Source organism: Ursus maritimus, unplaced genomic scaffold (assembly GCF_017311325.1).
Source record: "Ursus maritimus isolate PB19 unplaced genomic scaffold, ASM1731132v1 scaffold_20, whole genome shotgun sequence".
Classification (NCBI taxonomy): domain Eukaryota; kingdom Metazoa; phylum Chordata; class Mammalia; order Carnivora; family Ursidae; genus Ursus; species Ursus maritimus.
Window position 1 is genome coordinate 34,302,058 of NW_024424453.1, and position 278,226 is coordinate 34,580,283.

General features: G+C 39.1%; 1 protein-coding gene and 1 long non-coding RNA gene across 5 annotated transcripts; one reads left to right on the forward strand and one right to left on the reverse strand.

The window, feature by feature from the left end:
* Positions 1 to 111,632: 111,632 nt before the first annotated feature.
* Positions 111,633 to 210,547, reverse strand: SATB1 (SATB homeobox 1). Of its 4 annotated transcripts, XM_040636857.1 has the most exons (12): positions 186,066 to 186,282; positions 182,154 to 182,330; positions 181,256 to 181,382; positions 180,387 to 180,510; positions 161,663 to 161,774; positions 158,901 to 159,355; positions 151,160 to 151,372; positions 142,597 to 142,731; positions 115,744 to 115,947; positions 115,063 to 115,158; positions 113,471 to 113,479; positions 111,633 to 113,360 (listed from the first exon to the last, which is right to left on the reverse strand). In XM_040636857.1, the coding sequence occupies exons 1-12, from the start codon at positions 186,274 to 186,276 to the stop codon at positions 112,857 to 112,859; spliced, it is 2,367 nt and encodes a 788-aa protein (XP_040492791.1). In that variant the 5' UTR covers positions 186,277 to 186,282; the 3' UTR covers positions 111,633 to 112,856. The 4 variants fall into 4 exon arrangements, with proteins under 4 accessions (XP_040492791.1, XP_040492790.1, XP_040492788.1 ...); XM_040636856.1 differs by lacking the exons at positions 113,471 to 113,479; positions 115,063 to 115,158 and adding an exon at positions 210,327 to 210,547 and having other exon boundaries at positions 111,633 to 113,357; positions 186,066 to 186,300; XM_040636854.1 differs by lacking the exons at positions 113,471 to 113,479; positions 115,063 to 115,158 and adding an exon at positions 210,327 to 210,547 and having other exon boundaries at positions 186,066 to 186,300.
* Positions 210,548 to 211,028: 481 nt separating this feature from the next.
* On the forward strand, positions 211,029 to 237,888 carry LOC103679565. The gene is made up of 4 exons (XR_005836584.1): positions 211,029 to 211,139; positions 229,311 to 229,367; positions 230,314 to 230,390; positions 237,243 to 237,888. It is a non-coding gene; the product is annotated as an uncharacterized LOC103679565 (long non-coding RNA).
* The last annotated feature ends 40,338 nt before the right edge of the window (positions 237,889 to 278,226 follow it).

Consider the following 278,226-nt stretch of genomic DNA (forward strand, 5'->3'; position numbering starts at 1 on the left):
GTCAAAGCCATAATTGGGCAAGTTCACTGGCACACCCGGGTGGCTCAGTTGATTGAGTTTCTGACTCTTGGTTTCAGCTCAGGTCATGATCTCAGGGTTGTGAGATCGAACCCTGCCTTGGGCTCGATGTTCAGCAGGGAGTCTATTTGAGATTCTCTCTCTCTCTCTCTCCCTCTGCCCCTCCCCCTGCTCGCAGACGCACTCTCTCTCTCTCTCTCAAATAAATAAATAAATCTTTAACAAAAGCCATAATTGGGTGAATTCACAAAATATACTTCTATTATTTTTAAATAATAAAAGAAACAAGTGAATTAAGCCATTAACTTGAGAAGCTAAGAGCAAAACAAAACAAGCCTAAAGAAAAAAGAAGAATTTATTACAGATGAAGCCAGAAATTAAAATTAAGTGAACAAAAGGGAATAGAATAGATAAATAAATCTTAGAGTGTTTCTTTAGAAAAAAAGAAGCAATAAATAGAACAAAAAGCATAAAATATACAAACCTTTATTTATTCTAATCAAGTAAAGAACAAGAGATGAAGAAAAATTAGGGATAAGAAAGGAGGTGTCATCTTAGATACAAAAACATTTGAAAATCTTGATAAAATGAATGATTCCCATTCATATCAAATATGAATATTAACTGCAAAGAGGCAGGAAACATTCTTAAGAAGGAATTGAAAACAAATGTAAACATTTACCTGTTAGAGGATTTAAAGAAAATTATTTCAAAATTTAAAGAACAAATCATTTTCTCACTTTGTTAACTCTTCAAGGATATTAAAATATGTTGGAGAAAATTCCAATTCAACCACAAAACTCTATCATTAAAAGCTTTCCAACTAACACAAAAGAGAAACCACAACAATCTCATAAATATTTAGGTTTAGATGCCAAAATCTAAAATGCAATATTAAATTTATCCAGCTGTTTATGGAATAATGAAAAGAAACTCCTAGTAGGTTTTGTTTCAAGAATACAAAGACAATTCAGTATTATAAATTCATTAATATAATTTTTCACATTGATATGTCATAGAAGAAAAATGAAGTGATTATCTCCAAGTATGCCAAAAAGTAATTTGAAAAAAATACAACATCCATTTTTAGTAAAAGCACCTGATAACTAGGACTGGAATAGGAATGAAGTCTTCTTTTTCAAGTTGGTACAGATTATTCATCTCAGTACATGATATCTAATAATAACTTCTAGGAGCATTCACTTTAAAAGAAGAAAAAATACAAAGATGTTTTTTATCATAAATATTATTCAACACTGTTCTGCAATAGCTATAACCCACACGATAAGATCAGAGAAAAAAAAGTTTAGTTACTGAAGAGAAAGAGGAAAAATATTATTTACTGATGTTAGGATTGTCTATCCAGAAGTATCAAAAACAAGAAAGAAGCAGTTGAAAAATGAATATCCTTAATAAGAGATTTTGTCTAAGCGACCAGTCACAAACCAAATATACAAAAATCAATTGGTTTTATGTATACAAGCAATAATTAACTTGAAGATTTCATTTAAACATCCCACTCATAATAAAATGAATAAATTACCTAGGAATATATTTAATATGAAATGTTTAAGACTCACAGGAAGAAAACTACAAAATTTATTACAGACTTAAAAGAAGACTTGAATAAATGGAGAGAAACACTACTTTGCTCCAGTTTGTTTACTGAGAACTTGTAAAGCTGTCAGTTATGAATGGGGCTCAGAGCAACATAATCTAGTTCCACTCATGAATGGAGATGCAAAAATCCTAAGCAGAACAATATCAAATCAAGTCTAGCAGCATATTAAAAGAGTAACACATCTAGAACGAATACGGTTTATTCAAAGAACGCAAAGATTGATCAGTTTCAGGGCAAAAAACTTGTCTGTGTTGTTCTTGTTTATATTTATCATAGTTCGTGGCATATAATAGGTGCTCAATAATTTTGAATGAATGAACGAACATTAAGTGATTTTTTATTTTGCTACGCTAACAGATTAAAGGAGAAAATCACATAATATCTTAATAGATGCCCCCCAATTTTTTATAAAATTTAATATCCACTTTTCATCCAACTCTGAGATAAAATGAGCCCTTTTATCTTACTAAAGTTTTTTTTTTTTTTTTTTTTTTTTTTTTTTTTTTTTTTTTTTTACCAGAAGCACACAGCAAGTGTTATACTTGGTAATGAAAGACTAATTCAGGAGTAAGATAAGTGTGCTTACCTTGACTTGTCAAAACCTTACTGGAAGTCTTAGTTAATGAATCAATAAAGAGAGAATTTTTTTAAAAAGAACTACGAATTTGGGAAAGCAAAGAGACAAAAACAGTCATTATCCACAGATGATACCATCTTATGCTCAGGAACTGGAAGAGGTTCAAGGGACAACTGATAAAAGATCGATTCCAAGATCAACGTACAGTCATCGGTGCCTTTTTCCTGTTCCAGCAATAACCAAATAAAACTTTAATAATCGTCCCAATCACAATTGTAACAAAACAAATAAAGTCTTAGTAGTAAAACTGAGAGAAATATGCTGAGAACTAGATGAAAAATATTATAGAACTTCATGGAAAATTGAATAAATGAAGAGGAAACCATGTTCCTGGATTGTAAAAATATCACTTCTCTATAATTTATCTATAAATTCAATTAAATCTTAATCAAAAATCCCATATGAATTTTTTTGAAAGAAAGTCAACAAAACACTTCCAAACTTTGGAAATAAAAATAAAGTCAAGATTTTTTTTTTTTTCTAAAGGGGACAATGAGGAGCAACTTGCCCTGTGGTTTGTGAAAACAAACTATAATCTCTAGTAACTAAAAAAAATGCAATATTACTCAGGAGCCCAATCAGTCAGTAGTTCAAAAAGGAAATCTAGATGCCTACCCCACCCCATTCAGTAAGAGGAAAGTCCATATACATTAAAAAACTGGGAAGTTTTTTAAACATTTAAAAATATAGAGACAAAGATAATATTTTTATAACTTTGGCATGGAGGCCTTCATAAGTAAGATATAAAATCCAAAAGACACGAAGTAACAGATGGACAGATTTGCCCACATCAAAATCAAAATTGTCTGTATGACAAAAAACAATATGAAGCTTTAAAGCAGGTTTAGACTCAAACTGCTTTTGCACCATATTTAATAGAGGATTCATAACCCGACAAAAATAGGAGCACCTTTAAATAGTAAAGGAAGAGAAACAACCAATTTTTAAAATGGGCAAAGCATATGAATAAAAATTTACTGAAAAAGAATTATAATTAGCCCCTAAAGATGTTTAACCTCATTATTAATTGGGGACACGTGAATTAAAATGAAAGAGTTTTGGGCGCCTGGGTGGCTCAATCGTTTAAGCATCTGCCTTTGGCTCAGGTCATGATCCCAGGGTCCTGGGATTGAGTCCCATATTGGGCTCCCTGCTCAGCCAGGAGTCTGCTTCTTCCTCTCCCTCACGCCCCTCCTCCCCACTCGTGCATACTGTCTCTCTCTCTCTCTCTCTCTCTCAAATATATAAATGAAATCTTAGAGAGAGAGAGAGAGTTTTGCTCCCAGAACACTGACTCAAGTATTGGTGAGGGTTAGGTAAGAGGCACTCTCCTGTGTTGCTGGTAGGGGTATAAATTGGTGAAGATGGGTTGGCAATATCAGAATTAAGCATGCAGTCCCCCCCAGTTACACTTTTTGGTCTTTACATTGAAAGAAAATACATTGTTCATAATAGCCAAACATTGGAAACATCATATGTCTCTGACAATACGAATCTCTCTAGTACCATGTAATGTATGTGGGCAGGAAAAAGGAATTATATTGACCTGTATATATGGACATATAAAGCAAGACATTATTACATAAACATAAGTCCCATGAAGTCGAGGACTTTATTTTGTTCATCTTGTATCCTTATCGCCTTCAACAATGCTTGGCAAGTAGAAGGTTCTCAGTTAAAAATCTCTTGAGCCAATGAGTATGAGAAAAGCAAATGTATGAACAATTTAAATACAATAGTCCTGTTAATGTTAAAAATTGAATATGTACATATGTTTAAAAGTATAGAAAAGGGACTTGAAAATGGAGCAGCAAAGTATTTCTAGTGTGGATTTGTAGATATAGAGTACAGAAGTTGTTGGTAAGGAGAGGATCTCAGTTATCCTTTTCCATGTAACAAACCGCTCAAATTCAGGGGCACAAAACAACCACCATGTTATTATTTTCTCTCGTTCTGTGGATCGTGAATTTAGAGAAAGAACAACAGAGATAGGCTGTGTCTGCTCTAAGATAGCTGAAGCCTTAGCTGGGCAGACTCAGAGGTCTGAGGAGATTTCAAAAGACTGCGGTTGGGTCCTCTGGAGACTTCTTACTCACATATTTGTGCCTGGGTTAGGATGGCTCAAAGCCTGTTCAGCTGGGACGTCAACTAGAGCAGCCACTGGTGACTTCTCCATGTGGCAGGGCTTCCTTGTGACATGGTGACTTCAGGGTACCTGGAGGTGTTATGGCGGCTTAGAGCTCCAAGAGCAAATATTCCAATGAAAAAAGTAGAAGGTGTGTGACCTATTATGACCTAACCTTGTCAGGCACACAGCCTCCCTTCCACTGTAGTCTATTGATTGAAAACTTCACAAGCCCACACAAAATCCAGGGGAGGGGATGTAGACCCCACCTCTCAGTGGGAAGAATGGTAAAGAAATTGTGGCTGCACTTTAAAACCACCAGAGAAGGGAAATGATTATTTCTTATTAATCTTCTTAAAAAATGTAATCTTTTTAGTATGAAGATTTATTCATGGTAGTAAAAGAGATAGTTAAAAACACAGACTCTGGAACCAGAAGGTCAAGCCTGGCTTTTCCATTTAATAGCTGACTGACCTTGGGCAAACGCTTAGCCTCTCCGTGCCTAGGTTATTTTATATGTAAAATTCAGGTAACGATAATACCTACCTCACAGGACGATGGTGAAGATTTCATGTGTCAGTACATTTAAAAGTCTACAGAATGAAGTTTGACATGTATTAGCCATAACTCTTGCTTGTGTATAAAAATGAAAAATAAAGGAGCATGGATAAGAATTGGTCTTTCAAAAATAATAATAATGAGATAAGTCTTCGTATTAATTGAACCCTTAACCCTCAGCCGAACTTAAAATCTTCTGTTGTAGTTGCGTAAGAAATCACTCTAAAACTAGTCTGAACTCCCTCACAACATGACACCTTATGCGTCTTACACAACTGTTTGGGGCTCCAAAGATGAGTGTCTCAAATGAACAAGATGGATGCTGAAAAGCCTTCTTCTGTGGCCTAACATCTCAAGCCAACAGAGTCTCTGCTGCCAGACTCTATTTGTCTGCCACTCCCTGAGCTTAGTTCAGATTCAAGGGTAACACTTACTGATTACGTATTCAAGAATACTTACAGATCACCTTTCCTTAGGAGGAATGGCAAAAAATGTGAAGATATGTTTGAAAATCTCTGTACTCTCACGCAGGAAGGACAGCATACTGGAGTAGAAACAGCTTTGGGTGTCAGATCCCCTGGTTTGAATACCATCACTTACTGTTTAGACTTGTTCTGACTGTTTAATAAATTAACACATGTGAGGTACTTGGTATATACCAAATTAAGTGTTTAGTGAAAGTGAACTTCATTGCTTTAGCTAAAAATAAAGGATTCATTTATTAATAAAGGATTTGTTTATTAATAAGGGATTTGTTGGAATAATCACAGTATTACCCTTTTCTATTGAGGTAAAGGATAAATCTTGGGCTGCTGTGCTATAGGCCAGGAAATTTAAAAAATTAAACAGTAGGTAAATTTATATGATATATGAATATAGAGTGGTAATAAAATTTCTTGGTGTCCTTCACCTTCTTAGAAATTACAAAAAATGCATCTTTGCCCAGAGAATTCTCCACACTGCATATTCCCCCCTGGGTAAATGTCTGGTTTCCCACTTTGGGGGTAGTCTAGCTTCAAGCAAATAAAAGCCTCTGTCAGATTTGAATATATACTTCCCTTTCTCTTTCTAATCACCTTGGCATTATAGCACATTTCTAGAAAACTTAGGACTCATGTAGAAACCCTTCTCAGGATTCACCATTCAATTCTTCTTTTCTCATGCCTAGATGGTGAGCAAGGGCTCATAAAATGGATATCATATCATTATATTATGTTTAAACATTTTTATTTCTCCAGAGAATTTAAAATATACAAACATGTGACTCTGTGAGGAAATGATCCAAAAAAGATTATAAATACAGCCATAAATGTCAAAGTTCCTAAAACATTTCACTGGCTCTATCTTCAGAAGAAAGTGTTTACACAGAGAGCACACGCCAGCATGTTTTATTATTGTTATTGTGGGCATTAAATGTTACAAATGCAATCTGTTTGACATACACATAAACGATGGTCTCCACAAACCTTTAAGAATCACCTCTAACACCGGGGAGCCCGCGAGCAGGAACAATTCAGTAAAGCATGGGCAACAGGCTCTCCAGAGCAAGCAAGATATTGCCATCCCTGGGAGACAATTAGGAATTCCTCTTCAGCTTTTATCTTCCTAAATGCTGAATTTAAAATTTTATTTGTTTCACTTGCAGATTTTCTGCAAGTATTATATAGTAAGTGGTTAATCATCACTTGCTTTTCTGTTGGACCTATTCAAGATAATCAAGACTTTTTTCTCTTTTCTTAAAAAAAAAAAAAAAAGACAGGGAAGGAAGAAGGAAGGAAGGAGGAGGGAGAGGAGGGGTAGGTGGAGTAAGAAGACAGGGAGGAAAGGAAATGGAACAAGGAAGTAGATGCCTCCTGCACCAGACTGGTGGTAGGCAGCTAGAGGGTCTCTTTCCTTGTTGGTTTCTCTTGCTCTGTAGTGGGTCCGCAGAAAGCTTTATCCAGCAAGCCCATCCTCCTTTCAAGAGGGAACAGCCCCAGGGCAGTAGGTTGAGCCTGGGACTCTTGATTTCTGCTCAGGCTGTGGTCTCAGGGACCGGAGATCAGCCCTGTTACTGCGCTCTGTGCTCAGTAGGGAGTCTGCTTATCCTTCCCCACCCCCATCCCTGGCTTATGCTCTTTCTCTCTCTCTCAAATATATACCTGCATACATGCATACAGACATCATACATACGTACAAAGGGAACTGCCCCATTCGCAGTCCCTGCTGCCTTCCTGTTTTGTACAATGAGAATACCCCCAACTTAAATCCCAACACCTGCATCTCTAGAGCTGTGTGTGCTGTGCTGTCCAATAGACATAGAACATGAGCCACAAATGTGAGCCACCTGTAAAATTTTATATTTTCTCGTAGCCATATTATGAAAAGGTAGAAGAAATAGGTGAAATTATTTTGAATAGTATATCTTCTTTAAGCTAGTATATCCAAAATATTATCATATCAACATTTCATCACTGTAAAACTGAAATATTCTATTCTTTTTTTATCACTGACTTTTTGAAATCCGCAGTGTATTTTGCACTTATCGAGGATCCCAATTAGAACCAGCCACCTTTCCATTATATCCTGTCTCCCTATTACTTCCTATTCATATTTAAAATAAACCTCTCTTCTCTTGAACCAATTTGAATTGGGCTCTGCTTCTTAAAACCGAACAAAGCTGAACACAACAGCAAGTGGAGGGTTTGGTCACAGTGTCTTATTTACTTATCTCCTGTCTTCTAAAGAATTACTGGTATAGCACCAGACTCCTTTTATTCAGCTATGTGCCACTGGAGATGTTAGGGATTATTTGTGGCTTTATGGGATGATAGGGCTTAACTTTGTTTTTTATTTTTCTTATCATGTACCCCTTTCTATTCGATGTTACATTTTGTTTGCAAAAATACTGGTACAATGCAATTTTTCATCAGGCAATTTGGAGAGTTCCTCTTAACAATGCCCTTTGAGACTATTACGAAAGTTGTTAACATTAAATCGCCCTAGCGAGGTGCTGTCTTTGATACCGTATAATTTCATTAACTGAAATCCAAGTAAAGATCAAATTTTCCAATTCATCTAAGCCATTTATTAGCCCTAGCTTTCTTGGTGATTAACTTTGATGACAATAGCATTTCGCACAATGTTCAAACATAAAACTCTGTTTCTTACATTACCGTGGGATTATCTTTTGGTAAACATTTTACTCAGGAGCAGTTTGGAACAACCACGAATTTATGAGTTAATGATCCAAGCCTCAGTTTACCTACTAATTAAAAGGAAGCTTTTTGACTATAAAATGTGCTGAAAACAACAGACCTCAATGATACTTACCAGTGGTGTATGAATGCACTATGACACAAATATTATAATTGCTTTAAAAAGTAACTTTAACACCATCTATAACATTGAAAAGTAAGACGATTGCTTGGGAAGAGTGAACACTTTTGTTATTTGTAAAATTTATCCCAGTTGTAATTATTTCCTCACCTCTGACCATTTATGTCCAGCAAGGTTGGGACTAGGACCTTGAATGCACTATTTAAGGGAATGCCCCAAAACTCATAATCAAGATTTTAAAATATTTTCATACACTACTATGAAAATTAAAAATTAATGCCAAAAATGTGTGATGAAAAAGTCAGAATTTTAGATAAAGACAGGATCAGAGACTGCAGTGAGTAGAGAACACTGCTCCCAGGCCATGATGGGATTTTGTTATCAAACCACATTACTATAATTTGCAAAAATTTCAGAGGCTTCCACCATACATAGAACTCAATCAATTTTAAGTTCTTAAGCAATCACTGGGCTCTAATATCTTCTCTTACATACTGTTGTTCTCCTCTCAATCTTCACACTTTGGGGTTCTCCCCAAATATTATATTAGGAAATTCAAATGTATTTCACTCTTCAGATCAAAATTAAAGAAGTTCTCTGTTGGTGCTGCATGATTCTAAATAACTGTGAAACCTACTTTTAGGCAGAGTATAAATAACATGGTTGAGAATAGAAATCTATGAATAGTGCTTTGAGTGAAAGAACGGTGTAGCCAATTTCACTCCATTGAGGTAACACTAAACAAGATGAGCTTGTTTTATTTCATACAAAGGAATGACCAAATTAAGCATGAGAAAATGTGAGAAGATTTTCAATCGTGACTTTTTTTTTTTCCAGCTTGAATTTTTACTCTTCTGTGCTGCTAGAAATAGAATTCTCAAGAGCCACCCTTTCTTTCATGAGCTTTGGAAAAATCAGTTTGTTCTAGACTTTCTCAGTGGCCTCCCAATGCTTTGGGACTTTCATCACTGTTCTAGATGTTAAGGGCAAATGGGAAGAAGCGACTAGTAAGGGTGGTAGTAAAGGGGCTAAGAGCTAAGCCAGCACATCTCAAGCTCTCCAGTTCCCTGGGATGTTATTAAAATGCAGACTCTGGGATGGGCCCTGAAATTCTGCACTTCTGACAGGTTCCTAGGTGATGTCAAACTTTCTGTTCCATGCGCCAGACTTTGAGTAGCAAGGATCTATGCTAATTGTGAATTTCTATAGTTGCTTTTGGGACTGAATGATTAAGAAATTACTGTAATTGGAAAAACAAATGAATTTGCCTTTCTAGAATATAAGGTTCTTGAAAGTAGGAATTCTGTCTTGTTTGTTCTTATATCCCTAGTGCTTAGAACATTACAGGGCATATTGAAGGTACCCAAATGCTGGTTGTGTCAAATGAGTGAATAAAAGAAACTTGGGGCCAATTTTAGAACCGGAGTTCTTAAGGTTTTTTGGTGACTGGTTTCCCATCCCTTCGGCAATCTGGTAAAGACTACGGACCCCTTCTCAGGTTAATATTTTTAAATGCATAAAATAAAATGCATAGAGATTACAAAGGAAGCCAATTATATGGAATTATACTTATCAAAATATATTAAAGTCATATGTGTGATGTAATAATATGTGCTTTTAAAAGACAAAATCTAGCAGATTTAATAATTACTGTAATTTTGAAGAAGTGATGAATATAAACAATGTTTTCAGATATCTGCAACAACTGTAATTTGATAGGAAACTATCTGTGATTTGGGGGGGTATGAAGAGACAGGTACTGCTAATATTACTCTAGGTTATTGCCCTATATATGTAACTGGAGAATATACTCAATTCCAATCGGAGGTGAGAGAAAGTAATGTGATTGTCTTCACATTCAAGTTCACAGACATCCTGAAATCTTTTCATGAACCTGTTAAGGTCTGTGAACCCCAGTTTAAGAACCTGTTTTTGGATAGTTCACGGGTTTTACTTATTAAGTTTTTCCAGCGTTTGCTAAAAATTGCTGCGTGAAGAGAAAAAAAAAAACAGTGATACTTACGATTATTTTATTTTATCCAACAAAGTGTCTAGTGCTGGACGTATTATTTCATGTTCTTTTTTAACACAGTACTTCAACTTGCAGAAATCTGAAATAGCTTTTTCCAGCGATAATTTTCCTCCCTTTCATTCATGTCTACAGCAGTGACAAAAATATAATGGATACCTATAGTCACTGAATAAACAACTCACAAATGCAACTTTGTAAAGTGCGTTCCCATGAAACAGATCCATAAACCTGGTAAGCACGCCGAGACCCCATCAGGAATGTGCGAACTAAATCTTAATCTGTTATTCACGAACACTTCACATGGCCTTCTAAATGAATGATGTGCTGCCTCATTGACAAGAAATGTAACCGACTACACATCTGAGAGACAGAACAGGGCTTGTGGGATTGTTTTATTGAACAATTTCACAGGTGTTAACAATAGAAGTGGGCTGAAGAGTTGCAGCGGAAAGAAGGTAACTGAGCCTAGAGTCATTCAAACACCTGTTGGCAAGTTGTCCTCTTTCCTCTACCTCCTTTCCTCTGTAAGCATTTTGTAGGGCCACCTTATTGGTCTTTTCCATCAGAAGTCAGAGAGCGAAGCGAAGGGAGAGAAGGAAGAGATAAAAGGAAGGAGGGACATAACAAATCCGGCCCCCCGTTGATGACAGCTGAAGGCCTAGATCTAAATTCAGAGCTGGATACAGGAGCACATGAGCTCTGTTTGACTCTTACACCATTGATAAAAATGGAATTTGAATGGTCTTAGACGGTAGGGTGCGGGTAAATGTTTAATAACCAGCTCTCTGGGGGTGGGGGAGGGGCGGAAGCCCTGATGGGTAGGGTTTGCCCTCTCTGTGGTATAAATGGTTGCTTTCTGGCTACCAAGGTGAGGACGCAACAAGGGGATTTAGGAAGAGATGTAGGTGTACTGTCAGCTCTGGGCCCCTGCACGCCCGCTCCAGCACAACCCTTTCAGCAAGGCATGCCCTCTCTTGGGTTCCCAGCTTTCCATGGCGTCTTCACCTGACTTCCCTTCCCTCTTCCCACTCCCTTGGTCCCAGTGGGTGCTGGAATCCATGACTTCCGCCCAGAGCTTTTCTGGGCTCCTTACGTTGGTCAGAAAGCCAGTGTGAGGAATGTGCTGGCTATTTTGAGGTGCGATCAGAAACTTGTGTTCATTGTGAAGAAAGCAGGGGATTTGGCAGAAAACAGCAAGGACTGAGCCTCGATGCAGATGCTCTACGAAGTGTGGCTTGGGTGTCACTTGATTGGCTGCTACCTGTCTCTGTTTTTCCATCTGCCAGAAACAGCTGGGAGGTCACAACTCAATGAAAGGTGGAAAATAATCTGAAAAAGTCATGGGGCCACACAGAAAAAAAGTAGTACTATTATTTCTTCCCCTCAGCTTCCCCACTCTACTAAATGAGAGATTCTGCAAGGATTGGATACTATTTCTGTCTTTTCACACTTTTTCTCTTGCTAATTTTCAGTGGGCTTCTGAGATCTGATATAAATGTGCAGGCAACGTGGAAACTGATCAGGAGGCAGAGATTTATATTAAAAATGATATGCATATATTTTACCACCCATTTTAATGTTGCGATTTTGGTGACGATCCATTTGCTTAAAAGGAAATAAAGACTGCAAGAACATATTACTTAAAAAATCATATCATGTGTCTTTTGGCCTCACATTTAAACCAGAATACAAAACCTATATTTACTGGTGGTAACGCTTAGAACAGAAGTAAAAGATTTTATTCAGAGTTCCTAAATCAGTAGATCAGGATCCATCAGGAGACTGCAAAGCCCTATCAAGTTCCAAACTGGCTGCTGAAGAACACCCCCAACTTCCCTCCTCCTGCCCAACATATACTTCCCTCCCGGCTGATATATTAGAGGTGCTCTGCTGGGGAGGGACTAATGAAGCCAGCTGCTGCACTTTCTTACAGCCCATTGCTCCCCTGGAAGTTACTGCCCGCACCCTGGTGACATTAACAGAGTGCTGCTCCTGGCTGCAAGTCTGGGGACTATGGTTTCATTCCAGGCCCTCGCTCCCTTCTTCACTGAGTCTTCCTTCTAGCTTCAGTAGCCACCTCCTGTCCTGCCTGCCACCAGAGGATGAGAGGACTAAAAGTAGCAAGCCGCAAGATTTGAATATTTGTTTCAAGAGCACTTTAATGGTACTTTAGGAAGATAAACAGTAAACCAGGCTTAAATACGGTAGCACCCCTTGGGGTGGGGGGAGGTTGGATATGTTCTGAGACTCCCACTGGATGCCTGAAACCACAGATAGTACCAAACCCTAGATATACTATGTTTTTTTCCTTTATGTACCTACCCATGCTAAAGTTTGATTTATAAATCAAACACAGTAAGGGATTAACAATAAGAACTAATAATAAAGTAAAACAACTAAACAATATATTGTAACAAAAGTTAGTGAATGTGGTCTCTCTCTCTCTCTCAGAATATCTTCCTGTACTGCGCTCACCCTTATTGTGATGCTGTGAGATGATAAAATGCCTGCGTGATGAGATGACGGGAGGGAATGTCGCAGGCGTTGTGACGTCAGAAGGAGGGGCATCTGTTTCCAACCCACAGTTGACTGTGGATAAGTGGAACCACAGAAAGCAGACCCATAGATTAGGGGGGACTACTGTAATGATAAGAAGAATTCTAGAAGCCATCTCCTACTACTTTGTGATATATACATTATCTCATTTAATTCCTCCCTCAGATGTCCATAGTCTGCCTATGGTCCCAAGGGCAAGTCAGTCTGAAGGGGGAGAAAAGACAGACTCACAAACACTTGAGCAAAAGAAGCTACAATGATAACTGTAGTTCCCGTCCTACTGTTTCCAGTCTCTGCACTAACCTCCATGCCTTGGATGCCCAGCCTGGCTAACTTCTACTCATCTTCTAAGATTCATTACAGACACTATATCTTTCAGGAACCTTCCCTGTTAGCTTTCCCAGTGGCATCCCTTTAGATGGACTCCTCTGATCATTGCCCTTGCCACAATATATGGTCCTTCTGAGAATAGAGAGTAGAGAATGCAACTTATTCTTCTCCATGCCCCCATCCTTTTTAAAATTTGTTGGCTTTGTATACAGTAAGCACTCAAAAATGTTTTGTGAATGAATGAATGCTGAAGGGATAATACAACAAAAGAAGAGAAACTGGATGGAGGTTGTAGCAGAGAGGAGTTTTGAGCAGAATTTTGAAGGCGGCAGTGTTTGGGATGGGAAGGTATGTTTCTAAAGGGAAATGAAGAAGTAAATGATATATATATGTAGAGGGAAGTGTATCGTTAGTTAAGGTCTGAACTTCGGATCAACAGGAAATAAGGGAGGGCAATTGGTGGCAGTTAATTTGAAGCCGCTATGCAGAGAAATTTAGCCATGACGAGGACCTATACATGCCACAGTGAATCTGCATACACCATGCATCTTGAATGCTCAAATGCATTCGAGGTTGTCTTGCAAAGTCAAAATTCCCAACAGTGTTATAGGCACACCGGAAAGGAATGGAGAAAACCTTGGGCTCTAGGCTTTGTCTGGGGCTGCCTCTTTCAGCTGTACTTCCGACTGCAAAAATGAACCTGTTCTGGAAGTCCACATTTCCCCTTCAGCCGTTGGAAAATAAAATTCAGCTGCACATATGTATTTTCACTAAATTATTAACGGCATCACAAAATGTTCCCATTTCCACTTTTTATGATTAAATCTCATCTTTCATGAAAATCATGTGTAGTTTCTTCATCAGCTGGTAGGCAGAACAGCTTGATACCTCAGGAAATCCCTTATGTCTTAGATTCTTTGTTCTCTCATTAAACACTTTTGAGAAGGATTACTCCATTTTCTCCTATGCACACAAACATGCACGCTCACATGCACTCACACACACACACACACACACACACACACGCAGGCTCATGTGCCCTTACGTCATTAATGGTGTATCTTTATCTTCTACAGCAAGCCTGCCATATGTTTTTTTAAAATCTTCACTTCATAGCTGTTGTTGCCTGGTTGGTAAAGAAGATAGGAAATCACGTCTGGCGCCAGAAGCAGCTAACCAAAAACCTGTACTGTTCCTTCAACCCTCTTCTTCTACTCTTTAAGAATGCCTGCCCCTTTCTATCTCATCTATTATCTTAAGAAATTTGCTATTTTTCCCCCAAGGGGAGGGACAAAAACTCACTCTTCAAGATGTTACTTTGTTTACTCCAGTTAATTATTCAAGAGGCTTCTTGAAGCCCTCACTCCTCAACCTTTACAACTCCACACAGAAACAAAGATAATTTAGAAGGCTGAGAATCTTTATGCAAATTGAGATGTTTCAGAGCTGGAAAGGGCACATCACAGCTTCATCCTGGTGAGGGCTGGACACCAGGGCATCGTGGTGTTTGGTAGCTCATGATGAGGGGGATTTTGGCCACGAACGTGGAGCCATTTGTTGAACATGTAAACAAATATTAATAATACAGCATTAATTTATTGCTTCTGCAGATTATTTCTAATACAGACTTGCTGACTTGAACATGTATAATACATAAACACATCCATAAAAGTTTAATGCCTGCAGAGTAGTACATTCACCCACAACACTGCCTGTTGACACATTTTCAGTCTTCTTAACACTGCTTCCTGAAGGAGTCAGCACGATGTCAAGGTGGCAGAATGAAGACTGACACCAGAGGAAGGGTCAGCAAATTAACTTTTTCAAAACTGGCAAGTCAGCTAGACATTTGGAGAGGCATTCAGCAAAATGTGTGGTGATCACCAGTGTGGCGTTAGTTGATTTTGAAAACTGGATCTTGAATTACCACTAAGAGCAGAAGAGCCTGTCTATAGTCCGAGGACAAGATACACTGAGTTCAAAAGCCATTCTGAAGAGTCCCCTAGACGTTTTGTCTGAAGACATTTTGCACCATTCGACAGAGCCTCATCAATCTTAAAGAAAAACTTGAACCACGTATTCCTTTCAAAATTAACACTTAACGAAGAAAGAATAGAATAACGGAATAGTGATAATTTCTGCAGGATCTGAGTCCCAAAGTTTTGGGCACACATGAATCCTATGTCTCCCTCTGTCCGAGCAGCTAAGGCAGGATCCCTCTCTTACTGGGAGCTCAGATTTCCAAGTAGAAGCCCTCCTTTCCTTATAGGAAAGACAGGACACAACAGAAAAGCATTCCAAATCATTTCTTCTTCACCCTTTTGCCGATTGGCAACTAGACTCACCCATAGTTTGGATTGTTTTTAAAGGCATTTGAATGCACACTCTGCTTTTTCAGCTTCTGCGTGGCTGGCACAGAAATGGAAATTGGAACCAGCCGGCTCCATCCATCGTCCACCCCCAAACAGTCTCTGAAATTTCTGTTCCTCTCTGGATAGTGAATGTTCAGTCATTTTGCAGCACTCAGCTCGGCTCTAATAACAACTCTATTATGGCCCTGTGGCCTTTTTCATAACATTTATTTTCAGGTCTGCCATGTGTTGGGCATCCATAACAGCCGGGCTGACTATCACTCTGTGGCTCCAAAGGCGTCGGCAGTGAGCATGGATCTGGACTCCTGCAAAGTGTGATAGAATTGGCCCAATTTCGTGCCACGAGCTCCGATGATGGTCCTTTGTCCAGAGCAGGCATGAAAGAAACAGAGAGCTTCCATACAGGGCCTGCTTCCTAAGACCGTAAAGGACCCTTTATGGTGATGTTTTAGAGTAAAGCTCAACTTTTTCTAGATCTTAAAGCTCTATCAGTTAGGTAGGCAGCTTGCTTTCCTGGGAATTTTCTTACGATTCCTATTTGTGGAGGACAAGGGAAGCTGGTTCCACTTATGGCTGAAACTAACACTTGGATAGCACCTTGGTAATTTACTTCTTTCTGAGTCAGTTATGACCACATTCCCCTAGAATCTCGGCCTGGTATCTCTTCACAGAGATTTCAGCACCACCTGCTTACAGGTGGGTCTGTATGTATTACCTACATCTCTCAGTGATTAGCAAAGTAACAGATACTGCCTCTTTCCTTCTTACCTTGTACTGTTCCCTTAATCACTGCACTTATCAAAAGCTTTTATCATATTCAAAGGCTATGTGAAAACCCCCAAAACATGGGCCCGGGCAAAAAAGTAATTATAATTAGAATTTATCACTGTCCTACACTACTTGTTTCAGTATTTGAATAGCTAACAATGAGAACAGCCATCTTTACATAAACATACTGTTAGGTTGAGTCTATTGAGAGCAATTTACAGTTACCAACTTGCTGATCACTGATGGATAGCCGATGCCCAGAAAGCAAAATGAAGTTGCATAGTTTAAACTCACAAAAAATACTTTGAGTTGGGCAAGTCTCCAGGATAGCCAATCGCCTACATGACATCTCTATTTGGATGTGTAATAGGTCTCTCAAACGAGTCATGTCCACACAAAATTCTTGATTTCTGTCGCACTCCAAAATTTATCCTCTCCTAGGCTTCCTCATCTTTTTAATGGCACCATTTTGGTTGAGATGCTTAGGTTAAAAACTCGGGTATCATCCTTGATGCTCTTTTTATCACATACCCTATAAAAGAGATAGAAAAGCATAAGGTGATATTAGCTCTCCCTTCAAAATATATCTCCAATCTGAACAGTTCTCAACATCTCCATTCCTCCACCCTCTTCCAAGCCAGCATCACATCTTTGTGCTGTAATATTGCCCACTGTTAGTCTATTCTTCACCAGTAGCTAGAGTGGTGATTATTTCACAATGTTGTAAGATTACATTGCCTCCCTGCTCAAAACCCTCCAATGGTTTCTCATCACACTTACGATCTACAGGATCCTGTATGATTTTTTTCTCTGCCCCTTTCCCTCAACTCATTGCCCATCACTCCTCTCCCCATTTACCGTGTCCTCACTGGACTCACTTTCTTGCTCTTCTTCAAACACAGCTGAGGTTTGTTCCGCCTCAACACCATTGCACTTACTGCTCCTTGAACCTGGAAGGTCCTGTCTGTGTCTTTGCCTGGCTCCCTCCCTCACTTCTATTGCTATGTCATTTCCCCAGGGAGCCCTGTCTTGACAGCCTCTCCAAACTGTATCCCCCTCCCATTCCCACATCATCTCTCCATTCCACCTGCTTCATTCCCTTAATAGTACATGCACCCCTAAGGGTTATCCAGAGAAACAGAACCAATAGGAGCCTTCTACATATAAACATGGATATATTTGTTTTGAGGAATTTGTTCATGCAATTGTAGGGGTTGGCAAGTTTGAAATCTGTAGAGCAAGTCAGCAGACTGGAAAGTTACACAGGATTTCTGTCACAGTCTTGAGGAGGAATTTCTTTTTCTCAGGGTAACCTCAGTTTGTGCTCTTAAAACCCTTCAATTGATTGAATGAATCCCAACTACCTTATCAAATTTAATCTCCTTTACTAAAATCAACTGACTTTAAATATTTTAATTTAATATACAAAATACAATATCAACCTTCATATCAACATCTAGGCTAGTGTTTGACAGAACAACTGAGCACACATAACATTTGACCATCACAACACCTATCTCTTTGTGGCATCATACAGACATGGATCTTACTTGTGTATAATAAATCTTCTTCACTGGAATGCAAGGGCCATGACAGCAAGAACCCTGTCTATTTGTAGTAACACCATACTCCTATGAGGATGTAAGAGTAACTGGCACACAATAAACACTGGATAAATAAATTAATTGGGCTTCTTTCTCATCTTGCATGAAACCAAAGAGTCACAGACAGTATTTTTGACAGCACAGCCATTCACTATAGAGATATCAACAACTGAGAAGTTATTGAAAATAGTTCTTCTGGTGTGCTGATATGTACTTGCTCAGGTTCTCAAGGTGAGCAGGAGACCAGTTGTTGACAGGAAAAGCTGATAACTGATGAGAAAGAGCTAGCCAATTTCAATCAACAGGTGTGTGATTCCAACATCAATCATTTCATTTGGATATGAGAGAAGAAAATTCATAATGGACATTCGTTTTGTGTTTTATGAAATAGTAAACTAGTCCTATATTAAATTAAAATTTAGAGTAAAAATTAGCACCTCAAGATACTTACTCAGCCATTTAAGTTATAACTTTATTTTGCCTTTGAGTTTTGGGGGATTACATGGCAAATTTTATAGCTTTGATGAGACTTTTTTTTTAAAGATTTTACGAATTTATTTGAGAGAGAGCGCCTGCGCTCAAAGAGGGGAGGGGCTGGGAGAGTGTGGAGGAGAAGCAGACTCCCCACTGAGCAGGGAGACTGATGCAGGGGGTTCTAGGACCCTGAGATCATGACCTGAGCTGAAGGCAGTTGCTTAACAACTGAGCCACCCAGGCACCCCTTGATTAGACTTTTTAAAAACTTTATATATTTTTTCATTAAAGGATCTTTCTTGGTTAATTTGATAGAGTGGGAGGAGATAAAAGTGACAAACACCAAGGGACCCGGAAGTTTTAGGCCAAGCACCTGGAAGAAAGTAGGACATTGTATGCTCTGGGGATAGAGTCAGATGGGTTTGAGCCAACACATTTTTCAAGTTGTGATGTGTGTTTGCCAAGGCAAGATTAAGAAAGTCAGGCTTTCCAGATAGCAGAAAGACTTAAGCTTATTTGATCTTGGTAGTTATTAAAATATTTTGCAAAAATGGACCCTACAGCCCTTCCAGACTTTGGAATTTTAAAATGGACTGATATTTTGGACCTGGGGAATCCTGTGGGTATTTTTTTAAGTTAGTCATGTGAGATTTATGGATTTCAATATCCCACAACATTTAACTTTATAGTCTTCAATCCCAACTGTTTGCAAAGATCTTTTTCACATTTCTCATCTTGTGACCACTCTGTGAGGAAAGCAGGGTAATATTATCATCCTTATTTCACTGGATTGGAAACTGAGGCTCTGGACATTTAAGTCACCCAATAGAGGTCACACAGCTATAGAAAATGACAGCATTAGGACTCAAACGGAAGGCTTAGGAACCTTTCAAACTCCATTATTCTGTCTCCTTCTTAGTGAAGGCTGAGATTATCAAGGTATAAACCTTTTGGCTCTTTAGAGCTAAATTATTGATGAGATGCTCATTCTATTAACTGGGCTGCTGAATTATTTTTCCAATGATGAATCCAAGAGTTTTGTTGAGACACAGACAGTTTCTTTGCCTAAGCCTTGTAACAATTTAGGAAATGCTTTATTCTAGCAGAACAAGTGGGCCAGTTCTTGCCTCCTGTATTGAAGGCCTCTCTCTATTAACTATTATCACGTGTAGTGTGACCACTTTCTGTTCCACAAAGAATCATAAGGAAATATTTTTCCCCAAGAGGAATAATTTCTCCAGTGATCAACATAGTCTTTTCTGGTTTCTGGCTTGGATTGTGTGTGTGTGTGTGTGTGTGTATGTGTTAATCAGAATATTTTCTTTTGTTTTGTGTATTTGTTTTGGTCTATTCCTTACTTCAATTTTGTACAACCCCTGGCACATTATTTTTATATCCACTGCTTCAAGAAATAAATTTTACTTCATATCCATAACAGTTTTGCTGACTCTTTGGGGCTGCTTTTATCTTTTTCTAAACTGTTTCTCTTGCTATGAAAAAAAAAAGTAATATGGTATAAACTTGGACAAAATATTTGATATAATACAAATTAAAACAACTTTGGATTTGGCAAAAATTGAAACATTTATTAATATGAAGCTCTGGTGAAAGTGGAGGAAAGCAGGCAATTTCCTACCCTGGTGGCGGACGATGCAGGGGGGTAATCTTTTTGGAAACAGTCTGGTAGCAATGATACCAAAGATTTTCAAAACTTGCAAACTCTTTGACATCTCAATTCTGTATTTAGGAATTTATCCCAAATATTCAAGGATTTGTGCAAAGGCTTATTTCCACGGCTTTCAGTGAACATTGTTTTGAAGAGTTAAATTTGGAATAGCTTAGATAGCCAATGTGAGGAGATTGGTTAAATACATTATGGTACGTCCTGACTCCAAATTCTTGTGCATCCGTTTAAGAAAGACGTTGAAGGAAAAAATATATGACATCATAGAAAGATGTTCAAAATATTTTAAAAAATCCAATTAAAAACAGTATTTGGAGTAGGATCTCACTTTTTAAAAAAGCATGTTTAGAAAAAAAAAGACTGGACAATTACACACAAAAATATTAATAGTTGATGTCCTTGGGATGTAGGTTTATGAATGATTTCTTTTTCTTATCTTTAATTTCTATACTTTTTTAAAAAGTTTATATTACTTTTATGAAGAGAAAAAGGTAGACATTATTAAAAATCACGAACACTTGATTTAGTAGGTCTTGATTGTTTATGAAGTGATTTGTTATGCATGATTTTATGTGCTTTTTAATGATAATTTTATCTTCTAGGATATCTCACTGACTGACTTAGAAGTAAAATTTTTTGAAACCATTAGATTGTTTTTAAATGCCATTTCATTTTATTTAGTTATTTTATTTAGATATAATTGGCATATAACATTCTATTAATTCAGGCGTACAATATAATGATTCAATATTTATATATATTATAAAATAATTACCACAAAAGGTCTAGGTAACATCCGTCATCATAAATGACATTTTATAAAGCACTAATGAACCGCTTTCAAAAAGACCTTATTTAAAATGTTCCAAACTCACTATTTGCAGATAGAGAAGTGAGCATCCTATAAAAAAATGACAACTGAATTGTTTTCTATTTCTATTGCAATAATTGTCTTAGCACAGCAAATCCTACACCTAGCAAAGGAAGAAAGCTTTGTAGAGGAACTGGTCCGTAATTGTGAACGAATTAACCCCAAGTAGAGTACAACAGATTTGAACACCTGTAATCAGGTAACTGTTTTAATCTTGTTGAATTTGAGGTGCCAAAGATACATAGCACAATCTTAGGATTATAAAAATTTGGAAATTCAGTGTTGGGTAACATTGGTGGGATCTTTTGCTCTCATTTTACAGATAAGATGACAATGGCCCAGTAAGGCTAAGTGTTGCATTCAAAACACAGACCCAAGTAATGTCAAAACCAGAGTGAGAGTTCTACTCCTATAACCTTTGGCTCAACACTTATTCCAGAATGAGGGTCCAAGTACCAGGACTGTATCAAAAAATATATGATTTTGAGCAAGTTATTTAATCTCTTGGAGTCTTGATATTCTCATCTGTAAGGAGTGTACAATATTATCTACATGTAGAATTGTGGAGGAAACAAAATAAGAATGAAAACGAGCAACGTACTACTGTGTCTAGACCATAGTAGATGCTGGATATATTGTGGCTGTTATTGTTACCAGTATTATGCTTCTGAGATCCACCTGAAAGTTGGATTTGTAAGGTGGAGCTTGGAAGAGAACTTAGAGCTTATTTGAGGAGATCTCTGCATGGTGATGGCATCTGGAACCGAGAAAGTAGATATAATTGTCGACAGCATAGAGAGAGAAGGGAGAAGAACTGAGCGTATAACCTTGAGTAAAGCCACACTGAGAGTTTAGAAAGTAGAGGAGGAACCAGTTAAAAACACAGAAGAAATAAGATTGAGGACATCCCAGAGACCATGTGAGCAGCAGCTGCTGGGTTTGCCATTTTCATTGGTCATCTTTGAGCAAATCATTGCTGTTGGGAGAGAAATAGAATCCAGATGCAAAAAAGGAAAAAAAAAATAAAGAAAGAGTATGTATGTGTTGAGATATTTAAAAGGTTGGAGAAATTTGGTTATTTAAGGTGGTGATAGGGTCAAGGAAAGATTTTGCTTTTTAAATATATGGCAGATCCGAGCATGTACAGAAATGGGCAAGAGAGTTGGACCTAACAGAGAATGGGAGATGAGGTAAATAATAGCTAAAATTGTCAGAGGTAGGAGCCGGTCATAGGATAAGGTTGAGTGAGTCTTGGCAGAAAAGGGAAATATCTCTTTCTCTGAAATAAGGGCAAAGGGAAGGTAAGGGTAGAGTGATTTTGAGGTGAGGAGGAGAGAGACTGAGGATTCTTATATTGTATGCTCTCAGTCTCCCAGGCAGACTAAGTAGTCAGGTTATTTCTCTCTAATGAAGAGCCAGGGGCTGGAGTGGGAGTTTGAGAGAGACAGAAAGTTTGGAACAAAGCACTGTGGGGAACTGGCAGAGTCGATTCAAGAGCAATACAAATATGCTGGTATCGGCTAACGGCCCACCTGTGGTCAAACAGCACGACTGGGTGGTAGACTCCGTCGGCCCAGTATCAATATCTTGATCTCCTCAGCTTCGGCAGACCACAGCGCTTCTAGAAGAAGAGGGGTTTGGAAATGACAAGGGAGCAAAGAAGTCTGGGTTGGGTGAGAGAGGTTAGGTCAGAACCACGGTGATGAAGTGGAAAAATAAAGGGAAAAGCTTTGTGCTCCGTGGACAGCCAGTGGCAGGAGCCGGGGAGAATTTTAGTGAGTGACATCTTGCCAGTGGCACGGTTTTGAGAGATAATGTTAAGGTTTGTGGCGGAGGTGAAGTGAGGCAGAAATGGGAGTGTTTGCAACAGAGGTTAAGAAACTGAGAGCAGAAGTTTCATCAACGTCGACCACGGAGACTGGGTGACAGCAGAAGGCTGTGAGCAAGGATACCCCTCCTGTGGCTGTGGGAATGGCGTGACATGCCCTGAATCGGGGGGCCCTTACAGCAACCTCAGCTCAGAGCTTGGCGTTTTCTGCTCTCTTCCCTGCCTGCACCGAGACTTCTGGATGTCTCCTCCCAGGAATCTTGAAAGGCTGGTATTTTGAATTCCGGTCGTCCTGTTCCTCTCAAGAGACCCTGCACTTCTGGGTCTCCCTGCAGGGAGAGAATGGGCCTACCTGCATTTTCCCTGAAGTGCTTGTTTGCTGCTACCCAGACTCCCACTACCGTCAGCCTCCCCCGTCGTGCCAGCCCGCGCCTCTCATTTAGAGCGTGATGCCGCTATCCATTTTGCAGTCTTTGTACACATCAAAACAAACAAACAGAGACCCAAACACACCCCAGCAGGCTTATTGTCAGAGAATTAGCTCCCATGCTGGCGCAGCCAGACGAATTCAGATAAGAATAGCTTAAAATAAATCCTCCCAGGCAAACTGGTCACAGGCCAGAGCTATGGGATAACTTCTGGCTACAACCACATTCTGTACACATGATCTGTTACCCTAAAAGATTTTATTTTATATTTTTAAAAGGAGCCAGAGATAACAGAGCAGTGAATTAAAATTGCCTTCTCCCCACTGGGGCCTCAGGTAGTTGCGGAGGTATTTGGTTGGAAAGTCCGACCGCGTGGCTGAACATTCAGGAGCACCTGTTTATGATTACTTTTTGCCTCCAGGTAAATAGAAATTTGATCTTCTACCGCTGGAGGCTTCTCATCCCTACAAACATTAACCACATGCATCAGTTGGAAGGCATTCCACTCCTAGGTCAAGCCTGGGGTTCCCTCCTCTATAACCTTGAAAGCTACCTATGAACGCTCCTTGACACTTGGTACCGGTTTAACATAATGAACATCTTTGGGGACGACCTCAGTAATTACAGAAAGAAAAATAATTTTCATCTCATAGTTAACTCAGGTGGATTTGAAGCCTAGATTATCCTTACATACCTCTTCCTTCAGGGAAATCTGAGTCAAACATTGTGACATTGCATATGACAGTTTCAAATTATAACTATTATTTCAACACTCCCCCATCTGACTGTGTGGATACACGATGACCCAGCAAGGAACAAGGTGTAGAGCCTGGAGTAAGATGAACGCTTTTCAGCTGGTGATGCGGAAAATACGTATGAGCCTAGCTCGTGGCTGTTCTGTTTTCTTTCTGAGTGAATTTTTGCAAGCTGCAAGTCACTTTGTTGAAAAAGTGAGCAACAAGCTCTGATTTATTTCATGGACCAATAAGTGAAACTATGTTTCCAAACCTCCATTTCTAAATCAAAAACTTTTGCTCTCTCTTGGCACTCCCACTCCCCAACCCAGGAGGGCTCGCTCCATTCTGAAGTGAGTTATAAAGCTGGGCAGGAGTGTGACATCGTATGTAAGGGCAGTGGTTATAGGGCCACACAGAGATGTGTTTCGATCTCAGCTCAATCACCACGTGGTCTTTTTTATTTTTTAAAGATTTTATTTATTTATTTGACAGAGAGAGAGGCAGCGAGAGAGGGAACACAAGCAAGGGGAGTGGGAGAGGAAGAAGCAGGCTCCCAGCAGAGCAGGGAGCCCCATGCTGGGCTGGATCCTGGGACTCTGGGATCACGCCCTGAGCCAAAGGCAGATGCTTAATGTCTGAGCCACCCAGGCGCCCCTCAATCACCAAGTGGTCTTGAGCAAGTAACTTAACCTCTAATGCTTTAGTCTCATCGTTTATAAGATTATCCTAACATTTTCCACCTTGCAGGGGACCATGAGGATTAAATGACATAATGCATATTGAACAATTAGTACTAAGCATGTTTGATAGCAGGAAGAGGAATTAATAATAGTGAATTCTGACCATGTAGGAGGCATGGTGCTCAATTCTTTGTCCAGAGTAAGTCACTGAATCCTCACAACAAACCTCTGACATAGGAGGTAGAAGATCCATTCTTTTTTTCACACAGAAATACAAAAAGCTCAAAGAACAGAGGAATGAGAATAAATCATCTGTATAGGAATAAGAAGTGGGTTGATGGTGGTGGTGATAGTACTGGCAGCTAGCATTTGTTGAGCACTGAACAAGTACCAGGTCTTCTGCTAATTTTTAAAATATGCATTACCTTGTTCATGTCTTCCAATAATTGTAAGAGATAAGGTACGATGTTTAGCCCATCTCACACTAAAGAAAACAGAAGCGTAGAGAAGATTAAAACCTCGCCCAAGGTCCCACAACTGATTCGTGGCAGTCTGGGACTGAATTTAGCTCCTTGTGACTTCAGAAACTGTACTTTTAACTACTAGTCCAGTGATTCTCAAAGTATGATCTGAAGACACAGCATCATCATCACCTCAGAATTTATAACAAAGGCAAATTCTCCCCACCCAAGTGCATCTGAATCAGAAACTCTGGGAGTAGAATCCAGTGATGTTAACTGAGTCAACTTCTCTGTGTCTCCATGTCTTTAGCTGTGCAATGGAGACAGCCACATCACCCATTTCAAATGGTCATAATGACTATTCAGTGTGACAACCCATGTGTCAAGTATGAGCTCTGAGTTTAGCATCTTTCCTCAATAAACATTAGCTACTATTATTAGAAAAAAAATCTGTCTGAAAAGAATCAGGCATCATCCTAAAAGAATATATAAGGTAAATAAAAGTTTATACTCTTAATATATAGAGATAAACCTAAGAGAAAGGCAGTCAGTGTCCAAAGTACCTTGTTTCCCAAGTACTGTCCATCTCAGGAAGTAACTAACTGAACCAAAGATGGCGATTTTTCTACTCTGTGATTTCAATAAGGGCCGCAGACTTAGCTTAAACAGGCTGTGAATTGTGGACTTCGCTGCTCCGACTCACTAATGAGTGATAAAGAAATGGATACTTTTTCAAATATATTTTTTCTTTTTATTTCACCAGGGCGAACTGCCTCTAAATAGCCCATTTGTTAAAACACTTGGATGGAAGCGCATAAGCAAGGGTAATGGGGTTGTTTCATCAGCCAGCCTTTCTCTGTACCCAACTGCTTCCCACTTCTATTTAAAGGCACGGAAAGCTAAATGTGCTCCTCGGTGTGAGCCCTGCAAGAGCGCCAACCGCTGAAGGCTTTGGAGGCATCACCTTATCCCAAGAAAAGTGAAGAACTTGCGGGAGGGACCCTGGCTGCCTGAGAGGGAGGTGACATCTTGTGCCCTATTTATTCCCCCTAAATTTCTGTATCATCCAGAAGATAGATGTGAGGGTGTCTTTCCTAGGGCACCGCATGCCCAGGCCCTCCATCGTGGGAAACCTAAGGAATAGTATAGTCATTTACTAGGGCTGCCCTTGCAAGTACCACAAACTGGGTGGCTTAAGCAACAGGATTTTATGGTTTGACCGCTCTAGAGGCTAGAAGTCTGAGATGAAGGTGTTGGTGGGACTGTGAGGGAGGATCTGTTCCCGGCCCCTCTGCTCGATTCTGGGGCTTTGATGGCAATCTTTGGTGTCCCTTGGCTTCTGCTGCATCCCCCTGGTCACTGCCTTCACCCTCACATCTGTCCTCCTGTGTGAGAGTCTGGGTCCAAATGCCCCCCCCCCTTTTTTTTAAAGATTTTATTTATTTATTTGACAGAGATAGAGACAGCCAGCGAGAGAGGGAACACAAGCAGGGGGAGTGGGAGAGGAAGAAGCAGGCTCCCAGCGGAGGAGCCTGATGTGGGGCTCGATCCCATAACGCTGGGATCACGCCCTGAGCCGAAGGCAGACGCTTAACGACTGCACCACCCAGGCGCCCCCAAATGCCCCCTTTTATAAGGGCTCCAGTCACATTGGATAAGGGACCCATCTTACTCCAGTACCACCTCCTCTTAACTAATTTTATCTGAAACAATCCTATTTCCAAATAAGGTCGCATTCCAGTGTAGTGGCGGTTAAGACTTCAACACACAAATTCTGAGGGGCCACAATTCAACTCTTACCAGATGGTAAATGAAACTCTATCCACCAAGCAGACAGTCGTGGCCCTTTGAAACAGGCTTGGAGCCGCGTTTCTCCAACTGCAACGTGCACATGCATCACCTGGGCCTCTTACTAAAATGCAGACTCTGAGTCCACAGGCCGGGGGAAGGGGCCGAGATTCTGCATTTCTAGCCTGCGCCTGGTGAGGACGCTGCTGCTGCTTGGAGTATCAAGGTCCCAGAAGAACCGGAGGGCAGTCTATTCTCATTCCTGATCTCTGACATCGGTTATGCTCACTGCACTTCATCCCAAGGGCTTGAAGGTCACCACCTCCTCACCCGGAGCCCTGTTCTAGCGCAGGGCCTAAAAATGATCGGATTCACAAAATTCAGAGACTCTTAGCACCACTCAGGTCTGAACCAGTGGAAGTGAAACATCGTCTGCCATACAAATTCTTTTCTGAACTCCGTCCAAGCACCTGGTTCATCCGCATCATCTTTCAGCCTGTACTAGAGCTGTGGTCTGAGCGCGGCCAGCGTGGCTTCTGTGTGGTTTAAGTGCCCTGGGCTCCCACTAGCAGTAGTCGAGGATGGGTTCACGTTCCCTTGGAGGGCTTTAATGAATTAATACCTAGACAGGGGGAAACATATTTGCATATAGCAAACAAAGTATTAGCATGCAGAACTTACAGAGAAGCTTTACCAATTAACAACTCAGTATAAAAATGCCCAAAGACTAGGAGGAGGGAATTCCCCTAGAAGGACGCCTCAGTGACCAATAAACATGCGAAAATATTTTCGTTCCATTAATAATTTCAGAAATTCAAATTAAAACATACTGGAATTAAAATTTTAAAAATTTATTTTTTTAATTTTTTAAAGATTATTTATTTATTTATTTGAGAGAGAGAGCAGGTGCAGGGGGGAGGAGCAGAGGGAGAGGGACAAGCAGACTCCCCCCTGAGCAGGGAGCCCGATTTGGGGCTCGGTCCCAGGACACCACGAACATGATCTGAACTAAATGCAGACATGCAACCAGCTGAGCCACCCAGGCGCCCAGAAAACTTAATAAAATTAAAAAAACATTAAAACAAAATTATTTCTTGTTCTTTAACAGGATGAATATTTAAAACAGCAGTTGACGGTGAGAATGTGGAGAGCTGGGTACTCTCATTTATGGACAGAAATATAAATTGGAAGTCAATTTGGCATTACCGCTGTGCCGTACATGTGTAATCCCTACATCTGTGGAGTTGTGCTTTTCACGTCTACCCTCCAGAAACACATGGATACGTGAGGAAGCATATTCAGGGGCAGTCATTGAAGTATTTATTCGTTATTGATAATAGCAAAACTTGTTGACAATCTAAGTGTACATCAGTAGGGAAACAACTGTAGTGTAGACATAGCACATAGCCTTTAAAATGAAGAAAAACTGATAACATTTCTTGGCTAACTTACAAAGTATCAGAATCTGTTCTAAGTGCTTTCATGTATTAACTTTTTAGTATGACATAGGACCTATCTTACCCCATTTCTGATGCAGAAACTGAAGCACAGAAAGAGCTAATAATTTTCTCAAGGTGCTTTAGCAGGGACAGAGACGAAATTTGGGTCCATGTAGTCTAGCTACAAGGGATGGATTCTTAACCCTTTCAAGGCACCACATCTAGAGCAGGAGAATGGGGTGTTCTCATGTGGGAAGATCTCTAAGAAAAAATTATTATATAATGTAATGTAAATGTAAATATATAAGTAATACAAATATTAACGAATGAAAAGCAAGGTGCAAAATGACTCATATGGCCTATGTAAAAAAAAACTCCTAACATTCATACACTTGATGGGAACTTGTACCTGTCAATGCAGTGAAAAGTTCTGGAAGGTATTGTAACAAAAAAATCCGTTATCTCTAAAGAGGGAAGGGGTGGCTCTGGAAGTTATGGAGGTGGTAGAAAGGACATTTTTACTCTTATTGGCAATAACGTTTTTTTGAGGGATTATATGTTGAGTAATTATTTTGTAATTGAAATTAATTTTAACACATTAATTGACGCTATTGGTTCTTAGTTCTGCGCTGACGTGGCTCTGCCCTCTGAGAAGCAGAGAGACATCGCCACATCCCCTTTCACCCTGGATGGGCAAACCTTTCTATTCCTGCTGCATCTGCACGGAGCCAGCCTCCAAGCACATGACCTTCCCTCTCTTGTTCTCATCATCATCACTATGTGTTTATCTTCTACTAGAGTGTTATTTATTAGCCCCGTGGTGGTTGTTTATGAAAGTTCCTGTTGTAATTGGGAAGGATATGAAAACTCTAGTTTGAGAGAGCCTGGGAATCCAATGGCTGCAGCACGGTTTAAAGTGGCTGATGTCTGGGGAAGGGAGAGTATTTTGGAAGATCTCTATGCTCTCGAAATTGTCTATCCTCCACTGGGTCTGACACAACATCCTCAATTTCCCTGATGAATCAAAATGACTTTGTCCCTTAAGTATAGTTTATCCCAGTTTATCTCCTGGTCCTCCCATTCCTCCCCACCACACCACCCCTGTAATCAAATGAACACAGCCTTGTGAGAAGAAATGGCATTTATAGTTGATTGTTATTTGTTGACCAAGCCGGTATTCTAGGTGATGCCTAGTGCATATAGACGGTAGATTTAAACAGGCACTTTTCATTTTTAGGCTGAAACCAGATGGCCACTTCTACTTGCCACTGCATCTAGCACATTCTGAGCTGCTGGCCTGGAAAACGATATGCTTGCAGCATATTCCAGCTCTGTCCTCTCCTCCTCTGCACTTATACCTAGGTCACACAAAGAAACCACTTCTCCCACCAAAGACACACCTTCTAGGACTCAAATTTTAGGGATTCTTTTATGCTTGACCACCGGAATACATGGACAAGATATCAGATTCTGCTTAACTCCAATACAGATAAGTTTGCTTCTATATTCCTGTAAGTGTTGTAAAATTTTTAAAAAATGTACACGTGCAAAAAAGTGAATTTAAAATCTTCTCCCACGAAAATGGATTGTAAACTTAAGTACAAAAGTGAAACAATAGAACTTCTAGAGTAAAATATAGAAAATCTTTGTGATCTTGGGTTGGCCAAAGACTTCTTAGCTACTATTTAACAAGCATGATCCTTAAAAGGAAAAACTGGTAAGTTGGACTTTATCAAATTTGGAAAATTTTGTGCTTCAGAAGATATCATTAAAAAAATTTTTTTTAAAGAAGATATCATTAAGACAATGAAAAGACAAGCTATAGACTGGGAGAAAATATTTGCAAACCATAGATCTAATAAAGAACTTTATTCAGAATATATAAAGAATTATGACAATTTAATAAGAAGAAGACAAACAACTCAATTATAAAACAGGTAAAAGATTTGATAGACATTTCACCAAAGAAGAAATTTGAATGGCAAATAAGCATATAAATATATGCTTATAATCATTACTCATTAGAGAAACGCAAATTAAAAACACAATGAGATACCACTATACACCCCCTAGAAAGGCCCTATTATTAAAAAGGACCAACTGTTGGGAAGGATGTGTATGGAGCAACTGGAAACTTCCTGCATTGCTGGTGGAAACCGAAAATGGTTACAGCTATTCTAGAAGCAGCTTGGCAGTTTCTTAAAAACAATCTTTCCATACCTCATAGGAATTCTACTTCTAGGAATCTATGCAAGAGAAATGAAAACATATGTCTACACAAAGATGTGTGCAAATGTTCATAGCAGCATTATTCATAATAACCAAAAACTGGAAACAACCTAGTTGTCCAAAAACTGGTGGAGAGATAACAAAATATGGTATGTGTATATATAGTGGAATGGTATTTAGCAATAAAAAGAAATGAAGTATTGATGCTTGCTACAACATGGAAGGGCCTCAAAAAACATGCTAAGCGGAAGAAGTCAGATGCGAAAAGACTACATATTGTATAATTCCATTTATATGAAATGTCTAGAAGAGACCAATTGATAACAGACAGAAAGCAGACCAATGATTGCCTAGGGCTGGGAGTGGGCACAGTGTCTAATTGGAAATGGTCATGAGGAAACTCTTTGGGGTGATAGAAATGTTAAAAACCTATAATGTGGGGACACCTGGCTGGCTCAGCGGGTAGAGCATGTGACTCTTGATCTTGGGGTCATGAGTTCAAGTCTCAGGTTGGGCATAGAGATTACTTAAAAGAAATTAAGAATATGTATATATCTAGAATGTGGTGATGGTTGCAAAACTATAAATTGATTACAAATCAATGAGTTGTATTCTTACAACTGGTGGATTTTATGGTATGTAAATTATACTTCAATAAAGCTATTTAAAAAAAGGAAACTTAATAGCATATCCTCATGTGCCTGACCTGGACAGGGTCATTTGATCTATCTCTCTAATAGGAGCTTAGTTATTTGCCAGCCACATTAAGCAGGACCTTTTGTCCCCAGAGAAGTTCATTACTCACGTTAGGGATTGACCAGTACTCTGTATCATTTTAAAGACAGAGTACCAAAATAGTAAAGGGCAGAGCAGATAACAAGGCTGCCCACTCAATCACATGGTGGTTACGATTCCGAGAAAATTCAACTTGCAGGAAAAAGAGCTGCCAACCTATAGTTACTTAAAGAGGTCTCAATAAGAGCTGCTGGCATTTTTGTAGACAAATACTCCCTTCTCACCCATAGTTGAAACTCTTTCAGATTAATGTGGCCATTTTATATTCTCCAATCACAGGTGACAGAGGCCCAACATGCACATTGGAGAAGTCAGAGTGAAATCAAGATGGAGCCAGAAGTCATAGATTCCAATCCCAACTCCTACAACTCAGTAAGGTAATATGTACCAGTATTTGGGAATTTATAAAGTGCTTTATGCATACTGGCCAATGTTAGTATAATTCAATAGTTTTACAGTATTTAAAGGAATTTTTATTTGTTTATTTTTTGAAGATTTTATTTATTTGAGAGAGAGAGAGAATGTAAGCAGGGGGGATGGGCAGAGGGAGAGGGAGAAGTAGACTACGTGCTAAGGGGGGAACCCGACACAGAGCTCGATCCCAAGACCCTGAGATCATGACCTGAGCAGAAGGCAGACATTTAACCAACTGAGGCACCCAGATACCCCTAAAAGAATTTTTTAAATGATGGCTTATCTTAAAATCAGGGAGTCTATGTTGAATTATTATCATTGTGAATCCATATTTATGATAAACTTGATTTGAACTCATCTCCTCTCCCAAACTTTTAATTTGCCCATTGGTTTAAAGACTTTTCCTAAATCCCTCAAGCTTAAATTCATTCCCAAATTTTGCCTATTCACCTTTTGACATATTCCTTGTCTCTCTCCTTTGCTCCATTTCAATGGTTGCTACTCCAATGGAAGTCATCAGCTTCTGAGCCTGTGACAGAAACCTTCTGTTTTGCTTCTCCTTTTTAAGCCATTCACATGGCTGTCCTGATCCCGTCACTTTTCTGGTCTAAAACATGCAGTGGCTCACTACCAACTCCAGTCTTACTGTCTGTTGATTCACTAGCTAGGCCAGGAGTCTCATCTCATCCAACAGGTCCCAATCTCACTCCTCCCAATGTGGATCCCCTTCTCCAATCAAACCAGCCCCTTTCCTGTCCACCCTGTCTTGTCCATCATGGTTTATGCCCGGACGGCCCTCTTTTTATTCCTGAATATTTCCTTCAAGAATCATCTCAAGACTTACTTTGTAAATGGTGAAGTAGAAGGGTGGCTCTTGGGCCCCACATGTTCCTCAGTCTGTCCATCTTCTTAGACACCCAATGCCTCCTGATTCTGAGTTTCTCACTGAGGCCTCCTCCAAGTGGGCTTCAAAGTTCTTCTCTCTTGACCTGTCCATCTATGGTTCCATTCCCTGGGGTTCAGGTTTCAGGAGCTTTTTGGAGCTTAAATGGCCTGATAAACTAATGCATATAATAGAATAAATATAGATATACTTTTGAACCCTGTCATAACGATCTCATTTTAAAATGGGATAGAGTGTGACATGATGCAGTAGCCCAACAATCACTAGAAATACAGCATGTCATGCAAGTAGAAGGGAAACATGGGGGGAGGTGAGAAGAGAGCATGGGAGAATCACCCCAATGTCCTTGACATCACTCCACTTACTCTGCTTGTTAAAACTCTGCCTCACTTCATGGTGATGTGTGTCCCAACTCTTTTCCGGCATAGTGTTCCTGGGGACACACAGGTTTAAGAGTCAAAAAGACCTGGATCTAATGCCTCATTCTGCTACTGACTAGCTGTGCAACCTTGGGTAAGTCATTCAACCTCTCTGGGCCTCAGTCGTCTCAGCTGTATATTAGGGACCAGAACATTTAGCTCGTGGAGAGGCTGTGAAGGTCAGATGAAAGAAGATATACAAAATGCTTAGCAACAATAAGTGTGGTAAAAGGTGAATACAGAGGTGATATACTCCCTTATGGAGACTTGCTCTTGAATAATTCCATGAATTCATGTTGCACGTCCTCAGACTATTTTCAAAGATAGGGACTTTGTCTTATTTTTCTTTCCTTTTTTTTCCCCAGAATTACAATGGTTCCCTTATGTATGTATGTATGTGTGTATGTGTGTATTTATGTATATTTATTTGTCCTCATATCATTCTATAAGATTTTCCACGTGGCTTTTCTTATTCCTAAAATGAAGCACTAAAAAAAAAATAACCTCTGGGCGCCTGTTGGCTCAGTCAAGTAAGCGTCGGACTCTTCATTTCAGCTCAGGTCATGATCTCAGGGTTGTGAGAGCAAGCCCGGCTTTGGGCTCCTGCTGGGCGTGGAGCCTGCTTGAGATTCTCTCTCCTTCTCCAGAAAGGAAATAACCTCAAGTTTATACTTAGTTGTAAATTTGCAGAAATCTACATAGGAGGGCAAAACTCAAGAAGTCATTTTGTCCACCCGAGAAGTGCCATGGCCTGGCTTTTTGTTTTGTTTTGTTTTTCAATCCAGGATATCTCTAGTAGCATAATACATCAACATACAGATTTGTATGAGGTCAGAGAGCTTCTAAATGCATTCTTGTTTCAATCTAAATACCTTTTTTCTTTTCTTTGGAGGAAAATTATTCAATGTTTTCAAATACTTGACTAACTTCACCACCAGTCTTTCTCTGTGGCAGATTCTAAATAGGCTTCATATTCTAACTAATATATAATATGAGCCTTTGGGATGAAAAAACAAATGAATATTCACTAAGAACGTATTCATGCGGAGAGTGGTGTGGTGACGAAGAGCATAGTTTTAGCTTTGGCTTGAATCCCAGTTCTTGCCCTCTCAGAAGGCCTGACCCCTCCTCAGCCTCAGCTTCCTCATCAGGAGAATGGACCGGAACTGCAACCTGATCCATACGGTTAAAATGAGGATAAATGGAAATAATGAATAGAGAAGATTGTACAATGTTTGGCACATAGGAGACTCTTGGTTATTACTCTACTTATACAGTTATCATTTCAATAGTCAAATATAATACAGGTAAACCGTGTTCCATTGAGCTTCCCTTTGCCGCACTTCACAGACACTGCGTTTTTTTACTAACTGAAGGTTTGTGGCAACCCCAAGTCTCGGCGCCATTTTTCCAAGAGCATTTGCGCACTTCATGTCTCTGGGTTGTATTTTGGTAATTCTCATAACACTTCAAACCTTGTCGTTATTGTTAGATTTCTTACAGTGATCTGTGATCAGCGATTAGGACTCACTGAAAGCTCAGACAATGGTTAGAATTTTATAGCATTAAAGTATTTTTTAATTAAGGTATGTACATTGTTTTTTAGACATAATACTATTGCACACTCTGTGGACTACGGTATAGTGTAAACATAACCATTATATGCACTGGGAAACCAAAAGGTTTGTTGGACTCACCTTAGTGAAATATTTACTTTATGTAATGGTCTGGAACTGAACCTACAATATCTCCGAGGTATGCCTGTACTAGGTGCTTTGACATACATCCTCCTTATGGACCTGGGACTTCTCAGATCCCAGAAGTCTAGGGAAAAGGACCGTTCACAAAAACAGCCAGCATTTCTCTGATTCCTCTTCCACTCATTCTAAGGACCTTTTCTTTTCCTATCACTATTGTTTTTTTAAATCTTGGTAAAATACACATCACATTAAATTTACCCTCTTAACCATTTTTAAGGGTCTAGCTCAGTAACATTAAGTCCATACACACTGTTGTAAAACCAATCTCCAGAACTCTTTTATTCTTGCAAAACTAAAATTTTTAGTTTTTGATATTTATCAAACGTTTCCCCCTTCCTCCTCCCCTTAGCCCCTGGCAATCATTGTTCTATTTTCTGTCCCTATGAATTGAGCCATTCTAGGCACCTCATATAAGTGGAACATACAGTATTTGTCTTTTTGTAACTGGCTTATTTCACTTAGTATAACGCCCTCAAGTTTCATCTATGTTGTAGCATGCGTCAGAATTTCTTTCCTTTTTATAGCTAAATAATATTCCATCGTGTATATATACCACAGTTTATTTATCCATTCATCCACTGACGGACACTTGAGTGGCTTCCACCTTTTGACTACTGTGTTTAATGGTGCTATGAGCACAGGTGGGCAAAGATCTCTTCCAGATCCTGCTTCCAAGTCTTCTGGTTATATATCCAAAAGTATCATGGCTGGATCACAGGGTAATTTTATTTTTAACTTTTTGAGGAACTGCCATACTGTTTTCCACAGTGTGAGCCACCCTTTTATGGTTCCCTCTCAAGTGCCAAGAATCTTCAGAGGCTGTGACACATGACTTCACAGCTGCCTCACTTCTTCCTGTCTTATTCGGCCCACACAGTAGTATTGACTTGCCTCTCGTAGTGGCCAAAGTTTCCTCTGTCCTGCTGCTGGTCTTGACGTCTGCCACAACGGATACTCTGTGCACTGGTGCTGTCTGTGACTTGGTGGTGGCTCTTGTTACAGCTGAAGAAAACTGCCGGTAACAGGCAAGGATTATTGAGGGACTACCATGTGGCAGGGGTAGGCTAAGCACTTTGGGGCATTATCTCATTTAACCCCTACAACAGCCTTCTGGAATGGGCCTGGATACTGGCCTCTTGGACCAGTGTGATTCTCAAAAATGGCTGCACATTAGACTTGGTGAGGAGGAGAAGGGGGCTCTGAGGCACAGGCTTAACAGATCCCAATATCTGGACCAGGCCCCAGGCTAATTACATCAGAACCTTCAGGGAGCGTTGCCTTTTTTTTTTTTTTTAAGATTTATTTGTTTTTTATTATTTATTTATTTATTTATTTATTTTAAAGATTTTATTTATTTATATGACAGAGAGACAGCCAGCGAGAGAGGGAACACAAGCAGGGGGAGTGGGAGAGGAAGAAGCAGGCTTCCAGTAGAGCAGGGAGCCTGATGTGGGGCTCGATCCCAGGACCCTGGGATCACGCCCTGAGCCCAAGGCAGACGCTTAACGACTGAGCCACCCAGTCGTCCCTATGACTTATTTATTTTTTTAAGTAATCTCTACACCCAACATGGGGCTTGAACTCACAACTCAAGATCAAGAGTTGCATGCTCCACCGACGGGGCCAGTTAGGCACCCCACCTCTGGGGAGTTTTTAAAAAGCTCTCCAGCTCATTGCAATGTGCAGCCAATTTTGAAAAACAGACTTCAGACCCCAGCTGCTCAAGGTGTGGTCCAGCAGCATTGAACTCGCTGGCAACTTGTCAGAAATGCAGACTCAAGCCACACCCCAAACCTGCTGAATCAGAACCCCCATTTTAATGAGAACCCCCTGGGATCTACATGCACATTAAAGTTTGAGAAGCACTGCCTTCGCACACAGAACATTTAGGCAAATAAATCCAATAGAGCCATAAAGCTTCCACCTGAGGTCTCTAAGTGCTTCCTGGTCATTAACTAATTCATCTTCCTAACGGGACACTAGACCTATTTTAGAGATGCATAAAGAAAGGCATGTTTGCAATTTTTAATTATTTGATTATTTCTCATTGTTGAGTATTCTAATTTCCATGTTGAGGCATTATAACTCCTTAAATCATTCCCTCCCTTATTATCCCTAAACCAGTTTCTAAAGTAAAAATCAAACGCAGTGAGCAAGCAGATGAAGGCATATCCATATACAGGGGGAAAAATGCCTTTTTACCCTCAGAACGGGTTCTTGCCTGTTTTTCTTGTTGCCTGTGCCGTGTACCTGAGAACCACGAGAAATGTTTCCTTCCAGATTTTCTGCAAGCTTCTACTTGCAGTTCTGACTGCAAGAGCCCCAGCTTCTCCTAAGAATTTAGCACATCATGTGCTCTTAGGTCCTATTTTCTTAGCACTCTGCTAACCTTTCCAGCTTCATACTAAAACAACAAATTAGCACTCACCTTCGCCAAACCCACAAATATTTGTACAATTAAGCAGCAAGCTTTGTAGTTAGAAAGGGAAGAGTGTTCCCTTGTATTTTGTGGCGCCAAGCAGCCTTTTTTTTTTCTTTTTTTTTTCTTTTTTTGGTTCAGCTAGATTAAGTCAGATTAGCAATATCAGATAAATAGGGCAACTGTCAAGGCACTCGATAATAAATTGAAACATTCTATTTAAGGAATGTATAATTCAACAGCTTTGATATGTGGAAATTCTCAAAAGCTCCTAGGGAGGAGGCCTGTAGAGAAATTCATCAGTAAGTCACCAGAACAAGAGATTTTACTGGATTTCAGAAAATTAACAATCAAGGAATACGCCTGGGACAAAACCCAAAGCCCTAGAGGGTAACCAAGGTGAATGCTTTCTGACCCCAAGCCCTATTAGGGCTCTTTATTTCCAGGGGTATTGTGGGCTAATCTTCTGTAAATGATCTATGCTCACTTAGCTTTTGGTTTCTGGTTCCCGGGGCCAGTCACAATGCAAAAACAGGCCAGAGTTCAATGGAAGCCAGATCCCACGCCTGGAACAGATATGGTGCGTACCATCAGCTTCCTATTCTTCTAAGAGTAACTGTTCCTTGGCCTCATTCTTTTTGGAAGGGTGGAGTGTATTAGCCGTAAGATAAATGTCTCTATCTGAAGACGGCTTTCTGAACAAAACCTCGCCTCTTTTGAAGGAAGAGTAAAAAAGGAGAGGGTGGAACAGAATAGAAGTTTGAGTGGAGGGGGAGGAGAGCATATCACTGCACCCGGGGAGGTAAAACTCTATTTGACACACAGGCCAAACACCAATGGCATGCAGGCCCATCTTCCGAGGATTCTGTATCATCCTGGACATGGGTCAGAGGCAAAGATGCCCACGTGAAAAAACAAATAAACAAACAAACAACAAACAAACACGGAACAGAACAGAGGAAAATATTCCACCAAAGGTTTTTTTGTTTTACTTTATTTTTAAAACCACATTGCTAAGGTATGTTTGACACGTAGAAAGCTGTGTATGTTTAATATATACAACTTGACACATTTGGGAATAAGTATACACCTGTGGAACCATCGCCACCATCAAGGCCATAAACATATTCATTCCCTCCCAAACCTCCCTCCCACCTCCATTATGATGATGATGATGATTGTAAATTTTTGGTGCCTGTGGTAAGATCATGTAACCTAAGATCTACCCTCTTAGCAGATTTTAAGTCTATATTATAGTATCGTTAGCTATGGAGCCATGTTGTAGAGTAGGTCTGCAGAACTTATTTCTCTTGCATAACTGAAAGTTGGTACACTTTGATTAGAATTTTGAAATATGAATGCAGGTCAGCCAGGCCAGTCTCCCTGAAAAGTCATTAGGCCTGCAAGCTTTGGAGCAAGGGGTTTGTTTGATTGATGTAGCCCACCCAGGATGAACACAATCTGTTCTATTTTCTTTCAGTCCTCACCTCCCAGACTCTCTTCCTCATTACCAAAAAAAAAAAAAAAAAAAAAAAAAGGGAATGGAAGGTTCCTGCCCACAGTGAAAACATTCAGATTCCTCCAAGGACAACTGTTAGGAATCTGACTGGTATTCCCCAGGTCTCCTTTGCTTAGCAAAATTGGTCACCATTCATTAGCACCCTCTGTTCCTGGGGGAAAGGAGAATCATTACATTGGGGAGTTTCTTGAGAATTCCAAACAATCTAGCAGAGGTGTCGATGAAACAGTGCTTTTTCTCAAAGCCCCTAAATTTTTGCAGGATTTAAAAACAAGAGGAGTGGGGAGAACAGAATAAGTTCCCCGATATACTTGGAATCCCCCTTCCCTTCATCTCCAACAAGCTGACGAGTGTTGATCAGCCACCCTGTGCACGCGGCGACTCTTCCTCATGGTGAGCTTGTCTCCGGTGGTTCTTCACCAATCTTCCAGAAATCTTGTCTATCTTCTGATACAATAAACCCTAGGAGTCCACACTGCATGCCACTCAGAATGTCTAGTCTTTTCTGATCTCTAGCAGTGAACAGAACTTAAATGCTAGCTGGAATGTTCCAGTGGATATCCAATGTAGAGACCACAAAATCCAATGGCCCAGGCCACAGGTACGCATCCCTGCATGACCACAGATACCACATGAGGAATGCTCCAAGGTAGAGGATAATAGTATTAGTAAAAGAATGATAGCCAACACTGGAGTCCTTAATACATGCCAGCATTATTACAAGGGCATTGTATTTATGAATTACAAGTGCATGGTATGTTTAATCCTCACAGCAATTAAGTGTTTATTATGGGGGTGGGGAAAGTGAGGTACAAAGAAGTTAAACAACTTGCTCAAGATCTCACAGACAGTAAATTACTAAACCAAGATTTAAACCCATGTAGTTCAGTCCCAGACCCTGCCCTTTCAAGCATTATGCTATTCTGAAGAGAACCAAACATCCATGATTTCAGATAACTGAAGCAGTTTGATCTAAGTCCATCAACTCTGAAAATGGAGATTCCCTACCTCTTCCAAGACCTTCAGTGAGTTCCTAGGAGTAGGGCAAAGCAGTAGTCTTTGAGCAGTCTTTCAGCTTGGTCTCCTAGTGAGTTGTTACAGATGCTGGGTTTTAACACCCAGCAGCCACCATATTGGATGTGTGTGCCAGAAACCAAGTTCAATGCTTTAAAGCGGTAGAATTACCTTTCAGATGGGAATGCACTCCTCCCTAAGGGTCTTTACCCTCTATGAGAATTCTCTCTCATGGCATCAAAAGAGGATAAGAAGGCAATAGATAGCCCACTACTACAAGTTTGATATCACTAGAAAGGCAAATTTTGGTATAAAATAGTAGCTCTCTTCTAGTGGCATACTCTAGTGCTGCTCGGTTGCTTCCTGTTTCCCACAATTCCTGATGAAATTCCACAGTGCTTGGCAAATTATCCAAGCATTACAGTTGTCTCTGGTATTTACAAAGCAGTGGGATTAAATAATAGGAAAGATCAATATAATTGATAGATTTGAGAACAAAAAAGGTCACATTCCTTTGGTTTGTTTTAAATAAATCAAATTAAATCCAGATCTAGCCACCACTCAACAAAATTGATGAGACATCCAACATTGGTCACTTTTCAACTTCAAAGGCTCTTTTCTCTTATCTTCAATGACATAAAATCTTAGGGATCCACATAATCCAGAGTAAGGAAGGTTCTCAGGCCCCTGTGTCGTTTTTTGCTCAGGCCTGCATGGATTATTTGAAATTCCAGCTCCGATGTCATTCCACTCTTTCTATAACAAGCTCAACCTCTGGAGCCTTTAAGGCCATGACGCCTGAGAGCCCGGTCTACACCAATACCATACAGCCCAGCTTCCTGCAGGATTGCATATAGTCTGCACTGTTTTCTACAGAAATCAGTTCATTTTGATAGTAATTACCTGAAATAACAGCAGATCTCTGCAAGTTAAGGGCTTTGTCGCACAAGACTGCCCTCCTTTCAGAAACCAGTTGCAAGTCCCAGGTTGTCGAATGTACTTCTAAACAACTGGCTATAAATTAGAAGTCTCCATGACCCCATCTTCAGGTTCTACAATTTGCTAGAACAGTGCATAGAACCCAGGAAAACACTTTACTTGCCCTTACTGTTTTATGATGGACACAACTCAGTAATAGAAAACGGAAGAGATGCGTAGGGCAAGGAACGAGATAAGGGTGTGTAGGCAGTTTACCCACGCTCTCTGGGTGTACTGCCCTCCCAGGACCTCTAAGTGTTCACCAACTCAGAAGCCTTCCAACCCCTGTCATTTAGGGGGTTTTATGGAGGTTTCATTATGCAGGAATGATAGATTAAATCCTTTGGCCACCAGTAATTAACTCAACTCCAGCCCCTCTTCCCTCCTCAGAGCTTGGGGCTGGAGCTTAAAGCTCTAATCCCCTAATCACGCTTGGTTTTTCTGGTGACCAACTTCATCTTCTAGCAATCATCTCATTAGCATTCAAAAGACTCTTATCACCTCAGATATCCCAAGGGTTTTAGGAGGTTTGTGCCAGGAATTTGGGACAAAGACCAAATATCTATTTTATTATATCACATGTGGTAATCTGGTCTTTGTCCCCTGTAGTGCTCATAATTTTCTGTCTCCCCTTACCATTCTTCAGAATCATCTGTAGTCAGACTAACCTTATTAGTCCTTGAAGTACACAGCCTCATCCTACCCTTTCTTATGACAATATGGTGGGCATACTTGATAGAGCTTATCTTTATGTTATTGAGAGAACACTACATATCACTTATTGTGGTTAAACTTGTTCTAAGCACTCTCCATGTTTTAACTCATCTAATGCCTACAACAGTCCTATGAAGTAAATACTATTATTATCTCCATTTGACAAAAACAAAACAAAACAAAACAAAACTGAAGCGCAGGAAGATTCAGTAACTTGCACAAGGTCAAAGAGTAGTGGAGCCAGGATTCAAATTCTCTTCTTGCTCTGAAATATAATACACTGTTATCAACTCCCTGCATCACCACCCACCTCACCAAGAAGTCAATCCTTTAGAAAAATAGTGCTGTTGTCTCTCATCTGAGAGAAAGAGGGGAGATGCTGCATTTCTTCCCCTATGAGTCTATAGCAGAAAAAAAAATGCCACTGCTGTAAGATGCTGAATTTTCAGAAAACCATTGGTTAGAGAAACAAATATCCCTAAGGCTCAGAGTCAGGCAACATCTCTGAGACACCAAGATGGCAGAAAGGGCCTGGGCTGAGTTCAGTGATTCAAGAAGAACCAGCAGGCTTGTACCTTGAGGAAAAAGCAACATGAATGATGACAGAGAGCCTCAGGGTCCCTGGCAAATATTACAATGGTTCAGCATTGTTCTCCCTGACCTCTTGAAAACAACATAGAGGCTTGAGTAGCAGTTTACTCAGAGGGCAGCTGTAACAACTAAAGCAGGAGGCTGGGGCTCATTAGGATGGGCCACACCATGGACTCCAGCACCTGTTCTGGATAGAATCTACTGGGGCTATCCCCGTATTTACTTTAACATCAGGCCACCAGCAGCGACGGTAGCTCATGACAGAGCTACCATTTTCCAGGAGCACTGTAGTCCTCCAGCCTCAGGAGGGCGCACCTGATTAATAACTCCATGGTTGAGGTGGAGTAAATGGACTGTTATTGACTATTGCACACTTGTTGTCGCCCTTGGAGTTTCCTAAACATATGAACAATATAGTGCATGGGGGGGGGGAGAGTTAGAGATTAGAGAACTCTGTAAAAGAGAACAAGGCTTTGGAATCCAACAAGCTTGGGTTCAAATGCTGACTCTGCTATTCCCTTGCAAATTGCTCTTGGGTGAAATTATTATACTCCTCTACTTCCGTCTCTAATTTGTAATATTGGGACCTATCCCTGTGACTATTGCTTGTATTTAGTGACATAGTGTTTTCCAATTCAGCAATTCAATGTTTCAGGCATTGTTAATAACTGGCAAATGATAGGAGTATTATGATTACTATTTCTTAAATCTACCTTACCTTTATTTTCTGAAAAATGCTGTTGCCTCACAAGGCTGTTGGGAGAATAATTAAATACAGTTAATAATTCAAAGTGCCTTGGGTTGGGGGCACCTGGGTGGCTCAGTCAGTTGAGCGTTGGACTCTTTCAGCTCAGGTCATGATCTCAGGGTCCAGGGATGGAGCCTTGGGTGGGTCTCCGAGCTCTGCCTGGAGTCGGCTTGGGATTCTCTCTGTTCCTCTGCCTCTCCCACCATCCTCTCACCCCGCTTGAATTCTCTCTCTCTCTCTCTAAAAATAAATAAACAAAATCATTAAAAAAAAAAAAAGTGCCTTGGAGTGGAAGTACCCACAATATACAGATTTCTAAAACCAAAACAAGCACAACTCCTTCACATACCTCTCCTCCTCAAGCGCCCCTAGCGCCCCTTTTCTTCATGAGGTCTTGCTGTAGAATGATTGATTTTTCTCATTTGGGTGGAACTCTTTGAAAGGAGAAATACAATGAAACCTTGTTATATTGCTTGTCTATTCCCACATTCAACATTTCCCTGCCTGTAGTGTTCCCAGTTCCTTGAAAAATGAAAACAACATGGTTTTCTGTGTGTCTTTCAGTCTTCAAAGAACTCTCCTGCCTGCCCCTGGCACTGGAGGCCTTGGACATGTCTCTTTATGCTGTTGTTTAGTGACGTTTTGCATGCTTTTTAACAGCATCGGCCTCTCCACCCGCATGGGTTCCAGCTATCTTGGCAATGGTGGGGGTGTTTTTCATTGTTCTTGCAGAAGGCAGAATTTGGCTGCTTCCACTGCAGCTGCTCAACTTCAGCAAAGATAGAAATGTGAGGGTCCGAGACATCCTTTAAACAGACTTCCTTCTTTTCACATTAGGTTGAATCTTTGAGGGTCAACCATTATAATCACATTGTGGCTTTAATGCAATGGGAAGCAGTAATTCTAATGTTGCTGTTATTGTTTAAACTGTATGTGCTTCTATGCAGTTGTAATACTGCTGATGGTTTATTTGACCGATGCCACTCAAATTTTGACCCCTAAGAGTCTATGCCAATAAAGAGTTCAAACTGGAAGCAGAAGACCATTTAATTAGTCTTCACTTACAACGATCTGATGAGTTGGGTTAGCTTTAAAACAAAAAGGTTCAGTTGCCAACGAAGGATGCTAATTTTATACATTACATGTGGAGAAGGTCCAGAAATAACCTTCTTACAACATGTTACTTGGAAGCCAAGCATTTCAAGTCCACTAAATTAAAAGGTATAAGCATTCATGGTCAAATTTAGAAAACTACGAAAATCTCATGAGCCTTTTTTGAAAGCTTATTTTGGAGCTGTGCTCTCCACTTGGCTTTTACTTAAGTCCAAATACGTAGGTTAAAAATTGTATTGTATCCAATTTGCATAAGCTTACTAAAGTTGCCCTGTCCTTCTTAGCTGTTAATGGTGATAATACTTTCCTTGGGGTTATCATTTATCGCTGCTCACTCATTCCATGGCATGTTGTATTCAAAAGTATTATGAGAACATACAGAATGGTGCTCCCTAGGGACCACTTTCCACTTGACTAAGATAACCTTCACACTCTAAATCCTATACATAAAGGCCCCTAATAGGCTGACTAATTTAAGGATATAACTTAGTGAGACAAGATGGAATATGATATGAACACAGAAACACAGAAGCATATACATACTCTTAAAAGAAGAAAGAAATCGTATCAGCAAAGGAAGTTATGATACAAAAAAGAAAATCAATACTGAATAAAAATGATGATTTTATTCAGTTCTAAGCATTTATCTAAGTGCAATACATATGTTTTCTTATTTATTCCTCACAAAACCCCCAATAAGCTGGGTTGTATTATCCCCATTTTATAGATGAGCAAAGTAAAGTCCAAAGAGAGTAAGTAACTTGACCAGTGGCACATAACAGGCAAGAATTCTGAAATCTGAACTGTGCTGCATAAAATGACATCAGCATGGATAGAGCACAGGTGGCAAGAATAGGAAGACATCAGATAAGGTGAGGTGAAAAGGCAAAGAATTACTGGGAAGCTTCTCACTCTGGTTAAATATTTGCTAAATTTAAATGATATAGGAAAATTTTCATTCTTACATAAGATGACATGCAAATTCATGATTAGTCCCATATTTTTATTAAATATGCATAGTAAAATTTCAAGGCTAACTTCTAAAAGAATAGGATGAGAGTGTATAACTCCCAAACCAAGGCAGGATGAAACATTTAATAAGAAACAAACAAAATAAAAAGCAAATGCTAAATCATCTTTTCTTTAAAGGAAGGAAAGGACAAATAAGCATTAAAAAAGCACAGAAAAGAACGTGGTAGATCCAAATTCAAACACATTAGTAATTACAATAAATGTATTTGGATAAAATTCCGAAGTTAAAAGAAAAAGATTTTCACTTTGGTATTTAAAAATTCAGTATAAACTGCTTACAAAGTAACACTCAAAATACAAGAATATGGAAAGGCTGAATATAAAGAGATGAAGAACACACTCAGAATACTAGCAAAGGGTATAATTATAATAATAACAAACAAAATAGATGCTATGACAAAAAAATATCATTCTTAAGGATAAAGAGAATGTATTAGTTTTCTATTGCTGTATAACAAATTGCCACAAACTCAGACTTAAAAAAACACCAACTTATTATCTCATAGTTTCCATGGATCGGAAGTCTGGCACAGCATGGCTAGGCTCTGTGTTTAGGGTCTCATAAAGTTGATATCAAAGTATTAGCAAGTTGCATCTCCATCTAGAGTCTTGACTAAGGAGAGCTAGCTGCAGGCATCTTTTGATTATTGGCAGAACTTATTTCCTTGTTATTGAGATTTCTGTTGTTTTGCTGGCTGTTAACCTGGGACCATTTTCAGCTCTTACAGGCCATTTTCAGGTTCTTGCCCTGGGCTCCCTCCCATCTCAGCGACAGAGAACTTCTCTCGCATCAAATCTCTGATGCTTTAAATCTCTCTGGCTTCTGCGTCTGCTCCCAGCTACAGAAACTTTTTTGAAAAAGCTGTGTGATTAAATTAGGTGCACCCAGATCATCTCTCATCTCCCTTTCTTAAGGTCAGATGTGCCATAACATAATCATGGGGTAATAGCCATCAAATTCTCAGTCCTGGAATTGTGTAGGGTGTGTAGCAAGGAGGCAGGAAATCTTGGGGACATATTAGCATTCTGCCTACCAAAAAAGCCATTATATGAGGGCTATGCCAGGGAAGGGGGCCTACTCTTGGGCTAAAGTTTGTTTTCCAGCAGGATAACAAAATCTAAATGTCTGTGGATCACTAAATATCTCAAAGTAATAATCAATATTTGGTAGAAATCTGGAAGAAAATTACATATCCATGATATAGTGGGATATTTCAATATGCCTGCCCCAAAGGGCCAAAAAATTAATATAACTGGACTATTTAAAAAGGGCAACTAAAAAATTTGTGATTCTGGACTTTGCAGAATATTGCAATCAAAGAAAACACATTCTTTTTAAGCAAACATAGAGCCACTACATGATAGCAATAAATTTAAACATAAGATAAAACATGAAAATTTCTAGAAAAAATGTAACTTTCTCAACTTTCTCAAGAAAAACGTAACTTACTCAACTTTCTCAAGAAGAAGTCTGTATAAGCCAATAATCCCTAAAGAAATCAATCAGTAGTTAAAATATTTCTACAAGAAAATGCCAGTCCCAGATGGTTTTTTAAGTGAGTCTACAAACTTTCAAAAACAGTAATTCCAAATTTCCCCAAAACTTTCCAAAATATAGGGGAAACACAGATATTTTCCAATTCAATTTATGAGTCTAATAAAGATTTAATATCAAATCTAGACAAAGGAGAATATAAGATAAGTCATTTTTATACGTGAACATAGATAAAAACTTCTAAAACAGCATATGGCCAAAATGATTCAAGAAGCATATGAAAAGATAATACATCATGATCAGGTTGAATTTATCATATTTATATAAGGACCATATAATAGTAGAAAAATGTATAAATATAAATTACACCATTAAAAGATTTTTAAAAATGTATTTATGTGATCTTTTTGATATATGCAAAATAGACATTTGATAAATTTCAGCATTCAATAATTATTTTTTTTTAAGATTTTATTTATTTATTCGACAGAGACAGAGACAGCCAGCGAGAGAGGGAACACAAGCAGGGGGAGTGGGAGAGGAAGAAGCAGGCTCATAGCGGAGGAGCCTGATGTGGGGCTCGATCCCAGAACGCCGGGATCACGCCCTGAGCCGAAGGCAGACGCTTAACCACTGTGCCACCCAGGCGCCCCTCAGCATTCAATAATTATTAAACATTCCTTTAGCAAAATAGGAATACAATTGTACTTTAGCCTGATAAATGCCATCACTGAAAAGGTTAAGCAAATATTCTCTTAATAGTGAGAATATTCCTCTAAAATGAGGAACAACATAAAAATGTCCACTACCCACCAACTTCATTCAAGCCTGAATTTGAATTCCTAGCCAGTGTAATAAAACAAACAAACAAAAGGATTTGAAGATATAAGGGCCACAGACAAAGAAACAAAGTTATCATTTTTGAAAAGGATGTGACTTCAATATAGAAAAATTTCCAAAAATTATGGATAAATTAGCAGAAGTAAGAGAGCTTAACAAAACATATGGATTTAGGATCTTTTTAGAAATAATAAAATCAAACCCCTATCTAGCACTCCTTACAGTACATTCCCTAAAGATTAAACCTTGATAATTTAATGGAATAGAAAAATTTGATATTTTTTTCACTATACCATTTTTGTAGAAAGAATATTATGAACCTATATCAGGATTTCCCTTTTTCCTTCTGCAAACCTGTTCCCATAAAAATACTCTACAAAAAAAGGCTTTCATTGGCAACACCTTTGGGGCATTATCTCTGAAATTCAGACTATGTGAAAGACAAAATATAACATTTTGAAGTAATTATGGAGAAGTTATTTCTAACCTCAATGTACAAAGCCTTTCTTAAATAAAACACAAAAACATTGACTATGTGAGAAATGATTGACAAATTAAATTACCATAAAAATAAGATCACTATAAAGATTATGATAAGACAAGTCACAAAGTGAAAGAAGATAATTGCAATAAAATTAACAAAGAGTTAACTTCCAGAATATATAAACATTAACAAATCAGTAAGAAAACAAACAACCCAAGCAATTAAAAAAAAATGGATAAAAGGTATAATCAGAACCCTCTCAAGTAACACATAAACTTGTGAAAATATGGTGTCTTAGGTCAGGTAACCCAAGGAAACGGACTCTGAGATTGAGATTTATGTGCAGGAGAATTATTGGGAAATCCTCTCATAAAATGAAATATAATGAAAAGAGATCTTTGCAATATATAAATCTATATTATATTTGTCATATAATATAATATATATGTGTGTCATATATTGGTACGTCTATACAATATGTATATTATGTATACATTATATGTATGCTTAAGAAAACACCAGAAGGAGGTCCATGACAACATTTGCAATGTTTGTGCTAGGTGATGGTACTGGGGACTTTCTTTTAATATATTTACTCTCCTATATTTTCTAAAGTTCCTGCAATGAATATAACTTTCATAATGAGGCAGAAGAAAAATAGATGGTAACTGAAAAAACTCACTGAGGGAGCAGTGGGAACAGTCTCTAGAATTCCTCCTAAGAATAGGACGTAACTGGGAATAGGGATAAAAAGATGGGGACTGGGAGGCCAATTACACCAAGTCCAACTAGCCAAGGAAAAATCTGCCTGAAGTAGTCCCTCTTTCCTCAGACTTCTTACATCATACCTGCGCTCCCGTGTGGTAGTTTCCCAAATATAAGCTCTTCATGTCCACACTGTGTGGATCGAAAATTTCCATGGAATTGTTTGCTCTTTGAAAGCAAAGTTTGAATGTGTAGAGTTCTAGCCTTGGAATTATTAAAAGTAGAAAGAGCAAGTTGAGGAATTTTAGAAACACAGAGAAGATAGTTTCTGTAACTGAGTGTATACTGAAGCTCACAGGATTTAGAACATTCACATGGGAGAACTTCTAGAAGATGAAAAATTATTGAACATTAGAGCAGACTATTATTTGTATTTGGTGGGGAAAGAAGAATAAAGAACAAACTATCAAAGAGTTTACAGGATCTCATTTCCAAAATATCCTTTCAACATCAAATAAGTAACCAAATATTTTGAAGGCATGGATGGAAGCTAAGTTTAGAGGATAAGACATGTCTGGTGATCTAAAGTCCTGAGATGGTTTTTGCTTGTTTATAGAGTAAAAGAAATAAGAAATAACTTTATATATTAGTATGAGGTGATCTTCAAGTTGTACTCGAAGTAAAAAAAGCAAAGAGGATAAAAATGTATATATTAAGCTACTGTTTATCTAAAGAGGGGCAAATACATACATAAATATGGGTAACATATACCTGGGAGATTTTATTCATTTATTTAATGAACTTACATTTAACTTACATTAAACTTGCATTTAATAAACAAGCAACTGAAAGGTTAAACTATAACTTGATTTTTTAAAAATATATAATAACCTATGAGGAAGTAATTTTAAAAAACACATTCCATATGGTTTACAGAAAAGGGAAGGCAGGAGGACAGAGATATATGCTAGACTTTATTGAATTTTCCTTATTTGTAGTTTTGGCTTTGGCACCATGTAAATATTTTACACAATTATAAAATAAAAATAGGTTTTTTAAAGTATTTTTATTAAAAAAATGAAACAAATAGACCTAATGTATATCCAGTTGGTGGCATAGCAACAAAGAGAGAAACAATTCCAAGTGATATACTCAAACACAGTAATTTGACAGCTCTAATAGGATATAGTCTATGTACAAAAAGAATTAAAAACAATTATTTTTGGTAATCATATTATTGTTGGTAGTGTAAGTATTGTTATTCTGATCCTGCTGTGAATATACTGTGGGATAAAGCAATTGAATAGTTATGAGATTGTCCAATTCCATCATTTCTGGCATTGTTGAGACCCAGGATTCTTAAATCAGATCCATATTTAAGATTGAAGAGTTTAAGTAAAAATTCTGTAGTCCTGAATTTGAATTGGAACCATTTCTGTGAAGTAATGATATGCATATCTCTCCCAGTCCACCGAGAAGATCTAGAAACATTTCCCAACCCAGTAACAATGACCAGTCCTAGTGTCCAGATTGTGGTATCCAAACACCATTTCCCACTAAAGGAGTCTGGGCACCTTAGGAAGTCACTGATTCTGGCTCTGGGGCAGAATGTGTGCAAAATGAGCCTGGAATGTCTTGTAGCAGATAACAAAGAAGTGATCGAAGATTACTGGCAACAGCTCAAAAGTCTCCTCATCAGGAAAAATCTTCAAAATATATCAAAATATATAAAACTTCAAATGTAGAAAACATTTCAAAACTGTTTACATCCATTTTACAATTATACTTAAAAAAATAACCATTGGCTATGCTAGAAAATTATTTTGAAAACTGATAGATAAGAGGGAAAAATCAAATATTTTATCCTGCCTTTCCTATATGACCTGTACCACTGAGTAATCACTAATAGATCGGGGGAAATGTTTCTCTTTATCAAATTATTACAGCTCATACATGAGGAATCACAATATTTTTCAAGGACTCAACTACTGAATCTTGATATTGGTCAATAATGACTGTTGACATGACATAAACAGAAATAACCAGACACCGCACACCTCCTACTAGAAGAAGAAATACTGCCAATGAGACTGTTCTAGCAAAGAAATCAAGCCCGAACTGGAGTAAGTCTCTAATGTACAAAATGTACATATAAACTATATACTAACATGCACAAAATGCAGAGGACATAAGAACATGTTCAAGGACACCACAGGGATGCAATCTGCAAAATCCAGACTGTGGGGAATCTCTACATGACAGATAATCATGCAAGGAATAAATGGAAAGAAAACGGCAATGTATGGATCATATTCGGATTCTGCTTCAAACAAATACACTTTAAAAAATCATGAGACAATTGGAAATGTTAACAACTAACTGGATATTTGAAGACATTGAGAAACCACTGTGATATTTTTAAGAGAGATAATGATTATGATTATGTTTTTAAAAATGCAACCTAATTCTCTAGGAGGGCACATAGATGGGAGCCAAAGAACAAAAGGATTTATGGAAAGTGCAAAGGAGAGATATGCTAAGGAAGCTCTTTTTTTTTTAAGTTTGCAAGAGGATATCTATAGAATAACAACAGATGTCCTAGAAAGCATGCAAAGCCTCTTTCTCTCTGAAGATTCTAGAGCTATTCATAAACTGTTCAACTATTTTATGTCATCAGCAGAGTTCCTCCAGTGAATTACAGCCTTCTATCCACTTTGGGACCATCCATTACAAGATGCAACTAGCAGCCAAGATACAGTTGGCTCATTTCACTAAGTGTTTTCATAAACAGATTTATAATGAGAGAGAAATGCATTTTTATCGATAGTAAGCGGGGCTGCAGAGAACTCCCCCCAGTTATTAGGGAGCTACTATTAATACAGGAGCAATTTACAGAGCCTTCGTCCTACCAGATAGTAAAACAGCCTCCAGCCCTGCTAGCTTTTTAAAATCTACTAAACAATGTGAAGCCACAGTTTCATTTTTTTCTTTCTGGCTGGAGATGGTGGAAATGTTCATCACCCAGTGTGAAGTAATATGTGAAACAGGTGTTTTATTCCCTAGCAGGTAAAATGGGTTTGATTCCTGTGAGATGTAGACATTTCAAGGCTACCAGCAAGAGGTCCAGATGGTGTGTATTTTCATATCTAATATTATATAAAAGATTTCAAATGTATCCTGACTCTTAACAAAACCATAAATTTACAGCTTATTGCCATGCTGAACAGCTCTGGTAGCTACTAATTAGTATTACTGTTTTCGCTTTGCTCTTCCAGGGATCACTAGCATATCTGAGCCTTTCATTTTTAGCTTCCGGTGAAAAGACAAAGAATTCCAGGGTAGGAGCCCATCTCACTTCAGGGCCAGCTGCATGTAGAACAGTAGAACCGTAGGGGATACACAAATGTTTCCGGAGCCACTGGAGAAATGAGGGTCAACCCTCTAAGGAAAAGCACTTCCAACTTTGAGGGCAGAGGTCTGTGCCTAGTTGTTCCCAATTTGGTCATGGAACGATTTCAGAAATAGTGTTGAACGTATTTTAGGAATAATGACACCAAATCGCAAGTATTACTGCAAGTTTATTATGAGCCAGGCAGTTTGCAGATTATGCTACATACACTCTCATTTGATATTCTTAATGGCCCTTGGAGACAGCAGTCAGAGCTCTGTGTTACGCAGGAGGCAACTGAGGCTCAGACAACTTCAGCCACTTACTCGAGGTCTCACTAGTAGCTGAGCCCTCACTCTGCATACGAACAGAATGCTCTCTGGCGGTCCAGAAGGCCCAGGGTCCGTGGTGCACATAAGGAGCCTGGTGGTGAGAGTTCCATGGGATGTAGACAACACTGTGATGGAGAAGGGAAGTCAAGTCAGCCAAGTCGTGGGGCAGAGTTGTTTCCACTCTAGAAAGCAATGGTCTGGGTGGAGATGAAGGGTAATGAGGCAGCCCCTGGCTCCTAACAGCCATGGGCGACGTTTAACCTTCCATGCTCTGGCCTCCCACTCTGATGTGCTAATCAGTGTATCACTCTCAGCTCTGGAAAGGAACACTTTGCTTCCTTCTTAATATTTAATATGCTATACAGAGTGGGGAGAAAGAAAATATAGGAGCTAATAGGGGAAACTGTACGAGCTCGCATTGTTCATTTTATGAACAAGCTCTTGCTTTCTGTGGAGAAGAGTCGGTAAGGCTGATTTCTTCCATCCCGATGCCCCAAGGTTTAAGCTGCGTTGATACCAGCCAATATAAATAGCCCAATCCCGCTTCCTCCTCAAGAGCGTGAAGAGGACAAAGTGATGTAGAAAGAATTCAGGCTGATATTCAGCCACTTGGCTTGGCCATAAAACTGCTCCTGTGAGTTTTAGTCCGTCCCTTCACCTCAGTGGGGCTCAGCGTTCTCATCTCCTAAAGCTTGCATGAACTATGCATGTAACTGAAAAATCAATAGCTTAATGCACATGCTGGTAGCTCCAAAGAGAGGGTTCATCAGAATAATAATAACATGATTGTTTGGGGGGACATGATTGATTGGATAGAAACCCTTGAAAAGAGAGATTTTAGAATCCTTCTTGTGAAAATAAAAGCATGGGTACAATTTGCCATAATCTTACCTGCAAGGCAGACTCTACAATGGAAAGTTAACATAAGAGAACCCTAAAGAAATCTGACCATATTTCTGGGCAAGTTTTGTGGAATGAAGTGCTCTGTTTTCACTTCATGCCATTTAAGCGTTCGAGGTAACAGACACATTGGCATCTTAAATTTAGAGAAGAGCCAAGGGGCCATCACATAAATAACTAAAGCCCTTAATTTTTAACCTCTACAGTAACTCTCGCAGACAAATATAGCTTGGCTTTTACTTATCTTTTCAGTCTGGTCATTTTTTTCACAAGTGAGAAAGATCTTGACCAACAAGGGTCTAAATAGATTTTCCACGTCCACGCTCCACCGAATGCCGAATGAATCCCCCGTCTTCCCACTTCTGTTTGGATGCACAGAAGTCACGAGTGAAAGGCAGGGGTAAAGGTGAGTGGCCCTCCGCGAGGAACAAGTGACCTCCCCGAGTCTAATCCCAGTGTGTGACTCCAGATTCTGCTTCCATTTCTCAGTGATTCTGAGTTTTGTGCCATATCTTCTCCCCCTTTATTTCTGCAATATTTGCACTTCGTGTTCTTATTCTCTTAATGCCTGAGCAATTTGAAACTCTCATATATAGGCAATTCCCAGATCTCGTTCCTAAAGCATTGTGAGTCCCTTTCAGCTTTTCAGAGGCACGTGTGCTGGGAAGGAACGGAGCCCTCCCTGTCAATCCAATTTGTGATAAGGATTTCCCCAGGTGCACCCATTCCATGGTCCCCGTGTTGCTTTGTGCCTGGTTGGCATCCTTTTGGGGAGCATTTGTATTGCTTTTTCATCTCAGAAAAGATACTCTAGTCACAAACCAGTCATCTGCCTGTTAAGCTGTATTTAGAACAAATCACTCTGAAGCAAAACAATGACAACGACAACAAAAGAGCTACACTTCTTTTTTTCTAGACTTTTAACAAAATGTTTGATGTTGTGGAGATTTCCAAACAATTAATGTGAAATTGGGGACTGTTGTTCGCATGATTTATTTACCACATAGAGAGAGCTCAGCTGGAGTGCTGCTGTGGCGGACGGTCCCAATGAAATTTTCGCGGAGAGTTGGAAAATCAGTGAACTCTTTCCTCCGAAGCTGTACATTTTTGAAGGACAAAAGTAACCAGGAATCACAGGGCTTAAAATCCACCAGGTACAGGGGAGTCCACCTCACGCCACCAAAGGGGACACACTGCTTTGAGCACTTGATTCCGTATTCACGGCTGGTGGGTTATTTCAAACAGGGATCTCTTGCGGGTTGACAAATATACTAGGGTTTTGCATTGTCCTTCATGTCGTAGATCGGGGGCCTATCCTTGTGCACGCGTGTGCGTGTCTACGGAACAAGGCCAAGAGAGGAGGTTGGACAGCAAGCACATTTTACGGAAGTGAAAGACCCAAACCTGGAAAACCCCAAACTCTCATAAGCTTGACTAATCCCAAAGGAAATACTCAAGAAGAATCCAACCGATTTCTCTCGAGCACTTTTTCAAAATCTCAGTACAGACCACGTGAGGTGGGCCAGATTTCCATTCCACAGCACAGGGCAAAAAGAGGCCAGGAATACAAAAGAGCAACGGTACCACCCAAAATAGTAAAAATGAAATAGAGAATGTGTGAAGTTAGATGCTTGATTTATGTGTGGAAAACCAGCACCGAGAATATTGTTATGGGCCTGGCTCCTGGAGGCAAGATTTGTTAGCAAAAACTGTCTCTAAATATTTATGCTCAGCGAAATAATTGCTAAATAATTCCAGTTCTCAGCTGGAAATCTAGGATCAGGACTAGCCGACATTGGTAGATCTGTGAGATGGTATATTGGTATTTTATCCAGCAATACTCTTGCTCAGTGATACTTTTAACTTTCAGCATATAATTAATATCCTTTTACAAAAGGCTTTTCACGGCCCCACATAGGAAGTCTTCCTTTGGAAATATTTCCCTAAAATAAACAAAGCACTTAAAGCAGTCCATTCAATAGCATTTGTTTTCGGGTTATTAAAGACATACAGAGTTTTGGCTTTCACACTGTGTGCCTCCGTGGACTCTTTGATTTGCTGAGCCTTGTTTTTGGAGCAGTGCATTGAAAGTGGGGATAGCAGTGGCCTCTTTCTTCGTCTACCTTCCTGAGAATCGGCATATGTTTCTAACATTCTTTGGATGGCCCTGACTGGTGCTTAGTGAACCCAAGCTTAAAAGCAGGACTCCAGTCTGCAGGGACTCTAGAAGAAAATATTTTGTACGAGCCAAGAGATAAAGAGGAAGCTTCATCTCTTACTTCAACTGCCAGAGAAACACAGAGAGATTCTCACTTTTTTCTCATATCGGAACAGGGGACTTTTGTGGGGTTTTGGCCCAAAATAGAAATAGTCTACATTTAAAAGGCATCCGTTGAAATGAAATCCTGTACTTAGATGTCTTTTTTTTCCCCGTCTTGGACACCATAAACCTGTTTTTAAAAAATCATATAAAGGAGACGTAGAGTCTAACGTGGTCTCTGCCCTAAGCAAGTTCTGTGATAGGTTGCTTCCCCTCTTCCTTTCTTTGAGCTCATTTCCTCATCTGTGCATGACAGACCGGATGTGACATCTGGTGAGCCTTTCCAGTTAGCTCTAGCCTTCGATAATTCATCTCTGACTTAAAAACCATGCTGCAAAAACAAAAAGAATAACAGAGGGGAAAAACCGATGAAAGAAACCATCTCCTTTGGAGACTGGGAGGGGTTGATGTAAATGTTTTATTTTTATGGTGTATAGGAGAGACTTTGACCTTGGCCCTTGATTTAACTATGCCTCCCTTGAGAAGCCCCGTCATGAAACGTTGGTAAAGAGCAAGGGCCCCAGAGTCTCCCTGCTGACTTCCTAACCCATGGCACCTGCTTGCCATCTGGGCAAGTTACTCAACTTCTCTGTGCCTCAGTTTCCTCATCTGTATAAATGGAGATAATAAATAATAAAGTCAGCCTCAAAACGCCACTTGAGGATTAAACAAAGTCACATGATAGAGCACAGGGCTTGGGACAGAATAAAAACTCAGTGTTATCTGTTGTTACTGTTTCTTGACTCTAGCATTCTGAGCTACAGGAAAACAATGTATCGATGTTAACCAAAAGGTATTTTGAGGAAAGGGTAGAGAGAGAAATTATGTAGCTAGAGCAAATAAATGTATATGGTTTCCTATGCTGTTTTTTTTTTAAGAGACTAGGAAATAGGTTTTTCTCTCTGTACCAGACAAGAGATACAGAGATGAAGCTTTGCAATCTAAAACAGATCTATTTTGTCTACTAATGCAGAAATAACATCATGTGCATTTCGAAGGCTCTGGATCTGTTTAAATCAATTAAGATAAAGTTAATGTATTTTAATATCTGAGCTCTTTCCTTATCAAGGTAGCTCTGCAATGTTTTCTTCTCAGAGTCCAAGGTGATGAAAAATGACTCATTTATTCTATTACATCTTATAACGGTGGCTTCAAGAATTTTTTTGTTTTATTTTGTTTTAGTTGTGAGTTTACAAGAAGACTTTACGTGCCTCTAAACTGCTGTCGGTTTTCCTACCACAATACTCAAGGGCATTTGTCTCCTTCAGGCTGCTATTGTTTCCAATGTGGAGATAAACGTGCACTTGATAAAACTATTTTAATGATGCTAATGTTAATACTTTGGTAGAATACTTTATCTGCTAGTAATAGCTTTAAAGAGTTTGTTGAGATTTTGTCATCTCATACATTTTAATAGAATATTAGGTTTGTAATTAGCAAGAAAAATACAGTAGCTCCACCTTCACTTCCTTCACAGTCACGTAATGATTACCAGTGGAATGTTTGCTGTTTTGTACCCTTTGTAGGCCAATCAATATTTTGGTGAATGGAGAAGTCTGAAGCCTAGAATTGTAGTGTAAACAACTGAGAAACATTAAAAGTATGCTAAATATTATAGCCAGTTGATTATGTAAATTTAAACAGTGTGGGGGAAAGGAATTGCTTATTAAATTAGTCTGTTTTTAGTTCACTGTGGCATTGTTTATTATACACCATAGCCGGATATTTCATGAATAGACTACTTTTACAACCTGGAGGTTTTGGGAATGCCAGCCGACTCATGAAATGGTGTATGGGCTTAGAGGCCGTGATGGAGATAATTTATCTTATGACCATTTCTGTTATACATCGTACAGACCAGGCCTTCTGTGGGGTGGCTCTGATGGATAGTTCATTTCACTCCGAGCACCTGTTACATCAATCTGAAAATTGGTTGATTCTTAGCGGCAGCCTGATAGTGGTCTTCACAGAATCAGCAGCGGAAGGTTTTCTGCCAAGAATTAAATGAACCCATCCCACCCGTAGTAGACTGGATTTGCCAGCTGGGGGGGTATCTACAAGTTTATGACTCAAGAGAATACGGAGAGAAATCTCAATCAAAGTGACAGAGTGACCTGGGAAACATCTTTCACTGATGGGTTAGAAACTCAATTGCAATCTTAGAAGGAGAGACCTGATCTCTCAAGCAGGATACAGTTTGAGAACTGTTAATAGAAAAAGAATAACCAAAGAATAATAAATTGGCATTTCTGTTGTTTAGAAGTCAAAAAGGATGACCCACATCAGACTGTTGTCTTTCACAATAAATCCTCATTTTGAAGACTTCTCAGTCTACCAAGTCTGATGCTACTAGACCTGCGTGTTCTATTTCTCAATTCCTCAGATTTCCCAGTAACTCTGATTTGCATTTGGCATTCACTCTTCTGCTTCTTCTCTACTTAGAGGTCATTCCATCCACCAACCTGGCCCCGTTAGCTGTCTATAAGAACAGAAATTCATCTATTCTTCCAAAGTTCTAGCTCCATGTAGCTCCTGTCCACATGAGCACTCTCCCTTGCACCTTCTCTCCCTTGGCATAATTCCTTCCCGTCTGCCCCTAGTCTCATAGATAAAAGGGCCTTCTCTTGTTCCAACTCTGCTCCTGTATATTTCCATCTATTTTCTCCTGCACAGCCACTGAGGCTCTTGAAAAAGGCCTTCCCAGTCCCTACTCTTGTTTCCTCAGTGCTTGCTTATACCCGAAGGCCATACATTCTGATTCTGGTGCCTGTCATTTCATGGAAACTGTAACTTTGAAAATTGCCAGTGACACTTTCATGAACAAATCCAGGGCCTTCTCTCAGCTCAACTCTCCATCTTTCTGTATCATGTGAGTCTAGGCCCACTTTTCAATCTGGAAATTCCTTCCTTGGCATTCGATCTCTGATTGTAATCTCTGATTGCTGCTTTTATGTTTCCTTTGCATTTCAAAAGTACTTCATATGTATATATGCTGTGTGTATATCATCCAGAACTTTAATGGGCTGAGTATGTGGTAGTTGCCATTTTCCAGATGAAGAGGTGGAGGCTGAGGGAGCTCAATGACTTGCTCAGAGTCACATGCCTCACTACTGGTGGAGTCAGGATTTGATAGCAGGCCTAACTCCAAAGCCCTGTCCTGTACAGTCTTTAGCTAACACATTCAGAGAACTCTGAAATGTTTTCTTCTCAGAGCCCAAGGTGATGAAAAATAGACTTATGTATTCTTTTGCGTCTTCTAACTGTGGCTTCCAGATATTTTTCAACTAGTGAGATTGTGGAGCCACGAGCAATATCACTGGAACTCTTCCACCTTCCAAGCCAGACACTTCATCAACAAATCTACCTGCATCTGGACCCACATTTTCTGCTTTTCCTCCAGGTACAGTAGAAGAGCAGTGCCTTTCATGTATGCTCTGGGTCCCTCTTAGGTTGCTTTCTTAAGGTCTTACCTCCTCTGTCCCAGTTCCGTCATCATTTCCCCCACTGTTGCGTCAGCGTGATAAACGTGCGAGTCTGCTCTGCTCCCTCCCATTCTACAAGCGGTCCTCTCCTGTGACCAGGTCCCGTTGCAGCTTCTGCCCCATTTCTGAAGAGATTCTCAAGAGTCAACTGCCTCCATTACTTCACTTCTCATTTATGTTTCAACCTATTTTGTTCCGGCTTATGTCCCTACTACTCAACTGAAACTACTCTTGACTGGGTTTCCAAAGACCTCCCGGGGATGGCTTCAGTGCGACCCTCCGGTCCTCATCCTACTCTCCTGCTCAGCCATTTTCCAGCTCCTTAATCCACTGCCATACCGCCACACAGTCCTGGTTTTCCTTCTACCTCCCTGGCTGCTCCGTCTCAGTCCCTCCGCTGGCTCCTCTCCTTCTACGCCACTGTGAAATGCTGGAAAGTCCCAGGGCTTAGTCTGTGGCCCTTTTTTATTTCCTCTCTACTTCCATTCATCATGGATGATTTCATCCAACATTGTAGATTTAAATACCACTGATTTGTGGTAATTTCAAATTGATACCTCTGACCTTAATTTTTCATCAGGATCCAGGTTTATCTATCCAACTAGCTATTGTTCAACATTCTGATTCAGATCTTTTTTTGTTTTTTTTAAGATATATTTATTTATTTGCGAGGAGGAAGAGGGAGAGGGAGACACAGTCTTAGGCAGACTCCACACTGAGCACAGGGCTCGACGCTGGGCCCAATCTCACCACCCTGAGATCACCACCTAAGCTGAAACCAAGAGTCAGTCCCTTAACCGACTGTGCCACCCAGGTACCCCCCCCCAATCAGATCCTCACTGACATTTTAAGCTTACCATACCCAAATGAGAAATCACATTCACTTACCCCAAACTGGCCCCTCAGTAATCTTCCCAGTCTCCGTAGATTGTATTCTCACCCCCTCAGCTCCTCCGTGCAGAAATCCAGGGGTCCTCTTTGGCTCTTCCCTCTTTCTCATACCCAACATCTAATCCATGAACAGTCCACTCATTTCAAATAATATTTTGCTTCCATCCTAATTTCCAGTTGCATGCCACAGTTTTAGCCCCACTTACTTTAATATTTACCTTTGAACAGACATCTCACCTTCTACCCTTGCCCCATCCAGTCTGTTCTTCACGTGGAAGCCTGTATGTTAAATCATAATCTAAACATGCCGTTTCCTTTAAATCCTTTAAAGTGATTTCCCATGCATCTTAGCATAAAACCCTACTCCTTCTCATGGTTTCCTTCCCTCCTCTGTCCCGTGCCCCTTACTTCCTCTCTCACAGTCCTCCAGCCATATTCACTTCTTTTCTATTCCTTGTGCACATCCCTTTCTTTCATGCCTCAGAGCCTTTGCACATGCTGATTCCTCTGCTTTGACAGCTTTTCACAGAGTTGAATTCTTTAAGTTTTAGTTAAAATGCACTCTTGTCAGAGATGTCTATCTCGATCACCTTATAAAAAGTGGCCATCCCACTCTCCAAATGGTCTCTAGCACATCCTCCTGTTTATTTCCTGCAGAGTTGTTATCAGAGTCTAAAAATGTCTTCTTTGTTCAATTATTTATTGTTTGTTCTCTGTCTCCACCCTCTAGAATGGCACTGTCTGAGAGAACTTTCTGTGATATTGAAAATATTCTCCTCTGCTATCCCTTATCGCAACAGTTAGCCACATGTGGCCATTGGTCACTTGAAATTTGACTAGTGAGACTGAGGAATTGAATTTTTAATTTTAATTAATTTAAATTGAAATGTAAATAGCCACATGTGGCTACTGGCTACAGAAAGCTCTCAGATGTATGTTCCATGAAAGCAGGGATCCTACTTTCATTTGTTCATTGCCACACCCCCAATGTTGACAAAAGTACCTGTAACACACGTGATGCTCAGTGATATCTGGTTAATGATAAATGAGTGAATGAGTGATTCCTGGTGGAGCTGAAATTCTGGGAGAAAAAAGAATGGTTCCTAATTGTGGCATGCTTTGCAAGTAATATAACCCTCCTTCCAGAGATGCGTTTGGACTGTATATGCCTTTCCTGAGTTCTTTAATTAGGATTCCAAGAGAAGAACCCAATATTGTAAATTAAATTTTTGACCATGTTGAAAACATGCTTGATTCTCTTGCTGTGTTTTGTTAACCAGGGATACAGTTATGCTATCTATGGAGTTATCATACGTAATTAATGAATTAATCAATTTACTTAATTCACAGGCAGAAAGGTATTCTGTTTTCTAGTGTTGTCTACTAATTATGCAGTAAATCAAGGCTTTGAAGAGTTTCAACAACCATTCATTTTTTATGAATTAATCTTTCTTTGGCTTTCTTCTCTAGGGGTGAGCAAATAATGCAAACATAGACCCAAGGATACATGAAGTCTGAATGCTAAGAGCAGGCTGAGATGTAGCTGAATATAAAAAATATATGGAATTAATTTTCAAGTGTTGTACTAATGTCACTGGGCACAGACAGGGTCAGTCTGCGCCAAGAGCAGGCAGGACCCTGCAGTGCAAAGACAGATAAGTAGTAAGGCCTTGCTTTCTTAGAGAAAGATGCTAAATTAAACATATAATCAGTTTTAAAAAAACACACACATGAAGAAGAATATACAAGCAATAAATAAAATAAGAAACAGAATTCATGGCTAAAGTACATCTTTGCCAATTTTGATGTTAATATCTACCTATGAATAATACCACTATTCTGCTGCTATGCTACCATTTTTTGAGAGCCTACTGCGTGCCAGAAACTATACTAAATGTTTCACATACCTGGTTTTATTTAATAATCAGATCAATTCTATATGATGGATATTAATTTCTCCATTTTGTAAGGGATAAAACAAGCTCAGTGTAGACCCGTAGTTTGTGAATGGTGGAGCTGCAATCTGTCCCCAAATAAATCTGATTAAAAAGCTTGAGCTTTTAAAAAGAAAAAAATTCACAATCTGGTATTCTCTATGGCATTCAAATACAGACACATGGGAGTTTCTAGGTGTGTGGAACATGATCCAGTTTTGATTATAATATTTTTAAAAAGTTGTCCCTGTTTTTCTGATCCAATTGTCAGTTAACATTCATGGTCTAAAGCAAAACAAAAGTAGGTCGTATAAATTAATAAGGCAAGTTAAGTGTGAGGCAATATGAAGTGGTGAGACCTGCAGCAAAATGAAAAAATGTATGCCCATCTGGTGGCCTCAAAGTTCATTTTAAGCTGTTGTTATAGACTGAATTGTGTCTCCCAGAGAAGGTATTTTGAGGTACTGACTCCTAGTACCTCAGGATGTGACTTTGGTCAGATAGAGGGACACTGAGCATGTAATTAGTTAAGATGAGGTCACGAGGGGTAGGGAAGTATGGTGGTGAATATGGTTGGTGTCCTTAGAAGAGAAGAGCCCCAGATAGGGAGGTAGGGAGAATGCCACATGAACACGGAGATGGCAGTTATGCATTGATAAGCCAAGAAATACCAAATAATGCTGGCGAACCACCAGAAGCTTGAAAGAGGGAAGGATAGAGTCCCTGCAAGTTTCACAGAGAGGGTGACCAGGCTGACACCTTGATTTTGAACTTCTAGCCTCCAGAACTGTGGGAAAACAAATGCTTGTTATCTCATGTCAGCCCGTCTGTGGCGCTTTGTCACAACAGCCCTAGGAAACGTGTACGGATGCGCGGAAAGGACCATCCATTGTCTAGATGAACATATCAAATATAGTTGATTTGAACCAACTTCAGCCCTTGACACAATGATCTACAGGGCAAATATAGCCATTGGTGATGAATAAATAACAGCAAATGAACGCATAGCTCTGAATTTCTCTGATCTTATATAACAAAGTACAGAGCATTTAGCATGTGAGATATACTGCACTGAGTGCCTTGTAAGTTTTAACTCATTTATTCCTCATAATAATCCTCTTCATTAGGAATCAATACGACCATCTCCATTTTCTACAGGGGGATATTTAGACACATAGCGGTTAAGTGACACCCATGATCACACAGTCAGTAAGTGGCAGAGCTGGGATCGAACCTAAGTAGTCTGGTGCTGGAGTCCATGCCCTTGACCAAGGTACCTGAAGACGGACATCATTCATCGTCAACACTCTACCTCCACCCTTAGTTTTAGTGACTGTACGTGAATGTTACACTCTCCCTACTCCATCCAGTCTGTCACAGAGGCTCTGATTGCCATACTCCCTTCAGGGATACTCAGGATCTTTTGATTTGCTTCCTTGATATGGAGAGGGAGTAGCATTAGTTCAACTGGTCCCTTTCTGTAATAGCCCTGACTTACTCAAAGATTGAAGGAAGGCATTCTGATGGTTGCTAGCAACACCTATTCCAACCATATATTAAAAACCTGGGGGATTAACTCTCTGAAGAGCTCACTGGATCTACCACGAAGCAGAGTGGAGCCAAACTCCCTCTAAGTTTTTTGTTATCCCAACACACAATTACCTTGATACATGTGGACAGGCCTTTTGGAAGGGCTACGTGGAAAGTCTGCAGTGAACACTAAGAGTGTAACACATGCTCGTCTCTTCTGGGGGATCTGCCTTTCTTCCATGCTTGGGGCCCTATAACTGACTCACATCTGGGATCTGGTGAGGGGCTACAGGTCTCTAGGGGAAGGTCTCAAGTTGGGGGGTCTAGTCACCAGACCTAGGGTGGTTTTGATTGTTTATTAAATAAATCAAGACAGACTGAAGGGTGGTTGCTTATTAATTTTAATCCTTATAATCCCACATTTCATTAAGTACATCTGAGGTTATCTGTAAGTCAGAGTAGCCTCAAAAATTCTGACTGCTTCACCAGCCTTGATGCCTACATGCAGTTGGCACCTGGTCTCCCATGCTCACTGAAGTTAGGGGTTTCTACTGTAGTCCTTTTCATGAGTGTTGCCATCCTAGAGAGCAGAGCCAAGAGAGTTCCTTCTGTGATTTTGTGCTCATGGCCTTGCTGAATGAGACAACCTTCTGGGCCCTCTAGGAAGGCCTAAGTGGGGAGTGAGTGGGCAGAAAGTACCTAGTAAAAACAAACCAGCACTTCAGCCTCTCTGTCTTCAAATTCATTCCCCTACATTTGCAGTTCTGAAACTCGAACATGCATCAGACTCTCCTGGAGGGCTTGTTAAAGCAGATGGCTGTGTTCCACCCCTAGAGTTCCTGAAGTCTGAGAGTCTGCATTTCTAACAAGTTTCCAAATGATGCTGATGGTCCAGGAACCACACTTTGAGAACCATTGTTCTAAATTAAGTCATAGGCGTTCTAGTCATTCAATATAATTCACCAAGGAAAGTATTCAATCTAGGTTTGCATTTTCCAACCTAGAGAGTTTTTAGAACCACAGCCAGCTGTCTGAGCTAACACACTGAAGGCAAACATTCTGAAGGCACAATCATACCAAAGAATTCAGACGAACCCATATTTTTTGATCAAGTACCTTCCAAATTCATCCCCATGAAGAAAGCTCAGCCTACTTTGGTGCATATTAGCAAGTTGTGCCACTCCTTTCTTTGCTCTGCCTCCGGATTTCTCACCGCAGTCCAGGCTGAGATCAGACTCTGAACACTGGCCTGTAACAATTGCAGGGGTGGGCCTGGGGGACAGTTGGGGCAGCTATTATTAGTCTCCTCTTTGCCTCCTCCCAGCAACAGAGGCAGTACGGGAGCATCTCATGGGAATTTTTCAAAGGCTGTTGGTGAATTCAGGGTATTGCAAGCACTCTGAATTCTCTCCAGGTGTCACCATTCCTATTGTGGGGAGTCAGGCCACTACTTAACCTTCACATAAAAGCTTTATGTGGCTGTGAATTCAACTGTCATAATCCAGCAACCTTGTGAATCTTACTCTGGGCTTTGTTTTCTTGGCGGTCTTAGCCCCTTACTTAAAAGAGGCAAGAGATTCTTTCGACTGAGGACAGTCTCTGAATTTCATCTGGAGCCTTGAGGCAAGAATGCATGTATTTCAATTTACCATCCTCTTACTTTAAAGACAGTCAATGATAATTTCACTCCAGTCCCACCATTCCTAGTGCCTTTTAAGTCGTTCTGTGAATTGAAACACATACCCTAGATTTTCATTCCCAATGGGCATAAAATGCTGAGTATTCAGAGGCAACACCTTACTTATTTTGTCATATTGTGTCTCAGTGTCTTTTGCCAAATTATCAGTTCCAAATATTACACATTTTCCTGATGGTGTTGGCTGTTTCCTACTCCATATTTCAATTTTTGTATCAGGGTGCTTTCGTTGCAAACAAAAGATCCCGAGTAAAAAGAATGTATGGTCTAACTACATGGGTATTAGATAGCCCTTAGAACAGAGCAAAATCTCAAATTCAAGCTTTGAAAAGTACTAGAACCAGAAGAGCTCTGGAGAAGTAGGTAGCAAAAATTAACAGGCGATCTCTTGAGGGGAACATGGCCAAAATGAATGAGCCACAACTAGTTTTGGTCTTTGAGGAGTTGTCTTTGAGAAATTCAATATTCACATTCCAGGACGAAGGATACTAATGTCTCCTTAACCATGTGCCCACTCATTTGCCAGGAGCTGTCATGGCACCTTGATTAACAGTCTCACCAATTGTGTTCAATTAGGGAGGAGGCAGGGTTAGGGATGTTTATTCCCAGAAGAAAGAGGAAAAGACGCTGAGCAAGTCGCAGTGTGCAGCGTCCACCCCAGTCACTGGGCATATTAAACACCTCCCGGCTATGTGAATGTGTAAGTTGTGACAGTTTTACATATATCCAGGATCTTTATTTTACCCACATTTTTGGCTTTGAGAAAGCCTACTTTCTGCACTTTGTTCTTTTTCTGGCTACTGCGAGTGCAAAATCATATGTACCTTCTTAATAAATCACAGCATATTTTCGGGACAGCAAAATGAAGACGGACACAAGTGGGTTTTAATATCCAAGAGTGTAATAGTGTAAATCTCCCTTTAAACTTAAACCATATGGGTTTACAGAGCTGTTGAAAATAAGCCTGAAAGGCATTAATAGCCTTGACTAAATAGAAACAGACATCAAGCTAAGCACACAAACAGTCGGAAAACCAATGGGATGACAGAGATGTACAATAAATACAATCAAAAAGACTCAATCAAATGTAGAATGCAGCACATCAAAGGTAAAACCTTTACCTATTATTAATTATGACAGTAATTTCTATCTCATAACATTTCACATAGCAACTGTAACCAAGAACATCTGCATTTTAAACTGAAGGTGCCTCATATGCTAAAGGGAGGCAGGATGTAAGCACATCTTCCAGGAGCTAAGAAAAATGGTTGTGTGACATCCAAGCTTTCGTACATACCACCTCTTGCCCTAATATGATGGAGAAAAATAACATCTTCTGTACAATGGTACACAATTCCAGATAGAGTCTGGACAAGAAGAGAAGGTGATGAAAGGGTCCTAAGTTTCTTTAGTTACATATTCTATGTGTTATATTTCAATAAATGCCATTAAAAAAATAATAAAAAAAATAATACCTTCTTTTCATAAGTACCATTCAACCAAAGTATAAATAATCATAAACACCTTTCAGCTAGAAATAAACAAAGACATGTCTGTTCAATTAAACTTCTGCTTCCCAGAATTCCCTCGTGTCCATTTACACCAATCTGCAGAATCCTTGTACTTGCTTCTCAAGTCCTTAGCCCCATGTTGTAGGCTTGTGGTCTCCATGTTCACTGGCCAAGGCCTTGTTCTTGATCTTTTACAAGTAAATATTAGGTTAGTCATATAAGAGCTCCTGGTGGTTAAGCTAATTTTTCCTGAAAAAACCATTAGTTAGTGCTTAGCTTGGGTATCTGGGTCATGACCAATTTCCTATAACAACTATTAATAGAATGCATCCTTTTTTTTTAGGGTGCACTGTGGGCCGAACATGTACTAACCATTTTATGCACATCACCTCTAGCTTTCCTTACTCTAGTTCTATCTGGTAGTCCTGGCAGTGGACATCTTTTGTTTTGATAATTCTCTGTATGAGTCCCACCTTCCCAAGGTATAAACAGCTGTCTGCTCCCCAGGGCTCCTCAGCAGCTGGGGTAGGGCTATGTCATAAATTCAACCTAACCGATATAGCCATGCAAAAATGCATTCAGGGGCACCTGGGTGACTCAGTCAGTTAAGCGTCTGACTCTTGATCTTAGCTCAGGTCTTGATCTCAGTTGTGAGTTCAAGCCCCATGTTGGGCTCCATGCTTGGGTAGAGCCTACTTTAAAAAAAACAAAAAAAAACCACTGCATTCAGAATTGAGTGATCTGAGATAACAGACTCTGCATTGGGGGGGGGGAGGCAGCATTCATTTCGCTGGTGTGGCGGAAGCAGAAATGGGTGGCAGTGGTGAATTCAAGAGAGTCCCTGTCAACTTGGGCTCCGGAGGCGTCTATAGTGGTGGCGTTCTTATTCATCCAGTTCTTCCTCTTGGCTTTGGGTGCTGTTCATTGTTCCTAAAACTTAAGAATTAAGCCTATTACTTCATCACTCCTACTGATTCTATGAGCTACCTAATATCCTTTAAAATATTCAATTTCACCTTAAAATAGCCAAAGTAGATTCTGTTACTTGCAACTAAGACCCCTGAGCAATATAATACTGTTAGTACTATACTCCTTTTAAGCTTGAAATAAATTGAGGCACATGAAAGTTAAGTAATTTGTCTTAATCCTACACAAAGAATAAGTGTTGGAGGTAGAATTGGAATTGGTGGCTTTTTTAAAAAAAATATTTTATTTATTTATTTGACAGACAGAGAGAGAGCACAAGTAGGCAGAGCGGAAGGCAGAGGGAGAGGGAGAAGCAGACCCTCGGCAGAGCAGGGAGCCTGATGCGGACTCCATCCCAGGACCCTGGGATCATGACCTGAGCCGAAGGCAGACGCTTAACCGACTGAGCCACCCAGGTGGCCTGAAATTGGGGGATTTTTAATATTTCCTACCTTTAACTCTTTAACATTTTGAATTGTTACCAATCATATAGTCCTTGGGATATAGTTGTGTCTGATCCTGTTCAATGACAAGTTTTTAGACCATGACAACATGGTAAGCCATAAGAGGAGGAAAGAGATCCTAAAAAAGAAAATATCTTCATGGTCTCGAGAGTTACACTGCAGAAGCCAGGAAGAAAGGGAAGCTCCTAAGTAGTCTGGGCTAGAAGAAGGAGAATGGATGTGCAAAATAAAGGGTTACAGATTACGCTCTTTTTCATAGAGATTTCCATTTGATGCACGTTCATTCTGGCCATGTCTTTTGCAAAACATAGTCTGAAAATCAGGGAATACCATTATAGGTGACAGCAGTACTCCTCAAGCTCTCATATCTTCATGAAAGAACTGCAGGTCTATGTCTTCAGGTATTCGGCTCAGATAAATTAAAGTTGTCAGAGCGTGCGCTGTCTAAATTGCTTCTAATTTGCTAACGATATTGTCCCCCTCCACCACCACCGCCATTGTACCTTGTGTCCATGTTTCGAGAACACAGCCCTATTTTTCTGTGTCATGAGGGACTCTTCCAGCTTGCATCATTACCGAAGGCTTCTGAATCTCTTCTTGCTTATCTTTCCCACATATTGTTTGGAGTTGGAGTTATATAATTCCCTAGAAATGCTTTGTTCAGTGTCATTTGACTTTGAATTTGGCTTCTTCTCAAGGATCAGTGAAATGAGTTTTGAGACGTCCATGTTCTGTGAATAGGCAAACATTCTTGGTTTCTAAAAATTAGCAACTTTTGTTTGTGCTCTCAGCGAATCGCTTTGTGTCAAGAACCTTTAATTGCTTTTCCTTGTTCCTTTATTAATTAGATATTTAAATGGGTCTTTTAAAACTAAAGTTCCCATTATTATATTTAAATCATGCTTTCATTATTATTATGTATGAATTATCCATCATTTTTAAACTTCAATTACTTTTTTTCAATGGAGATTGTGCACTGCAGAAAGTGCCTGAAAAGAATATGGTCCAAATTGGTAGAGATGAGTTTTTCTCTTTCTTAAGGCCTCTCTAAGGACCATAGGTTCAGAAACTTAAACAAAAAATTCCCAAACTGATGACGGTCAAGCTATGGTAACAATTGGAATATACTCAGGACAAGAGAACTTACTCCACATCTTCTAGTGAAGGGAAGTTTATAATTAGACGCTGTAAGAACAAAAAGGAAAGAGGAGATGATGAGAAGCCCAGATATTAACAACAGCAGAAAGTTGCTCTCATCCCTAAGGCTGGAAGGACAGATGCGAGAGGTGGTGTCACCGGAGCCCACGTGCCCGGGCTTCCCTCTAGAGAGTGGACCAGAGAGGACACGCAGACCCTGCTGGAGACACAGCTCAAAGCAGGAAAATGGGGAGAAATACACTGGGTTTTCCCCTGCTTCCACATCCACTTCCTGCCAGGACCTCGCACGGATGGGCTCGACCTGAAAGCCAGTTGGCAAAGGAACCTGGGAAATCTACATCTCAGTCCACTGAGGCACATAGCCTAGCGAGGGATGGGTGGGAAATCCTCCGAACAGCAAACAGCAACCTGAGGAAAAGTCTAGAACTAGAACAGGATTATGTCTGAAATCACTTCCCCTTATTCTTTTGCCTGTAGGTTATTGAATGGAGCTTTCTGGAGGCAACTGTTCTGTGAGGGTTCTCACTGTATAAAAAGCTGTTCTGATAATACATACAAAACATTCTCTTATGTCATCAGATTATAGTTATTTTTTAAATATTAGTTTATTTGCCTTGCCTTATGATGAGCTATTTATTTTTCTTTCTTCTATATATAGAACTCAAGATAGTATCAGTGCTAATGAAGTCTTATAATAACAATTATTATTAGCATGCTCTTATTCCATAAACTGGCAAGTTTCCGGTATGCCTTCAACTCCATTCCCATTATTATAATCATGTAATGTCTAGCAATAACATCACATTAAAATTTCAAAGAATTTTTTTCTGTTCCCTGACAAAATAAAATCTTTACTTGTTTTACAGATTGAAATTCCTATTTTTAGTCATCAAATTGGGCAGATAAAAAGAATTTTCTGGTTGATAATGCTGAAGGGAGTAAAAGGGAAGTGTGGTAAAGGATATTTTAGGTAAGTGCTGAGTGATGGTCAGTGACCAAGGTGCGCCAAAGGCAAGTGGGAGACAGTGGTGGTCAAGGGACAGAAGGTGACAGGGAGCTGGCGGTGAAGACGGAGGGAGGGGGCATTAGGTTATTCCACATACATTTAACAAGCCCCCACCACATGCCAAGCACTGTCCCAGCTACCAGCAACAGAGGGGAAAAACAACAGAGACACACACACTATGTTTCTGTGGATCTTCTCTTCCAGTGTGGGAGAAAAAAAAATAACAAAGCAAGTTTAGAATCTATAATCATTTCAGGTAGTGGTGTTATAAAGAGGAGGCACTATTTGCTGAATGGGCCCCTTGAAGGGAATGGCCAGGAAATTCCTCTCAGAGATGGCTTTGCTACTGAGACCAGAATGGGGACCTCAGGAAAGAGCATTCCAGACAGGACAGAATCCTAGAAGCCACAACAAACTTGGCATTTTTTGAGCAATCCAAAGGCAGCCACATGGCTTGAACACAGGGAGGGAGGGAGAGAGGAAATGGGTTGGCTGCTGCAGCAGCTGCATTTTATTAAACCCACAAATTAGGGTGGAACCATTATTCCAGGATGACTGTTAAACAGATAACACGGGGATCGTAAAGAAGGAATTCCACTAACGCATGCCATGGCGTTAGGTGCGTAGAGGACACGAAGATGACTATGGCACGGTTCCCGCCTCTCAGGACACACAGCTCGAGAGGGAGAGACCAGAATAAAAAAACCACTCAGGACAAGAGAGACACATGCATAGTGTAATGGTCGTGGAGAAGAAAACCATTCAAATAAGGCAGTAAGCAATTTAAAGACGAAGACGTTATTTTCATAAAGAAATTTAAGATGGATTGTGATGCTTCAAACGTTGAATGAGATAATTCCACCTGGGGCACGTGTGGCAAGGGATCATTTATGCCCTCTCCTATCAAACCAGAGTGTGGGCCATAGAGTTTTGGAGCTCAAAAGGACGCTAGTTATCACTGAGTTCAAACCCTTCATTTTTCTAACGAGGATATACAAGAGGTCAAACTACTAGCTCATGGTCAGTAAACTGACACCTGCCCATGAATCGTTAGAACATATCTTGCTTCTCTTTTGCATATGATAACGACATGGTCATCAGTATCAGCTTTAACCAATACTCCACATATTCTGAAACACAATTTAAAGGTTTAGTTCATCTGATTTCATTCATTCATTCATTCATTCATTCAACAAATATTTATGGAAAAGATGCCTTTCACATGCCATTGAACACCTATTTTATGCTAAGCATCTATATGCTACTGAACATTTTATGCTAATCACTGCACTCCTACACAGTGAATCAAAAAACCAAGTTAAAAACATACAGTTGTTATTTCCCCCTAACGGAATGTAATGGAAAGTAAGAAGTCATTATAAGTAGAACCATAATTTTCCCAAAGCATGACAGTAATTCTGGGCTTCCTGTCTATAAATAGGTTGGTCCACTCTAAATGGACCCCACTGCACTTCTTTAAATCACACTTACTAAGTAACCATCCACAAACAGCTGATGTTAGAATTGCATGATCTAGATGAGCAAACTTCATGCTAGGGCACTTAAAGATATGTCTGTGGGATGACTAATAGACTATCTGGAGAGTGAAATGCTCAGCTGCTCAGAATTCTTAGCAGGTCTCTGAATTCTGTCTAAAAATATTGGCAGCAACATCTGCCCTCATTGTCGACGCATGCTGAGAAGGCTTTAATATGCACCCAGAACAGGTAGGCTCTTGGCTTTCAGGGTGGTTGAATAAAGATCCTCTACCCAGCAATCTGTGTAGACTGCATTTAAACTTCCTTGGAGATACTGAAAACTGCTGGAAATTTAAATTCTGGTCCTTGGAAGATTGGTATTTGTTAACGAAATTATTCATTTGGAGTCAAGAGACAGGTTCGAACATCACCTGTGCAATGAGCAAGTGCATGGCTTTGAACGTTCTCCTCTCCATCCCTGTATACTCTTTACTTTGCTCTCAGGGCCACCCATGAACCGTTTATGGATGGGCTTCTGGTCCCTGAACGTATCATATATTTTCTAACCCCAGTGCCTTTGCTCATGCTGTTTCCTCTGTCTGGAATTTCATTCCCTTGTTTCTGTGCCTAAAACAAAACAATGGAAAACAAGCTTCTGCTTATCCTTACAGGCCTAGATCAAAATTCACTTCCGACTTTCATCAGGAAAAATGATCACATCTTCCCTAGTATTCTATAAGTTTAATTACGCACAAAGGCTTATACATGCCATGCATTTATTTAATTTAATTCTCACAATTATTTTTCTTCATTTATAAAGGTGGGAAATGAGAACCAAGGTCAAGTTGCTAGCAAGTGGTAGCGCTGAGATTCAAAACTATGAAGATTTGGCTTATTTTCTAGCTCTCTGGCCTCCACCAGCCAAGCATATCAGAACTACTTTTATAAATCTCTCTTTATACTATGGAATGTGAACTCTTTAAATGGAAAGACCAAGATTAAGTGGAGCGGGGGGCTGAGAAAAAAGATCAGTTCATTCTACAAACTTGAGTTGGCATTCTACCATGTTGGTGGCAAGATTGAAATCTGTTATAATAAAATAGTGATTGATTGGGCAGGTTTGGAATTAGAAAGCACTGTTTGTTATGGGCACACAAATTTTGGTACTTCTGTTCCTTAGTCTTTCTATCTCCAATCCCTAAAACACATAGTATTATGTATCATTTTGGAACAGGTCTGTGAATTATTCATTTATCCAATTAATACTTAGTGAGAGTCTATTGTGTTGAAGGCATTCTAGAGAGTTCATAGAGGTATAAGCTTAAATCCATGCCCTCAAAAACACGCATAAGTGAGATAAGACATGTACACATATAACTATAATGGAATTTTGTGTAACTATTCAGTTTTAGGGGAAATACCATTTACATTTCATTAATACAGAATCACACTTTTAAGCCATCACCAGTTTGCAATACATTTCCACTGCCATACCTAAGAGGAAGTAAGCTGAAAGTGGAAGGAAGGGAAATATACAGACAAAGCAGAGAAGGGTTGCTAACGTATACGAACAAAAGACGGACCTAAGACATCGTGGTAGTTCCGAATAATATCGCAACAACTCATTTTCACTTTTATTGCAAATGGCAAGTTTTAAGTCAGAATAGTTAGAGTCAAATGGTGCACCATTCAGTGGTGCCAAAAATGGTGCTACCCCAAATGGTAGCAATATAAATCCATAATGCTTCCTCCTCCTGCATACACACGCAACTATTTGAGGTCACCAGCATCTCACCAGTCCAGGAGATTTTTCTGTTCCTATAGCTCTCGCTCTCATTCCTTTAGGCAAATTAGCAGAGCTCCATCAAAATGCATCCTTAATTCATAAGCAGATAATACTTCGAGCTGGCAAGTCTCATAGCTGTGCACGGTGCTGGCATCCACTCCTTATCCAGCACACCAGCAACTGCTCTGTAGCCAAATCCCCTGTTAAGTCCTTCACCACACTGCTTATGTCTCCTGTAGGGCCTCCGGAATATATTTTGTGAGTTTCATCTCTCTCGGTCCAGAACTAGAAGCCCAACGGTATTGGTTAGGACAAATGTTAGTTTGTTCGTGGGTCATTTCTTCTCATATTCCATATACTCCTCTATCCCTTTCAACCCATGTCCTACTGTTACCATCTAGAGACATTTGGGAATTAGCCTCCACTGCCACTTCTGTACCAATGATTAAAGAGCACAAAGCTGAAAATTACACTTTTGTTCTTTTTAAACGAGCATTTAGAGGTAAAGAATTATAATTTCATGAAGGCTTCTTTATGTCTCATCTTTGACATTATAGATTTGAAACTGAATTCATAGGAAAATGATCACAGGACCATAAGGCCCTGGGGAGCAGAAAGTGTGTTTATTCCTTGCATGTCACACAAAGCCTCCAAATGGGTGCTCAGGGCATTTGTGTTGAATGCAGCCGAATAAGAAATTGTGGGTCATTTCGTTTACGCTGTGGATGGAAATCTGCTAGTACCGTTAGCCAAGTTTAGGGGGAAATTCTTGGATTTTAAAGAACCTAAGTAGCAAGACAAACAGTATATGGAATGGTTGGAAGAGTTTTGCTGTGAGTTCCCAAATCCGTGGAGGAATCCTCTAACTAAACTATTCTGTATTGCATCCCTCCCCAGTGCTATGGATTCTACCCAATACAAACGCTTACGTATCAAATCGACACTTGGATAAAAAGACAAGAAAAAGTGACCATATATGTGTATATTAAAAAAAACAAAAACAGCAGAAAATGGTGCAACCTCTTTCATTCTATTTATTTTTAAAACATTTTTAATTTTTTTTTTAGTTATCCCTACGCCCAACGTGGGGCTTGAACTCAGGATCTGGAGATCAAGAGTGGCATGCTCTTCCGACTGAGCCAACCTGGCGCCCCTCTTTCACTCTTTTGATAGCAGAGTATTTGACCTTTGCACGCTCCTATCCACAGGCTTATGATTTAAATGCATACTTCAGGTTAACCTAGTTTGTCAAATATATGATGACTGCGGGAAGATGCGGCAATTGTGGAGAGTGGAGAAGGGGTGAGGTCCTGATGTTCCCTTTTGTATTCACTTTATCAGCCAGAGGAGTAAGTTTTCCCTGTGGCTCCCTTCAGCTGGGTTGTCATTTTTCAGCGGTGAAAGCTCCATCAGCAGACAGCAGCCTCTTCAACGGAAGAAAGAGGATCTGCCACTTTAAATTTTCAGCAGGCAACTGGCATTTTATTATTTACGTATTTCATGTCATTATGTTGGATAATATAACAAATGATGCAATCAGATCCACGGGAAATTTAAAGTGGTGTACACCTGTTCTCACCTGGGAGAGGAGCAATAGCTCATACACAACTTCCCCAGCTGAAAACCAGCAGTACAGAAAGCCTTTGCATAGAACCGTGCTCCCAGACTGAAATAGGCCAAGTTGGAGAATACGAAATAAATTCTTTTAACCTTCTCTAATGAGCTTCAGACTTGATTTTTTAATGAAATGGCCCTTCCTCTTATTGAAAAAAAGAATTCTTTTTGTTGTTAGCAAAATTGGTTCCCCAAATTGGAAACCAAGTAGAAGTCACAACTGCTTTCCCGAGGTCCTGGCTGAATTTGCCTGCCAGTCCTAGAGATGGACCCATTTATCAGTAATGCTGCTATTTCTATTTGAAATCACATGGAGGACACAAATTGTGTTTTCCGCAGTGAACAAACCAGGAAAATAGATTTCTCAAAAGAAGTGAATCATGGGTCATACGAAAGGATTACGCTCCACCCCTTGCACCTTTCTAACATCCTTGAGAAACTTGGAAATTTTTCAAGGGAAAAGGTGACAAAACAATATAGCCAGTCTGGTGTATAACAGCTCTTTGGGAGTTGTATTGGGATAGTGTCAGGATGGGTAGGGCACAGGAACACTGAACACCCCAATTCATAGCTAGTCACCTGTCACAAGGCCAGGTTCCTGAAGGAGGATAAACGTTCAAGCAACATCTTCCTTTTTCTTATAAGGCTTTTGTCTGAAACCCCAATGGAGTCTCCTAGCTAGCTAAAGATCCAGTGGGGCTGCCAGATAATATATAAGACCCCCAGTCAAAGTGGAATTTCAGACAAACACATAATCTTTTTTTTTTTTTGAGATTTATTTATTTATTTATTTGAGAGAGAGAGGGTGCACGTGCACTTGCATGAATGCGGGTGGGGGTAGGGGCAGAGGGAGAGAGAGAGAAAGACTCTCTAGCAGACCCCCTGCTGAGCACAGAGCCCAATGGGGGAGCTTGATCCCAGGACTCTGAGATCATGACCTGAGCCGAAACCAAGAGTTGAATGCTCAACTGACTGAGCCACCTAGGTGCCCCAAACATAATCTTTTAGTATAAGTATGTTCCAATATTGCACTCTGGAAATAACAAAAACATCCTGTCTAGTGAAATCAGATATGTAGCCATATAATATAATGTAGACTAAAACAACATAGTATAAGGTATGCATATAAAATACTTTGTTCGTTTTATACTAAAATAACTTATACAATATATTTACACTATATAACAAATCTCAAATATTGCATTGGACAGATTTAAACTAAAAATTATTTGTTGTTTATCTGAAATTCAAATTTAACTGGGCATTGGGGTTTTATGTTTGGTTCGTTAGTTTAGTTTGGGTTTTGCTAATCTGTCAACCCTACTAAGAAGAAAAGGACTCCCAGTAGCTGGACTACCTATGAGCCTAAGGCAAGTGCCCTGCTTGGCTCCCTTCACCTGGACCCACACCCTGGTCCCGGTCACATACATCATTACTAGCCCACTTGCCAGCAAAAAACACCACAAGTAAGGAAGTGGAAAGAAGATGTGTCAACTCCTCTCAGCCCAAGCTTCCCCAGGAAGATGTCTCCTCTCAATGGGAGGCATCCCAGATCCCTCCATCATGTCAACCATATATGAGAAGGAAAGGTCACTAGGAAGGGTGGGCCTGCTTCAGGGTCTCCGAGTTTCAGGACCTCCAATCTTTACCTCACAATCTGCACCACCAAGCTCTGTGATCCAATCCATGACCTTAGACCTGGCCATTCAATATCGACACCCTCCCCCACAGGTGTAGTAATGGCCATCATTTCTGCCAAAGCATGGCATATTTCTGGGCCTCTGCTAATGCTTACGGAGTGATGTGGACAAGTCAAATTGATGAGTTCACAAGAAGTTTATAGTACACATAGTATCCTTTATTTTCCACAGTAAATACATGTGGGATACCAGAACCGCAGAGGACATATGATCGAGTTCTCACTTCCCTGTTGTCCAATGTGACACAGTAGATCACATCTTCTGAGCAGTTAGTTATCTGGTTGGGCATCAGAGATGCTGCCGCCTCTCAGCGTGTTTGTTCCTTCATGACCATATCTATAGGAGTCTTCTTTCTTTTGATACTGCCAACTTTAGTGGACGTGAATTAATGTTCATAGCTGTGACTTTCAAATTTGCATGTATCAGAATCATCTGGTGGGCTTGCTAAATCACAGGTTGGGTTTCTGATTCCATAGGTCTGGGGTGAGGCTTGAGGATTTTCATTTATAATATGAGCCCATGGCATGCTGCTGCTGCTGCTGCTGGTCCAGGGTCTACACTTTGAGAACCATCAAGCTAGAGATTAGTCTTCCTTGTTGTGGCCAAGTGGTGTCCTCTCATGGGTGTAAGATGACAGTGTCCTATTAAAGTAGCCATCAGATACCTTCAAATCAATATTAGAAGACACACACACGCGTGTGTATGTGTACATGTATGCACGCACACGTGCTGTTATTTATAATCAATTATTTTGAAGGTCAATAAATCCATATCTAGCTAATGTTCCATAGATTATAGAACACTGTGGCTCTGACATAACTTTGCTCTTAGTGAGACACAGAAATTTCTCTCTATATCTGAGAATACATTTCCCTTCCCATCCCCCAAGCCCCTATGTATATAATATTAACACTTAGAGAAGATAGCACCTTTGCAAATAAATTAACTTGTAGTTATAAATTGCTAATTTAAAAATTGTTTTATTTTAATAAGTAATACATATTTTAATAGAAAATTTGAAAATAAAGAAAACATCTTCAAAATAAAGCATAGAAGTTGCCTCTAATTCCGCTGTCCAGAGAACCTCTGTGTTATATTATATATCTTTCCTGTATTGTTTGTGTGTCCTTTTTTATTGCATCATGAAATCAGAACCACATTGTATACATTGTTTTGTAATTTTTTCACCAAGTGATAAATTATGGGCATTTCCCTCTGCCATTAAATATGCTTTAACAGTATGATTTTTAATGACTACAAAGTGTTCTTTCACAAAGATATGCCATAATTTATTCTGTTTATCCCCTATTGTTGGGCAACTTAAGTATTCTTTTTTGTTAATATAAACAATGCCAAGAGAAATTTCCAGGTTAAAATGCCATCTTGGCTGGTCGCCAAGATCAAACTTCATGTCATTTTTAACTAAAATATCAATGAAGACCAGAAAACAATGAAAACTCACAGTAAGTCCTAAAACTTTGATTTATGAACAACTTAATGCTAGAATCTGGAAGGACTGTTAAGTATAAGACAAAAAGAACTGAGAAGAAAAAAAAAATTTAAGTTTATCTTATGAAATGCCTCTCCTTGACCACTGTGAAACAGAAACCACCCTAGCACCCTAGGGGTGGGGAGGTACGGGGGACTGTATGTTCTCCTACTCTCTGCCCTCCACTCAGAAGTCAAGACCTTCACGAAATAGAAAAATTAAAAGCTGGTGCTTCTTAAGGATGTGCCCTCTTCCTTTCAATACCCGATAGTCCACACCTCTCCAGACACAGCTTCACCTGACTGCAACTGATTAAACAAATGGCGTGCTGGTGGTAATGACCCCCAGTCCAGGAGGTGGAGCTCCACAAACAAATTCCACCAGTCAGGGACACAGGGATAAGCAGACCACTAGGGAATGTCTATCAAAGAGTATTATGTTCCAAGTATTCTGCCTGTTTCCTGCCTCACAAAGCCTGACAGTAGCCATAGAAGATGCCATCTCAATAAAGCAGAGCTACAATAGATGAATGCCTTCTAGAAGGTAGATCTTGAACTTGGAGTGGACTCATCAACTTTCCTTCTAGTTGTCATAATAAGTAAGGAATTGTACCATGATACAAGTGGACAAAGCAAGGGAAAACAGCAGACAGCGTGTTTGTTGGCATATGCCAAGGTTCTAACAAAAATGAAAAGAAAGTACCAGTAAGCCTATGAGAAAATAATGTCAATATGAAAGATTCGGTTGAGGAGTGTAACTCTAAAAATTATTAACTGCTAATTCAGAAAAAAAATTAATGAAACTCTTTGGCATCTTCGATTGATACAAGAAAAAATTACTTCAATGAAGAGGAGCTGAACTGTGGACAATGAGAATAACCCAGGAAGAAAGTCAACAAGTTGTCATGAAAAGGCAACAGTATGAGATAAAAATAGATGTGGATGAGATGTAGAAGGATCGCCATAAGTGAAAAACATAATAGCAGAATTTGAAATGCTATTGGAGGTCAAAAAGAACAGAATTGAGGTAGAGCACAAACTTGAAATCCTTTACTAGACTGCAGAGGAAAAAAACACAGATATGAAAGTTACAGAAGAGATATAACTACAGAGAATAGAAGCTATAATACATAGCATAAAATAAGTGGAATTCATGAAGAAGAGCTAAAGCAAATACAAGAGAAGAAAGTACCAAAGATAGTATTTTTAAAAATTCCCAAACTAAATAAAAATCAGATTTCATAGGCTAATAATTTGGAGGGGAGAAAAATCGGTGAGAACCTACCCATAACTGGACTTACTTATTCTGTGTGGTGGTTTTTTATAAAATGCCCTCGAATTCTTTTATAATTTTCCCTTAAAAAGAGGGGGCTTGGTTCCCTTTCTCAAGTGCAGACCAGATTTGTGTGCCTTGCTTTTAACAAATAGAATAAAGTGGAAATGATACTAGGACAGGCACTACATCTTCCTGTTTCTCTTTCTCTCTCTGTCTCTGCCTCTCTGTCTCTCCCTATCTCTCTCGGTCTTTCTTTCTTTCTCTTTCTCTCTCCCATTACTTGCTTTGGAGAAAGCCATGATGAGCAGCCCTGTGGAGGGGTTCCCATGGTTAGGAACTGAGGTTTCCTAATGACAACCAAAAAGGAACTGAGGTTTCTAGTCAACAGGTGGCAGCCATGTGAGGAACCATCTTGACATCAGATCCCTCAGTCCCAAGCAAGCCGTCAGATGACTGTAGCCCTGGCTAACAACTGGACTACAGCCTCATCAGAGACCCTGAGCCAAAATTATCCAGCTAAGCCTTTACTGGATTCTGACCTGCAGAAATGATAAGATAACAAATGTTTGTTGTTTCAAGCCACCACATTTTGAGGTAATTTTTAGACAGCCATATACAACTAATACATGCTGGCAACATTTTTAATTTCAAATTTGTTGTATGTTAATGCAAAAATTATTAAATATTAATTATTTGAAAAATAGTTATATGCTGATAGCAAGCAATCACCTCTACTGAAAAATTACTTTAGAGAACAAAAGTAGAAATAGCCTTAGACTTCCCTTCTACAATACTAAATGGCAGATATCAGTAAAGGAATACCTATTGAACTTGGAGAAAATATTCTGACTCCATGATTGTATACAGAGCCAAGTCACTCTCAGGTATCAGAGTCCTTAATATACTACCTATATGTCCTTCTTGGAAAAAAAAATTGGTGATACTTTGCAAATAAGTTAGTGAAGAAACAAAAAGTTTAAGAAAAGGGAGAAATGAATACAGAAAGCAGTAAGCACAGCCAATTAACTATCAATAAGTATAAGACATTATGATATCGTTGAATACTAGTTATTAAATAATTATACTTATCAATAACTGTCTTCAAAATTAAAAATATATAGTTGAAAAACAAAAGTAACTATAATGATATATAATAATATATATAATATAAATATGCATTTAAAACCCCAGATTATATTAAGAAAGACTGAGCAATGAAGGATAAGGGACGAAGTACACTAAACTGTTCTACTATTTATAGGAGTGAGGGAAAACTTAACAATTGTTGTTTCACTAAGGATGTTGAAAATTAGAGCAATATAAAGATCCATTATGAAATTATTAAATATAACCAATGACAATTAAAATCAGGACCTATCTTCACATACCTGAGAGATAATGAAATATGAAAACATGGTTTATATAACAAAAGTAAGAAAAATGTGGGACACCTGGGTGGCTCTGTTGGTTAAGCATCTGCCTTCAGCTCAGGTCAAGATCCCAGAGTCCTGGGATGGAGCCCCACGTTGAGCTCCCTGCTCGGCAAGGAGTCTGCTTCTCCCTCTCCCTCTGCCTGCTGCTCCCCTGCTTGTGCTCTCTCTCTCTCTCTCTGTCAAATAAATGAATAAAAATCTTTTTAAAAAAGTAATAAAAATGTGAAAAAATATGAGAACATAGTGATGACACAAAATAAGGTGATAGATTTAAAAGTGAATGTGTAAGTTATAACAAAAAATATAAATAAATTAAAATCCCACGTTAAAAGCCAAGACTTATCCTGGGTCAAAAACAAAATCTGACTGCTGACAATGACATGACATCAAAAAATGATGCAGTTTTATAAGTAAACATTAAAGCCCAGGTAAAAGTATATTTAATAAATATCAAAGGAAACAATATTACAGTATTAATATTAGACAAAGTAGAATTGAGCATAACAGATAAAGGAGTTACCTGTCTTGAAAGGTCATTTCAAATTAATAAAAGGTATATTTGACGAAGAAAGTATGAAAATCATAAACCTTCCTGTACCAAATAAAATTATAACTACACATACAAAGTGGAAATTCTTATAAATAAGATGGAATTGCAGTTATATTAAATGAAAGTCTTTAAAAATTTTTCCCTAGGGGCGCCTGGGTGGCACAGCGGTTAAGCGTCTGCCTTCGGCTCAGGGCGTGATCTCGGCGTTATGGGATCGAGCCCCACATCAGGCTCTTCTGCTATGAGCCTGCTTCTTCCTCTCCCACTCCCCCTGCTCGTGTTCCCTCTCTCGCTGGCTGTCTCTATCTCTGTCAAATAAATAAATAAAATCTTTAAAAAAAAATTTTTTTTCCCTAAAGTTGATCAAAAAGAAGGGGAAAATGGTAAAGGATGGCAGTCATAAATCCCTCAAAAAAGAATTAGCAGTTTTGACTATTTTTTAAAAGTTAAACTTTTATATGAGAAAATAATATAATAATACAATAAATAAATCTCCAAATTGGAAAGATGCTTAGAACATATTTGATAGAAGGATAATATCCTACCAGTTAAACTGTTTTTAAAAACATGTATTGACAAAAACAGAAAAATAGGAAAAATCATATACTGGTAATGACAAGAAGCAGAAATTAAAATTATCAAGAAGCTCATAAAAACATGTTTGTTAAAGAAAACAAAAGACTGTGAGTTCAGAGATTGAACACTGACTGGAGAAATTTTACTGCCAAATGTGAAATCCAATTACAGAGTCTAGGATCTGGGGAATACAGTCCAGGGTAGAGAAAACGAGATACGTCTTCTAAAGCTAGAACGATGCATATGTCTGTGTTCCATATTAAGAAGCAAAGTCTCTGAATGTTGTTGATTAGCTGGTGATGAACTGGATGTATTGGTTAAGTAAGCAAAGGCTGGCTGGAGATGGTCTGCTGCACACATGGGGGTCTATGTTTGGGTTATGGCATCAGCTGCCTCTGCTTTGTAAATGAGGTGTCAAAATGGAAATTCTTCCCAGCAGGTGATGTGACTAGATCAGGGTTTGTTGATTTCACATTGTTTATTTATTTATTTATTTTTACAATAAGCATGCATTACTTTTATAATCAGAAAAGACTAAATAATTTATTTCCATTTTGAAAACAAAATGGAAATTTTGAATCAAATTGAAACATGAAACCATGAAGCAATTCACAATGACATTCAGGAAAGCACCATAATGTGAAAGGGATACCTTTTTAAAATTCTAAGACTATCACTCGTATTTTCTAATATCAAGGGACAGGAATTAGGACTGAGTCATTTAAGGAGAAGACTGCAATGCTTCAATGGGAGCCCCTTTTTTGTTGCAGGTAAAATATTCCAAAGCTACAGGGGCGCCTGGGTGGCACAGCGGTTAAGCGTCTGCCTTCGGCTCAGGGCGTGATCCTGCTGTTATGGGATCGAGCCCCACATCAGGCTCCTCCACTATGTGCCTGCTTCTCCCTCTCCCACTCCCCCTGCTCATGTTCCTTCTCTCGCTGGCTGTCTCTATCTCTGTCGAATAAATAAATAAAATCTTTAAAAAAAAATATTCCAAAGCTACTACAAAAAGGCAAGAAGAGCCATCATATTTTGATAAATTTCATTTTTCTCTGACCTGATGGACAGGTGCATTGATGAGGAACAAATTCCTGGGAGCTACTGACCCAGTTGAGATCTAAGAGCCTTAAGTCAATATAACTGTGAGGGCATACCAAAAAATAAGTTCATTCATCTAAAGAGCTTTTTTCCTAAGGCAAACTGTGAGCTCATTAGAAAGCCAAAAACCTAAACCTTGAAACATATGTTCTAAAGGGAATCCAGTATGGCCCCAAGCCAATGGAACTGGCTTTCCATGGAAGGTTTCAACAAAGATAAAAGTATGTGTGGTACATTGTATTATTGTACAAAGCATGTTCTTCCCTCTTCATCCCTATCTCAGGAAGATTATGCTCAGACCCTCATGTTTCTGGGGCCAAAAAGCTGGTCAAGAGAGTGGCTCAGCACCCAAGGAGGACTTGTTCCCCAAAGCATTTCTATTTGGCCAAGAGGGAAGATGTGAAGAAAGGATCTCTTAGAGGCCAAACCAAGAGCAATGGAGAATAATGGCCTGGACAACTACTGCACAGGCAGAACCAGGACCTACTCAAGGAATGTTTTCCAGTGTCATAGTCAGGGTCCTGGCCATGTATACTAGAGGAATTTCAGCATTGCTATGGGTCGGTGGCTTTGGTGGACTTCCAACTCATTCCCTTTCCAAAAGGGAGTGTGCATATGTTTATTCTGTCACTGATTCCATTACAGTTCATACATCTCCAGATCAAAAGAAGTCACCTGTAGAGCTGGTATGGAGATTATCATAAGAACTCTGGTTCTTTGAGTCTAATACTATGATTGGAGGACGCTTTTGTGTTGTCTCCTCATGGAAGGACTGAGTGTATTTTCAACGCAAAAAGGAAGGAGAAAATACCGGTGACAGAGATACAGGACCATGGTAATATCATATTATTGTACATAATATTTGCTGTCCTTCCCTGTGGTTGAATTATAAATTCGCACTCCATGGAAGTCAGTTTTTGTCATGATATGTGAGCAGAAGACACATGCGTCACTCCTGAGCAGAACTTTTAAGAGGTGTTGTATGGTTCTGCCGTGCTCTTGTTTCCCCATATACCATGAGCCATTGCCCTAAGGTCTATGCCATCATCCCAGAGATGAGAATGAAGAAACAGATGTGCAAATAATTCATGTTGAGCAATAAAATAATTTCAAAATAAGTCTTTGTATCACTGTAAACCAATATGATTTTTGAGTCACTTGTTACCTCAACGTAGCTTAATCTAAGATGACTGATACAGGATACACATTATGTGACTAAAGTGAATGTTATTTGATGAAGGCTATTTAGGATCTCAGCAAATTTGCCTCTCCCCCCAGGTTAAACATGTGTTTTGTCCATTTAAATTCTTCCTTATTTAAAAATGAAAGTGTATGAATTTTCCTCAGAGTATACCTTTGACCACAATGCATAATTATAAATAAGTACTGTTGTCATCACTATTTTCTAAATATTTTTGTGATTGCATTTTTTTTCTTTTTCTTTTTTTTTAAAGATTTTATTTTTATTTGTTTGTCAGAGAGAGAGAGAGAGAAAGCACAAGCAGGGGGAGCACCAAAGAGGGAGAAGCAGGTTCCCCACTGAGCAGGGAGCCCAATATGGGACTCAATCCTGGGACCCTCGGATCATGACGTGAGCCAAAGGCAGATGCTTAACTGACTGAGCCACCCAGGCATCCCGTGATTGTACTCTTTATATCATCTTTGACACAAAAGTTGAGGTTTTAAGTTTTTTGAGTAGTTGGGCATTTAAATTTTAACTTGAAGTGCTAATTTCTATTTTCTCTATATTGAAATTCAGAGCCCGTTATCAATTTAGCATTTTGAAATAGTAAAGACCCTTTTGATGAATAAATTTTATACATGTTCCAAAGTTGCCTAAAACAGGTGTATTTTCTGAAAGATCTAAGGATTAATGCATATATAACATTAATTTTATTCAATTATAGAAACTATATTACTTAGATCCAGTATATCATTATTTACTTTTACCTGCTTTATTTGTTTAAGACTGAGTGGGTTAAGTAACTTGGTAAAATAGTGTTTTGTATATTATTCCTTGTATTTCCAAAAGTTTTACTCTATGTATGTCGGTGCAATGTTCTTCAATAGTAACACTTCAAGGTAGTGATACCTAATATTTATGGAGCACTGACAAAATACTAGGCATCTTAGTTTTTTGCTTTCTGTTATTTGATTTCTTTTTGATTCCTTTGTTTTTTGTATTTTTCTATATGAGATAGAGTTTCTCTTTTTTTTTCCACTCTTTTAAGGAAATATTCATCCGGATTCTAATTCAAGTAGAATTTTTCTTTAAACTTCTCAATCAAAAATTTAATATTCATATTCAAAAACCAGGGTCAAGAAAATCCAAGAAGAAACATGAGAGAGGGGACTCACAGCTATCTAACTTTATTCTACTGAAATTATCACTTAGAAACAGTAATAATATTAACAATAAACAATAGCAGCGTGCACAGTTGACTGAGCACTTGTTAATATGCTAAGCACTTGATGTAATTATATACTCTAATTATCATATCAACCTTATAGAGCAAATACCATCATCTCCAGTTTCAGATGAGAACAAGGAAGCTCAGAAAAGCTAGGTAACTTTCTCCAAATCTTATGCTCTCAAGTGGCTGCGTCAGGATTGTACCCATGTCTATCTGATTCTTAGACAAGTGATTTTAAGACACTGAGCATCTAAACACACTGAATGACCTTATTGGGGAAAAAAATAAGTAGCTTTGTTGTCATTAGTTGAAGTAGTACGTGTTTGGCTTATCCATCTAAGAAACCTTTAGAAGAAGATGTATAGCATTATAATTCTTGCCTAAACTGAGTGTTTTGTGAGAATTACAGACTTTTGTGAATCAGAATGAGTAACATTTATAGTGCCCTCCATCGTTTGCTAAATACAAACCTTAAACATTCTATCCTGAATTCTTTACCCAGTATTTTACCACCTGGTGGAACCACCAGCTCCTGAGTGAATATTCCCAGTTTTCACACGTGTAAGAATACCTACGTTAAAATGTTTGTGCGGTATTCTTGTTGCTCATCCCCTGCCCCACCTGCACACACTTATCTTCCAGAAATAAATCCGAATAAAAAAGGTGGTTATTTTTTCCCTTTATTTATCTGGTAAGCTGCTTTAGCACAAAGGTCGCACTTTAAACATGTTGCCCAGGGGTGCCCGCGTGGCTGAGTCCTTAAGCGGATGCCTTCGGCTCAGGGAGTGATCCCAGCGTTCTGGAATCGAGCCCCGCATCAGGCTCCTCTGCCGGAAGCCTGCTTCTTCCTCTCCCACTCCCCCTGCTTGTGTTCCCTCTCTCGCTGGCTGTCTCTCTCTCTGTCAAACAAATAAATAAGTAATCTTAAAAAAAAATGTTGCCCAAAATAGAGTTCCTCCCAGCCTCCCCACCTACTAAACTGTAGCATTATATGCATGTATGCCTCCATCAACTTGGCCTTGCTGGCAGGATAAACTGAATGTCATTCTTAGATTTGGGGTCAAAGGTTAATAAATGTGAGTCTCAGCCTAGCCAATGTTTCAGAAGGAAAGAACGTCAGTCTTTTATGTTTGTCTTGTAATGCTTGAGAAGAGGAAGAGAAATAAGTTTCAGTGTGGCTGTATCAGGTGCAGTTAGTTCAACTTTTATAACAGAAACACCCCAAATAACAGTGGCTTCAATGGTATCGAAACTGACTTTTGCAACATATAGTAGTGGGAGCTATCGTAGCAGCTCTGCTTCATAAAGTTGTTACGGTTGTCTTTCGACTTGTTCTGCCTTCATCCCTGGGTATTGCCTTCATCATCATGGCCCATGATCCATATTTATTTCACATGGGAAAGCAGAAAAAGAAAAAGAAGGACATGTTCTTTCCTCTCATGGCTACAAGCTGGAAGCTGCACAACTCAGATTGGCTCATATCCCGTTGGCCAGACTTAGCTGCAAGGAAGGCTGGGAAAGTAGGTTCATTATGAGTGGCCGTGTACCACCAACGGTACAATGAAAAGTGCCTCAGACTCAGGTGAAATGAGTTCTGGAGACGGGTTGCAGAGCAATGTGAATGTACTTAACACTACTGAACTCTACACTCAGTGCTGAGATGGTAAATTTTATGTTACATGTATTTTGCCTGAATACAAATTTTTTTTAAAAAGGAAGAAACACCTTAGCCAAAAATGTAAGAGAAATGAGTTCTAGTCCCATCTACGCCATAATTAACTCTAATCTTGGGTGATTTTAGTTTTACTGAATTTGGGTTTACTCACCTGTATCTATGGCAGTGAAGCCATTATAGATTAACCCTTTCTAGGTAGAACTCATATCTGACTCTACATGAGCTATTTATATTCAGTAAAAAGTAGGTTTATTGGACAGATAAATAGGAAACTGGAAGATCAGGGCGACGAGTAATCTGAGTAAAAGGACTACCACTATACGCACACACCAGGCCCAGGCTTGTCCGCACTGCCCTTGTGGTGAGTTAACTCTAACTGCTCCCTGCCTGCTGGCTGTTTATACTAAAAGCTGTTAAGTCATTTAAGAGGGTGTCCCCACTGGCCCAGCCTAGATCTTGTCTGCCTGGGGCAGGAAGAGGATGAACGTGGATCCTTTGGTTTCATCATAGGAAACAGGCACTCTTTCACACTAACACTACCCACAATGAAGGAGAGGCACAAAGAGAATTGGATGCCTGACAGTCAAAACAAAACAACAATATCCACTTTTCCTCTTTTCCTCAAAATTCTCTTCTGGGCCAGTTTCCATCCCGACACTTTCTCCTAGTTTTCCTATTTCTAGAACATTCTGCATTTTCTCAGGCTTTGCTCTTTCTCCTTGATTCTGAAATCTCACAGTTCTTCAAAGATCTTCTACTAGGCCTCATCTTTTCTACTAGGACTCTTTATCAGTACACTCCCACACCTTAACTCAAAATTTCAGCTCCTCATTCTACTGATGGTCCCCAAATGGCTCTCACCTGTCTGACTTCTGTTCTAGCCCAGATGCTTGTATGTAACTGCCTACTAGATCTATGACCTCTCCAACTTATGATGCCCAGAACCACATTCCTCAGATTTCCTGACATTATATTTGTGTTGCTTGCCTATCTCGGTAAAGGGCATTACAAGCCATCTTGCCTGCAAGGCTAAAACCAACCAAGCAAACACACCAAACAGCAATTGTCTTAAACTTACCTCTCTTCATCAGTATCCACGTCCATCCAATCACCATGTCTCTGAGATACTGTGCCTCTGGACTGTGCCTCTGAGATATTTCCTGAAGCCTCACTTGCTCTTTACCGACACTGACGAAGCCCTTGCTGTTTTCATAAAGGCTACTGGCCGGTATCTAAATCAAACCCAAGAAACCAACCGCCATCGCTGCTTATAAAACAATTATGTTTGAGAGCTGCAATCACTATATAAGTTTATATTGAAAAAAATTCCCAATAAAAAGTGAAATTATTTACTATAACACATGGCCATGTTTTAACTTTTTGTGTTTTTCTCTTAGCGTGGTAACTTCAAAAAAACAGAGTGAAAATCATACTAGATGTCACTGTTATGTTGATACATTGATTTAATATGTGAAATCAGTTTTGGAGTATTACCATTTTTTAATCTTGGAAATACTCCGGACCGACAAATGTGGACTTCATAACTTACTTGAAGGACTGCATCATATGTGATTGTTTAAAGGAACTTTTTGAAACGGAATTTGACCTCCGTCATGAAAATTTTCAGCTGACCATAGCTGTCAACTGTCACTATTTCCATTCTTTTATCGAATCTATGTTTTCAAACTGAAAACATCAAAGGTCAGGTTTGTATTGCAGCCCTAAAGCTGAATGTATAGGTCTATGACTTGAATTCCTGTCATTTAAGACAAAATTAAAAGATACTGATGCATTTTTTTTCCTATATGGAATTAAGAAGGAAGTCATTTCTCAGGAGAGAGAGAGGAGTCTATTCTGTCACTGGCGATGCTTTCAGTAAATATACAGGGAACAGCTATTTCGATATAAATGCTCCAGACGGCTTCATCCCAGCTTCCCCACCCCTCCACACTCTCCCTTGTTACTTAGGCAAGGCTTTTTATATATACTAATGTGCGTGATTCTTCCTCCAAGGGCTGATGCTTTCTAATAAGTGTAAAGGGGTATTTTTCTAACTTGACTTGGGATCTGGCAACTGGTGAGAGCAGCACCTACTCCCAAGCCACCGCCAGTATCAGGTGGCATTCACTGATATTCATGGGGACTTTCATTTCTCGACTGGTGGAGAGGGGAAGAATTTGGTTGCGGTCAGAGTCCAGAAAATGCACAGGGGAGATGGGCACTCTGGAAGAGGTAATGTAGCAGCTCTGACTTCCCAGGTCTTGGGGCTAGGATTGGATGTCTGGTGAGCTGTCTGCAGGCTGTGATCAGACAGAACTACTGTCATGAGAGACTCTGTGAAGCTCTGGGCAGAAGAAAGTCAGCTTCAGGTTCTAGGTGGCAAAGTATGGCATGGAGTTGGGGCAAGAGTCATTCATTTTTTTTTTTAATGTTTTTTTATTATATTATGTTAGTCACCATACAGTACATCCCCGATTTCCGATGTAAAGTTCAATGATTCATTAGTTGCGTATAACACCCAGTGCACCATGCAATACGTGCCCTCCTTACTACCCATCACCAAGAGTCATTCTTTTTGTACACAGCCTGCCATGACGTGTCAAAGGCTTTCACAGTGAACTCCAGCGATCATGGCAAGAGTGAAATTTGAGAGTGAATTTTTGAGACACGCAGCTCCCTGTGCGAAGCAGGTAGGAGGAACGGGGGCGGTAGTAGTCTGGAGCATGTAACCTGATTTGTCTGCACATACGTGGGTGTCAGATTTAAGGACTTGACAGCAGCTGATTACACCAGAAGCCAGCCGTAAATCAGTGGTGTACCAGTATCTGCCAGCTAAAGATCAGCCCTTTGGGGGGCTCCCGGAAATGCTCAGCAGAGAGTTTTGAAAGTGGAAGAGGGTTCCAGTCTGGGTAGATAGGGCAAGAACAGAAACTTTGGGTCCTTGAAAATTCATTTGCCTATAAACTGATGAGGTCTTCATTGTATTGGCATCACACAGGGATCACGTTTTAAGCGGAAAGTAATACCAATTTACCTTGAGAATATCGATTGCCGTCTGGAGGACGAGGGCAAGGGCGTTTTTGGTTTTGCTTGTTTGTTAGCAAGCAGAAATACCCCTAACCACTATCAGTTAGGGAACAGTGTTTTGAACTAAGACATTACTAATGGGGTAGCTCTTAGATCACTTTAGTACATGAGCTAGTAGAAAGTTGAACGTCGAATTACGGGCAATGCCAAGATGACATTCCTTTATAACACAGCGGGATTTTATGGGCCAGTTCTGGCAACTGGACCAGGTATATCCCAGTTTCAAAATCAAAATTTTAAAGCACTAGAGGACTGCGAAAGCCTCTTCTTTCATAAAACAGTTCTTTTCCTGGAGAGTTATGGTTTATTGCGGAAATTTTAATAGTTTTAGGGCATTTAGAAGTAACAGCCCCAAATGGACGTTTTTCCTCAAAATTTTCCCAGCATAATTTCTCAATAATAATCCCTTGTTTGCTCAGCGTACAGAACTTTTTAACAATTTGCACACGTGTACATTTATTTAGGCATTGATTTTACTAATATCCTCACCAGGGCTCCAAGTCTCCTGGCGTCACGCATTTAATATGTGTTCCAAGTTTTGTCACTCGATCTTCTGCACCTCGTCTTTCTCTAAGATAAAAAGAACTTCCATTGGTATCCTTGATTCCACAGAAGGATATCATGATATAGAATATATTCACGGAACTGTCAATCACTGAGAATTTTTGGTGGCAGTGTGGGAATATTTCAGTCGAAGGAATAAAGGAGATTTTGGTAGAGGTTTTCTTTCTGGGAACGTATTTATAAATTCTGGTCTGGGTTCTGTCACAAATGAACTGTGTAAGGTTGAGTCTTAATGTCTCCGGGCCTCAGTTTCCTGATAGAGAAATTGATCTAAATAATGCTTTATAAAGAACAAGTTATGTGAAGCACAAATCCTCTGAAATGGTCCTTTTCCAAAGGGGCCTGCAATCAAGTATGCCATATCGATGCCATTCCTCAAGCCTGTGGACCATTATCACAAATCAACCCACTTATTTAATCATGGAATCCTTTTTCCAGGTTAATACCTATTAAAACCCAGATAAGACAGTTTAACAAAGCTGGATTAAGTGATTCATATGTCTGTTTCCACCTAAGAAAATTCTTCAAGAATAATAGCTCTAGGCCTTACGAAAATTAGCGACAAGTGACAAAATCCTAAAACAAAATTATAAGCAAGCTCAGACTTCGATAAAAGACATCTTTATTCTCATGGACCAATAGCAAAAGAACACACAAAATGAATATAGTTCTATGACAGTGATGACATTAGGCTTTTATTTTTCAAAAGGACTTTTTTAGTCACTATTATTTATACAATTAAAAAATAATTTTTGCACAAAAATGACAGTTTTCTCTCTGTGTCTAGCAAATAATGGCAAACTGGCAAATAATGTCATTCTGTTAATTTTTAGGTCTTTCTTCGACGACCGAACTTTTGGCCCATTCTTTGGTAGGGTGTAACTAATGTAAGCAAGTGGACATTTCAAACTTTTAGTGACTATTGCTTCAAGACAAAGCCATGAGCCTGTGCTATAAGGGTAGGAAACGATTACACACACATACTTATATATACCTTTGCACTTGTACAAGGTTCCTCAGGATGTTTGGCCAAACCATTCAACTCTGTGGCTTTGTCCACTGAACTAGAAAAGAATACTATTGATCGTATCGTCATGACCCATAGTCCTCGTCGGACTGCACGGAGATGCTGGTGCAATCTTCCTGGTTCCTCTCTGCTTAGTGAACTGTAGGCTGGGAGACAGGTTTAGATTGTGCCTTTAAATAGAATTTCGTGAAAAATGAGAAAAAGTTTATTTTGGTTTAATTTCTATTTTCAAAAATGTCAAGAAATTTCTTTGAAGTTTTGATAGTGTAATAGGTTGTCCTTTGGAGGAGCCCCAATCTCTATGTTTAAAAAAAATAGAGGCAGACTACTGTTCCAATGAACCAAGCAGAGGTTTTTCTCTCTGAAGGAATAATGCTTCATTGGTCCAAATAAGGTTCATGTTAAGATAGAAATTAGGTTTCAAACATTAGAACCATATAAAGCAAGAGCTAAAAAGTCATACTTGTAGCTGTAGTGTCCCCAAAGAGACATTACCCCTTCTCATTTTTTCTTCATCCTGGTGGTAAGCCCAGGTCTGATATTAAGAGTCCTGCCTTTCTTCTGTCTATCCTATTAGGATGGTTCAAACAGCATAGTCACTGTCGGCAATAAATACGTTTGCCTCCAAAACACTTCTCTTCCTCTACAGTCTTTGGACATGGAGAGCCTTGCCTTCTGCCAGCAGTGCCACTGCAGGGCCTGTCCCCCACCTTTATACGGAGCTTGAGTTTGTTTCAGAAATATGTGTACAGATCTGATTTATGTCTTCAGCCAGTTGACCGCATGCATTCATCTCCCTTGACTCCAGATAGTTCCAACACACTGTCAGACTGTTTTTCATATTCCAGGATAGTGACCAGAGAATATGGATTTCCTTATGATCCCAAGATTAGTGGAAATACTCGCAGCTTGAGAAGCATTTGAGTTAAAAAAGAAGGAAAGAGAAAGGCATAACAGGGCAGGGCAGGAAAGGGAAGGGAAAGGAAGAAGGAAGGGAAGGGAAGAAGGAAGGAAGTGAAGGGAAAAAAGGAAGGAAGGAAGGAAAGAAGGAAGAAAGGGAGGAAGATAATTCTAAGCCATATGGTGGAGGATAATGAAGAAAAGTATAATGAGACACAATTTACATAAATTAAAATACCTGTTTTTATTTAAGATTTTACTTATTTATTTGACAGAGAGAGAGAGAGAGCCAGCGAGAGAGGGAACACAAGCAGGGGGTGTGGAAGAGGAAGAAGCAGAGCAGTGAGCCAGATGCGGGGCTCAAACCCAGGACCCTGGGATCACGCCTTGAGCTGAAGGCAGATGCTTAATGACTGAGCCACCCAGGTGCCCCAAAAATGTACCTATTTTAAGTGGAACAATTTCAATGAGTTTTGAAAAATTTATTTATCAGTGTATTTATCACCATAATTGATAGAACACTTCCATCACCCCAAAAGATTCCCTCATGCCCCATTATACTCCATTATCCCTACCTGTTGTCTCAGGTAATCATTAATCTGCTTTCTGTCACTGTAGATTAGATTTTGCCTGTTCTAGAATTACACATAAATGGAGCTATATAGTATATAGTCTTTTATATCTGGCTTCTTTTCCTTCAGTATAATATTTTTGCAATTCATCCACACTGTAGTCATATACCTATAATTCACTGATTTTTATTGCTGAGTCATAGTCCATAGCATGGATGTGCCACAATTCATTTTTCCATTCATGGGCTGAGGGCCATTTAGGTTGTTTGAAGCTCAGGGCTACTACGAATAAAGCCACTATGCACATTTGTGTATAAGTCTTTGCGTAGACATATGCTTTCACTTCTCTTGGGTGAATATCTAGGAGTGAGATGGCTGGGTCATTTGATAATCAGCTTTTAAAAAGCCAGTGAATGCTGTCTATGGGGCTCCTGGGTGGCTCAGTTGGTTAAGCATCCAACTCTTGATTTCCGCTCCGGTCATGATCTCAGAGTTGTGAGACTGAGCCCCGTGAAGGACTCCATGCTGGGCATGGAGCCTGCTTAAGATTCTCTCTCTCTCTCTCTCCCTGTCCCTCTACTCACTGTCTCTCTCTAAAAAAAATTTTTTTTAAATTCTTTTAAAGCCAGGGAATGCTCTCTAAATCACCATTTCTTCTGTTTTACACTTTCCTTTGAGCTTTCTCAGCTCCCCTAAAAGGTGTCTGCCTTCAAAGGACAAGAATAGGAAAAAATGAAACAAAACAAAACAAAACAACCTACCTGAAGAAAGAAGGGAAGCAAAGCCGAAGTTTATTCTATCAATGTCTTCTGCTCAGGTTGTGTCTGACTGGACTGGCCAAGAGAGAGCCCCCAGAACATCCCATCTATATAAGACTATAATAAATTATCTTCTTAAAAATTCTAGTTTCCAATTTCATGTTGCTTGTTTATAGAAATCTGATTGATTTTTATTTGTTCACCTTGATTCCTGTGACCTTGCTAAACTCACTTATTGTTTCTAGTTTTTTGGTAGATTCCTTAGAATTTTCTACATTAAAAAAAACATATTATCAGCAAGTAGGGAGAGTTTAACCTCTTTCTTTCCAAATTTTATGTCTTTATTTCTTTTTCTTACCTTATTGCAAAGAATAGGAATGATGAGATGGGACATCCTTGCCTTTTCCTAATAGTAAGTGGAAAGCATTCAGCCTTTCAACATTAAGTGTGATGTTAGCTGTAGATATTTCTGTAGATGCCTTTTATCAGGCTAAATAATTACTCTCTGTTCCTAGTTTGCAGAGAAAAGATTTTTTTAAATGTTTCTCTGCATTCACATAATCATGTAGCTTTCCTCTTTAGATTGCTAATGTGGTGAATTGCATTGACTGATTGCCAAACATTGAAGCTACGTTGCAATCTCTGGATAAAATCCACATGTTTGTGATATATTATTCTTTTTGTGTATTGCTGAATAGAATTCGCTACTTTTTTAAAGGATTTTTGAGTCAATGTCCTTGGGAGATGTTGGTCTATAGTTTTAATGCTTTTCGTTTTGTATGAGAATGCTAGCTTCATAAATTGAGCTAAGAAGTATCCTCTTCTTTTGTATTTTGTGGAAGTGATTGTGTATATTTGGTACTACTCTTTCTTAAATGTTTGGTAGAATTAATCAGTGAAATTGCCTGGGCCTGCAGATTTATTTTTAGAATTATTTTAAAACTCTGAATTCAGTTTTTTACATAATTACAGGGCTATTTATGTTGTCCATTTCAACTTGAGTAAATTTTAGCAGTTTGTGAATTTTAAGGGATTTCTCCATTTTATCATGGTTGTAGAATTTATGTGCATAGACGTATTCATAGTTTTCTCTTACGATCCTTTTGCCATCTGCTGTGTTTGTGGTGATATCGCCTCTTTCATTCCTGACATGGGTAACTTGTGTCTTTTCCTTACTTTGTCATTCTTGCTAGACTTTTAAAAATTTTATTGATATTTTTAAAGAATCAGTTTTTGGTTTTATTTATTTTCTCTGTTTTTTATTTGTTTTCATTTCTTTGATTTCTGCTCCTTATTATTTTCTTCTTCCTGCTTAATTTGTTCATTTGATTGCTCTTTTTCTTGTTACTAAAGGTGATAACTTTGGTCATTTCTTTGGACCTTCCTTCTTTTCTAATATAAGCCCTTAATGCTATAAATGTCCTTCTAAGCGCTGTTTCAGCTGTTCCTACAGATTTTGACATGTATTTGTTCACTTCAAAATAGTTTTTGGTGTTTCTTGAGATTTCCTCATTGACCCATGGATTATTGCAAAGTGTGTTGCTTAATTTGTAAGTGTTTGGAAATTTTCCCAACATCTTTCTGTTACCAGTTTCTAGTCTAATTCCATTATCTCTAAGGATATACTTTGTAAAACTTCAATTCTATCCAGTTTAGTCCTCTTTAATTTTTGACTTGTTGTCTAATCAGCAATTTCCATTCCAGTGAAATAAATATTCTAGATGTCGATACGTATACTGGAATAGATTAAATCAGGTTGTTATGATGCCTAAGTACCATGGGTAAAGATGCTTTCCCAGCATATATTTGTAATAAAAGTGAACTTGTTTTTTATATTTATCTTCAATTGAAAAATTTGAAAGAGACATTTTTTTAATTTATTTAGAGAGCATGTGTGTGAGTTGGAGGGGGAGGGGCAAACGGAGAGGGAGAGGGAGAGAGGCAATCCAAAGCAGGCTCCACGCTCAACGTGGAGCCCTACATGAGGCTCAGTCTCTCCACTGAGAGACTGATCATGACCTGAGCTGAAACCAAGAGTCAGACACAACAGACTGAACCACCCAGGCTCCCCTGAAAAAGACATTTTAAATACTGAAGCCCATATTGTTTGGAGAGCCGTGTGGATGATGTACTTCGGTTTGTGCATAGAATTGCCATTTCACTCCACCTTTACCCACTTTAGCCAGTAGGAAAGGGAGCTTCATGATTGGATAAGATTTTTAGAAGAATTAAGCAACCGTGAAACATTCTCAGGAATAAAGATTTGAAGCGGGTGTCCTGGGAGAGATTTCTCTCTATATTATGGTAGTATTTTCCTCATCGCATGCTTTTCTACTCATGATTTTTTTGTCATCAGTTACAAGATGTCCTGATATTCACCACACTGTTCCAAAACCCGGTGGAGTTGTGGAGGTGGCAATAGAACAGAAGAAAAGAGACAATGATATGCATGGGTGGGGCTTTAATTTGCAAATTAGTAGCTTCTAGTATGGAGTTTTTAAGAGTGAAGACAATTATCTTTATCCAATGTGCCATACTTTCCCTGTTAACAGAATCTTACTTTAGGAACTGGGGCATGCCAATCCATAGCTCTTAAATTTCAATATGAGTGCATCTCCTGACATTTTGTTATTGGAAGAGTCTCCTTAAGAGATTTAGAAATTTGCATTTCTAGAAAGCACCCATAGCATTCCTCTTCGGACCACTCTGTGAAAGCCATGGCCTTCCTCAATCTGTAGGTTATTAATGCCCCCAGGTAAGCAGTTACCTAGAATTTGGCCCATTAGCCTGCTCCACCCCCATCATATTTCTAGTAGTTCTGGGATTTCCTGCTCTATTTGAAATTTTGCCAATAAAGTTATATTAAGAATAACTACCACAGTGATGGAGATTTAACAAACCCAGTGCCAACTTGGCACCCATGAGAGGTAAGAATCAGTGGATAAATACCTCAGTCTTCCCATCCATAGCAGGGCAATTCTGAGCTTCATTCTACCTGGTTCCTCTGAGTCTATAATACGCTACTGTCACGCAGCTCTATGTCCTAGGGTTTGCTTTCATGGGAATCCAAAATAAAATAGGAAGTATTCAAATAAATACGTGTTGGGTAACTTTTTAAGAGGAGTTGTCTAAAAAGAACACACAGCAAATAGAACATTAAATAGAGAGAATGCACTAAGATACTGAAAATACCTTCTACCCTCTCTCACAACCTCTGATATTTAGACTCCTTTTCCTGGGTCAATAAGCAAGACTGTCAATCTTGAGCTGTGAAGCCACCTGTTAAAAAAGAAAGGGAAGAGAGCTTCTTCCTGGTCTCCTTCAGTAATATTTCAGGGCTTCTCTCATCAGAGAATTCCTCTTTAAATATACTGGGCTGTGTTTTTAATAAATTTTCTTTTGTTCTGACCACATTCAAGACAGGATTTATGTTCACAATTCTTCGAATAAGATTGCCTATTAGTTTTCTCTTCCTCCTGACTGAATAACTGTTTTTTTTTCATGTGTTTTCCTTTTATTCAACTAGTAAGATTTAGGCTTCAATTAGTCAGCCATTATCACAGTAATGTATAATAAACCACTCAAAAACTCAGTGGCATTGAACAATAAATATTTATTCTTATGGTCATGAGTCTGCTGTTTCACTGTAAAACCAGCTAATCTAGGGTGGGCTCAGCTGGGCTCTGCTTCAGTCTGAGTGTTTGGCTGAGCTTGGTTCCTCACTGTGAGCTGGACTCAGATATGATCCATGTGTGTTTATCCTGGGCTGAAGGGGAAGTAGTTACCCAAGACATTTAAAGCTTCTGCTTGCCTGCATTGACCAAAGCACGTCCATGGCCAACCCCAAAATCAAGGGGTGGGAGAATGTACTTGGCCATAGCAAGGGTGTGGATGTAAATCTAACCACATGAGAGCCAGGAACTGTAACTAATAGTTCAATCTCCCACAGAGTCCTGGATGGGATGATGAATGGTCTTGTTTATGATCTGGAAACCTGTGGGAGTCCCTGAGATCTTTTAAGCAGTCTGCAAGGTTGACACTATGTTCATACTAATAATAATGTGATATTATCTGACTAATTTACTTTTATTTTTTCATGAGTGTGCAGTGCAGTTTTCCAGAGTGTATGAGGTCCATAGCATGGCAACAGATTGACTGCATGAAGCAGATAATCCAGCTATCTTCTGAGAAGGCAGATATGAAGATATTTGCAAAATGTAAAACAATGCTATATTTTCAAGAATTTTTTTCAAATATATGGTATTTATTTATTTATTTATTTATTTATTTATTTATTTATAAGTAGGCTCCACGCCCAGTGTGGAGTCCAGTGTGGGGCTTGAACTCATGACCCTGAGAGCAAGACCTGAGCTGGAACACATAACCAATTGAGCCATCCAGGTACCCCATATGGTAACTTTAAAGAAAAATATATCATTTATGTTAACAGGTAATGACTTTATAATTGTCATTTTAATGAATTTTTAAATAAATATTTTTAAAATCTTAGTTTTGCCAAATATAGTTAAGTATTAATAGTTAAAATCTACATAAACAAAAGCTCTTTGAGGTCTTCTGTAATGTGTTTTAATTCTTTTCCTATGTTTTTATTGTGGAGAAAAACACATAACATAAAATTTACCATCCCAACCATTTTTAAGTGTACGGTCATAGTATATTTGCATTCTTGTGAAATAGATCTTCAAACTCTTTTCATGCTGCAGACCTCAAATTCTGTACCCATTAAAAAACAATTCTTCTTTTCCCCCCTCCCCCACCCCTGGTAACCACCATTCTACTTTTTGTTTCTATGAATTTGACTACTTTAAGTACATCTTGTAAGGGTAATTATACAGTATTTTTCTTTTTGTGACTGGTTCATTTCACTTAGCATAATGTAACATGTGGCAGGATTTCCTTCCTTTTTAAAGGTTAAATAATATTCCATTGTGTGTGTATATATAAATATATACACATATATTTACATATGTATACATATGTACATATATATACACATATATACACATACACATTTTGTTTATCCATTCATCCATCAATGGAAATTTGGGTTGCTTCAACCTCTTGGCTATTGTGAATAGTGTTGCTGCAAAAAAAGGTGTGCAAATATCTCTTCGAGACCCTGCTTTCAATTCTTTTGGATTTATACCCAAAAGTGGAACTGCTAATTTGTACGATAGTTCTATTTTTAATTTAATAATGTATTTTTAACTAAGGTTTTTATTTTGAGATAGTCATAGATTCATATGCAGTTGTGAGATATAATACAGAAAGATCTATGCACTCTTTACCTGGTTTTTCCCAATGGGAAAGTTATAGCACAATATCTCAAAAAGGACATTGCCATTGATACAATGAAGGTCCAGAACATTTCCGTCAACACAAGGAGCCCTCATGATGCCCTTTTATAGTTAAACCCACTTCCTTCCCATTTCCTCATTAACCTCTGTATTGACCTTTCTTTCTGGGCTTGAAAAATACTGTGCCACTTTCTTTTTGGTCTACATGGTTTCTGATGAGAAATCTGCTGTTTTTCAAAATGTTTCCCTCTGTATATTAGGTGTTATTTCTGTCTTTCTGTTCAAGATAATTTCTGTGTCTTTGGTTTTCAGAAGTCTGATCATAATGTGTCTTGGATTTCTTTGGGTTTATCATATTTGGATTTTGCTCAGCTTATTGAGTCTGTAGGTTTATGTCTTTTGGGAAGTTTTTGGCCATTATTGCAATTACTTTTTCAGCCTTGCCTTCTTTTTCCTCCCTTCAGTTTTTTATTTCAATTATTGTACCTTTCAGTTGTAACATTTCCATCTGGCTCTTATTTATATCTTCTATACCTTTGGTGAAACTTTCTACTTTTTTCTTTGTAATTGCTCATTAAAGCATTTTTATGACTGCTTTAAAATCTTTGTTGGATAATTCTGATGTCTCTATAGTCAGTTATAGTAAGTGTTTGTATCTGTTGTCTTTTTTATACACTGTTGGAGATTTTTCTGGGTTTTGGTATGATTAATTTTTTTTTTTTTTTAACTGAAGCCTGGATATTTTGCTGAGTGTCTGGATCTTATTTCAATCTTCTGTGTCGGCTGACTTTTTTTGGACACTGATCTGGCAAGGGAAGAGGCAATACCTCCTTACTATTACCAGATGCGGGTACAAGTCCAGCTTCCCCACTTGGCTCTCCTTGACATCTGGTGGGGTTCTCTTCATTATTGCTGGGTGGGGAGTGGAGTTCCAAATCCCCACTAAAGCTCCAGTGATATCTGCCTGGCTGGGAGAAGTAGGAATACCTTGTTACCGGTCCTCACACGGTCTCCACTGACACCTCCTGGGCATGGAGGAATGCTTTGTCACCACTAAGCAGTGATGAAAGTTTTGACTATCCACTAGACTTCCTCTGACACCACCCCACCGGTTATAGTCTCTTGAGAGTGGAGGTCTAGGCTCTCTACTTAACTTTGCTGGTCTGGGTAGAAATAGGGTACAGGTTTTTTCTGTGATGGAGTAGGGCAGTTATTATCTAAGTTTTCTGTGTTCCTGGCTGCCCCTTTTCTTTTCCTTTGGCTGGAGAGAGCAGGTTGTCAGAACCTTCTTTTGTTTATGCCTAATGGCATTTCTGGATTTCTGCCTTCTTCAGCTCCAAGTCTGGGATATATGAGGCAAAAGGGGACCCAGGGAATGTACCACTGTGTTGTTCTTTGGGTCCGGAGTTCCCTACCTGGTCTGCCTTCTTCTTGCCACCTTTTAGAGTCTTTTAGTGTTTATTCTACATGTAACATCAGGGTTTTCATTGTACTTAGCAGGAGGCATATGGAAAAGTATCCCTTCTCAATTTTCCAAGAAGTGGAAGTCTCAATATTTTTTACAAGTACAAAGAATTCCTGGGACCAGAAGGTTTGGGAACTGCTGATTATATTCAAAAGTTCTCAGGTTTTAGATTTCATGGATATATAGTACAAAATAAAGGACTTTAAAAGGTAGTCTCAATAAAGTCGCTTTCTATTCATTACACCACACAAAATAGTAAAAAAACAAATGGTCCTCTGATAATTTATCACCATCTCCTCACAAAAGAAATGTATTATACTCTCAAAAGTTATAATCCTTCAAAATGTACAAATATCACATCATAAAAAAATTTCCCTAAACAGTTTTTTTAATTCACCTAAACTTCCTCTGGTCCAGTGAACACTCAACTCTACATAAGTAACCAATAGAGAGACAGCACATGGGTGTTCCTGCTCTAGTTTACCTCTCTGGCAGTGGTGGTTTTAAACTCAAACTACCCTGGCTCATTGTAAGGAAAATATAAAATTGTGTTAAATGAAATTCTCTCCAGATTCATTTGTGGGTTTTCAGAGAAAGGTATCTTTTCACACTTGAACTACAGAATCAAGTTGCTTGTTTCATGTAGGACAGTGCACTACATAAACCCAGGTTCTGAGATAACTGTCCAATATGGTGGCAATAAGGTCCATAAGAAGGACAGTAATGGCAGAAGCTTGTTGCTATTTTTGGATAGATGTTTATTATAAGTTTCTTCTTTCTTATGTTTTTCTTCATGTTTTTACCTAGAGGCTGTTGTAATAGGTGTATTTTTAACACTAAATAAATGAATAAATTAATTAATTAATAAAATATTGGGTCCAATCCAGATAGAATTAAGCTCTGCAGCTGCTCTCCCCTAGACACACTGACAGCATTACTCAGTCTCTGAAGGTTTCACGAGCCCAAGAGTTAAGAGAGACGAGGGCAGAGCCCTTTGATCCTCCTGGGTTCTCTAGTGGCAGTAGAATGTTTCTCCAGGACATGGTACCCAACCACTGGGTCTACAGAAATAGGATTTGTGAAATAGTGGAGTTTCTCTATGTAAGAAGGAATCATTGAAGTTCCTGTGGCCTTGGTTTGCTTCAACGGAATTCTCTCTAGACTGAATCATTCCCCAAAGGGCCATCAAGCTAAGTGCCAATTTAATCTCAAATCCTTGAAGCTTACAGTTGTCAGTGGTGTGTCCTTCTCTAGATGGAAATAGACAGATCTAGCTTTCTGCTGGGCCAGGAAGCACTGATTGCAGGAGAGAGCAAATGCTCTCACAGTCTAATCAATCTCACAGAGCAGATGGATATGGCAATTAGTGCAAAAACAATTTTGCCAAGAATATTAACACGTCTCGAGTTTATCGAGAAAGGGTGAAGTTTCTAGTCAATAATTTTCTAAATTTACAGGAGAGTCGCTGGTGAGCAACAGGGTGTGGGATGTCTAGTCTTGTGCTCTTGCATAGGCCAATGAGGTAACCAGTAGAAATGAAAGAATGGGGTTCTTCATACATATCAAGTGAAATCGTGGAGTTCAGAACAAATGAATTTCTAGTTAATATATGCTCTAACTCTTCTAAAAACTACTGGATGATCATTTTGCTTTAACACAAGTTATTCAGAAGATTGTTTTAGTTCCTTTCCTTTGCAAACCTTGGCACAGTTTAGTGATCTACAGCAAAGGTTGACAAACATTTTCTATAAAGGTCCAGAGAGTAAATAGTTTAGGCTCGATGGCCATATGGTCTCTTTCACAGCCGCCCTAATTCTACTGTTGTAGCATAAAAGCAACCACAGAGAATATAAATAAATGGGCATGGCTTTGGTTTCCAATAAAACTTTATTTATAAAACAAGTGGCAAGACAGATCTGGCCCATGGGCCATAGAAGTCTAATCGAGGGCTTTGGTATGGTCATTTGATCCCCTCTAATAGTATAGATAGAATACTTTCTCTTTCCGAAATTAAGGCACTTATTAGAAGCACCAAACTTAAAAAAAGGCAGTGTTTCTAGAATGATTAAAAGAGGTCAGTTTGCATGTGGTTTCCAGGATTTCTTTTTCACTCATAATATTTGTGCAGAAGGTATTCTTCCCCTTTGAGGAATCTCACTTGCCAACCAAAGTCTTCCTGTATCTTCCCCAGCATCTTTGTCCTTCTCTTCCTGAGTCCCTCTTCCTTCTTCTAGCTCTCTTCTCTTTTTTCCTGAGTTTTATGTTTTTGCACAATCCTCCCCCTACTCCCTTTCCGTATTTCAATTTCATTTTCATCAAATAGGATGTTGTAGCATAGCCTATCAACCTAATCAAGAAGAGAATGTTAAAGCTATGAACCTTTAGTAAGGATAAAGCAGTGAGTGCCAAGGCAAAAACTATAGCTACATTTTAAGAGGTGAAAGATTTGTTGAGAGATATGTTCACTAGGGCCAGTGACATAAATTCTCTGTGCCGCAGTTTAATATCAATAGTATAATGATAATAATACATCTACCTTATATGGTTGTTATACAGATTAAGTGAATTTGCATTGTAAATGGCTTAGAACAGTGTTAGTATTTAAGTTCAGGAAAAAGGCAAAGATGTCTTCTCCATTTTTATTCAACATTGCACTGGGTGTTTTAGAAAAGAAAAGAAAAAAAAGAAGATATTTAGATTGCAAAGAAGATATAAAACTGTCTTTATTTTTATATGAATTGATTATCTCTGTAGAAAATGTGGTGGGGGTGTGCCTGGGTGACTCAGTCCATTAAGTGCCTGCCTTGGGCTCAAGTCATGGTCTCAGGGTCCTGGGATTGAGCCATGTGTCAGGCTCCCTGCTCAGCGGGGAGTCTGTTTCTCCCTCTGTCCACAACCCCCCATAAAAAAAATAAAAGATCTTAAAAAAAATTTTTTTTAATTAAAAAAGAGAAAATGTGATGGAATCTACAAAAAAAAGCTACCAGAACTACTAAGTGAGTATAGGCTAGGTTGCAGGATAAAAGATCAACATACAAAAAAAAAAAAAAAAAATCAATTCTGTTTCTATATTCTAGGAACAAACAGTTGGAAATCAAAAATTCTAAAAATATATGTGATAAGGTAAAAAATATGAAATAATTTAGGGATAAATCTGATAAAGATATGTGAGAACTGTACATTGAAAGCCATAAAACATTGCTGAAAGAAATGAAAGAAGACCTAAATAAATGAAGAGATATATCATATTCATGGATCCTAAGATTCAATATTGTTAAAAGGCCAATTCTCCCCCCAAATGATCTATGGAGTTAAAGCAATCTCAATCAAAATTGAGCAGATGTTTTTTTGTGGAAATTGACAAGCTGAACCTAGACTTCACAGGGGGGTGCAAAGACCCAGAATCACCAAAACAACTTGTAAGAATAATAAAGTTTGAAGACTTTAGATTGATCAGATTACTTGAATTTAGGACATCCAGAGCTATTGTAATCAAGACAGCATGGTCTTGGTGGAAAGGTTGATAAAGAGCAAAAAAATAAATAAAATAGAAATTCCAGAAGTAACACACACATATACAGTCAATTGATTTTTGACAGAAGTACAAATGTAACTAAGTGTAGAAAGAATCGTCTTTTAAACAAACGGTACTGGAACAATTGGAAATGTAGATGCAAAAAAATTAAAAAAGAAAAAAATTTTTGACCCATACCTTGATACCTTGTACCATATGTAACAATTAACTCAAAATACATCATGGATTTAAATGTAAATGCTAAAACTATCAATCTTCTAAAAGAAAAGACAGGAGAAAATTTTTGTGACCTTGGACTGGGCAAATATTACTTACATATAACACTAAAAGCAAGACTTTTAAAGGCAAAAACAAAATTATTAAATTGGACTTCACCAAAAAACTTCTTTCTGTTCTCCAGAGAACACTGTTAAGGAAATGAAAATAGAAGCCATGGATTGAAATACTTGCAAATCACATATCTGACAAAGGACTTGTAGCAAAAATATATAAAGTACTTTCAAAACTCAATAATAAGAAAACAACCAATAAAAAAAAAAATGGGTAAGGGTGCCTGGGTGGCTCAGTTGATTAAGCTTTGGGCTAAGGTCATGATTCCAGGGTCCTCAGATCGAGCCCTCGTGTTGGGCTCCCTGCTCAGTGGGGAGTCTGCTTCTCCCTCTCCCCACTCCTGCTCTCTCTCACTATCTTTCTCTCTCTTCCTCTCAAATACATGAATGAAATCTTTAAAAAAAAAGAAAGGAAAAACTTTTTTAAAAATGGGTAAAAGAACAAACACTTCATAAAAGAAGATATATGGATAGCAAATCACATGAAAAGATATTTAGTAGGGAAATGCAGTTTATTACAGAAATCCAAATTAAAACCATGAGTATCACTACACACCTATTAGAATGTTTACAATGAAAAAGTCTGACGATATCAATTGTTGGCAAGGAGAAACCATCAGAACTCCCATGCACTGCTGGGGGTGCTGTGAAATGGTACAACCACTTTGGAAAACAGTTTGTTAGATTCTTAAAGAGTTAAATACCTATGGTATGAGAAATTACTTTATTTCCAGGAATTTACTCAAGAGAAATACAAGCATATGTCCCTAGAAAGGCATACAGCCCAAGCTGGAAACAACCCAAATATCCATCAACTGCATAATCGACAAAACAAATTGCACTATATCCACAAATGGTAATATTTCTCAACGATAAACGAACTGAACATGGAAGAATCTTAAAATAATTATGCTTAGTGAAAGGAGGCAGACAAAAGTGAATGCTTTCTGAATTATTCTATTTATATAAAATTTTAGAATATACAAACTAAGAGTGAGAGAAAACACATCAGTGGTGTCATGGGGATGGTGATTAATGAGGATGAGAGGGTGGGAGGGAGGGATCATTACAACAGGGCACAGGGAAACTACTGGGATGATGGATATGTTCATTGTACTCCCAATTGTGTGGGGGGATATCTATCTATCTATCTATCTATCTATCTATCTATCTATCATCTATCTATCTATCTATCATCTATCTAATCTATCTATCTAGCTATCATCTATCTATCATCTATCTCAGGGTCCTGGGATTGAGCCATGTGTCAGGCTCCCTGCTCAGCCTATATATATATATATATATATATGCATCTACATGCACACGTATCTATGTGTGTGAGTATATGTGTATGCATGTGTGTGAAAACTTATCAAATTGTATGCTTTAAATATGTGCAGTTTATTGTATGTCAGTTGTACTTCAATAAAGTTGTTTAAAAATTTTGGTAGTGTACCCTAATAAATTGTATAGGACCTCATGATATGCATTTCTGTGTCAAGCATACCCTTCAATTTGTGTTATTTTCTATCTAGATTTTGGATTAATTTTGTTGTAGTTTTTCTTTTGTTGTCCAATGTTATTGCAGTACATATGGAAGTCTTAGCTAATTCTTTTTGTAATAAGATGGGGTATAAAAACACACACAAATACAAAAATGTCATATTGCATCAGGACAGTGGGACGTTAAAGGCTAACAAAAGGTTCTTTACATGTGTCACTTTAAAAAGCCCCACTGAAAGGATTGTCCATGGGATATGGACCTCATTCCATATTTCTTCTAAGTTGTCTGATCTCATTCATGCACTCACCAAACATACATTTCTGAGTCACGATTTGACTAATATAAATACATGATATTGAATTTACTTGCTCTCATACGGATGATTATAACTGTAGTTTAAGCATTATATGAAAAACTGTAGATACTAGAAAGTTCTGATGTTAGATGTGGCGTCTCATCTCTGTTTTATTATTTTTTCTTAAATGTTCAGTAGAATAATCTATTTTCAGAATCATTGTGACACATTCTGACATTGGAGTGGTTTGATTTTATTTGATGCATTACTCTTTTTCAAAAATAGGATAAATGCCAAATGCCTCTATGAACTTCAGTGTTTATAGCCCAGGATTATTAATTAAATGTAGTTCTTCACTTGAAAAATAAGGCTACTGGACTCAACCAATTGGAGTGTGATTAATTTAATGTAGTTTGAAATGTAGGAATGACTGAGTGCAGTTAACTTTTTAGTATGTTATTTCTATTTCTTGAAACACACCCCCGTTTACAGATTTTTTTTTTTTTCTCCCCAGGCTAAGAAGATTTCTGTCCTTTTTAGTTTAGCCTTTATGGGCACATTGCAAATATGCCACCTCACTATTTCTCAGGTCTATTGTAGTAGGAGCCAATTCTTCATTTCTCTGCTTCTCACCTGTTTCTGTCTATTTATTTGTGTATAAGATGTCAAAGGAAAATGAAAAGTAACACCTCAAAATACCACCTTGAAAAAGAAAATGCCAACAAATTCTTTTCTGCACCTGAAGCTTTTAATTCTTTAATCCACTATGGAATGTTGCTTAATTACATATTTTATTATGCATAACTGAAAATTATGTACTTTAGTTTCAACAATGATATGAAAGCACGTATTGTTTATAAATAAAGAGAGGTTGGGTTGTCTCTCTTTTTTATGTTACAAATATTTGTGGAATTCTCACAGGTTCTCCATCTAAAATTGGCTTTTTGAAAATTCTCAGAGAGTTCTGAGAAAAATTTCATTTCAATATTTTCTCTAGAAATCAGAAAATTCATTCCTTTGCAAAAAGTCAGATAATGTCAGAATATCATTATGGGCAAAAACCACTGAACAGTTTGAATATTTTCATAAAAGTTTCATCTTAATTTTAATGAGTTTCACAAAGTACTTATTAATGGGAAAATGTTGCAATTGTTGAACTGGGGATGAGTCATCAGGGGTTCATTACATTATTCTTTTTTTCATATATCTGAACATTCCTATAATAAAGTGTATTTTTTTTTTTAGAAAAAAAATATTTTGTGTATATGGTTCTTACACCAGGACAGCACAATCTGGGGGTTAATATTTCGTACGCTTGCTCTCGATTACTCAGTGACAGACTTTTTCATATTAGCAAAATAAATGCTACATTAGATTTCTGAGAATTTCGAATGGCAATGAATGTTTTTACCTTTTCTGCATTTGGAAAATCTTTTATTAAGGAGAAGTAGCGATAGAAATGCGAGGGTAGAAGGTTTGGGTTTGAAACGAAGTGGCCACTTAAGAGCTGAACAAATCAGCCAGTTTGAGTTGCCCCCCCTCCCCACCCCGGGCCTTTGAAGGGGGCATCTCAGTGCCTCAGAGTGGGATGGAGACGGGTTGTGGCACTACCGTATATAACGCAGCATTCTGCAGATGGTGTCGCTGTTATCATTTTAAGCATATCCGAGTGCGCTGCTAGTAACAGGGCCTGAGAAGGTAAGAAGCCTTTGAAAGAGATCTGGTCAAATGTGGGCATTAAAATGGGAAACCGAGGCGAAGTAGGTGAAACCTGTCCCCACATTAAGATGCTCACTTTGCATCACTCTGCCACAGACTTGATGAATTAACAGACGGTAACTAATGGAAAGTTCTCGACATCCTCATTTAACAGATACTCTTTGTTCTTTTGTGAGTGGAATATCGGACCAGCACATGGGGGCATCGTATCTTTCGGCGGCGGGGTGTGTGTGTGTGTGTGTGTGTGTGTGTGTGTAGACATGATTAGATTCTTTCACTGTAATGAAAACGTATTTAAATACCACAAAAAGCAAATAATCAGTAACGGTTAAAAAAAAATCAACTAATAGGACAAAGATAATGTTCAATATTTAATCTAGAGCAAAACAGGTCACTTTAGAGTTTCGTTTCCTTGGCCAGGCAACAAGTATAAGGTGCTGTTTTACGGCATTTCCTCATCAAACATCATCACAGAGAATGGCGCCCAAGTCTCGTGCTTTTGATCACAATAGGGATATTAGCAGTTGAAAATAGTTGACAGAAGCTGACTTCGTGCACAACCTTGGTATAAGGCAAGAAGCCATAATGGAACTTTTTGGAATTATTTTTGATAAAGTTAAATTTGGAAATACATGATTCATATAAGTAGGGTAATGTAAGAAAGGCTTAAAAATGTTGCTCCTCTTTTAAACATTAATTCCAAACTATTTTTATTTAACATTTGGTATTGTTAAACAGGTAATAGTATTCTGGACATACACCTTCCACCACATTTAATAAGGGTACTTTATATTTTATCAAAAATGTGCATGTTAATAGATTGTAATTTAACCTTTGTCAAAAGACATGCAAGTATTTAGTATTTACATTAAACGGACTGCCTCCGAAGAAACACCGAATCTATAACATGCCCCCTTTAAAAGTCAAAAATATTTATTTGTAAGATAAACTATAGCATCAGTATCTTCTGATAGTTTAAATGTGATTCATATTTTTGGACCTTCATTGGTTTCCACACTATCATGCAAATTTTTGGCTTGCTTCAGCAAGATAGTCCTATTTTTATTGGCTATATAATAGGGTATATACATTTTAGCTGCTCTTTTTGAAAATATCACCAGGCAGTTCAGAATACCTCATTTATTGATAATATCGTGACAATCAAGGACCTTAATATCAGCTGATGATAACAATAGGGAATAGGGCAGAATTTAATAATGGCATGTATGGGACTGTCATTTTTACTCAATGTTGAACCATTTGAAAATGTTTTCTACTCAAGCTATATATTTTAGATAAGCACAGTTATAGATACCACTACTTGGGAAAAAAAAAAACCAAACACTTCTTTTGAGCTCAGAATTCCTTAGGACTAAATGTTAATCAATACACATTTTATACATAATATGTACAGACTTTTTAACCAAGCGCCACACAAGTAGGGCACACGGATTAGTTACCTTGGTTTTCAAAGGTTATGTGTCAACTCTGCATATTACGTGCCAAGGAGATACTGTCAACATTATTTTTTGCATAATGTGCAAGTATTATATGGCCACAGAGTGTAATACAAATTAGTGGCAAAGTGCTGAGGGAAGGAATCCATGACAGATTCAGACGCACAAGGTTGAATATTACCCGTAAACTACCTGACTCTGCTAAGGTCTTAGCACAAAGCGCTATGTCATGGGCATGCCCAGCTTTTAAAAGTTTCTGACGTACTTGGGCACAGTGAAGCTTGTTCAAGGAGTTTTACCATAGCCACTGGTAGTAAGAGAACTGGTATGAACAATAAATGACATTGGGGGAGCCGCGTGGAAAATCACCCAAACAAATCATTTCCAAATTGTGCCGTCTTCCCTGAAAACAATTTTGCTCACTCCATCATGACCATCAACTGTTTTTTGATATGTGCTTTTTATTTATTTATTTATTTTTGGTTTAAGATAGCGTTATTAGGAAGATTATGCTGCTTAAGTTGAAGGGTCTAAGTGAGACTATTATTAGTATCATATTGCGTTCTTACACACACTCATCAAATTCATTCAAAATGTTATTTCAAAAGAAATTAGATTATTGGGAATGGCAAAATCATATTTGCAACCCAAATTTTCCTTCTAAAAAAATTAAAAGTTCTGGCACCTTATATTCTGTTGGGCTGGTAAAAATAAATAAAATCAAAGTCTTTGATTTTTCCCTCTAAACCCAGGGATGGGGGGAGAGGAAGAGAGGATTTTGTAAAAAGCTTTACGGCATGTTAGTTTCTTTATTCATTTTTTACTACATGAAATCTAGTTTCTATTTTATTAATTCAAATTTCTTTTCCTCAAATGGTTTTCTCAACTCTAAGTGAGCAAGAATGTTTAAAAGTTGTTTTCTCATTTAATAGAAAGAATTGAAAACTTTTTCAATACAATTTTAAGTTACAGCAAACCAGCTGCCTTCAAGGCAGTTCAGCTGTGCTTCAAAAGTAAATAGTACTTTTACAGCTGAATTGGGAGTCTTCAATGATGCCATTTTAGTTTCTTAAGTAAAAGTTCAACATTAAAGCAGCCCAGTTGCCTACCAATGAGCTCATCAGTGCCTGCAAGAATGTTAGGCATGAAGAGATTGGGCAATTTCAGAACCAACTATCAAGGAACCCAGATTCCCTTATTAACATCTAGGAAGTCTTAAAAAGAAGCAGAAGAGATCAAGTGAATACAAAAAACTAATAATAATAATCAAAACCCGAAACCTTGGCCTCAAATCCTTTCCATGACCATTAGCACACCTCGTTTTATATCGTGGAATGTATGGAGTTTTATGTTGCGAGAATTTTGAAGAGGTGTTTAAATTCCGGGTGTGTTATTCTTATTTTCTTCCTTTAGTTCTTATAGTTATGACATGCACAACCAAATGAGCTCAGAGTTATTAACTTATATTCCATTTATAACTTTAAAAGATACATTGCTTACTAAGAGGTTTTTATACAGAAGTCCATTTTTCCCTACTTACTTTATGTTACTGTTAAAGGCCTTTAAAATATTTATACATTAGCTTTAAAAAAGTGTTGCCATAATTAAATATTGTGAAATAAATGTGGATGAATTCATTCTCAGCACATAACTCCTAGAGACTAGACTTAAGTTCTTGGTGGCAGGTCTTCTGACCACCCTACTATCTCTGTTTAGTAGGCAAATTAACCCCAAACAGGTTATGGTCTTCATTGTTAAACTTAAAAAACGAGCATGTGTCTGTGGTTTAAATTTACAGTGTTTCAAGTGACTTTTCAATCGCTCTTTTTAAAATCAGTCAAATATCATCAAGAAAATATTAACATGCACCTAACTGAGAGGGCCATCTCTGACTCTTTGAAGTTACTTCACATAAGCAGACAAACCCTACCATGTCATACCATACAAACAATTTTAATTGTGTAGTTACAGTCAATAACCACTCCTAATCAGAACATTTCTGCATAAAGAAAATTGTGATACACTTATAAAAACAACCAGCTGTAACAAAATAGCTGGTGTTTTCATAGCCATAAACTCATAAAAAAGAAATACACCTTTATACAGAAATTTTATACAGATGTAGCTTTAAAATTGATTGTAAACCAAAGGAAGACACATTGCAAACATCAATTATTTTCACATTAATTGCATAATTTTCTAAGGTGATCTATTAGTTTTATTTACCTAAGCTTATTTGCATGATAGTAAAAATTGCATACAACAATAAGAGTGAAGCTTATAGTATGAATTGCTTGGATAACATAGAGCACTTTTTATAGGCAACTGTGTAAAGCACATTTTCTCTATTTAAAACTTTTAAGACACTTTGTTTTACTGCCCATCAAAATACATTTATAAATAGAAAAGAATCAGTATGGTAACAAGAGAAGCAATATTACATTTAACGGAAACTTCCAAAAAATTAATTACAACATGATGCTGCAGATCTACAAATAAATAATGAGGACTAAATTGTGTTTCACATTTTTTTTCATTTTTTAAAAAATCATGTAACAATGAGAATGAAAAAAATTACAGTGAACTTTTATTTCCAAAATAAAAACAAATTTGAATTACGGCAGTGCCATATAATACAAGGCATTTGTTGGCATATGTCATCTTTAAACTGCATTCCACAGTCTATAGTTCTTTTGTAACATACAATAGAGTAACAAACTCTTTTTTTTTCTTTTTTTAAAATAAGGGGCGAGTTTCCAAAGATCAGTGTGGAGTGTTACAGAAATAATTAAAGGAAGGAAATAATAATCACAGAAGTTATAATGCTTGTTTGAGGCTCCAGAATAATTAAAAAAGAAAAATCACTGGTATCATGCTTACGGGGTACACACCTTGATGTGTCCCGTGAACACAAATTTTAATTTTTAATACCAAACAATCCTCAATGCTTCACCTGGGGCTGCCCAGCAGTTTGTAAAACAGTAAAACATTTAGTGCAGTCTGTATTATCCTTTCTCAACTTTCCTGTTTGTGCAAGTTTCTGAAGATTCATTGGCCAAACAATGAACAACAAAGGTTTTCGGAGAGAATACAAGGTGGACTTCTCCTGTCGTTAGTAAATACCAGTGGCACTGTTGAATGAAAATAATACTTGGATCTCAGTCTTTCAAGTCAGTGTTAATGTCCGTGTTTCCTTCCACTGACAGCTCTTCCTCTAGCTTCACCGAGAAAAGGGTGTTAGCATTTTTGTCTTGGACACTCTCTTCCAAATCCTTGAGCAACTCCTCTTCTTTGTATTCGGCCACATCCACCTCTAAGCCGGAGTTGTCCTTCAGTTTGCCGTGGTGCTTCAGGTAATACCGCTGGTTCTGAAAGAACTTGATGATGGTGTACTTGGGCAGGTCAAGCTGCGCGGACAGAGTCTGGATGGCCTCTTCGTCCGGGTACAGGCCTACGTCTTGGATGAAACTCTGGAGGATGCCCAGGGCTTCCACGGAAATTTTCGTTCGCGGCCGGGTCTTCTGCCGGTTCTCGTCCTCGGCCTCGGCGGGCGAGGCCACGGTGGGCTGCCGCGGGGGGAGCCGGGGCCCGGCGGGCTGCTGCGCCTGCGCCTGCGGGGGCGGCGGCGCCGGCTGCTGCTGCGCCTGCGCCTGTGGCTGCTGCTGCAAAGAAACAAGCGGACAGTCAGAGCTCTGCCTTCTGCCCTGGCAGCCGGGCAGCGCCGGCCGGGAGGACCCAGGGGACTGGGACTCCCACCTGTAGCTTCTCCCACCTGTAGCTCCTCCGAGGGGGACAGGGATTCAGGACGAAAAGGGAGGCCAGCCAGATGGCCCACGGCATCAGGGGAAGAAGTCAAAATGGTAAGAACCAGGGAAGGGAGGCACGAGTAGGGTTTTGGGGGGCTACTGGGCTCCCTTATCAGAGCTCCGTGGAGCCTCCCTACCCTTCATTTTCAGGCTGGCTCACGGAAGTGAAAGCTCAGCGCGCTGAAAATGTGAGCCGTGAACTTCACCGGAAGGATACGCATCAGAAGGCGAAGACAGCAAGGCAAATTATGATGTAAATAATTAACAAAGATTTAAAATGAAGATTGAGGAGTAAGGATTTCAAAGGCATTTTAGAAAGTAGTGCTACAGAGCCGTGGGGTAAAGACACCCGTGTTCTGCCCCATTTCATCCATGGCTTTAAAGCATGGAGCGAGAAAAGTCTTATTTCAATTCCAAAGAAAATGGGATAAAGGCCTGCTCTTCTTCACCATTATCCCTTAAGACTCCAAAGGATTTCTGAGATTCTCACGTTTGCGAATTTCCTACCAGTCAGTTCCGATTTAATACACACAGAATTTCTTACCAAATTGCACTAGGCTGACACTGCAAGTTTTTTTTTTTCTTACCAAAAAATAAAAGTTTGATCCCCCATACAACGGCTAGCAAATTGTTTTGTCTATAGTAAACTCATGTGATTAGGATTTAAATTTAGTGTATACAGACACGTTTTCGTAATTAGTGTCTGTATATGTGCTATAATTTCCATACACAATTATACATAACAAATGTGTGCCACGTGCACATACCGTATACTCTATGTCCATAATTTTTATCATCAAAGCAAATCAACCTGAGTAAGCAGCAAAATATTAGAGCGTTTGTACTGTGCCTAAGCATTTCCTTTTATCCCAAGAAACAATTTTATTAAAAAACAATTTACATCTTCAAACAAGTACTATTTGTATTACTATACGTATACCTTTCTCTTTTTTTGTTTTTGCTAAACAGTAAGTTTTTCAGGCTTTCATGATTATTTTAGTGCTTGATATCCTAAGGGATTCTCTTTTCCAATTTATCTTTAATACACACTCAAGGATTTTTTTTTTCCTAGTGGATGGATAACCCTATTATTGTTTTTAGCGCTATATATATATATTCCCCACCCACCCCCACAGCAATACCAAGAAATAATGCAGGTGATTCAACAAAGACAGTAGAATTTTAGGACTCTGGAAGGCAATGGCATTTTCTCTTAAAGGGAAAAGCTAAAAACATCCCCTAAGATGTGACAGAAATAGGTTCTAGAGCTCCAGTTCATTCAACATGCTTCCTTAGAAATCAAGGCCATCGGGCACCAACAAACTACCTGGTCCCAGAGCTTTCCAATCTCGATTCATAGCGGTGTTCCCTCCGTAGATGAATGGAGACAAGTCCCATGACAGGACTAGCTAAGCACAAGGCTGACTCTGCTGGCACAGTGCTCTCTGGCCACCACCATGGTTAGGATGTCCTTTGCAAGTCTGCAAATTGTGACCCAGGGAGCAGGTCTTTACACCACCCCCGCTCCAGCTGGCATAGGTAGCTTGTGCCCGCTCACCTGAGGAGCAGCACTGAGCCATGGTGCAGGGGTCAGCAGGCCTGGTAAGCAAACGCCTCTAGACTCTCCTTTCCCAAGGGTGGTGGGAGAGGGGCTCTAAAGGAAAGACAAACAGACGTGACTCACCCCTAACCTGTGTTCTGTGAGGGTGAGGGCAGACAGCTATAAGGTGAAGGAAGGGCCAAGGAGTCAGAGACAAGATTCCAATTAGGTTTCCCTCCCCTCCTCTCTTTGGACAGTATCCGAGGTAGGAAGTTGTGACTGTATAAGCCTCCTCTACAGAAACAGCAGTAATTCCCTTCCTCAAGGGCAGTATTGGTCCTCATTAAAAAAGTGGGTGGTATTTATAAAATGGATTTTTAAAAAACAAAAACAGGACTTGAGCTCTCACACAAAAAACAAGCCGATTCTAACAAAGATGCAGTTGCCAAACCAGAAGTGTGAAAAAGGGGGTTCCTGCCACTTTGTGGGTGGGGAGATGAAGGAAGAGGAACACAATACACATGTTGGAAAAAGTGTGCTGATTTTCCTTGTATTCCCCTGAGCAAGATGGCAGTGTATCGTTATCTCTTGCTAAAGCCTATGTTTAGACTGGCGGGAAGAAGAGAAACGCTAATTTCCGGGCTAAGTTTAAAGCTCTATTTGCTTAGTGCTATATTCAATCGGCCAAGGTGAACGAACCTGAATCTGCTCTGCTGGAACATGGATAATGTGGGGCGGCCTGTCGCCATGGTGATGCACCGCGTTGCTCTCCTGTTCATAAATGGCATCACGTTCTGGCTGAGGAAGACTGAGGAACCTTCGGATCATGGAGAGGTTCTCCCATAGAGTCCTGTTTTCTGGAGAAGGATCTTCTTTCCAGCGTAACAGCTCACACAACCACCCCTTAGAGACAAGGGCATAATAGGTCAGTTCATGCCTGGGGGGGGTTGATATTTTCCATTAAGAGCTAAAAAGAAAAGACCCTGTGAGGTTAACTTTTTTCATAAGCTCAAAAACACTCCAATGTGCTTGAAAAAATGTTTTTTAACCTGTTCAGAGACAATAGCTGTGGCTGTCAAGGAGGCAGGCTCTGTTTCTAATAAATGTTCAGATTTGCATCTTAAAGGAGGGTCATGTTCTTTAAGATTCCAAGGGCAAGACACATTTACCACGGACTTGGCAATATGTGAAATAGAAAAGCAAAGTTGAACGTGCTTCTTGTCTTGCCCAGCTTTCTTGTCTGATGAGCGGCCATCTAAGATCCTGAAGGTCTTTAGGAAGAGACAGCACAGATTTTTATAATAATTTGTTTCCTAAAAGGGTTCCCGGAGTTTATGATTTTTGTACTAGGAAGGAAACTGTGTGCAAACGTGTGTGTGTGTGTGTGTGTGTGTGTGACAGAGACAGAAAGGACACGTGCAGCAGAGTGAGCAAGAATGTCATCCGGTGTAAAGCGTAATGATCAGAATGGGCGTTAGAAAACTTCTCCAAGAAACAACTTTCCAGAAAGACATCTCAGAGCCTGTTTTTTCTGCCCATTGCGGTGCACAACATATGATTCACCAGACAAGAATTTTAATAGATTTCCTGAGCTGAGAGAGAAGAAAATGTCCAATGAATGCTAAAACCTGAACCTCTCTGATGACTCCCCTAAGGCCCCATTTTTGATCCTCAGATTATCAAGAACGGAGTGGACCAAGAGAGTACATCGTCTAACATTTCCTAATCCTCATCCCAGAGGTTCTTCATCTCGGCTGCCGTGATGGACACTAGGCAATGCGGTGGAGAGTAAGAGGGAGGCTGTCCCACCCAGACCCCCTTCGCCAAGCAAGGCAACCACCTCTAGCTGGCGTGCTGCCTGCTGAAAGCTCACAGCCATACTCTTCTCTGGAGCAATGTTTGCAGTCATCTCACCTGGAGATGACTGGACAGTTACTCCACATCCTCACTGACCCCCTCACACCCTGGGGTGGCCAGTGATTGGCTTACCCAGTGGTACAATGTCCCTGCCCTCTTCCCCCAAAGTGACAACTCACTCAACCCTTCGATTTACTCTCTGGAGATGGCCTTCCCCCTTCTTCTTGCTCCCTCCCCCCATCAATACAGACTACCTGAAACCACATTCTTACTGGACCCCTTCCTCTTCTCTATCCTCTCTCACTTCTTCCAGGTCCTTCACCAAATCATAGACACTTGATTCCCTGTCTTAGGCTCTGCTTTAGGGACTTGACCTAAGATGAAGGGGCTTCTTGGAAATTCCAAGTAAATTAGTTGGATGGGAGTGGAACGAGCAGAGTTTCTTTATTATCTGATTTTTAGAACTAGCCAAGGAGAGGTGTGTGTGTGTGTGTGTGTTGTTGCGATTGTTGTGTGGGGTGAGACCAGTGAACGGTATGACTTTTTTTCCCACCTTCCCAAACTGAACCACTGGAGAAAATTCTCCTTCCCCTTCTAACTGCAATATACAGTGAAAAGAAATAAGGCCCATTCTTCCCCAAATGGCCTATTGGAGAGAATTTAAAAGAAAAGCTGGAGAGCTGATAACATCAGCTTCCCAAGGCCCACCTACTAACCAGCCAAGGGTGAGTGACTGTTGCTAAACCTCAAGAGACCTACTAATTTTTCTGAGACATTTGTTTCTCTACTCGGCAGGTCTTGTAATTAAACAAACACGTACGAGGGGATGGTCATGCAATCATGCACTCATTCAATGCCACTGAACGCGTAATTCAAGGCTAAGAGAGCAGGCGGTAAACTGCAGATTGACCTGAGAGAATATTAGTTAAAAAATAATAATTGTGATTAGAATGTCACTGAACATGCTTCTTTTCTAACCATGGCGATTCTGTTTATTTCCAGAAAAACATGATGATGTGTCGTATTTCAGCTCTCCTTCTAGGAGTGTAATGTTAACTCTCGAACTGTATTTGAATATCTGAGCTATCTGAGACCCACGTGCATTCGGTGCCCCAGAGATGTTTATTGAGCTCTTATTGGCCAATATTTGCTATCGGATTGAGCCATGAAAACATTTTACGTATTCCTACATCTCAGCCATTTCTTAACACTTTACCTGTAAGTTTTGATGCTGTGCAAGTTTTAGACCTACGTCTTCCTATAGGCTTGAATATTAACTATGGTTCAGATACCTCTCCTCCCCGCCTCTGTCTCCATTCTTCAGCTACGGCAACGGGCAGGCCTCCATGCCGAAACGGAGCAAATTGCTACAGTTCTGTTTACCTTTCAAGATGTTAGAAGGTTCACAAAAAACAACAGAAAAGTTGTTTTTTGGGGGGGAGGGGAGTTTTTTGTACTTAGCTAGTATCGTAGACTATTGTAGTAAGTGCTAAATGTCGAATATCTAAGATTTTTTTTTAAAGAAATAAATGCTTGTAACTAAAAATTACTAAAAGTTAAATTTTAAAAACAATTCACGTATGAAAAGCTTCTTGGAGAGAGCTGAAAAACTCCAATAATTTTTCCAATCCTTTAGAAACTTTTTAAAGTAACAGATCAGTTAGCACTCGGATATATGTGAAAAAACATGTGGATCACAGATGTTCTTTGGAAAAGAAAATCATTAGTTCTTTTAAAATGGCTAATAATGATAGCTAATTCCTAAACAATCACACTCATGCTGGTTTAACAAATATTTCAGAAAAGGAGCCCTGACTCATTCAACAAATATTTTGCTCATATTGTCACTTCTGTGTCTCTATGCTTATGAGATGGATCCTTATTTTTATTAATTGCCCATGACTAACATAACATTTCCAGTAGTTTGCTATTAACCTCTGCCCTTAAATAATACTACTAATTCCTTATCTAAAAATAATTTGATGAATTATAAGTTTGAAGCATGTCTCTGCTAGCCTTTCAAGAGACATGATGATTTTAAGAGACTGAAATCAGATGCTTCTTAGAAAAATATTTAACGGTGCAGCTGGGAACTGTTAGTTCTACAAGGGTATTCCAAAAAGAAAAAAAAAAAAACTAGAAGGGGGAAGTGCTTTTCTTGATGTGTGTATCTCTTAAAAAATAATGAAAAACAGACATTTTGACACGCTAGCTCTTTGTCAGCAGAGACACTGGCGCATTCCCAATTTACGCTGGCAAAAATAAGATTAATTCATTCTAATACTATTTAAATACTTGGAATATTCTGACTACCTCAAATCCTATCCATTGAGACTCGATGAATGATGACAGTAATCTGATCTATGTTTTGCACAAAGTAACTAAAAAAAGCCAAATGCTTTCTAATTCCCCAGTACCTTTTTCTAGGTCACTTTTCCATAAATGATATTGTTAGAGCAAATAAACTTGGTAAGACAATGAACATGTCAGACTATTGTAATATTTGACAAATAATGATGATTCCCCTAAGTCCTGTATTGGTTTTTAAATGATAAATGTATAGATTTACTTGATAGAGGAGAGACAAGAAATGAAATGCAGTACTTTGTTGCAAAATGTGAACATAATTACATTTTTAAGAGCAGTCTCTGGGACTTGAAATATTGTAAGACCATAGGCAGGAGTAGTGAGCTACTCCCCAAATTAAATTAGGATCGCGACGGTTCTGTACAGTAGAAAAGACAGGAGAGTAACAGCCTTAAAATAATGAGACCGATCCCTTCTCAGAAAACTAAAATGGTACAAGGAACAACCTAAACTTTAAATGTAGTAAATTTGCCAAGCAACATTACGCTGCATATAAAGAGGGCAAAATATAAACAGTAGCCACATGTAAATAAATTAGTAAAACTTTCAGGATGTTACTACTTTTCAAACTGACGAAGTTTAATTTGACACCTTCTGTTCTAAACCCTTTGTTTCTACTCAAAATCACGCCTTGAGCTGTTGCTATCAATCACAGCACTCCCCTTATTACTTAAAAAAACTGGCATGAACCCTGAAGAAGCTGAAAATGCCATGCAGATGAATTCTGAGATAATATGTTCAAACCTGTTATATACAACACAAATCCTGTAAAGTTATGTATTGTAAACCTACATTTATTGAGAACTAAAAGTCTTAAATCCATCTGCCACAAAGGAAATACTGTTATGTACTTTATAGTAACCAAGAACCATCTGCAAATGTCTTGCTACCGTAAGCAAGAAAATGGTGCAGAAGATGCTAAACCTAGGACTTGCGTGAAATAAATAACATTCGTTTGACTGGTTTTGGTGAGGGATCTATTAAAAAAAAAAAAAAGTAAGATCAGGGGGGATAAAAAAGAAAGGGAGAAAATGCAGACTGACTGCCAAACCAGTCCTGAAAAAAAGCAAAACAAACTCAATGACAACACAATGGCAATTTATTATGGTCCATGAAACACATGACTGTATGCTCATTTTAAAGGAAAAATTAGCAGTTCTAAACTCAATATTCTAATGATGTGCTTTACTGACAGAATCTTGTTGTACCACATTTAAATAAAAATCCTGGCACCTCCATCTCTCAGCTGCTAATTTCCAACCAAACTCAATCCCTGATTTCCACTCCACTCTTTTTAGAACAATTAATTCAAGTCAATTCACTTTGAACATCTTAACAGAGAAGGGGGTGCGCAATGATTTTAATTGAGTCAGAGAAGTAACCTTTCTTGAATGAATTTATTGTGCCTCTACAGTCTCACGCACGTAAAAAAGAGAAGCCCTTCCAAGGGCCTGTTCTGTGACAAAGCTGGGAGCACATAACACACAAGACAACTCGTTTTCCAGGGGAAAAGAGGCTTCAGTATTCTCTAAGAAAAAAGAGTCATTTCATACAAGATACAGAGATGTATCTATTACTGTTATGTACATATACATTTTAAACCCAAGAGCCATAAAAAAGAAAGAAAGAAAGAAAATGACAATTCTAGCTGCAACGAAGAAGGAGAAACACATTTTAAGAAACGGAAGGATAATTTGAGTTCTAAAAAGCAAAACATTTTATAGTCTGTATTTATTCCCCCTCACCCTCATCTTTTACGTGTTATTTGCAGGAGTATTTTGTTCCAATCTCTGGGGCATATAGTATAATAATATATGATATTAAAAGAAATCAATCTAAATAGGGACGTATTTGATACAAACATTTTAGTGGAAAGCATGAATTACATTTTAGCTAGTAGTAGGAACAAGGATTAAATACATAATCCATTAAATAGTACTTCCAACACAAAAAAATTCAGTATTGTAGACTAAACTACACCAGGCATTTTGAATGAGTACATTTTCAACAACAACTAACTATAAAGCTAGCAATTTATCATTCAGCAAATAATTTTCTACTTTTAAAAGAATCCGTAAGTGTTACTTATGCTAATGAAGACAGTTTTTAATATGCCCACAAACACGCTGATAGAGGGCAATTTTTTTTTTATTTACAAAGCTGTCGGCACTCAAGGGTAATTTCATATCAGTGTTCTATAAGCTGGGGGGAAAATGGGTTCTAATTGTCAGAGTTGCGGAATCTTTCACCTTTAGCACGAAGGTTTAAAGATCTCACAAAGATGCAAAGTGACTAATGACGTTTTAAGCTACCCCTCTGACATCCCAGAAGCATTCCATTTTCACACTTTTTATGTTTTACCACTGCCTCAAATACAGTCTTAACACACAGTACTGCTCTGGGGGCCCAAATGCAGACACATAAAGGGGCTCATGGAGGGGACAATCCCGGCTTCCAGGCTTGAGGCCTGGATGCTTCATGCACCAACTTCGACCCTCTTTTTCACGAACGATCATCACACTTCTAACAGTGAGAAACAGAATAGTGGCAAAGCAGTATTGAAAGCATTTTTAAATTATTTACTAGGTTAAGAGGGTGAGATGATACTTTAAATACATCAAATTTCATCGTCTAGGCCATTTTTTGGTGGCAAAGTGGTATTGATCTTTCCAAATGCTTAAAATTAACTATTTTCCAGAAGGTCATTATTTGATTAAAGGCATTAAAGTTGAGGGCAAGAAGCGATGCACTTTTTCTTCTTCCCCATTCAAATCATCATATAATTTAATAAAAACCATCCCATCATGTCCTGTAATAAAAACGCTTATCTTAAGATACTGTTCTTTACCTAACATATTAACCTTTAAATGTTATGAAGTTCTTCAGAAAAAAAACCTTTGCTAAAGCAGATTATTCTATAACATAATGAGAGGCCCCCACCATTAACATTAATAAAGATACATGTTCTCTTCTATGGAATTAGTAGGAAATACATTAATCTTTCTCCCCAGTTTAATAACATCTACTCTGGGTATAGTGAAGAGAATCTCAGCAGGCGTCGTAACTTTTCCTGCTAAGTTAACAACGGTCTTATTAAAGAAAACATGGGAAATAAGTTTGAACAGAGACGTACCAATAAATTTTCATGCTAAAAGTAGCACATTACATTCACTTTATTTAAAGAGGGGTTTTAAAAAGAAATATTTAGGGTCGTGAGTTCAAGCCCCATCGTGGGTGTGGAGCCAACTTAAAAAGAAACATATTTAAATGGCATATGTGTGTGTGTATGTATCCCCAAGTACATTTATTTTCAAGGTATGGCTTCTGATATTTGTATTTGCTGAAAAGAAAAAAAAAAATCATGATATTTAAAAATTACTATGATTTTTATACTTCCAAACTGGAATTTTTAAACTCTCTCCAGGTTATATAAGGGACTTAATATCTTAGCCAAAAATGTGTGGGTTTCCATATTGTGGAAATAGGACATACAATGGCTACCCGTAAATTTCTCATGAGTCCATTTTTGCTACTTTGTCTTTAAGAGGTTAAATACATCTAACAGAGTTTCTGGAGGTTTCTTCCCCACCCCCCACCCCCCCACCCCGCCCCGGAGGTTTGTGCTCATACAATCTGAGGAAAAGTCCCCATTAAAATTTAGTGAATTTTGAATAATCAGAATCATTGGTAAATAATTTTTATTATGCAATTTTGCTTAAAATTTAAGCAAGTAAAAAAAGGAAAGTGGTTTTTATGTTCCCCTCTTTTCTACCTTCTCAAAGCCACGGACTTTATAGCACACATAAATACAGTGTTTTCTTTTCCTACAGATTGTTTGATCCATAATAAGATCATCAGATGACAATCTGGCCAGAGTAGATAAAAACAGGCTCATTTAAAAAGGTTGTTGGGCAAGGAGATCTTACAGTTTAAAGAATATTTTCAGGAGGGAGAATCTGAGTAGGGAAAAGAAGGAATGAAGAGAAAAGCATGAAACTGTAGATAACATATTAAAACTAGAAAGAAAATAATCTTATAATTTGGAACAGAATTCCCACAGAAAGGCTGAACCTTCCTTTAAAAACATTAGATTTGAAAGATATCTAACTTAAAAGTTTAATTCTTCTTATACTTCATAAACTAACCTGCTTTCAAGACAGTTTCTTCAAAGCTTAAATGAAACAAACAAAAATCTGGCTTACATGCCTGATGCTTGAATATGGGCTTAGAAAATTAATTTTTTGTTTTTTCCCCTCAACCTAAAATGTATTTTTGACATTACAGAAGTTTCAGTGATATGATTTGGCTCCTGTTTAACATTTATACACACTGTGCCTTGATGTCTTATATTTTTTAAAAGATTTATCCATTTATTTTAGAGAGAGAGAGAGCATGTGTGCGTGAGCAATGCGGAAGGGGCAGAGGGAGAGGGAGAGAGACTCTTAACTAGTCTCCAGCTGAGCACGGAGCCTGAGGCAGGGCTCAATCCCGGGACCCTGAGATCATGACCCAAGCCGAAACCAAGAGTCGGATGCTCAACGACAGAGCCACCCAGGCAGCCCAATATCTTACTTAAGCTTTTATTCTCTCCTCATTCTCCACAGTTACTGTTGTTAAAAAACAGAAAACTCAGTACTGCCAAGTTTCATCAACGCTAGCCTTGTTTCTATCATAAAGAATCATCTCCTTTCCACCTGTCCATCAATGACTTGTCAGTCTGGGACCCTTCTTCCTCGAATTATGCTTTTAGACACCAAATATTCTTTTTAATTATTTCTGATGGACAATTATTTTGATTTCTGAACAAAAAAGCTTTTAAGTAATCATTCCTTTTCTTAACGCAGGGGAAAAAGTACACCAATGATGCCTAGAGCTTTGGTGAAGAATGAGAGAACAAGTGATGTCTAATTTAGCCTATGGAACTTCCTGACAGGTAAATTACAGGTGTAACTAAGCTTTCTTGAATCCCCCTAGCCATCCCCCTAGCCATCTTTGAGATGCCCTTGGACAAGAGACACTGGGATCACTGCTCTGGTCTTCTGTTTTCAAACTGCCAAAGTTATCTTACTGCTCAAAATGACTTTTCAAAGGCTTCCCATTATAGAGAAAATGCTCACACACCCTAGAGCGGCCCTGACGGCTGCTCCCAATAGCATTCATGTCCTAATTCACTGGACTATTTATTAGCTGTTGTCCCGCATTTCCCCACATTCTATTCTCCATCCTTCATACTAACAGGAAAGCCTTTTCTCCTTTTTCCTGCCCATCCACATACTAAGTCTCCTTCAACTCACGCTCGAGCACCTCAGTATGTCGATAGAGTGTTATATGCCACGTAGGCGCTTATGTCCGTGAACTTGAGCAAATTACCTTTCTGAGCCTCAGATCCTCCTCTACAAAGAACGGACGATAGTATTAATAGTATTAATCTTGCAGGATTGTGGCTGGTACAAACGAAATAGAACACATTCAGCCCCGCGCCTGGTCCATGATAATTACAAAAAGGTCTGATGAACTTAACTGAAAGCACTTGCCTAAAAATGGTTCACAGTATATTTGGGAGGCATTCAAAAATAACTGCCAGTGCAAGGCCGTGCATGAGAAATAAAGGTCAATGCTGGACAAACACCAAGTGGGATCCAAGTGGCGAGGAGGAAGAGATGGGCTGAGTGGTCAAGGAAGTCTATACTGATGAAAAGTGATATTGGGGGGCGCCTGGGTGGCACAGCGGTTAAGCGTCTGCCTTCAGCTCAGGGCGTGATCCCGGCGTTCCGGGATCGAGCCCCACATCAGCCTCCTCTGCTATGAGCCTGCTTCCTCTCCCACTCCCCCTGCTTGTGTTCCCTCTCTCGCTGGCTGTCTCTATCTCTGTCGAATAAATAAATAAAATCTTTAAAAAAAAAAAAAAAGAAAAGTGATATTGGCTTGGCCTTGAAAAATGGGCAATATTTAAAATAGGGTGGATAATGAAAAAAAGAGGAAGATGAATTAGCGATGTACCAGGAAAAACAGGTAGACCAGTCGCTTTTTGAGCGGACTATGCCCACCATTCTTTTGCTATAACTCTTTACCATACTGGACTTTCTGGGAATACTTAATTCCTGTGACCTCACCTCCTGTACAGACAGTACTTCTAAGATCCATTTGTTGAGAAAGCCTGGGTTTTCATTTGAATTCCTATTTTACTACTTACCAGCCCTGGTCAAGTTATTGAAATTCTCTAGACCTCAATTTTCTCCTCTATAAAATGGGGGTAATTTTACCACTATTCATAGGGTGTGTGAGAATTAAATGAGACAATTCCTGCAAGGAGATTGGCACACAGTAACGTTATGATGAATGTCATTACTGTTTTTATTATTGTTGTCATGATCACAAAGAGAATCCAAAGGAATGTGACTATCTAGGGAGTTAATGAAAATAATTCAGTTATTACGTCCTAACCTGAACCCACTCTCTTCCTCCCACAGACTAGGTTCTCCTCCGATGTAGTTTAACTCAATTAATAGCATCACCACCCACCCAGTCACCTGGGCTGAAAGGCTGTTATTTGAAGTATAAATTGGTATAATCTTACTGAAAGGCAATGTGGAAATGTTGAACGTAGAAATGTCTAGTAATCACCTTTAAAACACAAAAGCCTTTTTTGATCCAGTAATTCTACTTCTGAGAACCGATCCTAAATAAATGATAATTAAAGAGGTATACAAATAGTTAAGTATCCTAATGTTTGTGCTAGCATTATCCGTGACAGCAAAAGGAGAATATGACTTAAACGTACCTCAATAGGGAATTAAAAGGTATGTGTATCATCTGAATAAATGTAAGACATACACACGTACACACGTACGTATGTACACGTACATACACGTGCATGTGTGTGTCTAAAGAACATGAGGCTATCTTTAGTTAACTGGGATTATGGGTATTTCTTATTTATGCTTGCATTTTTTGACTTTGCTATAGTAGCTGTATGTTTTTAATAAAAAAAAATAGCAAACAGCTTCAATTAAAAATCTGATTTTTCGGGGCGCCTGGGTGGCACAGCGGTTAAGCGTCTGCCTTCGGCTCAGGGCGTGATCCCGGCGTTATGGGATCGAGCCCCACATCAGGCTCCTCCGCTATGAGCCTGCTTCTTCCTCTCCCACTCCCCCTGCTTGTGTTCCCTCTCTCGCTGGCTGTCTCTCTCTCTGTCAAATAAAATAAAAATAAAATCTTTAAAAAAAAAAAATCTGATTTTTCTTGTCTGTTTGCTTTGTGAGGCAACCATCATGAATTCCTACCAGTTCTACCCCTTCAGAACGTTTCTTGAATTGGTTCCTTATTTTCCATTCCTACTGCTCTGGTTCAGGCCCGTCAGCACTTCTTCCATGAACTAAGGCTGATGGGTTACTTGAATCCAGGCCACCCCCATCTCAGCTGAATTACATTTATCACAAACAAACGTCCACACAAATAGCCCTTTGAATGGCATCCTCTTCACTTTCCTTCACCCAAAGGGCCTGGACAGGCCCCGAGGCTCACACTTCAATGAGTAAGTGTAAAAATGAAGCAAAGGATTCCCTGTAACACTGAAGTGGCAGTAAGGTTGGGGAGAGAGGAAGGTATAAAAACTGCACAGTCTGGACCCTTTAGTTGGGGGCAAGAAACCGTACACAGCTCTGTTATTCCTGAGGATACCATGCATTGTAGCAAAGTCCAACAACTTGCATTTATAATGATGCTGCATTTCAAAAATCAGATTCAAACTGAGCTCAGCTTACCAGGTTTCAGGAGGCCGGGAAGCGCTCTTAAAGGCTTCTGTCAAAAGCAAATACATCTGATTGTTCAAAGAAGCTGAATGGGAAACTTCTCTCTTCCCAAACCCCTCAATCCAAATAAATATGTGCTCTTATACGGCAACGTTATGAAGCAAATTTCTTACAAGTTGCCTCCTGAAGTCACTATTAAAATTTTACAGTGTTTATTTTTTTATTCAAAATTGTGAAGATCATGGAGAAAAAAATGTTGCTGAATTTGCACATATGCCATGTGCAAAGAAAACAAAAAAGAACTATAAAAATGTGAACTTATAAGATCAATCATTTTTAGGTGATGATTTACCTGATACAGTGGTTTGTTTGCTTACAGAAATAACTTACTACAGGTTATTTTAACAAATATTTCTGCCAATGCATTTTTAATTGATTTATATGAAACTTTTCAACACTGCAGATAATCTCCGAGAATGAGCTACACGTCCCATTATGCATATTTAGGGGCTGGGAATTAAAAATTTAAATCTTCCCTCTATGATATCCTAGGAAAGATAACAAAGAATTTTTAAAACCAGGGGAAGGCAATTTGGGATTGTAAAAGTTATGGGACTCATATCCTAAGAGGAACAATTAAGCGGGCAGGGTCATTATGAGCTCCTGAGCTGCTTATGATTTTGCTGATAAAGTAACACCCATTTTGTGGCCAAAACCCACATCATTTTATCCATTATGCAAACCTACTAATCAGAGGTTGGCTTAATTGAGGGACTCAAATCTTGTGATTCACAAGGACACTTCAAAAAAAGAAAGCATAAATATTTCTAGAAGCATCATGTGAATCCCAGTGACAATGGCTGGGTTATAATTTCACCAATAAAGGGAGACAAGGGAGGCTGGGCTCTCTGCACAGGCCATGTCGGTCACTCCTCAAGACCACTGATTCTGTTTGATACCTGAGGAAGGCAGGCTCCGAGAGGGCCCCGGGGGAAGAGGACAGGAGTCTGACCCTACTCTGTCTTTCTGAGCACAGAGTCCCCCTCTTCCCACCCCGACTCCCTCAGGAATGTGCTGAGTTTTGTGAGGGCAAAATTGAGAGCCGAGGAAATGTGCTTCTGAATCGTTTCATCCCTCCACAAATAATTATTAAGTGCCATCTATGTGCCGCCTACTGTGCAGGCTAAGAGGAGATGTGGGGACAGAGAGACAGATACAAGAGGGAGTCACTTCCGCCAGCACTTACAGTCCAGTCAGGGAAGAAGAGCTTACACTTCAGACGGAAGTTGATATTAAAGGTGACGCCCCCTGACACAAAGTCTCTAGTCTAAGGGCAAAGGCCCTCTCTCACCAAGTCCTGCACAGTACGTAGCATCAGAAAGTCGGAGAAAAGGCTGCCGATAGGTTTCTGGTTTTGCTGTTGTTTTAAATGTTACTGCAATGACTCTGACCTCCGCTTACGTGCTCTGGAGTGAAGGGCATTTGAAAAATAAGCAGACTATAAAATAATAAATAACAAACATTGCCCTGGTAAATTTAAGAACTGTTCAGCTAATGTACTAAAAAAATATGTTAAGTCCTCCCCCCCAAACATATAATTTATCTAATCATTGATCTCATTTCTTTTGTGCCATCGACCCTTCTGGCAAGCCGGTAAAGCCCACAGATGATGCCTTTCCAGAACAATGTTTTTGTGTGCTGAAATAAAATACCGAAGATTATGAAGAAAACCAATTATGCTGAAATACGGTTATCAAAAATTTGTGATATAGTAATATAAACGCTTCTTTATTAACACACTAAATAACGAGCTCTAACAACAGATCTGATAACTACTGTAATTTTATAGTGATGAGCAAAGATAACATTTTGAGATATCTGCAATAACTTAATGTGATGTGAAAATATCTGCGATTTTTACTGCTGACAAATTCATACCTATTGTTAGTACTACTATGATTTATTGCCCATATTGGTAATTGAATAAAATGTCAAATTTCAGTAACATGTTAATGAAAATGAAGATTTCTTTTTCTATCCAAGTTCATGGACCCCTTGGGGGAAGGTGGGCCACAGGTTAAGAACTCCCACCACCCCGCATATATTTCAAATATTTTTCTAGAACTATCTTATATAAACTCCCAGTAGTTTAGAAAACTTTGGTATTTATGAATTCATGGAGCAGATTTCCTGGGTTGTTTTGTTTTGTTTTTTTGGGGGGGGGTATTTTTGCCACTAAAGGACCATGCCTGTTAGAGATGGGTTGGAGGAAAACAGTTAATCACTAGTACGATGGTTCCCAGACTGTGTCCTGAGGAGCCCCAGGTTTCCATCAGGGCGTCTCAACAGTGCCATGGTTGATGAGAATGCCCACCCTTACCCAGTCTTCTAGTCGACCAAAATGGGGGAAGACTTTTACTTGGTTTATTTATTTCAGTGCTGGAGGAGATTTCATTCATAAACCAATAGTTTGACAGCTTAACCATTTTTGATTAACAATTGTACTAGCACATACAGACCTGTTTCTCCTGGTCCTCTTACAAACTCAGAAAATGGGTTTATAACCCGTGCATAAAGCACCCATATTCTAATTTAGTTAACTTCATCCCATCCAAGTAACCGTTGTAAAGGTAGACAAGATTAGCAGATTATCCTTTGAGAAATTCTGTCAGAAGAGGAACTCTAATGAGGTTTTCCGAAGAGACTTAGGTTTCCCAATCAGAAAGGGATAAGGTAGCAGGGCAGATGGAGGATGGCAGCAGGGAAAGGAATAGAACAGTGACTTGGGCATGCCATGGGGTGTGGGGAGCTGTGCAAAGGTTAGGAAACCAGAGGTAAACAAATAATGGTCCTTACTCTCAGCACCACTTTTCAAAGAACAAATGGTTTTAAAGTATTTGCCTTGAAGATCTGAGGACAGGGCAGAAGGAGTCTAGTCAAGTAGAGCGTTAAAGAAAGAAAAAAAGTGAAGAGGCAAGATGGTTGGGGGGGCGCACAGGTAGAAAATAACTCCCACACAATCATCTCCTCACTATATATTATAGGTAGCACAATGCTACATTTATCCAGAAATATAACACAACTTTCTGTCTAGAAATTAAGCTTGATGGATAAGGCTTTAGTCCTTATGGTTATCCAGGGTCCAAGTTATTTAGTCTCTTTAATCAAAATACTAAAATAAAATCATTACCCATTAGGCTATTACCCTTCCCCCAATCTCCAAACACACAAGCAAAAATTAATTGCAAGCCAGGAAGAAAGAAGGCAATTTAGACAGTAACAGCTTGGCATGGACTGAGCTGGATTTCCTAATAGCATTTGTCTGTTTGTGAATGTATATTTTATTTACAGCCTTCACTTCCTTGACCTTATTGAAAGTAATTTATTTTTAGCTAATCTGCATTTCATTTAAACCACCAAATACTCCATCAATGAACCAGCCAAGTAGCACCCAACAAGTAGCACTCGTGTTGGTACCATTAGTAAATGGGTAAACATTTAAAGGAGACATTTGGGAACGGGCAGTCCTCAGCAGCTATTAAGTGCTACAGGTACCAATTTATGAACTTGCAAATACGGGCTTCAAGATATTCCTTCAACTCAGTTGTCATGCCCTGCCTTGTTTTTCTCATTTCACTAACCTCTTCCAAACCTGGACCGAGAATATTTTTTCCGCTTTAATGTGTTATCCTTCCCAGGACTTACATCAGTCCAAAAATCGTGAAATGTTAAAGGTAGAATTTCAGGCATCAGTTAAAAAAAAGAAGCAAACAAGAAAATGTGTTTAAGGAGGAAACTCTTTACAACCCTTCAAGCCACATGGTTTTGTGGCCAACACCGCCCCGCTGCATACGAAGCCAAGCCCGTTTCCCAACTGAACAGAGCTCATCTCATCTCTATACTGCCCTGGTTCTGCTAGGTCCTTGATGATGACAGAGAGGTCATTCAGATATGTAATAATCAGTCTCAGATGAGTTCCATCAACCTTCAGCTCATGTCCCGCTGTCTAACATGCAGTTCCTACACTGGATCCCACTCAATTCTCCCCACTCTATCCCACCCATGAATGCTTTTTGGCTACAGACCCCAAAATAGCACTTTATCTGTCCAAACCCCCCAAACGAAGCCCTTTCATTATTCAAAACCTTTCCTCCTCTGTGACTCATTTTCAGACTAACACACCTGTCGGCAGTACCTTCAATCAAAATAGCATCCTCTTTCACACTTGTGCACCTGTTTCAGCAACAAACTCGCAGAAGCTGGAACTGCAAGGACATTAGACATAATCTGACCCAACCTATTTTGCCTTCCTGAAGGGGAAGTTCCGAGCCTGAGAGGTGAAACGACTTGCCCGAGGCTATACAGCGCTAGCGGTGGAAGTGGGATCGCCATTCTTTGCAATCCTCAATGCTTTCTCTGAAAGATGAAGTTTATGTCCGAGTTGTTACATAAACCATCTGTGAGTTTGTCAATTAGCTACCATTACCCTGTTTTTATCTGACACAGACATTCAGGACCACGTTCTCCCATTCCCGTCAGCTTCGGAAGACAAAGGCGAGCTATTCTGTAAATGACATTGACGATTTCAACAATGAAAAATGCAAACGGTGGGTCCAAAAGAAAATGGCTAATAGCCAGTTCTCCTTCCTGTATATTTTCATGAGGATCGAAGAACATTGCAGAAGAACAACTGCACAGCGCTAAGGAAAGTGGACTGAGCTGGGCAGGATCAAGTTTTCTGAACTACCTTCTACTGACTCTTCGACTATGATTTGTTACTAGATACGTGAAAATTGTCCTTTTATTAGACAGGGATCTAGTGGGGTCCATAAAGAAAATTATAATCTTTTTTTGAACAATGGGATTCTTATAGTCTAATTAAATTTAATGAAAAGACATGCTCTTCCCTCATACTCAAAATATTGAATATTCTCAAACTCTATACATACCACAGCAATCCCTAAACTTTTTTTTTTTGCTCTTCTTACTGTTCCCTTTTGGATCAACAGGTGTGCCGGAAACAAAAAAATTCTAACATACGAAAACAAAAGTTTACAAGCATGGAAAACTAGCGGATGATTTTTCAGAATGTTAACGAAATCTTTCACTTGCTAAGGAACAAGTTAAGTTTCCTTTCTGTGGTGAGCTCTACCAATGACTGCAAGATGCGATGCCATCTGCATGCTGGCTTATCCCTAACATATCTTGAAGTAGCCGTGCAAAAACGTCAGGGTCATTAAAGCAAAAGCAGTAGCAATGATGTCATAAGGTATCGTTTTTTTTGTTTTTTGAACTTCCACTTTCTTATTTCTTGGGCTCATCCCCATACAACTATGCTATGTATATCAAACCTCTTCTTGGGAATCCTAAAATACAAGCGACTGAAGCAGCGGTGAGTTGAGCTAATGATTAGTGCCCGGTGCCTTCACCTCTGTGTTAAGGATTCTGAGGGGACATCTGTATTCAACAGGAAATAGTGTTGTGACAGATCGCTGAGATGGGGATTGAATCTTCCACAATATCTGCATCTTGCAAAATGACTATAAAGGCAGATGAAGAATGTGAGAAGCACCTGACCTAATAATTTGGTCTTAACTGCATGAACTGCTTAGCATCTGAGATGGGATAAGGGTTCTAACTAAAACGCAAACATTTTTTTTTTCTTCAAAGTGATATTCCGGCCAGAAGAAAGCATAAAAAGGCAGAAAAAATGTTAAATTTCAAATTTGGATGATATCATGGAACAAACCCAAAACACACAGAAAATAGCCAGGGTAAGGGGAAAGAAAGTTCTGGTGAAAAACTTGGGCAGTGAAGTTTTTTTTTTTGTTTGGGTTTTTTTTTATTTTGTTTGTTTTTTTTTTAATGTGAGAAAATAACGAAGGAAGACACGATGAATTAAGGGAACAAGGGTAACAAACCCACTAGTCTCTGGGAAATGGCATCTCTTATCAGATAACAGGAATCACCACAGAATCCTAGGACGCTTCCAAGAGAGGTTCATAACTGAAGTAGTAAAACAAAAATAAAGATAAAAGAATAGGAGTGTATTTTATTTGGCATTAAAAGACATTCAACTAGGCTATAGCTATAGTTTTAAATGTTCTCTAAAGTGGATTGTGGTGAATCTTCTCTAGAGGTACGGTTCTAAATCACCACTGATCCTATTTCTTTCTCCTCTCTTAATTTTAGTTTTCTACCAGCTTATTTGCCTTCTTATGGCTCCAGTACTTTAATTTTTTTATGGCTGGATTCTTCTGAGACTGGTGATAACTCTGGCCTTATAGGGTAACCCACTGGGCCTGTACTTTCTGCCAGGTTATCTCCAAAATTTCTGTGGAAACAGAATTCACTGGTTTTGAACTCTACCTTTCAGACTGATTCTGCATATCAACAAACATCTCTAAGAAATAAATTTCCTCATTGGGTCCATTTTCTTTCTGAATTGTCTGGGATAGGGACCATAAAGCCTAAACTATCAACTTTTTCATTTTAAAAAATAAAGAGACTGACCTTTAAAAAACTATACATACCCAACAGTAAATATGCTTTCAGAACTTACATTCAAATAAAAGGTTTACCACTGAAAAAAATACAAAGGGGTAGACCAGAGGGATATCATCTCCCGCATCCAAAATAAATCTTAGAGAAAATAACAGAAAGCCCAGTGGAGAATCTTTTTCTCATTCGAGTTTTGGTGAAAGTGGAAAAAGGGGATTTGATGAGGATTTTGATAAAAGAACCTGGAAAAGCCTAGGCAACTTCTCCATTTTTACAGACACTTAACTTCTTTTCATTGTATTTTATTTTTATTTAAGCACATCTTCAACACACACACATCCATACCCCAACTCTTAAAAAAAAAAAAAGGGCCTGAAATTTTAGTTACACCACATGTGGTTTTCATTTGTGAAAAATGAACAAGCTGTTTGTGGTTAAACTGTCTAATCGCCTGTTATCAATCTAGCGCTGCATTCAAGATTTACAGGATACATCAGCTTCTGTGCCACATTAGCTGTAAAGGGGGGGGTGGGAGGAAAAAGGAGGAGGAGAGAGTTTATCCTGAGGAATAATATTTCCAATGCAGCCACACTCGCACTACATCTGGTTGTGCTGGTAGCGGCAGTTAAATTGAAATATTTCACAGCGTGTGTCAGAAACATGCAGAATGGTAATTATGACAGATCTGATTAAGCCGGAGTGCCACAAGCTCCCTGGCCAGCGCCGGTTGTGCAGGTGTGACCTTGTGCGTGCCTGCGTGTGTAAATAAAATTAATTACAAGCGAGAGGGTGAAGGCTTCAGTGACATCACAAAGCGGAGAAACTCCCAAGGGGGAGACCTAATGGAATATTTTCCCTCAGTCTAATAATACAGTTCATATTGACTTGAGGTAATTAGTGGGATCATTAAAGCAGTTTTCCCGGCGTATTTGGCTGCCTGATCAGATTAGTGAAAATGTTCTTCAGAACAAGCCCTGTGTGGTCTGCCAGAGAGGAGGAAATAAAAAGCAACAAAGCATATTTTGGAATGATAAGCAGCGCTGGACTTTTACTCTAGCAAAAAAAAAAGAAATCTCTACTTCTCTCTGGAGCCCACAGCTCTAAACGTCCTGTCCATTTTAATTCTTCTGTTCAGCTTGGGTATTCCTGCGCTACATTCGGGGCTATTTCTTTCCTTTCCCCTTCCTCTCCATCAAAGCAGACTGCTTCGTCACCAAGAGCCATCCCAACTCCCAACAAATCTCTCTTAAACAAGGCCATTTTAAAATTGGGAGAAGTATTGTAAATGACTGCTTTGCCATTAACTGACCATATGGGGCCACTGGGAGAGACAAAAATCAGGGGAAGGAATGCCACTTAGAATTCACCTGCTAAACAAAAGATTCTTTCTTACGTAACACAGAACAGAGATTTAAATGTTTATACGCGTTTGGATCTCCAAAGGCGTGCAGCGCAGGCCAGAGTTGGGGGCGAACATTCTTCCAGTTGAGCAGAACACAGAGCCCTCATCAAGAAAAGGGCCATTTGTTTGAAAATACTCTACTGAGCAAGCTCTACCTTGCCCCTGGAATATGCCAAGCGCTGTCACAGATGGCAGGCTCTGACAGTTCCCATCCGTAGCGCCGATACTCGACAGTTCAGCACAAGATCAGTGACATTCTGTCTCATTAGAACCACGCTAATTATCACAGCTAGTTTCAGGGGAAACCATGTGTTGCAATGGTCAATTTGAAGGAGTCTGTGCATCAACAAACTGGTAATAAGGATCAGACACCTTATTATATGACAGCATGCTGCCTATGATCTGATTTACGGAATCAGAGGCACTGAGGCGGCCGAGGAGGCTGGCAGTTTATGAAACAGTGTGTTTAAACCCAATTCCTGAAGCATACTGGTTGAAAAGGGAATTGTTAAAAAAATACACAAAGGCAACTGGAGTTGGTGAATCAAGCAATCAGAGGAGAATAGATTCTCTATTAACACACAACAGAAGCAAATTAAGACTCAGAAAAAAGACAACTTCATCAATTTAATAATTGTATGGCAACTCCACGGGAGGATGGAACTTGTATTTTTACAAGGTATTTCATGATAAATTACAGGAGGACTATATTTCTGCTAATCTCTAAAATGCACTTATTTTTACAGGAGTGGTCTATGATACTGTTGTGTTTTGTCATGCAAAAGAATTGCATGTGTAAAAGCTTAACAACTGTACTTATAAAAATGAATAATCTTAAAGGTTACTTTTTAAGATACCGAAGGCATTCTGGCAGCGCAGGAAAAAATCCACCTGAGATTCGTATTAGCCACATAACTTCCTCCATCCTTCTCTTAGCACCTTTCACTGATGTGAAATTTTAATGGTGCAGTTTCTTTCAGGGCTATTTTTCTATTGTCATTTTGCATAAATGCATTTTCATAGTTCATTCATTTCATAGGGCCTTTATTTTCCTTTCTCATATGGGGAAAAAAGAATGATAAAGCTAAAATAAAACCTACCTTTACTACCCAAAACATAAAAGACAACTGTTGAGACTTCTGAGAAAACACTTTTCCTTTCAACTTGGTAGTCTGTCGAAGGATTCTATCAGTGTTACAGTTACGTGCTAAGTTTAAGCGAGTTACGTTCCATTTGAGTTAAACCCCATGGGCCTGCTCTCTTCCCTGCTCCCATTCTGTGGAGGCCTGAGCCTGTCCTAAAGAACTCACTCAACACCTGTCAAAACTGATTGTATCATGAAAGAGCTTCCAGAAAGAGTAACTCCCATGGAATATTCTTTGTCCACACTTTTCAACTTTGTCCTAACATTTTAGGACAAAAGGTGGCTTCCGATTAAAGCAGGCTCTATAGATACATAATTGGTAGACTCAGGCTTTAGAACGTGTATGCTGAACTACTTTAAAGTGACCCACCCTTGTGGTAACCACCTTCCTTGGACTTCCTCATAGGATGACCCTCTTTAAAGAGCTGGCCCAATATTCACAAACTGATTCCTTTCAAATATTGTCTAAAATTTTCCTGCGACATGTTCTCAACATGGAGAAAATGGGCTTAATGAATTATGACTATATTTGTAACAGTTAAATTATCAGGTGGGTCAATGAAGAAAACGTATTTATATGATTTGGGGGAATTAATTTTAAATTTAAAGGAAAAGAGTGAAATTTTAAATGATTTGGAAGTGGCAATAAGGTAACTGAAAACCTCCCGTCTAACTCATTTAAAATAGACAGCATCGAGTGTATAGAAGGAAAAACATCCCTTTTACGTGATTTTCTAGCCCAAAATATAATGAACAAGTGTTCTATGTAATAATTCTGGGCCTCCGTGATCAAACCCTAGATTTATAAAATATAGGCTTGTGTTTAAAATGTAGACAGGCTGATATTCAGATCCACAAATTTAGCTCTTAAAACACTGTAACAATCGTGTACCCTTTAAACTGTTAGAGTATGTCAATATTTGTGTATTTAAAATCATTGATTTCAATAGCAACCAACCAGAAATATAAAGATAGGTCTGCATTTTAGAAAATTAAATCCAATATGGATTTCCAGTATTTAGACATAAGAGATTTTTAGGTGGTTACCAACACAGGACACCTTAATCAGGAGATGAATGGAACTCTGCACCCTTCCTACTCAAGAATGCAGCACGGGGGCCTCCCACATGGGTGTTAAAGTGTGTATGGGCAGGTTACACCTGGTGTTGTCTTGCTTCTCTCCTTGCTTTCCCCTCATAGTACTTCTCTGGCCCTTCCTCTGCCAGGAAAGCCAATTCAGGGAAATCTAAGCTGCATCTCCCCAAAGTCACCTCTCCCCAGTAAAAAATATAAATAAAATAATAATCATCATCATAATACTAAAATAAAAAAAAGCACTAGATGGAGAGTGTGTAAAGAGGCAGGTTTCTCCCCAGACCCTGCCTGAAGAAAACTCTATTTGCCCAAGAGAAGGGGCAATGAGGACAATATGTCACGACTGTTCCACAGACTCCCAGAAAAGGATGTGGCACCAGAAATAACAGAAACCGTGACTCTCACATCTGCAGGGGCCTCCTCTGTGTCTTCCACAGGAGCTACACAGGTGAAATCGTGTTGCAGCAAAGTCTGCTGCATGAACATTCCAAAAGCATGAATCAGCATAGAGCTTCAAAGTGCAGTTTCCCTGAAGTGTCATTTAATTCTAACCAAATAAAAGATGCCTTCACTACCATGCTGGAGTACAGGGTGAGATCATGGTTCCGCGATTTCTTTTTCCCTGGGTTTTGTCACGATACATTCCTGTTCCCAGCAATGAAAATTACATTTTTTGCCCCATTTCTAGCCCCACTGATTCGTGACACATCATCTTACTTGAATTTAAGACATTCCAATCACCCTCGAAGGATTTCCAAACCCAAAGGCTAAAGGCCAAAAAGATGCCCCAAAGCTTCCTTCTCCCTCCCACTCCCTTCTCTTCTCCCCCCCTCACTAAAGGCTTTGAATCTCAATGACAAAAGGGTCTGAAAAGTGAATGGAGAAAAGCAAAAGGCTTTAAATTATTTGCTCTCTTCCACTGGTTGTGCTATCTTTGCAGAGGCAAAAGCCACTTTTCTTTTCTTTCTTTTTTTTTTTTAAAGCACTAAAACCATCCCTATCAGTAGCGGAAGTAATAGCAGCCAGGGTCCTGTAACTCTACGGGACTGGTGGGGTAGAGATTGCCAGGTTATATTCAGCTATGTTCAGTCAAATAGAATTTTCATCATCTAGCCACTTTACCTAGAAGAAATACCCCGTTCAATAAAGCACTAGAGAGAAATCATTTTCTAAACACAAGTGGGGATGCAGCGCTGCTCCGTCAAAGCCTTTACTCCTACATGACAGCGTCTGCAAGCCACACCTCTGCAGACACGAAATCAATGTAACAATTCGATGTACAAGGCGACGCCTATGGCGCTGCTAATGTCCCCTTGCTGGACATACACCTTAAGTCTCAGAGCTCTCCGGAGGCTTGCTGTGGAATAAAATTAGATTCCAACATCTGCCACCATTAAGGAAAAAATTCCATTTCCATCTCCCATATGAAAACACTATAACCAATGAACAGTAACTGAACCTTGATACCGTAATGGTTATTACCCAAATCAACTATTTTTTTTTAAACAGTAAAATTAGCGAATTCTGCTCTCATAATTATTTGAATGTTATCAGACTAAATGTCTGATAAAATTCCAATATGATTCACTTGGAAAAACTGCTGCTTATTTGAATACCCAGAATATAAAGTGTATTCATTTGTAGCTGTTCACATTATGTTGAAAGCATATCATCTTTTTAAAGTTTGCATTAGCCTGCTTTCCTACCCAAGCACAAAAAGTAGCCTACCTTCGGTTTTTACTTGCATATTTTATTCAGACATTTCTATGGGAGTTAAAAACAATCTCATTTCTGTTACTCATCAAAGAGAAGACAGAATACATGTGAAATGGAGGAATCCACAGAGTTGGTTTCTTTTACTGAAAATACTTCGTGCATTAGTCAGTACATAGCACGACTATGATGTGTCTAGTTTCATAATATTCTAGGACTGTAGAAACTTCAAAAAGTAATTATGCTGCCTGCCACTCAGGATACCTACCTAAAGTTTTACCCTTTAGTCTAAATGAAAAATATTTGAGATAAGTACACAGATAATAAATAAGTCACTCTGTGTAGCGGTCTGAGCCTCTCGCTTAGCACGTGATAAGACGTTATCCATTTGTGTAGAGTGCTGTATAATTTAAAAGCTCTTCTGCACCTATTCTAGCATACGATCTTCTCCCATGTTAAAAGAATCTTGGGCTCAAAAAGGTTAAGTAATTTCTCAATATTATAACACCAGTGATACAGACGGGACCATAGCCTACTTGGAGTCCTCTACACCATGTTATCTCCCCTCACCCCAACTGGACATGAAAAAGCCTGGATTTCTAGGACCCTGTGCTGATAAGAACCTGTAGTCCATTGAAAATGTCAACGAAGAAAGGAAAGCTCCCGCCATTTCCTCGATCAGTTAGTCCAACACCCCTAATTCCTCTTTCCCAGAGCAGGGTACCACTTCAGTCCTGAAGCGCCTAGAACCCTGAGGAAATACTAAAAGAGGAGGACAGAGGAAGAGGACCGAGAAATTGGGGTTGGCTCTACTATTTCTTAGTCTGGTGACTCTCGTGTATAAAATGAGGAAAGCCAGGCTAGCTCCGCAGGTGACTCTGAGAATTAAATGTAGGTCGTACATAACGCACGGCGGGGCCTAGCACAAAGATGGCGCTGGACAGTAAGCCAGCTGCGAGGGCCAGAGGCAGACGGCGCCGGCCGGCCTGAGATAAAGGCGACTCCAGCTCTTCCCTCTTCACACACGCTTCATTTTCAGGAACCTCTGCCTCACTCTGACAGGCCGTGGCACATACTGATCTCAGAAGTAAGTAACTCTTTAAGAAGTTAAAAATGTTGACCACGGGAAGGTCAGTCTGATTTGAAGATTTTGTTTATTTGTTTGCTAGTGCTTCTCTTTCCTTCACAAAAATTACGGCAGAACAGAAGTTAACGAGTGACTACTTTCCCTTGTTAAGTCTGACTTCCTCTCTCCGTGACATACACACTTTTTGGACTGCTTATTTTTAAGTAATCATCAATCTTTCTACCTATTTTCATCCTGAGGGTGGTGCTGACACTAAACTGAACGACAAAGGGAAAAGTACAAAACATCCTCTGTTAGGAAGGGACAGGGTATTAGTAGTTAGGAATAACTATCCGAAAGAATGAAAGTTACCAGTATGCTTGACCCCACCGCCAACAATCGGCTCCTTGGATTCCTTCTTAATCAGTAATGAGGGGATTAGCTAAGAGCTTTAGGGGTTCTGGGAAACACACCATCCTGGCAGAGACAGAGAAGCTGCCAGTCAACATTGTTGAAAGAGACTCACGGGCAGCTTTGTAGGACAGGGGTACACACAGCAAGCATGTTTAAAAAACTCACCGGAACATCACTCACATGACATTACCGACCAATCGTTGCCTCTGGACTAAACAGCTCCCAAATCGGTAACTCAGGCCAGATGGGCAGATTTGGGGATGCCGTTTAAAAGAAAGAAAGAATCAAGGTAACGAAGAGGCTGCTAACTGAAAAGAGCTACGCTGTAGTCAGAAAGGAAATGGGGAGGCAGGAAATGTCACCAAAGTAAGTGACAGATGACAAGCAATCAAATGACAGCTATCAAAAAGTTTTAATATTTATTTTTGTTTGTTTTAAGGCTGACCCTTATTACAATAATACACGTCTACTTTCTCTGTTTCTCTATTTTCAGGATTTGGAGAAAGTGTTTGGCTCCGTAACAATACAGTCTGTGATTCTTGATAAATTTAATTGGACAGGTCAGAAAAGATGCAGGATCAGAAAGAGAGGCAAGATAATATACGACTGAACACGAGATCCTCATCATAATTAGACTAAATAGCCAAAACAAGAATGTGCAGGGTGGGTGGGTGAGGGGCAAAGTGAGAGCAGGACATTTCTCCTTAATGCATAGTCTTGGCATGTAAATGAAGACATCTGAAGAAGCACACAGGTTTGAAGCGGCTCTAACATTCTATCATAATTAGAAACATTTCAAGAGCCCTGTAATTTCCAATCAAAATTACAGTAATTTCCGATATACAAGCCATGATTCATGACAGAATTTTACATTCCATGAGAGATTACGGTGGCCTGATGTATGACACGCTGAGTACAGCACTAACATAAACAATTCAGTTTAATGTTTAAACAGCACTTGATGTTTAGAATCTCACAATAAAAGAAACATATTATTGTAGAAATTATCACTTTGACAGTGATTGAAGGGTAGGCAGGCATGTGGCCTATAAGGCTATAATTTTTACAGTCCACAGCTTGAGTTTAATCATTTTTATATAACATTTCCAAGATATCCCTTCAGTATTTCATCCAGCCTATAACTTAAATAAGAACAACCTTTTCTAAAGCAAACCCCTATCAAGCACCACTATTAACTCTGATAGAGAAAAATTTAAGAGCTAAAAAAAAAAAAAGTATGATACAGTAAATGCACCTTACTGTAAATACTCTCAGAACTGTCTATTTCTACCAGAAGTTGACGGCAGCCAGGCTCTTTTATAAAGGAGAGTTCATTAATGATCAGGAAAATATATCTGTTTAAAATGGCAAGTTGTTAAAATCTCACCTGAGCCCTTGACTGCCTCTAAATTCCCACCTTGATAATGTTACCAAATACTGTTGTAAAGGGGAAGACAGTTTAATATTCTTCCGGTCCTTTAAAAAGTATTCTTGGCTTTGAACGAGGATTTATAAGTAATTCTAAGTTTGTTCCTATAGATGACCCTGCTTTGATGAGCATAAATTTTCAATATCTGAACACTATACTGCTATAGGACTGCATTCTCTCTCCTTTGTTATTTTTTTTAACTTGTTTGGTAGGGACTTGTAACGTTTCCAATTCAACCGTATTCATTTATAATTCATCAAATTTGGGCAGGTTTTCTAATTGTCATTCAACCTGTATGGCTTATACAGCGTCTACCTATGGGAAAGGTAAGGTCATGAATGGGCAAAGATACGTGTGGCGGGCATGCCAGTTTGTTTTAGTAAGTGTGCCTAATAGTTGTGGATGCCTGAGTTGGAACAGAAAAAACTATTATGTTTGTAGTCTTTTAGGATGGAAATCAAGGTCATCTGAGCAATCATGAAACAATAGTAATTCCAGTTACTTGTACCAGTACAATGGACCACCTTGAGAAACTGCCTATACATTACGATACTCTTCGGAAAACAACTATTAACTGACCCCGAGATTTCCTGAGAAATCCCTGGTCAGGAGAGTGGGTGTTGGAGGAAACAAAACCACGTATCTGCGACCCGAATCTCAACAACACTTGGTTTCATCACAGAGCTCCGTCAACAGTCCTGGAGACCGTGCCCTCTGGTGATGCAGGTTCATACTGAGAACAGACACCCCTCTGAACGAAATTTTCACGGGCATCGTGGATCCAAATTGTCAGTGCCTAACCGAGGTTCTTACCTGGCTTTTGGTCGCTGCAACCTTTGCAAACAGTGCTTGGGACACTTGAATCTCATCATAAATGGAAGCATTAATGTTCATGGTATTGTTCTCTGGTTTCCCATTCCTCTCAGTGGCAATCGTAGCTGTTTTCACCTACAAAACATTTTGAACATGACTGTCATTTTTCATTGGCCAAATTGTGTTGAAGCTTTTCAGGCTCGGCATCCAAACTGGACACTGTTGCTCCTTTTACGATCAAGGTGATCAACAGTGCAGTCGTTCAACATTAGTTATTACCCCGAGATCAGATTGCTTAAGTTATTAAGAAAGTCCCAATGTCACAGGTGATTGCATCTGTAATAAGACAGCAACTGCCAGCTGACATACAGGAATTAGAACGCCATAAAGTAAGTTTTCTGGAAAACAGAATAGTTCCAAAGACTTGAAAACCCTAAACTAATTGTTTCCCAATTACTGTCCACTGCAATTCTAACAAAGGAAATTCACAATTAAAATCATAATGCCCAGTGCTGTATCTTCACTGGGTGGCCGGTGCCTAATAGACAATTGCATCACTAATAGCTATTACATACTATGGCCTTTTTAATTTTAGACTCTTTTTTTTTTATGCCTGTTCCGCTTATGTTTCATTTAAAAAATCTTCCATAACAAAGCCATTTGCAGAGCTGCATATTTAAATCTTCTATCCATCCATGAAACAGGTAGAGTGCTTTGCTTAATCATCATAAAGGCTGGTTGCATTTTACACGTGCATGTCCAAGCTGTTCTGTATAATTATTTCATCTTTTCCTGGCACCTTTGTACATAACTATTTCCTTTTGACTTGTGGAACCAGACAATAAGAAAATGTTTCACGATATTTAACAGAACGTTACTGTAAGTTACACAAATTATATAATCAGTGACTTTATAAATATATGCAAAATGAATACTCTTGAGTAAAGAATTAGTATCAGTGCCTTTGATAATAATGACAAGCAGGTATCAGCAGTAAAATGACACAAAATTTTGGGGTAAAAATAAAATCTCATCCTCAAAATTTATTGATACTATTATTAATTTTTAAAACTCTAAATTTAATTTTTATTATGCAGTTAATGTGAACCAGCCTGGAAGACTTACGTGTGAACTATGTAGTTGCTTTTTCACTAGGAAAGTGGTGAAAATGTAAACAAAAAGTTACCACAGATGCAGGCCCTTGTTTCTTCCAGCCAGATGATTCACTATGGACCATGTTTCTTAGGATTCTTTCCAGAACCCAGGTTTCTGTTCGCATATACAATGAAGTCCAGTTTGGAATAAATGAATGATTTCTTTTGTCATGAAATGATATACCCTTTTAGTCCTGCTACAGTCTTTCAGGTCTACTTCATTCTCCCCCTAGTATTTGGTATCAAAAGACGGGCAGAGGTTATCCTAAGCAATTCGACCCTCTGCACTTAAGAGAGTAAACAGGAGTCTTTAAAACATGACTTCTAACTTCTGGCCAGTTAGCAAAATAACTCAGCTCTTGCTGTCTGGAGGAGGCAGCTAGATCCTTCCACCTCGACACTACCCTTCTAAGCACTGAAAGGCTAGTGGGGGAAATGGGTGCACCACAGGCCCAGGTGAGCACACAGAAAGTAAGACAGGACAAGTGACCAATTGCTGGGGCCTCATTTGCTCCTGCTAACCTCTAAGCTGGAGACGGGGAAGGCAAGTGTGTAGGCTCAGTTTCCAGAGTCCCTCTTCAAGCTCGGAGGCTCCAGAAAGCAAGGGCACTCACGGAGGTATAGGAACGACTGGAGGCCACTAAGAACGTACACAGGGCTTTGAGGCAATAATCTGCTAAATACCACTTTAGGAGCCAGAAGAGTTAACGCATTACCATAAATTGCCTACAAAGTTGCTTTGGTGAGATTCGCAACTTTGCTCTGGGGTGGTCTTGCTTTGAGGCATAAGGATAGATTTGATCACCCCATGGGGTCTCTTTTAATACCTATTTTTCTCACTGTTTAAATGAAAGAGAAAAGAAAAGCCATTTCAATCGCTTTGAAAATTGAATGTTATGGAAATGGGGGCATGAAGTCCAGTACATTGGAAGAAATAGTTCCTTGGTAGCAATCTGCTTAGCAATAGTTAAGAGAGCAGGCTTTGGAAACTTGTTGTTTCACTATGTTTTTATAATAATTTTCATTCTTTTGTAAAAACTATGTTTAAGAATTTATCTTTGAGGTGGGCTATAATCATTTGTTTCAACCCTGTGATTTGGTTTCTAAAAATTTCGTTAGTTTAATTTTTTTTAATGAAGCAACTGCAACTTGAACCCAAAAGCAAGAATTTCAAATCATAAAAAAAAAATCAAATAACTGTTTCCTAGTAGCCAACACAATCAAAAGTGGAAAAGACGTACACATGAAACGTTTAAAATTTAAAAAAAAGGGCAACAATTTTTTAAAATATAAAGTAAGAAACTCTGTATTACTCATTTTAAAAATATTTAGAAAAGCTCTACTTTATCATCTTGTTGGCTCAGATATGCATCTTATCATAGATAAGCTATTAGAATTCTGGAATCACATTTTTTCCTAAACACAAGCTATTGCTTAAGGGGAACTGACTTGGACAGCTTTTCAAAAATATGAAAGCTGAATTTTTCCCCAGGTAAAAATGGAAACAAAAATCTTTTATACCTCACTCTACTAAGTACTATTTTAGCTTAGTACAAAAAAAATCTTCTTTAATCCTGGTTTAGCTTTTAATATTATATCACACATTAAAATTCATAAAGTAGTTCATTCCAGGCAAAACAAACTACTCTTCAGCTCTTCTCCGCAAATAGCACAGGAGGTAAAATAAATGCAGTTGCTTTCCGAGTAGCTTTTATCAAGGTAGGGTGTACTACTCCGTCATTACGGCGGCGCCGGGGAAGTGGTTAGGAATCGGGAGCTTCTACTATTCACCCTCCCACGGCAGGAGAGGGTGCAAGCACCAGGGTCAGCTTTATAGTTCTCTACAATTGTGCAGGACACAAATTTTCCACGAAAATTCTATTTGTTTCTTTCTGGATTGCTGAATGCATCAAACCGTATTAGAAAATGAACTCTACATCCCATACACATGCTGGATGCCACCCCCGTGCTGCACGAAATGAACCCTACTGTGGTCCTGACTGCGAAACATACCGTTCCTTGGGGGAGGAGGCACTGTCCGGAAACACACAACTCATGCGCGTGCACACACGCACGCACACACACACAAGTGCAATTACAGTTGGATGTAGTCTTAATAATAATTATGATTAATAACAAAGGCTGGCATTTATTACCTTTTTATCTAACCTGCACAAAAGCCCTAAGGATTATTATTTGCCCCATGTTAAAATTGAGAAAATCTCCTAAAGCAAAGAATTTACCCATAAGGCAATGTGAGATCTAAACTGAAGTCTGTCTAATGCTAATGCTTATCTTCAAAACTACTGCACTGCACTGAAGTCATGATGTTATACAGGATTTCTTTATTTGGAAAAATTCTAACTTTTTAAAGACACGCTGGATCTGCTTTTTGGTGGCCCTTTGCTAAATCTGGCTCATTAAGATCTAATTTTTAGCAAATGGCTTTGTCATTCATTTTACAAATCCAACCTGAACTTATCTGTCAAGGTATGCAAACTATACATGCTTTCTTGGTAATGTAATATCAGAAAGGTGCTATTTTGAGGTATTCTTACTGGTGACAGAAAATGGTCCCCATTTTCAAATTTTTATCTATTAACACTGTCATGAATATCATGGTTCCATCTTCTTATACTTTTCTTTCTGTTCTTTTTAGGAACAAGAGTAATTATTTTCCAAATATGGTCTTTAAAAAGTCCTCTAGTATTTTAAAAGATGACTGCTAATGGGAAGCCATTTTATGAGCACGTAAGATCTTAAAAACATGCTGGCCAAGCAATTCATAACAAAACTTTTATCAAGTGCTAAGTTCCTGCCCATAACTGAACCTATGTTTCATCACATTCTAGAAGACTTTGTTGGAAAGAGACACAAGGGTGCGGCTACTGGATTAATTATGCATTGCTTATATGAACTTACTACATTTTCTAAAGCACTGTTACAAAATATTCCATCTTCCTTTAGAAGAAACTAAAGAATTACATGAAGATTAGATATAAAAATATAAAGAAAAAATCATGTAATTCATGTAGAATTTATAACTTGATAATTACAGGCTTTCAAACAGTCCTTATGGAAACAGAAAGTGCTAACTTAACTCCAAAAGTCACACATATTAAAACACACAAACAAAATCAGAATAAGCACACACCTAAGTAGAAATCATCAACTTTAAACTGATCTGTGGAACAGACAAGTTCCAGAAAGTAATCACTAATTATTATTAATCAAATTCCTCTTATAAACTCATCTGTATAATTTGCTAAGCATAATAAGAAAAGAAGCCTTTAGGACCAGGGAGCTTTGGAGGGCTTGGGTTCCCCCAACATTTTCATAGGAGCAAAGTTTGGCAAGGGCTATTTTCTCCACCATTTCAGAAAAGCCCAACTGTCTGAAGTCTTCAAGAGTAGATCATTTCTATGGACTCTGAGAAACAAACTGAGGGCTTCAGAGGGGAGGGGGGTGGGGGAATGGAGTAGGCTGGTGATGGGTAGTAAGGAGGGCACGTATTGCATGGTGCACTGGGTGTTATACACAAGTAATGAATCATCGAACTTTACATCAAAAACCAGGGATGTACTGTATGGTGACTAACATAATATAGTTAAAAAAATATTACTATAAAAAAAAAAGAGTGGATTTGTCAAACATTTAATGTATTCTATCAGGAGAAGGTTCTCATACGTGTTCCCCTTCCTAATCTAAAAATAAAACTTCCCACCCTCTGTGAGAAACAGAAGAAGTCCCCAAGTTTCTTTTTCCCCTTTCTAAAGTGTTTGTGTTTTGAGGAGGTGGCTTGAGGTAGGAGAAAGAGCAAGAGACTTAACAGGCAATGTGAAAACTGACTCAATATTAAATTTGGTTTTCTCTTCTTTCTCCAGCCAAAAGGTTGGACTCAATGAATTCATGGGCATGAAGGTGTTAGAGAACTGTGAACTGTTATCAAGTACAAGATATTCTTATTTCTTGAATTAGAACATGTAAGTTATGAAAATGGGCTTCCAGCAAACAGGTCGGGCCTGGAGCCTACTGCTGTAGAGAGAGGACAAAGCTCACGGCACGACTGTCCCTCTTGAAGCACAAGGGACAGGACTGCACCAGAAGCTTCTCACCTAGCCAAGGGCTGTGGTGATTTCTGAGGCTGGCCTAGATCTTCCCAGGGGAAGTATCCCTTGGAATAAAACTTGGGGCCTGACTAAAAGCAGGGAAATTTCTTCTCAAAGATAATTTAGAATCTGAGTTCCTCAACAGTGTAAGTCCTCAGTCTGGTGTGACCCAGGGAGGATGTCTCAATAATCTTCTGTATGACCTCAACTCTACAGGGTAGAAGCTGGAGGAGAATCCAGCTCTCTGGGGCCTCCAGGTGGTTTGGATCTCCTGTGAGCCACAAGGGACCTCTGCCTTTAAAAAGCAGTGTTTTAGGGGCACCTGGGTGGCACAGCGGTTAAGCGCCTGCCTTCGGCTCAGGGCGTGATCCCGGCGTTCTGGGATCGAGCCCCACATCAGGCTCCTCCGCTGGGAGCCTGCTTCTTCCTCTCCCACTCCCCCTGCTTGTGTTCCCTCTCTCGCTGGCTGTCTCTCTGTCGAATAAATAAATAAATAAATCTTAAAAAAAAAAAAAAAAAAGCAGTGTTTTAGGGGCAAATGCGTGGCTCAGTCGGTTAAGCGTCCGACTCTTGATCTCAGCTCAGGTCCTGTTCTCAGGGTTGTGAGTTCAAGCCCCGTGTTGGGCTCCATACAGGCTGCAGAGCCTACTTAAAAATAAATAAATAAATAAAAATAAAAAACCGAAGTTCTTTATAAAGAAATCAGGGTTCGGGTCCAACCCAGGCCAAAGCCTTGTCTCAAAATGTGTTTCGAATCTTTTCATTTAAGGGGAAATGAAATGCAGTAACAGATTCCTCTTTGTCAAAATATAAAATTAAAAAAGACAAAATTCTGCGGTCTGTTTCTGTATTTGTGGTTTTGTCCTTTCTCCCCCTTCCCTTTCAATCATTTGTAACATGCATATTAAAACCTTAAGTATAGTGTATTGGTTCCCCTTTAAAAGCATCCGATTTCAACGGTTGCAAAATGTTACCAATTCAGCTGCTTGAGAAACATTTGTCCAAATCTTAAGTACCTATTTTACATTGATAATACTTTTAATACATTAAAGATTTCTTAAAATGTCATTCATAAAGTCACTGTTCAAGGGTAAAAGGTGAACAAACTGGTTGTGAGCTCTATTACGATAATATGAAGTAATGCAAAGGGATTCTCAGTGAGGCAAACTCAGATCCCTGAAGATGCACGTGACAGCAGTGAAATAAAATTCTACACACATCAGACAATCCCTTCGGAATTTGGTTAGATGGCCAGTAATATCGCATGAACAGAAACTTTTCTCCTTTGAAAGAGTTTCACTAAGAATCTGTGGTATCCACACACCTTACGTGGCTGGATCATCATTGGCTGGATATCCCAGCTAAGGGCTTGGTCTCAACCCCTCTTGAGAACAAATACAGCTACGGGTGGCTCAACCAGTTAATCAATAATGTAGGCCAAAATAAATTATATTTTCTATCCCAACTTAGCAGCAGACGTAGTCTTCAGACCCATATATAGGAGAGCTACCCAAAAGTATCTTAATAGCACGTGAAGAGAAATACCATTTAAGAATTACTGTAAATGTGGCGAAAGAAAAAACCTGATGAATAAGGACAGCAGAATCACACTTGGAAAAACAAAAGCACTGCGATCATAGAAAAATTAGAAAACAAAAACTGTATTAAGGAACTACTAAGTCAAATATTTGGATAGATTAAAAAAAAAGAAAAAAGAAACAGCTCAATGCTGAAGTTCATACTGATCTTAAGTAAGCAATTCTTTTGTTAGTATTGCAGATTAAGTGATAAGTAAAATAACTCCTTGCCCAGAGGCCTTCTTGTGTTGACTGTGGAAGCAAAGTTAACTAATGATGGTGCATTACCTCTAAACAGAACAAACTAAGTGTTAAACCAAGTCCAAAGTACAGTATTTTTTGTTTAGTCACTCTTAAAAAGTCATATACATATATATGTATATAATATATATATCTTCATTCTTTTTCTTAAGAAATATTTTATAGAAGGCTTTACAGATCAAATTCAATAATTGTGTGTGGAGACAGGTGGATACGTACATATGCAGATAGATACCATTCTTCTCTGCTAGAAACACATGACTTTCTTATTCACAATTACAGCAATGACTTCCTTACAGTCTGCACCCTAGACATTAAGACCAAGTTGATACTCATTGCATAAAATGGAGAAAACGGACTTCGGACGTTTCTACAAAAGACTCATTTCATAACATTACAGCATAGAGCTTAAGGACCTCGACAAGTGGCTGAAGATTATGTCTATTCCTTATTAATGAAGTATCTGGGGCAGTTCCATTCTTAGCGCTCAATGTGCTTTTTCTGTATTTCCATACATGGAAAGGTGTTTTGTTTTGGTTTTTTTACTGTTGATGGAAAAGAAATTAACATCAAGATACAATTTCAGGATGACATTATATTGTAAGAATACTTTGAATTTGTGTTCCATATTCAATTTTTATCCAGTTTTAGCTTACCTTAAGAGCTGTACACGCAATAAATTAAATGTGTAAGAAATATATTTGCCTATTGATTTTAAGTCTAATTCATTACCAAACTTTTATCTAGTAGTTTATACCACAAATCAACTTCTTGAAATCTCATAATTATAACTTGATTAAAAAAAATTAAAACTTGATTAAAAAAATAAAAATATAGATACATGTACACAAAGTTACCTGCATGGTGAGTTTTGTCCTTTCTAAAAAGTGCGAGAATTTGGGAAATAGAAAATGTGCCCATTTCTGGGAATATGGGTGGAATTCCTTATCAGCCCCATTTAAATCTGCCTTCAAGGATTGTATTAAACTTAATTATGAAAGATTACAAACGAGATGATGTGTAATTGGTACCAGCTGCACTTCGTATTGGAAAGCATAAATACAAATGGAATTATTTCTTTATTTTTATTTATTTACTATTCAAACAGCAGTTCTAAAACTCATAGGGATAAAACTGACTTTATTACTTTTTTTTCCTATTGAGCTTTAAATGTTTCTTTACTTAATAATAGTAGTAGAGACAAACGTCCCCTTTAAAGACTACTTTTCACCCCCAAAGAACCCCCAAAAGGAAGCAACACAAAGCAATTTTCTTTCCTCTAATTAGTAGCTTATTGTTTTTATATCAGAATCACTGATTTGGGACCAAATTCTCCTCAAGCAACTCTATGAATCATTATTTTTAGAAAAATTGATATCTATTCATCTATCTTTCCAATTTCTTGTTGAAATTCTTCCTCACACATTAAAAAAAGAAGGGCAAAGAGGACAGGAGACTTCACCTGGGGGGGGCGGCTGGGCGGTGTGCTTATCAGGGGGGCAGGACCCATAGCCGAGGCAGCATTCAAGCTCCTTTCCCTTTCATCCTGGTAAATCCGATCTCTTTCAGCTTCTGGTAACTGCAAGAAATTCTGCATAGCCCGAAGGTTTACCAGCAAAGACTGGGATGCAGTCTTGGGGTCCTCTTCCTTTCGGAGGATTTCTGAAAGCAAGCCCTGCAGGGAATGAAAGGCACAGGGTGAGCTTGCTCCTTAGCTCGGCCCAGCCAGCGGAGATCCTTCCCTCTTCTTCTCCACTCTGTTTATAGAAAATGAAGAGTCAGAAGCATTAATTCTGCATAGAAATATATTAGTTACAAGTGAAGTGGTAGAGAGGAGAGCCTCAATTGTATTCTTAATTTTATTAAGCATCTGCTTTACATATAACACAAACTGAAACTGCCAAATTGGTCTCCTTCCTTTGAGTAGCTTAACTTGCCATGAAATCTTTCACAGAGAGACGATCGAGGGAAGTTAAGAATAAACGAAATGCTCATAAGACAACAGCATTGAACTGTATAGTTCTCAAGCTGCCTAGACAAAGGCAGTGGAATGCCGACAGCCCAATATGTAAAGATACAAAGCCACTTCTAGAAAAGGAGACTCCTTCTTTCAAAGAACATACCAGAAAATGAATTGTAACATACCAGGAAAAAGAATATTACTAAAGCATGCTATGTTTTCACAGTCAATATTTTAAGTTTTCTCCTAATTTTCAAATTAATGACAAGTGATTCCTTCTATTTAGCATTTAAGGAAACTATACAGACCAACCTGAATAATTCTAAATACTATCATGCCATAACTATACCTCTGGGAACAGGCTGAAATTCTGAACTTCAGAAACCATTGATTAAATCCGAAATACATAACCCCATTTTTACATTGCAAAAATCCATCACGGTATGCCCAGGAAAAGAACACTATCAAATTCTGTAGCTGCTGAATTTCTTAAGGAATAGAAGTCTTTATTAGTAATGGAAGAAATTTACAAACCATAAGTAACGTCCTTTAAAAGGTGTCTCTCTCTCTCTCTCTCCCCCCAAATACTAGAGCATTAATGGTCAACCAATTTTTTTTTTTTAATTTTTGGAAGAAGCCTTTCAAAAATGAATGGGTATCCTCATTTTTTTAAAGGAATTATATGAAACAGAAGGATTACCAAAATTTGCTGCCCATTTCCTAAGAGCTGAGTAGCCTTTACCTTTTCTATCCTGTACAATAAATAATGCCTGGACTACCAAGACACATGTGCTTTCTACATTTAGCCAGAATATCAGTTTATCACGAGATAGCTCCAAATAAAACGCTGTCAAGATCTCCATGTCATCTGCAAATTTCACTCTCCAATAACCCTGCAGAAACGGTGGAAGGGAACATTTGGGGAAGGGGAGGCAAAGTGTCATATCAAAATGATTGAGACTGAAGATGATAACATTTGGATTTTTTTCATGGTTTTCTAGAAGTGCAAACCTAGTTTTGTTCCTAATTCCTCAAGGATAAGGTACCATATCGCCCAAATATAACACCTAAGTGCAGATAGTTTAAAAGCACTGTCCACTTTAGAAATGATTAATAGGCTATTTAAAAGAAGCTCCAACAGGCTGAGGGGGCTTACGAGTAAAATTTTAGTCTCTCACTTGGTCCTGCATCCAAAACCTGGAGAGTGGGCCCGCACTTTCAGTTTCACCATTAAAAAATGTGACTGAAGAATGAAGGGGACATGTCCTTTCATTCATAAGACTGACAAGTAATGCTGCAACTGTGTTTATACAAGAATACAACATCCAGTCAATTTAACCAAAATTCAGTCAAACAGGCAGTCAATCATCCAGCTATTTAATTTGCACAAGGCCAACTAATTAGATTGACTGTGTTTTTGATGTGTCACGCTGAAACCAAAAAATACAGGTCTCAAAAAAATGCTGGAAAAGAGGTGTAAAAAAACAGTCCCTGCTCTCTACCTTTCCCCACCAAATGTTATATATTAAAAGACGTGCTTGGCAAAGCAATATATATGAACTACACAGAAATCAAGAGACAGAAATGGACAGTACAGATAAATACAATGTTATCGGTTCCTTGAGCGTAATAACCTAATATTCATTTTTGTCATCACAGTACAATGCCTACCACGTAAGTATTTGATAAATATTTACTACATGGATTAATTATGTGCATTCAGACCACAAAAGGAAAAAATTATAAATGAATGATAGAAACTTAAGAACAAGATATGATACTCATGGGTAAATTCTAATGATAATTCTTAATTTAATCAAGGTAAGGCTTCAATGAAAAGTTATATGGCACTTTGTAAGACGTTTATCTACATTAACCGTTCAGTAATTTAAAAAAAACAGATTAGGTCAAAAGAGATCCTATAAATATGTAGGATGTTATCGTATTTGGGAAATTTGAAATTAGACATTTATAAATCTCAAATAACAAAATACTGTATCATTTCTATTAAAAATGTTTTCTGGGACAGCAGAGAACTATAGTGAGAAAAGAAAACACATGAAAAAATACATAATAATATTCCCTATCAAGTCCTCTTAACATGAAACTAAGTCATTCCTGCATGCTTAAACGAGAAGAGAGTAGGTCACTTGGGAGAAAATTTAAAATTTCCTCCACCCATATTTTGATGTTGGTATGACTTCCCAGTTGAGCATATAAAGTGTTTTAGGGGCAAAGCATTTATTTCCACTTAATATTCTGCCTGCAATATGTTTTTCTGCCTGCAATATGTTAAGGTCTAAAGTGATATTTCAAATCCTGGAACACTCAAGGAGCTCTAAAGTAGTCGGTGTAGACAGTGTCAGGTGTTTTAGAAACCCTTGGATTTTTTTTTTTTTTTTTTTGGCCCAGGCTTTCAATGAGGGGAGTGCCCCCTGGTGGAAATGCTTGAAAATATTGTTAGAAAATGTTTTGATTAGAATGTGTTAATTACCCCCCCTCAAAAAAATCATGTCACTTGAGAATAATTCTGGATGCAAAATGAGTATTAGAATCTGAATCTGGGAATCCATGTTCTGGTCCTGTTCAAGTTGTTGTTATTTGAATAGGTGCATTTACGGACACGAGATGTACATGGCCCCTGTTTCCTATTTCCCATAGTTAAAAATACGCTTCAGACTTAGGTCAAGGTCATTTGTAGTAATCCCCCATGAAGAGTAAGAAGTATCTAATACCAAAATTTTTTCTTTGTGCTAAAAAATCATATGTCAAGGTCATCATGTACCTTACTTGCTATCTCAGAGAATATACGAAAACACCAGGACTGAAACATATCATCAGTACTGTGCACCATAGGTGCTCAATGAATTTACTGAACAAAATCAAACAAAATCATCAGTCATTCTTGTTTCTGAAAAGAACCTGAGAATTTGTGTTATGTCGTAGGTTACCAACAACTCATGAATATTAATTTTATTGGAAATGAGAAGCTGCTTTTCATTGGGACTTTACATCTTCAAATAATGCACTATGTGCTTTATACATAAAAACATAAAATTATTCTGCATTGTCATTACATAGGGGTTAAGTGAGAAGTCTAATTTTTTTCACTTAAAGAGCGAACTTACTAATGAATTCCTAAACCTTTTTTTACATTCCAAAAAGAGTTTACAAGTTATTACAAGTAAAATTCATTAGCAACTGTAAAAGAAAGAAAAAACCTTCAATAAATATTATCGGTACTTCCAAAAGCTAATTATGAATTCTTTAAAACAGCAGATAAGCGAAAGAGACTGCCAATCGGAACAAAAGGCCTGTCTGGCCTCCCATTTGTCTCCTCTTTGAACATAATCACTGATTCAAATAGATTTTATCAGCTTCATGGGACTTCAAAGCCCTCAGAAAGAAAATATGATTTCATGAAACCTCCCTCTCTAACAAGAAAATACATCGAATATTCTTCAAGACTACCTGCCTCTGTTGTTTTGTGAATTTTTAATCACATGTCCAGGTGAAAGACTATTTTCAACTCCACCTACTACCGTGGACTCCTGCCAAGTAAGTTACAAGCAGACGCATTTATCTCTGTCGCTTGGGAGGCTAAACGAGAGCTGTCACGTTGGGGTAATAGCACCTTTTTACCTTTTATTCAATAGTGATATGGATAGTGGACTTTCCTTAAATTACACTGTGAAGAATTATAGGAACACAGTAGCAATTTCTGTTATACTTAAGCAGGCAAATTTCTCTCCACCACATAATTTACAGAACTCAAATTCAATAAAACATTACATGATGGTCCATTACTGTTATCAGTTTTGAATAATCCATCTTCATTCTTTATTTTACTGGAAAATAAAGTGTGCCAAAGACAAGAGGAGGGGGGAGAAAAAGGGGAAAAAAGCCACAGAATGGGATCAGAGTTAAACTCTGGGTTTTATTTAAAAAAAAAAAAAGGCACTAACGAATATATTTGCTTCTATCACAATCCTTAAATAGCAATAATATAGAGAAGTGAACTGAAAAGTATAAATCTAGAAGCTTCGGCAATTATTTTTAGCCATAGGTTTCCATTAAAAAGACATCGAGTAGGCATAACTGAATGAATGACATATGCTAAAAGCTGGTATCTTCAGTACCAATTAAAGAACATATGCCCATCAATTCAGAAGGGGAAAAGGTCCTTAGAACAAGTAATTATATAAATTTCACCATAAATTTTCAGAAAAGGTAAACTTTTTTTTAAGAGTCAAGTGTGAAAGTCTTAAGAGAGGGGTTTTAGGAGACCCAATTAGGATGATGAGAAAATTCTCCAGTTAAGAGTTAAAATATGAAATCCAGGATTTTAAAGTTGCACAGAGCTGTCAATGATGAAAACAGTCTCAATTCATGATAGTATTATCTATTATATTAGTGTTTCGACATACTGTGTATAGGGTACCAGTTTCTTTATCCGATCATATCGTAACTTCGCATTTGCGTGTACATATTTTACATTGATTTTTTAAAACTTGGAGTTGGAATTGCACATTGTAATAAGTGCACACAAAATGTGTGATGTGCGATTTAACTCTGCAGAGCTCCTTGTCTATACATATGCATTAGCATGTGTATTTTCGTACTCCACACTCACACCATACACTCTCACTCTGCACCTGCTTTTATTGAAATGCATACACTTTGAAATAAACACACTACATGCATTCATATGAATGTATAATCATTAAAATAAATGCAGCTGTGTGTGTGCGCGCGTGCGCGTGTGTGGTTTTTAAGTATGACCACCAGAAACACATGTATGCTTGCATGTTCAAATGCTCTTTCCCAAAAAGTGAACACTTAAATATACATAGAAAATTACTCTTATTTAAGTCAAACAGCTTCAAATATGGCCAATAGCCACTTTGACTGAGGATACCAATTACCAATATAAAGGTTTAAAACCAAATCCCTCTATCACCCAGGGCTCCACATAATTTTTATGGTAGTAACTTTTTTCTAAATTAGCTATTATTAATAAAGAGAGGTCGATACTAAAGCTGTCACTGTTTTTATTCCCTTACCACCCTCAGAAAAATGTAAGTCACTGTTTTTGACGTTAACCACAGAGATAACTATCTTTTCGAAGAAATTAATATGGTACAAAAAGAGAGCGAATTCTAATTCTGCCTTCTTTCTAGCGACACATCCTAGAGATATCCATGGAATCAGTCAATGTGAGAACCAAATGCAGAACAAATGGTCAACTCTTCAGAGTAATGGTGTGACATCATAACCCAAGAGAAGAAAAACTATACCGATGGACAATGACTTCACACATCCTTCAACTAACCTCTCTTGTCATTCTTCACCATATAAAATACATTCCTTAGTGCTTTAAGAAATAACAAATTGCTCAATTTTTAAAACACTTATCAGTAAATCTGTATTTCATTTGTGTTCATGTCAATGTTGTCTTTGTGGGCTTTCAACTAAATGGACAAGCATTTTACTGATCTTTTATGTAGAGACCTATTTTTTGCCCAGTACTGAGAAATACTAGCAGTTACTGCTATTTCCAAAAATAAGGAATGCTGCCAGAAACAGGATTATCTAGATGGCTGACTCTCGATTCATTCATTCACTCATTCATTCATTCAATTTTTTAAAATAATTACTCCCCAACTGAATATGGTATCATGAAATTTACCACCTAATAATGAACACATTTTTTAAGTTGTAAAAATAGAGAACTAGGTAAAATCATACATTTTTAACCTGAGGCATAACCTTCTGCAACTATCCTTTATAAAAGACAACTGATGCACCAAAAAAACAGATAAAGTAAAAACAAACACTGAGTTAGTTAAAGGCTTTGTCAGGCCTCCTAACTTTCAACCCAGTTAAGGCAAGCCAAAAATAAGTCACTGCCGGGATTCTCCTAGGTATGGAAACTGCCAACAAGGAATTAATACTAGATTATTTTTGCATCAGAATCTCATTCTTATAATCATGTAATAAACAAAATAACTTAAATATGAAAGGGAAGTATGAGTCAGGCCAAAAAAACAAATTGACAGAAGAACAGTGGTACAAGAAAGTTGAAAGGACATAATGTCCTCATTTCTAACCAAAGTTATATGTTCTCTTGGTTTTTTTAGTGTGCCTGGGCCAAAAATAAACACCATACATATCATACTAATTTCCAAAAACAGAAATTTAAAAAAAATCTTCTCATTCACAATTTAATAGAATGGATTTTTTTCGGGCTTTTCATCTTAGGCCTTCCCAAATCATGTTACCACTCTTTCTCCAGGTCCCTCTAAACGTCTTCCCTGCTGATAATATCTTCACAGGTATTTGCCCAGGAGGACAAAGGTGTGAACAGAGGGGTGTATGCAGATCTCAGGGAGACGTCTGCATACTAAGGCCTGCAGGCCAAACCTACCCTGGGGGGCCTGTTTTGTGAATAGTTTTACGGAAACACCAGAACACTCATATCCATTCACCTATTGTCCATGCGGCCTAACACAGGACACTGTGACACAGCCCTTAAGGCCCTCAACGCCTAAAATGTTTGCTATCTGGACTATTACAGAGAAGATTTGCTGATCTCTGACCTAAAGAATGAAGTTTGGAGGAACATTAACAATAATGTAAAAAGGGGAGAGACAAAGCTAAGAAACAGTTTAGGTTAATAAGCCATATGTATATCTGTATGTACCCCCTCCCCAAATGCCGGTTCAAATCAAATGGCAGAAATTGCTATTGAGCACCACCATGTTTTTGGGTTCCCCCCGCCCCCCGCAAAGTTGTAGAGGAATGCAGATTGGCATGTCTACATACTCATGTCTGATATGGGGGTAACAGGAAAGATACTAGGCTAGAAGCCCGGAGTCCTACCAATGGCTCTGACCAAGTCATGAAATGTTTCTCAATCCGTTACTATTACCAGTCTATGATCTCATTATGTAAAAGGACAGGTAATGCCAGCTGGAAATATATTTGACACTGAATTTATTCTTTCAAAGCCCCTGCATCAAGATCCGTCTGTAGATAGTTCTTTCTTGGTAAAGGAGGTTTATGACAGGGAAAGGAGTGGTAAAGCTCAGGCACCACCAGGAATGGGCAATACGATCACCAGACAAGAAGGATTAAATGTTAGCACAGAGTGAAAGAATAAGCATTCGTAAAAGACGGGACTAAAAAGAAAGAAGAGAGAAAAAGAGAGAGAGAGAACCATCATCAAGAGAACACAACTGACCTGAGTTCTGTTAAAAGCCACACGTGCAAATACTGCCTGGGAGATTCCTGCCCGTTTCAGTTCATCACGTACCCACTGGTAGATTTCGGAAGACACCTCTGTGTTGGTTGAAACCTGTTGCTCCAAAGGCTTATTCATAGATCTACTGACAGGGGGAGGGTGGTTCAAGTATTGTTGGTTTAAGGACTGCTGGGCTAAAAGTCTATTCACTGCATACTGCTGGTTCAACAGCTGAGCCATCACCAGCTGCTGGTTGACCAACTGAGGACTGATGGGCGTTGACACAAGCCCAGGGTGCAGGTTCGGTAGAGGGGTCCGGACAGAGGGCTGGCTGCCGTGGGAGAGCTGCGCGGGGGACGGAGGCTGCTCGGCTGTGTTCCCTGGGACCGGCTGCTGGCCAAAGTTGACGTGATTGGCACCTTGCTGGGATAGTTCAGAAAGACTATCCATTTCAACTAAAGAAGACAAAAGTAAAGTCATGTTAAGCCAACAGTGATGGGCACTGATAAGGATTTCTGACCATTTCCTAAACAGAGACAGTAGGCACAGGGCACATGAAAGAGCCAATTACACTAAGAAAATTTTAAGATGGAACTCAATGGCTATGTTTTTACCTCCCTCTTCTGCACAATTCTATAAACTTTGAAAGGGGGACTATCAGGTACTTCAGGTCTAATTTTATAATGCAGTTTAGACTTAAGATATAAAATTAATTATTTTCAAATTCTATGTGACTAGTTTTGGGGTCAAACTATTATACACTCTCACTTACTACTCCAGGAAGGCTTATAAGCAATGGTTATTTTAAATTAAAATAGCTTCTAGAAGAACACTGATGGCTTAATAGCAACTAGAGCTAAGAAAATACATGCACTAAAGAAAAACGAAATATACATGTACTTTTTCATGATATATATTAACTGTTATTACTCAAGGCAAAAGGTTTGAAAGGAAAAAGAAGACATAAACGTTATCTCTGTTCAATTTTTACCTAGCCATGAATACATAAAGAAGTAATCAGTATAATAAATAAAGCGATCATAATGATAAGTAATAATAACTGAGTACATATTGAACACTGGGTTGAGTATCCTATATGGTTTGCTTCATTTAATTCTAACTATCAAGGGTGACAGGTATATCTGCAAGGGAAGGAAGCAAATGATTTACTGTATTGCAAGCCAGTAAACCCAGTTTCGCTAAGATCCAAACGCTTCTTGAAGAAGCTATGGCTATCACCAGATGCTCAAGACAATCTTTCAAGGAAGGGGCGGGGAGTCATCCTGGTACAATGGTGATACTGTCACGATTTTGCAATTTATTATCACCTACCAGGATGAACGCTTCTCCCTTGGCTAGGTCCCTAATATGGATTGGCTGAGAGTCAGCTGTAAGTATGTCAAATGCTTTGCTGTCGCAAGGAAGAGACTGGTCTAATGCTCTTAAATGGAAAGGCTGAGCATGGCTGGTGTATCTAAATAGGTGAGTCTTTTCCAAATGGCACACCATGTTTCTCGTGTATAGACTCTGGCTTGATTTCAATCATCATTTCTCTTTTTATTAAATATTCAGGCTTTATATTTAGAGGAACTTATCATATTGCTATAATCACTGATATATGCAAAATATAACTAAGAATTGGGAAAGAAACCTTCCATTTCTACCAGTGATATCAGCCCAAGTGGGCCATTCACAGGGAATAGTAATTCAAGCAATTATTCCAAAAATGATGCATTGTCTTCATTACAGCTCTAAGCTATAAAAGGCAAAGAATCTGTTTTGGTAGATGGATGGCTTTGCTTCAAATATTAAAAGCTAAAACATGCTCAAAATTCAGGTTCTCGTTTCTTAAAATCTTTAGGAGAAGTCATTATTGTTGTTGTTGTTATTAAATGGATGCAATGGAAGGAAAGAGAAACAGATTTAAAACAGGGCACAATGCTACGCATATTAAACATCCTATTCCTGTATTATTTGGAAGGTACGAGCACGTGAAAGAAAACATTAATAGGCATTAAAACATTAACCTTGATCACAGTGTTTGCTTTTGTAACACTAGCAAACTCGAAAGGGAGAAAACGTCATAATCTCAACGATCGGGTATAACACACAACTTTTATCTGCCATTTTTTACACCGCCGATCATTTTTAATGCACTTCCTGCATACGGCATGTTGACCTGAAGTTACACGTGAAGATGGACTGCCACACCGGAATTAAAAGTTGAGAAATGGTGTGACGAGGTCTCCGGTATGGACGGTAAAGCGGTGTGCTCACCGAGGTGCCCATCTACAGGGGCTGGGGATGAGAGCTATAAAAATCACTTGATCTCAATTGTGGAAACTATAAATACAATTTAATTTCCTTAAAAATCGGGTGTAAAAATAGGCACTTTCTCTTTCTCTCAAACAAAAACAAAACACATAAAAGCATGATTTATCTCTGAGAGAAATCACAGCTAATATTAGTTATTCAAGGGCCTGGTTAGGTCTTCACTGAGATGTTAAAAAATGACAGCTTCCCTCCTCCCGCCTCGATTTCCTGCATGTCTGACAACCAAGTCAGTTTGGCTGATTTAAACACAAACATTTATTGAATTTAATTATCTCATTATACTCATACCCACTCCCCACCCTCAAAGAAACATTCTAAATTGATCTCTAATTGGGCAATCACAAGACCTGGCTTTAGATGTGACTTTGATAAACCCCCAAATGACACATAATGGTATGTAGCCATCACTGCAACAGTTTTTTGCTTACCCATCATATCTTTTGTCTTCTTGAAATGTTTGTACCACCTTCCAAATTCTTGACATTTTGCTGCTGAGACATTTGCATAGTAAGTGCTGTTCACAATGGAAGAAATCATACTCTGCACGAAGAGGGGGGGAAACATTTGTAATACATATCGGCACAAGATGGAACACAAAAATGATTTCAATTGTGTAAATGGTTTGTTTTTTTTTTTAATCAACGGAGTACCAATACGTTTCTGTTTCACACTTTGGCCTAAAGCCTCGACTTCTTAAAATTCATTAAGTAGCACATCAAATGCTTATTTAAGTAGAAAGCAAGAGTCCACTGAGACCGGTATAAAGCTATCAAACCAACAGACTTTGCTCTAGTATTCATGGAACTTCTATCAATGTCATCTATTCTTAGACTGACAAACCTTCACTGATCCCAATAAATCCAAGTACGTGAAGATGACTCCATGACTGCAATTCATAAACAAACACTACGTCGAGATGAAGTGATTGTACTCTACATTCCTGCTACTCAACTATGGCCCCGGGACCAGCAATATTGGCACCACCTGGAAGCCTAACAGAAATGTATAGTTTTGGGGGTGTCTGTGTGACTCAGTTGGTTAAGCATCTGCCTTCGGCTCAGGTCATGATCCCAGTGTCCTGGGATGGAGCCCCACATCAGGCTCCCTGCTCAGCGGGGAGCCTGCTTCTCCCTCTGCCTCTGCCCCTCCCCCCCCCACTTGTGTTAGCACAGGCATGCTTGCACACGTGCGTGCACTCCCTCTCCCTCCCAAATAAATATATAAAGTCTTAAAAAAAGAAAGAATGCATAATTTGGGGCCCTACAGCTTAGCAAGACCCCCAGGGGATTTGAGTGTGCATAAAGTTTGGGAAACACCACTTGCACCTGCTACTCCAATTAGCTGGGTTTCAACTGGAGGTGCACTGACTGCATTAACACTCTTCCAAGGTTAACTGACCACATTTAAGGAAAAAACCAAAACTATTCACAGAGATCCTCATTCAGAGAAAGAAACATTCTACAGTCTTACTGCTACCTTCAAGTACAGTAGAGTTCCGAATTTCAAACTAACCATAACATTTTAAAATATACACATTTCATGCTTACTAAATTTCTCAAGGACACCACAGAAGAGAAAATGACCTATTTTGTCATTTGTCTTCATTCTGGTTTTAGCCAAAACCCTGAGAACAAAGTCAACAGTTTAACATATAAAAACAAAGACCGGAATGACAATAATTTTGGAGTTTTTTTTTTTTTTTAAACTCATTTGCAACACACAAAAATGTTTTTTTCCCAGCAAATTTTGGTTATGGTAATTTCAGTAACTTAATTGTTATTTTTAACCCTACCACCCATTACCTAGTAGCGGTTCAATTAATTCCCAACCGCATTTTAGGAATAATTAGACTTGCACCACCCACCCTTCCCCCACTCCTTTGTGTAGAAACATGAGAACTTACATTTCAGACTTCAGTTGCTCTGTGGTGAAATAGTTTACAGAAGGCAGCATTGTTTGGGAGGCAGGGAACAACCAGAAAAGCCAGTTTGGGGACAAAAGTATTTTTATATCATTATCTTCTTTAAGCTACTTCTACTTAAGCTCTTTTGGTTATTATTGATTCCCCTAACATCCAATATCAGCGTTAATTTTGTAACACGAACACATTCCTTTAATATGTAACTCTTGGGGATCTTTGAAGAACTTCCAGTGAAGGATAAGCCAGAGTTGTATTATTTATGTAAAACACGGCTATCTTTCCTAAGAGGTACCGTCATCTCTCTTTTTTTTTTTTTTTTGGACACTTCCTATTTTATAGTCATTTTCACATTTTATTTCTCTAAAAAGACATTCTTAATGTACTCGTCGTTCTCTGCCATTAATCCAGTAGCTTGTAATTTTACTAAGAGCCTCCCTCAGTCCAGAGTACAAAAAGATACTTAGCAAGGTTGCCAAAACCAGAGCCAGAAGATTACCTGACCCAGTTAACAATCCGTCAGCTTCAATCACACTTACTCTATTGTAATAATGGATCAATAAAGTCAGACACTAATAAAACTACTGCGATTGCTGATGGATAATGGTGATTCTGCAAATGGATGACAGTTGATGTTCTTCTACTTTGGTCCAATTTTTTAAAACTTATTACTCTTATTTCTCGACATTCTGGCAGTTTCTTAAATGTCAATATAATAGTACATACAACTTTTAGATGTAGTTTATGTCTTAGTTTTCAAAAAAGTACGGGAATTACCTAAATTTTGCTGAGGTTTCTGACAGACATTCAGTCCATTTCAGTTTGCCAACAGTTCTGTATATGAAATTTGCTCTTTGCCACACACCTACTATGTGCCTGGCTGGTACTAGGGACACAAAGGCGGGTTAAGACACAGCCTCTGCCTATAAGAAGTTTACCATCTGTTAGGGAGACAGATACATAAACAGATCACTTCAATTTAATGTGATTTAGGAGACCAACAGTGGAAAATATACGGGGGGGACAAAAGGAAGAATACATGGTACGTGGAAAACAACCCATCTGAAATATTTTTATAACATTAGAGCCCATATGTAATAGTGCTATGTAGTTCATTATTATCCATATGTGGAAAATAATACCCATATGTGCATAATCATCAAAGCTTCCTCCTGCCCTTGTTTAACCCTAACTTGGAAGGCTCTGTCCTTAAGTGACTTTCTGGATGCGTCCTACTCTGTCAGGTGGTGTGTGCTGAAGCAACGCTGATTAATGTAAATATTAGCCTGAGCAAGACGTAAATCGAAAGGCTAATGTGCTGGTTATGACACATGCCAAAGCCACTATTTCAATCCTCTGACTTTCTGTGCTTTCAGGGGACTGGGGAATATTTGGTAATTCAGGTAACTTGGGGTAACCTTTATTTTTATTGGAACAATATGCAGTAATCTGGACAATAAACTGCTCAAGTGGCCACCGCATGAAGACTTTTTTTTCTCGCGGTAAAATTCCTACTGGAGACGTAGGTGTGGCATCTGACTAGACTGTGAGTTTCAAGGCAAGAAAGAGAGATTTCGGAATCTTGTGGGGCACAGGGCATTTGAAAGATCATATTCAGTACTGGTTCTTAAATTTAGAAAATCATAAGGAAGCACCTATGACTTGGATAACACAAATAACAAAATCAAGGGGGGAGCACTATTTTTCCCAGAGGATGGGGGTGTGCAGGGGGGTAGGCAGACCAAGATCCACATTTTTCAGGAGAGATGCTTGGGATTCTTATGTGAATCAAAAAAGACTCTGGTTTAAACAGATTACACTAAGTTGTGAGTTTATGCAGCTCTGGGGCTCCGTATTCTTTTCCAGCCCAAACGTCTCGCATATACTAAACACACACTAAATATTCATTTGATGAAAGAGAACAGCTAAATCTGCATTTAAGTCCAAAATGCGCAGCGCACGGGCAGTGTAACCTTGTTCAAGGTAACTGACCCTCATCCTAGCATAATCCCGCTTACCAAATGGGAATCATAGCAGCACTCACTTCATAGGGCTGTTCTGAGAATCCCCTCATTCAGGCACCTTTTTCCATTCACTCGGCATGTATCTACTGAGCTCCTACTAGGTGCCAAGCACGAGGCAAGTTACTAGAAAAATAATGACCCGAAGACAGATACTATCTACACTGACACAGACAATAAATAAAATAATGAATGTTATGCAATTAGCACAGAGCTGGGAACACACCCGAGGATGGACTTGAGACGTTAATTACTATGACAACCCTCTGCCTCCTCCTCTTCACTGGCTTTTATTATATGATCACATTTCAGATCCGTCTAAAGACTGTGCTTTAAATAACAGAAGAGTATCAGACGGAATTTTCAAAATGATGTATTTTAAGTCAAATACATTTTCTTACGAAGAACAGAGAGCATACTAACTAAACTCGTTAACTTATAAGTTGGGTCAAGGGACAACGAGAAAACACCAAAGGAAAAAAGTATTCCCCTCATTTGTTTCAATATTCCGACCTGGCAGTATCTCGGAAGGCCGGCCTGTACCCGGTGGAAGGCCGGCCTGTACCCGGCAGCAGGCCTCAGGAAGTCAAACACCACTTCTTTGACGGGATTTCCGAGCCATGCCCTCTCCCCTCTCTGGCTAACAGCAGCTCATCTTTCAGGACACGGTGCGGGTATGCCCACTTCTGCAAAGCCTTTCTCGACTTGGAGTCCATCCGGCATGTAGCACCTCCCAGCTTTCCTCTTGCTGCTGTGAGTCTTGGGTCTTATCTCTGAAAGGCCTGGACTCACCACAGGGCTGGGCACGTATTAGGCGATCAATCAAAGGATTAAGGGTCACTGAAATTAGCCATTACTGCAGCCTACCAGAAAATCTTTTTTTTTTTTGGTTCCTAAAGGTCAAAGGTAATGGCAGCTTGTCCCATGAATCTTTCAAATGCATCACTTTAAGCTCTCATGACAGAACTCATAGTTTAAAGAAACTTTGTTCATTAATTTGCAAGAGATCCCTTCCCAGGTTTTTCAAAATACATCCACACAGATGTCTCGGAAGTCTCAGTGCTCGGTGGTTATGTTATTCCAGTTCTCTCTCTCGGTGTCTATTTATACAAGCTCTCCAAAGCACTTCGAAAAAGGCACAACTTGTATCTCAAGTTTTCCTATTCAGTGGCCAGTCTACGTAGAATGTCAGTATTCTGGGAATAAAATAATCAGGCTGACCGAACTCGTCAGCTCAAATCCCAAGTTCAAATGCTACACAGTACACCAACCAATGAACAGGCCCCCAGCTTCCAGTGTTGGGAAACGCAATCTGAAAGTTGGCAGAAACTGGCTGTGGGTCTCATAACCCCAGTGTGACACAATATTCTCATCCTAGGAGCCAAGTTGTAAGCTTTTCTAAGATCCATAAAGCACATGTCTGCTCCCTATGAAGAGCTCCGGTTCTTTCTGAGAGTCTGCCGAAGTTCCGATCTGAAAGAATGCCATCTTCACAGAAACCCCAGTACTCTAGAATGATACCATCTGCCACAGGCTGAGCTTCCTTTTCAGCCAAATACATTATTTATAACCTTTCTAATTGTGAAAAGGTAAGGGTGGAATTTTTCTAAAGCCTGACTTAGATAGAGTTAGAACATTCTGAACCTTTGCTCTCAAATACTGCAGGTCTCCAAAAGTGAGAAACAAAAACAGCAAAAAAACCCATAAAGGAACGGGCTGAGGTCATATCCTTTTTCTAAATATTATATATTCTTTCAAACCCCTACTAGAAAATAACTACGCTGTAGGTGTATCTTTAGAACACATTTAGAAACTGAAGGAAGACTGTTTTATTTTTCTACTTGGTCATCTTTAGTAGGCAATGAAGAGGTTTAGGGAGAGGTGAGGCCTTCTGAAAAAAAAAAAAAGGTTTAGCAACTGGGGAAAGGCAGTGATCTGATTACCCTTAAAATTGCTTTGTTGTGCCTTTAACGACAACAAAAAAACCCACCCCAAAACAATGCTAATCAGGTTATTCAATCATTTAAACCAAAACTGTTCATGCTTTTCTGCCAAATCAACCAACCACAGCAAAATCTGTTATCTCTGATTGCTCAGCTTCCAGTCAAAAAACAGTTAACCCCCACTATACCAAAAGTTTTCCAAAATACCCTCCCAGCTCTGCGTGCTCATGGAGAATAAAGGGAAAGCCATGTCATCTTTAAAGGGTAATTGAAGTGCTGTACCATATTTGCATATTACAATATACGCTAATAAACTAAACAGCCTGTCCCGGAAGCCAGCAGCTCCCTAGCATTTCATCTGATCTCCATACTGACTTTTTGTGCACTGTATGTACCTATTTTAAACAGGGCTGGGAGATCACGATCAAAACTTACTAAGGACTTGCTGACGGTCTAACTGAGGTGGGAGGAGGTAGCAAGAGCATCTACAAAATGGTGGCTCGCCCATGTTTAAAGCTTTCAGGCTCCATCAGCAGAGAGGGCAAAGGCTACCACATCTTATTTACACAATTATCTAAATACGATTAAACAGCTGATGGACAAATATTAAACTGGAAAATGTATAGTCATTTCAGCTTAATGTAATCCTCTTTCTGTAAACACCCAGGATGATTTTTTTCAACCAGAACAGTCCTGACATCTCATAAGCCTAAGGGTGAATAGCAAGAGATTGTTTTTGATAGTTATAAATATTCAAAAGACATGCAGACCATCTGCTTTCATAATACAGGTAAAGCAAGACTGAAATGGTGAGTGCTGTATAAAAATGATTCTTTTAACAAAGTCTTCCTCTCCTCGAAAACTATAAAGACAGATGTCAAAAACTGTTTACACAGAGCAATCAGGAGCGTGCAAAATGTAATATTCCTTTTACACACAGTGCTTGCTAAAGAGATTTTTTTTTTCTTTTTCTTCCCATCTGTGTGTTGCAACACATTTCTACAAGTTAAAAACATTTTTTTCAAACAGAGATCTCATGAATACCCAAAAACATGCTATCTGGTTTCTGAATGCTAATTAATTTCAACTAAGGAATCTGAATATCTTTTTCTGTAGGAAGGAATGTATGTTTTGAATTGGAATACTCTAGAGACGGCAAGGGAAATAATCTTGCTCAGGTTTAATTCTAGAAGGCGATTTCCATGGGTCTACCTTGTCTGTAATATATATCTGCTATGTCCATGTTTTAAATGAAAGCACATTACTGCTAATGTCTTTGGCATAAAGTCTAAAATAATTGTTTTCTGAAATAAATGCCCGCACATGTAAAATGTATATACAGAAACCTTTCACTTCTCAGTCGATGCAGAGTGATGCATAAAACCCCACAGTTAATTTTCAGGACTGGAACACTAATCTTGACAGTAACCTTTTTATGTATTGTATTAATGGCACAGAGGCATTAAGCACCTTTTTATAATTTTCAATAAAATGAGCATTTACTGAACAATCTGTCAAACTGCTGGCTCCCTATTCTTTCACATTTTTATTTTTCGCGAAGTGTAACTTCATATACTCTGATGGCCCTCCTCTTTCCCCATAGTCCCATCTGTCTATGGCCTGAATTTTCATGGCAGTTATTCTTTATATGCGTGTGAAAAGCTCAAAGGTCAAACTTCAATTTTGCATCGAAAGGAATCAACTTCATATTCAAATACAATTTTAAGAGGGATTCTCAGCAAATGGAGTTTTCTCTTAATCCCAAAGGATATCAAATACTACAAATAAGTTCTAACAAAAAAGGCATCACGTGAGATGGGGACACGGAGCGAATTTGTTGAAAATTAACAGGTAGTCCCCCATCTGGTATTTGGGGGTGGGAAGGAAGGGAAATGGGTTTCAATTTATGAGAAACAAATGGCAGGATTTCTAAGTGTAATATTCTGTTTGTGCATGTTAGCTTATGTTCCCCAAATCTTTCCCTCTGGATCCTCTATTGCTTTCTAAGCCATTCTCTTGGGAGATACAACTGGGGCATATTCGGAACCTCAATTTGTTGAGAAGAGACTAATCACTTATAAATTTTACTTAAACTCCAGTTGTCATAGTTATGGCTTTTGCCATCCTGATGAATCCCAGTGCCTGAAAATGGCATTTTCACAGAAAGTAATCCTTGTATCATGCTAGAAATGGAAATCTCAGAACAAAGCTCGAAAAGAATGCAAGAGGAAGCACAAAGAGAACACACCTAAATCTGTTTTAATTTTCTTACTGCATTCCCTAAAGATGAAAATGTGATCACTGCAAAGCACAGACATTTCATTTATTTAACTATCCAATTCATAATTTTTAAAGAAAATGTCCGTTCACTGTTCATATGGCTTTTTGACATAAAGTAATTTTACATAGGGCCGGGATAATATCCTTTGACCAGATTCTCTACTCTTTTTGTATAAGTACCTATTCTAGATCTTTCTTACCATACCTAAACCTTCTTATTCGAATTAACTGAATATGTTAGTAAAGCGCTTAAATTAGAAAGTATTTGTTAAAACATGTATTACAACTAAGGGCATGTAATATTTCAAATTAACCGCACATAGAGGCTTACATTTGTTCATCTGCAACAGGCACGGGATTGAACTAGATAATCTCCAGGGTCTCTTCTAACAGCTTTCAGAGTCTAGGAAATCTACATGTATTCCCAAACAGGGGTCCTATAGGGTCTTCTTCAATGACTTAAGAAGATTCACTTGTACGACACATCATCCATTTGCAGGCACTCACTGCAAATGTCCCAACCACAGTTTTACTATTAGGAAGGTTAAAGTATCCCCCCCACACCCTGGTATCTTGCTTATAATGTGATTATTAAAAATACACCCATTGTTATTAAACATTATACTACTCCAAACTGACTTTTTGGAAGTTTTTCGTTAGATTAATCTAAATCCAGTGACTTTAATTTTACAGCAAAAACTGTGTTCTAAGATTCTAAACTTTAGGTACTCTGTACCAACTTGCAAATTTGGGGGAATGCTTGCTTATTCTTTCTCTGATGGTCCTTGTGTAGTTAAATCTCCCAACCTCTATGGAGATTAAAATTTCTAGTATCTGCACGTAGACATAACAGGAAAAAAATAGCAAATTTGTGTTCAGTTCCAGGGGTCCTAAATAAAGGAAACATAAAGCCACAGAGTAAAAGGACTGAAGTAGTTCAAATCCATTTTTTCAAAAGTAAGTACAGTTGACCCTTGAACAACATAGGTTTGAACTGCATGGGTCCATTTATATGCAGTGGCATTTTTTTTTTTTACAGTACTGTATTTTCTCTTATGATTTTCTTAACGTTTTCTTTTCTCTAGCTTACTTTATTGTAAGAATACAGTACGTAATACATGTAACATACAAAATAGGTGTTAATCAACTGTTTATGTGATCTGCAAGGCTTCGGGTCAACAGCAGGCTGTTAGTAGTTAAGTTACTGAGAAGCCAAAATTTGTATGTGGATTTTCGACTGTGCAGGGGGTCAGTGTCCCTAACCTTGAGCTGTCCAAAGGTCAACTGTACTAGAATTAGGCTCTCTATCTCTTTATAGATTACATATTCCTTCTCCGCATTCCTTCTTCATATGAATGTTATTAAGATTTTAAGCCGTATTGCCTGAAACTGGGGGAGAAAAGACAGTCCAGCTTTTAGCTTTCTACGGAACCACAAAACTCTCTTTGGGAATCTCATGAAACCTTTCAAAGGTCTCACCACATATACTCCCGAAAGTAACTCTTCACTTCTAGGTCGGCACAAACCCCCAGAAGCCCATTTAGGGTCCATGAATCCCCTAAGATCTGATCCAAGATTTCCCAGGAGGCTAAAGGCTAAATCATGTCGTTGATTTCTGTGTTTTACTAGTTACCTTCGTCAACCAAGACTTTCCATGTGTACTTGATAAATATAAACCAACGTCACGTTGGGATTAGGTCACAAAGCAAAATCAAATTAATCTGTCTCATCTTTATCAACAGCATGACAATGCTTCACAGTTTTGGAAACTGCCATATCCTGGCAGTCACCTCTTCAGGAGTCACAGTAAAATGGTAAAAATGTGCTGCACAGGTTGGACATCGAGACATAATGAGCCCCGTCCGTCACGGGAGGCTATGTGCACCTGGCTGAGATGGGGCTCATGCGGAAGGACGGACAAACCAAGCCCCCGAGGCCCATTCTGGAACGGCGGGACAGTTATCTACGCTTGCAGCTCTCCCTAAATTCAGGTGATTCCGAGCCTTTGTACAGCTGACTTTAACGCATAATGCGTTTATAGCTCTAAACGGAGTCTCCAGTGCCAAATGTGGACTTCAGAGCAGCAACTGAGGAATGGACATTGTGAGCCCATACAGGGTGGTACAGACTGTTAGCACTTCTACGTTGGCAGCACCGGCATCTTTGTATATAAATCACTTGACTCTGCTTTTGAAATTTCCCTTCTTTAGATATTTTTAAATATGAGAAATGGACAAATGGAATTAACAGTAAAAAAGCAAGGACCTCAAATATAACACAACAGAGCTAAAATGAAAAGTATTAACCATGCTGAAATATACGTTTGATTATGGAAGAAAAATTTTAAACATGCATATAAATATAGTGCTAAAGACTGCGCCTAACAGTGACATATAATTACGTCTTTTACAGCATTTTTTACATCTCTGGGTCCCCTGTACCTCTAAGACCACTGTTCTGCTTAAGAACATGTAAATTTGTATATATATTCAAGACTATCACAACATGAGCAAAAAGACGAGACAGCCTGGGATAACAGAGAAAAATTTACTTAGAGAAAAATTCAGAGGTAATTTGCTCTTAGTTAGATAAATTAAAAATTCAGAATTAAGTAAAATAGGAAAAATATTTTGTACAGTAGGATACTATAGATTAGAGTATCTATAAAATACTACTAATAAAACTACCGACATAGTTTATTGGTTCATGAAACGAATACGGTGAAAATCCTATGAGGCTATGTCAGCTCCACAGATATTCCTGAGATCCTACTGTGTGCCAGGATTTACAACCGCGGTGACAAATCAAACTTAGTCCCTTTGTGACAGTTAATCACAATGTAAGCCGAGCCTAGTTAGTCTGCACATAATTTCAGAACAGTGTGGAAAGTACTGTGATGGGTGCGCAAAGGCAGGATGGAGCCCTGAGTGCAGGGAGTGGGAATGACAGGAGTTCAAGAAAAGGACACCAGACAAACTCCCACCTGAGGCATCGTTATCCTCTCTGGACATTGTCTAGTCTAGAGTACCTTATATGCTTAACTTACAAATGGGCATTTAAAGTGCAAAGTTCAGGGGCGCCTGGGTGGTTCAGTCAGTTAAGCGTTGCCTTCAGCTCAGGTCATGATCCCAGGGTCCTGCATCAGCTCCCTGCTCAGCAGGGAGTCTGCTTCTACCTCTCCCCCACCCCCATTCTCTTTCTCTCTCACACATAAATAAGTAAAATCTTAAAAAAAAAAAAAAGTAAAGTGCAAAGTTTAGCCTTCCTCCACTTCCATCTTAAAATACATGGGAACTTTATAATGATTCAAAGGATGATGTTAGAAGTGTCCCTCACAGGTGAGAATGGACTACAACACAGTCCTTTAATTCTTCTATGAATGAAATGTTCTTGGTTGTTTCCATAAAAAGTGAATTTTGCATCAAAATCTTCTATGGAGCAGCAGTTTCTTAGACTACGCGGCACCCCCAAGGGAAATTTCAAGCTCTCAATCCCCATGTTGCAGAAAAACAGCCAAAGTTACTGTACACCTTAGAACTGAGCACTGTTCTAAATGTGTAACATGTATTAATTCACATAATTATCATAACAATCCTGAAAAATTGGTACTGTTATCTTCCTACTTTATAGATGAGGGAATTGAGGCATGGAGAGTCACTTCCCGGAGCTTACAGAGCTGGTAAACGAGAGCGCTCACATTCTTGACTCCTAGGTAAGGAACGCTATAAGCTCACTAATGAAGGTGATGGCACACACGGACTCACATAAAAAGTGCCAGAATGAAGTTGTTGAAGAAACACATCACTTCGACAAACAGTTCCATTAAGAAATAAGAAGAAAACAAAATCAAGCTCTGTCCTACCTTAATATAACCCAGGAGTTTCAATACCTCTCTGGAAATCCTATTGTTACGTTTCATAAAGTCCATACCTGTTTCAGGTAGCTCCACATTTTTAACCGCCTGGGAACAAATGCTGGATTGGCAGCAGAAAGGGGCAAGCCTAGGAGAACCAGTGGTACCCAGACACGAAGTCCCCTGTCTTCTCATTTGGGTAAGAATGTGATCTTAGAAGAAGAATGTTATGGTGCTAACAAACAGTTAATCTCTTCTTAACTTTCAACCTATCACATCTGGTTTGCATCTTTAATCCCTTTGAGTAAACTAAATTAGATTAGCATTTTTATGGGAAAATATTGCAATAATAATATTTTTTTAAAGAAGAAAGAAAAAAGATGATGGCTAAAAAGGATAAAGTTTTAGTGTAAATATGAAAGAAAAAAAAAAGACTACTGAAGGAAGTCAGCTACCTTCTCCACAATGAGGAATTCTGCAACTTTATGAATGTCCACGATGAAACTCCAGCACCCCGTAATAATTCTGCATATTAGAACACAATACAATCTTACATTTCTGAAGCGCCCTTCATGCAAGCATCCCAGGGTGCTTTACAATCATTATGAGTTAAAATTAAAACTGAAGCACATACAATTCCTAATAGAATCATTTTAAAAATGCTAAACAGAACAAATAACTTTTAAGTCTAGATTTAAAAGTCCCAACAGCCAGAGCGTTCCTTACTTCAATTGGCAATGAGCTGCAGAGCCGGGCTGAGGCTCTCTCCTGTTATGTTAAAGGCTCTCTTATGTTTTTTATACTCGGAGCACGTTATGATCAAGCAGTTTCCCATGAAACAGGAAAAAAAAATTGGGTGCAGGTATCTGTTTGTTTTGATTATTCTGAATTTAAGGTCTTTTGTTTATTTGTTTATGAGTCTGTATGGCCAAATCTGACATGAAATAAAGCAGGTTTAAAAAGCAAATCCAGGTAGAGCCCAACTTGAAATTTAAGTGGTAACTGTGAAAAAACACACTCCAAAAGCACTCTTAAACTAGCTCTGTTTTAGCAAGAAAATCAGATTGATTAGCATGATTTGGTTAACTTTTTAAAAAAACAATTAGAAAACAGCATTTAGTAGGCTTTCTCCAGGCCATATTTACTCCTAAACCTCGGCAAGTATTTATTATTCGGCAAATCAGAAGAAAATAGGGGAAATGCTCTCATGATATGGTAATTTTCCTTGCATTAGTGATTTTGAGGTCAAAGGAAACCTGTTAAGATCTAAAACAAAGCACAGGTAAAAATCTATTAAGTGAAAATGAAGTACTTACACATTGTAAAGCACTCTCTAAACTGGCATGACTTAAACTCTTTTATGTTTTACTATTGTGAAAAGATAGTAGCTATAAAATATTTGAGATCAATCCATTTTAAGTTAGATGCTTTATTAAGTTTGGCTTTTTTGATTAATATATCTGAAAGGTTACAGACAGCTAACATCAAGCTACAGTAAAATCCTTATGTATCTAAATCAGCTAAAAATGAGCCTGATATATGAGATTCAAAAAGGAAAACTTGCAATTTGGAGCACATTTTTATTCTTCTATTGTAGATTCTATATATTCTAATAGTAACACAAAGCAGATAACTCACTAAGTTGAAGGAGAAAGAGTAGTAACTGGTTCAAAAAAGAAGGCAAGAAAAAGTATCAGCAATTCACACTACTACCCATGGAAGACTGGTTTACCATTCCCTTTATGGAGCTCACCATGAATACAATTGCTGAAAATGCTTAATAAAATCCAATCAGTATCAAGTACTTCAGTGCCTGGCAAAGCGGATGTTCATAACCTTGGATTCCCATGGTCAGTAGGGTAAGGGCTGGGAAAAGTTTGGTAATTTAAAAAAGGATACGTATTTAAATAACAACAAAATTTATGTATTGCATCAGGAAGGGGCAAGTACAAAATCCTACAAGCACATCTCAAACAGGAAATGTTCTATTTTTAAGTGGAGCTGGCCAGTTATATCCTCATCCATCATTAGCAGGCCAGTGGCTGACTAAAGTCTAGCCTTGCAAATAGACTCAAGAAATTCAACTGCCCACTGCTTCCAATGCAAATGCCTAACATTGTCTTGGGGGCCAAAACAAAGGGCTGGTAGCTCAATTATACCAACCGATCCAGACGCATGTGACAGGATGGGGCAGGAAGTGACTGTCATAGAGCTGCTAAACTCAAACCTTTTGGAACCTCCCAAATACCCGGATTATCCCAGAAGTCAGTCCCTGTGGTCTGAACTACCCTCTCACTCTAAGCTAGGGGCATGAAATGATGATACTTTTAAAGCAAGTCAATGGACAAACAACAGAATCAAACCCCATATCCTAAAGCAAAATTTCAGCAGTGAGAATAAATCCAATTGGAAAACTGTAAGCAGTTATCAGGACTTAGGGAAAAGGAAGTCGTTTATAAAACACATCAAATTAATTTGAGAAAGGCTTCAAAAAAAAAAAAAAAAAAAAGTCCTTCATCTATATGTGACCCAGAAGGATATTTGGTTAAGCTCACAGGCTCTGCGCATGAATTCTCACCCCTCTGCTTTACCAGCTGTGACTCTGAGACTCATGCAAACACTCTATACCTCAGGTTTCCTCAACTGAGAATGGGATACAAACTATCTAATGCTTAGGGTGATAGATTTGCCTGTGATACATCAAAAACACTAAATAAAAATTGTTATTATTTCAACTATTAGAGTGTATCATCCTTATTACTACATAGGAAACAGGACACCTGTCACACAGCAGAATGTCAATATATATTTTTGAATGAATAAGTATGTGAATATGTGAATAAATTTCATAGGGTCAGACTCTCACATGAAATACAATATATGAATATTGATGTTGGATATTCTCGAGAGAAGTGATTACTAATGTTTCTTTAACTATTTTCAGCAATGTCATTTCAGTCTTAAAATTATGAAACAATAATGCAAAGTGCAGCTTAAAAAACATATTTATAGCCTAACTGATAGCAATTTTTAAATTGTTGCTCCGCTGTGTTATGCATCATACAGACTGAAAATCAACTGAGCACAGAGGTTTATTAAATGTCTATGGCAATGACTGTCAAGTTTCACAGAATCAGCGTGGTTAAATGGTAAGCTCCAGGAGGGCAGGGTGGTTTACCTGTTTTGCCAATACCTAATGAAAAGCCTGGCATATATTAGATCCTTAGATGCTGTCAGGAAAAGGAAAGGGAAAAAGGAAAAAATGATTTACTCAATATGACTTCTAAATGGAATGTTCAAACCTAAATATATTTTATATATATTTTGCTGCTTGAAAATAAAAATGACAATTCTCACTTACTTCATGAAGGACTTGGGCCTAGAACGACGTTTCCTCAGGTGAGAAAGTGACCCAGTGCCTTAACAATGTGAGAGTTGTGATGTATGAGTGAGTGTGTGCGTGTGTGCGTGGTAGGGGAGGGGTGGGGTGGGAAAAATGTACCTAGCAGATTAAAATTTCTCAGGAGTATCTTACCTAAATATTTTTAGAAGACATTAGGCTGGGAGAAGTAATAATCGACCTTTTACTTATGGTACTTTTAACAAAATGAATCTATCCTTGTACTGAATGTATACATATTTATCCAGTTCTTAAGTTGAATTTCTAAAACTTCAGGGAAAACCAAAATGAAAATGAAATGCTTTATTGTAAATCAAAATGTTTACATTATTTAACTCCCCATTTACCCCCCGAATCCATACTCTCAATGTTCTCATGACCACAGGCTTTCCTGTCCCCAAGCCAGATTTATTCTCTCCTCCTTACCTGCGGTTCAAAATACAACACCCAGCTTATCCAATCACATTCACGGAAAAAGGGAGAGTAACAAGAAAGTGACCAACTTCAGATCCATAAGGAGCTAAGGTGTCTTAGCAGGTTTTTACAAAAATAAACACGTGGTATAAAAACTTAATAGATGGATGTCAATCTATTCGGGCAGATTTATGATTTAGGAAAGTAGTAATAGAATAAGGGCATAGTTATAAATCAAACCTTTATGCACCCTTATGGAGTTCCTGCATCTGGAGAAAACCTTGCAAATGTTATCACACATTATGGCAAGACAAGAGAAGTATTCATTTTAAAATCAACACACTCTAAAATTTATCACTGGGAAAGGACTTTTGGGTCGGTCACTAACCAGCACTTTGACTTTGATCTCCAGGGCCACTGGCTCCTTCATCTGTGCAAGGAGGAGTCTGGGTAGGATAAAACCTAGTTCTAAGATTCCAAGGACATCTGCCCAGCAAGTGTGCAGGAATCCTCCTAAGAGCATTGGAGGCAGGGCTTGTCAGATACCCCAGGCACATTCCCGCTGGATTCCCACTGGTATCCACTCCCCGCTTCTACTCTGTGAAGGGAGCTGAACTGAGGTCTGCAGGGTGGACATCCTGCTCAATGTCACAGTAAAGGACTCTAGAGCTATACTTGCTCCTGAGATATTTTATCATATTAAATAAAACTCTTAATGTACGGCAAAATGCGGATGCCAGACTGTATGTTCAAAATTCTCAAGTGAATCGATCAAACCTCCACAGGGGGGTAAAACAAGCCTTAAGAGTTAGCATTTCTTGATGTTAGGTTCCATTTTGTAGAAGACTGAGGCAGTATTTTTCTTGCTAGGCATTTTTCACAATGCCATCATCCTCTACGGTCTCTCAACCACAGGGGAAAGAAAGAGGAGTTCTGTCAAGCTCGGCATATAAGTTGGGCTTAGGCCTTACAGAGCTTGGATTTCTCTTCTTTAACTAATAACTCATGAAAGAAAAGAAAATAAAGAAGCAAGTGGAAAACAGTCCATTATTAAAACTTCCTGCTTTGAGTATCAAGATTCATGGACTCATTCTAGAGAAAAAAATAAAAGATGACACAGCTGAGTATAAAATAACTCACTCATTTAAAAAGAACAGGTTGCATTTTTTTCATCATATTAAACATTAAATTAATTTCAAATATTTGTTGCCGCTGGTAAACTACACTCAGTTTTTGTCAAAAGATATTTTTAAAGAAAGGACAATTGTAATTATAACCCATGTTGAAGTTAGAGCCTAGTTCCACCGCTCACTGATTACGGCAGGGTCTACAACTACACACAGACGCACATTCCTCCAAAGGCCTCTCTACAGAAATTCACCAATGTAGGACTCTAAAACCAAGCCCCGAATTTCATTTTGTCATTCTGCTTAATGTTATAATTGTCTGTATTCAATTCATTTCCCATGATAACATTAAGTAAACTCACAATTATATTTAGAAGCTATAGTGAGGTGGAGTTTACTGGCTGAATGTTGATGTCATTTAACAATTAATTCTCACTGCTTCTATCAGTAAATACTCGTACTAGCATCCTCTTCTCCAGCTCACAGTAAATGCCTTAAATCTTTGCCTGAATTTACTTCCAAAATCAATGGGACATTTAGCAACATGTAGATACATGGCCTTCCTGTACTGGGTAAATGTTTACGTGCATTTTAACTCTGAGTTAAAGAAAAAAAAGTTTATTTCTAGGACGTTTCAAATTTTCAAATGCTAGCAACCAAGTGACATATTATCTGGAGTTGTCTGCAAAACCTAAAGTCCCCGATGTAAGAGTCCCCTGCTTCATTATATCATCCTATTGATTTAACTGTGTTTAATTAATTTAAATTACTTTTATTTGATAGTTATAAATTCACATCCTCTCTACTCCAAAGATGAGAGAAGGAAGATAGAAGGAAATAAGCTAAAATGACAAAAAGAGTTTGCCCTGAATTCCAAGAAATTGACACTTGCAATATAGAAAATATTTTACCTATGGCTATAGCCTACCTTAAAAGAATATATATAGAAAGCCATATTTAAGTATCAACTTAATTCATTTGCTCTATTCCTACAACTGCTAACAAATATCAAAGTAAAGCTGATGGACTGTAACCTGAGACGCATGGAGTTTCCATAAAACAGTAGCACAAAAGCCCACAAAGCTTCCTTCCAAAGGTCCCAGTACCCTTGCGACCACCACACTGGAAATACAATTTGGGAACATCTCAACTGCAGAAATGTTTATAGCAGAATCACACGATTCACATTCAAGGGACTGAAGCCTAACATTCAGAATTACATTTTGAACTTGAAATAAAAGAACTTCAAAATGGGGTAAAAATCTAGTTAGATCGTACTTGAATTATACTATATCATGGGATGACCTCACATGGGTTTGACACTGAGGGATGGCATTCTAACACAATTACATAGTGACTACCCAGGCAGCCCATTAAGAGCAGGTTCATAGCACCCTTTTTTATGTGAAATCAGCTGAGCATTATCAAAAATGATGTCTGGTTTTAAATTTAGAGACGGGGCAGTCTCTATCTAGAGTTTTAGTTACGCTTCACCACAATTCATTCTAAAATATCAAGTACAATAATAATAAATCTTTGTCTCATTTCAAGAATCTCTGATGAGATGACAGGAATCTCAGAGGGAAAAAAAAAAAAAAAAAGATTCCCCCAAAAAACAAAACAAAAACACAGTAAACCCAAATGCCACAAACCTCGTGACAAAATCCCAATAAGTAACTACTCAACCTTTGGTTACAGGGAAGAAACTTCTTATTTTTGTACTTGTTTATACGAAATGCTTTTCTCCCCCTTTCTGTAGCGAACAAAATATCCCAAAACCGCACTCTTATTTTATTCAGGTAGCATGGCGAAGTTTTCCATTAACACTCTCACTGCCATTCCCACTCACCAAAGGTTCCTGGAAGTTATACCACCTTTACTCTTTCCTAAATAAGGGCACTCTGGAGAACGCAGCTTCCATGCTCAGAGCACTCAGGAGAAGCATCTGAAAACAAGCTAGCACAGTCTTCTACTGAGCTGTTTTTCCTTCGCTCTTTTCCCCCAGGGAGAAAAAGTGTAAAGGCTCTGTCCAGAATAAATCAGGCATACTGTTTAAAGTCACCAGTGGTCAAGTCACTTTGCGATTTTGACAGTCTTGCTTCACATACCAGTTGCTTTAGACTATGGAGCCCCATCAAACCTCAAATCAGGGCTGCCCAGGATGGCTTATTATTTATTACATGCTATGCTAAGTACCTGTGAAAGGGGGCACTCCTTGGCCAACGAACTCTGATTCATATCTTTCAGTAAGTCCTTCAGAGCATTCCTTACTGTGGTGTGCGACCATTGCTCGGGAGGCAAGTCTTCTAGTTTGGGGCAACTATTTGAGACATAGATTAGAAAGGGGATTATTACAAGATTGCATCCCGCTGCAGAACATTCCTTTAAGACAGACAGATTTCATTTTGCGCATCAAACAGATGCATCTGGAGATTGCTCTCGGTCTCCTGATTGTTCCGATTAGTTAATTACTTTATACAACACATCTGCTGTATCGATGCATGAATTATACATCAGCTGCCTGTGGTGGCTATTTTTTCATGTTACTTCTACCTTCCTGCTCTGATGCGCTTGGGAAGACAATTTAAGGTGTACTGCTTTCTCACGAGCCATCGTGAAAAGCATTAACGTATTAACCGTTTTCCTTTCGTGACTCTGCTCATACGAATTAAAATGGTAAAAAAATATAAATAAATAAGATCGCGGCAATGGTGAATAAGGCATTCTTTCACAAAATGTACACAGATGGCACTGTTCATGATATGCAAAAATATTTTTCTCTTAAGTAAACTTTATGTAAAATGCCTTCTTGTAATGCATCATTTAATTGACTAAATATAAAAAGTCTTGTCTTTTGATATCCTGCACAAAACCTACAAATTTCGGAGGGGGGGGCTGCTTTTAAATATACATTGAAGTTAGGAAAATAAGGCAGAAGGGATAAAGCAATAAAATCAGCTTCTGAAACACAGGGTAGATAAAAATGAAAGGCTGACCAGAGACGCTTTATTTCAAAAGATCAGGCACATAGAACGTTTTGCCCTAGAACTGCTGTCCTGACTCACCTGTGTAACTGAATTTTCAATGTGACCACATGATACACATCTTGAAGCATATCTGCTACCGTAGCGTCAGGGGCATCTGTCACATAAGACAGTGGAACTGGATTCCACTTTCCAACCTGGATTAGCCCTATTCCAGATAAAGAGAATACGTCACTAAATATTTTACCTTTCAGATAATACTTCTCGTAGAAGGTGGTGGTGGTGGTTTTTTTCATTGCCCCCACCGCAAGCAATATTGTTATTTCTGTTTGAATGATTCCCTTCCCTCTAAAAGGCAGGTCAATGAAAATATTCACAGCTTAGCTTTCCAAATTGTGAAATTATGTAAATGACTGTAGGGTTGTTTATTATTTTGGAAATAAAACCCCATCAATAAAACCTATGCATAGGCCACATTTTCCTAACTTACAGGAAGTTCTAATAAGACATAGCTGAACCAGTTCTAAATGGCTTTACGATTTAGATAAGATTCTCTATTGCAATGGGAATCAGCATTGAAAAATACTTTACAGCCCATAAAACCATCAGAAACAGAATAAAAGAAACAGAACTAGATATTCAGTCATAAATGCAAATTGACTCTCAACAGTCCATCTGCTCAAATACGCTCCTCACTTCCTTGTGGGTCCTCAGTGGAGCAGATTATTAAGGTCAATAAGCATACTAATGATTCAGCTGAAGTAATTTAAAAAAAAAATCTACCTCGACATTCCACACAAGCAAAATGTGTGTTAACTAAACCAAACTGAATTAAGCCAATTTTTTAAACCCACAGTCTATAAGGAACCAATGTAACACACAGGCTACAGTTCTTTGAATAAAAATATTCAGTGCTTTCTCTGCAAAGTAAACAAAGGATGCCAAGCAATTTTTCCAACCCCACGTATGCATTATTTACCTTTGGCCTGGGCAGCAGAGCTATGCGAATAACCCAGAGACAGCAATGCCATTTCTATCAGCTGGTTGAAAAGCATATCCTTTCTCACCAACACAAACTCCGCATGCTCCTCCTTGCAATCATATTCAATGGCGTTTTCATAATGTTCCACCACGCAGAACACCGGTAGCATGGTTCCTATCGAAGAGACAGAGGAAAAGAGACGCAAACCAACAATCTTCAGGAATACAATCTGGGGGGAGGAAAAACTAGACCATGAAAATAAATCTTCCCAATAGTGAGAGAAGGGGAGACTGTGTTTCCGAGGCAGACAGGGCACAGAAACACAAGCACGCACACGCAAACATATACACTCTTTTATTGTTTGAAGTTGGAAGAGAAATATGTAAATAGAATATGAACTTGGTCCTAAGATAACCTGGGCTCTGCTTTAACATTAACAGTGAATTTTCCGAAATCAATGAATGCAGAATTACCTTTTTGATCAAAGGATAATGCTGACGGGAGAGAAGTGTCTCGTCGGATCTGCTGTGAGTGGTATACAGGGTGCAAATATAACTCACTGTAGTTGTCTTCCGAAGAACCCACCTTGGTGCTTCCTACGTGCTTTTGTTAATATTAAACTTCTCCTGTTTGGGTCCAGATTAGCTTCGATGCTAACATTTTTAGCATGTTCTTCCTTTTTTAAGATCTTTACTTAACAGCTCCATAAAGGAAACACAAAACTTAACCAAACTGATGTCAAAATATATGATTTCAATATGTGCATAATGTAAATAAATAAGATCAATTTTTATGGCCACTCATTTAATCTACCTGACTAAAAAGATATCACAGCAACCATAGGTCTTGAAAACAATCTCTGTTACATGGTATGAGACAGAGAAAAGGAAAGTGGCCTCAGAATGACATGTGAGGATAAAGGAATCTGCATAGATTTGATGTGTTCTCTCTTTATTTACTTTAATCCCGTGTAATAACTCAGGAGCCAGATGATTAATAAGCACAGGCCACACCACCGTGAGAAAAGAGGCTTCTAGAAACTGAAATCACGGAATGCTGTAGGACTCAAGGTGTTTATGCAGCGCACTGTCAGACTTCCAGTGATATACGGAAAAGGGTTAAAAGCAGATGCATCCGAACTGTACTGTGGCAAACTGCCAGGAGGGCATCATCTTTAGCATAAATGATGACAAGGGTTACTTTAACAGGGCACCCAGGATCCCCAATTAGTCCTATAACATTAATGCCTCTATAAGGCTCTGCCCTCTGGACTCACAGAACCCTACCAACTTCTGCAGATTTCTAGTGCACACCAACCAGGGCTCAAAATCAGGATTTCCTCCTGACATCAGGGATGCCCTTTAAAAAGGCTCTACTTTCTTGTTTATGCTGAACAAAAGCCGGCAGTAAAACAGCTACATTTTTTCACATGTTCATCCTCACCAAAGCCTGAGTGAACTGTTCGCTAGAGATTCTAGCTCCGACAAATAAACCCCTTTTGGTTTACTTAGAAAAGCTCGCAAACTCATTCGGAGGTACCCAACAGGCTAGGCATGAAAAACAAGCCGCAGAGCTTGCCAATATTCTTGTCATTCATTCATCTGTTTTATACCAGAGAGAGAACCTGTCAGGGATCAGAAGAAGACTTGGGAAGACCACAGCAAAAATAGCAACATGCAAACTGGTGATTTCTTCCTTGGCTTGAAGGTACTTTGGCAAAATTTCCCAAACAAATAAACAAAAACACCCAACCTCTTTTTCTTAAGTAGTGCTCTCTCATCTCAGCCACAATTTTTATCTAGCACCTGTCAAACAGAAACCATGCGCATGAAAAAGATTTAAAAAACACAAAAAACAAAAACACATCACCACCACCAAAAAGCTTTAGTAATTTCGTTGTTTGAAGCAAGCTGAGAACCTTCTACAATTAAACTACATTTTTAAAATAAGTCACTATGAAAGCAATGTTTAAAAAAAAAAACACAACAACATTTGAGCAGGAAGTGAAATTACTGTACTTTGGTTTCTCCTCCCCCTGTTCTGATGGCTTCAAAGAGTTGGGTTAGTACAACAAAAACATACGCATTGATTTTTCCTCTTACGGAATGATACAGACGTGTTCTACTATATACTCCTCAGACCTATGAAAATAACTCAGGCTCCACTAACTGCTGAAACATAGCGGATTTACTTTGGACTTTATTTAGAGATACCCTATAGATAATTAAGGTGGCTACTGAGAAAGTGACAACAGAATCATTTAATGACAAATCTAGCTGTTACACCTTCTAGCAAACTTGTCACCCTTGCCTTCCTGATACTGCGAGCAATGCTGAACAGAAGCCTTCTCTGTACTGTCTGATTATTGGTGCTAGTGTTTGGCGAGACTTCCAACTACAGCAACTTCATAACCTTCCAGCATTAAAAGGGGAGTGCACTGGTCACTGCTGAATGCTAAAAATACCACATGATTTAAACCTGGAGGCAGTCTTAGAAGCTTTTGCTGAAGGTTTATGAGCCTGTGTAAACAGCACGTCTGCCATAAGGAGCAGTGAAGTCTGTAGAATCCTTGTCTAAAACTGTCCTGGCATTAAAGTTTGCTGTGCAAATATCACATAATACCAGAGACAGCTGAAATCTCCTATTTAGGAATTTATGGAACTTATATGTTTGCAGGCGTCAGAAAGTCTTTTTTATAGAGCCCCAGTGCTTCACAGTACAATATTAATGCACTCAGTTTGAAAAGCTGTAATAAATTATATTTTTAATGCTCTTACCCTGGCTTTCTTAAGATGCATACATTCTTGGCAAACAATCAATAAATAGGGTAATCATGAGTAGAGGCCAAAGAATTTGCTGAAGTGCTGTTTTTCCATTTTTAATAGATAAAGATCTAACAATACGGACTGCTGTGTCTGTTCATTTCAGGATCAATATATTCTTTGTTTTCGCCAAACCAAGAAAAAAATAAATGATTGTATGATAAATGCTATGCATCAAACACAATGAAATTCCTCTGCCTTCTAACTTTATCTACTTAATATTCTTGGTTGCTAAAAGATGGCATTTTTATCCTTCGCTTAGCAAGTGTAAGGAAAAATCTGAATCCTAAACACAGTTATTCACAGACAAAATAAAGACCATTATGAGACACACATGTTACACCCAGCATAGGCACTGATTTACATAAGCAGCAGCGCTGAACACGAAGTTGCTAAACTTCATCAATTTAATATTAAATGGGCAGAAAGGAGTCACACAGTTACACATCTTCCCTTTGTCAACTTGCCTAAGTCTGCCCTTCCTTTATCAAAAAATACTCAACCGTAGCAAAAAATCAAAAAGCAGAATCATCAGGCTTTTCACTGCTAAATAAATAAATTTGCTCTTAAGAAAACAAGCCACAAAAAAATGACATCGCAAAACTTCTATATCATATCACATAAGATTCCCATTATCTCTGAAAATGACTTATAGCTAGTAATCCTCTGATAAAACCTAAGGCAGTCCTCAAGCAATCTAAGTGTCTTAGTCTTAATCGGGGTTAGTTTAAGCAACAGCCACGTACATATCCTCTACTACAATAACACCTCCTCAATGGAAGCCCTGTGCTACGAAGGCCATTGTATTTAACTCAGTCCTTACCATCAAACACCCAACGATTCCACTCTAATGTAGGGTAAGGTGCTCCAGTCAAGCCCAGAGCCTACACTTTCCAAACATGACTGACTGGCACTGCAGCGTGGAATGTAACTAATTTCAAACCAGAAAGAGAATCAAGGAAGAGAACATACAAAGACAGGTTCTGCCTCTCCACACACCCCCCCCTCCTGTGAACACACACACAAAGTGGCCTTGAGTAGACACAAGGGCATGCAGCTTTCCAGGATTTGGCTCGAAAGTATTTACCTTTCCTAAGGTTGGTTTTCATCAGATGGCCCGAGTGTTTTAAAGGCACTCCCTGCATTTTTGCACCTGTACTCCCAAGCCTTCCTCTTCCTAGCGGGCTCCCGTTCTGCTCCAGGCGGGCAATCTTGGCTGGTGGACCCTTCGGATCGCTCACATTGTTAGACATTTCTGAATGTTCTTTCCCCTGAGTTGCCTCGTTCAAATGATCCATACTCAGTTACCCTCTAAAGATCACCTGCCAGAATTTAAAAAGAAGACATGTTATAATTGGATGGGGGTCTCTCTCTCTCTCTCTTTCTCCCCCACCCTCTCTCTATATATATATTATATATGATACACCAAGTAAATATTTTATCCCTAGCTATTTCTTTCCACAAATTTAACATACTTGTAAAATTGCTTAACTAGGTAAATAATATACTGCAAATGTTAATATATTTTTAGATAACAGTATTACATTTCCATTCAAGTTAACAGAATAATTTGTGGAAACTAGCTACGCATATTAGAATGAAAAGGTAATTTGTCACCTACCAACAAAACTAAGTTGGGGGAAATGGGCTTACTTTTAGAACAAGAATTACCACAAGTATAGCTAAAAAGGAAACAACATTTTTATGTAGTCCCAATTTTTAAAAATTAGAAACTTATTACAGAACACAATAGTAACACTTTCATCAAGAATGGGAAGATTATCACAGTCCAAAATATTAATTAAATCTGATGTTCATGTTTACATTTTTACATATAGTTTAATTTTTATGAGGAAATATATGTATATATATACCATCTCAAAAGAAGGTAGCAAATATCTGCTTTTTAAACTCCTCATTGGCTTTACAGGTTAATTCACAGAAAAAGTTTTCTACTGTTTAAGTTTCAAGAATTCCATGACCTGTTAAAGATCTAGTCAAGTCCTGGCTCACACATGTGATTGGATCACATCGCCCTTAAGAAAATGGAAAGAAATGGAGGATTTCTTCAAATACCCCAGGTGCTGAAGCATTACAACTTATGTGTTTTAGCGTTAATATTTAGGTGTCCTTTAGTAATAGAATGCTGTTAATAATTTAAATACAAAAAACTTGAAAATACTTTGTGATATACATATTAGATTGAAGTGCCAAACTCACTTTTTAAAAAAACCTCAATGATTTTGGTAAAACACAGTCACCAGCATTTAAAAATAATCTTGGTACGCAAGGAAGTCAGCATCTTAATTGACTTCAGAAAAAACATAACAGATAACTGTTTTCTGTTATATTATACATTGGACATCAATTTTCATACTGTTTTAGTACAATAACAAAGTCACTTCTAAATGCAGTTTTAACTGAACTGATCAGAACAGGTTTAGCAGAATTATTTTATAAACTTTCTTGGTACTTTAAGTATGGAACTCACCAATACTAAGGGAGAGGGGATCATATTTAGAAAAGCCAACGAGAGTATAATAATTACCACTTTCTTCCAGCTGTCTGGTAATTCAACATATCTTGTACTCTTAAAAAAATATATATATATTGTACCAAAGAAGCTACTGAGATCTGTGTTTGTTGAAAGCCAGTTTGTATTAGCATGGCCTTTCTGTAAGCATTTTTTCCCTCTTTAACCATAGATTACTTTGTCCATTATAATCAAGAAAAGAGGTAAAGGGGGGGGGCGGAGAAATGGTAATCTGTAGGTTTAAAAGCAACCTTAAGAATGCCAATTGAAGAACTATAAAGTTTGAGAAATAATGGCGATTTATCCTTGTACTCTAGGGTGGCACGCTGAGAACTAAAGGTTTACCGTTGATCGGGGTCCCATCTGTTTTTGGTTATGAGGTTCATTAACAATAAATGTGCCTCTTTTAACCACTTTTTATCAAGATTACTCTTTTCCATTATATTAAACTACAGTCTAAAGCCAAAATTAGAGAGCGATGATTATTAACTTATTCAAAACACTGTTTATAATGTTTCGTGTGGATTATAATACAGAGCTGCTTTTTCTGAAATTGGTTGCCTTCCCCTAGAGCAGAAGATGAATTTTAAAACATACGATTTGAAAAGAAAATACTTAACCCGTGGGGCAATTTGAGAAGAAAAGGGGGGAGGGGAGTAGACAACAGCATCAAAGTTAATGCTACAAAACATATTAAGTAGTCATGAAGTTTAACAGCATTATAAGCTGTACAGCAAATGAAAGTGATAGATTATAATTTAGTTAATGTATTGACAATCAAAACATCATACAGGTCATGCAAAATTATCCTTCCAATACCCACCTATAAGAGTCTATTAAACACTCAGTCATCTTGTAAAAAGCTTTACATTATAAAGCAAAATTACATGCACATAAAACACCCAATTTACTCATTTAAACTCCATGCCCAAGGCTAAAGTTCACCAAACCTCAGTTTGGTATTGGAAAGAGCAGCCTCCACGGGGCCTGCTGGACTGACAGCTCGGGAACTAACTACGGTCTCAACAGATGCCAGGCTGAGAGTTTCTTTTGAGTTACACATTTTAAAACGCATTTTTAGTGTAAAGTCTGGTTGGCACACAGAATGCAGGCTACTTTCTCAAAATCCCATTTCCCTGTCCATAAACCAAGTCTATATGGGATAATTACTGAATAAAACACTGAACTCAGACACAGCTATTATTTCCTCCAAAAAGAAAAAGAAAAACACGAAATTCCGGTTTCGACCATCTATTTTTTGCAATGTGGGATCTTTTGCAACGAGTTCCTTGCTGGATCGCCTCGTTCGCCCCCAAAGAACCCCATAATCACATTTTAAGAGACTGTGCCCTTATCCATTCCATATGGCCGGCACGATCCAGGCCAAGCTTTCACTGTGACCTTTTAAAGAGACAAAGAAGCAAAGTACTATCTAGAAACAGAAACACTGCAGTTTTACTGAGTGAAATTAGCAAAACCGACCTGAAACTCACCACTTCAAAACTTGACAGCATATAAATAACAAAAACAAAGGAGATTTCCTTTGCAGCCCGGGTTCTTGAAGAGAAGTTCAAGACTGATGTTTTCTATGTCCTTTTTTTTTTAATTTAAAAAAAAAAAAAAAGCAGCAGACCTGAAGGCGACTTCCCCTGAAATTGTATTATTTTCTCTTCCCCTACCCCCGCCCCACTAAGCGGGGGAAGGGCAGAAATAAACGTCTAGAAGAGTAGCCATGGGAGAGGGGGTTAAAAAAAAAATCACAATTCGAAAAACAACATATATGGTTTGTAAAATGTCTAACCTCAGAGAACGGGGTTTTCGATGGGGGAGGAGGGGAGAGTGGGAAGTGGGGAGGAGGGAGAAGATAAAATTGATCTGACAAGTGATTCGTTGGGGGGAAAATCGTAAAAACAAAGCAAAACCCGTTATGAGCTGTACACTGTGGTGGTGCTGGGGAGGCGAGGTGGTGACTGAGGATTCTCTTTAAAAAAAAAAAAAAAAAAACCCACTGCGGACAAGGTCTCCAGAAAGGAAAAAAAGGTCCCCTCGCTTCCCTCCCTCCCTCCCTCCTGCTCGCTTGGGTTCTTCGGCGTGAGGACAGAAAGTCTACTTCTGGCTGTCACTTGCAATATTATTCTCCAATAACCCCGGAGAACGCAGAGAGGGGAAGGCCACCTCGCCTCCCTTCCAATCGCCCCCACCCCCTCCCCAACAATTGCGACTAATTATTAACAAACCTTAAACTTTCTTCCCACAGCCTCGCACCCCCAACGAGGGCATCTACCGGGGGACAGCGAGGGTGGGGGGCAGAAGGTCGCGGAAAGAGCCCCGGAAAGGCACTGAAATGCCACTTTTGATTCGGCCCTCGCTGATTGCAGCCCCGAGGACCCTCTCCCAGCCCATTGACGCGGGGCTGCGAGCGCCTGGGGAGCCGAGTGAGTAGGGAGAGAGAAAGAGGGTTTGGGGGGAGGGGGAGGGAATCAGAAGGCACCCCCAGCCACCTCCACCGCCTCAGCAGCGACAAACTCCCCGCCCCCTCCCCCCAAAAAGTCGCCAAGCTCTCACTCAGCCAGAGTCCGAGGTAAACAACGAGCACCACAATGGCACTAGGACTTGGGGGGGAAAAGAAACCCAGAAACCCCAACAAAACTGATGAGGAGTTTCCCGAAATGCAAGAAGGGGTGGGAAGCGTCCTCTGGAGTCGCCCCGGCTTTATGCTCGGTCCCCGGGCCGGGCTAGAGGGCGGCTGTTGCTGTTGTTGTGACGAGGCCGGTTGTTGCTGGGTGGCACAGGGAGAGGTGTGTGTGTGTTTGTGTGTGTGTGCGTGCGTGTGAGCGCGAGTCCCCGGACGGGGCTGCTTCTCTCTCTCTCTCTCCCTCGCTCGCTCTCGCTCGCTCTCCCCCGCGCTGCCGTCTCTGCCCCCATTAAATTATTAGTTGACTCATCCCGGCCGCTGTCGCCGCCGCCGCCGTGCCCAGCTCGGCTCCGCGCGTCCGCCCGGGCTGCAGCCCTCTACGCCGCTGTTCCTGCTGCTGCTGCTGCTGCTGCTGCCGCCGCCGCCGCTGTGGCTGCCTCTTCTTCCTCCTCCTCATTTTAATACAAAATCACCCCGCTCGCAGCCCCAGCCCCGAGCACGCAGCCTCCTCCCGGCCGCCCGCCGCCGCCCCGAGCCCTTCCCCAGCGGGGCCGGCTCATCCGCCGCGTCCGGGGAGCGGGAGCGAGCGAGAAAGTGGCGGCGGCGGCGGAGGAGGAGGAGGGGGGAGGGAGAGGAGGAGGAAGGGGGTGCGGAGCGGAGGAGGAAGGCGGCGGGGGGGGGGGCAGGGTGCAAGGAGAAGGCGGAAAAGGGATGGGGATTAAAACCCGGGCTGGAGGGCCGGGATTGGGGGAGGGGGCGGGGGCGGCGAGTTAAAAAGCAGAAAGACAAGTAACTAGTGAATGAGTGAGGGAAGGGTGGGGGGGAGCGCACGATTTCCGGCCCCGGGCGCGCAAGAATTTGTAATGAGCTTGATTAGAGTGAGGCGGCCCGACATTTATTACACACAATACCGAGAATAACAGGGCGCCGCGCGAGGGGCAGCGCCGGCCGCCGCCAGGCGCGCCGGGGAGGGCGCGGAGGGGAGGGGAGAGGGGGCTTCCCTGGCAGCGGCCGCCTCGGCGGGGAGGGGAGCGCGCGGCGCGCGGGCGGCAAGGGCAGGTGTGCGAGAGTGAGCGGGGAGGGAGGAGGGGCGCGACTGGCGGGGGGGGGGGGGGGGAAGAAAGTGCCGGGGAGGAGGGGGCGAGGGCTAGGGGGGAAACTAACCAACCACCCACGCGCGCAAAAGCCACAGAAAGGAGTACGACGGGAGCGTCGCGGGCGGGCACCGGAGGGACAGGCCAGGCAGGGAGGGCGCACTGGCCCCGCGGGAGAGGGGCCCGGGCGTGCAGGTGACCGGCACAGAGTACTGAGGTCGGGGGACTTCAGGAAGTGGCTGAAGGGGACAATCGGGAGGTAGATCTCTCCGGAGAAGCGCGTAGGGTACCGAAACGATGCACAGGAATAAAGGCCGGGAGCCCTGAAAAGCTCTAGAGAATATTTATCCTCAAAGGAGGTTGAATCCCAAACTATTAAGAGCCGACGTTAAAAAAAGATGAGTAAGAGCTTTCTGTATCTAGTCGGGGTAGCTTCAAAACTCCCTCACTTCTGAGCCATAGAACACGTTAGAGGAAGAAATACGTGGCCCACAGTGGCCAAGTCAAACAAAATTTGGGTCACTTGAAAGAGATGTGACTTATCACAAAGGAGAAGACGCCACCATTCCTAAATTAATTTATGCCGGGTGAAAGAAAAGTTTGGGTTGGTAAATCTGTCGTAGCAATAAATACTTCTGTAATCTAGGGTAAGTTACCCAGTTAGATTAATGGTCATTAGCACAGAAGTATGATCCTCTTATTTAGATAATCTATTAAATACAATTCCTATAAAAGTGAAGAACATTACAATCTCATTCAAAACAGAGATGCAGCGTTTATCGCTTGGGTTTCAATACTAACATCTTAGAACCCTGAAGGCAGTTAATCATTAAACAAAAACAAAAATGTTGTAAGAATTATTTTTTCAGAATACACTAGTAGGGAAAAGAGAAAAATCAGTCAGATAAACATTTTGTTACACATAAAAAAGCAACAAGTTAGCACAAGTACTGAGATAAGAGGGAAATATGCAAATTAAGCTCTTTAAAGCTACCAATACACTCTTAGAGACACTGTTTACATTAGAAATCTAAGAAAAGCAGAAGGTAAAGCAGGAGATAAAGTATAGGAAATAATGGGCTCCTGGGGAGAACAAGTTTAGGAGAAACACAATGAAAATATATCACTCTAATGGCACCCAAGTTTCACCCACAAACCGGATAGGTTAGTCAAAATCGAGGAAGGCAACCGTGAATCTTGGCACAAATAAACCCAAGCCTTGAGCAAAAGGAAGAACATGTGATAATAAAACACAAAACACAACATCAAAAACAAGAAAATATAAGGCAATCTTTACCAAAACCCCCAAATGATAGATATCACATTTTTAAAAGCTGAAACGTGAGGAAATAATGGAAGAGGATTTTTTAACTAAAGTATAAGAAACACAATCAATAAGGAAAAATACAAACATGGCAAAAATGTAGCACGGGTGTCCAAATTGGTATTGTGGATGGAAGTACTTAAATTTATTTTAGAAAGATATTTGATATTTAAAAGAAAAAACACAGATAGCCAGCTATCATCAATAATCTCTATGACAATGACTTTTGCAATGACAGGTTAAATTAGGAATTTCCAAGATGTATATTTTAAGGGTTGCTTCAAACTGGTGATGCCTGACATGTTTCCCTGAAACCTGCTTGGTTTTCAGAAGGAACAGTGCATTCTAGTATCACGCTGTGCAAATTTACAAATAGTAGCCAAATTTTTAGAAAATAGACAAAACTATAGTGGACTACAAAACAAAATTTATCCATGCAACCTCAGCTCAAGTGAAATATTTTTAAAAAGAAAAGAAAAAAGGGAATGAAAGTTGTTAGATAATACAGAACTTGAGCAGAGAAAAGACTAAAAAGGGCTACTGAAAATATCAATATTAAGACACAATGGGATAAAATACCATCAATATGCTTATCCTATCATTTACACAAATAATATAAGACAAAAAGATCCTGATTGCCTTACTGTCCTAATGACTTGGCCAATACTGATGTAACTAATGGGAATTAAAATAGTAATTTTAAAATTTGAAGAGCACCTTTTATCCAGGAATTACAAGCTAATTCTTAAACGTGACCTAAGTGTGTAATACGGATGGACGTGGCCTTGGAAAATGATAAAATAAATGAGGATAGAGACATCTAATAATGACTTTATTATAAAGAATACCGATATAGTACAATTATGTACACAATCACATATATATACTAATTTTCCTTCAAGTACGTTATTTCAGAACTATATAAGAAATGACACAAGGAGGTTTATGTCCTCCAAGTGGTACAGTACACTGATGAACTTATTTACTATATAGTATATCTCCCTCTTTAGCATACTTGTAACCACTGAGCATTGGCCAGTGGAAACCCAGGTTAAAATAAAGAAGAAAAAAAGATAATTAGGAAAATAGCACCTTCCTAGGCATATGGAAGAATAAACTATTATGCTGGAGGGGGAAAAACATCAATTTATTCTATACAGGCATCTTATATTTGGCAATAAAGATGCAAGCAGGTATAGAAAAAAGTTAAAATAAACTTTATAAATCTAGCTATCAAAATAGAAAAGCTCAGGAACATGAAATATTGCAAGTCAAATACATGAACTATTTAACATGTGGATGTACAGTTAAAACAGTGCACCAATTTTTTTATCACATGAGAAGGCATTCAAACTGGCTACACAAAGGTAGCAAAGATAAAATATTGTAAAAGATATACAAGATTTTTTAAAAAACTTAATAATGAAAGGACTACTGCATATTTCAGATGGCATCATATTAAGATAAATATGCAGGCAGATATCCGAAAGCATTAAAACACATTCAGAGTTCTGAATAGCACATACATTTGTAATAAACAGAGAAAGCATTTAGAATTTGAACGCTTTTAAGATATGGCAACTCCGCCAGTGACTGTGTTAGCAAAGCAATGCTCACCACCATAACACTTTCTAAGGACATGTTTTGTTTTGTTTTGTTTTTTTCATCTTTTTAAATTCAAATACAGTTGGCTATCTCCCTACACTCTTAGAGCAGCACAATTTACGTAGCATATTGCTCTTTTTATCGTGTCAACTCTTTGTTTTTTGGCTTTAGCTGCAGGTGGTGTTTTCCATATATGAATTTCTGGGAATATGGTCTGTGTTGGCCATATAAGGATGTCTATTTGAGCCATATGTTTTGCTGTCATGTGTCTCATTTTGTCTGTCTGGAATGTCAGGACTGATTTCCACATCGTTTCTTGAATGGACCAAATACAAATTTGTAAGAACAGAGAGGAAAAAGCTGGGGCTGGAACTCAAACAACTTTGTCAAAACATATATTGGAGAGGAAATGCAATATCCTGTAAACATTTGCACCCTTCTTCTCACATCTTATCTGTGACTGACATCATCACAACGGCACAATTTAGGAGAGAATCTACTTGATCAAGTTCAGAAGTTTGCAGTATATGCAGATGCATGAAGCTCAATCAAACAGACCCCGTCTTTGGAGGTCCTGGCATGGCACATGTTAGCTGCCCCACTCTGAGAGCCCTGGGTCCAGCCTTGAGCTCGAGGAAGGGAAGGTGTTCTTCTTGCTCTTCTTGAATAAATGGAACTCTGATTAAGCTTTCTGACTAAACTCACAAGAAGGTATGGCCCCCATTTCTCATAGCCTCTTGCATTGCTCCTTTATAACAGTCAATTAACGATTTGGATAATTATTAGCTTAATAAATTTTCGCATACTAGACTGTAAGCTCTATGAGAGCAGAGACTGTCTTGCTCACTGCCATATTACCAGGAATTCATACGCCGTCCTTGCAATATTTACATTACGAATAAATAAATGAGAGCAAAAAGCTCACGGTGTCACTTGCAACCAGCCTCCACTGCTAAATGAAATGATAATTCCTTTTAGAGTTCACAGGAGTAAGGAGGCGGTAACCCGTGAGGAAAGGTGGCTATAACATTTAAATCTGAAATCACTGAAATGAAATGCAATTTACAATTGAGTGCCTCAGTCACGATTCATATGTTCAATAGCCTCATGTGGCTAGTGGCCACTGTGTTGGACAACGTGGATCACAGAACATCTCCACCACTGCGGGAAGGAAGTTCTACTGGACAGCACTTCTCTAGAGGACTTCTACTAAAGACAACCAAGCAGATTCAGGACCTAGCCAGGAAGAGTCTTAGAGGTGCTGAATGGCTTTCAGACATTCGAATGATGTCCAAATCGAAATCATTTTCCATTTTAGAATCAGCCCGTAGATCTATCAAGTTGCATGGAATGGGGCTTGTGTGTGGCTGCACACGAATTTAAGACGACTTTCTAGACATGTCTGTATTTGAAAGGGTCCTATTGTACATTTGGAATAATATGCATTTACCCCAAATGCTGCTTTCCGTGAACACTTAAATACCTCATAGGTGAAGTTAAAAACCACAGAGTCATTTCCCACCCTCATACCCACCCCCGAATTAAATAAGCATAGTTGCCATTAGAAATGGCCCTTTTGGAAGCTTTAAAGTAGGTACCTACTTAAACTGAGGGGCAGGGGGGTGTTCCAGATACTAAACAAACAATGGTGTACTGCAGAAACCAACTGCAAAAGGCTTGAATATGTTTCAGGGGAGATAAAAAGAGAAATGATAATGGACTCTAAATATGGGGCTTAAGGTTTTTTGTTTTTGTTTTTTCCCTAATAAGTGAGGTTTCAGTTATAGCCAGACTGATAGTGATCAAAAGTTATTTCCTGATTACTCTGGGGTGGATGTAAATCCCCACTGGTAGTTTGTGAGACGGCTTTAATAGACAAGGGTCATTATTAAAACTGAGCAAACAAAAGCCAAAGCTTAAGCTAGTTTGGGGAGTGATGGATAAGGGAAATGAATAGCATCTTCTAAAACCTGACAGGGTATCTGGGTATTTTACCCAGAAATATTACCTTTTTTAGCAAAAATTTATTGAGCAACATTTTTGTTGCCCTTTGTTGAAAAGCTCCCTTTCCTTCCACAGATGTCCATATGGGTCATAACCTTGACAAGGCACAATGGCAGTAATTCCATCAAAACTGGTATCTCTATTTAGAAAAATAGAGTAGGGGGCGCCTGGGTGGCACAGCGGTTAAAGCGTCTGCCTTCGGCTCAGGGCGTGATCCCGGCTCTCTCACTGGCTGTCTCTCTCTCTGTCAAATAAATAAATAAAATCTTTAAAAAAAAAAGAAAGAAAAAGAAAAATAGAGTAGGGATGGAAAGGATTGCTGTCATTGCTGTTGATCCTCCAGTGTTGATATCACTACCAAAGTACCTGACAGTTTCAGGTTGTCACACTTTTCCCCCACTGCTTCTGGAGTGACCCTTCCTCCCCCTTCGCACCTGGGGACCTCCCTTCTGCCATATCCTTTAATATGCAGCTTGACTGCACCTCTTCTGTCTGAATCCTTCTCCAGCTTTTTGTTATTCCCTCGGACCATCCGTCATACTACCTGTCCTTCAGTGGGACATTCTGTATCGACCTGCCTGCTGCTCCGAATGGCAAGTCTGTAAGCATTCTGAGGGTATACTTAGGTCTGCGTCCCTGGAGTCTCTCACAGCGTCATCACGGGAAAAGGGATCCAAGAACTGTTCTTATGAGAGAGTGCTCGTAAGAGTCTTAGGAAGATTCTCAACCACCTTAGAAGGTAAAGCCAGGTGCCAGGATCAGAAGTTAGCTCAGAGGCTCCCCAAATTTGCTGCACATTGACATGACCTGAGGAGCTCCTTCAACAATCCAGATGCCCAGGCTGCACCTCACTGCAAAAAAAATCAGAATGGCCGAGAGTGGGAGCCAGGCATTTGGCTGTTTAGAGCTCCCCAAGGTGATTCCCATCCATGTACAGCCAGGTGTGGCATCTACTGGATACGGTCATGTTTTGGAGATAGGAAGTCAAATACACCTGCTAGGACATCTTCCAAGTGAGCTTTTTACCCAATCCTGGAGTCACTTGGAAAAGTTAAGGCTGTTCGAGGAACCAGCACCGGCCCCCAACTTAAGGAATGTATGTGCAGGCGAGCCACTTGTTTCCAACAAGCAAACAAAAAAAGGTGGGAGCGAGCTATTAGAGCATTGATCTGGTGAAACAGGGATGCTGTGTGAGGAACCACGATAAATTAGCATTTGGGCACTTGCTTGAGATTTACTGAGGTGCCAGAAATCCTGTGCAGGTATATGATTTATCATTACAGACATAAGTGACTAACCACAAAATTACACATGGGAAGTAAACCTCTAAAACCAGTCTATTATTTACTGGAGCCAGAACCATCCTGGTTTCCTCTAAGTCTTTTTTTCAACATAGATGAGCACAAATTTTTCTCCCAGAAAACTTCAACCTTGAGTAGGTTTCCCCTTAAACAACTGAAAACTGTTCAACTTATTTCCAGGCTAAGTTCTGCACTTAAGCAGAACTGAAGTATCCACATTGTCCATGCCAAGGAGCCAATGGCAGGGCGTCACAGCCCCCGCAGCTGTGCCACACTCTCCGGAACCTCAGGGGATTTTAATTCCAGTGAAGTCAAACAGCAACCGTTCCCAATCAACCTTTAGCCAAGAGGTATCAACCAAATCTTCTTAGTGATGTGAATGTTCTTGCTAATCTTTCTTGGCTTAATTGGAGGGAGGAACAGTTTGAAGTTACAAGAGACCTAAACGTTTGTCCAGATCATTTCTGGGGGGTATCAGCCAAAGGCAACACCTGATATAGTACTGCCATCCCCCTGGCCACAAGGCACTGGACACGGGTTGTCCATTAGGAAAGCAAGCCACCACCAGCAACAACTACATCACACCCGGACAATGATGAAATGCCACTATCATGCTTGAAATGTGTTGCAGTAAAGGAGAAGTTGAATAGAAAAACTAAAGTACACTCTATTGGGATGATGGATAAGATCGGGAAGCAGATTGTGATGATGGTTGCACAACAGTGTGGGTGTAATTAATGCCACTGAATCGTACACTTAAAAATTGTCAAATGGAACATTTTATGTTATGTATCTTTTACTCCAATAAAATAACTAAAAACAAAACAAAAGAAAAAAACTAAAGGAAAACAATCTTTCATATATTCCTAAAATTGGCAGATACATATTATCATGAAAGCATCATGCCAAACAGAAAAACAAGGAGCTACAACGTAGTGAACAAACCTCTCCTCACCGCCAACCTTCCATTGCTTTGTCCTTACCCGCCAACAGCCACAGTCCAGTCTATGCTAGATAATTAATTCATATGATGAATACCTGACCCAAAGATAATTAACACGGATTGGTAATTAGAGACCAAGATCCCACCCAAAGTAGGTAATTTGATGGTCCTCTGATGCAAGAAAATGGTTCTCTTTTCAGATTTTATTCTATTCTATGGCATGTTAGCAAAAGCAGAGAAAGAAACATAGACAAAAACAAACAAATAAGAGTACTGTTAAGTCCAAAAACTCTTTTTGGGTGTTTTCAAATGAGTAAAAATTAACTATACTCATGAAATAGGAGACCCTCCCAATTAAACAGCACTTAAGAGTGTCGAACACTTACACGCAGTACAATCACGGGTGTGCAGCAGTGTGAATAAGAGTCAGTGTAATAATTTCTAAATTGTCTCTGTATAAAGACTTCAGATTCTATTTTTTTTTAAACAAACGAATAGAACGTTTTGGTTATAAAGAGCCCAAATGGCTTTCAAATTTAATCACTTGTTAGGGATAGTAATCAGGATTATTTACCTCTACATGCAATAATATCTAATACCATCTTGTTCCCATAAAATATTGTCCTATATTCTGTTTTCTATCATCTATTCTTACTGATTTTATATTAGGGACTTTAATGATGGAATTTTCAATGTATTAGAAATTCATGTATAAATTACATCTCACTGAATTCTACCTACCCATATGTATTTTCCTGATGGATGCATGAGTAAGGAATATGAACAGTGAAGCCAAATTAAAATTACATATTTATTATGTATAAAATCATAAATAAAATACTAAAAAATAGCTGCACAGTCCAGCTGTTGCTAGAGCATATACGGTTACCTATTTTGTAGTTGCCTTTTTCTTAACTCATGTGTTTATTGTGGGATTTAATTCATTAGATAACTAACATGGGCTATAAATATACATGCAAATTTCCAGCTGATATGAAGCAAAAAGTTGATAAATAATGCTACAGTATAACTTTAAAAACAGAACTAGTGAGCCTTGAGGCTATTTTTTAATCATTTATTTTTATTTATTCTGTAAAGACTATTTTCATTTGTATTGTTTTTATATATATATATAAATACACTTAGGAGAGAAACAAACAGCATATTTATGAAAAATTTTGATGGGGACCAGCTTGTAACTGTTTTGAGATTGTACTGCTTTAAAGATGGACAACACCCACTATTCTATTATTTCTACAACTGAAAGAAGCACCACAGATTCACATTATACTTGATGAAAATTAAACTTATCTCTCCATAGAAGTAACAAGGCTCCCTAAAATAACTTTCCAGGTCACTTTGCACAAAGGGGTTTTGTCACTAAGAATTGACAATACCGCAAGCAAAGGCATCTTTGTGGCTGGCGTATGCCGCAGTTTAAGATATAAACCAAATCTTGGGGCATTCTCAGTGGGTTTGGGAAATCCAATTGTTTGGCCAACATCCGAGTATGAATAAATGTATATATCTAATATACATGGAGCATAACATTATACATGTTCACAGATAACATTTGTTCACCATAGAAGAGAATACTACACAATTTAACACTAGTCTACCATAGTTTCCATCAGAAATTCTTAAAAACCCACAGTTGTTGTAACACCTCTATTATTAAGCAACTCCTACAAAAGAAGAAAAATGACAGTGGGAAGAGTAGTGGAGAAAAGGCAAGGAACCGAGATTTGGGTCTTGCTTCTTCCTTTTTGTGAGCCTGCTGAGTGACCCTTCATAAGTCAAGCAGAAGCAGGTTCTGTATCTACAGAGCGATGGAAAAGAATCTGATCATCTTTAAGACCACATAAAAAATTCTCTGCCCTCAAATGTAATTAAAAAAAATCAAGTTCACTTTAAAGAGAACATAAGATATAAGGAAATTTCTCACACGCTACATTAGATGTTTATCTCTATATAAGAGACAGGTGTCAAACAAACAAATAAGAAAAAAAAAAACCCACTAAGGCAAAGAGAAACTTTAACTCACCAGATTCCATCTGTTATATTTGAATTCATGCATAATTGATTATCCATGACTGGTAAGTTCTTTTCTCACTAGCCGACCACAGTTTTCTAAACATTAAGTATTAAATCACTACTAAAGTAGACTACATTTTAGAAACAGCAAGGGCAGAATAAGAATATTTTAAATGAAAAATTACATGCCGGTTAATAATAATACAGCTGACCTATGTTTAAGGGAGAGAAATTTTAATCATGTGCATATTAAATATTAATAGCCTATTCTGTTATTGTTATAATAAGGTTAAGTAGGCTTCTCCATGCTTAAGGAAAGAGGGAGAAGTAGGAATGCATAATGGTGCAAAAAGATACAGAGACAGCAGACAGACATAAGGAAAATGTGTCAACAATAAACAAGAGGAAATGAGAAAGAAGGAAAAGATGAAGGTGGAAACTAATCTCTATGTGTCATTATGACTGCCAGAGTACTGGCAAAGAAGCAGCATCCTTTTATTTCAATTTTAATCATTTCTGAATTTTAATACCCGGCTCCTTTTGTAATTCTCCTGGCATTCCCCATATGCCTCCATCCCAGCCAAAACACCAGTGTAAATTAAATGGCAGGCAACCACACCACTGATGTAGCCTCCCCAAAGAACCTACCAGGTGACCAAAAGCAAAAAAGGTATGTCTACCTTACATCCCTGAGGACCTCTAGCCAATTAACTGGCTGAATGTTCCCTACTTTCTTTAATTTTGAAAAGAAGGACAGTAGTTAGGTAATCCACAGATAGAGGATCATTAAAAAAAATAAAGCAAGCCAGTAGTAATACAATAATCAGTGACCATCAGGGCCTGGAAAAATGAGTTTGCTCTCACTGGCACTAAGGAGCATCACATGATTATTTAATTACAGCTCTAATTTTTGTCTCGTGGATGGCAACATATCAACAATTAATAGGGCAAATAGAGGAGACTGTTTTTAAAGAGACAGAATGTGCATGATAATGTAAGAGGTCACACAGCAGTGTACCGCTGGAGGAACACTTCCTTTTGTGGAACTAAACAGGACTGTCTTGCAAATAGCTCCATACAGGTCTTAAAAAGAAAATAAATTTAAAAAACAAGAGTGTTTTTTAAATAACTTTCTTTGAACGTTTCGGAATGTTTCAGATGCATTCTTATTGCAACTCTAACATCAACTGTAAGGAATGAAGTGAAATCTTTGTTAATATAAACACCCTAACTTTTAAAATATTTTTAAAACAATGTATATAGCTAAATGAAAAATTCCTTTTTCAGCAATAATCATGACAGATATTTATTCCGTGGGATCCGGGGGGGGGGGCAATCATCATTTTAGTGAAGAACAGGTAGAGGTCAATCAGCCATGGGCCACTAGTCTGTAGTGTTTTTGGTCCTATGATATCAGGAGGACCATTGCATGCGTGACCTCACTGCAAGGACCTTAGGGGAGCGCTCTCTGTTGACGCCAGTGCAGCCTGTTACTACCCCAAACACCAAAGGACCATGAACCTCAACTGAGATTCTTCACCTAGTCCTGAAGGTCAGAGACAATGAGGATGAAACAGACCCTGGTGCTATTGTCAAGAAATGATAGAGCACATAGTTAAAGAAGAAAAACATTCAATTATCCAGAAAACTGGGACATGTGTAGATTAAGTGTCCAGATAACCCCAGCAAAAAGAGAAAATTAGAGGAAAAAAAAAGTCTCTTTTCCCATTAAGTCATTCTCAGCACAAGCTAAATTCACTATTTTATTATTAGTTTAGCAAATCTTTAATGAGTGCTCACTATGCAAGGCAAAAGATGCTAACTGTGGAGTTTCTCCTATTTTATAGAACACAACAGACATGCATCTTACACTGAATTTCTTTTTTGTAGTCTTTTACTACCTTGTAGAAATAAATAAATAACAGCAGCACCTAAAAATTTATGAAGTGGAAATATTCGTGGACTTTAAAGTGCCATATAGTATAAAGTTACAAGGTCTATATATCCAGATTAACCAGGGGAAATCAAATAGTTAACCAATTTAGTAGCATTGTCTAAGAAAGGCTAAGTCCAGCTTTAAGCTCTAGCTCCAGTCACCTTTGTTCTGCCATGCCAGTAGCCAAAGCAAAGCCACGGGCTGAAGTTTGGAAAAGGAAATAGACTTAGAACTACCTCTATGATCAAGGGCTCAAATGTATCTTAAAGATCAGGTTATAGAGAATTGTAAGAAAACATACCTTGGCTAAAAAAGCAGTGCCTCAAATCATTCTACAAAAAGAAGTAGGAAGAGGTGCTAAATCAACTCAATAAGCTTTTCATGGCTTCTGTTGGCCAAAGTCATCAGAACATCAGGAAATGTAGGCGTCTCAAAATACAACGTGGGAAAGCTAAAACTGCTGAGGGGCAACAATTTCTAATGCCACTGGCGAAAGTGACCAAGTCAATAACAATGACAAAGAAAGGAGAATAGAAAAAAGAAAGAAAGAAAAAAAAAAAAAACAAGAAGAAAATTGTATATCCCGTGAAAAGTTTTAAAATTAAGTTGTAGTAGAAAACATTTTGATGATTCTGGACCAAAAATCTGACTTTATACATTCTAAAAGAATATTTTTAAAAGAGTCTAGCAAGCAGCAGCTTGTATGTAAGAGTATACATCATTCTTTTTTAACATGACTGTTAATATACAGTTAACATGTCTCAGAAAAGGCTGTAATTAACTGTCTACTGCTCTAATAACACTAATAAGCATACAGTATTATTAAAATACAATGACTCCATACAAAGTAAGGCTGTCATTTTTTTTTAACTTTTAAGATAATGTTCTAAATTGTTTTTGAGTCCTCTTAAACCACCCAAAAGAGAGCCCACCTCTAAGGATTTTTTTAAAAGAATAGTTATTAAAATATTGTCCTTTCCTTCCACAGTCTGGAGAAATCTGTCTAGCATTAAACAGGACATCCAGGTATCATTTCAGCTGGTGAAATTACAATGGAAAAACACCTGGATTATTTTCTCAATTCTATACATTCTTTCAAAATTTAAAACTCTAAGCAGTTTAATTTAGCTCTTCATTCACTGATAAAAACATTTTATCAGTGAATGGGGAAAGGTTTGCTATATCAAGAATTGCATAGCCCTGCTGTTAATCCCCAATGATCTCCATCGTCTGGTTCACTGGAACAGGAAAACTCAATTGCATTCAACATCAAACAGCTAATTATGGATACGCTATCTATTCAAGACTATCTCCATTTCAAAACATATCTGCATACACTAGGTTCTATTTTATTTATAGTAATTATCACAATAAAATATTTATAACATAAAACCTCTTTTACCTTAAAGTCCTTAACATTATAAACATTAAAAGGCCAAATTGTCATTTACAGGCTCTTAACGGCATATCTGAAACCATTGAGTAAGACTAGAAAGGAACCTCCAGCAATCAACTCTACTATATGCCTGGCTTCCTGGAAAACAGCATCTCAAGAATTCCCTCTCACACAGATTAACCACCTTTTCCTTAAATATCTCAAGGAAAGAGGGTCTAATAATTTCTCCTGGGAGCTGCCCACCATCTTTCACCACCCAAAGAAGAATGCCCACTGAAGAATTTTTGTTGGTATCTGGTCCCAGATCATCTCTAGCTGAGAAAAAGCCACATCCCAACACAGAGATGTCCCCCGAAACACTAAATGCCTGTCTCTCCTCCCTGTGGCTGTAGCCCTAATTCTCCCTATGAAACTGATAGGAACTTTTTTGGCACTTACCCTCCAAATGTCAGAGGCTGCTCTCCAAATCTAGCCCTATAGGAAAGCTCTCCAAGAGTAGTCTTTGATGAGGTGACAATGACGAAGTTCTCGCTGGCACTGCTAGCAAGGCAGAAGCATCCCCAAATGAGGTGTTACCAGTTGCCTGTGAAGCAGCTGGACCATTACTGCAGCTCTGAGGGTGCGTCACAAATCAGGTCATAGCTCTGGGTAGAGTCCACCCACTTCACCCGGTACAACGCCCTCCACTTCCTGCACACCTGGGGGGAAGGGGTACTGAGGAGGGGGGCCAGCGCAGGTCCACAGACATTCTAGTGAAGGCACAACCAGGTGCAGCCTGACAGCTGCTTCTTCTAGCAAGCATTTCGGCTTCGTTTGGGGGACCTGCACCCGGAGGTACTCAAAAATTTGTGCAACAATAAGCGGGCTCTAAAGTGAGTGATGAGTGTAATAAAATATTGCACAGTTAAGTGTTTTACCAGCAAGATCTTTCCTCCACTGGAAACTGAACCAACTCTTAATTTTTGATTACAAGATACTTCACTACCAAATGTCAAATAACTGGACTGAATAAATTTCAGCAGAATCTAGGGACATAAATGCTGGGGTACCAGTTAACTAATTTTCATCTCTTACAACTAAACTAGACCATCGCATAAACCGAATTACATCCTTGAAAGTCCATTGAAAGAGGTGATTAGAATTTCTATTATGAACCTTCAGACAGCAACAACTGTGGAAGTGATACAGAATAACTTGAAAGAATAAAAATAGGCCAATATGCTGGAGAAATGCTCTGCTACTAAATCTCACCCTGAATATATATACACACAATCTGTATCTATTTACTCTGAAATGAAATATCTGATCTTAAAAAAGACTTTAAAAAAATAAACAGCAAAAGGTACCGTTGGCATAAGTTCAAAAGTACTAAATAATGTGTGTTAATGTGTTGATCACACTCTACGAAGACATCAAGTTTAAATAGACTTACCATTGAGAATAGCACTTAGGAACGATATATAAATTACCATAGTAGACACTTTTTCTTTGGTATAGTGAAGAAGAGAAACTTTGTGTAACAGATTTGATTTATATGCTGTATTAAGACCACATTCTGCTCTGATGTCAACGGAATATGTGATTAGTGATTGACAACTGTGTGTAGATGATGGTGTAAGAGCTACTTATAGAATGTAAGTGAAAATAAGCGTTTTCTCAAGTTAATCCTAAGTTTTAGAATTCAACTTTCACAGTATTTTGATGTTTCCAGGGGTCTTGGAAAAGAAGGGACTTTTCATTTAAAAAGAAAACAACAAATGCATTTAGTATTATTCTGGTAAGAAAGTTGAAATCTCTCTTATCTTAAGGTTGGCAGATGAACAAGGAGACAAACAAAGGGGGCGAGAATATTTTCAGAGGAAAGCTAACAGTATCAATCAATCAGTTCATCGATCAATGTGCCCCACCTTGTAATCACATTAGCAGATCTCCATTAACAACTGAAGCATTCCATCTAAGACTTGGGGGCACCACCCTTTATCAAAGTTATTGTCTAAGTAATAAGATAATTTAAGAAACCTGTCTGGAACTTCGCAGAAAGTTAATTGAGCAAACACTCACTTCAATACGTTTGCACATATTTGTCCTGAGGTTGCTCTAAGATGACTATTTTTTAAGTGGCGTGCAGACTCGGGGGGTTTTGATGTTACAGTTGAGGTACGTATAGGAAAAGTGCATAGCATTTCTCTCGACGGGTTCTCGCACGACAGAAATAAGAAGATGATATTACTCTTCTTTAAAGTTTTGCCACTGGTAAATGGTAAGAAAAACTCCTCTCGACCCCTACCCCCAGCCAGGAAGAGTCTGAAGCCCTGGATTATAGTACAGGTAGATATTAAAACGGAGACAGAGCCGTTATTTAGTGGTGACAGGAATATAAATACGTGCACTAACCTATAAACTGGTATTTACTTCAGGAAGGTAAGTAATATTTTTCCTCTGATTGCTGAGCTGTCAGTTTAATGCAGCGTAAATAAACAGTAGGTGCCTGCTAGCTCGAAGTAGGAAGTGTTCATTCCACACGAGGAACAGATTACTGAAGCCTGATGTTCATCATGCTGAAACGTAACTTTCATTTTACCAGAAAATACACCCTACCGTGGATGATTTTTCGTGCCTGATCTATTAATTAACTTAACTCTGTTCTGTCAAAATGTAAACCAATTTGTTAAAATCATCCCAGAGTTTTGGAGTTTGAAAAACAAATCAATTTGAAAAGCAAGAGTAAGGACTATTCTGTAATCGGATCACCAATGCTAAAAATGAAGGCTAAATATAATAAGCATAAACTATACAAAACTAAAACAAAGTACATATTTAAATACAGAATTTAACAATCTGAGTTACCGAATTTACTCAAAAATCTTCCTCCTTTGCCTAGTAAAAGCAACTGGCACTTTTAATATTTCACAACCTTGTGCTACTTAGGTCCATTCAATATGTATGCTTTTTCTGCTGTCTGAAATAACTAAAAGTAAACCATTCATAAAAATCAATCACACTCTCTAATTCTAATTGAAATATTACTGAACTCTCCTGAGAGAAGTGGCAAGTTTGAAGATCAAATGATGATTCCCTTCCTAACAGCATTCATGTAAAACGTGGGTTTCTTCCCATTTTCTATATACCACAAAGCTATGACGGTATATACTGCAACTAATTTTTTCCTTATACACCAGCATTTAGCAAAATCTTTCATGCCATTATTTAAAATGGGAACTTATCTAAAAAGGACAGAAGAAAACCTGGAGAGGTTTCTATTTACAATATGGACAAATTCTGATAATTAAACAGTGGACTGTAAAGGAAAAAGTGGGGCTTAAAAAATGATATTTTTGCATTCGATAACAACATGTCTAGACATGGTCTGAAGATTGATTCAGTCATGTGCATTTATTTTATATACTTCATCAACCCCAAGTAGTAATATAAGAGTCATCCAAGACAACACGTCTTGGAAGAAATGATTTGTTTGTGTAAAGGGCATATCAATGTATGGCCCTCTTGGAAATTTACAGAGCAGATGAAAAACCACTAGAGTGCTTTACAGAGTCCCTGCTGTATATCCATGTTGTGTTTAGCTTAATAATGTTTGTAACCAAAAGATTTTTACAATAATGAGGAACAGGTGCCTGTCACCTGACCTTTTAGGCCTAATTTACAATCCACAACCTGTCACATGAAAAAATAATTGAAAATCTCCTTCAAATATTTCAGTCTTTGCTAATTTAACGTAGTCTTTCTTAACCATCATTCAGCACACCATAGCTTATTCAGTCACAGGTTCATAGAGCTGGAAACAGACTTCTCTGCAGAAATAAACCAATACTCATTTTGTTGTTCTTGTTTAAGATGCTGGGAGACAAAAGAACTACTTTTGTAGATTATCAACCAAAGAATATATTAATTTATTACAACAACTAAACAAAAGGCATTCCTTGTGAATACTTTTACATACAAAGAACTATTATTTATTACATATTTCAGCTTGTGGGAAAATGAGGAATGCATTGATTCTGGAAATAACTATTCAGACTTTTGGAAGTTCTTTAGGTCTTCTTTCTCTATCTCTTTTTTCCCCCTTCTCCCCCTTGCTCTCCCCACCCCCAACCACACACACATTTTAAGGCACGAATTACTTTAGGAGGGAAATCCCTATCCTTTTTTCATCCATCATTTGTATTCAATATTCAGAAAGGAATACAAAATTGAGCAGTGATTTTTGTTTCTCTTGCATAATCTTGTTACACATAGCCATACTTAAATTTAACAATGCTTTGTATTTTATAGCCGCTGTTTGCATATTATGTATTACATATGACTGAACAACTCTACATTTAAAATATTGTTTCCATTAGAAAAACTATGAAGAAATAAGTGTTAAATGGAGATGAAGAATAAACATGCCTGGTATATTTATAAAATGCAGAGTCACTTAAAATGTGCACAAATAGGATACATATTTTGCTACTGGTACATTTTACACAGTATACACATGGTCTAGAGTGTATTTAATAATGTGCCTAACCAAGTTAATTAAAGTATTTATGTCTGGTGACTGTGTTAAACACTTGGAGAGGTAGTGAAAGATACAGCCAGTTACTTCTGCTAACTAAAGTTGAAAATTATGCACTTATTATAACCTTTTCTAACAATGTGAGAAAAACAGAGTAAATATATTAAATTTGTTTCACAACAGATGCTTAGGTTGTTAATATTTAAGATGCCTATTCATGCTATTCCTGTCTGCACATTTGTCAAAAATGTAAGCTTGAATGTTAATGTTTGCCAGCAGACTGGAGCAGCCAGTATATGAATGTACTACTGTTCTACTCAAATAATATGCAATAGAAATAAAGGACTGCTGCTAAATCATAGCATTAGTACCCCACGGCAGATTAAAGGTTTTTAGAGCAAACACCTCAACCTTGGCTTTTTCCAGTCTTAAGGTACGGTTTTTGCTGTTGTTGTTGTTTGCTTTTGCAGCTACGTTTTACTATAAAATAAATCTTACAGTCCTGACACCTCAGAAAAATCCACTTTAGATAGGGTGTTAATTTCAGTAAAGTTTGAAGGGCACGCGTTACTCCCTCAGTAGCACAAACACTGTAGATTTTAGGGACTGTTTAGGACAAAACCTGACACCTACCAGTCGCCTTTCACTCATTTCTTACCCCTCCTCTGTCTTCTTGGAAAAGTCAGGTCCCCTGGCCTCCAAGGATGCAAGCAAGGAACCCCAGCCAGTCCCGGTAGAATGGTTTTCTCCTGAGAATAGGACGTCTTTCTGTTTTCCCTGTCTCTTATACAACCGTGTAGAGTCCAAGTCTTACAACATTTGCCTGGAAATCTGGAATGCAGCGAAGGAAAGTTCGCCGAGGAAGGGCGCAGGGGTCAAAGTTGCCAATCAGGGCACTTTGAGAGGCGATCCTGTGGTTGACACTAGTAAGTGAGATTTGCAACGCCCCAGTGGAAGTCTGGGCCAAGACCTCCAGCAGGAGCCCTAAGCCCCTCTCTGTCTTATGGGGTCATCCCAAGAGTGCTGCTCAGTGCATTTCCCCGGTACACGCGTGTCACTCCCCGTACCTGCCACCTGCCCGCTTTGTGCCTCGTATCGTGGTTGCCCAAACCCACGCTCCGCCGCCCCGGGAGCCTCCGCAGTGAAGCGCTCGGAGAAGGCCGCCACGCTCGGGTCGGGACCGCAGGAGGGAGACACGGTGCGGACCCCGAGGCCGCACCTGTGATGTCTCGGTCCTGCTAAGAGGGCAGCACCTCTTCCTGCCTCCAGCCCTACTCCAAACCTACATTCACTCCAGGAGCCCCTTCAGGACCCACCTCACTGCCGCCAGCGAGGGCTCGAAATGCGGAGTGCCGCGGCTTTCAAAATCCCGGCTCCAACTTGAGCGCCCGGGTGCCCAAGTGTTCCCGGGATGGAGAAGTTGCCACTAACTTCCTAGGCCCCTCTCCGCCGCCGCTCCCAACCAGCCGCGCGGGCGGGGGGCGGAGGAAGGAGGAGATGGACCGGGGAAGGATGCTGGGCTTACTTGCGATCCGGCGGGGAACGTTTCCACTCCCCCAGCCTACTCCGCCGGGCACCTTTCGGCCAGCCCAGCTCCGGAGCGCACAGAGAGGCTCTCTATCCCTTTTCCCGTTTGCTTCCTTCGGTCTTTTCGGCTCCCCTTTTCTCTTCCAAGAGGGGTCATACTGACGACCTGAAGGAGTTTGTTCAGCCAGGGTCTGTCGGGCAGGTGTGTTAGGGTGCCCACACCCTGGGAGAGAATGAATGGCATCTCCAAGTCCCCCATCCCGGGTGCTCTCCCACGCTCAACCGGCCCACCCCTCCCGGGTTCGGCTGCGCACGAGAGAAGGGGCTCGGAAGACCCTTGAAGCCGGACGTCCACGAGAGGGGAGCCGCGCCGCCCCAACAAGGGGCGCCGTGGGTGGGTGCTACGGAGAAGTTTGGATCGATTCCGAAAAAAGAGAGAGAGAGAGAGACGAAAGAGCAAGAATAGGGGGGAAAAAGAGAGGCAAAGGAGCAGAACTCACTCAGGCATGGGCGTTGGGGGCGGCGGTGGCTGTCGAGTGCGGGCCCGCGACCAGGAACAGCTCCCCGGGCGGGCGCGCCGGCGTCGGACTTCCGAGGCGGCGGCTTCTGCCTCTTGTGCCGCCGCCGCCGGAGCTGCGGCTGCCGCGGAAGTTAATTGCAACTTGACTTCAAGTTGTCTTCTTTCCCCATCCGAAGTGGGCGTTTAAAGGGGAGAGCGAGGCGAGGAGCGAGCTAGCGAGCGCGCGGGGCCGAGGGAAGGAAGGGGGGGGAGGGAGGGGATGTTAACGGGGGGGGGGAGGGGCGGCGGCGGGGGCGGGAGGGAAGGCCGGCGGGAGCTGCTCTCCGCTCGGCGGTCGCCGCGCCCGCAGTCTGGAGGCGCACCGGAGCGGCCGGGGCGCCCCCCGCGGGAGCCCACAGCCCCCCGAGGCGCGCATCCAGCCGCGGCTCCTTCGGCCGGGCACGCTGCGCCCAGGGGCTCGGAGGTCCCCGCGTCGCCGCCGCTCCCGAGCTTGTGCGACGCGGGCTGGCCGGCGGGGCGGCGAGGGCCCGGCCCGCCTCCCCAGCGCCCGCCCCGGCTTCTCCCCCTGGCGGTGGAGCCTCGGCGGCCGCCGGCTGCACTCAGCGCGCCGGAGCCCGAGCCGAGCCGAGCCCGAGCCGCTGCCGCCACCGCCGTTGCCGCCGCCGCGCGCCGCTCCCAGGCTCCCTCCCAGCGCGCCGGCCGGGGTGTGGGGGGCGGCGGGCCGGAGGGACGAGGGCGGGCGAGAGGCGCGCGCTGGGATTGGCGCCGAAGACCGGACCCTCAGCCGCTAGGGGTAAGTGTGGGCGCCTGGGAGTACGCTTAGGGGTGCGCGGCGCGGTTCTCGACGCCCGCCAACCCTGCCCCCTCACCTCTCCCGGGCCCCCACCACGCGCACCCCTCCTCTTGCCGCCTGCGGCTTCCTCTTGTTGTTCGTTGTTTGGCTGGGCTTTTTTTTGGGGGGGGGTGAGAAGCGGGTGATTGTAGTGTGTGTGCCAGCGGAGGAGGAAGTCAGGTGAGAGGGCCCTACGCACCCCCCCAAACCCAGCCCGCGTGGGGTGTATCGCTCCCCACTAGGGGCATGTGGGCCAATTTTTTTTTCTCGTCAGTATTCGGTCGAGACGATCTCTCCTAGGGGGCCTCCTTCCCTTACAGCCTGCTCTGTCCGTCTCCTTCCAGCCTACCCTCGCCCCTCAGCACCCATCCAGGAGTGCTGCACCCCAACTGAGGAGCACGTGGTGGAAGGAGAAGGAGGGGGGCCCTCTTGCAGACCCTCACCCCGCGCCCCTGCCCATTTGTTTAATATGTATCCTCCCGCTGGCCGCTGTACTTCTTTAAAATCCACTGGGAAAAGACCCTGAACTGAGGTCCAGTTTCTCCAAAAAGCTGGAAGCAAAGAGGGCAAGTGATGAGAATTTAATGACAGGGGGTTCGCGGAGGAGAGGGGCAAGGGAACCTTCCCAGAAGGTGAATGAAACTCCAAAAACCTCTGCAACAGCAGAGTGACTTTGAGGTTCAGGAGACCAGGCTAAGGAGAAATGAGAACTCCATCAACTTTGCCCCTCTCCTCCTGCCATCCTCCACCCCAACCCCCACCCCGCCTGTAGGAAGCTAACAGGTCTTTTGTTTTGTGTTGTGTCGTCTTTGGGAAATTTGCATTGAGTATGACAACAGAAAATTACTACTGTTTACTCAAAGTTAAGGGGATTGCAGAAAGGAAAAACAGTCTACTTTTTTCTTCGTGTGTGTGTATGTGTGTTTGTGTGCGTGTGTGTAGTTGTTAGGTTTGTAGCTCGAACTGCAAAACGTCAGTTTGTAACAATAAGGACTGTAGAGCCGCCTCGGTGTATTTTTAGAAGCTGCACTTTCCTGAGTTCCTTTCACACAAGGCTTGCTCTCTCATTAAGTCCCCATACATAATTGTATTTAGAGAGAAGGAAACTATGGAAGCAGGAGGGAGATTGCTAAGATCTCCATCCCGCCAGCGCAGAGCACTGTTTGCAGTGAAGTTCCTGGAAAGTGACTGTGGGCTGAGAATTCAGTTTTTCCTAAAAGCTCTGTTAGGTCCTCTTCTGTCAGATGTCTATGAATAAAGCACGCTGGGAAAATCCTCATATTCGTGCAGTCTTATTTTATCTTTTACACAGTGGTTGATTCTACTTTCAAGTCCTGGTAACAGCACATCAACTGTGCTGTATTTTTGTGTGGTTTTTCTAAATAAAGGAGGATAGCGCATGTATTCTTGCTGCTTTCTGATATGCCAGTTCTTTCCTATCAGTGGTGTTGGATTCACTGGAATGTCCGTCTCTTTCAGTTGATTGTCACTTTATGCAAAGACAACAATTCCAAAGACATAAGAATATAAAAAGTTTATGAATTAGTGTTGTTTTAGAGAACTAGCCCCTCGTTTCTAAGATGCAAGTGCCCATCTCAGCTCCTGGTTCTGTAAAGCAAAGCAAAAAGGTATAAATGGGCAAAAACAAAGCACAAGTTTTCCCTCCTGGACCACTTCCTGCATCCACAGGACCCAAGAGACAACGAATCTCCTGCCTTAATTTACCAAAATGCTGAATTGCCTAACTAGTACAAATATCTCCATCTGGGAATGACATCAGGTTTGGAATGGGAAGAATAAATTCTCAGTCTTTAATTACTGCTTATTAGCAATTTCTTACAGCAGGCGGCTGATTCTCCAATTCTGAAAGGCTGAAGTGAAGCTTAACAGAAATTGAAATCCATAAATAAATAAATAAATAAATAAATAAATAAAGTGGGTTTTTTTTCTCCCTTACACAGTCTTACGTACTCATTTATTTCCCAAAGTTATCAACTAAGTTCCCTGAATCTGAAGTATGATACGCTCCCCTGCATGAAACCAAAGGAACATTTTGCCCCAGCCTTTTGAATTTGCTTTTTTCCCCCTAAATAGTCTTGAACAGAGAGCTCACAGGCTCTATTATAATACAGAATTATGTAATGATGCGTACAGTGCATTAGGTAACATAACTTGATAAACTCTTTTGTAAACCTTGCCCCCTGGCACATAGTAGGAATACATTAAATACTTACTGAATTAAGATGTTAATGAAATATTGTAATTGGCCACAAATTCAATAGTACTAGGATAAGCCTTTTTTTTTTCCAGAAGAAAAAGGTATTTTGCCTGAAAGTTATTAGGCTAATATATTTCTGCTCCTAGATTTTTTTTTAACAAGTCCAAATCTGATTTAAATGGTCAAAAGGCACATAAATATGAAACATATCAAATGGTCAATAATAATAACTAATGTCAAAAGCTGATTATTTTCCTAGGAGAATAGACAACAAATCCTGCCTACTAAACAGTGTGAGAAAGATGCAAAGGAGGGATAAAACAGTATTGTCCTGCAGGGAATTTGTTTGGTGGCAAGATCACATCAAAATGTGAAAACACAACTCACTGTATCAGTAAATGGATGAAATCAAAAGAATATTAGAGAAAATAGATTTTTCTTTTCTTTTTTAGACCAGAAGAACTAGACATCCTGAAGTTCCTGGTTGGAATGTATTTTTGAAGTTAATTTGTCAGGTCAAACCTTCAGGGGCTATCAGGGCAGACACCTTGAGTGAAGAGGAACTCGCCGCTTACCGACATACAGGCAGAAATTTTATCTACAGAATAGTTACCGCAGGGTAAAGTTCAATGTCTATTGCGTGTATAAATGAGAAATATCCTAAGTAGTTCATTCCATCTTTGTATACTTTATTACATTTTTTTAAATTGAACAAAATTGATGCAGACTTCCCTCAAACTTTCAACCCTAAAACTCCTAAATCCTATAAACCCTAAAACTTCCAACCATTAGTCTCAGTTCTGCCAAACAGAGCAAATCTGTTATAATAGTTAGGAGAGGCTATCTTATGCCAGAATAACAAACAATTCCAGTGTTTAGTGATCTGCAATGACCAAAGTTGTTTTCTTGGTCGTGCTGAGAACGTTGCAAGTCCACTGGTCTGTTCCATGTCTCCTCATTCAGGGTCCCAGGCTGACAGAACAGTTGCCATCTTGAATGTTTCATGTCACTATGGGAAGAATAAAGGTCATTCAGAGGGTGTCAGGGTGGCACTGAAATGCTGTGGCCAGAAGTGACACACAGCATTTGGGCTCACGACTAATTGGCCAGGATTAGTTGCCGGGCTCCATAGAATCATCACAATAAGGCCAGATAGTACAGCCTACCTTGTGCCCCAAAGTAGAGAACTATGGTGCACAGCTTTTAAGGACTAACATACTCTTAGTGGCCCTTGTGCATTGATATCCTCTAGCTAAACGATCCCACCTGCTCCTTTGTGGCCTAAGTGTTTCATTCTTCAGGGTAAACTCTGCTGGAGAGGCCACCACATTATAGGGAGGCAGGCATGCTGTGACTTCTTCTCCATCTATTCTCTCTTTGAATGCAGCACTACCATCCTACCCCTTCCCCCCAAATTGCGGTGCCCCCATCAATTTTAAGTCATTCTTTATGTATTTCTTGATATTATATGTATTTTATTTTTTCAAGGCTTGTTTTCCGAGAAGGGGTACCATGAACAGGAACTTTTCAGAAGTGTTATCTGGGGGAAAAAAATGTTATCTGAAGATGTCACGATCATTATCAAATTTTGAAATTTTGTCTTGAATAGTTACTTCCCTTATTTTAAACATCAAAATTTTGCAACACAAATAAAAACTCTCTTGGAAGTATTCATTCATTCATTTAGCCATCTTTTTGTTCATTCAATAAACACTCACTTATTGATGGCAGATACTCTATTAAGGACTGTGTATATGGAGACTATTAAGAGTTCTTCTTGTTAAGAAACACATTTTCCGGGGCACCTGGGTGGCTCAGTCGTTAAGCATCTGCCTTTGGCTCAGGGCGTGATCCCAGAGTCCTAGGATCGAGCCCCACATTAGGCTCCTCCACTGGAAACCTGCTTCTTCCTCTCCCACTCCCCCTGCTTGTGTTCCCTCTCTCGCTGTCTTTCTCTCTCTGTCAAATAAATAAATAAAATCTTAAAAAAAAAAAAAGAAAGAAAGAAACACATTTTCCAACTGGGCACACAGAAAGAAAAGTCATTGCAAAGCTAATAGAGGCACATAGTGCTATGGGAACACTTGGGAAGAAGCAAATAACTCTGGCAGGATTTAGGAAAGTTCATAGAGGAATTGAACTAAGTCCTGAGGATAAGTGAGACTCTTCTAGGCAGAAAAGGAAGATAAAGGATATTTCAAGCAGAGAGACCAATATGAGTAAAGGTGTTCCCTAACACCAAGCTTGGTGTTTAGGGAACTACCAGGAACTCAGTGTGGCTGGAACATGAGATCTTTGGGAAGCATGAAATCAAGCAACTACAAATTGAGAAGAGCCTTGCAGACCAGCTAGATCCCATCTATCAGATTGCAAACTCCTCCGTTTACTCTGGGCCAAGCATGGGTACAAGTAAGCAAAGAAGACCAAGTTGAGACCATAAGCAGTGGTGGAGACTCTGGCAATCTGGAGAATATATTCCCTGTCCAAATGGGATAGTCAACGTCAATGATGCTGAATGTCAGGTCTTCCAATTGAGGTTACTTTTTTTTTTTTTTTAAGATTTATTTAGAGTGGGGGAAGGGCAGAGGGCCAGAGGGAGAGGGAGAGAGAATCCTCAAGCAGACTTCCCACTGAGCGGGGAGCCCCCCACCCCCACAGGTCTCCATGCCAGGACCCTGAGATCATGACCTGAGCCGAAATCAAGAGTTGGGGCTTAACCAACAGAGCCACCCAGATGCCCCTGGTCTTCAAGTTGTTAAAGAGAAGTTGCTAATTTGGTTTTATATGAAAAATTGAAATATTAAATGTTGAGAACTTACCCACATCTTAAAGTACACATGTGGGGAGAAAACATGTCTACGGATGAAAATGAGCATAAAGACCTCCAGTCAAATGTCTCCTACCGTATGAGATAGGGGGTCATTAAAGATCGTGAGGACGGGAGTAACACCAACAGAAAACTCTTCAGAAAGATCACTGGGAGGGCACCCAGCTGGCTCAGTTGGTGAAGCACGTGACTTTTGATCTCAGGTTTGTGGGTTCAAGGCCTGTGTTGGGTGTAGAGATTGCTTAAAAATAAAAATCTTAAAAAAATAGATCTCTCTGGTGGCAAAGTAGACAGGAAAAGTCTGGAGCTTGGGAGGCTGTAATTGATACTCAATAATATCATTTGAGGGATGATGCAAAGCCCTTTATAACACTGCCTTTTTTAAGTATACAACTTTCCATGTATATGGGGGGCATCCGATAAATATTTGAAGAGCTAATGAATGAAAGAGAGAAAAGCTAAAGTTTTAGAAGGAGGGCACATTTTTTGAGGACTCCTTATGCCATATGCTTCCTTTGTTAGACTTAATTTTTCAAGAGCACAATGATCTTACATTGATCATGTGTAATTTTTGTATCTCTCTGTGATAAATATTATTGGTTTTTAAAAATGCATAAATCATCTAGAGAAGGACATAAAGATCAGCACAGCATCAGAATATTATCTAGGACTAAGCTTACTGATCCTACCTTGTAAAGGAATGCCAGCTAAACACATGACTCTTGGACCAGGCCCTAAAAGTCTGTAGTCCCAGGCTTTGTAAAACGACACTACACCCTTTTGTGTAGCTTATGCATATTTATAGTGAAGGCCAAACTCTGTATAGTATAGTGTGTGTGTGTGTATATATATATATACATATATGTATATATCTATATGTATATATAGATATGTATATATGTATATATATGTATATATGTATATATGTATATATATACACACACACATACATACACACACACATATATACATACACACACACACACATATATATGTATATTATATATACAGGGGCACATCCATGTTCTTAAAGCCACTCAATTCATTGAACAATCAAGTCTTTAAATTCTTAGCAATTTGGCTCTACAAATTGTAATTTTTTAGCTCAACTTTCTTGAGGTATAATTTATGGACAATAAAACCCATCCATTTTATGTGTCCCATGAGTTTTGAATACAAAGAAGCAGCATGAGCAGATTATAATATTTTAAGTGAATTTAAGGGAAAAAATAGACAAAATTTATAGACATATAGGCAAAGCAGCCTTAGGGTGTCAAACCACCTGGATTCTAATCCAGGTTCAACTGGTCACTAGCATGACCTTGGGCCAGTCTCTTAGCTTCCGGCCTCAATTTCCTCATGCCTTTGGTGGGGATTATCCTTGTGCTCACCTCCTGGAGTTAGCAAATGCTAGATCTTCAACAGGGTTAGTGGTCAATAAAGATTATGTTTTCTTTTGTTAATGTTGTTGTCATTATTATTCTGATAGAGAGGAAATCCTGGGATGTAAACAAGAGGACAAAGTGAATTGACTGGAATGTAAGGGGGATAGAAAGAAGCAAGTACCTCCTGGGTGACTTGCTTCTGTGCCAAGGGGACTCAAAGCCAGAGAATAATGATGGCCTCCATTTCTGGAATATTTATTTTTTACTGAAAGATTTTGGAAGAAATTATTTTTCTATTAAAACAGCTACACACACAGTGGAATGCTTTTTCTCTTCTATAACTTTTGTGGAAATGTTTGCCAAGTCCAGAACATATTCACTAGTAACATTTATCTTAAAATTGTTAAAGCACCTCCTATTTTTATATGCTATGAATGCTGCCCAAATGTAGACTCTTTGCCATTAGTAAATGTTTACATTTTAGATGAAAGATGTGTTGGAGTAGGAAAAAAGTAATAGAGCATGACCTTGGGGAAATCAAGTCACCAGGAAGAAAAGAGGAGAACTGGATTCTAGTTCTGATTCTGTAACTAACCAACTGTTTTGTTGATGTCAACAAACATCAGGGTGGGGATTGTTTGTTCTTTTCACCCCTAATTTCCGCATACTGGTAGATCTCAAACTTTACTGTGTCTAGGAATTAAATAGAATGCTTATTTAAAATGCAGATTCCTTGGCTCCATGTCCATAAATTCAGATCTGGTAGAAATAGAGCGGGGATCCAGTGATCCATGTGGATTCGGGAAACTTGGGTTAAAAGGGACAGAAATCCAAATCATAAATGAAAGTTATGTTTCACTTTTGATTCTCGACCCCCCTCAACACACACACACACACACACACACACACACACACACTCACACACACACGTTGGAAATGCAGCGTAAGGAGTGCTTTAGGCATAATTAGATCTATCTGCTCAAATAATGTCACCAACTATCTCTTGCTTCTGCTTTCTTCTGTGTCATCTTCTGCTTTAACTTCATTCTTAGTCTAGTTTTCCTTTTACTGTAGTAAGCTAGTCCTTCCAAGCTTCTATTCTTCTGATAGAGAAACTCCAACAAAAGAGCACTTTCTTTCTCAAAATTTCCATCAAAAGAACTACACCTGATTGTGATTATATCAAGTTGTATCGTGTACTTATACCTGCACTTATAACCCTGATCAAGGGCTATGGTTCTTTAACTCACCAGTCTTGGGTCAAATGCCCACCTTGGATTTAGGGGTGTAGCCACCCTACGCAAATTGTATAGGCTGGGAATGGGGGAGGTATTGTTCTCCGAGATAAATTGGAGATAATTATTCCAGAAATAGGGAATGCTTATTAGCCAGACCTATAAATTTTCCATCCACTACTGTACATTTTTTAGAAGTACTTAGATGAGGATGAGCCAAGTGCTATGGTACAAAAGGATAACAGGTGTGCCAAGGTATTGAAACTTTCAACCTTAAAGATGACCCACAAGAGCCTGGGAAGGGCTTAGGATGCTCAGAGTTCCTGAGCCAGTTGCCTCATACAGTTACCCCAGAGTTTTTGGCAAATATTAAACATTTTCTATGTGTGCCGTGAAGATGATTTGTATGCAGGTCATCTGTGACTTGCACATTGGGAATCAATGGATTTCGAAATCACACTTTGAGGTCATCTTAAATATACAATAATATTATTTCTTTTGGATTTTCCTGAGACAACTTGGAAGCTGATTTATATGATTGAAAGGGCAGTAAAAGTTCCAGGTATGGTACACAGAAGAGAGACAAACAGACAGGACCAGCAGTTGAATCCTGCTTTGACTTGGTTATTAGTTTTGTTTTGTTTTGTTTAGTATTCCTGGACATAGGTAGTTTGTTCCATCTAATAGATATAGTCCTAGCCTGGTTCTCAGTATGCCTGGCTCCTTTTAATATTTGGAACATAAATGGATGCACATTATACAGACAATGGAAAGGGGTAAACTGGCAACAGCATGAAACAGAAAACGGATTTGACTGTTAGTCATGAGATATATTTTAGGTATATTACATGCAAGTTTATGGAGGAAGTGAATTCTGATGAATGAATTATTAACTCATTCTTTTAAGTGAAGAAGTTACTATTATTTTCTTAAACTCATTAATAAAGTTAATAAAAGAAGTCTGCCTCAGCATTTTAGTACTGAGTCATTAGTTTAGTTTCAGATGGCTTCAGATGATCCTTCCCCCAACTTTCCCCTCTGCCAAAGCAACCCAATACACAAAAGAAAGTGTTTTCAACAAATGGTGCTAGGATAACTAAATATCCATACAGAAAACAAACAAACAAAAAAAACCCTTCATCCCTACCTCACACCATACACAAAAATTCCTTGCCAGTGGATTATAGCTCTAAATGTGGAATGAAAACCATAAAGTTGTAGAGGAAAACATCACTTGGAGATAGACAAAATTTCTTAGATAAGCCATAAAAGCAATAACCATAAAAGAAAGACTAGATAAACTACATGTTAAAATTCTTAATTTCTCATCAGAAGGAAAGCAGGGGGAGGAGTAAAGCCTCATGATTAAAAAAATCATTGCTACCAGTAGGATTTTCTCTCCTATGCATTAGTTCAAGTTCTTTTGACTTGTAAGTGATAGAAGCTGACTCTGTGAGCTTAAGGAAGAAGGGAAAAGCACAACTGGAGTTTTTGTGGAATCCAAAGTCAAGGGTGCAATGGGGTTTCAGGAATAGATGTATTAAGTGCTACAGGGAACCCAGTCAATCCTCTCTCTCCATATTTCTTCTCTGTCTTTCTCATGGCAGTACAGTTACCTCTTCTCCTCAATTACATAGCAGATCGTGATTGCCAGTTGTTCTTGAACCATGGATGCTTCAGTCAAGCCACCCAGAGAAAGGCCCATCTTTCTGTCTTCACAATTCGTAGGGGTGAGTCTGATTGGCTCACTTGGATCTGGTGGCCACCCATAGTCTAAGAAACTATGACCAGAGACAGGATGATGTTTAAAAACATAGCAACTCCTTTCATCCATGGGAATGTAGGGTGAAAAGAAATAGCATTCCAGTTGATATTCTCTCTACATTTCCTCTTTATTAGACAAAAGAGAGTTGATGGAAGTTTGTACTTGGTCAGTTTTTAATGGCTACTAGTTTTGGTGTATTGATACACTATCCCTTTGTGTATCTAACGTTGCATCTCCACATCTCTACCAGTTGACTAATACATATTAAGGACCATAAACAAAATTAGTCCATTTTAAAAATGGACACATTTATTTGTAAATTATTAGCCAAGATCTATTCAAATGCAGACATGCTTTGTTCTAGTCTGGATGTACAATAAAATTAATTTAAATAACTTTAATCAGCTTCAAAAACAACAAATTCCAAGACAATTAGGTTAACTTTAAGAACTCATATTTATTAAGTTAACAGATGGTAAATTAAAAAACAATGAAGCTAATTTTTTAAATCATTCATTGAATTTAAAAAACAGACATTTAACAAAACTGTTTTTAAGCTGTTTTTTCATCCCAATATGCATATTTTAAGATTCCAATTTGGGGAACTTCGGGGAAGACACAAATGAGTTGCACTATAGGAACATTCTTCCAGTGAATTACACTTTTTAAAGGATTTAGAACCACCTGGAAAAGAATTTTATGAATCCAGAAGGGGGAATGAAACATGAGAGACTATGGACTATGAGAAACAAACTGAGGACTTCAGAGGGGAGGGGGGTGGGGGAATGGGATAGACCGGTGATGGGTAGTAAGGAGGGCACGTATTGCATGGTGCACTGGGTGTTATACACAACTAATGAATCATCGAGCCTTACATCGGAAACCGGGGATGTACTGTATGGTGACTAACATAATATAATAAAAAATCATTAAAAAAAAAAAAAAGAATTTTATGAATCAGCAATAAAAATATAACAAATAAGCATATTCTAGAGAGTGGGAAGAATGAAAAGTCTACTTCATCAATTCCAGTTTGCCCTCTAACATGCTCCTATGGCCTTCTATGTTGCTGGCCCTGACACACTCTGGGAGTTTCCTATGCTAGCAGAGTGAAAGTTGTTCCTGGCCAGAATTGTGTTTCTGCATTTTAACGGTCAAACATAAGACTTCCCTTTGATGGCTTCTTGGGCCTTGTGCACCAGTGACTTGAAATATGTCGTAAATGCTAGAAGCTGACTCTGCAAACTTACAGGAAAAAGGGAATTTTGTGGGAGCACATTGAAGACCTGGGGTCTTTTTCTCTTGGGCTCCCACTTTGTCGGGTCTCTTGGCAGTTTTTGGAAATGGAGCAATGAACATATACCAACACATGAAGGATACCAGAAACTGGTTGTTTCCATAGGAAAGTTCAATCATTTCTCCCACTTCCTGTGGTTTTGTAGATGGAATTAGAGGTAACATCATGGCTACATTAATATACATCATTTGCATTGTACTTGCTATTATTAGTTTTAACATGATGGCATATTTAGAACTATAGCTATATATGTAGACATGCAGTTACTCCATAAAAATACCCGGAATAGATTTGTTTGATCAGCTGGTTGATCAGTTAGTGTTATAGTTTTTTCTTTACTTGGAGAGTTGCAAACTGCAATATAATTTATTTTATGGTCCTAGTAACACATCGTCTAAGATCCTGGTTTTGCTTTATGTTGTAAGTCTTACATTACTTGATTGGTAATGTTGAGAATCGTATTTACTTGTTTTGATAGATCAATTTATTGGTTACAATTTGAGTTAAAAACAATTAGAAATATAAAAACACATTTATTATTGAAATTATGGTAGTAAAATTATCTTATTATTGTGCATTTGAAACTACTTAGCCCCAGCCCCTTTTCTCCTTGAAATAATTGTTTTTATAATAACCTTCTGATAATACGAGGCTTTTTAGGAATGTAATTATAACAATATAGCAGGAGGGACTATATTGTTTTTAATTAAACAAGAACAGGTAAAAATAAGAATAGATTGTGACTAAATGAAAAATTCAGTAGGTGAAATTTCTGTTTTGCAGAAATAGAAATTAGGGATACAGAAGAAAAGCTTCATAACTAGTCTAAACATCCAAAGAAAATGAATAAAAGTTAAAAGGGTTAAAGGAAATTGGATAGACAAATTATGGAGGTCTAACTTAGAATGTAAGCTCCTTGAGAGCAATAAACATCTTATTATTGTAACACTAGTCCCCAACAGAGGGCTTACCACATAGTATATGCTGTTAATATTAGATAAACATTTCTTATACTTATGAATAAAATAATGGATGTTCCCCTGAAACTAGAGCAGGTGGATCAGAAGTAAAAATCGAAGTTTACAACAGAAGAAAACTCTGTATATAAAAACTGCACTAAAGTTGTAAGGTTTCTTTTGAGGAAAATTAAGGGGTAGAGATAAATGGCTTGTCACAGGCTGGTAAATTTTTAAATTTCTAGAACAAACAAAATTCCTTCAATGTCTAAGAAAACAGATATCTATTTTTGTAGATCGTCTTCATATTTCTTTTACGGAACAAGAACATTTCTAAGACCAAATGTAAATTTTTACATAATTTTAAGCAAAACAAGTTTGATTCTTTAAGTTTTATGCCTACCTGATTATTGGCTCATACATAAGAACAACAGAAGAACATTTTTAAATCAGGAAGGTGTCAGAAGGTATAACAACTAAGAGTACTTTCTGTAAAAATTGCAAAGAGATATCGTCTAGATCACTAAGTGGTCAGATACATAAAAAATCAAGAACAGGAAATACCAGGAAAAAGCTTAGTGCTAACTAAGCACTGAGGGTCAAGATGAAGTAATAAATGAATAAAATATAGGGGAAATTGAAGGGAATTAAGAATTGATGTTAATGATTAGATGTTTTTCTTTACTAAGGGAGCAATGCTTCCAATAGAATAATCTTATAAGGAAGTTTTTAGAATTTAAAATAAGAATCTGTAATTAATAACCACAATGTGGAAAGAGGACATGGAGAACACAAAAGCATTAGAAGTTGCTGTTTTATTTTTATTTATTTATTTAAAGATTTGTTTATTTATTTGAGAGAAAGCACGTGGTGGGGAGGAAGAATGGGGGAAGGGAGAGGGGAAGAATCTCAAGCAGACTCCCCACTGACCTGGGAGCCTAATGCAGGGCTCAGTCTCACGACCCATGAGATCTTGACCTGAGCCAAAATCAAGAGTCAGGTGCTTAACCAACTGAGCTACCCAGGCACCCCTGTTGCTTTATTTTTAAATCATTAGATAAGAATGCATTTAAGGGTAGTTGTGAACAATTTAATATAGATACTAGTTGAATGGGAAGGAGAATATCTATTTTATAAATAATTGTAGGAGATAAAACAGTTCAAAAGACAAAATGGAAAGGAAACAATAAGGAATTATTGAAAAGAAGAAAGTATAAAATAAGTACAATCAAGCTAAAAAATTATGACAAGTATAAATGTCTTAAATTTCTCTATTCAAATGGAAAAATCTCCATATTAAATTAAAATGAAAGTCTTATGATTTGGTGGTGCTTGGAAGAGTCATACTTATGGGGCGCCTGGGTGGCACAGCGGTTAAGCGTCTGCCTTTGGCTCAGGGCGTGATCCCGGCATTATGGGATCGAGACCCACATCAGGCTCCTCCACTATGAGCCTGCTTCTTCCTCTCCCACTCCCCCTGCTTGTGTTCCCTCTCTCGCTGGCTGTTTCTATCTCTGTCAAATAAATAAATAACATCTTTAAAAAAAAAAAAGAAGAGTCATACTTAAAGAAAAATGACATGGAAATATTTTTTAAAAGGGCAAAGATTTTGCAGCCTAACATGGTCACAAGCAGAATTTTTTCAAAAAAAAAAAACAGTAAATAAGACAAAAAGGACTATTTTACAATTATTGTTAATGTAATATTAGTAAAGGAAAAATGGCACTGAAAAATAATGCATTAAATAAGCTTAAACCTAAAATAACTTAACATGCTTTTTAAAAATGCAATAAAGCTCATCATAAGAAAATAATGAAAATAATGTACACCCAAGCAGTGCAAAATTAGAGGTTAAACTAATAAAATATTTCATATTGGTAAATTAAATAAGAAGTAAATTATTATTTTCATAGATTGTTTTGTAAAGTGTTGGATAAAATTTAATACTTGTTCCTGATAAAATGAAAAGAAAAATAAAATATTTTTAGCATGATAATAAATATTTTTAACTAATAGTATTAAAATTAATGTAAAAATACTAGAAATATACATGTTTAAAAACAGGGATGGGGTAGAAGTTGGTATAATCATTCTGCCATAATAATGTTATTAAACATTATTCTTAAAGTCCTTATCAATATATAAAACATACTAAAGAAAGAAGACCTCGGGGCACCTGGGTGGCTCAGTCGGTTAAGTGTCTGCCTTTGGCTCAGGTCATGGTCCTGGTGTCCCAGGATCAAGCCCTGAGTTGGGCTCCCTGCTCAGTGAGGAGTCTGCTTCTCCCTTTCCCTCTGCCCTCCCTGCCCCACTCATGCTGTCTCTCTCTCTCTCTCAAATAAATAAATAAAATCTTTTTCTTAAGTAATAAAAAAGAAGACCTGTAAAGAGTGAAAAAATATACATTATCATTATGACTGGAAAAAATTTTTATAGCTTGAAAACCCAAGGAAGTGGAAAAGATGTAAATAAACTTAATAAATTAGTAAAATATTGGCAGACATATGACTAGTAACATAAATCAGTTATGTTACTAATATTTCTAAATATTAGTAACCATTAGCTTAAACATAAACCTCTAAGAGAGATTTATTTTATAAGAGCAACAAAATATATAAAACTCTGAGTTTAAACAGAAATATGTTACCTATCTAAATGAAACTTTTTTGAGAGCTCCAAAGTATAGGTTTAATGGGAAATCTAGCAATAATGTCTCTTCTGTTTTTCACATTTTGAGGTAATGGTGAGAGGAACTTGATTTTGACATAAATCTGGAAAAGAAAGTATGCAAGAATAGTGGAAATCAGTTCTCAGAAAGAAAGGTAATGAGGACAGACTAGTTTCATCAAATATTAAAATATATTATAAAGTTATAATAATTAAAACCATGTGATATTGGCACCAAAATAAATTAATGAGGCAAAATACGTGGTCAAAGTAAATCGTACTTTATATAATAATGGAATATTTGTTAATGTCAGAACACAAATCAATGGGAAGGAAAAATATTTTATAATATATGGACAGATTAACTGAAAAAATCAATTTGTATACTCATGATACATGTATAATACAATAGCAAAACTCAAAATGTAGGAAGTCTAAAGGGATTTGTTTTTATAGGTTTAGAATACTGTAACAAATTGCAAAGTAAAGATAAAATATATTGGTTATATTAAGACAGCAATAAAACAAACAAACAGTAGGCCAGGTACAATTATTTGAACATAACAAAAGGTCAATAATCATATTATTAACAGAAGCTCATACAGACTCCACAGCTGAGAACTAATACATGAGATAAGAATAGAATCATGTATGAGATGACTAAAATCACATTTCACAAAAGATGAAATATAACACATTTGCAAACAAATAAAAACATTCAGCCTTACTAATAATCAATTGAATATACACTAAAACAAAAATAAGCTGTATTTAGGTTTAATCAATTATTTTAAAATTAATGTCAAGGATTTACATTCCCAGCTGTTACAGATTATTTTCATTTAGATCAACTTATCCTCTGAGAGAAAGTGGAAAACCTGGATAAAATCTAGCAAATATTTGTTTAAAAGCATCTCAGAGATTCAGGGCAGAGAGGATTTGAGAGGCAGAGAACCCAGAGGGCAGGGAATCCAAAAGAGATCTCATATAAGATCTTACGTAACTTCCTGTTAGAAGCTAAGGTAAAACCCCACTTGGGAAAGATTTGATCACCCAGAGGTTCAAATTATCTCTACAATTTTTCATATACAATGTCTGGCAATAAAATTACCAGCCATATCTGTACCAGATCATAGACTTTAAAATATCTGTGATTAATAAATTAACAAAATTAGATGAGAAGATAGGGAATTGTAGCATATTATTGGTAACTGTGATAAAAATCAAATGGAAATTCTGGAACTGAGAAATAAACTGACAGCAATTAAAAACTCAATGGATGGGTTGAAGGGCAAACTAGAAACAGCTGAAGAACAGATTGATGAACTGGAAGGCAAAGCAATAGAAGATTTAATGTTAATACCTAAAGTCAGCAAAGTACACTGGAAAGTGGTTTCTTCTTACATAACTGGTGGCATATAAATCTATATAATACTTTTTGGAAACGCTTTGGCAATGTAAATCAGATATTAGAACAAAAAAGATTCGTCTTTTGACCCAGTAATCTTATGTCTGGGAATGTCTATTAAGGAAATAATTTTTAATGTGAATCGTTTTATGTATAAAGGTGTTTACTACAAACTTACTCATGATACTAGTAACTGTGCAGACAATGTTTTAAGTGCTTTACTTCAATTAATGCAATTAATCCTCCCAAAAACCCAAGTAGGTGGAGGTGGTTACTGCTAATACCCTCATTTTACAGATGAGAAAACTGAAACATTGAGAGGTCAAATAGCTTGCTCAAGATTATGTAGCTAGTGAGTAGAGAAACAAACATTTGAACCAGGCTGTCTGACTGCACAGCCTGCACTTGAACCTGCCCTGGGCTGTTGGAAACAACCTAAATAGCTAACAACTGGAGACTTGTCAAGTAAGTAACATACTCAGTCTGTGTAATATTATGCAGGAATTAAAAATGAGCATCTTGAACACTTTTAGCAACATAGGAAATACTTCTGATATGATATGAAGAGAAAAAAATCAAAATCCTAGAACTATGACAAATAAAAAAATATGCATATAAATATGATTGAAATCAAATATCCCCAAAGGCTAATGACAATTATATGAAGTTGGTAGCACTTCTTCCTTTTCTCTTCTTCCATCTTTCATTTTCTCAAAATTGTGTGTGTGTGTGTGTGTGTGTGTGTGTGTGTGTGTATACACAATTATGTTTCATATATAAAATACCACTATCTATACAGAAAAAGGAGTAGAGCATATTGGGTAAGAGCCCGGGCTCTAGAGTCAGACTGCCTGTGTCACCGCTTACTAGGTGTGTGACCCTGGTCAGGTTGTTGAACTTTTGTTTCTGAGTTTCTAAGCTTATCCTATAAAATTTGGATAATTATAGTACTTATCTCATAGGCTGATTGTGAGGATTAAATATGCTTGAAATGTATTTATAACAGTGTCTGAAAGTTAAATATGTCAGCATGATCTAGTATTGTTATTGTTATTTTACAAAGAAACCTCATCGTTTTAGACCCTGAGTGACCAGATAAAAATGACAGTTCCCTCCTGCCAGTCTTTGATAGGCACACACATTAGCAACAAGTTTTGCTTCTATATATAGATCTTTGTCCTTTCTATGAATTCCCCAATGCAGAGATGTCAAGGAACCAAGAACCATTGGCTGAGGGGGCACTTCTGAACTCTTTCCAAGAAAGCAGTGTAATCAAATGTCTGAGATATGTTTTTTATTTTAGAGAAGTTCAGCCTCACTGCTTGGGTCACATCTGTGAGGACAAGAGTGATTGAAACTGCCCATTGAAGCCAATATTATACTAACATCATCGTCAGTGAATTAGAGAAAATATTTGTCTATTTCCCCAATTTTTACCCTTCTCTGGATGAGTGACTTTTTACCAGCTCCCTGATCTGACAGTTTGAGTAACAATAGAAAACTGTTTATGAAACAGGACATTTGTCGTAACTTAATTTTTCTGAATTGAACACCCCAGGAAGCCTGAAAATGTGCTTCGAAACTTTTTTCCACCTGGCAGATCCAAAAAGTTCAGAAGATTTTTATAGAATTTCCTCATCCCTTAAAACATTTGCATTGAAATCGTAAACAAACAAAAAATCTGTTAGATGCCAAGATTCACTGTTAGCTGTCTTAATGGCTAATGAATATAAGACCTTGCAATAACCCTCACCAATTAAAAATTAACAGGTACTTGTCAGGTAGAATATTGCAGTACCTATAGGAGGAAAGGATGCACATTGGTGTTTCATACATTTGTGAGAAAGATCACCTTTGATGAGTCTGTCTGGTTTCCAGGATGTTGCAGGTCTCTGCTCTTACAAGACTTTGGCTGCAGAACCCAGGGCTGAACCCCTCTAGGTGTTAGCTGTTTCCTGAATGCTGTCTGTCTCTTACCTGCCTCTGTCAAGGCCCTGTGATGTTCATTGGCAATGTCCTTTGGTTAAACTCTCTAAGCATTCTCAGCTCTATGATATGGTCAATGTCCAACAAATCACCTTAATGTCTGAGCTTTACATTGTTGCTAAAGTTACTGTGCCTTTTGGAGTTATTCATGGAACTGGATCTATCTACTGGATAAATCTATCCTGGATCTATTCTGGATAGATCCCACCCCCACTTTGTTTCAGGATTTATCACAAACCTTTCCAACTCTTTTTCCTAATAGGCATGTTCTGTTATAACACGATACCACTTCTTAAGACAGATTCACTGTCTAAGTCACAGGCCAGCATTTCACAATTAGTGGTGACTGGTCACATGATAATAGTGAAATTCCTTTCCCCTTTTGCAGAAATGGATCAAAAGATTCAACCAGCAAATGGTGAATCAATGGCAAGTCAATAATAAGGTGAGAGATTATGTTACTAAAGGATGACCTCAAGATTATTATTATACAATGAATTAATTTCTTATGTAGATAAATGCTGGACCATTTATTATTGTCATAGTATAACTGGAGGTGATTTCATGCGTTCGTAATGCCACATGAGGTTAAATGGAATTGGGCATGGTCCCCTCTCTAACATGTTACCAGTGTCTGAATTTGGGGACATTTCTAAACAATTCTGGGCTTCAGGATCTCCGCTTGAAAACAGGAGCAATAGTATTTATCTGTTAGGTTATGAAGGCATTGTTCTAACATTCTATGAATGTTAGAACAGGCAAACACCTGACACCCAGCAATCACTTCTTGAGGGCTAGTCCTCCCTACCCCTATTTATGGAGATAGAAGATAAAGAGAGAAGACAGAACTCTGCTTTCATCTTCAAATATATTTTTCTTCATTGATTATCTGATGAATATAACCATTGACTCGGAAAATAGGTAGAATTTTCATCTCTCCAACCTTCATTCTTTTTTCATTTCTTAGAGCTTTAATGAGCGTCTACTATAAGCTGAGAGCTGAGTGCTGTGGAAGACAAAAAGGAGAGTGATCCTATTCTCATGGAGATTGGGATCTAGAAAGAGAGGATATATATATATAAATGCCAGTAGAGAGACAAAATATTGCCTTCGTTTATTAGAAGGAGAAATTATTTTAACTGGGGTTATCACAGAAGGCTTCATGGAGGAGGTAGTGATAGATCGGGCTTTAAAGACGAGGTATAATTTAGGCAGCAGTGAGAGAGGGAATACAGTGAACCAAGACTGAAGTAGCATGATTGGGTGGGAAAAACACTAACCTGGGACTGGAAAGACCTGGGTTGGCAATACCTCGGTTGAACTACTCCCTGGCCTTCGATTTCTTTATTTGTGAAATGTGTAAAATAATCTCTGCCCTGTTGGTCTTTCAGGGGTCTGGAGAAGATCAGAAGGGAGCCTGCACGTGAGATCTCTTTGGAAACCCTGAAGCACTCTGTGCATGAAAAGGGTAAATTTTTTCTCTCTTCCGTTGTACCATAAACTCCGTGAGAGCATTTGACAGGGTCAGTTATGTTGGTCTTTAAAAAAAATGTTTGAGGAAGTATATCCAGACAATCACACTATAAACCTTAAGTCGTTATGATTTTTATTTGCCGATTATACGTCAGTAAAGAGGGGGAAAGTTTTGATAAAACAATGAAGCATTGATTGAGTGAACGAATCCATGAATGTTATGGACTGACGTGTCCCCCCAGAATTCATATGCTGAAATCCCACTTCCTAATGTGGTAGTATTAGGAGGTGGGGCCTCTGGGAGGTACTTAGGTTTATATGAGGTCCCGAGGGCAGAGCCCCACGATGGAATTAGTGCCCTTACAAGAAGAGGAGGAGACTCCAGCACTTTCTCTCTTCAGCATGTCATGATACAGTGAGAAGGCAGCCATCGGTAAGCCAGGAAGAGGGCCCTCACCAAGAACTGAATCTTCCGGTACCTTGATCTTGGACTTCCCAGCCTCCAGAACGGTAAAAAATAAATGTCTGTTGTTAAGCCGCCCAGGTGTGGTGTTTTGTTAGTCGCCTGAGTGGACTAAGACAGTGAGTAAATAAATGACTGAAACAAAACAAAGGCACAGAGGAGGAAAACATACAATATGAACAAGGAGTAAAGGGTTATCTTTGAAAATATGTGGTACAGCCAGGGGTTAGGAGTGTAACCCAGAGCTAGGGGGGTGGATGGAGGGCCGCAGTCCTCAGAGGATGTTCTGTGGACCAGCAGCGTCAGTATCATCTGGGAGCTCGTTAAAAATGCAAGTTCCTGGGCCCCCACCCAGGCCTGCGGAATCTGAAACTCAGGGGTGGGGCCAGCAGTCTGTTTTAGCGATCCCTCTAGGTCATTCTGGTGCAAAGAAAAGTTTTAAGAACCATTACTTTGTACTAACATGGGGAGTTTGGAAATTATTCTGCTGTAAATTCAGTGTTAATGAAGGTTTTTAGCTGTGGATGGATATAATCAGAGCTGTATTTCTAGGATGATGAGGCATGAAGCTTTGCCTAAAAGAATTTATGGCTTCGATGTAAAAAGCACCACTGGAAATACTGGAAAACACATTGTATTTGCCAAGCCCCAGAGTGAAAGATTTTGATTTTTCCTGATTCCAAATAATATCCACATCATCAGCGAAGAGGCAAAGCAGAGCAGGCATTGCTCCCAGGCCCTGGAGAAACCTGCTTGGTCTACAGAGACCAGGCAGGATGAAAAAGTTTCTGTGAAAATACACGAGATAACTGTCAAATATGGTCCTAACTGATCTTAGCGAGGCCTCTTAGTCCTGAGCAGCTGTGGGGAAACACGAAATGGAACCTTCCACACCACGACAAACAGGCAGCTCTTCCTACTATTGGCCTAACTAGCTATACTGGCTGAAAACGCAGCTCTATTTAGGGCTGGTGGAGACAGGTCTGCCAAAGGGGAGGGCATCGTGTGGAAGAGAAATGAAGAGCCTCAAGGGAAAGCAGTTACCTTAAGAGAGAGTCTAGAAGCCCAAGATGCCAGTGTCAGGTGGGAGAGAGTGGAGAGGAGAAGGATGAGGGCTGTTCAGAGAGGTTTAGGACTGCTGGGATGACCAGTCATCTGGGTTTGCCCAGGACTCAGGATGTTCAGGACAAGCCCTGTCAAACCAGGGCAGTTGGTCACCCTAGAACTATGCACCCTCGCTGTGTTGAAGATCTGGGGAGAAGACTTTGTGAAAGCAGAAAAATCGCTTCTCTAAAGCTTGTGTCTCAAAATATTGTCTACAGACTGGCAACGTCGGGGTCACCTGGGAGTTCGTTAGAAATGCAGCTCCTCAGGCCCACCCTAAACCTACAGGATCAGACCTGCACGACAGCAAGAGCCCCAGGTGATTTGCATGCACACGGGTTGAGAAAGACTGCCTTAGAGGATCCTGTGAGCCCAGCATGGCTTCCCCCAGTTAAAAAAAAAAAAAAAAAAAAAAGGAGCACTGATGGGGAGCCGAGAGAATTTCTTGGCTGTGATAGAGCTTAGGTCCAGGTTGGCCAGATTCTAAGCTGTAACTGCATCAACCCTGCCTGGGAAGGAGCAGAAGCATTGAGAAGGTTATATGCGAGGGGTGCCAGGAATTGAGAGCAAAGAGGGAAAAGGACAGTTGACACAAAGTAGCCAAGAGGGGCCTCCTGACCTATTCACAGTAGTTGCAGGAATGCAGGAAAGCCAGAAATCCAGCAATCGTGTGGTGAGAATAAAGCTAGAGAAATACTCTTCTGTTCTAATACTGTGACCCTGTTTTGGTGAAAAACAAGCTGATGTGGGCTGGGAAATGAATTATGCTTGAAAATGTGGAGTCACAGCACTGCGGGTAAGCTTTCAGAGAAAGACAAAAAAGGAGCACCCACTAGAAGTATCCAGCGTTAGCATCTTGGCCTCCCTCACTTGCATCTCACTCAGAAATGCAAAGCAAGTTTAGTTTTTTCTTTGTCTCTACCTGGTCTGATCATTATGGGTTCCAGCTCTGCATTCTAGCAAGAATAATTTGCACTTAATTCATAGTGTTTCATTTTTCTCCAGCTTGAACATGATTCTTTGATTTTAAACATTCTAATGTGCAGCAGAATCACCTAGAGGGCATGTTAAAACACAGATTGCTGGGCCCACCCCAAGGTTTCTGATTCAGTACATCTGGTAGCAACTTAGAATTTGCATTTCTAAGGAGTTCCCAGTTGATGCTGATTTTATTGGTCCAAGGAACACACGTTAGAACCTCTGATTCAAACTATTCAGCATATTATTCCCATCCAAAGGTCATGGTTTCAAAAGTCTTAGATTAATACTTCTCAAATTGGTTGATGTTTCCGTTCCATCTTGGATCAAATACATGGTCTTCCTACGTTGGACGAGTACGCAGCTCGTGGCACAAACCACTCGCAGGGCCGGCTCAACACATCTGCACTGGGCTGTAGCTTGTTCAACAAGACACGTCCACTGGTCACGTGCTAGGATGTCCTGGCAATGCCAATTTGTGATAAAAAAAATTTGTAGATACCAATTCTCACTTGTATTTCTCTCACTCCAGACCAGTAATAATGTATGGACTGGCACTGGCCCATGGGCCGCATTTTGAGGAATGCTGTTTAGATGACTCAGTCTGTCTCAAATTCTTTACCTTCTCTTTCCCAAGGTAACATTTGGGTATACAGGGTGACGGGGAGTCTTATTTTATCCCTGTGGCACCCCTGTAACATGCACCATCCTCTAACTACTCAGTGATCCTCGGATTCATTTTTTCTCTGGAATGGGGACCATTGAAATGCAGCTAGGTCCCATCTGGTCTTTAGGAATGATGTGTGATGCCATAGCCCTGAACACGTCCCCTAGTCCCCAAGTTCCATCCCTGTGGCCTCTTTCCCTGCTCCTGCATGGCCACTGGTCTACCAGTAGTCTCACTGGAGAGGTAAGAAGTTCCAGGGACTCCTGTTTCCCACATAAAGGCCATTAGGAGGCAGGAATGCCTTCTTTTTTTTTTTTTTTTTTTTTTAAGATTTCTTTATTTATTTGAGAGAGAGAGAGAGCGAGAGAGCAGCGGGAGGGGCATTGGGAGAGGGTGAGGAGAGAGAATCTCAAGCAGAATTCCCACTGAGCATGGAGCCCCACTTGGGGCTCAGTCTCATGACCCCAAGATCATGACCTGAGCTGAAATGAAGATTCAGGCACTTAACCGATTGAGCTACCCAGGTGCCCCGGCAGGGATGCCTTCTAAGTCCTATGCGTCTACCACCTGCTGCCGCCCCTGTTCAGTTGCTTCCGAGCCCCACGGGATGTGATGCTGAGCCAAACAGTCCGAGCCCCCTAGAAGCAGTGGAGTGCTGGAAGGCGCTCATAACCTAGCCAATTGTTAGTTTCTCAGGAATTGTGCACTCCAGTTGTTCAACATGGCCATAATTTAAAATTAAATGTTAAGAACATGCATTTAAATAAGTTATATTAAAAGCAAAGGTAATTAGTACTCAAAATCATCTCCTATTTATTTTACTACATTGGACTATTAACCTATGTTTAGCATATGCGTGTGGTGGAAATAGTATGTAACAGCGTACTACCATACAGCTTTTCTAAGCTCTGTTCAGTGCTGTCATGTTGACAGCTTCAAATCAGCCAACATAGGAGTATTTGCACCATGGAAGTGAGCAAACATTATAAATCAGGGCCCCATTATCCCTCATCTCCACTTCCCCAAGGCCAGTTGTTAAACATTTACCAACACACCATTGCTTGGAGCCTAAATCTGGGAGTGAGCCACTAACCCAATGGCTTCCGGTCACCCTTTACTTACCTACATGTTACAAAACTGCTCTTCCCCTGACGATTAGCCCCTAAAAGGTGTATGTGGAAGAGAGATATTGATGACTAGAACCCTGATACCATCTTATCTACTTGCCCTACTTCTGTCTCTCTCCTCTCCCTACCGTCTCTTGGGACCAGAAGAAGCAATCTTCTGACTTTTTATTTCCTCCACAGCATATCCTTATACATTAAGGATAAACATTCATGGCCTAACATTACTCTCTTGACATTCTTTCCTCAAACCTATAAATTTAGTCTAGTCATAAGAAAACATGAGATCAAATTGAGAGACATTCTATGAAACTTCTACCTACTCCCCTTCAAAACTGTAAGATCATGAAAGACAAGGAAAGGCCCGGAAACAATCATAGCTTGGAGAAGACGAATGTACTAGATTCAATGTGGTATCACAGATTGGACCCTGGAAAAGAAAGAAAATTGGTAGAAAAACTGGGGAGATCCAAATAAAGTCTGAGTATGGTACCAGTGTTAATTTCTTTAATTCCAATTATTGTATCATGTTCTGTAAAATATTAACATTCTGTGAAGTTGGATAAAGGTATATAAGAACCCTATACTCTATTTGCAGCTCTTCCATAAATATACAATTATTTCCAAGTAAAACTAATGAAGGGAAAAATTCATGACCTAGGTAATAGGTGGAATAGATATCTTTTCTATTCTATGGAAAAAACTTACAATCTGCATGCACTTGCTTTGTGATATGCAAAAGGGGAGAAACATAGGGATGGTAGAAAATCTTTTTCTCTTACTGAAGCTTGACTTTCAAGTGTTTTATCTTTTGAAGAATAAAAAAAAATTTTTAGATGTTGTAGGTTGAGCAATAACTCGTTCTTTCCCTTTCTTTATAATCTTGCTGTAATAAAAAGAATCCCCCCGCCCTGAAACTGATGTTTTCAGACCACGTAAAAGGTCAAATACATAGAAAATAGGTGAATATAAATTGAAAATACTACCTTTATTTTACGCAGATCTGAAAATGGGCCACTGCTCACACAGCTACAGTTCTTTCTAAGTGGAAGGATAGCCAGGAAGAGAAATCCCTGAACAGGGAGGAATAATGTGCTCTAAGGCAGTGCTTCTCAAACTTGAATTTGCATTTGCTTCATTTGGGGATCTTGTTAAGATGCAGATTCCTTTTCAGTAGATTTGGGGTGGGGACCCCAAATTAGTCTGATTTTCTAGTAACTTCCCAGGTGATGCCATGCTGCTGGTGTCTGAGTAGCAAGAGTCAAGGACCCTTTCTGAGGAATTTCCTCTTCCCTTGCCACAGTAGGCATAAGGAAAGTACTCGCTGCCCAGAGGCTTAAAGACACATAGGAGATGCTCAGTACCTCTGTAAGACCAGAAGTAAAATAAACCAGTTAAAACAAAGAAGAAACATATTAATCAAAATAGGACATTATTGCACATACTGAGATGGGGTGAAAGAAGGACTTTTCAGGAGGTCGCTGGACTTGCAGAGCTGTTTTTGAAGTTTAACTGGAAGCCCCGAGTAAGTCATTTATGTAAGTCATTCCCTTTCACTACGTAAGGAAAATTCAACATTTTCTATTAAAGAGGAACTGCAGCTTTCGGAATTCCTGAGTTGTACAGTGCCAATTTACGTGAATCTCTTCCCTCCTCCAAAAGTTTCTAATGATTATAGTTCCTGGAAAATAATATGTCATTTTTTCAATGCATCCTTTAAACCTACAAAAAAGTTCTTCCAAAATTTTACGCTAGAAAAACAGGTCATTTGCCTGGATCAAAGAGACAACTTATGCTAGTCAAAAAACCATTACTAGGGGCGCCTGGGTAGCGCAGTGGTTAAGTGTCTGCCTTCAGCTCAGGGCGTGATCCCCGCGTTCTGGGTTCGAGTCCCACATCAGGCTCCTCCGCTGTGAGCCTGCTTCTTCCTCTCCCACTCCCCCTGCTTGTGTTCTGTCTCTCTCTGTCAAATAAATAAATAAAATCTTTAAAAAAAAACAAAACCATTACTAGGAGGAGAAAGTGTTATTCACGTGCACGTGCATGTCCCCCCCCCCCACTCCCCGTCATTAGGAGCTTCCAAGGTGTAACATGCACCTACAGAGTCTCTCTCAGCCCTGAAACGAAGGTGTTTTTCTGGAAGACTTGCTCCGTGGTCCTGTAGACCCTCTGGCGATCTTATACGTTACTTGTAAATGTCGTGGTGAACTTGACCAAAGCAGATCTGGCTTTGCTAATCACTTATTCATTCTTTCAGCCACCATTTCTTTATTTAAGAAGCAATGTTGCTTTGTCTTACAGATACATATTATCCAATTTGCAGGAAATATAAATAATATTGCAAATAGCAAAATGAGATCCAGTGTGCGGATTCCTGCATCCTGGTGGGCACAGTCCTATTTAGTAATAGCTTTCCCTTGCACTATTGCCATTGCCAAACAGACTGCTTATGCGATCTTTGGCTTTCTTAATGTCTCTTCGGGGATCAATAGAGTGTTTCTTTTTTCCTAGATGCCAACTTCATCTTCTTTATACTTCAAGAATACAGTATTAGTTTAAGAATACTTCGGAAATACAGTGTTAGCTTAAAGGACCACTCAATTTAAAGCAACCTGGTAGAGATTTCATCACCCATGATTGATAGAAGAAGAGTAGAAGAAAAATGTAGGTTCGTTTTATCCTCTGCCTTACAGATCTTTGAAAGAGAAAGTGGACTGGTTTTGAAAACTGTTCAGTTTTTGAAAGTAATTATAGCCTACATCATTCTTCTGATTTTTATGTGTAGATATGGGGACGTTATGTACCAACTACTTCTTTCAGCACTTGTGTTCATTTTTCTCTTGAAATAAATATTAATAATTGGAAATTAGAGAACTGCTGTTTTAATGTTTCAAATGAAATAAATCTGATATGTGAATTAACAACAAAGACTTATGTCTCAAATGGAAGAACAAGTCATGAAACCAATTTAAAGTTCAAGTCCAGCTTCCATGTTGGATTTATACTTTCCTTTTTCTTGGCTGTATTGGTCTGTTTTTAATTTTAATGTTGTTATTTTATTTGTTATTTTTGTCATTTCGAAACATAAACTTGTCTCAAATTCTTTGTGCAGTGGTGAGTGTATAAATAAGTACAAATAAAGAACTACCGATCCATTTCTACTGTGAACTTTGTTATTTTAAATGTGACAACTATTTCTCAATTGTTTGTGCACACGCAAGTGTTGGCTGAGCCAAATTCTTATGTATAAGAAAAATTGATGACTCTGAAATAAAAGTGCAAAATATTATCTCTCATGCAAATAATGCCAATAATATCCAAGAAAGCAAGAAAGCTTACTTAAAAAAATAATTGTCCGAGGGCACCTGGGTGGCTCAGTCAGTTAAATATCTGCCTTCAGCTCAGGTTGATCCCAGGGGCCTGGGATCGAGCCCTGCATCAGGCTCCCTGCTCCGTGAGGAGCCTGCTTCTCCCTCTCCCTCTGCCTGCCACTGCCCCTGCTTGAGCTCTCTCTCTCTCTTTCTCTGTCCAATGGGTGAATAAAATCTATTAAAAAAATAATTGTTCTTGACAAGAGATTTATAAATAGGAGCCTAATGAATAAATTTCACTATTGTTCTTCTTAGTTGCGGCCATGCCCCTTCGGACTTCTTTACTTCAGATGACCTTGTACTTTCTCTGCAACTCACACTAAATAATGTGTGTTGTTTTGCATTTTTTATATCAGAAAGCAAATATTAAAAAATTAATCAGAGTTGCAGGAAAAAGTGCACTCGCATAAGAGAAAAAGGAAATGTAACTATTTCATCATCTTCTTAGAGATTCTCTAAAGGGGAGCATGGTTCCTTTAAAAACTTGAAATGATACATGGTTTGAAAGTTGCTTAAACTATCACTGATTGCCACGGTGAATTGGCACAACTTTGGGCCACGACCATTTAAAAAACAAACACAAAAATCTTAAACCGTGTATAGGCATTTTCATACAGAGCCATTCACTTTTAGAAATTTATGCTAAGGAAATATGAGTATGCTCACAATTAAGCCTAATAATGTTCGTCATGGCACAGCATATATTGGGGGACAATCAGAAACACCCTCGTGTCCAAACAAAGAGACTAGTTTAATGAATTACAATACATCCAACCTATAAAATTCCGTTCACCAGCACAAAGAAATAATGTCGGAAATGTTTAATGATGAGAGAAACAGGAAACATTAGGTGAAAAAAGTTAAGTTAGAAGACAATTTGTCTAAAATGATCATATACACACAATCCCCATATGTACACAGATGGTATGTTAGACAATACATTGTTAACAGGTTAATTATATCTCAATAAAGCTGAAAAAAATATTAATGAGATCTGTTTCTGGGTGTTGGGATTATGGACTTCTTTTCTTTTTGTTTATATTTGCTTGATTTTTTCAACATGTGCGTATTGTTTTTAATAAGAAAAACAATGATATTTAACCTTTTAAAAATCAGTGAATTCCATTAATGCTCTCCCACGTGTCCTTTGAAAATCTGAGAGCTTTATATGTTAAGTTCTGTAACAGGTAGTTGATTTTTTAAACATGGAAATAGATAGTTGTTTTAAAACAAATCAAGTAGGGGTCGTGTAAAATATTGTAGTGACTTACTTTATTAATAGATAAGCCATTAATATCCTAATGAATTATTTCCTGATGAGACATAGGAATTGTCCTGGCAGGAACTGCCCTGGTGAGACATAGGAATTGCCTGGGTTACATTTTTCTGGAATACCATCAAAACCACAAGCAATTTGCATAACTATTCTAACTTTGTATCTTAAGGAGTAGTTTTTCACATTCCTGCATAGATAAAGTAGCTCCTGGAATCTTCCCGGTGCCCAACTATTTCTTTGAAGACTCAGTAGAGTGGTTGATTTGTTGATATGAATGTTAAACTGAAATATATTTATTAAATGTCTATTAAGTATTTAAATGTTGCTAACTACTGAGCACACCAGAGAGTGGAAGATACAGCCTCTGACTTTAAGGCGCTACAGTACTATTGGGAAATAAATAATATGAAACAAATAGAAACAATTTTAAAAAGAATATAATCCAAACACTAAGTTAACTTAGTGTAAAGAGATAAGAACCAGAGTATTTATAAAAAACAAATGATAAATGTAGGCTCAAAGTTTGGGAAAAGTTTCCAGGAAAAGGTGCGACTTGCCCTGACTTTGGAAAGCTGAGTGGGATTTGGGCCTGAGAAAGAAAGGGGGAAACATTTCTGTTAGAGGGTGAAGGTCTAGGGTCCATAGGACTGAATTTGTTAGTTGTGGCTCCGGTACGGGGGGGGGGGGGGGGGGGGGAGGATATAGAACAATAAGGATATCTGGCTGGAAGAGGTGAGGTGGCAGAGAACAGGGTAGGATGCCTTATGCAGGGTAAACTAAAGTTAAGCTGAGAGGTGTGTTTTCTTGCTTCTCTGAACATGCTCTGAGTCCTCCACCCCCTTCTCTGACTGTTCCTTCTCCGTCTTCTTCTTCGGATCCCAGCCCCTTCTCTCTTCCACCTTTGAATCTCGGGTTTCTCCTTGGTCCTTCCAGCTTCTTTTCTGACTCCGTGCTTCCCCCCAATGAGAGTGGAGGCTTCAAAACTATCTAGTCCTGTGGGTTAAAACATCTACATAGGTCCTTGGAGAAGTGATGGCTTCTAGAGCTGGGTCAGGGATAAGACAAGATGGCCCTGCAGGATCTTACAGGACCAAAAAGCAACGCAGTACTAAGGTTGGGGGCATGTTGAGAGGACACAGGAGCCAATCTGAAAGAGCTCTCAGTGGCCGAAGCCGAAACCATTTCAGCCGCAAAAGAAAATATCGGTTTATGAAACAGAATAAAATGAATACTCAGAAGTCCATACCAATATAAATAAATCATTAAATAAATCAGTAAATGGTGGAGAAAGGACAACTCCTCCTCACAGAAGAGTTCCAATTAATAAATGTAAAAGGAAAGAAGGAAATAGCGAGTGATCATTAGAACACTAGTAAACACTGTTGTAGCCAGGATCCACCTATGAAAGCTAACATTAGTGGGCAGAAGTTGAAAGGGAAAATAGATATTTGCATAGCTTCAATGAATGTGATATCATTCCCATGCATAACTTCAATTTGATGACAAGCAACCAAGTGCAAATTTGAGGGATATTTTACAAAATACCTGACCAGTATTCATCGAGAGTATCAAGGTCGTGGAAAACAGTGATAAACTGAAAAGCTGTCACAGACTGGGGAGATTAAAGAGACACAACCAGTAAATACAATGTGGAGCCCTCGATTGGACCTTGGAACAGAAAAAAAGGACATTAGTGAAATGCAGTGAAATCAGAATAAAGTGTGTAATCTAGTTACGGTACTGTGCCAATGTTACTTTCTTACTTTTGGTCATTGGTCGTGTAAGATGCTAATGTTAGGGGAAGCTGGGTGAAGGGTATAGGGCAACTCTGTACTATCTTTGCAAATCTTCCATCAATGTAAAATTATTTCTGAATAAAAAGCTTAAAAACAAAGTATCTATGTACAGAGAACTCCCAATCCTCTGTGTCTCTAGAGGGATCTTTCTTTTTTAGAATCATTACACTCCTCCTATCCACATTTAAAATCTTTATCCTCTTAGGGGTGCCTGGGTGGCTCAGTCAGTTAAGTGTCTGACTCTTGGATTCAGCTCAGGTCATGATCTCAGGGTTGTGAGATCAAGCCCCGAGATGGGCTCTGCGCTCAGTGGGGAGTCTGCTTGGGATTCTCTCTCCCTCTTCCTCTGCCCCTCCCACTTGTGCTCTCTCTCTCACTCTTTCTCTTTCTCTAAAATAAATAAGTAAATCTTTTTTTAAAAGTCTTCATCCTCTTAGTCCTTACATGTTTTGATTTCCTCTTCTTTTTTTAAAAAATATTTTATTTATTTATTTATTTATTTGTCAGAGAGAGAGAGAGAGCGCACGCAGGCAGGGGGAGCAGCAGGTAGAGGGAGAAGCAGGCTCTCTGCCGAGCAATGAGCCCAAAGTGAGACTCAATCACAGGACCCTGGGACCATGACCTGAGCTAAAGGCAGATGCTTAAGCTACTGAGCCACCCAGGCGTCCCTGATTTCCTCTTCTTAATAATAACAACCCCTGGGTCTTCTGAAGAATTTGTCAGATGGAAGTGCATGGTAAGACTCTCTTGTTCCTCCAAGTCCAGAAATGCTGGATAAAATAGAATTTTTAAAATGAAATATGGAAGTAAATTCAAACGGAAGGGAATCCCCAGTGACAGGGCAAAGGGTAATGATCCATTGACACGAGGCCCATGAACCTAAGGCAGGGGACTGAAGTTGTAATGCCGTTGCTGGGACAGGAAGTGAAAGGTCAGGTCTGTGTCAGCTAAGAAACTAGAGAGACTGGAAAACTTTAACCACTAGCCTAGAGAAGTGTCAGGGAAGTGTGCCCTCTGCCAGGGGTCATAAATAGGAAAAGAATCACTCATAAGATATCAAAACTCAAGCCTATACTTTCTGTGGTTGTGGGATTCAAATTTATACTACCTACATGGTATATAGAAGTCAAGAAATTAACGTAGAAACTTATGGAATGGGTAAAACCCCTGTAGGCTTAACAGGGGAAAATGCAAAGCCACTTTGTAGGGACGCTTTCATAATCTTGAGCACAAGGGTCTCCCAGGTAAGAACCCCATCGGATATTAGTTTACTACCTAAATTACGAACTGCCTACAGAAACAAATAATCGTGAGAAACAAAAGAATCAGGAGCCTAAAGCCTAGAGAAAAATAAAACAATCTAACTATACTATTAAGTAAGTATATTAATTTGTTTAAAGAGAAAAATGAAGATATAATACCGTAACCCAAGAAGTCAGGGAAAGTCAGGGAAACTAGGAAAAGAAGATTTTAAAAAGTGAAATTCTAGAAATAACATATCATCCCACCTCAATGGAAGTGTTACACAGTATATTAGACATCCTTGAGAACAAGAATTAGATACTAGGAAAGAGATCGGAGGAAATTTCAGAATAAAGATGAAAGAAATACAGAGAAGAAAAATTTGGAAGAGAGTTTGAGTTGTGGAGGCTGGAAGAAGAAGGTTCTATATTTTTTTTAAAAGATTTTATTTATTTATTAAAGAGAGTAACCGAGAGAGAGAGAGCATGAGCAGGAGAAGGGGCAGAGGGAGAGGGAGAAGCAGACTCCCAACTGAGCAGGGAGCCCGACAGGGGGCTCAATTCCAACTGACTGAGCCACCCAGGCACCCCAGGTTCCATATTTTTCTAAAAGCAATTCTACAAGGACAGAATAGGGGGAAGAAATAATGTTTACATTTTATTCATTCAACTTCATGGCCAAGTGTATATATCCAACAGATACGGAACAGTTGGTCGATAATAAGGACCTTCTGTATTCAGTGTTGCCCCATCATTAGCGTACCACACTCAACTCATCTCTCTTAGATTACGCTGATGCCCACTGGATAGAGCCTCTCTTTCCTTCATTGGCCAAACTATTTTATTACCTTCCAGACTCAGTTGAAGTTTTGACTTTCCTATAAAGGTATCTCAATGACTGTCTCTCTTTCTTAAACTTCTATATCATTTTGGATCTGAACCACCCAACGAAGTACTTAATTATGTTCTACACCACTAGTTGAGAAATAATGGCAGCTAAATACATCCTGCCCATCGCCTCTTTTTGTGAGGTCCGCAAGCTAAGAGTGGTGTTAATATTTTTCACTGTTTGGGGAAAATCAAAATATCAATATTTCGTGGCATGGAAAAACGATATGAAATTTAAATTTTAGTGTCCCCTTCAGTGGCCAGTGAAGTCGTATGGGAATAGCCATGCCCCTTCATTCACATATTGTCTGTCACTTTCTCGCTACAAAGACAGAGTTGAGTAGTTTCAGCAAAGAACATATGGCCCACAATGACTAAAATATTAACTTTCTGGCCCTTTAAAACAGATGAAGTTTGCCAATCTCTGTTCTACACTATTTGCTAATCTGTCATACATACGAATCTTGCCTCTCAAATTTGCTGGAAAACTACTTGAAGTCAGGAACATTGTCATATGTTTCTTTTGTCTCCCTAGCACCTGACTCCATCTAGGACAGTTATGGATTTTCTTTAGCAAATTTTGGCATGTCAAATACAAGATTTTAAGAAATGCATTTGACTTCATAATGCAGAATAGATCAGGGGAAAAAAGGAGGAATGATAATAGCTTATATGCGTTAACTTAGGCTTGAAAACAGATGTTATCGTATTTTGGGACTGTGATATTACATGACCTGGTTAAGTGCAATGTTACGGGATAGGGTGGTAGAGGCATGGACCCCAAATGAGATCCTGACAGGTGGCACAGGCCAGGAGGGAGAAGATGGGAGGAGTTTCAGTCTGGCAGACAGAACGTGAGTTGCAGAGGGTTTAGCCTCACACAACCCAGAAAGCATCGGGCAATACAGACCAAGGCGCTCTGGAGAATAAAGTTGGGCAGAGCCACAAGATATCTAGAGGTTTATGGGGCAAGTAGGTACCAGGGAAATAAGCTGACAGGACCGTATTCTGTCTGAGATTAGGGAATAGAGACATTAGCCAAGCTGGGGCTCAAGGGAAGAGACTGGAGAATCGGATAGTCAAACCATGGTGCAAATCTGAATGAGTCTCATGGGCACAACAGTCTCAACATCAGGCTTTTAGCTGAACTAGGGGTAGAGACACTTAAATGCCGAGTCCTAGAGTATTAAGTTGGATCTTAAATTCTTTCTACCTGAAATCAGATTTGGTTCTGGAGACTAGGATAGGGGATGCCATGTAATATATACCCTAGCTCCCAATGTACGGCAGCATCCACCTTCACGCCTGAATTACGGCCCATGAGCCATAATGGAATGGCTGCAAATGTGGCAAACCATGCTAGGTAGGGCAGGGCCTCTGGCGCACTGCGCCCTGTCCGTGGCAAGGGAAGGAAAGATTTGACTGCGAGAGATATTTGAAACAAAAAATTGATCTGCCACATTCTTCCTAGAGTTCAAGAAGAGGTTTGAGAAGGTGACAGTATCTGACAAAATGGAGGTCATACAGTGCAGCAGACACGTCAGGGCTCTGCCCACATCCCCTTGGTATTCACCTCTATGTGCAGAAGGCTTCTTACTGTGAACACCTGCACCGCTCTGCAAGAAGGTTTGTTCTGGTGGTAAGCAAGCTCAGTCGTGAGCACAGCTGTCAACGGCCCCAGAAACAGCCCTTAACCAGTGATGGCCCGTGAGGTGGGTACACTCCCCAGCTTCTTCATCCCTCACAAAGGACAACGCTGAGGCATGTTCAACATCTGTGTCCAGTGCAGTAGCCACTAGCTACATGTGGCTACTGAGCCTCTAGAATGTGCTTGTGTGACTGAAAAACCGAATTTTCCATTTCATTTCATTTCGAGTAATTTAAAGTAAAATGATACTCCAGTTATTGGAACACTTTTAAGGATAAGTTTGGAAAAGCTTGGCCGTACGGGTGTACTTTTCCAACTATAATTTTACAAACTCTAAATACATATCAAGATGAAAATTTAATGTCCAAGTCAAGTTGTCCTGTAAGTATAAAATTGACTTCAAAGACTTATTCAAAAAGTTTTAACATCTCAATAATTTTTGCATGTTGGAATGTAATATTTTGAACTTAGTGGGTTGAAAAATTATTAAAATTATTTTCACCCGTTTCTTTTTACCTTTTTAAATTCAGCTACTAGAACATTTAGAACTACAATTCCCACTGGTCAGCACTGGTCTATTCTCCACGTTCTCCCCGGGTTCCACGGCGGGATTGATCTCCTGTGGCCCACAGTGGTAACTGGCTTGAAAATACACCCTTCACTGGTTTCCTTTCCTGTCTCATTCTCCTGCTTCTCTACTAAGTGTCCTGGGATTCCCAAGTTGCTTAGAATCCTTGTCTCAGGGTCTGCTTCTTGAGAACCCAAACTAAGACCAACAGCATTAACAGCAGGAAAGAATTTTAGAGATGAGCTATTCTAATCTCTTAAATACATCGATTTTAAAAAATGATGTTCAGAGAGGTTCAATGAGTCAGCCGAGGACACTCAACTATTTACCTGCGTGCATTCAGAATTTGATTTCAGATCTTGCGCTTCCAAATCCCTTTATTTTCTCATCATATTACATTGCCTTTTAAAGGTTATTGGCAATTTTGAGAACGTGATTTCAAAAAAGAAATGGAGCATTTAGGACGCACGGAATGAAATCACAATAAACAATTTATGTTTGCTTTCTACATGCCCATTAAACCCGCTCAGGTGGTAGTCTTTCTCTGCTCCTCTTTAAAAACCTGGAGAAGCTCCTTCACTCTTCTGGTCTTTCTCATGTAACTGAAAGTCTTCTGGTCACAATTTCATCTGAGAAATTAGTGTATCCAGTCCTGATCTGAATCCAGCTTGATTTAAAGTTAACTCCTCTTTCTTTCCCTACTCTTCTTCCTCCAGCTTGCTAACTAGTTTATGACCGGGGGCTGGAACAGAGAAGCAGTGCCATTTTAAGATGCTGATACATTTTTTTACGCCTGGCAGACATTTACAACTGACACTTTCTCTCGTAGACACTTTGCTAGGTTCTTTAGAGTTTCCTCTGCTGGTCCTCTCCGACTGAAACTCCCTTGATGTGGTAGTATCTCCTTCGGCAGCTACCCTCCCCACCACCCCAACCCAACAGACTGTCTCTCAACAGTCTGCTGCACACACAGTCTCTCTGTGGTCCTCGGGGGAAGGATTTTAAATTACTCGAGTCTGACTCACCTACTCTGGGATTTGTGCACCTTGAACTTACTGTCAGTGGGAAGGGCAATCACCTCCCCGACCAGCAATGCCTGTTCTGCTCCCTTTGTGCAGCCCAAGCCCCTTTAGCTTTCCCATACAGGAGTCAAGGAAGGTCCTCTGTGTCCTCCAACTGCAAGGAACACATGTCAAGCTGCAATTTAACGGGTCTCAGTGAAGCCCCTCTCATTAGGTTTGGGGTAGCGGATAGGGGTAGTTCTCCCCTCCTTCTTGTGAACTGGACTCAAGGGCAGTTCTCTTTCAAGTTATCCCCCTCAAATTCCTTTTCCATCTCCCAAACCTGATCCTCTTATAACCTTGGTGTGGGTGAGGGGCTCCAGGAAATCCGTAACCAGGTTTCAGCATACCTCCTTTGTAAATTTCCATATGGTCTTGCACCTCTTTTGTCACATGGCGTTACTCTAATGTGGTAACTCAACTGAAACTACCAACTTATTTTATATGTTGATAGAGCTGATATATTACAAAAAATTGTGCTGGGAATAAATGAAATAGACATGGTTAACGTGGACCTTTTATCATTGGAGCATGGCAATGAAAGAAAGAAATAGGTCAGTGGACAGGTAATTAGTAGCTAAAGCAAAAGGTTAGTTTTGGGGTTTGTAATTATTTTAAAAATAAGATGTAGAGGCCTTTACATGTTTGAAAAGATACTGGGTAAAATTACAGAGAGAAATAGTGTTTTACTGCGGTATCTTGTTTTTTTCTTTTTTGACTTCAACTGTGTGCTTTTTAATGAAATAAATAAGTGTTGGATGTCTTGAGAGTTGTGTGATTTCCTTTGATAACTGCTAAGACACCAGAGGTTTCAATTGTTTTTGATCCTCTTTGATCTCCCTCCACTACTCTTTTTTTTTTCAGCATTGTAGCATTTTTACAATTTTTATATGAGACTGAACAATAGAAGTTCACACTGTCACTATAATTAATTTGAAGACTGTGGCTGTGTCTACACAATAAAATCACTTGCAACCATCATCTTCATCTTTCTTTCAGGAGATTATTTTATTTGCATGTGCACAGCACAACTGTAGCAAGAGCAAGCAAATATATCTTCTTCTCTTCCCAAAAGAAATAATTAAAAAATATTAGACCATTTCACAGTCTTGAAGGTTAGCATTGACGTATTTCAAACAGCATTCTTGTTTGGAAACTTACACTATCTTTTATAAGAATAACAAATTGTGTAGCAACCCAGCTCCAACTGTACCAAACTCTGAATTTCCTGTTTGAAAATAAAAACACACAATGCCCAAGTTGGCAATATTTAACGGGTCCTTTCCAGTATTGTTTAGAAAACAAAACAGCTGGGCTTTGTTTAGATGGATAATTCATCAAGGATTTCCACTAATAATCGTGTCCAGTGAGTTCAGTGGGAGCATACTCAATCTTGATGCCGTATCAATAGAGAGTAAGCCATGACTGTTTCCTGCAATTTTAGCTTTCAGTCAGTATCAGCCTTGTTTTAAAATGAACAAAGAGGAAAAGAAAGGGAAAAGATGTAATGTTAATAGGTTTCCTTTTGTGATCTCTCAGGGAGAAGTCTTTTTAAATAAGGGGCTTGAACTTGACCTTCTTCAATGGCACAAAGGTCCAATGCACAGTTTTTAAACTTATATTTAAATTTTAATAATTTTACATCGAAGGAGGTTAGAACCAGACTCTCAAAACTTAATCCTTAAGCTTTCAGTGTAACTGACTGGCAAAGAAGAAAAGCTTAGGAAAAAAGTCTGTACAAAGTACATAAATATTGTCCTGATTTCTGTACCCCACAGAATCAAACTGTATTCAGGTCAGCCTTACCATGTATTTGAGTTTCAAAATACCATTTAATATAGAATTAGAGTGAAAAGAAATTCTAATTTCATGATAAATCTAGTTTTAGGGACCTAGAATAAAAAAAAAATCATATCCTCTGTGTTGGCAAAATGGTACAGAAAGAGGCACTGTCACCAAGAGAGTGAAATTTTAAAAATCTTTCTGGAAGGCAGTTTGGCCATTTCGATTGAATGCCTCAGAATTCTGCATAAAACCTTTAAACAAGCATTTTTACTTTGGGGGATTCATGCTAAGAAAACAGTCATAGATGTTTGCAAAATTATAGCTACAGGATTTTTATGGAAGTGTTTTTGGTAGAAACAAGAACTGAATAAAACATAAATATTTAACAACAAGGTTTTATTTAGCCACTAAAATGATACTAGAGAAATATTTAATAGCATGGAAAAGGTAGAAAAAGCTGATTAAAAACAGTATGCACAATGTGATTTCCTTCTGTTAAAAAGAAAAGATATTTGCACCAAGAAAATATTGGTTGAAAACAAATAGAAGTGTTAACAGCAGTATCTTTTTATGATGGAGTTATGCACACCATTTTTTGCCAACATGGATATAGCTGTATATTTTATGTTTTTAAAATTAAAATGCATACTAGGTGTAGAAAACTCAAACCAGAGGAAAGTAAAATAAAAATAAATAAAAAAATCATAAGCCCTCCTCCCTACAGTTGGTTTTGGGGGAGCACACACACACACACACACACACACACACACACACAGAGATTTCTATGTCTTGGTTTCAATAGTCAAATATTCAACAGTATATCTTGGGGAGATTTACATTGATCTACTTCATTCTTTTAAATTGCTGCATAGTGTTACCTAACAGAAATATGTAATAATCTTCCTTATCAATTACTCTCAACCAGTCCATTCTGTTCCACCAACAGTATCTTTAGATTATTGACCTAAACTCTTCACTTCTCATCTTTTCCAGAGTAAATACTTATTACGTCACTGGATTCTTACTCTCTTTTTTTGCTTCTATCCGAGAAACAACTCTCAATGGCCTATGACCAAGCAGACAAGCTCTGCTGAAGAAAACCCGTATGTGGAATTTAAGAAAAACAAAACAAAAAGCAAAACAAAACAAAACAAACCCCCAAAGAGACAGAAAAAAAAAAAAAAAAAGAAAGAAAACAACCCAGACACTTGGGGCCTCTGGGGGGCTCAGTGGGCTATGCATCCAACTCTTGATTTCAGCTCAGGTTTTGATCTCGGGGTGGTGGAATTGAGCCCCACTTCATGCTGAGCAGGGAATCTGCTTGAGATTCTCTCCCTCTCCTTCTGCTCCTCTCCCTGCTTGTGCTCTCTCTGTCCCCCTCTCTCTCTGAAATAAATAAATAAATCTTAAAAAAACGACGACGAGAAAACAAGGAGACACTGCCCCACACAATCTTAAATACAGAGAACAAATTGGTGATTGCCAGAGAGGGGGTGCTGGTGAGGGGAAGGGTAAAGTAGGTGAAGGGATAAAGAGTGCACTTACAGTGATGAGCCCTGAGCAATGTACAGAATTTTTGAATCATTATATTGTACACTTGAAACTAATGTAACACTGTATGTTGATTACACTTCAGTTAAAAAAAAATTAAATAAAAATAAGTGGAAAAAAAAATTCACCAAAAGACAGCAGTAGACACTCAACCCTACCCAGCTATCCTAAGTATTTCTCTGGTTAAATCACCCTCCCCCTGTCTGCCACAATTATGTCAAACTGCCTCCATTCCCTTCGAATGTCAGGTTCTCCCAATCTCCTCCAGCTTTCCTCTCAGAGGTTGGTGGTGCCTCTTAATGGTTTTCCAAGGTATACAGATGTTTCTTCATCTCGATATCATGGTTATTTCGCTTGACTTGTGGAATTAATTGGTGCACTTTTGTTTGTTTTTCCTTTTTCTAACTATTAAAAGGACTTAAAAGAAATGATCTGTTCATTGAGGGTTGGACGGCAGCATTTTGGCACAGGTCTTTTGTAGTGGTAAGGGGGATAGGATGTGTGCGTGTAAATCTTTGATTATCCTCCCATTTTTCCTTTAATGATTGGTCTATCCCAGTTCTTCTTTCTACCTCCTGAGTTGATGTTGCTAATTTTTGTCTTCTTAGAATATGTCAACTTGAGCTAGATCAGGGTTTTTTTACCCTTTTTTTTTTTAAAGATTTTATTTATTTATTTGACAGAGATAGAGACAGCCAGCGAGAGAGGGAACACAAGCAGGGGGAGTGGGAGAGGAAGAAGCAGGCTCATAGCGGAGGAGCCTGATGTGGGGCTCGATCCCATAACGCCGGGATCACGCCCTGAGCTGAAGGCAGACGCTTAACCGCTGTGCCACCCAGGCACCCCTTTTTTTACCTCTTTAAAAAAATCTTTTATTATGCCACAGACCCCTTTTGTGGTTCAAGTCTATGGACCGCTTCTCAGAATCACATTTGTCCTCCCCGAAATTTGACTATTATCGTGAGTGGAGTCACGTGATTTTCTGTGCCTTCCTACAAATAATGTATGTGTACAGGGTGTGGATTTTTCCCCCCTAATTACGTGTATGGTGTTCTCACAATGTTATTCTCAATATGCTCAGTATTTTTATGGAAAGCAAACGCACAAAACCTGTTTGTGTGATAGCCTATGTGAGCTTGCCTTTACCTCCCAACTCCGTGGACGGAATGGGGATGCAAGAGGAAACCAAGTCAAGAAGAGCCTCTGTTGCTCAGAACCTGCAGCACGCATGGCCTGTGTCCCTGCACCATCTGTGAATGCTAATAAGTTACTTGAAATAATACTTCAAACACTTACCCTAATCATGTGATTTGCTGGAACTTGCAAGGCTTATACTTGTAGTCCACTCAGTTATCTGTGTCACAGAACACCGTACTGTCTTAGGGACAGTTAAAAGTTCTCATTTCAACTGTCCAGTTTTACAAAACTTTAGCAAGTAAGGAAAAAACTAATCTCCTTTCAAGTATTCATGATTAGAAGTCGATAAGACGGGGCGCCTGGGTAGCGCAGTGGTTAAGCATCTGCCTTCGGCTCAGGGCGTGATCCCGGTGTTCTGTGTTCGAGCCCCACATCAGGCTCCTCTGCTATGAGCCTGCTTCTTCCTCTCCCACTCCCCCTGCTTGTGTTCCCTCTCTCGCTGGCTGTCTCTCTCTCTGTCAAATAAATAAATAAATAAAATCTTAAAAAAAAAAAAAAGAAGTCGATAAGACTAATAGATGGTAAAAGGGGTGGCAGAGGCACCAATGTGAGGATGTGGATAACCGGGTGCGTTTGTCTGAGAGGGCGATCAGCTCATTTGCAGGAGCATCTGTAGGCAGACACTTGGAGATCACGTACACTCGATAGGCTGATCTAATGACCATCATAAATGATATTTTCACATATGTACTCCAGCTGAAAAATGAGATACACATTTCCGTGATTTGTACGACGGAAGTCCCAGGTATTGTTCATGCCGTTATGTTTATTACTTAGCTGTATCACTGAAGCTCACGCTGAAACTCAGCTAGAGGTTTGTGGGAATAAAGATAGAATTTATTTTGCCACCTGAGATTATAGACTTGCTGGAATCGAGACTCTAGAGTTCTGAAATCTAGATTTACCAAAATATTGATATAAAGAAATAAAAAATATAATATTATTTTGTGTTTTTTCCATGCCTGTTTTTAAATTAGTCATCATTTTATTTAGGAATTCAGGGATTTCTAGGACATAAGAATTCCAGAATTTTCACAAATGTCTTAGACACTTAATGATCCTTTAAGTCAAGAGTGTAACTGCTTTCTTTTTTGCTATATTCCCATTTCTTCTATGCTTTTCTCTTTACAATATATCTCTATGTGTGTATGTACGTATGTGTGTGTGTATATATCTCTCTGTCTGTCTGTCTATTGCCTATTTGAGTACTGCATCAAGTACTTCATATATAAAAAGTTTGTGGATTTTAGGTTGCCTGAGTCTTGCTATGTCCCCAAATGTTTTTTCTTTTACTCTTATACTTGATTGATAATTTTGCTGGATTAGAATTCTAGGTTCAAAATAATTTAGTCTCAGGATCTGAGAGGAATTTTTTCCATGGTCTTCTAGCATCCAGATATGTAGACGCTTCACCTGCATTCTCATTTCAACTCCATTCCTTTGAAACTGAAGGAAACTCGTTTCATATTTCTGTGATTTTCGTTTGTATGATTTTTCTCTTTATCTTTGAAGGTGAATTTTCACTCCATTGAGAACATGGCAACTTGGCGATTGATATCTCTTTTAAATGAAAGATTTGCATTTCTTTTTTCCATCTCAGGGAGATTTTCTGCTATTATTTTTGAATTATTCCAACATTGCATCTTCTTCATTCCCCCTTACTGGAATTCCTATTAAATAGAAATAGAAACTTTTGAATTGATCCTTTATTTTTCCTAATGGTTTCCTCACGCTCCGCATCTTTATCGTTTCTGTATGTTTTGAGGGAATTGCTTGGCTTTATCTGCCAGGTCACTAATTTGTTCATCAGTTGTGTCTATGCTAAATAACTGGAAACCACGAGAGCTACAAAATTGGAAATGTGAACATTTACAAGCGCTTTCTTTTTTAATGTATATTGGGTTGCAGATTCATCAGCTCCATTGGATTTTATATGCTAATGTTTCTATCTTCCTCAAATTCCTCACTGAGCTCATTTACCGTTTGCACCTTCTTGTGTTTCCAGTGCTGCCATAGACATATTTTACTTTCATTTTTTCCCTCTGTGGTTTGGAAAGGGAAGGAAGCTAAAAGTTTTCATCAACCATCTTAAATCTGCAATCTGTTTATTGGTGTCTAGTATGTGTCAAGTTCTATGTTAGTCACTGGGTGGCCAAAGCGGACACATAGAGATCCCAATCAAGTGGAACATCATGAACATCTCAGACAACAAGCATGCTTCTCTGAGGCACACAGGAAAAGGTGGGAGACAGAGGGGAGTAGTCTGAACAGCGAGTCAGCGTTCAGGCTCTGAAGGAGGATGGATTTGATTTTGTATGCACTAAGGAGTTAGCAGGGATTAAAAGTTTTCCGGAAGATAGTTTTATCAATACTGTGGATGGTGAAGAGGAGAAAGGCGGGGCTGGAAAGGGAAAGCCACTTAGCAGGCAATTGCTATAGTCCAGAAGGATCCTGATCGTCTGACCTTTTGTAATGACATCAGAGACAGGAAGAGGAGCGTGACGCACCTGACCCAGTACCTCCCCTATATGCACTTTTATTCAAAAACAGCAGATCTTATGTAAAGATCTACTTGAAATTAACCAACCACAATGGTCACCTTTTTGTATTTTATTTTGTTTTGTTGCTTTTTTCTTATCTACACTGTAGTCAAAAAAATAACTGGCAGTACAGTTCTATAACTTTACCATTATATGTCATGTGGATTCAAATCACATATTTCATGCATAATGGGTAGATCAGGGGACTGCTAGAAGCTGAAGGTGTATTACGATTATGTGGGAAATTTGAATATTAGTGGCAAGGAATCATGATCTCTTCCACACTGTGAACTCAGATAGCTAGATGTGATATTTAGAGGGTAAGATAATTCATCCCTAAACTCCAGGGTGGATTCCCAAGTATGTGCTGGGCAGTTGAAGAAGTCAATGTTCCCTGAAGAGTAAGGACATTCCTAGTTCAGGGATAACCCATTACTCTAATAGTAGAATTTACAAAAAGGTCACATTTCCCTGACTAGAAAGGTAGGGAAAACTTAATGAAAGTGTAGTAATAAAAGTGATGAAAGTATTTGCTCTACTCACGGTCCTATGTCTGACAAAACACTGAGGTCATCCTGGCAAGACAGATGTGGAGCAGGTGTTGAAATTTAAATGGATGAGAAAGTGATATAGAAGCAGTGAATCAGTAATGGAGATGGATGAGGCCATCAAGGAAATGGGTGTATAACAATGTATTATGAATGGGGCTCATTCATAATGAGTGAATGAGTGGGTGAAAAGGCTGGGTGGCTCAGCCCTTAAGCATCTGCCTTTGGCTCAGGGCGTGATCCCAGGGTCCTGGGATCCAGCCCTGCATCGGGCTCCCTGCTCTGCTGGGAGCCTGCTTCTTCCTCTCCCACTCCCCCTGCTTGTGTTCCCTCTCTCGCTGGCTGTCTCTGTCTCTGTCAAATAAATAAATAAATAAAATCTTTAAAACAAAACAAAGCACCCCAACGCATTATGAAAATGCCTTTCAGTTCTTTCTTTCAAAGTTTCCTAACATCAAATTTAGGGCAGAGTTTTCAGATTCAAAATTTCGACTGTAAAGTAAACCCAGTTTTCTCAGACTGATGTATTTTGTTAAGGTATTCTTTTAAAGGTGAGTTTCCCCACATACATATCTGTCTATAAACTGTCAAACAAAAGACTTTCTACAGTCTAATGTACAGAAGTAGGCATATTTATATTAACAAAAATACATTTGAAAACAATTATTCTAAATATTGTAGTACAATTTAAAAATTGCTTGAAATTTGTACTATGAATTGATACCAAATAATACTTGTGCTCAACTTTATCCATTGGTAGAGTGGCTTTTACTAAAACATGTTTTTTACTTTTTCAGATGGTATGTATACAAATTTACGAAAGTCAGCTAGTATTTATTAGGTACCTCCCATGTATCAGCTACCACTGAGCAAATCAGATAAAATATCCCTCCCTTGAAGAGCTTATATTCTCATGTAAGGAGACAAATTGTAAGCAATAGACATAGTAGATAAGTGAAATAGTTAGGAAGAAGTGTTATGAAAAAAGTAAAAAATAAATAAACAACAAAAAACTGCCAGGGTAAAGGAGTTCAGAAGTATGGGTGGGATATTGCAATTTTAAATAGGTGTTCAGGGTGGGTCTCACTGAGCAAGAAACATCTGACTGACGACATGAAGAAGGTCAAACACTCAAATAGGAATATGAACTATTGCCTTAAGTACTCTGCAAAGAGAAATTTGTTTTCAGAGAGAAATCAGGATTTATCTCCTACTTAAATTGGCAAATCATTCTGATTTGTCAAAATCCCAAATACGCATTAACTCCAGCACATTCCCTTAAATATACTGAAGTTTTTTCCATATTAACGTCTAACTACTTCTTTTGGAATAATTTCAATATATTAGTATGTATCATAAAATCAACATATTTGTTTATCCCCATCCAAATCGAAGATGCAGTAATTCCTTTTTTTAAAAAAAGTCTTATGTAAATCCACAAATGAGGTATTATACCCCTGAAATGGTTGTTTAATGTATATATGTATTTTTAAATTTAATTTTGTTTTATTTAATTCAGTTAATTAACATATAGTGTATTATTAGTTTCAGAGGTAGAGTTCACTGATTCATCAGTTGTATATAACACCCAGTGCTCATTACATCACGTGCCCTCCTTAATATCCATCACCTAGTTACCTCATCTCTTTACCCCCTCCCCTCCAGCAACCCTCAGTTTGTTTCCTATGGTTGAGTCTCTTTTGGTTTGTCTCCCTCTCTGATTTCGTCTTGGTTTATTTTTCTCTCCCTTCCTCTATGCTCCTCTGTTTTGTTTCTTAAATTCCATATATGAGTGAAACCATATAATTGTCTTTCTCTGATTGACTTATTTTGCTAAGCATAATACCCTCTAGTTCCAACCACCCTGTTGCAAATGGCAAGATGTCACTTTTTTTGATGGCTGAGTAATATTCCATTGTCTATATAATACTACATCTTCTTTATCCATTCATCTGTTGATGGACATCTGGGCTCTTTCCATAGTTTGTTTATTGTGGACATTGCTGCTATAAACATTGGGGTGCAGGTGTCCCTTCGGATCACTACCTTTGTAACTTGGGGATAGATACCTAGTAGTGTGATTCCTGGTCATAGGGTAGCTCTATTTTCATCTTTTTGAGGAACCTCCATACTGTTTTCCATGGCTGCACCATCTTGCATTCCCACCATCAGTGTAAGAGGGTTCCCCTTTCTCTGCACCCTTACCAACATTCGTTTGTTTTTTGTTGTTGTTGTTGTTGTTCTTTTTTGTCTTGTTAATTTTAGCCATTCTGACTGGTGTGAGGTGGTATCTCATTGTGGTTTTGATTTGCATTTCCCTGAGGATGAGTGATGTTGAGCATCTTTTCATGTGTCTGTTGGCCATTTGTAGTCTTCTTTGGAGAAATGTCTGTTCATGTCTTCTGCCCATTTCTTGATTGGATTATTTGTTCTTTGGATGTTGAGTTTGATAAGTTCTTTATCGATTTTGGATACTAGCCTTTTATCTGATAAGACATTTACAAATATCTTCTCCCATTCTGTTGGTTGTCTTTTGGTTTTGTTGACTATTTCTTTTGCTTGGCAAAAGCTTTTTATCTTGATGAAGTCCCAATAGTTCATTTTGTATCCCTGAATTGTTTAAAAGCATCTTCAGAGGCGCCTGGATGGCTCCCTCGGGTAAGTGTTTGCCTTCCGCTCAAGTCATGATCTCAGGTTCCTAGGGCGGAGCCCTGCATGGGCTCCCTGCTCAGCAGGGAGTCTGCTTCTCCTTCTGCCCCTCCCCCTTTCGTGCACTCTCTCAAATATATAAATAGAATCTTTAAAAAAATAAAAATAAAAAATGCATCTTCAGCCACATCTCAAGCTGGACTATACTTGAAATCATAAAGGCTCATGATTTCTAAGAATGATATAAATTGGCATGGGGATTTTGAGGGGATATAGGGCTCAAAATAGTTGGAAGTCTCTTAATTTTTAAAAATTCAATAGTTTTTCATTTCAAATATGCAACATGTTTTCCCTTTTCTCATGTGTTCCTCTTCTACCTGGACAATATTTGTTTGCTGAGGCTATAAGTGCCTCTGCACTGACAGCATCACAGTCAGACGGCAGGTTCAGTCTGATTGTACTGAATAAGGTGCAGTGATTTGCACTCACTCTTCATGAGATACTAATTTCAGAGGTTATTGGAATAAACCCTATGCATTATATAGGTTTGTCTGTTTAAAGGTGTCTGTTTTGGGGGTGCCTGGGTGGCACAGTGGTTAAGCGTCTGCCTTCGGCTCAGGGAGTGATCCCGGCGTGATGGGATTGAGCCCCACATCAGGCTCCTCCGCTATGAGCTTGCTTCTTCCTCTCCCACTCCCCCTGCTTGTGCTCCCTCCCTCGGGTGGCTGTCTGTATCTCTGTCGAATAAATAAATAAATAAAATCTTAAAAAAAAAGTGTCTGTTTTTATGACTTTCTGATTATTGTCTCACTGTGCTAAATACTAAACTACCTCTTCTTTATTTAGTCATTATTTAAAGGAGCTATGAGCCTGTGTGTGCCAACTTTTTGATTTAGTTGATTAAAAGAAACGCTCATTTTCTTAATCACAGTTTGCTGGGCCTTGCCTAGCTCAACCTGCGGCAGGGGGGGGGGGGTTGGTGGTGGATTACAAAGCAAGTAAATAATTTGTACGAGTTTTTTTAAACTTTCGAACATTGAAAGTAAATCTAAAATTGTACCCAAATAGGCAATACTAATTAAGTGATGAAGTTGTATTTTAAATACATAATTCAATGGAAAGAAATATTTTATGTCTTTTCTTTGAAAATCAAATACTTAATTTGTGCTCTTATTTTTGGTTAAGAGAATTTGTACACTTACCTCAAAGAATAGTACTAAGTAGATAGTTTCTGTTAATAAGACCAAAGGAAATAGAAACATCAATGTTTGCTCAGCTCTGTGCTAGGTGCTATGTGGAGCAAACAAAAGTGCCAAAAAACTTCATTGCCTTTGAGTGTGCATATGTGCGTGCGTGTGTGTGTGTTTCAGTGTAAGGGGGAAAATAAATTCTAACCGTACTGTAACTTTGTAGCACTTAAACAAAGCAGGTCATACTACTCTTTTAGTTATGCGTTGATGTACGTGTTTGCTGTGGTGGGTATGTGACATATTATGTTAGCTTTTCTTGAGGTGGTTACACATCTTGCAGTGAATGACCTCCTGGTTTTTTGTATGCATGCAACTAACACTCGTATTACGCTTCACTAAGATTTAATGCTTTTCAATTGAAAAAATCTACTTATTATGCTGTTATTTGTTTAACCCCTACTATTTTGCTCAGCTCCAGAAATAGAAATGAATAAGATGAGGCCTTTGATCTCGTTGAACTTCTAGGTTATTGGTGGAGGCCAAGGGGCTGCAGACATCAGAATCACAGAGCACTGATGGAGGGAATACCAGCTACTATGAGACCTGGTAGGAAGACGGGTCTAGTTCATCCACCCCATGGATGGTGGAGTCTGAGCTGAGTCTCAGGGGAAAGTAGGACTTCGTTAAGTGCAGAAGGTATAAGGAAGGCATTTTAGATAGCGGGAACAAAGTCTACAAAGCAAGGATGCAAGAAAGAACATTTGAAACAAGTGTCCTTGTTAAATGCAATGGCATTTCTGCTCACAAAAATATAAGCAAAATTGAGGTGCCAAGTTTGGATGATTGATATCCCATTTCACATCTGAATTCTTACAAAATCCTTAAATATGAAATGTGTACTCCCTTGCCATTTTTTGAAAAGCTGAATGTTTGCACATTTTTCCCTTTTGCCAAAAGTAAACTCTTCATGGTGAGCTAGAGTTTTCCTTCATTTTCCTAATTATACCCCATTAGGAAAAAATTACACATTTTCCTAGATCACTAAATCACATGAGCAATTTTATACATTTCTTTGGAATTAGCAATACGTGATGGGGAAAAATTCTGCTTTGGTCTGGAGCCATCTTCCTGAGCCTGTTAGCAAATTCGAGACCCTCATGCCTTGACATCTGAGATACAGCTGCCAACCTCATCAGGAACATCATCAGTACAGGATGTTCTCTCTCTCTCTCTCTCTCTCTCTCTCTCACACACACACACACACACACAAATAATTAGCTTCATGCATTTTCCTTGGGAACAAAGCCACTGGTAGGTTTTCTTCAGCAAAGCATCATGTTGGACATTATATGGTATTTTTATACTTTGAAAGTAACACCTAGGGATTTTCATTTAGTATACTCAGTACAGAATCTGTGAACTTATTCTCTTGGGTCCAGGTAACTGTCTCTCAAGGTATGATCTTAGACTATCTAGGTCAGAATCTTCCAGGATATTTCCAAAAAGTAGAAATTTCCTAATTCTGTGCAGGGTCTATTGAACCAGGTTCTCTAAATACGGGCCCACATGGAATATTTTCTGCAAGTCTCCAGGTGATTGCCGATGCCCTCTAGAGTTTGTGAACCACTGGTGTAAATCTTGCATCCCCTTTGGCCCAGGATTAATGTTTTAGGGCCAAAAGTAAGTGAAAACCAGTAGTGTATCTTTGACTTGATCCACTGGGCTTAAAAAGACTATCTACAGTTCCGAATTGTAGTCTTTCTTGATTTCAGGATTCCTTCTAACCATTATGGAATACAAACATCGCAATTTTTTTGCACATACAATACTTTCAGAAGTCCAAAGCTCAATTTTATCAAACATAGGGCTATTAGCATTTATTTCTCCCTGGTACATTTCAATTTATCTTACAGAAAATTTCTTATTCTTTATTGATTTATACCTCTCAAGATTCCATTTGCCTACAGTTTTTCTTTTTTTGGTGTTTATGATGGGCACTTAAACCTATTTAAATTATTTCCGAGCTACACCTCCCTTTGAATGCCATAAACATTTTTTTGTGTCACCAAAATGTCTAGTGTTACTTTTCCTCTACTTCTGATTTTAAAAAATGTCCCTGATTACTATTCCTTAATATGGTTTTTGCCTATGAGATCTTTATCACATTAGACAGGGTATTAATCCCCTGGCCATGTTGTAAAAATCTCCTTTTGCGTCCGCCTAAGTTTATAACTGGAACAACAAAGGGGCAGAAGTGATTTTTTAATGTTTTCTCCCATCCTCTCTTCTCCATGAGGAGGTGAAGAATGAACGGACGGGATGTTGTGAGACGTTTTCCAGTCTCATCGATGCTAGGAAATCCAACTTATATGGGAACCCCAAATTAAGTGTGATCACATAGAATAGCCAGAGTGAAATCGAATCCTCTCCACTGCTTCTTTCTGAACTGTTACCCTATTTTCCAGGGTTCTATTGGGAAGTAAAAATTACTATGAGTATCATGATAGAAAAAGTCTACTATTGGAAGATCATACACAAATTTGGGAGAAGATGAGAAGTCCAAAAGGAAGACTTGAGGATCAGATAAAAACCACTAGCCAGCCCTTCTGACACACTATACAAAAGAACAAGTGAGAGCTTACAGGAAAATCTGGAAGCTGAGCACGTCCAGATGCTGAAGGGGTATTATGGAGAGCTGGCACGGAGGGCATGCAAGCTGTTGCCTCAACTTCTGGTGGTAGGTTTGGGGTAGCCGTTGATCAGCAGGACCAGCAGTTTGGAAGAAGAACTGGACACAGGGTAGGGGGTAGAGCAAGGATATGGTGGAATCCACTGACATCTCTCCATCTATTTCTCACTGCATCTAACCATGACAGCCTTCCGCGCATAATGGCAGAGCTTCACCTCCACCTATCAAAAATGTCATGTGAATTTCTCTTTGGGTCAGCTTTAGTCTGGAAAGGAATAAAGGATGAAAGGAGGCTCTGGGAAAAGTCTTCCAGCATAACCAAGTTGACAAGTTATCAATACAAAACCTCCACAATCATTATCTCCTTGATGCATAGCGTTTTATTGTTCCAGGCATTACGTTTTATTTCCTTTCACAATAATCACCAAGATTTTGTCTTAACTCACTTTAAAACAGGTAGAAAGCCATAGCCTACCTCCTCCTCCACTTCTGTACTTTGTACTTTGTTGCTACTGGATGCAGTTTTGAAAGTTCGTATCCAATCTACACATACACTCTTGAGAAGCTGTATGGAGTCTCTGAGGACACTAGGAACCGTGTCTTCATGACTCTCACTCTAAGTCACTCACCGCTCTGGATCTGATCCCCCACATTTCGTACAGGAGTCTCTTGATAGTTGCACACATTAGGTCCAAGCCAGGGAACCGTGTTAGTCCTTGCTGCGTAAGAAACCACCCCAAAACTTGGAGGCTTAAAACAAGAACAATTCCTATTTCTCGTGATTCTGTAGGATGGCTGGTTATTTCCTCTGCTGGTTTCACCCAGGTTCACTCATGAGGCTGAGTTAGCTGGAGAATCAGCTGGCCCGCCGAGTCCAAGGTGTCTTCACTCCTATGTCTGGCACTGGTGTTTGCTCTCGGTTGGGGCACCTCGTCTTTCTTTCATGTGCCCTTTGATTTTCCAGTAGGCTAGACTGGCTTCCTCACATCAGGCCTAAGGCAGCACTCCAAAACAGCAAATTGGAACCTGTAAGACCTCCCAAGGCCTAGCTTCAGATGTCACATAATGTCACTTATGCACATTCTTTTTATCAAAGCTTTTTACAAGGCAAAGCAAGATTCAAAGGGAAGGAAAATATTCTCCACCTTTTATGAGAGATGACAAGTGTTGCGGCCATTTTTTTCAAAGTGCTGTACCAAATTAAAGTTGAAATTATTTTACAGTTAGTTTCTTTAGTAAGAACCCCACTACTGCTACCACCACCACCACACACACACACACCCACACACACACACACACACTACCTAGGAATTCTTTTATCAGTGGTTCTTAGCTGAGGTGATTTTTTTCACCACCTTTCTCAAGGGACGTTTGGTAATGTCTAGAGACATTTTTGATTCTCACATCTGATGGTGGGGTTGCTACTAGAATCTAGTGGGTAGAGGCCAGGAATATTGCTAGAAGTCTCATAATTCACAGGACAGCTCCTGATAACGAAGAATTATCTGGTCCAAAGTACCAATAGTGCTGAGGTTCATTAACTTTGCCTTATATGAAATATAATTCTAGCAAGTTGACAGAGTAGAACTTAGGTCAAAAATAATACCTAGAGGTATTCTTTTTACCCAGTCTGAAATGATTTCAAATTTTGAAGGGATCATAAATTTTCTTTGGGATGTAAAGGGACTTTAGGCATTCTGCCTTTCTAACATTCATTATTTATGAACAAACCATTTTAGATAGAATAGGAACCACTCAAACCCTTCTTTAAGATTCTAACTGAAAACAAAACTTAGATTTTTGAGACTTTCCCTATTAGTTTTAATTTTCTACTCTCATTCTGGCTTCTAACCCAAATCTAAGGGATGTGTATACACACATACACCCACACACACACACACACACGCACACACACACACACAATGTTTTACTTCTGTCAGAAATCTTTCAAGGGCTTCCCCACATTGTTTTAAAGGCTGACAGTATGTATTAATTGACCAACGCACTTGTCTCATTAACTCAGGAATAACAATTTTCATAGAATCCTGTGATCTTTCAAACTGCATCAATGGATAAAGGCTGATAGAAGTTAAAAAACCTACCATGGATTCTCCACCACATTGTCCTCAGGGAGGTTTAGATTTTCAAGGTTTCCCCTCCGGAAGAAAGGAGAGTACAATTTAAAACAAAATGAGATACATTGGTAATAACACAAAACAAGTTAGAATTGTATGCAGGAAGCAATTGGCCTTCCTTAAGACAGAGAAAAATTAAAATGCTGAAATGGGAAACCATGGACAGCTTCTCCGCTGAATTTTTAAATAAGAATTGAAAAAATAGAAATGGGTTTACTTATGCGCCATAGCTGTGTTTCATATTCCAATTCCAGTTCTGGAGCTGCTCTTGGCTTGGATGGTCACCATGTTGGCTAACTCACCTTTCTTACCCAAACACACTACTGAGATCTGCTCCCCCTCGAATGCGTGTGATCACAGGTAGCTTCCCTTATCGACAAGGATGTAGTGACATTTCCTCTCAAGTGACAGAGGCTGTTTATTGTCCCTGCTCCAAAACGGTACTTACTAATGATGGTAGAGGGTAAAGATTTGAATGCTCTAATAGACATTTACTGCATCAGCTCAGGCCTGAAGATTTTTGTATAACTGAGAGAGAAAAGGGAGGAAGAGAGAGAGAAAGAGGAGAGAGAGAGAGAGAGGAAATTCTTATAAATTCAAGAACCCAGTAAGATCAACAAAATAGTTCCCCTAATCTATGGATGAGACCAAATTCACAGCTATAATTAAGATCACTTTAGTTGCCTCAACAACAGATTAATTCCTCTTTTCAGCTAAAGGGTTGATGCCATGAAAGCAATATTTTACTTGAGAGAAATTGCTGAAATCTGTCTGCTTAACAAAGCAATTATTGATAACTTGCAATTGCTTATTGCTGCCCAAATTATCAACTTGTTAGCAAAAGCAGTCTCGTGTCTCAGTAGTGATGTGTACTTCTACTTCAGGGAAGACCGACAAATAATATTTTGTCATAGAGATAAGCCGGAAAACAGCAGGCCTTAAACTCTGAGATGTCATAGCTGCATCAGCTGGAGGGGTGTTACCCAAGTACTGAACACATTGTTTGAGGTTTCTGCTTGGGAGTCGTGACCTTTGGCCTTCAATCAATTTCTCACTTCTGAATAACAGTGATGGATAATGGAACCAGATGTCTTTAACTTGTGGTGTCACAGAAACAATATCTTTCCCTGGGAGACCTAAACATAGAGGGGTCTTCCAAGGAGTGGATAAGTGAACTCATTTTGAAGTGCTCTCAGAATGCAAACATTCTCTTTGCAACCACGGCAGACAAATACAGACATCCCAGGCAGGCCTTCATCAGCCTTGAAGGAGTCGTTTTGTTTGCTTTTCGTCAAGGTTTTTTTCTTCCCCACACTCAAAAGTAGATAGCAGCAGTTTCTGGTGACATTGGCCTCTAACTTGAGTTCTTGAAAATCTAAACCACTAGCTCTGAAGTATTCCTGCACCTAATCCCCACGGGATAGCAGCCCTCAAATGACTCACAAGGATAGCTGTACCCTTCAAACCACTTTAAGGCATTTCTTCTTTTAGACTGTGACAGTAAGAAGAGTGCAGGAATTAGACTCCTTTCGAGCAGCCACGATCATACCACCTGACATTTATAGAGTGTTGCAGCTTTTCAAAGGACACCTAAATGCTTTGCAGAGAGGCAGGAGAGTATAATGGTCAAAAACTTAGGCTCAGGGGTCAAGGCGACACATATTTTCAGTAATATACAGGCTCGGTTTCTTTATCTGTAAAATATTAATAAGAGTCCCTAAGTTGCAGCCTTATTATAAAGATTGGAGGTATGTAAATAAGTCAGCCGTGTGGCTGCACCCTAGTTAGCATGCAGAACTGGGAGCTATTATTGGTACTACCATAATGCAGGTGGCCTTTTCGCCATTCGTGTTTCATATATTTAGACCTCAAAATAGTCATTATAGATTTATTGCTAATGCACAGAATTAAAAAAACAAAATCCACATCAGAACTGACGTCCCTGGAAAATTTGCTCCACATTCCTGCAAAGGGAACACGGAAGAATAAGACAGGCACTAGAATCATCTATGACCAAATAAACCACATTCTCATTAAACGCTCCTCCAAGACCATGGATTCCGGCTGACCTCTTCAAACATGGTGAACACCGGCTAAGAACACGGAGGGTGTCAATTTCGAGCTGGAGTCTAACATTCCTATAGTGCTGACAGCGCACCAGCTCGTGCTGAAACAGATCGACTCTGCTTCCTATTTCTGTGCTCCATGCCATCAGGAACACCTTCTTTACGATCCTTTTCGGAGGTGCTAATTCACGAAACAAACAGCACACGTTACCCCAGGCACCGAATCCTTCAGGACGCTCCCAAGTTGCCCATATTCCTTGGGAGAGTTTGGGGGCCACAGAACGCCCAACAACTGTTTCAGAACCTGCCACCTGGCGTGCCAAAGAATTATGCACAAGAAAACCCTGGCGGGAAAATGCAAGATGCTAAACTAAGCATCTTAAAGAATAGATGTGAAAGGACTTAAAAGCTTTAAACCACCCAGCAAAATTCAAATTAGAAATGGATAGGTAGTCGCATAAAGGATTTGAATTAGAATACAGAAATAACGAGCCGAAGCCTGACATTCTGGTGTGGCAAAGCCATTCACTGATTCTGAAATGGAGCACTATTCTGATACTCTACAGTTTATAGAAGTCCCAAATGCCCAAATTGGAACTTAGACGTGTACAAATGAGGGGGAATCCTTCAAATGATAGGCTCTCCTTGAGCATTTAAAAATATGACAGATCTAAAAAATTATATGCATGTACCTTTTATAGGACTGCATCACATTTGTGGAAAATCTAAGCCAAGGTTGTCCTAAGCAGAGGAGCTTCGAGCACCGCGTTCCCCGTCTAGTCACAGATCGGAAAGGACAAAGACAACTATCCCTGGACCGAATGTGCCTCTGCCTCGATGTCATTCCAGAATTTCGAACCATTTACCTTTTTGTGTTCTCCCAACCCTGGCCACACACACTTTCTTTTCTTACTAGCTTTTCACTGAGAAAACTTGAGAAAGAAGTGAGACTTCAAGAGATTGAAGTGTGTAAGTATGTCCACCCAACACGTTTAAGAATACTCTGCCATTTGCAATTTCCATCCTGTCCTTCCCTTCTCTCTATAACTATGGTTTTCCGTCTGGTGTTAACATGTTAAAATGTGTGTGTGTTTGTGTGGGGGTGTGTGTGTTTATGTGTTAGAAGGTTCTATCATTGGAGAATACTGTTTCTGAGATGGCATCTCAGGTGAGGTCATATTCTTTAAGGAGTTCTGCTAATTATCTTGGTATGTTTTGCCTGAATAGAGATAAATATGTTTATTCACCAAGGTTTTCCTGACAAAACTATAACTTTCACTTATGGTTTGCTTTTCTCTGACTCTTATACACTTCCTCCTTCCACCTCCATAAACACATACACACACATATTGTACAATTCTGGAATGTCATTTTTTTAGAGTCTTCTAAATCTTTGAACTCTTCTCTCTTTCTTTCTTTTTAAAAAATTTCCTTTTTCTTTCTTTTCCCAGGACCTGTATGAACCCCACCCAGAGTGTCCCTCTAATCCTCTTGTTTACTGTTCTAGTCATGAAATGTAATTTAATTTATTCAGTAAGCTTGCTTTTTTTCCTCCCAAGAATCTCAAAAAGGAAAAAATCATGAAAATTGCTCCTGTTGGTCAGAACTTCCACATGTGTCAAAGCTCTGATCAGGAGAGAGAAAAGAACCAATCTTTCTTTTAATGAGAATTGAATGACATACAAATTAGGGTGAATTTGGGACAGAAATAAGATCTTTGGAATTTTTCAGTTTTTTTTTTCCCCGAAAAGAAATGGTTCTTGAGGACATCATCTGGAACAGAGAGTGCATTATTTTTTTTAAATAATTATGAAGATGGCCTGAGTAAACCTCTGGTTCTAGAAAATTCCTTTTTAGAGTTACCGTAAATACTGAACAGTGGTTCATGAGTCATGGGGATAAACAAGTGTTGCACAAGTCATTCACATGTGCCTCAGTGATCAAATTTTATTTCAGAAAGGACATGCCCTATAGGAGTTAAAATTACGGTATGCCGGGAAATCCAAGATGTCACCCGAATCAGAAAACACTACTGTGATGCAGTGCTGCTGCCATCTGCACTTTGGGGGTCTATTTTTTGGACAAGGAATCTGAGTCTTCTGGCAAGCAGGATGCACATCAGAGTACACATGAGCCGTGTCTTGGTGACTTCCGCCTGAGAGCACATGCACAGCTTCCTGTTTTGGTCTGATAGCTTCCCCTGGGCTTTCATAGATGCAAAATTACTCACACAGCGATGGGTTGCCCATGCAAAAAAGTAGGTGTCTTATTTTTGGAAAGCTTTATTTCACATTATCGTTGTCGTTTTATTCTCCTAACTCTATTTCCTCTTATATTTTACGCTAACACTTAAAATGTCATTTCAACTGTCTGTGGGAAATACTTTTTTTTCCCTCTCAGGCTTATTCCTCTTGTTATCTATTTTCTTTTTTCTCCCTTGGTGCTGCTCTGATATCACTGCTTCATTTGCTTACAATATTAATGACCAGCTAAAAATGCCTTATGATATACATTGTTAATTCATGTGGTCAACCATTTAAAAATATTTGTGAGCCTTTCCTGTCTCCCCACGTACATCTACCCTGGTACAAAGATGCCTCAAATGTTCATTTTGCTTTCAAGTGGTTTACAGTTTGGGTTGGGAGTTATACTCACAGAAACTGTAGTACAAAATAAAAAATGATTGGCTCCTAAAACAAGGTAAAGATGAAGTACTGGGAGGAATTTTCTCATGTACCCTTTTCGGCCATGGTAGATCTTCCTTTGTGAAGTGTCTGTTCAAGTCTTCTGCCCATAATTTCCCACTGGATTTTTAAAAAAAACTTTTGAGTTGAAAGAGTTGTTTATATAGTCTGGGTGTAAGTGCCTTATATGTCTGTATTTATCCCAGGATGTGGCTTGTTTCTTCATTTTCTTAAGGCTTTAATTTTGGTGAGGTCCACTGTATGTGTGTATATATGTATCTATAGATATATAGATATTTTTAAGTTAGGACTTTCTGGGGCCCGTCAAAGGAATTTTCGCCTTCTGTAAAGTTGTGAAGATAATATTCCTGCCACCACTCCTGTGTTTTCTTCAATGTCTACGTTTACATCATAAATCACAAGGGAAATGTCGTTAGGGAAATGCAAATCAAAGCCAATGAGTTATCACTACACGCTCAGCAGAATGGCTAAAATTAAAAAAACTGACAATACGTACTAAGTGTTGGCAAGGATGTGGAGTAACTGGAATCATCACATACAGATGGTCCCCAACTTTCAATGGTTCAATTTAATTTTTCAACTTTACGATCAGGCAAAAGCAATATGCATTCAGTAGAAACAGAACTTCAGATTTTGAAATTTGATCTTTTTCCAGTTAGTCAGACGTGGTGGGATCCTCTCTCCTGCTCCCGGGCAGTGGCAGCGAGCCGCAGCTCCCAGGCAGCCGTGCGATCACGAGGACAAACAACCGATAGGCTTAGAACCATTCTGTTCACAGAGACCATTTTGTTTTTCACTTTCAGGAAAGTATTCAATTAATTATATGAGCTATTCAACACTTCACTGTAAAATGGACTTTGTGTTAGAGAATTTTGCCCAACTGTAGCCTAATGTAAGTGTTCCTAGCACCTTTAAGGTAGGCTAGGGTAAGGGTTGATGTTTGATAGGTTAGGTATATTAAATGCATTTTTGAATTAGAGTATTTTTTTATTTTTTATTTATTTTTTAATGTTTTTTTTATTACATTATGTTAGTCACCATACAGTACATCCCTGGTTTCTGATGCAAGGTTCGATGATTCATTAGTTGCGTATAACACCCAGTGCACCATGCAATACGTGCCCTCCTTACTACCCATCACTGGTCTATCCCATCCCCCCCCCCCACAAGCCCTCAGTTTGTTTCTCGGAGTCCAACTTACAATGGGTTTATCAGGAAGTAACCCCATTGTAAGTAGAGAATATCTGTACTGGTAGTCGGAATATAAAATGATGGTATCATTTTGGAAATCAGTATGATAACGTCTCATATAGATAAACATACACCAAACCTATTGGTTAGCACTCATACTTTTAAGTTTTACCCGAAAGAAATGAAGACATATGTCAACAAAAAGACGTACAAGAATGTTCGTAGCATCCTTATGCATAATAGCCGATCATCTGTCAGTAAAAGAGTAGATAAACACTGATTTATTTATACAATGGAATATTACTCAGCCATAAAAAGACATACAATACTGATATACGTGAATAATATGGATTATTCTCAAAACGTTCAGCTAAGGAAGTCATAATAGAGTGTATGCTGTATGATTTCATTTATATGAAATTCCGGAACAGATAATACCCTTTTGGGATAAAATAAATCAAAGCAGTAGTTACTCTCCAGGGTGGACTGACTGGAACAAGGAAGGAGGAAACTTTCTGGGGTGATGAAATTGTTTTATGTTTTGATAGAAGCGTGAGTTGACACGAGTGTGTGAATTTGTCAACACAGTGAACGTACACTTAAGATTTCTGCATTTCTTTGTATATAAATAAAACCGCCATAAAAATAGTGACAAAAGGCCTGTAGGGCTAAAGGGAGCAGATGATTGGTTAGAAATATGACATTTGGGTTTAAGAATGGTTTCTGTACTCAGAGGGCCCTGAATTCAAATCACAGTTCTGAAAATTAATAACTCTATAAGCTGGGGTAAGTAACAGAACTTCCTGGAGCTTCAGTTTTCCATTTGCAGAACTGGAATAATTTCTTCTTTCAAGAGACGTTGTGAGAATGTTTGTAAAGGGCTAATCACAAAGGCTAACATAATGTGCTAAATTAATGCCACTTGAATAATTCTTTTTGTCCCTTTATCTTTTCTTGTTATTATTGAGTGAAGTGTCAAACATGATTGTGAGGTTTTTGAGTTACAGTGTTTGGGAAGATGGTACATTGTTAAAACAAGTACAAACGCACTAGCAAGGTCATACCTGAGAGACAATATACGAGACCTAATGAATTTGAGTAGAGATGTTCTGAATCTAGTCGGCAATAAGGGGTCTGGAATTTGGGGGAGAAATCAGAAACAGAGCTTTGGATTTGAGCTGTGATGAACTGGTAAGCCAGATCTCGGGCCGGGGGGGGGGGGGGCACTGGTCAGGGAGAGCTCTGATATGTGGTATTTGCTGATTTCCATGCTGTGAATACTTCCAGCAAGGCCAGTTTCAAGTTACGAAAGCAGTTTGCAGATTTCTGGAGTATTTACCAATGAGCTCTCTCCAGCTGGTGCCTGCCGGCTCTAGTATCCCAGTAGATCCGAGTCATTTGCTNAGATTTAAATCTTCTCTCATCCTGTACCACGGCCTCTTGCCTTCAGAATAATGATATGTTTGGGTTCTTTTGCTATGAGTCCCCATTTCTGAATGTCTCTCAGCAGCTCACACCTTTTTCTGCTGTAGAATGGAAATATCTTCTCATCTTACGTCCCCTGCTTTTAAAGAGGGCCTCCGCAGCACAGGGTATACCCACTCCCCTGTGGACATGATACAGTTTCTTTATCCTTTTATGATACAGAGGCTGCTCTTGCCGGGGATATGCAGTGGATGCGAACCTGGTGGGGGTGGGTTCGAGGACAGCGTCATCCTGTAGAAGAGCAGCTCGTCACTGTCTCAGGCAGCTTCCACTGCTGGGCTCCTGCCTCACTTAAGATTACAGCCCCTTTCTCCCTTGCTGGAGAAGAAAGGAAGACTTCCAAGCTGAGTTCTTCATCTCTACCTCCCATCCCACCCCCGACCCAGTGCATAAGTCCTTGTTCGCCTGAACGCAGGTGTAGACAGGGTTCAAGTCTCTTTCCAGGGGCTGTTGGAACGCTGACAAACCATGGGATGAGGTTAAGCTCATATTTGCTATCATCGAGCTGTCCGTAGCAATAAGGACACTTTGTCAAAAGTGCGTGGGGACTAATTCTTAACCCACGGACCAGCTAAGATGCTCTGTTAAGTGTACCTTTCCAGAAATTCTTTGTCCTAAAAATAAGTATTTTTGCACAGATGTTTCTTTTCAACATTATTTATTACAGAAAACTAAATTAAAACAACCTATACGCCCACATTTCCGTAGTAAAATATGACATACCCATTTAAAATAACATTATGTACTTCTTAAATTTCTTTATGACAAATTTTTTATTCACACTATGTACGGAACTATTTACCGTTTTAAGTCTGTTAAAAATGCAGAAAGAGAAATCACTGGAAATAAGTTTTTCAAACTATTAACAGTGATTTTCTTTTGGTGATCAGATTATGGGTGGCTTCCCTTTTCTTCACTGTGTACTTATGTGCTTTTCCAAATTTTCTGTACAACAAGCAAAAACGGTCTTTAACAAATTCTTAGGACTCCAGAGGTTGCCCTTGTATTCTAATACCTTTGGTTTATCCACTCTAATCTTTTAAAGTTAAAAGTCCATTTGAAGTACACAGTCACAATACTTCTAAAACACATAAGACACATGTTTTGTGTCATAAAGGTGAGGGTCCTTCAGTCATGCATTGTGGTAGCGTTACCTCTTTGGTTATTTCCTTCTACACTTCGAGAAAGGAGGGTAGTTAGAAAAATAGGAGCCTAAGCTTTCTCCACCGCAAAGTCCTTTTGATTTGTAGGTAATTCAAATCTTCAAACCTTCAAGAATATGTATTATTATATTCTTGAGTTGTATTTTTTGAAAAGCAATTTTACTATGAAAATTTTCAAACATACAGAGGAGTTGAAAGAATATTACAGTGAATACTCAAAAATCCAGCAATTAGATTTGTAATTAACATTTTAATATATTTGTTTTATCCCATATCTACTTGTCCATCCATCAGTCCATCTTATTTTCTGATACATATCAAAGTAAGTAGCAGACATAAAGACATTTCACCTTTAGATACTTTGTCATGCATATCTTTAGCTAGAATTCAATATCTTTTACATTTCTTGTCTTTTAGGGTAAAATTTATATGCAAAGGAATACATAAATCTTAAATAATCATTCAGCAAGTTTTGACAAATACATATACCTGTGTCACCCAAACTCCCAGGAATTTCTCCCATGTTCCTTCCCAGTAATCCAGGCACTGACCCTCCCAGACCCGACCATCGTTCTGATTTGATTCTACCAATTAATTCTTTTTCCAAGGCTAGAACTTCATATGAATGGAATCCTGCATCACGTAGTCTTTTGTGTCTGGCTACTTTCATTCAGCATGTCTTTGAGACTCGTCTATGTTGTGTTTCTTGTACAAGACTTTTTGTGCACACCTGTTTTTTTTCTTTTGAGTAAATACCTAGGGGTAGAATTGCTGAATTATAAAGTAGGTATATATTTAGTTTTATAACAAAGTGCTCAACCTTTTTCTAAAGAGGTTGTACCATTGTACATTCCTACCTATAATTTATGAGTCTCATTTACTCCATTTTCTTGGCAACATTTGGCGTTGTCTGTATTGCCAGTCTTTTTACTTTTATTTTTAAAAATTTTAGTCATTCTCATGGGTGTATAGTAGGTAAATTGTATTTTTTAGGTGTGTAAATACTTGTTTGTCTTCTTTGTTGTCTAAGTGGGAAAAAAGGCAACAGCCAAGTTTTGCTCCGAGAGATGGGGCCTCACTGAGTCTACAGAACATTGAAATTGGCACAGCTCCGGCATCTTGTAAGAAATGATTTTTCTCCCATGGGGAAATCTCTTTTCTCAACATTTGAAAGGTATTTACTATAGGCTCCCTTGATAATTATCCCCAACATGATTGTTGGCCCCCACCTCCTAAGTCCTTCTCTTCTGCTTCTCCTATGTCCCATTCTCCTTGGACCACATAGAGAGATTACAGAGTTGCTTCATAGATTCTGGGTGTCTCTGTCAGGTAACTTGTCACATGCTTCCTTAAGATATAGGCATTTATGTCTATCCCATGTCTTGTGTCTCTTCTTAATCTGCAGACATTTTGAAGAAAGGAGGATATTTAATTCATCTTCGCATAGTCCCCTGCACACAGTAGGTACTCACTGGACATTTATTGAATATGTGATTGAATGGGAGGTGATGCAGTAGTTTTGAGCACAGATCTGGGAGCCAGACTCCACTACCCATCAGCTGTGTGAGTCATATCTTCCTTGAGCCTCAGTTTTCATTCAAAAAATGAGGATAGTAAGGATACCTACCTTACTGAACCAAAGTGGGGATTAATGAGATAATTTTTTTTAAAGATTTATTTATTTATTTGAGAGAGAGAGAGAGAGATAGAGAGCTTGAGCGGGAGGGGCAGACGGAAAGAGAGAAAAAATCCCAAGCAGACTCCATGCTGACCTACTGTGCCACCCAAACGCCCCCAAGAAAATCTTTTAAAAGTGTCCAGAAGAATGTTTAAAACAAAGTAAATATATATAAATAAAATTAACCCAACTCTTCCTTGACTCTCATATATAAGATCATAGAAAAAAAACTGACTTTCTAAATCTATATCCATCCTGTGATATGAAAAATTTCCTTAAAAAAGCAAAACAAAACAAAATCCAACCCGACAACAAACAATTGCAAGCATTTAACCCAACACTACTTCTCCGAGTACTCTAACCACGTTACTCAGAATTCGGTGAACAGTCTATTTACCTGTAGTGATTCTATAGCCTTCAATCATATGCTTTTCACCCTCCAGAGTTTTAGACTAAGCATGTTGGTAGCATTTTTTTTTTTTAATCTTGGGCCTTACATTGTCTTTCTTGAAGTGCCTTGATCAGATGTGCAATGTTGGAGAGGTAAACTTTATTCCCTGTTTCTTTTAACTAGAAGGATAATTAAATCCTTAATGGTCCCCAATATTATTTAACTTATCTTACGTTCAATTGCTTTATATGAGAAAGGGGTGCATCTTTAAGAATAAAGTGAACAGGAATTATTAACAGTATTTATGGTCAATAGGACCTACCTGTTCTGAAAAGTCATGTCATACAATCTTGAAAGAAGACTTAGGGATTTTCTTTTGGAAGGATTTGAAAAGAGACACATGGAAGGGTCCTGAGAGCGACTTCTTAAAGAGGAAAAGGCCAAATGATATCCCAAATCTGTAGTCCCAGTGATAGTGACTCTCTTTTTCTTGATGGGGCTGGATTCCATAAGGAAACATTTTGTTTTCTGGAGCCAGAATGCATGCGTCTGTCTCCATAAACATGGAGAAAACATGCCCATAAAATCAAAGGAGAGCATTGACCACTGTGACCTGTTAACATGTTTCTCTGTGTCTCTTCGGATGAAAGATTTCAAATCTCACCATTAATGTGGTGAGAAGTATTGAATTGGAAAACACTAATATTGTCTTTCCAGATCGATTCGTCCTCAGTTGGTCACCTCAGAGCAGGAGAGGAGATATTAATGGTCACCTTGGCTGTTTTCCTGTGACCTCCAACATGCTTCACATTTTTAAATTGAATCTGGATCGGGGCGTCTGGGAGCAGGGAGTGGAAATCCACAGGGTGCAGAGTCGAGTAAAGGCTAGATGTGTCCATTTGGTATTAAAAGAATGCTTTGCAAGCAAAAAAAACAGCTACGGTGTTTGGTCAAAATGAGCGTCGTTTTCCCCCACTCCGGCATCTGCTTGCTTTCACAATGGCCGCAGTGTTTTCTTTACCTGGTAGGTGGCCTCTCCATGTATCGATGAGGCACTGCGTGAAAATGTGCCTCCTTATGTTGGAGGGAAATTTGCTTTCACTTCTTTCCCCTGCTCTTCTGTGCCTCCCTTTGTTCTAATCGTACACGTGAGGAGAAAAGCCAGTGATAGCAGCAACCATTTTCTTCTCCAGCCACTTTTTGGGGGTTAATAATTCAAACGGATCTTTTACAAACTCTCATTTTATTCTTAGAAATGGCCTTATTGCTAACAGTCTGCTCTCCAGTTGTACTTCATCAAGCCGCAGATCTGCTGTAAAATGGGATGACTGGATTTCATTTGTTTGCCACCCCCTAAGAATTCATTGCCCACAGTGCTTCGACTGCTGTTCTAGGAGATGGTTTAATTTTTGTGGTACATTGATTGATAACTGGGCTCCCTGGTAACATGGCCTTCCTTGAATAGGACCGCTGTTTTCTAGGTCTCAGATCCCCTGAAGATGCTACATAACTCCCTGTATGAAACAAATCTTCCACACCCTAATAGTAATATCCCCAATCCCCAAGTGAGCAGATAACACATGCAAGTGCTTGTAGGTATCTTCATGCCTGCAGGTGACACAGATATGGGAAGGGGAGGTCCCTCAGGTCTTAGGTATGATGGAATCAGAGCCACAGAAAGACAAACAAGCAAACCAAACGGGAAGATGTGCCACAATTCTGAAAAGTTGTCTAAATTGGTCTCTATCGAGTAATAAAATCGCAGGCACTTCTTCACTCCTTGACTAATTTTCTGTTGCTTTCAGGTGAACTATAGAATCCCTGCTATGTACCTTCAAATTAAAAAAATAATAATAACAACAAAAGAGAGGGAAAAAAAAGAGTTTGCGGAGAGGAGAATGGTGAAAATCAGGAAAACAAAGGGCAGGAGGATCAGGCAGAAGGATTCGAGTCGCCAAGCTGTGGGACCCATGTTGTCATCGATTTACGAAACCTCATTTTTAAACAAAACTTCACATAATTCTCTTTGATATGCCAAGGCCAAGAGACTTCATGCTTGCATATACCTCGAAGAAGGGCACGATGATATAGGTCCTAATAAAATCAACACTACTGAATAGTGAATTTGCTAAGTCTGCGGCATGGAAGAAAGCTGGGGGTTTGGTAAAGCTTTAGCAGATAATCTTGCACAAAATAAATTCTTAGAAGCCTACCATGCCTAACGATTTGGGTGAAATCCATTTCTTTCCAATTAAGTGCATCCAATGCCTAATACACATGGAAGTAATGTTAAAGTTGGAAGGTCACAAGTTCTAGTCCAACACCTTCCATTGCTTTGGTAATGATCAGGCATGGTCCTCCTGTGGCCATTCTTGTGCCCATTCCCAGAGCAACTCTTACTGCACTTATCTTCTTTTGTATCTGGGGTCAGTGAGATGGGTTAGGTAAAACTATCTCCATATTTATTTGGCCTTGTTCCTTCATTCCACCAACATCCAGTGGGCACCCACTGCGCTTCTGGCACCAGAAGCTGGGGATTCAGTAGTTTTTTGAATAAAACAGAAAAAAAACTTCTGCCTTCATGGATCTTGTATTTTAGTGAATGAGACAGAGAGGAAACAAAATATGTAAGCAAAGTAAATGGCATATTTGATAGTGATAAGGGCTAATAATAAATAAAGGAGGGAAGGAAGGGAAGATTTAGATGGAGTTGGTGAGGGTAGCAGTTCCACTGAAAAAGTGATTTTAAGTAAAGACCTAAAGAAAGTGGAAGAACTAAGCATGTAGATATCTGAAGGATCAGTAATCGAGGCAGACAAAAAAGCAAGTGCAAAGGCTATGGGGCTGGGGCATGCCTGGCATTTTTGTGAGGAAAAGCAAAGCAAAGAGGCTGGGATTACTAGAGTGGAATAGATAAGAGGGAGAGTTATAGCAGATGATGTCACAGAGGTAACAAAGATGTAGGACCTTGTAAATCATAGAAAGCACATTGGCTTTTGCTTTGAGTCCCCGTGGAAACCATTAAAGGGCTTTGTGCAGATGATTGAGATGATTTTTTTAATAGGATCACTCTGGATGTTGTGTTGACTGAGAATAGTTGGAAGAGGGGCAAGGGCATATAGAGGGAGATCAGTTAGGAGGCTACTGAAATTATCCAGACAGGACTGGATCAGAGTGGTGGTGGTGGGGGTGGTAAGCTGTCATGTTCTGGATATACTTTGAAGGTGGAGATTTTTTTTATTTTTTATTATTTATTTATTTATTTTAAAGATTTTTTTTATTTACTTGACAGAGAGAGAGCCAGTGAGAGAGGGAACACAAGCAGGGTGACTTGGGAGAGGGAGAAGCAGGCTTCCCACTGAGCAGAGAGCCCGATGCAGGGCTAGATCCCAGAACGCTGGGATCATGACCTGAGCTGAAAGCAGATGCTTAACTACTGGGCCGCCCAGGAGCCCCTGAAGGTGGAGATTTGATGATGGCTTTCAGAATAAGAGTAGAGGTTGGCATGCCACCAGGATATTGATCTGAATAACTGGTAGGAGATTCAGTTAAGACGGGGAAGACTGGAGAAAGAAGGGGAGGGGGAGGGTATGCAAGGGTGTGTGTGTGTGTGTGTGTGTGTGTGTGTAAAGATCTGATCTGGGGCATACTAAGAGAGATCTTTCTATTAGCTATCCAAGTGGAGTTATCAAATAAGCATGAGGACCTGTGAGTCTGAAGTTGAGAGAGAGAGGTCAAAGTTAGAGATGGAAATTTGAGGTTCATCAGCATATAAGTGATATGTAAAGATCTCATGAGACTGGATGAGATCATTTAAGTCACTTCTTTGAGAAGGGGTCTGTGGATTGAACCTTGCTCTTCAGGGAGATAAGGAGAAATCAACCCATGAAATTGAGAAGGAATGGTTGAAACAAATACGATATTCTGGAAGCCAAGCGAAGAACACGTTTCAAGGCAGAAGTAGTGATCAGTTGTGTCAACTCTTCCTGAAAGGTCTAATAAAATGGGAATCATTAGCCATTGCATTTAACAATATAGAGTTCATCAATGACTTTGAGAAGAACTTAATTCTGTCAGGCTCAAGGTCTAAATAATCCAAGACACCTCATCAACCTCTATGGATTAAGTAAGAAAATAGGTTCAAATGTAAACAACTTGTTCAAAAGCAGACTGCAGTAGAGAACAAGATATTGAAGAAAAAAAATCTAAATTCCTTACTGGCAACATCCTATGAATAAAAGTATGAAAATGATGTGATATTTGAAACAAACAAATAATCGAACAAACAAACAAATAGAACATCATCCAGGTAGGATTACCATAGGTAATAGGCTTCAATAGAAACCATGACAACGGGGGAAAGAGTCCTTGTAGAAACTCTGTGTGTGTGCCCGTGCGCGTGCGCGCTCTGTTCTCTCAGTGTATTTGTCATGCTGTGGCCTTGGCAAGAGCAAGAGCTAGAGCTAGGGAAAAATAAATAAGTGATTCCTTATCTTTTGGAAAAAAACAAAACTAATCTAATGTAAGTGGTTAAAAATCCTCTCTATAGTTATCAATTTAAATGTAAAAATTCAATTAAAAAGGGGTGGGTTTGCGGTTGTGGGGGGGTGGGGATTTGGTAGAAAGTGTACTTACGCTGCAGAATTGCCGGGGGGGGGGGGGGGGGGGGGGGGGGGGGGGGGT

What these genes read in the sequence shown, in the direction of transcription:
- SATB1 (XM_040636857.1), bottom strand. Translation starts at nt 186,276, where the DNA reads ATGGATCATTTGAACGAGGCAACTCAGGGGAAAGAACATTCAGAAATG. An exon ending in AGGAGTGCCCCCTTTCACAG is followed by an intron (nt 161,775 to 180,386) that starts GTACTTAGCATA and finishes CTCTTCGTGCAG; the next exon opens with AGTATGATTTCTTCCATTGT. An exon ending in TGGCTTTTAACAGAACTCAG is followed by an intron (nt 151,373 to 158,900) that starts GTCAGTTGTGTT and finishes CATTCCCTGCAG; the next exon opens with GGCTTGCTTTCAGAAATCCT.